This window comes from Heterodontus francisci, chromosome 3, assembly GCF_036365525.1.
Source record: "Heterodontus francisci isolate sHetFra1 chromosome 3, sHetFra1.hap1, whole genome shotgun sequence".
Classification (NCBI taxonomy): domain Eukaryota; kingdom Metazoa; phylum Chordata; class Chondrichthyes; order Heterodontiformes; family Heterodontidae; genus Heterodontus; species Heterodontus francisci.
Window position 1 is genome coordinate 38,132,472 of NC_090373.1, and position 288,358 is coordinate 38,420,829.

The 288,358-nt window shown below is 42.4% G+C and overlaps 2 protein-coding genes across 13 annotated transcripts; one reads left to right on the plus strand and one right to left on the minus strand.

Moving 5' to 3' along the window:
- Nucleotides 1–5,916: 5,916 nt before the first annotated feature.
- fbxo9 (F-box protein 9) lies at nucleotides 5,917–142,040 on the minus strand. 6 transcript variants are annotated; one of them, XM_068021353.1, is made up of 13 exons: nucleotides 141,781–142,037; nucleotides 123,544–123,624; nucleotides 99,416–99,571; nucleotides 98,394–98,451; nucleotides 78,437–78,536; nucleotides 58,834–58,964; nucleotides 49,601–49,715; nucleotides 41,606–41,724; nucleotides 29,197–29,287; nucleotides 17,280–17,375; nucleotides 13,884–13,980; nucleotides 12,817–12,977; nucleotides 5,917–6,599 (listed from the first exon to the last, which is right to left on the minus strand). In XM_068021353.1, exons 1-13 carry the CDS (start codon nucleotides 141,781–141,783, stop codon nucleotides 6,491–6,493), a joined length of 1,317 nt encoding a protein of 438 aa, XP_067877454.1. In that variant the 5' UTR covers nucleotides 141,784–142,037; the 3' UTR covers nucleotides 5,917–6,490. The 6 variants fall into 6 exon arrangements, with proteins under 6 accessions (XP_067877454.1, XP_067877450.1, XP_067877441.1 ...); XM_068021349.1 differs by having other exon boundaries at nucleotides 99,416–99,574; nucleotides 123,544–123,621; nucleotides 141,781–142,036; XM_068021340.1 differs by having other exon boundaries at nucleotides 99,416–99,574; nucleotides 141,781–142,036.
- Nucleotides 142,041–142,317: 277 nt separating this feature from the next.
- LOC137355821 (serine/threonine-protein kinase ICK-like) lies at nucleotides 142,318–218,929 on the plus strand. Of its 7 annotated transcripts, none has more exons than XM_068021427.1 (14): nucleotides 142,318–142,551; nucleotides 155,471–155,745; nucleotides 157,740–157,794; nucleotides 163,201–163,322; nucleotides 169,855–169,934; nucleotides 180,011–180,143; nucleotides 186,323–186,494; nucleotides 190,535–190,702; nucleotides 194,130–194,447; nucleotides 199,661–199,845; nucleotides 199,936–200,076; nucleotides 201,253–201,288; nucleotides 205,879–206,035; nucleotides 215,837–215,921. In XM_068021427.1, exons 2-13 carry the CDS (start codon nucleotides 155,645–155,647, stop codon nucleotides 206,009–206,011), a joined length of 1,644 nt encoding a protein of 547 aa, XP_067877528.1. In that variant the 5' UTR covers nucleotides 142,318–142,551; nucleotides 155,471–155,644; the 3' UTR covers nucleotides 206,012–206,035; nucleotides 215,837–215,921. The 7 variants fall into 7 exon arrangements, with proteins under 7 accessions (XP_067877528.1, XP_067877519.1, XP_067877537.1 ...); XM_068021418.1 differs by having other exon boundaries at nucleotides 142,319–142,551; nucleotides 199,936–200,087; nucleotides 201,253–201,390; XM_068021436.1 differs by having other exon boundaries at nucleotides 142,319–142,551; nucleotides 199,936–200,087.
- Nucleotides 218,930–288,358: the final 69,429 nt, after the last annotated feature.

Sequence of the window (288,358 nt, forward strand, 5' to 3'; positions counted from 1 at the left end):
AAGGTGCTGAGGGTAGGAGTCGGGTTCACAAGCCAAAGTGTTATCATTGCAACAAAACGGGTCATCTTCGTTCAGAGTGCTGGAAATTGCATGGTAAATTCATAGGACTTGTTGGGGTATGCAAAGTTAGTGCAGAGGAAAAGACTCTGACTGAGAGTGTAGCAGACCAGGCTATAGCTTTAACGACAGCTGTGAATGTGAAACCAGATACTAAAACTAAAGGAGTGCAGAGGTTAAGAATAAAATACCTGTGAGTTATAATGAATTTTTGTCAAAGGGGAGAGTGGCGGCACAGTGGCTAGCACTGCAGCCTCACAGCTCCAGCGACCCGGGTTCAATTCCGGGTACTGCCTGTGTGGAGTTTGCAAGTTCTCCCTGTGTCTGCGTGGGTTTCCTCCGGTTTCCTCCCACAAGCCAAAGACTTGCAGGCTGATAGGTAAATTGGCCATTAGCAATTGCCCCTAGTATAGGTAGGTGGTAGGGAAATATAGGGACAGGTGGGGATGTGGTAGGAATATGGAATTAGTGTAGGATTAGTATAAATGGGTGGTCGATGGTTGGCACAGACTCAGTGGGCCGAAGGGCCTGTTTCAGTGCTGTATCTCTAAACTAAACTCTATATCCTGTAAGTGAGGTAGGAAAACCTATTATACTCAGGGACACAGGAGCAACCCAAACACACTTGCTGGGGAAAGATACAAGGTTTCCCCCTGAGCGCGCCTTGAACGCTAAAGTTTTAATTAATGGCGGGTTGTGTATACCCGTACCTTTATATAAAGTATGCTTAGAGAGTGACTTAGTATCTGGGATAGTAACTGTAGGTGTTGTCGACAGTTTACCAGTAAAGGGAATTGATCTACTCCTAGGAAATAATTTGGCAGGATCAAAAGTATCAATTTCTCCTATAGTTAGAGGAAGCAAGTGAAATTAAGGAAACAGAGCAATTACAAGGGCAAGTTCCGGGAATATTTCCTGCATGTGTAGTTACCCGAGTAATGTCTAAACAGGATCCATTGTCGGAGGTTAAAGGGGCACCGCAGATAGCCAAGTATCTGAAACTTCATTTGGGGATTTAGATAATCCAAATGATTCGTTTAACAGATTCGCTATCATTGCAGCACAGCAAGCTGATCCAGAGATATACTGAATAGCACAGACGGCTCTGTCAGAAGCTGAGGCGAAAGGAGTTCCGGAAGGCTATTATATGACAAACGAGATTTTGAGGATGAAATGGAGACCGCCTCATAGAGCTGCCGACAAAGACGGAACAGTTGTTGAACAGATGGTGGTACCATCCAAATATCGAGACGGATTATTAAGGTTTGCACACAACATTCCTTTTGCAGGACATAAGGGAATTCGGAAGACCAAATCACACATAAGCAAACATTATTATTGGCCATGTCTTACAAAGGATGTGAGACAATTTTGTAGGGCATGCTATATCTGTCAAATGGTAGGAAAACCACAACCTACCCTAAAACCAGGGGATGGCATATTCGTGTTGTTACTGTCACAGGGAAAACCATTAAAATCAAGGTTCAGTGGCCCATATAGAGTGATCAAAAGAGTGGTAAAGTATATTATTTGATTGACAGCTCGATCGCCAGAAGAAGAACCGGTTATGTCACATTAATTTGCTCAAACCATATTACCACAGGGAGGAGGATAAGCCAGTACAGGTATGTCAGGTAATCGGGACTGTTGAGAAGGAAAAGGATAGGGAGGATGAGGCAGAAGCAGGCCTAGGAAATTCTCAGATTGAACCTCCAACTATCCAATTAGTGAATACAGAATGGCTAGGAAAATTAAACAATAGGCTTTTACACCTAGAGGCAAAACAGCGTCAAGTACTAACCAGGATTTTTACAACGTTTCAAAAAGTTTGTAGGATAAGCCAGGATGTACAACCTTAGCCACACATGATGTGGTATAGGGGGAGCCATTCCTTTAAAACAACATCCTTGTCATTTAGGTCCAGACAGATAGGCCCAAGTGGAAGCAGAGGTACAATGCATGCTGAAGGGCAGCTTAGTTGAACCTAGTCAGGACAGCTGGAATTCGCAGATGGTCTTGATGACTAAACCTGGTGGGACAGCTCAAACTTGCATAGACTCTAGAAAAGTCACTGTGGTAAGGAAGGCAGACTCCTACCTGAATTCTTATTTTAGGGACTGTCAGGACAGAGTGGGCAATACCACTCTTAAAGAGACAGATGTGTTGGAGGGATACTGTCAAATTCTTTTGACACCCCAGGGTAGGAAAAAAAATCAGCTTCTGTTACACCCGACAGGGTTTTCCAGTGTCAAGTGATGCCACATAGGTTAAGGGGTACTCGAGAAACTTCTCAGAGAATAGTAAACCCAGTAGTGGTCAGTGCTCCTAGCTGTGCTGTTCACCTGGCTGAGGGGATGGACAATAGGGACACTTGGAGGGAAAACACAAAACAATTAGAAGACTATGCTTGGAAATTTGAGAGAGTTACTTAGGACAGCCTTTTGAAAATTTAAAGCTGAAATGTTCCATTGGAACATTTTGCTGTAGTCTTAACCTTTTAGAAAAGTGTATGCCAGTAAATGCGTAAAAAATGTTAGCGTTTTATCGATTTGTATTCTTTTCACCCATTATAATGAAATGCATTTCAGGAATGGTGTTTCATTCTGCTAGGGGTGGAGGTATCATGGTTCTGTAGTTTTTTTTTTTGGGAAGAATGCAGTGAGCCTTTAAGGCTGGAAAAGGAGCCATACTGCTTTAAGAGCTAGCAAGCCTCAAGAGTTAGAGAAAGTGCATTTTGGTTGCCATTGGAAAGGGAGAGGGAACCAACCAGCTTCAGAGAATGCATCCTGGTTTCCTGGCAACATCCATTCAGGGACCCAGGACCACATATACAATGTTGCAATTATCTTTTGAACTGGCTTTTTAGTTGAAAACAGACTGTTCTAGCTGGAGAAGACAGACAGCTGGTGTTAACACCTGAAAGAAGAACTCTCAGCCATTTAAACTGAAGGAAGAGAATTTAGTCTGTTTAATTATCTCTCAAAATTCTAAAAATGTCAAGCCAAAACAGAGATCTCTAGTAATTTAAACTGAAGGAAGGGAAGTTAGACTGTGACAATCTTTTATCCCTCAAAAACTCTAAAGTCAGATTGATTCTATTGCAAGTGTTTGCAAGTCATTAATTGTTGAAATCCATCGCTGGAGAAGGAAAGCATCACTTGCTGCTGGAATTAGACTACAGACGGTTCTACTTAAGAAGAATCTTTATTCCCCATCAGACGGCTGTGAGGATTTCAAGCACCATTGGACTGTAAATTTGCAAGGACTCTAATTTTTTCTATTTTCAATGTTGTTTATATCTTCATAAGTGTTTAAGAATTTAGTTTTTCTGATTAAACAGTTAATTTGTTGATTTAGAGACATCCGGTTTGGTTAGCCTCATGCGGGGTTAATAGTACAATTTGGTTGGCCCTTTCCTTAATTTGAAAAGTTTTAAATGATATGTTCGGCGATCTGTTGAAGGATGGGATTGAATTAACTGCATTTCTCCCACCACAATCAGAATTGCATATTTTGATCGGGGGCTTTGACTGGAGCGGTCGGTCGTAACACTATTTACAGGCACTAACAGCTGTAACTGACCCACCCAATCAGCTTACAGATTTCCTGTGATGTCACTAAGTCTTTTTTTCCCCCCCTATTTTGAACTTCAGCACTGCCGGCAGAGATAGGGAGACAGCCTGCCACCGCTGCGCTATTCAGGTAGGTCAGGGCCTTGAGTCCTGCTCTCTCTTTATACATGTTACCACTTTTTGTAAAGTAATGAAGGTGGTTTGTCTTCATTTAATCAAAACTATAGGCTGAATTTTGACAGCCCTCCGATGTTGGGGATCGTGGCGGGGTGCCCCGGAAAATTCTTCAGGGAGAGGCTGGCCTCGACCCCCGATGCCGTGAAGGCCCCATTGCATTTTACCGGTGGCGGTGAGGCCTTCATTTTAATAGTAACATTAACTCAAAAACATGCAAATGAACTTACCTGGTCCCGACGGCTATCCCAAGCCGATATTCCACCGAACAGAATTCCTGTGCCTTCGGATGTCCGCATGTGGGGGAGGAGGTGGAGTGGGGAGCAGTGAAATTCTCAGGCCCGGGGGGGGGGGGGGGGCGCGGATGGAGAAAGAGTGGTGAAAACTGATTCAATTGGCTGAGGGGATAGTGGGAAGGGGTTGAAGGGAAAAGAGTGCAAGGTTTGGGGTTGAAACATCGAGACCAGCAAAAATGTTTTTTCGGTTTTGGGAGGGGGGGGGGGGGGCAGTGAAGATAGGGAAATAAATATATTGTTTCATCATGGGGAAGGTGGAAGAGGGGCTTTAATGTGTAATGAACTGAGTTTATTCAAATAAAAGGTAATGGTGGCTTTAAAATTCAAATAATCTGTTAGGGCTTGAAGCCCTTGAAAAATGGCGTCGGTCATCATCGCCAGGGGTGGAGTGGCCACCCCCGATGTCATCGGGGGGGGGTGGTGGGGGGGTGGCCGTCCTGCCCCCTCCATTTAAATGAGCCCCCCGCGAAATATCACAGGGGCTCAGCGACAGCGGATCCGCACAGGTGGCCCGCCAACTTCAAAGAGCGCTACCGCGATTTGCGGCACCCTCATAAAATTCAGCCCCATATGTCCAAAACATAATAAAAAAGTTGTTGTTAGATGCTTATCAAATGGTATAATAACAACAAGAGAACAATCCTAGTGCCACATTATTGATCAGAAGTGCAGTAACAATGATCTGGGAAGCAGTGAACGGATTCAAATTTCTGCTCTGTCAACCCCAAATGGACAAGAGTATTGGCAGTCTCAATCTAATTTCTAGGGGACATATATTTACAGCACAAAAATGTGACAATTTGGCATTAATTTGAAATCTTACTCAGAAAAACATTAGATTGCAGAAAACTCCCCTTTAATGCGAGCTGGCCAGTGCTGGTAGCCTAGAATCTGAAAGACTGATGCTGTTCCTGTATTATAGGGGGAGAAAAGGGTTTTTTTTGATACCCAAGTGTCTCAAAGACTTGGTCAAACTGAATGTATACAAGTGTTAAAGGCAAGCTTGACATTCTGTCTACTGTGAACAAGTAAAATCTCTTCTGATTATGTTTTATATTAGTTTGATGCCAAAAGCTTAATGAACCTTTCAAACATGGAATATCTGGGCATTCAGGATTGTGCATGGAATTCTGCTTCAGAAGCTCATTTCCAGTAGATGCAGGGTTTATGTCAAGTGAAGCCATATGGTCTTGAAGGTTAATCTTCCATCATTCACATTATGTTCCACAGGAGAGGTTAAGTGAATTTTCACAATTCTCTAAATTATGGCTGGCACAAAGATAATGCAGAAGCAGGTCCTGTCTGTCCATACTTGGAAAGACCTTCAACTGCACTTGAGCACTGGTGTAAACCAGGCCAACACTTCAAAGTGACAACACTTGGAAAATTTAAGGACAGGCACAGAAATGCAGCTGATAACTGAACTCTGCACTTGTACTACTGAAAAATTCTTAAGTCAAAACTTGCATGGCTATAAAACAATAAATATGAATAAAATTAAATTTCAAATGGGAAAAATCCCATAAACCCCTTTTCTCACAAAGAGGCAATGTTGATATTATGAGTGAATGAACAGGAGTCATGTAGTCGACCATGATGCAAAATTCTTAAAGGTACATTTATTCCTGTGAATTGCCTCAGTAGATTGACTTAGTCAATCCAAGTATTTAGACTGTGGAGATTTAGCGAATCACGGAGGATTCTGGATTTTGAACTGTTAGAAAAACTCAGATGTAGACTGCCCAGCTTTTGGCACTGCAATTATAATGCCACAAGCCTACTATGTAGAGAGAACATTCAATAAAGAAACAGTAAAGTCAATTGGAAGAAAACATTTATTTTCTTGTTATCCAAACATAATTTCAGTTTAAGTAAATAATAAAAAAATCTCTAAATCCATTAAAGCTTTGAAGTCAGAAGACATGAAGAGACAATGACGGTTTTCCTGCAGAGTCTCAGATAACATGAATAATTCCATTTGTAGTAAAAATGAGACATTTCACTGAAGGTTACATTAAGGTGACCCAGTGTAAAAATTCTGACACAACCAATATATTGTCAGTAAAATTGAAACAATGTCACCAATGATAACAGCCTCAAGATTTATATTTATATTTAAACCCCCAAGCCTAATTATAGACCTCTGAAATTTCTTTATGCATATCACTTAAAGACATCAATCTGTGACAACATAATGAAACTTTGATTGAGATTTCAGACCTGTTTGCAATACTCCCAGCACTTTAAAAATAATGCACTGACTCAGCAATATTGTATACAAACTCAAAGCAGCTTCCTCTTGTAGAGTTATTGCCATTCCACTCATGCAAAAGGTAGAAGATAAAAGTGCTTTGCTATGAATCTAAACCTAAACTGACAGATTGGATCAAATTAAAGAGGGGTTTCAGCAAATGCTGTAAAGCTCTTCACACGAGCGAAGAACATGGGCGTGTACATTTTTTCAATGTCAAATGTGGTAACAGCAGTCTCACCAGTTGACCTAAAAAATGAAATTTAAAAATTAGACATTTTTTGCAAGTTCTGTTGTAAAAGTAGAACATCTTTATTATCCTTTAAGTATGAAGACACGTCACCTAAATGTTAGTAACTATTAAAAGGAAGAATGTGCAGGGTTATGGGGAGAAGGGGGGAATGGAACTGAGGGAATTACTCTTTCAGAGGGCCAGTACGGACATGATGGGCCGAATGGCCTCCGTCTGCATTGTAACAATTCTGTGATTCTATTGACTTTGAAAATATCTGTGCCACTCAGTATTTAAACCAAGAATGAGAACAGAAGCCAAGAGTTAGTACAGATACAATAATCCCCCTCACTGCAGAGGATTCCATCACTGTTTTAACATTCCAGTGTTCTTAGTGAGTAGGTCAACAAGTACCTAAATTATTTGAATGGATATTTTGGATGAGCATCTAATTCTCTTAAAAAAAAACTGTGGTAAAGTTAAGCCATGCCGCAAATAATGTAGCAGTAATTGTAAGGAACATATGATACAGTAAAAGAACTGGTTGCCTTGTCATTTTTCTAAATGGTAAACAAAAAACTGTTGTGTATTATGAACACAAAAATTCTTAAATTATTGTACAAGAGAAATAAATGTCAACATCTAACTACAGAACAGACCACCAACAGAAACAATTTGTAATCATGTTCATAGAAAATAATTAACTGGAATATTGTTCACACAAGATAAATTATCTGGGATGCACAAATTAGTCAGCAACTATTTTGATGCGTTAAATACAAAATGTTTTAAATTCCATAATGTATTCTATTAAAAATCTCAAGACTGTTCTCTTGAAAATTAATTTGCAATCTGTGCACTCTTGCACAAAATTTGTAAGTATACTTGTACTTTATAATAAAAGCAAAATACTGCAGATGCTGGAAATTTGAAATAAAAACAAAGTGCTGGAAATACACAGCAGGTCTGGCAGCATACGTGGAGAGAGAAACAGAGTTAATGTTTTAGGTCTTTACAATCTTTGGCTGGAATCACACTGACCCTGTGGTTATAGTGCAAATGCAGCCTGAACCTGGAGTCACAACCTGACCTGACACTGAAGTGAAAAGGAGCAAGACTAACGGTCAGCTTCATTTCCATCAGTTTGTATCTGCATAGTTCACAAGTTCAGTGTCCATGCATCTTTACACCAACTCTACCACTGATGTTAAAACCCTGTTCACAGCTAAAGCCCCTTGGCCAAAGTCACAAATGATATCCCGAGACTGTGAAAATGCTGCATTTCCATCCTGATCGTTCTTGGCATCTTCGCTGGGTTTCACGAGGCCACCTATACCATCTTCCTTTGTTTCACAGCTTCATGGAACTGCTCTTAAACTGCATCCAGCTCATCATCAGAAATGGCTTCTCTTCCTGCTCCAAAATAGGCATTCTGGAGTTCCCCAATCATTGATGTTTGCTCCCCACCCCACAACCACGAACTTCCCTGTAGTGTCGTTTTCAGGGTCAGCTTCCACATGTATGTTGACAACTTCTCTCCACCACAAATTTACCTCTGCTTTCAGGCCTTAAGGGCTGTAAAAAGAATGTCCTAGGGGGATGTGTCAAGAAATAAGAAGGGAAATGGTGCCTTCCTTGGTGTACATTACAGGCCATCAAACAGTGCAACCAAAAGTAGAGGTGGTGATCTTCAGTTTATTCAGTGTCTCAGAGTTATACAGCACAGAAACAGGCCCTTCGGCCTATCGTGTCCGTGCTGGCTATCAAGCATCTATCCATTCTAATCCCATTTTCCAGCACTTGGCCAGTAGCCTTGTATGCTACGTCGTTTCAAATGCTCATCTAAATACTTCTTAAATGTTGTGAGGGTTCCTGCCTCTACCACCCCTTCAGGCAGTGTGTTCCAGATTCCAACCACCCTCTGAGTGAAAACATTTTTCCTCAAATCCCCTCTAAACTTCCTGCCCCTTACCTTAAATCTGTGCCCCCTGGTTATTGACACCTCCATTAAGGGGAAAAAGTTTCTTCCTATCTACCCCTTCTATGCCCCTCATAATTTTGTATACCTCAATCAGGTGTACCCTCAGCCTTCTCTGCTTTAAGGAAAACAACCCTAGCCGATCCAGTCTGTCTTCATAGCTGAAATGCTCCAGCCCAGGCAACGTCCTGGTGAATCTCCTCTGCATGCTCTCCAGTGCAATCACATCCTTCCTATAGTGTGGCAACCAGAACTGTACACAGTACTCCAGCTGTGGCCTAACTAGCGTTTTATACAGCTCCATCATAACCTCCCTGCTCTTATATTCTATGCCACGGCTAATAAAGGCAAGTATCCCATATGTCTTCCTAACCAACTTATCTACCTGTGCTGCTGCCTTCAGTGATCTATGGACATGTACACCAAGGTCCCTCTAGCCCTCTGTACATCCTAAGGTTCTATCATCCATTGTATATTCCCTTATCTTGTTAGTCCTTCCAAAATCCATCACCTCTCACTTCTCAGGATTAAATTCCATTTGCCACTGCTCTGCCCATGTTACCAACCCATCTACATCATCCTGTAATCTAAGGCTTTCCTCCTCACTATTTATGACACCACCAATTTCCGTGTCATCTGCAAACTTACTGATCATATCTCCTATATTCATGTCAAAATCATTAATGTACACTGCCAACAGCAAGGATCCCAGCACTGATCACTGCAGTGCATCACTGGTCACAGGCTTCCAATCACAAAAACAACCCTCGACCATTACCCTCTGCCTCCTGCCACTAAGCCAATTTTGGATCCAATTTGTCAAATTGCCCTGGATCCCATGGGCTCTTACCTTCTCGACCAATCTCCCATGTGGGACCTAATCAAAAGCCTTACTGAAGTTCATGTAGACTACATCAACTGCTTTATCCTCACCTACACATCTAGTCACCTCCTCGAAAAATTCAATCAAGTTAGTTAGACATGATCTCCCTTTGACAAAGCCATGTTGACTAGCCCTGATTAATCCCTGCCTCTCCAAGTGGAGATGAATCCTGTCCCTCAGTATCTTTTCCAATAGTTTCCATACCACTGATGTTAGACTCACTGGCCTGTAATTACCTGGTTTATCCCTGCTACCCTTCTTGAATAATGGTACCACATTCGCTGTCCTCCAGTCCTCTGGCACCTCTCCTGTGGCCAGAGAGGATTTGAAAATTTGTGTCAGAGGGATATGTAAGAAAAACAAATCAACACTGGCTGATTTAAACTATCCAATGGTGAACTGGAAGATAAGTAATGCCTCTGGTCAAAGTGGAGAACACATCCAGAATTACTTCCTAGAGGAGTGTATTTCAAGCTCAACAGGGAAAGAAGTACTGCTTGAATTAGGACTAGGAAATGACATGGGACAAATAACAGATGTGGGAGTACGGAAACAATTGGAAAGGAGCAACAAAGTTAGATTCAATGCAAGAGTACAAAAGTATAATGAACAGGCAAAAATATTGCACTGAAGGCGGTAAAATTCAGTGAGGTGAAAAGGAATCTGGCTCAAAATAAATTGTGCAGATACGTTAGCAAGCAGATCAACAAAGTGAGCAATTTCAAATATTTAAATACGAGATGCATAGAGTACAATAGGCTAGGAGCTGACATAATAGGTTTAAAAACTTTGAAGAATTTTGAGAGAGTGAATAAGGAAAGACCATTTCCTCTGGTCGGGGAGATAGTGATGAGGAGCTGTCAATTTAAAATTATTAGTAGGACAGTGAAGAGATGTATTAGAAACATTTTATTTACACAGGGCCATTGGAACATGCAATAGCGTGCTTGAGGCACCCCGCTACATCTCTCCCTACCTTCAAAAGATCCCTTAAAAACTTACCTCTTTGTCCAGCTCCTCAGTCTCCCTTTTGCTTAGGCGTGACCAGAATTGTAAAGCACTTGGGGATGTTTTACTCCATTAAAATCAACAGATAAATATGTTGTTATTGTTCACGTGTGACTCTTGACACTGAATATTGACGGTTGACAGAGTCAAACCTGATGCCGTCGTCACTTGTTGTCTATGTTAGCTCTAGTTAGGCCCAACTAGAGTACTGCATCCAGTTCTAGTCACCACACTTTAGGAAGGATGTGAGGGTCCTTGAGAAGGTGCAGAGGAGATTTACCAGAATTATTCCAGGGATGGAAGATTTTAGTTACACGGTTAGGTTGGAAAAGCTGGGATTGTTCTCCCTGCATCAAAGGAGATTGAGGGGAGATTTGATACAGGTGTACAACATTATGACAGACTTAGATAAGTTAGACAAGGAAAAACTGTTCCCATTAACTGGTGATACAAGGACTAGGGACACAGATTGAAGGTTTTGGGCAAGAGATGCAGGGGGAATGTGAGGAAGAACGTTTTTATGCAGTGGGTGGTAATGACCTGGAACACTCTGCCTACGAGAGTGGTGGAAGTGGAGATGATGCTGACATTGACTCAAGGGCCAAATGGCCTCCTTCTATGCTGTAAATGACTATGACTTTATGACAGTAACCTGTGCTTCTTGCTGGGAAAAAAGGCCTGAATTTTGCAGTCAGCGGCGAAGGGACAGTGCTCTCCATTCACTATGCTGACAGCTGCCCCACAGAGCTTCTGTGGGATTTTGGGCGGAGACTTGCTGTCCTTAGGCATCTGATCCAGTACGGTGCCCTCTACAAAGGACCTGTGATGTCTGTGAGCAGGGCAAGCAATGCATGGCTTCTCAACCGATCAGACTGAGGAATCCTCACAGACATGCAGTCTAAAGCAGGATGTATAAAATAATTAAATCATGTACAGAAAGCAAAAATAAGGATCAGGAAAGAAAGATGGGAATAAAAGTTTTTTTTGAAAATCTCCAACACTAATTAAATTCTGAAGGAAAGAAGCTCCACACTTACATAATTAAACTTGATGGAGTCAGAATGCTTGGCAGTAATTAGGTCTAATCACAGTATTAAAGTTTCACTTACACCCGAATGCACCAGCCCTAATATTTTCCTGTTGTGTTCAGTGGGTAACTAGTGGGTAAGTACTGCAACTTCACACCCTTACATTGATTTCAACACGGAATCTAATCAGCCAGGTACTGTTGTACTGCAGCCTGCGGAAGAGCAGGAGAACTCGGATTACAACTCCAGATTCCGTGTTTAACTGTGGATTTGTGGACACTGGAAGTTGCTGTCTGATTTACTCCCCAACAGTTACTCCATAAAAACAGTTAATGCAGTTAGCCTCACAGTTATTCTCAATGCGAAATCCAGGCCAACACTTTTCCCTTCTGTTAACTGTTATTGCCATTGAGGTTGTTCAAAAAGAGCGAAAATGAGCTATGCTGGATGAAAAATCAACAAATAATTGGGGCTGATTGGGAAAACAAACTTCAAACTATTGATGCTATGGTACAGCTAATCCTTTTACACTGCATGGCAACAGTCTCATCATATGGGGGTCACCTTCTGATACCATGGAGGCTTATTTAACAGGCATTTTAATCTCGGGCAAAGTTGACCCACTCTAGTGGTTGAAAGACATTACAGATTATTTAATATCAGGTCTGAGTTTTCTGTAGGGCTGATTACAGTGCATTTTCTGGGAAAAGCAACATTTTATAATGCTGGACTCTCACTCACTGTTATCGCCCAGTGATTCCTGCTGTGAGGTATACATGACTATCAGGTTAGGACAGAATCATGCCTTTGGCTGCCCAACCTAATGTCGAATAGCCTACTAACTGTCTAGGTGTACACATGAAGAACAGACACTTACTGGAAGGCAGCTGACTGCATGGAATCACACCCAGGAAGAGTCAGTGCCTTTAAAAGATAGTTTCTCAGTGGTAAACAGCTGAAAATATCCACGTTAAGGATTATTATAAAGTTATATTGATTACTGTAGGAATTTTTGTACATACACGACCAAGTCTCTCTGTCCCTGCACCATTTTAAAATTGTACCATTTAGTTCATAATGCCTCTCCTCTTTCTTCCTACCAAAATGCAGCAATTCACATTCCGCTGCATTAAATTTAACATGTGTCTGCTCATTTCACCAAACTATGTTCTCCTGCAGTTAGCTATTATTCTCCTTTAATTTACAAAATTTCCAAGCTTCGTATCATCTGCATACTTGGAAATTATGCCCTGTATACCCAAGTCCAGGTTATTAATGTGTCAAAAAAAGCAGTGGTCGTAATACTGCTTACTGCAACAGCACACTCTGATACTCACTTATGGGTAATCAGGCATGAGTGATGAAGCCAGACGAGTTTGTTAAATCGCTGTCGACCACTGGAACAAAGCTGCAATCCCACGTGAAAACTGTGCTCAGTCTCAGGAGCAGAAGAAGGAGCACGTCGGTAATATCTGTATTTCTGATACTCTGGAGCCTTCTGTTTCACAAAAGAGAGAATAAATCACTTCCTTTTTTAAATTAGCACTTACTCCTAAAAAGGAGAGAAATGCTGATTTATATTTGCCATTCTTTAACAATGAGGAATTCCTGACAATATGTTTACAATAAATAGGAACAAGGCAAATGTAAAAAAAAATTAAACACTGGCAATGATATATACTTAAAAAGGAATACAATACAATACACAAATATGTTAGCTGTCTTCCTAGGCTGGGACTTTCTTTGAAGCTGCTCCAGCTCAGTCACTGCACTGGAAGTCCAGCAGAAACCACAGCTCTGAGGAAGTAACGACAACAAGGTCACGAACTGCTCCGAGGAAATTCCTAGTCTTAATCCCTCTATTTTTCTTGCTTACTAATACGACTGATACCCAACTAACAGTCACAGTTAGATTAGTCAGCCTGAAGGCATTCCATCCAATGGTTTAATTCCCTATTACTGCCATTACCAGCATTTAACTAATCTGAAAACTGAAGACACTTTTAGATACAGAAAGTTCGATAACTGGAATATCAAGGCCGACTTTCCGAACCTGACAGTGAGGATAAATGCATCCCAGATGTTCCAACAGAAACCAGGTACACGAACACAGAAAGGGACTGAATTTGGGACCTTCTTATTCTTTAATGAGTATCACACTGCACAGAGCACTTGCCCACTGATCCACTGTGTTAATTGTGCCTTCACAAAATTTCCAAACTAATTGGTAATTATACCTTAACTCTGAGTACTTCCTAATTATTGTTTTTCAAATCATGAAGTTATGTAATCACTTTTTAAATGAAAATTAATGCCACGTCCATTGATTTCTAAATAAAATAATTTCCTGTTGCTCACATGTAGAATGATACAATCTCTAGTCCTGCAGCCATCTAATACCTACCTCCTCCTTCTTCTTCTTAGCCAGAACAGCAAATACTTTGGTTTGGTTATCTGTTTCTTGTGAGAGACGATAATGACCAAAGAGGACAGCATCCATTCTAAGGTAAAGCAGAAAGAATGGCCTTGAATGAGCCCCCCCAAAAAATTCGATAAGACTATTCCAACAAATCAAGTCAGGACAAATGAAAATAATGCACCTGACTTGGCTTTAAACACAACTTCTGTTTCAGTTAATAGCTCTTTCTACTTTCGAACTACTGCTCTTATTATAGCTCCACATCTTGATGGGCCACAAATACTTTACTTTCAAATTTCTAAAAGTCATTTGTCATTATTCCAACAGTAGAATAAAAAGGAAAATTAAAACATTACCTGCTAGAAATGCATAAAAGGAAAAATCAAGTAATTATACTTTTGGAGTTCACCCAAAATTCCATCGCTCAATAGATATAGCACAGAAGACGTCCATTTGACCCACCCTGACTGTACCGGCTCTTTCAAAGAGAGATCAATCAATTTCATTCCCCTTCCCTTTTCCCACAGGCCTACAAATTTTCCCCCCTTCCAACCATTTATCCAATACCACTTTGGAAAGTTATTATTGAATCTGCTTCCACCACCATTTCAGATAGTGCTTTCCAAATGATCATAACAAACTGTGCAAAAAAAAAAAATGTTTCCTTACGTCATTTCTGGTTCTTCTGCAAATGTGTCTGTTCTGGTTACTGACCCTTCTGCCACTGGAAACAGTTTCATGCTATTTACTCTAGCAAAACCCTTCATAATTTTAAAGACTTCTATTAAAATATCCCCTTAACCTTCACTGCTCCAAGGACAAGAACCCCAGCTTATCCAATATCTCCATGTAACTGAAGTACCACATTTTAGTTTTTTTTTAAAAGAGATACAGCACTGAAACAGGCCCTTTGGCCCACCGAGTCTGTGCCGACCATCAACCACCCATTTATACTAATCCTACACTAATTCCATATTCCTACCACATCCCCAACTGTCCCTATATTTCCCTACCACCTACCTACACTAGGAGCAATTTATAATGGCCAATTTACCTATCAATCTGCAAGTCTTTGGCATGTGGGAGGAAACCGGAGCACCTGGAGGAAACCCACGCAGACACAGGGAGAACTTGCAAACTCCGCACAGGCAGTACCCAGAATTGAACCTGGGTCACTGGAGCTGTGAGGCTGCGGTGCTAACCACTGCGCCACCCTGATACATTCCTGGTATCATTCTAATAAATCTCCTCTGCACTATCTCTAAGGCCTCGACATCCTTCCTAAACAGTGGTGCCCACAATTGGACACATACCCCAGCTGGATTCAGAAAGGTTTAGCATAACTTCCTTGCTTTTGTACTTTCTGCCTCTATTTATAAAGCCAAGATTCCATATCCTTACTTAACAGCATTCTCAACTTGTCCTGCCACCTTCAAGAATTATTGTACATTCACCATTTCAATATTATACCATTTAGTTCATAATGCCTCTCCTCATTCTTCCTAACAAAACGCATCACTTCACATTTCTCTGCATTAAATTGCATTTAACAGGTGCCTGCCCATTTCACCAATCTATATTCTCCTGCAGTCAGCTGCTATCCTCCTCACTATTTACTACATTTCCAAGCTATGTATCATCTGCATGCTTGAAATTATGCCCTGTATACACAAGTCTAGGTCATTAATATGTCAAAAAAGCAGTGGTTGTAACACTGACCCTTGGGGACCACCATTCTAATAATTATCTTCATTCTGAAAAGCAACCAATCACCACTACTCTCTCCTTTCTGTCCCGTAGTCAATTTTGAATCCAAACTGCCACTGTCATTTTAATCCCATGGGCTTCAGTTTTCTTAACTAATCTATTATGTGGTATAGTATCGAATGACTTTTGAAAGTCCACATACGTAGGAACAGGAGTAGGCCATTCAGCCCCTCAATAGTAGCACAAACCCTACTCCCCACTTAGGGATCTTTAGACCTGCATGGCTCTCCACCCATTCCCCGAATGTATTTTTGTCACAGCAATCCTACCTAACATGCCCACTCCAACATTTTTCAGATCGCTAACCCTGCAGAATATTTCTTTCTCCAAGGCAATCTATTGGTCAGCCTCCATTGATGCTATTCTTGGTTAAGCACCACTGCCTCTGGACAGTATGCACTGTACCTTTCCTATGGACAGTCCTCCAGATCCAGCAACCATTCCATCCCTGCAATGGTTTTCTTTTAAAGTTAAGTCCTTTCCGTAGCTTTCAGAACTTTCATGGCCTGCCTACCACTCCAATTACTGTCTCCTTCCCCTTCCTGTTTGGCATATTCTTATTTCCTTTCCTCTCCTCATCTCACCCTCCTTCCAGCTCCTGCCACCCATCCTTTGTTTCTCTCCTTCCCATTCATCGTCTTCTCCTCGCTGCTCTTTACACCTGTTAACACTGCTTGAGCTGAATTCTGGATTAGGTTATGCCTGCCGCAGAAGGTTTAGTAGTATATTGTTAAAAGTCTTATACGTAGAATGTATTTCCTACAAGCTTCACACTTTCCCCATCAGTCTTGATTTGACAGAACAGATTTTGACCTGACAATATTCCCCAATTCTTGTAACAATGCATCCTCTTACTTACTGTGAGCAATGTCATGGGACACTTGATAGAACTGATACATAGGGGGAAATTTTAACTTACCTCACCCACTGGGAGAAGAGAGTGGTAGAAGCCGGTAGAGCACAGAGAACTTGAACATTGACAACCTTGGCTTCCAGTTGGGCAGGGAGCAGTCCAGAGGATGCTGCAGGACAAGATATGTCTGCAACCCAAGTGGTGTAGTGGGGTGGGGAGCAGTTTGGCCGCCTTGAGGGAGCGGGGGAACAGGGTGTTGTCTGATCATGGTGGGTGGGGGTGGGGTTGGTGGAGGATTCTAGACAGGCACGCTGGATCCAGCAGGTAGGTAGAAAGGCACTTACCTCCTGACCTAGGAGCCCCTCACCTTGAGTTTCCCAAGGCCCAGGAAACCCAGCCATGCAGTGTTAAATTTCAAATGGTGAATACAAATGAGGCATGCAGCCTCAGTACAATATTTAAAGTGCCAACCTGCCACCTTGAAGTGGATTGGCCATCCGTTCCCGTCCTGCCTCCATGAAAACCGAAAGTGGGCAGGTTGGGATGCAGACTTTTAACAGTTTAATCCCCACATTTGACCCAAACCCTTCCATTTTTGGAGTTAAAACTACCCTACCCCCCACCCCACCACAGTGTGCACAGAATTAATAGTGCAAAGTGAACATCTGTTGTCTTAAGAGTGCAGACTGCAAATATTAGCATCCCGTTAGAATACATGGCATGGTTAATCTCTAAACATCTGAATACCTCTTGATTATTACCTTGGAGATCTGACGGATAAACGGGGGACTATGGATTGAGGATCCTCTGGCGTAGTCAGCATTATTACCTGACTATCTGGGAAGAATCGCAGATATCTGGTAACATGACAAATATTAAACAAGGATAAATAACTGTAAATCCTGTACTCACAACAGGCATGTGCACATTGAAAAATGAAGTTAGATGTTCTTTAATGGAAAAACATGCACCAACACTGTTTGGGCTATAGCTTCGAAGTTTCCATTGCAACTTTCATTTGCATGATAGGTGGAAGTTTTAAGTTGATCCTGCATTGGTCTCAAAACAACAGCTATGTCATGAGGTACTATTTATGAAATTTAACACATGGAGCGAAACACAAGCATAACATAAGCAAGATTCAGCAAAAATACCTACACCAAAACATTGTTGAGACATCAGTTCAACTAATTTGAAAACATGTGAACACACTGAACTACAAACTCAAAATTTGTGAATTCAAGATTCTTCAAATCACACAAGACTGAAAGAGGAAAATAATGGGATAATAAGATAGAGAAAGCCAGTCAAAACAGAAGAACAACAAAATACTAGTCCTCAAATAATTTTCTCGTAGAATATTGTTTTAAGCAATTTTCATATTTTACTTGATATTTTTCTTTTTTCTTCACTCCCTGCAATTAAGCTGCAGTTTTTGTAATTTTCAGTTATAAACTGGTAATACAATTATAAAGTCCTGTGATACCAAAAATTGAAAACCAGGATCCAGTTAAAGTCAAAAATGAGACATAAGAACATTTGAAATGTTTAACATTTACAACCTCTGGCAGATGCAGTGAAATTTTTTTAATTCTATTTTTGTGGGATGTGGGCGTCACTGGCTAGGCCAGCATTTATTGCCCTTGAACTATTTCAGAGGGCATTTTAAAAGTCAACCACATTGCTGTGGGTCTGCAATCACATGTAGGCCAGGCCAGGTAAAGACGGCAGATTTCCTTCCCTAAAGGACATCAGTGAACCAGATAGGTTTTTACAACAATCGACAGTGGTTTCATGGCCACCATTAGACAAGCTTTTTAATTCCCTGATTAATTGAATTCAAATATCACCATCTGCCATGGTCGGATTCGAACCCATGTCCCCAGAATAGTAATAAAAACAAGAAATGCTGGTAATACTCAGCAGATCTGGCAGCATCTGTGGAGAGAGAAGCAGAGTTAACGTTTCAGGTCAGTGACCCTTCATCAGAACTGGCAGAGGCCAGAATTTTTTTTTTTTAATTTAGAGATACAGCACTGAAACAGGCCCTTTGGCCCACCGAGTCTGTGCCGACCATCAACCACCCATTTATACTAATCCTACACTAATTCCATATTCCTACCACATCCCCACCTGTCCCTATATTTCCCTACCACCTACCTATACTAGGGACAATTGCTAATGGCCAATTTACCTATCAACCTGCAAGTCTTTGGCATGTGGGAGGAAACCGGAGCACCCGGAGGAAACCCACGCAGACACAGGGAGAACTTGTAAACTCCACACAGGCAGTACCCAGAATTGAACCCGGGTCGCTGGAGCTGTGAGGCTGCGGTGCTAACCACTGCGCCACTGTGTAATAGGTTTTAAGCAGGTGAAGCAGTGGTGGGGCAAGAGATAACAAAAGAGAAGGTTTTGATAGGACAAGGTCACACAGAATAACTGACCAGAAGGTCATGGAGCAAAGGCAAACAATATGTTAATGGTGTGGTGAAACAGAAAGCATTAGTACAGAAAACTGAACAGCCTGGCCCCAAGCACAAACATGAAAAAAACAATGGGTAGGCACAGTAGAAACAAACTAAAATAAAATAAACACATAAAAAATAAATAATATAAAAAGGGGGCCCCGTCATGCTCTGAAATTATTGAACGCAATGTTCAGTCCAGCAGGCTGTAGCATGCCTAAATGGTTAATGAGGTGCTGTTCCCCAAGCTTGCGTTGATGTTCACTGGAACACTGCAGCAATCCCAAGACAGAGATGTGGGCATAAGGGCAGGGGGTAAGTGTTGAAATGGCTAGCAACCGGAAGCTCGGGGTCATGCTTTCGGACTGAGCAGAGGTGTTCCGCAAATCGGTCACCCAGTCTGCGTTTGGTCTCCCCAATGTAGAGGAGACCACATTGTGAGCAGCAAATACAGTATACTAAATTGAAAGAAGTACAAGTAAATCGTTGCTCTACCTGAAAAGTGTGTTTGGGCCTTGGATAGTGAGGAGCGAGGAGGTAAATGGGCAGGTATTGCACCTCCTGCAATTGCAGGGGAAGATGCCATGGGAAGGGGATGAGGTGGTGGGGGTAATGGAGAAGTGGACCAGGGTGTTGCGGAGGGAACGATCCCTTTGGAATGCTGACAGGGGAGGGGAAGATGCGTTTGGTAGTGACATCACGCTGGAGGTGGTGGAAATGGCGGAGGATGATAGGGTGGAAAGTGAGGACAAGGGGAACCCTGTCGTGGTTCTGGGAGGGAGGGGAAGGGGTCAGGGTAGAGGTGCGGGAAATGGGACGGACACGGTTGAGGGCCCTGTCAACCACAGTGGGGGGCGGAATTCTCGGTTGAGGAAAAAGGAAGACATATCAGAAGTGCTGTCATGGAAGGTAGCATCATCAGAGCAGATGCGTCGGAGACGGAGAAACTGGGAGAATGGAATGGAGACCTTACAGGAGGCAGGGTGTGAAGAAGTGTAGTCGAGGTAGTTGTGTGTGTTGGTGGGCTTATAATGAATATTAGTAGACAGCCTATCGCCGGAGATGGAGACAGAGAAGTCAAGGAAGGGAAGGGAAGTGTCGGAGAGGGAGCATGTAAAGGTGAGAAAAGGGTGGAAATTAGAAGCAAAGTTGATAAAGTTTTCCAGTTCAGGGTGGGAGCAGGAAACGGCACCGATAGTCATCAATGGACCGGAAAAAGAGTTGGGGGAGGGGGCCGGAGTAGGACTGGAACAAGGAATGTTTGACAAATCCCACAAAAAGACAGGCATAACTAGGACCTATGCGGGTGCCCATAGCAACACCTTTTACATGAAGGAAGTGAGTGGAGTTGAAGGAGAAGTTGTTCAATGTGAGAACAAGTTCAGCCAGGCGGAAGAGGGTGGTGGTGGATGGGGACTGATTGGGCCTCTGTTCAAGGAAGAAGCGGAGAGCTCTCAAACCGTCCTGGTGGGGGATGGAGGTGTAGAGAGATTGGACGTCCATAGTGAAGAGGTGGTGGCTGGGGCCAGTAAACTGGAAATTGTCAAAATGACGTAGGGTGTCAGAAGAGTCACGGATATAGGTGGGAAGAGACTGACCAGGGGAGAAAAGATAGCGTCAAGATAGGAAGAAATAAGTTCAGTGGGGCAGGAACAGTCTGACACAATGGGTCTGCCGGGACAGTCCTGTTTGTGGATTTTGGGAAAGAAGTAGAAGCGGGCTGTCCGGAGTTGCGGGACTGTGAGGTTGGAAGCCATACAGGGAAGATCTCCAGAGATGAGGTCAGTGACAGTCCTGTGGATAGTAGCTTGATATTTGGTGGTGGGGTCATGGTCCAGAAGGAAGTAGGAAGAAGTGTCTGAGAGTTGGCGCTGAGCCTCTGCAAGGTAGAGGTCAGTATGACAGACAACAACAGCACCACCCTTGTCTGCAGGTTTGATGACAATGTCAGGCTCTCATGCCACATCTCTGTCCTGGGATTGCTGCAGTGTTCCAGTGAACATCAACACAAGCTTGAGGAACAGCACCTCATTTACCAATTAGGCACACTACAGCCTGCCAGACTGAACACTGAGTTCAATAATTTCAGAGCATGACGGGTCCCCCATTTATTCATTCATTTTTTATGCGTTTATTGTATTTAGTTTGTTTCTACTGTGCCTACCCACTGTTTTTTTCCTGTTTGTGCTTGGGGCCAGGCTGTTCAGTTTTCTGTCAATTAACACACTCTCTGTACTCTGCTTTGTCTTTCATCACACTATTAACGGATTGTTTGCCTTTGCTCCATGACCTTCTGGTCAGTTATTCTTTGTGACCTTGATATATCAACACCTTCTCTTTTGTTATCTCTTGCCCCACCCCTGCTTTACTTGCTTAAAACCTATTACATTTCTAATATTTGCCAGTTCTGAAGGGTCACTGACCTGAAATGTTAACTCTGCTTCTCTCTCCACAGATACCGACAGACCTGCTGAGTATTTCCAGCTTTTCTTGTTTTTATTTCAGATTTCCAGCATTTGCATTATTTTGCTTTTATCCCCAGAATAGTCACCTGGGTCTCTGGGTTACTAGTCCAGTGACATTACCATTACCCCATTGCTTCCCCTTATGACTTTCAGTTCCTTGCTGCTTTCACAAGTTTCAGCTCACACATTGGAAGAATTCAAGATTCAGTGCTACAATAACAAAAGCTAATTAAATTCAAGTTAAAATTTAAAACACAATCATTCTATCTTTTTGCCCATTCTCCCTTCTTTCTATTTTACTATTCTTCTCGAACGCCCTCCCCAATAGCACTGAGGGAATATCTACCCCACATGGACTGCCATGGTTGAAAAAATCAGCTCACCCCTACCTTCTCAAAAGCAATGAGGGATGGGCAATAAATGATGATTTTTCTAGTGATACCCCCATCCCATGAATGAACAAGAAAATATAAAATGACTCCCTATTTTTCTCCCAAGAATCCTGAAAAAAATCCATAACCTATGTATAAAGACATTCCTATAAGTTAATGCATTCTAATTTTCCATTTTTATACCTCATTTATCTTTCATACCTGTATTCTTTCCCTTACCTTTCTTTTTCCTGCCCATAAAACAACACCGACTACACTTCAAAAGTATTTTTTTGGCTGTGAAACACTTTGGGAAATCCCAAGCATATGATCGATGCTCCGTAACTGCTTTTTTCCTCCCTTCCCCCAGATTCCCATCATTCATTCAATTTGGAGATGACAGCGATGCATTTTGGTCGGAAGAATGAAACGAGGAAACAAACTAAGTGGATGTGAATGCCTTGGAGAGGCTGCAGAGGAGATTTACCATAATGGTATCAGGGATGAAGGACTTCAGTTATGTGGAGAGACCGGAGAAACTTGGATCACTCACTTGAGAGCAGAGGAGGTTACCGTGAGAATGAATAGAGATGTTCAAAATTATGATAGAGTAGATGGGGAGAAACTGTTTCCATTGTCAGAAGGGCTGATAACCAGAGGATACAGAGTTAAGATAACTGACAAAAGAATTAGGTGGGTGATGAGAAATTTTTTATACAGTAACTTGTTATTTTCTGGAATGCTGAGTGAAAAGATGATGGAAGATGATTCAATAGTAACTTTCAAAAAAGATACATACTTTATAAAGAAAAATTTGTTGGGCTATGGGGGGAAAACCGGGGAGCGGGACTAATTGGATGGAGTTTCAAACAGCTCACACAGGCATGATAGGCAAATGGCCTCTTTGTGTTGTAAGATTCTATAAATTTGAGCTTTGAAAGGTTTAAATCCAGCTCCAGAAGCTTTTTTTGAAATTACATAGCCAATTAAAAGCTAGATGATGATCACATAAGAGATCCAATCAAGTGAATCAATGATGCATTTTTTCAACTCCAAAAGGGGCTGTTGAAGGAAGAGTAGATTCAGTGACCCAAGGAAGAAGTGTGTTTTCCCGATAAATTACATTGCTCATAAGATATCTCGTTCACCTTTAAAAGGATAATTTTAGAATTTTTTCCATTTTAAACTTTGAATCAGAACACTACATTTGATTAGCTTGCTGTTTTCTTCTCTCTGATGCCATGTTCCCCAATCCACTCGCTCTGGTCTATTGATACCTTTGTATGGTCAGCAGTGACAGCATGTGGAACAGTTTGTGTGTATTAAAATCAAATTTTCTCCTCTCTGTGGAATTGTGGTGGGCCACAGATTTCTTTCACGATTTTTGGATGGAATTATGAAAATCATATTGTAGGGGGGTTGTTTTTTTGAAATAAGAGAGCCAAAGACGGAAACATAGCTAAAAAAACAGATATGCAAATAATGAGTAAGAAAACTGACAATGTCCCAGTAACACAGTTTATGATCAACTCTTAAATACATGACACATAAGGCATATTATAAAGACACATACATACACCCAGGTTACACGCCGAGCGTTAGACAACTTTCTCAATGTCATTTCGAAGCAACCTCCAACTCTCTACGCCACCACCAAACAGAAAAGATGGTGAAATAAGGATGCCTGTGCCTAGTGATGGACTTCCAGATTGTACCTGGAAAGTAGCCAATGCTCAGGCTGGGACAGTAGGTATCTTGGGCCTGACAGTAGGGAACCTAGCAGTGTGAGAGAGCTCTCAGACAGTTCTGAAGGTAGCCAAAGGCAGCAATCCAGATTTTCAGTTTAAATCACGGTGTTGGGGATTGTGGCTTAATTGCTTGGGGTTATTGACATTTGGTAGTACAGAGCTCGAGTATTGCCAAAAGTAGAAACATGTTGTCGAAGCTTTTCGTCTTACACCCATCAGGACAATCCGCAAGAATATTCTTGCGGATTGTCCTGATGAGTGCAAGACGAAAAGCTTCAACAACATGTCTCTGTTGTTGACATTGTTATACTGCAGAAAGCTTGCTGTTGAAGAATTATACAGGAGTCAATTTTTACTTGTTTTGCATTTATTTTACAAAGTAAAAAGATTACAAACATGCAGCTCCTCACTCAAACCTTCACCCAGTTTCAGCAAGTGTCTCCTTATATATACTCAACTAAGACCCTAATTAACACCCTCCACCTGCATATGATTAAACACAATTAAAAGACATCACTGTGCTCCATTAGAGCACTCTGCCTTCATATGTTGCAAAGGAAGAACAAAAAACAATTGTTTGTATGTCAATTATTGATTCAGGTACAAGGCAGCCAGCCAAGACAAGAAACAATGAAGTCTAACTGTGCATTGCGCAGGCTGCAGTGCGGGGACGGTGGGGAACGCTCAGGTGGCAAGGATGTAGTTGGAGCAATTGTGGAAGATGGAATGAATGTTGTCAATTTTTGGGAAAATTATTGAATTTTGTGTCATCATGTTCTAAATTATTTTTTAAATATGTGTCTTCGGTGCAAATCATGGAGAATTGCTTTGTAGCTGTTGCTTGAAGCAAAGCCTTTTTGGCTGAAATGCAAATAGATTTTTGTTTCTTTCCAAAGTGATTTGGAAGGTATTTTTGTGAAAGGACTAAAGATTGTTTCTCAATACAATTGGTGAAATAACAGAGTAAGAGAAATGTTAATTAGAAAGAAGAAAATGATGTATTGGGGGAACAAAAAGGACTACACAATCATCTAATGAGAACAGAGAAAACTGTCAGACGATAATTGCAAGGCATCCACTACAGATAAAACTATTGTATAGAATCACGTACATTGCATTTTTGGTACTGCATACAGGATTCTTAGCTAAAATTAGTGAAGATTGCATGTTTAGTTTTTAGCTACATCGATTAACTTTTATTAAGAAAAAGCAAAATGTTATGCAAACCATTTAAAATTTTCACCTCCTTTTGCCCGTCACTCACCATACCCTAAATAATTCAAACACATCCAGGAGGTGTGTAATAGTCTCCCTTTCCCTCAGTGTAAGCACATAATTTTCATTTTTCACCTGTTCTTGATGGTCGGGTAATATTAGGGGTTCACCCATATTCTGTCACTCAATAAAACTCCGGTAGGATTCTAACTAGTCTAAAAATATTAAGTTATATTCATTATCATTTGTGCAAAGAAAAAAAACTTGTATTTATACAGTATCTTTCACAACTGCAGGACATCTCAAAGGACTTCACAGCCAATGACTTACTTTTGAAGTGTAGTAGGAAACACAGCAGCAAATTTGCACACAATGATTCTCCAAACAGCATGAAATAAATGTCCAGATTTTTTTTTTAAAGACAGCTGATTGTTGAGGGTCAAATTTTGGTCTGAACACCATGAGTGCTCCCTGTCGCCCTTCAAATAATGTCATGGGATTATTTTATATCCACCTGAGCAGGCAGACGAGTTGGCTTAACGTCTTATCTTAAAGATGGTACATCTGACAGTGTAGCACTCCCTCAGTACTACACTGAAGTGCTAGTCTAGATTATAGGCTGGATTTTGTGCTGGGGGGTGGGAAGGGGTACAGACCTGAAACGTTAGCTCTGCTTCCCACTCCACAAATGCTGCCTGATCTGCGGTGTATTTCTAGCACTTTGTTTTTATACCCAATTGTAACATTTCAGTATGTGTCTTTAAAGAATTATAATCACAAAGGGCTATCAGATTCAATTGATCACATTGTGCATTGCCCCAGATTTTAAGCAATATAAACGAGGCAATAGCACTGACCATAATTGTAACCGAGACCAACATTTTCTACTTCCTTCTCTCCTCAAATTAGTAACTCATGCTGAGCACGGTTTCCATCACAAATTCATTTCCTGTTAAGATGATAAGCTCATGTTCAAGAGATTAAGCAGTAGTCCTTTGTTTCTATATCAGAAGTTTCTAGCTGATTTAAATTGCTAATGGCTGCATCAATGTAAATAGCAGAATTTTCTCTATCCAGAATCAGCCAATGAGTTACCCACTGCAAATGTTTGAAACTTATGTAGACAGAAATTTTATATTTTCCTTATAGCTATCATGTGAATCAGTCGAGCTCTACTTGCATATATTCTGAACATTTTCTTTTTAAACTCTACTTGGGAAAAATTATTTGTTATGTAATGCAACGGTTATCAGAAGTGCTATTAGAAGATAAGACAACTGAAGTCACATTGCAAAACAGAAACTATTACACTTCTTATGATTTTAATGGTATGATACATGCTGCCTTGTCAGTATTCATCTTTAGAGTATCACTTTCTATTTATTTGCTAATAAATACAATATTCAGCCTACAAAATCTGTTCAACACTGCCAACTTGAATTAGAGTACAACATGATAGTACACATATTCAGTAAGTAGACCACTGCACATATATATTCATTACCAACACTCAGGTTACAAAACTTTGAGAGGCACATGATCAGCTACTTTCAAGCTTTCAGATCACAGGAGGAGACCACAGGAACTTTGCGAATCAACAGAGACAGAAAATACATTTCCGTAAATACCTAAAATATGCACAATTCCACATTTTCTGACGGTTTTCTGCTACTTTGCTCAAGTAGCTAGTCTTCAGGCATGAATCTAGAAAGTGTTCATTAAATATGGGGAAGACTGAAACCACTGTCTTCAGGCCCCACCACAAACTCCATTCCCTTGCCAATCGCTCACCATGGCCACTTTCCGAGGCTGAATCAAACTGTTTGCAAACTTGGTGTCCTATATGACCACAACCTGAGCTCCTGATCCCATATCCTCTCCAGCACCAACGCGCTGACATCAGCTGTGTCTGCCCATGCCTCAACTCATCTGCTGCTGAAATCCTTAACCATGCCTTTGTTACCTCTAGAATGGACTATTCCAATGCTCTCTTGGCCAACCTCTGTAAACCTGAGCTCATTCAAAACCCTGCTGCACATTTCCTAACTCTCACAAAATACAGTTCACCCATAACCCTGGTGTTTACTGCACTACATTGGCTCCCAATCTAGCAACACCTTGATTTTAAAATTCTGATCCTTGCTTTCAAATTCTTCCATGACCTTGATCCTCCCCATCTCTGCAACCTCCTCAAGCCCCACAACCCTTCAAGAGTTCTGTGCTCCACCAATTCTGTCCTCTGACGAATCCCCTATTTTCATCACTCCACCATTGGCATTTGTGCTTTCAGCTGCCTAGGCCCGAAGCTCTAGAATTTCCTCTCTCAACTTCTCTGCCTCTCTTTCCTCCTTTAAGGCGCTCCTTAAAACCTACTTGTGGCCCTTGTTCCAAAATCTCATGTGGCTTGGTGTCAAGCTTTACTTGGTAATACACCTTGGAATATTTTACTATGTTAAAGGTGCTAGATATTCAAGTTATTGTCATTAGACTATTTAACCATAGGACACTAGAGCCAAACCAGAGACAGTCCTTGCCCAATATCTGCATTAGACAGACTTACTACCAAGTAATCAGGACAAGGAGTCTTGGCTAATTTTCTCCTTCCTACATGAAGGACATATAACAATTATACTATGAATTATAGAGTTCCACATGGTCTGTCCCAGCTAACTCAAATGTAGGTTTGACCTGAAATCCTTCTTGGCTTGTAGGATTCAGTACCACATTAAGTGTTGCATTTACCCACTGAAGCACGGAGAGGTGTCACCTTCTGTTTTGAACAAAAGTTCAGCCAACATTCCGGTAAAAACTTACCGACTTTGAGAAAATCTATCACATGGTTCTCAGAAATTAGTATTTAGTTAACTAATATTCTGTAATTTAGATAATATACTTCTGATAAATCAAATTACTTTTCTGGTATACTTTGTGACGGAAACCACACCGGCCAAATGGAAACATATTAATTTTGTCATATGGAACACTCCTTGAACTGGACATTGAACATAACTTGTTTAAAAGGACCACAGAGCTGAACAGCTAAAACATTGTTGCACATTTGCATTCTGAGAGACAGTTGCATAGAGAGACAATGGGAGTGCTCACTGATTCAATTAGTGAGATGGATTTTGTCAATACTGGTGATCAGAAGACATTGAGAACCACTGACTTTGTAAGAGATAAACCTCCACCCACACCCCACCCCCCCCCAAACCCCGCAGTGTGTGTGACTGGAGAACTTTTGAAATCAATCAACAATCCTCACAGATGATGCTATTTCAAACAAAGAGCTGGTCACATGACTAACCTGCTGGCCAACCTGGGGAAATTTTTTTTAATTGTGCCACACAGAAAGGGCAGACTGCAAGTTGAAGACCAAAGAGAAGGAAAATCCCTCTCTCTCAAGCAAAGTCCCAGAGGACCTCTTCAGCCTTCTGGTACCAGCGAAATAAATTTGAAAGTATGCACTGGGCCCCAGCGAAAACTGCAAGACTTCAACTCCAATCAAGGACTCTACAGCAAAACTAAAGACTGTAACTGAATTCCATTTACTGCTCCAAACCCTGCCCCTTTAATTCTTTCTCCTCCTCTTTATCTATTTGTGTGTATGCTTATCTCGCATGCATGCTAGCGTGGTTGCGTCACGTATTTTTAGTAATTTTAACTGAGTTAGAGTGTTAAGGCTAATAAACGTACATATTTCTTGTTTAAACTAAGAAATCCTGTCTGGTTGGTTCATTTTGCAATTACAATTAGAGGGCAGCGAACAAGGACTCACTGAGGTGAAGCTAAAAACATTGGGTTTAAAAGTTAAACCCTGTTACGACCAAACCAGGAAAGGGGCCAGAGGGGAGCCTGAGACCCCTTCGTCACCCGGTCGTAACAACTTTTTAATGTATAACTTAACTGATTATAATTGGGAGGATGCAGAAAGTAAACAGTAGTTCTTGGCAGGCACAAAATGATCAACAACTCTCGATGAGCTTCCAGGATGTCAGGGCTCACCAAATCAATGCAGTCACTTACTGACTGGACCCATGGATGGTCTCAGTTGAGCTCAGCTGACTTCATAACTTCTAATGTAAGTTCTCTATGTAGATGTAGGGAAATGATTTTAAAAATTGAGGATCTCACCTACCAATTAAAAACACATGGAATACCTAAAAGGGTAAATTCTCCTTTAAAAGTATCACATCATCTTCCATCTTTATCTAATTTGCACAATTCTATAAGTTGTATTCTATCCACTGCTGGCTACTGCTATGAGATTGACTTAAATCAAACCAACCTAAGAAGGAACATGTCCATGATAATAAGACACCCGCACATTTAAGATTTTGATGATCTATGCAAATGTCATTCCTCTATAATGATCCTGCCTCATTTTTAAAAGACAGAGAACGTAATGTACCTGTAATATTCCACCTGATGCCAAGCCCTGTAAAAACCATCCAGAGACTCCTCTCCTTGACGTATATAGGTTGTTTTGTTGATATAAACACCTACAAAAATATCAACATTGTTAGCAGGTATCAAGTATCAGTACATCATAAATCTTAAAACATTTGAATTATCGCCATTACTCTTTTTTTCTAAATACTTTTTTTAAAAAACATGCTTCAGGAGAGAAAATGGATTGCTTTAGGGAGTGTTGTCTAAACTAATCTTTGCTTCCAATAAAGATTACATTATTTTATTTTTTAAACAAAAAATTAGTATCATTATCAAAATTGACAAATTGTTTAGTTATTTTGATGTTAACCCTCCACAATTAGCAGAGGCTTAATATGACTAAAACTGTCGGCAAGTTTCTTCATAAAACTCCTCCACCAGTCAACTTGTAGCAATTGCTAAATTGTTATTACAATTCTGAGTACAGGACAAAGAAATGTACAAAGGGGAAGAAAACCACATGCTCGTAAGCCAGTGAAAAATGTATAAAAAGTTTTGGTACGGCAACCAGAAAAATAACGCTGTCTTTAACTTCAAGAGGAAATGTTGTAAAAACAGCAATGAAAATAAAGGAAAAGGTGCAATCTGCACTGCAAAGCAGGTTACAGTTATGCAAAAACTAATGGTAGGAGAAAAGAAAGTTATCTAGTTATACACGCAAGCTGTTTTGCAGCATTCAAGAAAAAATTAAACAATTATAAAATATTGAACATAAGCTGCTTCTGGAACATAATAATTAGAATCAGGAGTGGGCCATGTAGACCCTCAAGCCTGCTCCACCGTTCAAATGAGATCATGACCCACCCTTCCACCGCAACTTCACTTTCCAGCGCCATCCTCGTTCGCAAACTATACTTGCACTCCCCGACAGGTGCCTGCAGATGTATTTACACACTCTGTGCCAAATGCCTTCCAGTCAGAGAAAGGCCCAGAAAGCTTAAAAATAGCTTGGGAACAGGACCTAAAGTGCCTGATAACGGACAAGGAATGGTATGAAAGCAGACCCTCACTACTGGCACCTACAGCGTAAGACGGGAGGACCAGCTCAAGAGAATATAATCAGCAGATTGTATCCTACAAATGCTTCACAGATTTCACCTCTCTCTTGGGAATTTCGGATGAAGGAACGATGGCCAGAAGAGAACATCACTAAACAGATTTTGATCATGGATAGAGTACAATGGACTCAATCTCTGTAGACAATGGTGCTGCTGGGCCAGACTCGATAGAGAGAGTCCCTCCTGCAACACACAGGTGAGAGCATCTCTCATTGCAAGATGTATTCGTCCACGGTGACAGAATGCAACTTAGCCCACAGGAAAACATGTGGGTGAAACACCTGAATGCAAGAGTGGATGATCTCCAAACTGCATCTGGAACACGTGCGGTCTGGAGCTCCTTCCTAAGACCCCCAATGACTCAGACAACCTCCCAAGGTCAGAATGGGACCACAAACTAACAACCCTACCAAAGTACCCCACAAATGGTTCTAGATCTATCTATAGGGAGGCAGGACACATGATTCCCCTGACTCAGCCAAACATAAGGGAGTGAACACACTATCCTGAATCACAAACAATGTACAGTTCCCAATGTGTGCACATCTTAAATGTGTCAATCTGTTATCCTGTGAGAAAACAGTGGAGTAACTTTTCAAAATCTTTCCTTTCCTTTATAAAAAAAAATTAAAACACTAGCTAAATGCAAGAAGAAAACTGGCCAATGGCTTAATGTAGTTGACAAATTTGATGCAGACACTAGATATATAAAATTTTATGACGAGATGTAGATTTCTTAATAATAATAATACGAAGAAATGCTGGAAATACTCAGCAGGTCTGGCAGCATCCGTGGAGAGAGAAGCAGAGTTAACGTTTCAGGTCAGTGACCCTTCATCAGAACTGGCAAATATTAGAAATGTAACAGGTTTTCAGCAAGTAAAGCAGGCGTGGGGCAAGAGATAACAAAAGAGGTGTTGATAGGACAAGGTCACAGAGAATAACTGACGAGAAGGTCATGGAGCAAAGACAAACGGTATGTTAATAGTGTGGTGAAAGACAAAGCAATAGTACAGACAGGGTGTTAATTGACAAAAAAATGAACAGCCCTGGCCCCAAGCACAAACATGAAAAAAAAGCAGTGGGTAGGCACAGTAGAAACAAACTAAAATAAAATAAACAAATAAAAAAAAAATAGTGAAAATAATAAGGGGGGCCCATCATGCTCTGAAATTATTGAACACAATGTTCAGTCCTGCAGGCTGTAGCATGCCTAATCGGTAAATGAGGAGATTCTTTCCAACAGGTTTAGCAGTAGTCAGTCTTCACCTGCAGATCTTTTCCACATACCATCAGCAATGATCCAAACCCAGTAATCAGGACTACATGAAAGCTAAACAATGGAAACAGCATGCTATAAACAGAGCTAATTACAGCCTTGGTCCAAACATGGAACAAAGAGCTGAATTCCAGAGGTGGGGCAACATCAAAGCAACATTTGACTGAGTGTGGCATTAAAGAGTCCAAGTAAAACTGAAGTCAATGGGAATCCAGGGAAAACTCTCCACCAGCTGGAGGCATACCTAGGACAAAGGAAGGTGGTTGTTGTTGTTGAAGACCAAACATCTTAGCCGAGGGCATTGCTGCACGAGTTCCTCAGGGCAGTGTCTGAGGCCCAACCATCTTCAGCCACCTGGTTTATCTACATTCCACCATAAGGTCTGAAATGATTATGTCCACTGATGGAGTGTTCAGTTGTATATGCAACTCCTCAGATACTGAAGCAGTCCGTGCCCACATGCAGCAAGTTGTAGTCAACATTCAGCCTTGGCTGATAATTGGCAAATATTAATGTCACACAAGTGCCAGGCAATGAATGACCACCTCCAACTAGAGAAAATCTAATCAACTTCCCTTGACATTCAATGATACCACCATTGTCGAATCCCCAACCATCAACATCCTGAAGGATCACCAGTGACCAGAAACTTAACTGGATTAGCTACATAAATACTGTGGCTACAAGAGTAGATCAGAGGCTGGGTAGTCTGTGGCGAATGATTCATCTCCTCAATCCCCAAAGCCTTTCCACCATCTACAAGGCACAAGTCATAATGTGAATGGAATACTCTCCACTTGCCTGGATGAGCCAGCTCCAACAACACTCAAGAACTCGACAACATCCAGGACAAATCAGGCTGCTTGATTGGTACCCCATCCAATTCCTTAAATATTCATCCCTTCCGCCACCAGCACAACGTGGCTACAGTGCACACAATCTACAAGATGCACTGCAACAATTCAGGCTTCTCGGGTACCTACCAAACTCATGACCTCTACTACATAGAAGGATAAGGGCAGCAGATGCATGGAAATACCACCATCACCTCCAAGTCACACCATGCTGACTTGGATCTGTATCACCGTTTCTTCACTGCCGCTGGGCCAAAAACCTTGAACTCCCTTTCTAACAGTATTGTGGGAGTACCTTCACCAAATAGAGAGAAGAGATTCAAGGCGGCTCACCACCACATTCCCAAGGGCAATTAGGGATGGACAATAAATGCTGCCCTTTACAGTGCTCCCACATTCTGTGAATGAATAAGTTAAAAAAGAACGAAAACGTGTACTTTAAATCAGCACCTTTGAAGGTGTGCGGCATCGTGGACTTCTGCTTCACCATACCCTATATAGTTATTTGTGCCTGACCTAATCAGGTCTTTTCTACTGCAGACAACATTCATGCCAATTTAAACAAAGTGAATAAGGAGATCTTAGCTTCTCCGAAGGCTCAGCTGTTTAAGGTTGCAAGTAGCTGGAAAATCCCAGATTCAATCAGCGCTGAATTAGCCAATCCCAGTGGGTACAGGAACTGAAGTCTTCCTCAGTGATCCTGGATTAGGGATGGGAAAATCTGTCACGATAGCAGCCCCCAACATTTATTCAACTACTGCAGCTGGTATTGCCAAAGGGGCATCACATTATGTTGCTTGGCTATAGTGGCCCGCCACAATTAATTGGACGACAAGGAGTCAACACCTTAAAGAGAAATGAGTAGGAGGGGAGAAAGAGGAAAAAAAAAAATCTTCTTGAACATTTAAATAAAATCAAAAACCTGATCCAAAAAGGCTCTCTTTCAAACAGGAGACACATTTATATTTTTAGTAAATGCAGTACCGATCAGAATTAGCATTTTATATTTTCTGATGCTGGTATTGTATGAATTCCTTCAGCTATATGTCTGGTAAACACTAGAATGTTTACATTAAGGTATATAACAGTATTTTTGACACTTTGAAAAGAGATGTCAGGCATACAGCACACCTGGAGCTTCCCATTGTTGTACATGTCACAATCTAGCACTGACATTGCTGAAATTAAAACTTGGAAGCTGTTAATGGGATTGCATTTCACATTCTAGAACGTTTTTTCTCAATTTATTTTATCTCTTCCACTACTTTTGGTCTCTCTACCACAGACTGGCTAAGAGACAGGTTAGCAATCTACACCAAGGTTTTGGTCAATATTGACTAGATGTTATAAGATTGTCTCTCCTTCTCACTGGGCTCCACTTTGCTTTTCTTTGAAAATGAAAGCAACAGCTAGGAGTCAATTGTGGGGAGAAATCAGCCAGTCTGCATGATACAACAGATGTGCCGATGACTGTGGGAAATATCATTTGTTTAGTTTTATATGATTTGTGTGAAAATTCTGCTTGATGCATGACTTTTAATAAATTATGGGCTCATTTTGCTGTCCCAACAGCAGTAAATGCTGAGACATTCACTGCTACTGAGGCTTGGTGTGGCATTGCAACTTCCAGAGTGCAGCGAAAACCAGAGGTTGCAGTACAAGAGAATATGTTTTTAAAAATTTGTTTATGGGGATGTGGGCGTCGCTGGCCAGGCTAGCATTTGTCATTGAGAACTGCTACAGTCCATGTGGGGTAGGTAGACCCACAGTGCTGTTAGAAAGATAGTTCCAGGATTTTGACCCAACGACAGTGAAGGAATGGCAATATAGTTCCAAGACAGAATGGTGTGTGGCTCGGAGGGGAACTTGGAGTGGCTCAGGTTGTGGTGTTCCCATGCATCTGCTGCCCTTGTCCTTTTAGGTGGTCAAGGTCACAGGTTTGGAAGGTGCTGTTGAAGGAGCCTTGGTGCATTGCTACAGTGCATCTTGTAGATGGTACACACTACTGCCACTGTGCATGGCGGTGGACGGAGTGAATGTTTGTGGATGGGGTGACAATCAAACAGGCTGCTTTGTCCTGGATGGTGTCGAGCTTCTCGTGTGTTGTTGGAGCTGCACCCATCCAGGCAAGTGGAGAGTATTCCATCACACTCCTGACTTGTGCCTTGTAGATGGCGGACAAGCTTTGGGGAGTCAGGTGGTGAGTTACTCACCGCAGGATTCCTAGTCTTTGACCTGCTCTTGTAGCCACGGTATTTATATGGCTACTCCAGTTCAGTTTCTGGTCAATGGTAACCCCCAGGATGTTGACAGTGGGGGATTCAGCAATCGTAAAGCCATTGAATGTCAAGGGGAGATGGTTAGATTCTCTGTTGTTGGAGATGGTCATTGCCTGGCACTTGTGTGGTGCGAATGTTACTTGCCACTTATCAGCCCAAGCCTGGATATTGTCCAGGTCTTGCTGCATTTCTGCACAGACTGCTTCAGTATCTGAGGAGTCACAAATGGAGCTGAACATTGTGCAATCATCAGCGAACATCCCACTTCTGACCTTATGACTGAAGGAAGGTCATTGATGAAGCAGCTGAAGATGGTTGGGCCTATGACACTATCCTGAGGAACTTCTGCAGTTATGTCCTGGAGCTGAGATGATTGACCTCCAACAACCACAACCACCTTCCTTTGTGCTAGGTACGACTCCAACCAGCGGAGAGCTTTCCCCCGATTCCCACTGACTCCAGTTTTGCCAGGTCTCCTTGATGCCACACTCTGTCAAATGCTGACTTGATGTCAAGGGCAGTCACTCTCACCTCACTTCTTGAGTTCAGCTCTTCTGGCCATGTTTGAACCAAGGCTTTAATGAGGTCAGGAGCTGAGTGGCCCTGGCAGAACCCAAACTGAGTGTCATTCAGAAGGTTATTGCTAAGCAAGTGCCATTTGATAGCAATGTCGGCAACACCTTCCATCACTTTAACTGATGATCGAGAGTTGACTGATGGGGCGGTAACTGGCTGGGTTGGATGTGTCCTGATTTTTGTGTACAGGACATGCTTGGGCAACTTTCCACATTGTCGGGTAGATGCCAGTGTTATAGCTGTACTGGAACAGCTTGGCCAGGGGTGCAGCAAGTTCTGGAGCAGAGGTCTCCAGTACTGTTGTCGGATTATCAGGGCTCATGGTTGCCCAGTTCGGCATTGGTAGATCTGTTTGAAATCTATTCAATTTACATGGTGGTAGTTCCACACAACACGATAGAGGGTATCTTCAATGTGAAGACTGGACTTTGTCTCCACAAGGACTGTGCAGTGGTCACTCCGACCAATAATGTCATGGACAGATGCATCTGCGACAGGCAGATTGGTGAGGATGAGGTCAAGTATTTTTTTCCCTCACCATCTGCCACAGACCCAGTCTAGCAGCTATGTCCTTTAGGACTCGGTCAGCTCGGTCAGTAGTGGTGCTGCTAAGCCACCCTTGGTGAAGGACATTGAAGTCCCCCACCCAGAGTACATTTTATGCCCTTGTCATCCTCAGCGATTCTTCCAAGTGGTGATCAACATGAAGGAGTACTGATTCATCAGCTGGGGGGGGGGGGGGGGGGGAGGGGCCGGGTGGTGGAGGGCAGGTGGTGATAATCAGTAGGTTTCCTCGCCCATGTTTGACCTGATGCTCTGAGACTTCATGGGATCTGGAGTCGATGTTGAGGACTCCCAGGGCAACTCCCTCCCGACTCTGGAGGAGCCTCAGCTGATGGTCTTGCTGACCTGCTCTGTAAGGTGGCAGGGCCCACAGTTCGCAATTTGGGCCAATTGTCCACAACTAACGCGGACTCTTAGATTGTTTTGTTTAGAGCCGCTAATATCAGGCACAGAGCCTGCTCGGGACGGGTTTTTTCGAGTCATGGAGTTATACAGCACAGAAACAGGCCCTTTGGCCCATCGTTTCCGTGCCGGCTATCAAACACCTAACTTTTCTAATCCCATTTTCCAGCACTTGGTCCGTAGCCTTGTATGCTATATCATTTCAAGTGCTCATCTAAACACTTCTTAAATGTTGTGAGGGTTCCTGCCTCTACCACCTCTTCAGGCAGTGCGTTCCAGATTCCAACCAACCTCTGGGTGAAATTTTTTTACCTCTAAACCTCCTGCCCCTTACCTTAAATCGATGCCCCCTGGTTATTGACCCCTCCGCTAAGGGAAAAAGTTTCTTCCTACCTAGCCTATCAATGCCCCTCATAATTTTGTTTCGTACAATCATGTCCCCCCTCATCCTTCTCTGCTCTAAGGAAAGCAACCCTGACCTTTTCAGTCCCGCTTCATAGCTGAAATGCTCCAGCCCAGGCAACATCCTGGTGAATTCCCTCTGCACCCTCTCCAGTGCAATCACATCCTTCCTATAGTGTGGTGACCAGAACTGTACACAGTACTCCAGCTGTGGCCTAACTAGTGTTTTATTCGACTCCATCATAACCACCCTGCTCTTACATTCTATCCCTCGGCAGAGAAAGGCAAGCATCCCATATGCCTTCCCAACCACCTTATCGACCTGTGCTGCTGCCTTTAGTGATCTATGGACAAGTATACCAAGGTCCCCCTGACCTTCTGTACTTCCTAGGGTCCTACCATCCATTGTATATTCCCTTGCCTTGTTAGTTCTCCCAAAATGCATCACCTCACACTTCTCAGGATTAAGTTCCATTTGTCACTGCTCCGCCCATCTAAATCGTCCTGTAATCTAAGGCTTTCCTCCTCATTATTTACGACACCACCAATTTTCGTGTCATCTGCAAACTTACTTATCATACCTCCTATATTCACGTCTATATCATTAATGTACACTACAAACAGCAAGGGCCCCAGCACCGATCCCTGCGGTACACCACTGGCTTCCACTCGCAAAACAACCCACAACAATCACCCTCTGCCTCCTGCCACTAAGCCAATTTTGGATCCAATTTGCCAAATTGCCCTGGATCTCATGGGCTCTTACCTTCTTAACCAATCTCCCATGCGGAACCTTATCAAAAGCATTACTCAAGTCCATGTAGACTACAGCAACTACTTTACCCTCATCTACACATCTAGTCACCACCTCGAAAAATTCAATCAAGTCAGTTAGACACGACCTCCCCCTGACAAAGCCATGCTGACTATCCCTGATTAATCCCTGCCTCTCCAGGTGGAGATTAATCCTGTCCCTCAAAATTTTTTCCAATAGTTTCCCAACCACTGATATTAGACTCACCAGCTTGTAATTACCTGGTTTATCCCTGCTATTCTTCTTGAATAATGGCACCACATTTGCTGTCGTCCAGTCCTCTGCTACCTCTCCTGTGGCCGGAGAGGTTTTGAAAATTTGTGTCAGAGCTCCTATCTCCTCCCTTGCCTCACATAGCAGCCTGGGATACATCTCATCTGGGACTGGGGATTTATCCACTTTTAAGCCCGCTAAAACAGCTAATACTTCCTCCCTTTCAATGCTAATATGTTGGAGTATATCACAATCCCCCTCCCTGATCTCTACACCTACATTGTCCTTCTCCATAGTGAACATAGATGAAAAGTAATAATTTAAAACCTCACCTACGTCCTCTGGCTCTACACACAGATTGCGACTTCGGTCCCTAATGGGCCCTACTCTTTCCCTGGTCATCCTCTTGCCCTTAATATACTTATAAAACGCCTTAGGATTTTCCTTTATCTTGTCCGCCAGTGTCCCCTATTCGCTCTCCTAATTACTTTTTTTAAGTACCCCCCTACATTTTCAATACTCTAGTGCCTCTGCTGTTTTCAGCACTCCAAATCTGCCATAAGCCTCCTTTTTTTTCCCTGATCCAATCCTCTATATCCCTTGATGTCCAGGGTTCCCGGGACTTGTTGGTCCTACCCTTCACCTTAACGGGTACATGTTGGTTTTGAACCCTCACTATTTTCTGTTGTGTTCAGCAGCTCCCCGATTCCATGAAGGCACCGGCAGCAGCATGAGGGATTTTTCAGAGATAAGTGCAGACATTTTAAATGTTGAGCTATATTTGTTAATTGTTGATATAACTTTTTAGCATGGCTCACCAGACTTCTTAAGTGGATTTTATTTATCTGACTTTTTCAAGAAGATTGAAGTGACTTTTAATAGATCTTTAAAAGTATATAACCATTTTAAAAAAATCAATCTTTATCTGACATCTTTGATGTTTCAATGTAAAACTCTTTAGCAAGATTAAAGTGACTTTAAAAAAATATTTCTCATGCTTTAAAATCCTGCTTACATTCATATGACATTGTAAGATGACTTAAAAATAATTGAGACCATCTTTCTAACAGGTACTGCAATACCTTAAAGATTAAGCCTGTGAGGCAGAAACATGCCTTTTCCACCGCTGAGCACCAGTTTCACGTGAGTTCTGTTATATGACAGACAAATACAAGGTAACAGTCAGGCTCCGTGCCCATAGGCTGATCAGGAAAAACTATCACTCAACTTTGCCCCGCAGGAAAGACTGACCCTCCATCCCGCAGAGGAGATTGTGCCAGAAATAGATAAAATGGAGGATCCCAATATTGCGTCGCTGAAGCCGTGCTTCATGGACCACCCGAGGAAGCCCCGGTGGCTAGACAGCAGCTCGTGGCTGATGCATTTGGACAGTGAGAGTGACAAAATTCCTCTCCCTCCCCAAGAAATCAGATGAAAGAATACTGTAAATGCAAAGTGAAGCAAATGATATTTTATTTTAGCAGCAAAAGCTCATTGCAAGACTTTTGAAGTAGTTATTGCTGAACAATGCAAACTTCAGGTGCTTAATGTGAGTTTTTTTAAATACAATTCATGCTAATTAGCTACTTTTCTACTTTGTAAACTGCTGTAACATTAAAATGGCTCATGTTAATAAAATTATTTTGAATATTTTAGAATGATTACAGATGAATGTGCAAAAGCTTCAACAGACTCACGTAGAACACGAAGAGTAATTTATAAATATAACTCCCAATAATTAACACAACACTGTTTGGCCCTCTCTTCATACTCATTATGATACTTCAGAAAGGCCACACCAACCAGGTCAATGAATGACCCTGGGCACCATGAGCTATCTTCCTCGAAACAGACATGCAAAATAAATATAAAAGCAAAATACTGTGGATGCTGGAAATCTGAAATAAAAACAAGAAATGCTGGAAATACTCAGCAGGTCTGGCAGCATCTGTGGAGAGAGAAGCAGAGTTAACGTTTCACGTCAGTGATCCTTCTTCAGAACTGGCAGAAATAAGAAATGTAAAAGATTTTAAGCAAGTAAAATAAATATCACTTTGTGCTTCTTTGTTGGTTTGGGCAAGACTTGTTGGGCGCCTTGGGGGTAATTTCACACTTTCACTGGGATGCAGATAAGTGATCTTTACAAGCACTTATTGGACCCCGTCTCCAAGGGCAACTGAATCTTATGCCCACTTGACATCATCTAACCTTGAACAACCCATCCACCCACAAACAAGATCTTTGCTTCAATAACCTATTAAATTTTAAGTGGAATTTTAGTAATTAAAATTTTCAAGCACTCTGTAAACCCTGGCAGATCATGTTAAGTCATTCAATTCTTTAAGTCATTGCTCTGTGGTCCATGGTACAGTGCAGTAAGCAGTCACAGCATCTGCAACCTCCTTCCATACGAAGATGCTAACTTTTCTAAGCAACCTATACTTATTGTTACCAATAAGCTGGTGATGCTTTGCCACCACCTCACTGAGAAATGTGTTCAGGTCTTATTCACTAAAGTTCTGACACATGTTCCTCTCATTTGCCTTTTGAGCTACCATCTTCTTTTCTGTAAGCAAGTAAATAAGTAACTCAGTGCTTTTTGAAAAACTGTCTACTTAGATGGTCTGTTTAAAGTCTGTCCAATGCACTTTCCGATTTATTTTCAAGTTTTTAAAAGTTTTCAAAGGTTTATTAAATTATGTCAAAGATTTTAAAGTAAAAGTGTTTAACAGTTCATAGAAGCTTTTAAATGTGTTCGAAAGTTTTTAAATCATTGTAAACCACTCACCTGCCTTTCATCTGAAGACTTGACGTTAATGGACATGTCTAGAGCTCATGATGACATCAGGGGGCATGGCTTTGCCTGGAATGCGCGTCGCTGCAGGGCCTTGCTGTTCCTCACGTCGGCAGGCCATGCTGCAGCCAGAAGTTAAAAATCTCGCTGCAGCCATCGAATTAGTTGAGTTGTGGATTTTTCAGCATTGTCAACGGCGAACGCTTCCGCTTCGCCACTGACTGCAAAATCCAGGCCTTTGTATTGGTACATTTGCAAATGAATAGTGTGACACAAATCATATTTAGTCATGCATGTGTCATTCAAATAAATGAAACATGCAGCCTAACTAGATTGGAGAGAAGTAATCATATGTAATTCCAGATAATAAAAACAAGAAATGCTGGAACCACTCAGCAGTATGCAATCCCAGGATTTGTTGCTTTAACATTGCCTATCACTGGAGAACATATGAAGAATGAACAGCAGAAATTCTATATATTTAGTACATACAAATTTAAAACACTGAAGTTGCAATATTTTTAGGTTATTAATGCCAATTAAATTCTTTAAAATATGCTAATTACTTCATAATGGTCTTTGTAGTACATTTCATAAGCTTCACATACTTATATTCTAAACAGATATTTGAGATTATGAACTGGTTACAGTAAATATGCAGTCCAAACCAATAACTTTGAAATGTTAATAAAAAATCAACATAACAAAAAGGGGAAGCTGGTGAAATATACTGTTTGAAAATTTTTCATGATTCCTCTAAATGATGATATATTTCTGCATATAATTTATGGAAATTAATTTTAACATCCTCCTCAGAAAAGTCTACATCACTACCAATGATTTTATGACAATCCAGAGCAAGGGAAAATGATGAACTCTATAAAAATTGACAGGTGAACAAAATCTCTTGGGTCACGCAAATAATCTTGCAATATTCCATGTACCATAGTTTATAAATCACTGAATGGATTTCAAACGTCTTAAATGTTGCAAATTTCATGGTTACTTTGTCAGACACCAATACCAACTAAATCAGTACCACCAAAGCAAGTGAAAGATTTTTCTCCAGGTAGTATGGTTTCATAATCTACGCAACACAATATTAAAGTTTATGTTGCTCATTATCAACTCACCATCAAATCGGACACGAGGTCTTTCCAGAAACATCTGTCTCCAGGAAGTGTACAGGACCAAGCTACTGCATGCTCTACCCCATACCTTCAGGCAGGCCAGGCGCCAGATTTCAGGATCTCTGACACAGAGAAATAAATAAAATGAAACTTGTGAAAGAACAAATGCTTCAGTCACTAATTACCTCCTGCAAGGTGTTTCCCGCATACACATCTGTCCACTCGCTTCTTCCCTCAGCACCATCGGAGGCTCCAAACAAGCTCGATTTACTTGTACTTCTGCCAATCTAATTTGAAACTTTATCAAGCATTTGAAATGCTTGTAAGCATGGCATCTATTTAGATATCCAATTCAATTCCCTCTCCCATTATACCACACTATCTTTGGTACCCTATGGTGCTCCAACCAAGCCTCAAGAGCAGTATCTCCTACTCATATCAACTGGGATACTAACAGTGTGAAGGGCACAGAGGGAAAAAAATTCTTGAACTGCATTCAAGAGAACTTTTTTAACCAGCACGTAATAAGGCCAACGCGAGGGGACGCAATTCTAGATTTAGTCTTCAGTAATGAAGCTGGGCAAATGGAGGAAGTAACAGTGGGTTAAAAACAGAGAATAACTGGCCAGAAGGTCATGGAGCAAAGGCAAAGAGCATGTTAATGGTGTGGTGAAAGACCAAGCGTTAGTGCAGAGAGGGTGTTAATTGACAGAAAAATGAACAGTCTGGCCCCAAGCACAAATATGGAAAAAAAAAAAGTGGGCAGGCACAGTAGAAATAAATTAAACAAAAATAAAACAAATAAAAAATAACTAAAAATAAAAATGGGGCCCGTCATGCTCTGAAATTATTGAATCAATGTTCAGTCTGGCAGACTGTATGCTAATTGGTAAATGAGATGCTGTTCCTCGAGCTTACGTTGGTGTTCACTGGAACACTACAGCAATCCCAGGACAGAGATGTGGGCATGATAGCAGGGGGGTGCGTTGAAATGGCTAGCAACCGGGAGCTCGGGGATATGCTTTCGGACTGAACGGAGGTGTTCCGCAAAGTCATCACCCAATCTGCGTTTGGTCTCCCCAGTGTAGAGGAGACCACATTGTGAGCAGCGAATACAGTATACTAAATTGAAAGAAGTACAAGTAAATCGCTGCTTCACCTGAAAAGAGTGTTTGGGGCCTTGGATAGTGAGGAGGTAAATGGGCAGGTATTACATGGGAAGGTGCCGTGGGGAGGGGACAAGGTGGTGGAGATAATGGAGGAGTGGACCAGGGTGTCGCAGAGGGAACAATCGCTTCGGAATGCTGACAGGGCAGGGGAGGGGAGGGGAAGATGCGTTTGGTAGTGCCATCACACTGGATGTGGCGGAAATGAAGGAGGAGGCTGGTGGGGTGGAAAGTGAGGACAAAGGGAACCCTGTCACTGTTCTGGGAGGGAGGGGGTTACTATTCTGGGAGGGGAAGGGGTGAGGATAGAGGTGCGGGAAATGGGCCAGACACTACTGAGGGCCCAGTCAACCACAGTGGTGGGGAATCCTCGGTTGAGGAAAAAGAAAGGCATATCAGAAGCGCTGTTGTGGAAGGTTGCATCATCAGAGCAGATGCATCGGAGAAATTCGGAGAATGGAATGGTGCCCTGACAGGAGGCAGGGTGTGGTAGCTGTGGGAGTCAGTGGGCTCAAAATGAATATTAGTAGACAGCCTATCCCCAGAGATGGTGACAGAGAAGTCGAGGAAGGGAAGTGTCGGAGATGGACCATGTAAAGGTGAGAAAAGGGTGGAAATTAGAAGGAAAGTTGATAAAAGTTTTCCAGTTCGGGGCGGGAGCAGGAAACGACACCGATATAGTCGTCAATGTACCGGAAAAAGAGTTGGGGGAGGGGGCCCCCGAGTAAGGCTGGAATAAGGAATGTTTGACAAATCCCACAAAAAGACAGGCATAACTAGGACCTATGCGGGTACCCATAGCAACACTTTTTACTTGAAGGAAGTGAGTGGAGTTGAAGCAGAAGTTGTTCAATGTCAGAACAAGTTCAGCCAGGCGGAGGAGGGTGGTGGTGGATGGGGACTGGTTGAGCCTCTGTTCAAGGAAGAAGCGGAGAGCCCTCAAGCCGCCCTGGTGGGGGATGGAGGTGTAGAGAGATTGGACGTCCATAGTGAAGAGGAGGTGGTTGGGGTCAGGAAACTGGAAATTGTCAAAATGAGGTAGGGCGTCAGATGAGTCACGGATGTAGGTGGGAACAGACTGGACCAGGGGAGAAAAGATAGGAAGAAATAAGTTCAGTGGGGCAGGAACAGGCTGAAACAATGGGTCTGCCGGGACAGTCCTGTTTGTGGATTTTGGAAAGGAGGTAGAAGCGGGCTGTCTGGGGTTGCGGGACTATGAGGCTGGAAACTGTGGAGGGAAGATCTCCAGAGAAGATGAGGTCAGTGACAATCCTGTGGACAGTAGCTTGATGTTCGGTGGTGGGGTCATGGTCCAGGGGGAGGTAGGAATGTGTCTGAGAGTTGGCACTGAGCCTCTGCAAGGTAGAGGTCAGTATGCCAGACAACAGCATCACCCTTGTCTGCAGGTTTGATGACAATGCCGGGGTTAGACCGGAGAGAACGGAGTGCAGCAAGTTCAGAGGGGGACAGGTTAGAGTGAGTGAGAGGAAAGAGAAATTGAGACGGCCGATGCCTCGCCGACAGTTTTCAATGAAAAGATCAAGAGCGGGTAAGAGGCCAGGGGGAGGGGTCCAGGTAGAGGGAGAATACTGTTTCTCCGTCTCCAACGCACCTGCTCTGATGATGCAACCTTCCACGACAGTGCTTTTGATATATCTTCATTTTTCCTCAATTGAGGATTCCCCCCACTGTGGTTGACAGGGGCCTCAACCGTGTATGGCCCATTTCCCACACCTCTACCCTCACCCTTTCCCCTCCCTCCCAGAACCGCGACAGGGATCCCCCTTGTCCTCACTTTCAACCCTATCAGCCTCCAAATCCAAACGATCGTCCTCCGCCATTTCTGCCACGTCCAGCGCGATGCCATTACCAAACGCATCTTCCCCTCCCCTCCCATGTCCGCATTCCGAAGGGATTGTTCCCTTCACGACACCCTGGTCCACTAACCCCACCACCTTGACTCCTTCCCATGGCACCTTCCCCTGCAATCGCAGGAGGTGTAATACCTGCCCATTTACCTCCTCTCTCCTCACTATCCAAGGCCCCAAACACTCCTTTCAAGTGAAGCAGCGATTTACTTGTACTTCTTTCAATTTGGTATACTGTATTCACTGCTCACAATGTGGTCTCCTCTGCACAGGGAAGACCAAACGCAGACTGGGTGACCGCTTTGCGGAACACCTCCGCTCAGGCCGAAAGCATGACCCCGAGCTTCCGGTTGCTGGCCATTTCAACACTCCCCCCTGCTCTCATGCCCACATCTCTGTCCTGGGATTGCTGTAGTGTTCCGGTGAACATCAACGCAAGCTCGAGGAACAGCATCTCATTTACCGATTAGGCACACTACAGCCTGCCGGACTGAACATTGAGTTCAATAATTTCAGAGCATGACGGGCCCCATTTTTATTTTTAGTTAATTTTTCTTTTTCCTTTTTTATTTGTTTATTTTATTTTAGTTTGCTTAGTTTGTTTCTAAAGTGCCTACCCACTGTTTTTTTTCATGTTTGTGCTTGGGGCCAGGCTGTTCAGTTTTCTGTCAATTAACACTCTCTCTGCACTAACACTTGGTCTTTCACCACACCATTAGCCTTTGCTCCGTGACCTGGTGGTCAGTTATTGTCTGTGACCTTGCCCTATCAACACCTTCTTTTTGGTTATCTCTTGCCCCACCCGTGCTTTATTTGCTTAAAACCTGTTATATTTCTAATATTTGCCAGTTCTGATGAAGGGTCACTGACCTGAAACGTTAACTCTGCTTCTCTCTCTCTCTCCACAGATGCTGCTATACCTGCTGAGTATTTCCAGCATTTCTTGTTTTTATTTCAGATTTCCAGTATCTGCAGTATTTTGCTTTTATTATTAAAGTAACAGTGGGTGACCATTTTGGAGATAGTGAGCAGAATACAGTATGTTTTAGCATAATCATGGAAAGGACAAAAAAATAGAGTAAAAGTTCTAAATTGAGGGAAGGTGAATTTTAAGAAGCTGGGAGGTGACCTGGTGAAAGTGGACTGGATACAGCTACTTGAAGGAAAATCAGCGGCACACCAGTGGGAGGCATTCTAAAGCAAGATTCTACAGGCACAATGTAGGCATGTCCCCACAAAGATTAGGGTGGTACTGCCAAACCTGGAGCTCCCTGGTTATCTAGAAGCTTACAGGGTAAGTTAAAGCAGAAAAAGAAAGCTTCTAACGATCATAAAAATTTTAATACTTTAGAAAGCCTAGAGGAGAATAGAAAGCGCAGGAGGGAAGTAAAAAAGGAAATTAGAAAAGCAAAGAGAGGACATGAAAAATTATTGGCAGGTAAAATGAAGGAAAACCCAAAGATGTTTTATCAGTACATTAAGAGCAAGAGGATAACTAAGGAAAGGGTAGTGCCTATCAGAGATGTACAAGGGAATTTATGTGTGGATGCAGAAGATGTGGGCAGGGTTCTTAGTGAGTTGTTTTGTCTCTGTCTTCACAAAAGAGAGGGTTGATGTAGACATTGTAGTTAAAGAGGAGGGGTGTGAAATATTAGATACGATAAGCATAATGAAAGTGGAAGTACTAGAGGGTCTGACATCCTTAAAAGTGGATAAATCGCCAGGGCTGGATGGATTGCATCCCAGGTTGTTAAAGGAAGCCAGGGAGAAAATAGCAGATGCGCTGAAGATCATTTTCAAATCCTCACTAGATACAGGAGTGGTACCAGATGATTGGTGGTCTGAGAACGTTGTACCAATGTTTAAAAAGGGTGCGAGGGATAGGCCAAATAATTATAGGCCGGTCAGTGTGACTTCAGTGGTGGGTAAATTGTTAAAATCTATTCTGAGGGACAGGATAAACTTCCACTTAGAAAGGCACGGATTAATCAAGGATAGTCAGTATGGATTTGTTCAGGGAAGGTCATGTCTTACTAACATAATTGAGTTTTTTGAGGAAGTAACAAGAAGGATTGATGAGGCAAGTGCAGTTGATGTGGGCTACGTGGATTTTAGACAGGCATATGACAAGGTCCCACTTGGCAGACTGGTCAGTAAAATGAAAGCCCATGGGATACAGGGGAATGTGGCAGGTTGGATCCAGGATTGGCTCAGGGCCAGGAATCAAAGGGTAGTAGTCGACTGATGTTTTTGTGAATGGAAAACTGTTTCCAGTGGCGTTCCACAGGGCTCAGTATTGGGTCCCATGCTGTTTGTGGTATATATTAATGATTTGGTCTTAAATGTGGGAGGCACGATAGGAAAATTTGCTGATGACAAAAAAATTGGCCATGTAGTTGATAGTGAAGAGGATAGTTTAGTTTAGAGATACAGCACTGAAACAGGCCCTTCGGCCCACCGAGTCTGTGCCGACCATCAACCACCCATTTATACTAATCCTACACTAATCCCATATTCCTACCACATCCCCACCTGTCCCTATATTTCCCTACCACCTACCTATACTAGGGGCAATTTATAATGGCCAATTAACCTATCAACCTGCAAGTCTTTGGCATGTGGGAGGAAACCGGAGCACCCGGAGGAAACCCACGCAGACACAGGGAGAACTTGCAAACTCCACACAGGCAGTACCCAGAACCGAACCTGGGCCGCTGGAGCTGTGAGGCTGCGGTGCTAACCACTGCGCCGCCCCACAGGATAGCTGTAGACTCTAGAATGATATCAATGGTTTGGTTGAGTGGGCAGAAAAGTGGCAAGTGGAATTCAATCGGGAGAAGGGCGGCGCAGTGGTTAGCACCGCAGCCTCGCAGCTCCAGCGACCCGGGTTCAGTTCTGGGTACTGCCTGTGTGGAGTTTGCAAGTTCTCCCTGTGACCGTGTGGGTTTCCGCCGGGTGCTCCGGTTTCCTCCCACAGCCAAAGACTTGCAGGTTGATAGGTAAATTGGCCATTGTAAATTGCCTCTAAGGTAGGTAGGTGGTAGGAGAATGGTGGGGATGTGGTAGGGAATATGGGATTGATGTAGGATTAGTATAAATGGGTGGTTGTTGGTCGGCACAGACTCGGTGGGCTGAAGGGCCTGTTTCAGTGCTGTATCTCTCTATGACTCTAAGTGTGAGATAATGCATTTGGGAAGGGCAAATAAAGCAAGAGAATACACAATAAACGGGAGGATATTGAGAGGGGTCGAAGTAGTGAGAGACCTTGGAGTGCATGTCCACAGGTCCCTGAAGGCGGCAGGACAGGTAATGCTTTCCTTTACTGGCCGAGGTATAGAATTCAAAAGCAGGGATGTAATGCTGGAACTGTACAAAACACTGGGTAGGTCACAGTTGGAACATTGCGTACAGTTCAGGTCACCACATTACAGAAAGCACATAATTTCTCTGGAGAGAGTACAGAGGAGATTTATAAAAATGTTGCCAGGGCTCGAAAGTTGCAGCTATGAGGAAAGATTGGATAGGCTAGGGTTGTTTTCCTTAGAACAGAGGAGGCTGAAGGTTGACTTAATGGAGGTGTACAAAATTATGAGGGGCCTAGATAGACAGGAAGGACCTGTTTCCCCTTGCGGAGAGGTCAGTTACCAGAGGGCACAGATTTAAGGTGATAGGTAGAAGGATTAGAGGGGACATGAAGAAAAAAGTTTTCACCCAGAGGGTGCTGGGTGTCTGGAATTCACTGCCAGGACCAGTGGTGGAGGCAGAAACCTTCAATTCTTTTTAAAAGGTACCTGGACTTGCACCTGAAGTGCTGTAGCTGGCAAGGCTATCAACCAGTTGCTGGAAAGTGGGATTAGATTGGGCAGCTAATTTCTTCGGCTGACGTGGACACAATGGGCTGAATGGCCTCATTCTGTGCCGTAATTTTTCTATGGTTCTATGGTTCTTCCAGATATTTTGAAAATATCTGATCTGAACATATGGGCCAGAATTTAACAGGAGGCTGTGGCCCCGGCTACTGGCTGGAAAGCAGGAGGGGTGGGTGAGCTTGCCTCCGCAGGGTCTGAAAGCCATGCTGCTATTGTGTGTGGTGCAAGCCCTTTAATTGGCTTCAGTCGGGGCTTCTGCCAGTGAGGCAGGAAATCCCGCCTCCAAGAGCTGCTGGCCAATCAGAGGGCCGACAACATTTCAGTTCCAGCAGCCACTGCTGCGACTGCACCCAGCAAGCAGAGGACCATGGACATGGGCCTCCAAAATGCTAAGTGGGGGTCGAGGCTTGCCCGGACAATTGGTTAGGCCCTGGGGTTTTTTTCTGGGGGTGGGGGAGGTTCTGTGGCGTGCAGGGCAGGAAGTGTTGTTTCAGTGGGGGTGGTCCGTGCTGCTGGGGAAGGCCCTCCATGGGGCACATTCTGCTTAATCAGGAAGGCCCCCTCCCCAGCCCACAAGGAGGCCACCAGGTATTACTGGACAGCCTCCTCAGGTGCCAAGGTGCCTGTCCGCCGCTGGTAAAATATCAATGTTGGCGAGAAGAGGCCCTTAAGTGACAATTAATTGGCCACTTAAGGGCCTCAATTGGCCTAAGGGTGGGCAGGCTGTTAGCCACTTCCCACCCTGCTGGTAAACAGGCATGGCCCCCACCACCCCCCACCCGCCTCTTAGCGTGCTCCCAGGGAGGGGGTGCTAAATTCCAGCCGTGGATAAAGATTATGAGAGGGAACTTAGCCCATGGTTGCTGAGGCTAAATGCAGTAGTAGCACTAGTGCAACTTGGGTGAGATCAGCCAACATAGCACACATCAAGAAGTTAAGCAAAAACCTTTGTAATCTGTATGGTTGCCAAATCACATGGTACATAAACACACTAAGCCTACTTAATTTTAAGAATCTCACAAGCAAAATTTGATTTTGCTCACTTTTCTGACTAAATCAATAAAAAAAAACCTGTTGCCCATTCATAAATCATACCTTGCACAAATGTAAAATGCACGACAGACCATGGATAACTGCTCTAAAGATCGTAGGTCCAAATCACTTGACACAACCCATCGAAATATATACATGAGGACTTCAAAAGGGAGCTCTGTAAAATGAAAAAATAATGCATTAAAAATGAAAAGGAAACAAACACAATATAGTCACTATTGTTGCTTATTTGACACCATGACTACATAGTTCCTTAATCCAAAGGCAGAATTAATTGAAAAATGCATTAAATCTGCTATTTTGAAATGAGGGAATAGTTCGCAAAATACTTTATAAGCTCCTGTAATAACTGGATCTTTATTCCAAGGCTGCATTATTTTTACACCAATAAGTTTAGATGTTGGCTCTATTTAATTAGGATGCAATAAACAACTCGCAGAGAATGCAGACAATTGTAAATGAGAAATGTGTAACATTGATTCTTCTTCTTTCTTCTTCTTCTTTGGCCTCCTTTAATACTGAAAGAAATATAAGGAACGCAAGGAGACGGTAACAGAGACCAAGTAGTAAAAGTAGATTTATTTCTTTCAGTGTCTAGACAATGTGATGAAGCAAATCCAAAGCTAGTGTGGCAGGGGGGTGGGAACCAGAGCAGTAGGACAGCTAGTGAAATAAATGAGGAGGACATAGTAAATAAGGCCAGTAGGACTAAGAGGAAGAGCAGGCAGGGAGATGTTGCTGAGCACAGTGGGACTGGTGGTCTGAAGTGCATTTGTTTCAATGTGAGACGTATAACAGGTAAGGCAGATGAACTTAGAGCTTGGATTAGTACTTGGAAATATGATGTTGCTGTTACAGAGACTTGGTTGAGGGAAGGGCAGGATTGGCAGCTAACTGTTCCAGGATTTAGAAGCTTCAGGCGGGATAGAGGGGGATGTAAAAGGGGTGGGGGAGTTGCATTACTGGTTAAGGAGAATATCACAGCTGTACTGCGGGAGGACACCTCAGAGGGGTCATGCAGCGAGGCAATATGGGTGGAGCTCAGGAATAGGAAGGGTGCAGTCACGATGTTGGGGGTTTACTACAGGCCTCCCAACAGTCAGCGGGAGGTAGAGGAGCAGATATGTAGACAGATTTTGGAAAGATGTAAAGGTAACAGGGTTGTGGTGGTGGGTGATTTTAACTTCCCCTATATTGACTGGGACTCACTTAGTGCTAGGGGCTTGGATGGGGCAGAATTTGTGAGGAGCATCCAGGAGGGCTTCTTGAAATAGTATGTAGGTAGTCCAACTAGGGATGGGGCCATTCTGGACCTGGTATTGGGGAATGAGCCCGGCCAGGTGGTCGAAGTTTCAGTGGGGGAGCATTTCAGGAGCAGTGACCATAATTCCATAAGTTTTAAGGTACTTGTGGATAAGGATAAGAGTAGTCCTCGGGTGAAGGTGCTAAATTGGGGGAAGGCTAATTATAACAATATTAGGCAGCAACTGAAGAATTTAGATTGGGGGCGGCTGTTTGAGGGTAAATCAACATCTGACATGTGGGAGTCTTTCAAACGTCAGCTGATTAGAATCCAGGACCAGCATGTTCCTGTGAGGAAGAAAGACAAGTTTGGCAAGTTTCGGGAGACTTGGATAACGCGGGATATTGTGACCCTAGTCAAAAAGAAAAAGGAAGCATTTGTAAGGGCTGGAAGGCTAGGAACAGACGAAGCACTTGAGGAATATAAAGACAGTAGGAAGGAACTTAAGCAAGGAGTTAGGAGGGCTAAAAGGGGTCATGAAAAGTCATTGGTAAACAGGATGAAGGAAAATCCCAAGGCTTTTTATACGTATATAAAGAGCAAGAGGGTAACCAGGGAAAGGGTTGGCCCACTCAAGGACAGAGATGGGAATCTATGTGCGGAGCCAGAGGAAATGGGCGAGGTACTAAATGAGTACTTTGCATCAGTATTCACCAAAGAGAAGGACTTGTTGGATGATGAGCCTAGGGAAGGGGGTGCAGATAGTCTCAGTCATCTCATTATCAAAAAGGAGGTGGTGTTGGGTGTCTTGCAAAGCATTAAGGTAGATAAATCCCCAGGGCCTGACGGGATCTACCAGAGAATACTGAGGGATGCAAGGGAGGAAATTGCTGGGGCCTTGACAGAAATCTTTGCATCCTCATTGGCTGCAGGTGAGGTCCCAGAGGACTGGAGAATTGCCAATGTTGTTCCTTTGTTTAAGAAGGGTGGCAAGGATAATCCAGGGTGGAAGAGTCAGTTACTAGGGGACATAGGTTTAAGGTGCGAGGGGCAAAGTTTAGAGGGGATGTGCGAGGCAAGTCTTTTTTACACAGAGGGTGGTGAGTGCCTGGAACTTGCTGCCAGGGGAGGTGGTGGAAGCAGATACGATAGCGACGTTTAAGAGATATCTTGACAAATACATGAATAGGAAGGGAATAGAGGGATATGGGCCCCGGAAGTGCAGAAGGTTTTAGTTTAGGCAGGCATCAAGATCAGCGCAGGCTTGGAGGGCCGAATGGCCTGTTCCTGTGCTGTACTGTTCTTTGTTCTAATAGAATGCAGGGAAATATAATCAGAACATTAAAGTATATGACAATAGATGTTATTCTAAGATTTTATGATTTGCTGCTCATGCAACACTTCAGGTACTTTATCTGTTCTCAGCATGTTGCAACATTGGCAAGACCACATTTATTGCCAATCCAAGTAGGCCTTCTTGAACTGCTGCAGCATTTGCAGTGGTGGTGCTCCTGTGATGGGGTTAGATAGGAAATTCCAGGTTTCCAGTGACAATGAAGGAACCATGTTTAGTCTTAATCAGCACACCAGAAAAAGGACATACGCTGACAAGGATGCAGCAAAGAACAATAAGCTTGATTACAGTGTAACAGTGAGCAGCCGTGTGGAAAGAGAAGGGAAGCTTCAGCTCTAAAGTCCAGAGAAGTGTTAAGTAAATACATAAAATCAGGGTGTATGAAATACCAAATATTGTGGATAAAGTAAACATAGAATATCACATTAATAAATTAAGCTGTTGGAATAGAGGACACTTCAGGTGAGTAAGCATTTAAAATATATTTTTTTTACTTCAAGGGTGGTAAAAGTTTGGAATAATCTGCCAGGCAAAGCAGCAATGTAAAGGCACGTTCAAAATGCAACTGGTTGCTGGGGGAGGGCCAAGAAGGGTTCGATACACCACATTTGATGGGCCAAAAGGCCTCGGCTTACCCTCAACTATTCCCAAGTACAGTTCTTAAGAAGCAGGGCGGGGGGCATTGTGACAACATGAGGGGAAACTGGGCACTGCTCATTAATGCTTAATATACCAACTTAGCATTATTCATAGCTGCAACATCTATAAGCTTTATAACCTCCTTGCCTCAGTCAATGCACATTATGACACAGACCCCGAAAGATTTCTTCTGTTTATTGATAACCTATGGTGAAACACAAAAACAAAATGTGGCTTCTCTTTTAAGTTAAGAGCCAAACCAAAACCCACGCTAAAAGGTTCCAGAAGTATATTTCCTGTGGTTTGAACATGCTCTTACAATATGTAATAAGGAAACTACACTGCCTCTTTCAGTTAAATAGTTTGCTCATACTGTGTGCTCTCTCAAAAATGTAATCTAGCCAAAACTATAGCAGAAGATGGCACCAGCTGTTAGTCTATATAGCTAGTCACACCACATGCTTGATTGAACCTGTCAAGTTAATCTGGTCAAAGATCTAAATGTCGTCATGAAATTCAGGTTCGTCTAGCTTTTGAAATAATTCTTAGTTCAATGTTGATAAAGTAAACAATGATGTTATCATATTAATGCAAGCAGTCAGTACATCTAAATCTATTACTCTAAATAGATCAGATTTCTATCTGGAAAGTTATGTTTGAATTATGTCAAAAACACAAAACAATGACATTGCAACACATTAAGGACAAGGAAGGTTAAGACCAACTTAAGGGAACTATGTGAATTTTATAGTGAAAGCCCAGACCTTAAATACTTCATTTTTACAATGGATACTATTTAGTTCAAATATTAATGACTGAGCTATAAAAGAATGATTACCTATCTTTGAAGTAGTTTTTATTCTTCAAACTGAAGGTATCTGTTACAGCAGGCTGGCACCAGCATTGTTCGCTGGGGAGAATCAAGGAAGAGATCATCCCACTATTATAACTTTTTGATGTTATGACACTGGGAATATCGCACAAATCTTTCTCCCTCTCCCAAGATGTATATAAGCAGGACCACCCCTGTGAGACAGTTGGTTGAACTGACTCAAAGAGAAAGGTCTTCCACGACATCGAAAGGATCCTTTGTAGTGGCCCTTGCAAGAGCTTGTAGGGATGGATGAGTGGGAACACTGAGTGGAATATGTATTTCACTTGGAAGCATGATAATTATCTTTTATTACAATTCTATGCATCCTCCATGCACTATTGCTGACTAAGTACATCCACTATTGACGTCCAGGAAAAGAGGTGAGCCCCATGTATGTTAGTATGCAGGTGCGGAAAGTCATAAAGCAAGCTAATGGAATGCTATCCTTTATGATGAGAGGAATTGATACAGGGTATTGGTGAGACCACATCTCGAATACTGTGGCAGTTTTGGTTTCCTTATTTAAGGAAGGATGTAAATGCATTGGAGGCGGTTCAAAGGAGGTTTACTAGATTGATACCTGGAATGCGCAGACATAAGAACATAAGAAATAGGAGCAGGAGTAGGCCATTCAGCTTCTCAAGCCTGTTCCACCATTCAATAAGATCTTGGCTGATCTGTCCCAGGCCTCAACTCCTCTTTCGGGCCTCTTTCAGACTGGGCTTATTTTCACTGGAGTTTAGAAGAGTGAGGGGAGACTTGATTGAACTATATAAGATCCTGAATGATCTTGACAAGGTGCATGTGGAAAGAATGTTTCCTCTTGTGGTGGTGGTGGGGGGGAGTCCAGAACTAGGAGGCATTGTTTTAAAATTAGGGGTTGCCCTTTTAGGACAGAGATGAGAAGAAATTCTTTTCTCTCAGAAGGTTGTGCGACTTTGGAACTCTCTGCCTCAGAAGCTGGAGGAGGCGGGGTCATTGAATATTTATAAGGCGGAGGTAGATAGATTCTTATTAGGCAAGGGAATCCAAGGTTATCGGGGGTAGATAGGAGTGTGGAATTAGAGACACAAACAGATCAGCCATGATCTTATTGAATGGTGGAGCAGGCTCGAGGGGCCGAATGGCCTACTTCTGCTCTTAATTCGTATGTTCATACATAGGGGAGCAGAAACTTCAGTGACCAAGATGGACCAACTGAAGTTTATATCATCCACAACAGTAAAGCCTAAACACTTAATATTTGTTGAACGTGTAAGGTTACTTTAGGTGGACATCTGGCCAAAGAATAATCATGAAGTAACGAAGAACTAGGTTTACTGACCGTTAACTTGAGCTAATTTGTTTCTAACAGAAATTGATAGCAGTGGACAATGTACTTCAATAAGCATTTTGGCAACTTTTGGATATTGTTAATGAGTTTGAGATGTGTGGGATGTCTACTACAATCAAATGAAGACTTTGATCTAAAAGTTCAAGTAGCTGTCTGATGTCTGACTAGGAAGTAGTGGAAGTTGCTGTCTCCTGAGTGGCAGCATTAACAGGCAGGCAAGGCACTGTTCAATTTCAAGATGTCAAAGAATTAAAGTTTCCAAGGCCAGAATGGTGTTACTAGAATCATCACTGCCCACTTAATTCAATTTTCTGTGTAGTTTGGAGACCAAAGGCAGAGGAGTAATGTAAAAAGATCTCTTTTCGAAGTAAGACTGCTCAACTTCCACATTGAATTATCCAAAGTCCTTCATCAGAAACAGGAGTTGAGAAAGAAACAGCGAGTTTTCATTTATAGCGCTTCGTCACATCTCAGAAACATTCCAAAATGCTTCACATGCAATGAATTGTTAGGAAATGCTGTTACTACTCCTCTGTCGGTGAGTATTGCTGCTATTTTGCAGACAGAAAGTTCTCATCAACAGGTGATGGACCAGTTCATTTAATTTGGTGTTGTTCATTGAGGGGAACTTCTTTGAATACTGCTTTAGGACTTTGAATATTGACCTGACTAAGCAGACACGATCTTGGTTTAATATCTTATCTGACAGACAAAGGCTCTAATGATGTGGCATCACCATACTACTGCAGTGATGTGTCAATCAGATTATGTACTCAATTCCTAGAGTAGGACTTGGACCCTTCACCTTCTGACTCAAAATAGAGACTGCTAGCAATGAAATCCAGCTGACACAGAGCAATTAGTGATTGATGGTATGGAAAGATCTATTGATGACCTATGGATGGCACATTCACTCATGAAAGCATACTGTAGTCCAACTCCAGTAAATTGACCATCACCTGCATTTTCCAAAATTTTTGTCCCATTGATCAAAAGGTTACATGCAATCAAGCTGGCTTCCTAATAAAGGGTTCAATAATGAGTCCTGCCTTGCTTGCTTAAACACCAGAATATTATGGTGTTGTCTGTCCAGTGGTGTACTGACTTGCTAAGGACCAAACTTAAAAACAGATCACAACTAACCCTGTAATTCAAAATGCAAGCTTTTTGACATGCCAAGAGGGCTGTCATCACTGTTAGTTGAGGAGGAGTGGCTGTAGCTGAGAAAAAAACATTTGGTCCAGGCAACACCAGCAGAGATATAAAGCACAGGTTTAGTCTAACTCATTATATCAGACAATGAAGACTTCATGGGAGATCGCTGATGAAACAGGTTTAGCTGCAGAGATCTTGTAATAGTCTCTTCACTTCTAAAACTGTACATTAGGGCTGAAGACAATCCTATCTGTTGTGGACTAAAAACACAGACAAGTGTGACATTTTAAAGTTACACATTTTGAAAAATGCCATCAAAAGCATTCAGACATGCCATTGAGCATTTCTGACCATGGTCGATTCTTGGTTTAGTAGATTTTGGAGATTGATAATAGACAAAGTGATTAATCATTACCAAAACAAACAAAATTGTAAAACTTTGCTAAAACTAAATAGCATGTAGCTGACAGCAGAACTGATGAATGTTTAACTGGTTTTGATTAACGAACCTCAAACATGGCTCTGCTTACATATAGCATGATGTCAGAGAATCAGGTGGATGACTTTGTAGAGGTAAGACTGTCATTATAAACTCAGACAGTCTCTTTTATGACTATCCCCAGCAAAAGGTGCAAATTGGGATGTGGAATTTCAAAATGAAGATTTATAAATCAGCCTAAAGTGACTGTGAATTTATGCGCCAGTTATCTTTAAAAAAAAAAGTAGTAAACGAGCAAGAAGATAGCTCAGCAGCTCTTGCTCTTTCATGGCAAGAATCAGAGCTTAAAGCTGCATCATCTAACATTTTTACAGCTGGGAGAGCTTTGACAGTTCTTAGATGCACATGGTGAAGCATATACCAGCTGACCATATGAAAACTTAGCTTAAGCATTTGTTTAACAAGTCAAGATACCTAGTGTTTCTATTTGCATTACCATGATATAATATGTTCTAGTGTTACATTACAAGGCTGGGGTGGGGAGGGGTGGGTTGGGGAGAGAGGTGTCAGTAAAACTTTGAACACTGAAATGTTACAACTATGCAACTTAAATGGAAATCTAATGAAACAATTTAAAAAGCCTTTATCAGAAAATGTTGTGGTTTTTATACAAAGTACAAAAGCACTAGCAGGCAAGGTATAGCATGGTCAAATGCTGATTAATCGTCTCTTGGCTACATCTCAACAATGTCCAGCCCCCAACTCTCCGAAGAGCATACATGACTGCACTGGAATAACTTTTCAACTCTTCACATTACTTGTGAGGAGATTTCTAATAAGTTTTGTACAGTGAGTACTAGGTTGAAACAGCTGAAAGTCATTGTACACAAGACTTTTATAGCTGGCAAACAAATGACTTCCAATCCATCAACCGGCCTGGATTCTTTCACAAATCCTTCATTAAAAAAAAAAAAATTCCCACTTTCATGGGCGGCACAGTGGGGCAGTGGTTAGCACTGCAGCCTCACAGCTCCAGCGACCCGGGTTCGGTTCTGGGTACTGCCTGTGCGAAGTTTGCAAGTTCACCCTCTGACCGCGTGGGTTTCCTCCGGGTTCCTCCCACAGGGGTTTGATAGGTAAATTGGCCATTGTAAAAATTGCCCCTGGGGTAGGTGGTAGGAGAATTGAGGGAAGGTGGGGATGTGAGAGGGAAAATTGGGATTAATGTAGGATTAGTATAAATGGGTGGTTGATGGTCGGCGCAGACTTGGTGGGCCAAAGGGCCTGTTTCGGTGCTGTATCTCTCTATGACTTGAACTTGAAAAATCAAATGTATAGTTTACTCATGCCTATCTTACGTTCTCTTCTTAAATTAAAATACACCATGGTTGTAACAGTATTTTAAAAGTAATAAATGAAAAAATATATCATTTGGTTTAATAAAAGCTAAATACTGCAGATGCTGGAAATATTAAAGAAAAATAGAAAGTGCTGGAAATACTCAGCAGGTCAGGCAGCATCTACGGAGAGAGAAGCAGAATTAATGTTTCAGGTCAGTGACCTTCCATCAGAACTGGCAAATACATTTCTAACCTTTGCCAATTCTGATGACAGGTCACTAACCTGAAACGTTAATTCTGCTTCTCTCTCCACAGATGCTGCCAGACCTGCTGAGTTCTTCTAGCACTTTCTGTTTTTACATCATTTGGTTTGTTGCTCTTCAATGTGTAAATTCACAAGACAAGCCAGCATTCAAAAATACTGTGCCAGGAAAACAAATAGCCACCAGTGAGCTTGTGTGCTAGGACCAATATTACCTTACTTCTCCCAAGTCCAGAAAAACAAATAACCACAACTACTGTGGTACAGATCAGTCAGACTGAAGGTTGGTCATGCAAGAACAAATTCTCCTCTGGTGTCTATTCTACGATTGAGTATATTTCCTACCATAAGTTCCTAAAAATGCAGAACATTTTTTGATACACAAAATATACTTCAGAAATACATTCAAACAAACACTAATGTACTCCACAGAGCAAATGTAAATTTAAGAAAAGGTGCTTCTCATCCACCAAACATGTAATACTACCCCAATTACACAATTTGAGTGAAAAATGTGGCTTCGGTACTCTCGCGATAGAATCAAGTTATAAGGTAAAAATATTAATTTTACAATATTAATTCACTAGAGAAGCATTTGCAGTATTGTTTCATCGCTATTCCCAATGAACAGTATACCTGATATGTGCGTCTGGTTCACTCCAAACTCAGGTTGACATATTTTGTGGAAAGAGTCCTGTAAGGTGAGCTGCTGTTGAAAGTAGGACAACAGATCGGTTATTTCCTTCGCTTTCCCCTTATCTTCTTTGCTGCAAAAAAAATGTAATTAGTACTGAAGCAACATAGGGATTATCTGTTAACAATTACAATACAAGCTCATTAGCACCATGAAATAATTTAACGATGCATACAATTTTACTGCATAGAAAACTACAGAATACTGATTTTCTACATATCAATAAGTGGCATAAATCCAACCATAATTATTGCTGTTGGCACTACTTTTCTTCATAATTTCTCATTATGAACATTCAAGACACTCACACATATGCAGCCTAGTGGAGAATATGTTGGGATGGATGGGAAGTTGAACAACCTTTTCCAAAACACCTTTAATCTGCTTAAGAGTCATGAATTCTGAAAGTTTCCATAAATCTGCGAAATCACCGATTGTATCTGTTTCAGTTTAAGCCTTCAGGGGCATCTAACTTCGCCATTTAAAAACAAATTCAAAAACACAAGTCCTACAATTGCCAGAAAACAACAGCTCAACTTGCTTGTGAGTGAAACTTCAGTTACCGTGCCCTGCAAATATTTACAAAACTAAGAAAGAAATATGGTGCAATTTCCCCTCATGATAATGAAGGGCAATAAAAAGAACTCCCATGGTTCCTCATTTGCTTTCACCGACACTCAACTTTTTGCAGAACAAGTAGTTTTCAGATGCTGCTGGGCCAGTGTCAATTACACTTTTAAGGAACACGGTGAAACATAGTGGCTAGTGGCTACCAAAAATGTGATCACTAATATTTAAAAATAACAACCGATAGTGTAAATGAAAAGAGTTCAGTTAATCTTTTTACACGATAGAAGTCAGTTCTTTCAGCTCCAACTTCATCTGGGCAAACTTTAGTTAATATGCAACTGTAACTGTCAATTCAGGCGAGAGAGGGTGGTGAGGATCAGCATTATTATACTTAAATAAAGAGCAAAATTTTGAGTGACTTTTTTATTCTCACTTCCTTTCGAATGTTAATAATTATAAAAAATGATTTTACACATATAAAGGAAAACTGGCTTCATGCTGGAAAAACATTGAGATTCAAAAACATTAAAACACTAATATACAAAACATGCAATTTGCAATATTAAAATATCAGGTGATAAATATGGAAATACTAAAATACAAAATCCTGCAGTTTCAACTATTTACATTTGGCATGAAATCAGATGCAGTAGTAAATAGTCACTGTAGCAAACTTAATCCTTTACATGTAAATTTTCTTTATTTTATTATAGAATATCTGAACACATAGATTTATCTCCTGCCCATTCCTTTAGAAATATCAGTAGATAAATATGATTCCATTTATATCTCGACTATTTATAATATTTGCCATTACTTTCGATTCTAGTTGCATAAAGGTGTTTTTACGTAGGTATGAGACTAGTAGCTGCAGTTCAGCTTCCAGCCAGTCACACTCTGTTTACACTACATGGCTCCTGCCTGGCTGTAACTTGAACTCCTGTTTAGTAGAGAGCTTGACACATGTCTAAATCAGCAGAGCCATTTCCCAATCTAAGAAATTTAAGTGACCAGTGTGGAGGTACCCTTTAGGAAAGGAACTAGCCATCCCTACCTGGTCTGTTTTATGTGTCCCACACCACTGTGGTTGACCCCTCTGAAGTAGCCTTGCAAACCATTCAGTTGCATCAGACACGAATGTGGCAGTTCAAGGTCCACCACCACATCCTCAGGACAAGTAGGCATGGGCAATAAATGCCAGACACACCCAAATCCTGAGAAGGAATTAATAAAAAGGGAGCTGGGAGTGGGGGGCACAATCCTGCTCTTTAAACATTCAAGTTAAAATCAGGCAAGTTCTGATGAAAAACTCATCGACCTTGAAAAGTTTAACCCGTTCCCTCTCTGCAGATGTTGCTTGACTTGCTGAATGTTTCAATTTTCTGTTTTTATTTCAGATTTCCAGAATCTGCAGTATTTTGCCTTTGTTTTAAAGTTTACAAAGCATTCAAGAGATCTAATGGACCTCCTGAGCACTTTGAAAATTAGGTTTGACACAACTGGATTTGCACTCTTTGTGGTGTTAAATCAAGCAGCATGAGACCACCTTGGCCAGGAAATCTCAGCCAACTTTGCTCCTGAATCAGTACAGGGACTGATCTTTGAGTTATACTCCCAATTTATTGTCGGGTGCAGCATTCAGCTTTATACCCATACTAGGCTTGCAGAGTTATTAGACCAGAAACATTGTTAAGGTGAAATCGGATAAACATAGCACAAGAATAAGATTTGATCAGTCAAGGTAACTCTCCTATTAAGTACCATTAAAAAAGAAAAACAGTACTACAGTGGAGGATATATATAGAAAATACTTATACATTTTCCTATAGCTTCTAGGGGTCCAATATACCTATCCCTATCTAGTAATATGGGTTGGTAATTGATTGAGAAGTAGGAGGCAGACAGTAGGGATAAAGGGTTCATTCTCTAATTAGCATTCCATGGAAATCTATACTGAGTCCTCAGCATACATCAATGACTTGGATGAAGGAAGACAGTGTTGCATTTCCAAGTTTGAAGATGAAATCAAGATAGGAAGCACAGTAAGTTATAGGATAAGAGCAGAATGTAACAAAGGGACATGGACAGAACTACGGCAGGTGGAGTTCAAATCTGGGCAAGTGTGTCATCTCCCTTCAGAATGTCTGTTCACTCATGAACGAGGCCTTTGCCATCCATAAGCTTATTTTGGATGATTGCATCGGCTTCATGGCCTTGACAGAAACTTGGTTGGGGGGTGATGACATCTTGTCCCTAAATGAATCCTCACCACACGGCTATATCTTCCACCACTTGCCCCGCCCAGAGTGCTGCAGTGACGGTATGGCTTTTTCCCACCAAATCGCACATTGATCGGACCCCAATCCACTGGCACTTTCTCCCCCTTTAAGCATCTCACCTTTTCCACCCCACTTTTGTTTCATTTAACATCCTCATTCTCTACCACCTATCCAGGTACCATAAAAATTCTCTCACCAAAGTATCTTCACAGCTTTCCTCACTCAGCCTCTGCAACAAGCAACTTCTCAACTTTGGTGATTACAACCTCCATTTTAATTCATAATGCTCCCTCTCCTGAGTTCACTGCCCTCCAATCCTCCCATAATCTCTCCCTCCATGTAAACTCACCAATCCATATTCACAATCAACCCCTTGACCTTGCCATCTTTCATGGCCTCACGACTCCCATTGCATCAATCACAGATATGGCCATCCCAAATCATTTCCTTCACCCACATCCCCCTTACCCCTCCTAAACCTATTTCCTCGGTGTCTGCCCCTGGAAAGAACTCTCTACCGTTTCCTTACAATTGCACTTTCAAAATCCCAATTGTCTAACCTTTAGCCCTCCATTCACTACAACATTACGGCAACTACCGATATGCTCAACTACACCCTCGCCTCTACCCTCGATAACCTAGTTGAAGTTAAAAACCATTAGTCTCTCTCATTATGGCCTTTCCACCTGGTACAGCCCTCATCTCTGCTCCCAAAAATCCAAGGGACGTAGACATGAACAGGTTATGGTGGACAACTGGTTAAGCCATTCACTGCCAAATTGGGCTGCACCACATAAAGGATATGTTACAAACGAGGTGGGAGGATTGCACTGTTTGTCTAGCTCCACTTCTCCACAGGTCACAATATACATTTAAATTTTTTCCCAGTTACCGATACAGTCAATCATATCCCAGAAATAAAAAACATCAGCAGGCTGCTCCAACAAGCAAAATTATCAGTTTATTATAAAACAAGCCTTAGCCAGTAATGGTGCAAAGCATTAACACACGGATTTAAATATGAAAGTTCCCTTTTTACCTTAGCTCCTCACACTCACACACTAGTTAACTGAAAAAAGAGATTTACTCTTTAGAACTCTATTACAAAAAAAGACAAAAAAAATTTCGGCAAAATACTTGCTAATTCTCAAAGAAAAAAAAGATATGGAAAGATGTCAGATGTCCTTTTTTTTCCTGGTTTGCCGTCCCAAATATGAGTAGACGGCCGTCACTGGGATCTTCCGAGAACAGTTCTTTTCAGGTGACGTTGAAGATCAGTTTGCGCAGGCTTTCCAGGAGAAATGCAGCAACAGAGGTTTCAGTCTGTTTCTTATACTTGCTTCTCAGGGATTCTCAAAGAGATGGTAAAACTGGCAGGCTTTTTCCAAAGAGCTGGAACAGGCTGAGTTGGGGTTTGTCCTTGACAGGTTGATTCTTTAACTCCTTTTCAAAACTCTGTCCATAACCCAACTGCATGTCCAAAGCTAAACCAAAAACACCTCCGGAGTCCAGCATCCTGACCCCTATAAAGCATGACCTGTCACTTCTCTGTAAACATCTTCCCCAAGTCAAAAAAGCCCCCTGCTGGGTATTTATCTGAAAACAGGTGCCTTCCAATAACTGTTGTTTACAAGCCATGTCCAACAGACCGTCTGAGGACCTCTTTTTAAAAAAGCCACCAAGTCCAGCATCTATGGAATCCTTTTTTCAGTTTGAAAACACAAGTTTCTGAACTGGAAAACTTTATCAACTTTGCTTCCAATTTCCACCCATCTCTCACCTTTACATGGTCCATCTCTGACACTTCCCTTCCCTTCCTCGACTTCTCTGTCTCCATCTCTGGGGATAGGCTGTCTACTAATATTCATTATAAGCCCACCGACTCCCACAGCTACCTCGACTACACGTCACACCCTGCCTTCTGTAAGGACTCCATTCCATTCTCCGAGTTTCTCCATCTCATCTACTCTGATGATGCTACCTTCCACTACAGCGTTTCTGATATGTCTTCCTTTTTCCTCAACCAAGGATTCCCCCCCACTGTGGTTGACAGGGCCCTCAACCATGTCCGGCCCATTTCCCGCACCTCTACCCTCACCCCTTTCCCTCTCTCCCAGAACCTGGACAGGATTCCCCTTGTCTTCACTTTCCACCCCATCAGCCTCCACATCCAAAGGATCATCCTCCGCCATGTCCAGTGTGATGTCACTACCAAACACATCTTCCCCGCCCCTCCCGTGTCAGCATTCCGAAAGGATCGTTTTCTCCTCAACACCCTGCTCCACGCCTTCATTACCTCCAATACTTAGTCCCCTTCCCATGCAATCGCACCTCCTCTCTTCTCACTATCCAAGGCCCCAAACACTCCTTTTAGGTGAAGCAGAGAATTATATGTACTTCTTTCAATTTAGTATACTGTATTCGCTGCTCACAATGTGGTCTCCTCTACATTGGGGAGACCGAACGCAGATTGGGTGACCGCTTTGTGGAACACCTCCGCTCAGTCCAAAAGCATGACCATGAGCTTCCGGTTGCTGACCATTTCAACACCACCCACCACCCCCCCCTCCACCTCTCATGCCCACATCTCTGTCCTGGGATTGCTGCACTGTTCCAGTGAACGTCAACATAAGCTCGAGGAACAGCATCTCATTTACCAATTAGGCACATTACAGCCTGCCGGACTGAACAATGAGTTCAATAATTTCACTGCATGACGGGCCTCCCTTTTTTTTAAAGCTATTTTTTCTTTTTATTTTATTTTAGCTTGTTTCATCATTCATTTTTGTTTACTATGTGCTTGCCCACTGTTTTTTTTCATGTTTTTGCTTTGGGCCAGGGCTGTTACTTTTTCTGTCAATGCACACTCTCGCTACACTAACACTTTATCTTTCAGCACACCATCAACATACCGTTTGCCTTTGCTCCATGACTTTGGCAGTTATTCTCTGTGACCCTGTCCTATCAACACCTTCCCTTTTGTTATCTCTTGCCCCACCTCAACTTTACTTGCTTAAAACCTATTACATTTCTAACATTTGCCAGTTCTGAGGAAAGGTCACTGACCTGAAAAGTTAACTCTGCTTCTCTCTCCACAGATGCTACCAGACCTGAGTATTTCCAGCATCTCTTGTTTTTATTTTATTCCAAAGCATTCCTGGCTGGCCTCCCATGTTATAAACTTCGTAAACATGAGCTCATCCAAAACTCTGCTGCCTCTGTCTAAACTCGCAACAAGTCACGTTCACCCATCAACCTTGTGTTCATTGACCTACACTGGCTCCCAGCTAAGTAACGCCTCAATTTTAAAGTTCACATCTTGGTTTTCAAATCCCTCTTTAGCCTCCTCCCTATCTCCATAGCAGTTCTCCAGAACTTGCCGCGCCCCTAGCCAAGCTATTCCAGTATAGCTACAACACTGGCAGTTACCCGTCAATGTGGAAAATTGCCCAGGTATGTCCAGAAAGCAGGACAACTCCAACAGGGCCAATTACTACCCCATCAGTCTACTCCCAATCATCAGTAAAGTGATGGAAGAGGTCATCGACAGTGCTATCAAATGGCACTTGCTTAGCAATAACCTGCTCAGTGACGCTCAGTTTGGGTTCCGCCAGGGCCACTCAGCCCCTGACCTCATTACAGCTTTGGTCCAAACATAGGCAAAAGAGCTGAACTCCAGAGGTGAGGTGAGAGTGACATCAAAGCAACATTTGACCGAGTATGGCATAAAGGTGCCCTAGCAAAACTGAAGTCAATGTTAATCGGGGGAAGAGCTCTCCACTGGTTGGAGTCATACCTAGCGCAAAGGAAGATAGTTGTGGTTGTTGGAGGTCAATCATCTCAGCTCCAGGACATCACTGCAGGAGTTCCTCAGGGTAGCGTCTTAGGTGCTTCATCAATGACCTTCCTTCAATCATAAGATCAGAAGTGGGGATGTTCGCTGACGATTGCACAATGTTCAGCTCCATTTGTAACTCCTCAGATACTGAAGCAGTCCATGTAGAAATGCAGCAAGACCTGGACAATATCCAGGCTTGGGCTGATAAGTGGCAAATAACATTCGCACCACACAAGTGTCAGGCAATGACCATCTCCAACAAGAGAGAATCTAACCATCTCCTCTTGACATTCAATGGTATTACCATCGCTGAATCCCCCACCATCAACATCCTGGGGGTTACCATTAACCAGAAACTGAACTGGAGTAGCCATATAAATACCGTGGCAATAAGAGCAGGTCAGAGGCTAGGAATCCTGCGGCGAGTAACTCACCTCCTGACTCCCCAAAGCCTGTCCACCATCTACAAGGCACAAGTCAGGAGTGTGATGGAATACTCTCCACTTGCCTGGATGGGTGTAACTCCAACACTCAAGAATCTCGACACCATCCAGGACAAAGCAGCACACCTGGTTGTCACCCCATCCACAAACATTCACTCCCTCCACCACCGACATACAGTGGCAGCAGTGTGTACCATCTACAAGATGCACTGCAGCAGTGCACCAAGGCTCCTTAGGCAGCACCTTCCAAACCTGTGATCTCGATCAACTAGAAAGGACAAAGGCAGCAAATGCAAGGGAACACCACCACCTGCAAGTCCCCCTCCAAGTCACACTCCATCCTGACTTGGAACTGTATCACCGTTTCTTCACTGTCACTGGGTCAAAATCCTGGGATTCCCTGCCTAACTGCACTGTGGGTGTACCTACCTCACATGGACTGCAGCGGTTCAAGAAGGCAGCTCACCACCACCTTCTCAAGGGCAATTAAGGATGGGCAATAAATGCTGGCCTTGCCAGCGACACCCACATCCCATGAATGAATAAGAAAAAAACCTCCTGCAGTCCTGCAATCTGAGATATCTGCAGTTCTCCAATTCTGGTCTCTCCACCTTTGGTGGTCATGTCCTCAGCTGTCAAGGCCCTAAGCTCTGGAATTACCTCCTTAAACCTGTCTGCCTCTCTATCTCCCTTTCTTCCTTTGAGAGACTCCTTAAAACCTACCGTAATATCTCCTTGGTATCAAATTTTGTTGGATAATGCTCCTGTGAAACACCAGGGGATGTTTTGCTATGTTAAAACAGCAAGGGGAATGCAAGCTGTTGTAAGTTTAGAAGGTTGAGAAATTATCTAATCGATGTTTTGAAAATAATAAAGGGATCTGATAGCATAGATATGGAGAAGATAATTCTTCTAGCTGGAGAATCAAGAACAACAGGGCATAATCTTAAAATTAGATCTCAGCCATTGACTTGCATTCTTATAGCACATTACATGACCTCAGGATGTCCCAAAGTGCTTTAGGAGTAAAATCAGGAAGCACTTCTTCCAAATTTCCACTACCCTTTATGTGGAACTCACTCCCCCAAAATGCTGGGTCAACTGAATTTTTCAAGACAAGATTGGAAAGATTTTTATTCGGTAATACCATCAATGGATATAGAGCAACAGCAGGGGATGAGGTACAGATCAGTTCTACTGACTCCAATATTTAGGGATTAATCTGCTCCAAAATGGATTAATAGCACCTACTCATTGATCTACTCTCCTTAAAATATTGTACAAAATATGACCACATGCAATTGGACATGGAAATACAAAATCAAAAAAGGATGCTGCTAACCAGAATTCCAGAAAGCAGGTATAACTGTATCAGGATCTGTTAAAGTAGGATGTGTAGGAATGGATGACAATGTATTTATATCAAATGTGGTTAAGAAGGCATATAGAATCCTTTCCTTTATTAGCCGAGGTATCGAATACGAGAGCAGGGAGGTTATGTTGGAACTGTATAACTCATTGGTTAGGCCTCAACTGGAGTACTGTTGTGCAGTTCTGGTCACCTCATTACAAAAAGGATGTAATTGCACTAGAGAGGGTACAGAGGAGATTTACGAGGATATTGCCAGGACTGGAAAAATGCTGCTATGAGGGAAGATTGGATAGGCTGGAGTTGTTGTCCTTGGAACAGAGAAGGCTGAAGGGAGATTTGATTGAAATGTACAAAATTTTGAGGGGTCTGGATAGAGTGGAGGTGAAGGGTCTAGTGACGAGGGGGCATAAATTTAAAGTGATTGGTAGAAACATTAGAGGGGGGGGGGGGGGGGTGGTGAGGAAAAACATTTTCACCCAGAGGGTGGTGGGGGTCTGGAACTCACTGCCTGAAAGGGTAGTTGAGGCAGAGACCCTCAACTCATTCAAAAGGAGCCTATTCAAATGTCATAAGCTGCAGGGCTACGGTCCAAATGCTGAAAGATGGGATTAGAATAGGTGGATTGTTTTGTGGCTGGCACAGACACAATGGGCCGTGGCCTCTTCCTGTGCCTTAAATTTGCTATGAAACTATGTGTATTTACTGTTGAAATCAAACACAATTACCCAGGATAATATCACAACTTTTTAAGCATCAAAAATTTCAAAGCCCTGTTTCATCCTGCAACATCCTCGGTACAATAAGGGGATAGTGCTGATAAGATCACAGAAGACTTTAGATCATAATTTAATCTTGTCCCAACAACATAATCTTATCAGGTTCACCTCGCACATGGATTTTAGTATTTAACTAGTCAGTCTCCTGTGGCTTTGTACATGGGTGAGGGGGTCAGAGAGGGTTATAGGGTGGCAAATAATTGGACAATGACTGTACGGCTGTGGGTAAGGGAGAAAAGGAAGAAAGGCTGGGAAGGGGGAAAGAGAGGCCAGTGGGTGGGTATGCGGTGAAGACAGAGAGGCCAGGGAATGAGAGGTTAGAGTTGCGGGGGTGGGGGAGGGGAAAGAGGTTAGAGAGGCAGGGAAGGATGGAGGAGGAGGTTGGGGGAAAGAGGAAAAAGAGGCTTGTGGCAGGGGTGGGGGGGGGGGGGGCAGGGGGCCAGTGGTAGAGAGAGAGGCCAGGGAGGAGTGGGAGGAAATGTGAAGCCCGGATAGAGGGAGAAATAGGGCAGAGAAGGCAGGATGTACTAGAGCATGGTTAACCGACGTGTCGGGTTCGGGTCGCTCTTCCAGGTCCGACATTCGGGCTCAGGTTGGGTTGGACACAGTGGCAGTGCTGCCTTTTGGTCAGGGAGGGAAAGGGAAATAAGAGTCAGAGTCATTAATTTCCGGTAGTCGAGTCGGGTTGGGCTCAGGAAAAAAACCAAAGGACTCGGGCCCGGGTTGGGCTTAAATATAACTGAGCAGGCCTTTAGGATGTACACCCTTCTGCAGAAAATGTACTGCTACTGCACCACCTGTTGGCCAATTCTTGCAGTTGTCAAGATGTTTCAGTAGATTGACAGGCACATAACATCAGGTGGCATATTGTTACAGCCACAGCATCACCTATGGTTGCATTACCATTAGGGTAGTGAGAGAACTCTCCATTTTTAATATACAATAGAAAACGCACACTGAGATATACACAAGTTTTTACTATGTTGCAGTGTAGCGCAAACCAGCGGAAGAGTGAGTGACTGCAAATGTGTGTCAGCTCTGGCTCAGTTGGTAGCACGCTTGTCTCTGAGTCAGAGGTTACGGACTCAAGTCCCACTCCAGGACTTGAGACAAAAATCAAAGATTGCACTGCAGTACAGTCCTGAAGGAATGCTGCGCCATCAGAGGTGCCATCTTGCGGATGAGATGTTAAACTCTGTCCTCTCAGGTGGATGTAAAAAAATCCCACAGCATCCATGGCACTATTTTGAACAGAAGAGGCGTTATCCCTGGTGTCCTGGCCAATATTTATCCCTCAATCAGCATCATGAAATAAATAAATTATCTGTTCATCATCACACTGCTGTTTGTGGGAGCTTGCTGTATGCAATTTGGCTGCTGCGTTTCCTACCTTACACAGTGACCACACTTAAAAGTAGCTCATTGGCTATAAAGTGCTTTCGGATATCCTGAGATCATGAAAGGCACTACATAAAAGCAAATCTTTCTTTTTCGGAAGCAATCAGCTCAGCAGCTAGGTATGTTTAGTTTAGTTTAGAGATACAGCACTGAAACAGGCCCTTTGGCCCACCGAGTCTGTGCCGACCATCAACCACCCATTTATACTAATCCTACACTAATCCCATATTCCTACCACATCCCCACCTGTCCCTATATTTCCCTACCACCTACCTATACTAGGGGCAATTTATAACGGCCAATTTACCTACCAACCTGCAAGTCTTTGGGCTTGTGGGAGGAAACCGGAGCACCCGGAGGAAACCCACGCAGACACAGGGAGAACTTGCAAACTCCACACAGGCAGTACCCAGAATTGAACCCGGGTCGCTGGAGCTGTGAGGCTGCGGTGCTAACCACTGCGCCGCCCACCTCCACAAACAGATCATGATAGAAGGCAAGATCAGAAAATGCCAAAGCAAATAGCAATTGGGTCCTTTAGCAACTCAAAAGACAGACAAGTTACTTTTTACATTAGTTCTTTGTAGGAACTAAAATAGCAAGACAAAGGAGTTACTTTCTAAGTCTAAACAAAACAAACACTAATGCGATGAGAGTTTGTAAACAGCATATGTTATTGCTCGCATTTGCTATTTTCATCAGACTTCTATCATCCAGTTTTAAAAAATTTTATCTGATGATGGAATAAAAATACCGGTTAATGTTAACATCAAGTCTATAATTCAAGAGCACATTGTGAGTTGCTTGCTTTCACACATCAGTTACACAGTGTGCGTTATACCATGATGAAATAAGTTTTTTGAAATTACAAAAGTTGGGACAGTCAATAGGAGAATAAGGATCAGCATACTGACTCTATCTAGTGACCAGTAAGTGGAGTAATTTAACTTTCCTGGTAGGATGTCATTACTGTAATTGAAAATATCCTCAAAATTTCAGTTTGACATTGATCTACAGTTAGATCTTGGATAGGTGATTTTATACTTCAGATATAGGAAGTACACACCAATGGTAGATAATTGTTTTTATGATTTCTTTAAACAGGCCAGCACCACACAAGTAATTAAAGTACTCTAAAAAATGGCCACAAGATGGAGTCAGTGTTTTTTTTTAGAAAACATTTGTAACTTATTTTTTTTTTTAAGGCCATGAAAAGGTCATTAGATGCAACAATTCTTTGAAGATTTAACTACCTATCTTTTTACTTATTTATCATTTGGGTGAAAAACTTACACCCAGCTTCTCAATTTCAATTTTCTAATTTATTCTTCTGTTAATGCAATGTCTCTTTTACCTCGTTTTTGTTGCAGTTAAACACTATGCGACCAGTACAGCAGACTACGAAAGGTCATCGACATGAAACATTAACGCTATTTCTCTCTCCATAGATGATGTCTGACCAGCTGAGTATTTTCAGCATTTTATGTTTTTATTCCTCATTATGTGTCCTGCCTTCACTTGCAAACTTGAGAGGATTTTTCTTATGATTACCAACTCTTGCCTAAAGCATAACGTTTAAAAAGAAAATAGGGTTCCAAGAATGAATCCTGCAGTAACCTTGATTCCAACATATTTTCAGCCTGAAATCTTCCCACCTATGTTTATTCTCGAATTCCTGTATTTAACCCAATTTTCTATCCCGCACCAAAATTTATTTCCTATTTCTTGACTCTTTACCATAGCCATTAATCTCGAGTCTTGTTGAAAACATTTTGCAAAATTCAAGTATATGTCAACTATATTTTCTCTCCACCAGATCAGTGATATCTTCAAAATAAAACTTCCCGGATAGTTAAACATGGCCATTCTTTCCTAAATACACGTGAATCATCTTTTAACCATTCATGTTCTTCCAATAGGCGTTACATCTCCAAATAATTTCCAAATACTTTCATCAAGACTGTTAAGCATGTTGGCTTATAGTTTCCTGATGTGTCTCCTTTAAAACAGCGGAGCTAATTTTGCTATTTGCCACTAGAATTTCTCTTGAATTTCTCAAACTGAAAATGCTAACCTTTTGGTACAAGGTTGCCTGGACCAGATACTTAGGGCTCAATCCTAATTCCCGAATACAGGTGGATTGGATGAGAGAGGATAAAACACAAAAAACCTGAAACAGAAACCCAACCCACCCTGAAACCAGCCACTTCCAGTTTTAACAGAGGCGAAATGACAAGTGGGTGACCAATCTGCTTCCGGGAAGGCAGGTTGGTCATTTAAATATTATGATGAGGCTGCCTGCCTTCATTTTAATAGTCATTCGATTTTTAATTCATATGGCTTGGTTTCCCAGGCCTCGGGCAATTTGGCAGTTGCAAGTAGGGCTGAATCCATGACGCAAGTGTCTTTACAGCACTGCTTATGAGCCAGGAAGAGCAGGAGCGTTTCTGGCAAGTTACCCTGTGAACGCCACCTCCATCTATCCCCCCCACCTCCTGACCATCATCAGAAACCCCCACCATCACTCCGAACACACGCACCCCCGCAATTTTCAACATACCCCCACATGGTCTAATCCGTTGTCGCTTTCTGAGGCAGGCTACCTTCCCAACAGGCCTCCTGCCAGTCAACCAAGCCAAGCCATCGCTGGGCAGGAAACCAACAGAAACAATTTAAGAGAGCCAAGCAGTTAAAAACTGCAGGACATTCGTGAAATCCTTTCTTCTGGGTTGCCTGACCACATAATGGCTCCAACACGGAATATGCCTCTGAGCTAAAATCCAGACCTTAATCTTTTATAATCATAGACTTCAGTATTTGCATGGAAGGAGAGCTTAAGCAAAGACAGTGCCAGAAAACTTCTGGGGATCTGAAATTGGCTTATAGTACAAGATACTCTAAGACGACAATAATGGTACCTTGGGGGAGGGAAAACGGAGGTGCATAAGCTTTACAGACAGAATGGTCTTCAACTAAATGGAACCAGTATCGGTGTCCTAAAGGTAGGGTAAATAGAACAATGAAGGAAGATAAACTAAGTAGATAATAGGAAGGGCTGCACCATGGAACAAGTGATCATCGAGGGTGAAAAAGCATATTTGCCATATAAATACCGTGGCTACAAGAGCAGGTCAGAGGCTAGGAATCCTACTGCGAATAACTCACCTCCTGATTCCCCAAAGCCTGCCCACCATCTACAAGGCACAAGTCAGGACTGTTATGGAACTCTCCACTCACCTGGATGGGTGCAGCTCCAACAACACTCAAGAAACTTGACACCATCCAGAACAAAGCAGCCCGCTTGATTGGCACCCCATCCACATTCACTCCTTCCACCACCGACACACAGTGGCAGCAGTGTGTACCGTCTACAAGGTGCACTGCAGCAACGCACCAAGGCTCCTATACCACCTCGAAGTACAAGGGCAGCAGATGCATGGGAACACCATCACCTGCAAGTTCCCCTCCAAGTCACACACCATCCTGACTTGGAACTATGTCATCTTTCTTTCACTGTCGCTGGGTCAAAATCCTCAAACTCCCTTCCTAACAGCACTGTGGATGTACCTACCCCACATGGACTGCAGCAGTTCAAGGTGGCGGCTTCTCAAGGGCAATTGGGGATGGGCAATAAATACTGGCCTAGCCAGTGATGCCCACATCCCATGAATGAATAAAAAAAGGCAAGATTTAGTTCCTTAGAATTTATAGAACAGAAATAGGCTATTCAGCCCAAGTGGTCCAAACTGGTGTTCATACCTGACATGAGCCGAGTTAAAGAGGATTCTATTATTAGAGAGAGAGATAGCCTTTTTTTGAACTGCTGCCTTGACTTCGAAATAACTTGTTGCACCCAGGTTAAGAATATAATGAAGATGCTAGACAGGGGTAGTAAGCAACCTGAAGTTAAAGTTTATGTAAGGATGTTGAAGGAATTAGATGTTAGATAAAAAAGCAGGATCTCAAGGATAGTAATTTTAGGATTACTCCTGCTGCAACATGCTGGGTCAGTCAGATTAGATGAATTAACATGTGACTTGCCAAGTGGTGCAGAAGGGAGGGTTTCCGATATCTCAGGCAGTTGGATATGTTCTGAGACAGCAGATGCTTTACAGACAGGATGGCCCTCACCTTGACGAAACCAGTACAAATGTCCTCAAAGACAGGGTAAATACAGTAGTGAGGGAAGATTAAAACAGCAAGGTAAAAGAAATGTGCAAAGCGTTAGGGTTAAACTTTAAGAACTGGCACTAACTTGAATAAGAGGACATGCTGTTGTAGCCTTGATGGAAATTAGGTTTCAGCCAGGTTTCAAAATATTTCAAACAGAATTTTCATAAGACACAAGTAAAGAATAAAGGAAGTAGATGCAACCTTGTTAATGAAGGACATAATTGCAATCAGAGAAAGGTAAGTTTATATTGATTGTGGTGCTCATAGTCTAGTAGAATTAAATTAATAATCCAGACTCATTACCATATCGGGAGCAACTGTAGACCATGAGATAGTGGGATACAAAATGAGGATATAGGAAACTTAGAGAGGTTTGTACTATTAATGGAGTTACAATATGGATCTCGAAGGGGGGCAAGCTTAATCTTGGGTGGTAGCATGAAACAGGCTACAGTGAATGGGTAGCCCTTTTTATACTGGATGATTTTCTTCCAACAATGACAATAAATTTCACCCCCTAAGGATCCCCATAAGGTAAAAGTTTGAGAGTCAACTTGAGAAAGGGAATGCATTCTAAACTACTTTACTGTCAGAAATTTGTGTGTCCAACAAGAAAGGATGCAACATTAGATCGGGATCTGTGTAATGCAGAAGGACAACTTAGTAAAAGGAAGTCAGGAGAACACTTCAAAGTCAAAGTTACAGATGTTGAACTGGAAGTTAGCTAATTTCAGTGCAATTAAAATGGAACCTAGCCCAGATTCACTGGTTGGAAAAAATGGGAAATTAAACACCAGCCAGCAGGAGATGTGAGATGGATAAGGCACAATATATTCTGGATTGAGGTAGAGTGGGTCCTGAGGCTCCATAGGTAAATATAAAGGTTGGAACAAAATAATGTTAAGAAAGATGCATATGATGAATATAGGGGGAATAATACAGAAGAGGACTATGATATATAAAATGTATAGAAGGAAACTAAAAGAACCTCAAAGGCTAGGAGCAAAAATATGATTAGCAGTTAACATCAAGGGCTTTTATAAGCACACAAGATTTAAAAAAATTCAAGATATGGTATCACTTAGAGACATCTTCTATTTGAAAATGAGGGAATACCAGTGATGCTTCATAAATATTTCAGCTCTGTTTTTGAAGTGGAAGTTAAAGGTTGGACTGTATATCTGAGGAGAATGTGGAACAGCCAATACTGAAGATAAATATTCAAAACAAATACAAAAACCTCACAGGACTGAAAACAAAAAACTCACCCAAGCCCTGATAGCTTATATCCGAGAAAACTGGAGGAGGTTGGGATGAGATAGAACAGATGCTAAATATAATTTTCCAAAAAGGCTAAGCCAGGAAATTATAGCATAACTAGGCTTAGCTCAGTTGTGCGTAATGTTTCAAAGATCATAATATGTGATGAAATTAGTGAACACTTAGAAGGGTAATGTGGGACAGTAAGCATGGTTTTGTAAAAATTGATTCATTGAATTCTTTGAGGAAGTCAGTGTATAGGAGATGTGGTTAATAGAAATATATAGATTTTCAGAAGGTGACTAATAACATGTCATATAAGAGACTAGTTACAAAGATGAAAGGGCTTGGTCGTAAACGGAATGTAGTCACAGATAGAAAGATGTTTGGGAGACAAAGTAAAGAGTAACCTTATGTGGATTTTTTTTTTTAGATTAAATCAATTGAGGAATCATGGCAAACTATGAAGAAGGACGCAGGCGCGAAAAGGCTGGTTATTTGAACGGACAGTTAGCAGCTGCAGTTCAGTGCAGAGAGATGCAAAGTCTGTTTAATGTGGAGAAATGTGAAATAACACATTTTGTGACAAAAAGAAAATTAAAGGAAATATATTCTAAATGGTCAGATTCCCAACACAGTAAATGGAAGGAAAGATTTAGGAAGAAAGTTGGAAGTGCAGGCTGAAAATGTCATTACAAAAGACAAATGGAATTCTGATTTTGTGCAGAGATACTGACTAAAAAGCAAGGAATTCATGTTGAGTCTGTCCAAGACTTTGGTAAGCTGCAGTTGGAGTAATGTATGTAGTTCTCAGCATCCCAGTACAAGAATGATTACAGAACCTGAAAAGGCACTTCAAAGGTTCACCAGCAAGAAACCAGCAATGAGAGATTATAGTCATAAGGAAAGGTAAAAAAATCTGAGTTTTTTTTCCCACTTGAAGAGCGAAGATTAAGGAGAGAAGAGGTTATCAAAAATATAAAAAATGACATTGCGAGGGTCAACAGAGCAAGATCGCTTCCATAGGAACAAAGGACATTGATTAGCAAATCAGTAATGGGAAGTCATTGACTCAGGATTATCACTAGAAAAACAAGGGGGAAGTTAAAAGAGTAGGTAGTTTCATTTGAAGAGCTAGCACCAGTACGTGTGAAGGATCAAATTGCCTCCTCTGTGCTCTTACTTCTATGGCATACACCATGAAGGTCCTAGGTTTAATTCCCAGTCTGTACTGAGTTTGCTTCAACTGTGGTACTTGCCTCAGTCAAATAGCCTTGGCCAAGGCCCACACATGAACAATAGCTACATACAAGATATTGCTGGAATGACAGCACTTATGGAATCACAATCTAGCTTGAATTTTCACAACAGGATGGGAGAAAATTGGAGGGGGGAGCGTAGGGGCCAAAACATTCTGGAACACTAGCTTAAGTAGAAAAAAATTATTTTGTACATCATTTTTGCAACAGACCACCCAGTTAAATCAGGAAGTGTTCATGTAATAAAAGTGCCAGTCCAGAGACAAAACAGAGAAAACAGGAGTAGGCCATTCAGTTCCTCGTGCCTGTTCTGCCAATCAATTACATCAGGGTTGATCTATACCTCAACTCTATTTACCTGCCTTTGATTAATCTCTTCTTACACTTATTCAGTTTTGAAAATATCAATTGACCAAGCAGCCACAGCCCCCTGGCGGAGAAAATTCCACATTTCCAGTACCCTTTGTGTGGAAAAAGTGCTTCTTAAATTCACTTCTGAATGGCTGAGCTCTAATTTTAAGATTGCGCCCCCTTGTTCTGGATTTCCTCACGCTAGGAAATAGTTACTCTGTATCAACTCCATCAGATCCTTTTAAACACCATAATTGGATCACCTCTCGTCTTTCCAAAAGCAAGGAATTACAACCAAGGTTCATGAAACTTGTCCACATGATTTAACCTTTTAAGCCCCAGTATAATTCTGATAAAATTTCACTGTACCCATCCCTCCCCTCCCCCACCAAGGCCAATGCATGCTTCATGTGGTAGTGCCTAGAACTGAACACAATAGTCCAAGTGGGGTCTGATCAAGGCTTTGTGCGACTGAAGCATAGCTTCCTTCTCTTTGTATTCCAAATCTCGAGATAAAGGCCAACATTCCATTTGCCTTTTTGAATATTTTCTACCTGCGTACTAGCTTTTAGCGACTTGTGAACCTAGACAAATCCCTATCCTCCCCCAGTTTTTGGTGTCCAGCCTTCAAGAAAAATTTTGATCTATCATTCTTGAATCAGAGCGGTTTAACTCACACTTCCCCAAATTAAACTCCAACCGTCACAGTTTTGTTCAATTACTTAATCTATTTTTCGTCTCTTTATAATTTCCTGCTCCCACCTACAGAACTTACGGTGCCTTTGAATTTACTGTGATTTGAAGCCTCTTAGCGGGAAATGATCAAAGCTCCATAAACCGGTTACTTCACATATCCATTTAGTTTATTGTAGTATTTTTCACAAGGAAAGAAAACATGAAAAAAAACCTAAGGAACAAATTGGTAGTTAAATGAAAGTTGAGTTTCCCCATCATTGGTAATTAAATGGCAGAGAGCAATACTGCACTGTTCAGTAATTTATAAACTTGTTGCAGTGTCATAGCAAGCTGCATGCAAGCCACCCTTAACTTCAACCTTCCTGTCTCTGAGATGGAAATAACTTGAGTAGAAAATAGTATTCGGCTTAAAATGTTTTCATAAAAAAAGTGCAACGAAGTTCAAGTAAGTTAATATGGTAATTGTAAAAAAAAAGGTCTGCAAAAAAGGTCAGATTTTTTTAAAATTCATTTGTGGGATGTGGGTGTCATTGGCTGGGCCAGAATTTATTACCCTCATTTTCCTTGAACTGAATGGCTTGCTAGGCCATTTCAGAGGGTATTTAAGTGTCTGTGGGTCTGGAGTGACATGTAGGCCAGACCAGGTAAGGATGGCCTTCCTTAAAGGGTTTTTACAACGATGGTTTCATAGTCACCATTAGACAAGCTTTAATTCCAGATTTATTAACCGAGTTCAAATTTCACCATCCGACATGGTGGGATTCGAACCCATGTCCCCAGAGCATTAGCCTGAGCTCTGGGTTACTAGTCTAGTGACATTACCACTATGCCACTGCCTCTCCCACCTCTAAGCACCATTCACCTTTAAGTGCATGCTAACTCCTTACAGTACTAAATTATTCTCTGGCTTTACTTTTCCCCTAGCCCTTTTGAATACCTGGTAGGCTTTCATTCCACGATCAATTTAATGTACAGTAAATACACTGCATAAAGCAAATGTTACATCATTTTGTTTAATCAAATTCTTTGACCATATATGCAAGTAGTCAAAAATAGTTACTGAAGAAAAACACCACTATTTTTCACCCTGAATCACCAGAATAGAGTCTGAGCAGTAATTTTTCACATACTAAGCTTTGCCAGTTCCATCACTTTCGGGAGAATGGACATAGTTGATCCTGAATTCAATGTCAGGTACAAGGTGCATGGCCCTCCGATAGTATTTGATGGCTGAAATTAAAAAGGATATTATCAACAACTAGATCATCAGCATAGCATCCTTTTATTAAGTTAACACTGGATACAATTTGAAACCAGTGAATTTTCTTTTTTGCAACCAACATCACAACTAACAGAATCATAAAAAACTACGGAATGACAAATTCTACCTCTTCCCCAATATTGAGACACAATAGCTATTGTGGGGATGTATTAAAGGATGTACACAATTATAAAAAATATCAAAATGAGATTTAAATGAGCATCCAAGAATTACACTAATGTACAATTTAAATAAAATAAGGCAATTGCCACATAGGTTTATCATTTAATTATTATTTTGAAAGTAATAGAGTTTTTTTTACACTGTGCGGCGGCGCGGCGGCACAGTGGTTAGCACCGCAGCCTCACAGCTCCAGCAACCCGGGTTCAATTCTGGGTACTGCCTGTGTGGAGTTTGCAAGTTCTCCCTGTGTCTGCGTGGGTTTCCTCCGGGTGCTCCGGTTTCCTCCCACATGCCAAAGACTTGCAGGTTGATAGGTTAATTGACCATTATAAAAATTGCCCCTAGTATAGGTAGGTGGTAGGGAAATATAGGGACAGGTGGGGATGTGGTAGGAATATGGGATTAGTGTAGGATTAGTATAAAAATGGGTGGCTGATGGTCGGCACAGACTCGGTGGGCCGAAGGGCCTGTTTCAGTGCTGTATCTCTCTAAAAACTGTAAAAAAAAAATTATACTTTAGCCACCCATATTATCCGATTGGCTAAGTTTGCTGACAACGTCACCACTAGGTGGCGCTGCAGTGGCACATGCGCAAATGCAGCCTGTGCCACTAAAACGTCACATTCTGTGACGTCAGGCAGCTGCCAGGATTAAAGATGGCACTGCTCAAATAATCACACGATGGCAACCTAAACACATGGCAGCACACAATGGCTGGAGTGGAGGGAGGGAGGGAGCGGGCGGGGAGGGAGGGAGCGGGCCGGGGAGGGGGGTGTTAGCAGGCAGGTGACAGGGGTCGGAAGCGGGGGGGGGGGGTGGGGGGGTGGGGGAAGGAGGAGAGCGCACCCGCCACCAGCAAGGTCTTCGGCCGCGCTCTCCCCGCACCCACTCCCCAGAAACCCCCCTCCCCACCCCTGCTCTCTCCGGCCCAGATCCCCCACCATCTGCCCAAGTTACGTGATGATGTCATCTGCGCATGCGCCAACCAGTCCTGGCACTAAGGAACGCAGCGCATGCGCAGAGGATAGGAACCAATCTGCGGATGTGCGCAAATTGGTACAGTCGGATGACGTAAGCTGCCGGCTGTGTTGTCAGTAATCACTTTGTAATCCAATATGCTGTACTATCAATTTACAGCATCAGAAAATATTAGGGTCCCTCTGCAATCACCTTTTTACTCTCCACTTATCATTGAGCATTTTTCTTGATCGTTGCTTTAAAACAAATGCAATGTACTTCACATCAATTTATTATGGGTGAAGGTCAGTTTCTTGGCACCCAGAGAAATTACTTCTACTTTAATAATGACCACAATTGAAATTCACAGAATCACAGAATTGTTACAGCACAGAAGGAGGCTGTTCGGCCCATCATGTCCGCACCAGCTCTCTGAAAGAGCAATTCACTCAGTCCCATTCCCCTGCCTTCTCCACATAACCCTGTACATTCTTCCTTTTCATATAACTGTCTAATTCCCTTTTGAATGCTTCAATTGAACCTGTCTCCACCACACTCTCAGGCAGTGCATTCCAGACCTTAACCACTCGCAGCATGAAAAAGTTTTCCTCATGAAATTCCCCAAATTGCTTTGCACAGTGATTTTGTTGTGCTGCAGGGTCTTTTATCACATGTATAGAGCATGATCCTGTACAAACAAATTGGTGTGATGGAATTTCCACTCCTTCAAAGTTCTATTCTTTTCAAGGTATTTGTTCCATCAAAAGCACAACCATTTTGAAAAGCAGCTATTAAACTTTTCTCCAAAAAAAAAGCATAGGCAAAAGAAATCGAAATATTCTCAAAATCTGAAATGTGATATGGTCCATTCTTCAAAAATATTGTCTGAAACAATGTTCCTTTGCGCACTGGTATCAACACTGGTATTAAACATATTAGCAAACCAATGTGGACTCAGAAGATAATGTCTGACCAACTACCTTGGTTTTTTGAGGAAATGACAACCCAAGTATACTATTAAAAGCCCTATGACATGCTGTACCTTCCAAAAGGCCTCTGACAAAATTCAACATAAAATACAACCAAAGGTGTGGGAGCTCAGGATAAACCCTGAAGATGCTTGAGAAATTAGCTACAGGGTACAAAATGGCTCGGATTTCCCTTTCCGAATAGCGGCAAAAGTTGAGACATTGAGGGCAGCAACAGCACCGCAACTTCAGGTGATCTCACTTACTCCAAAACCTGGAAGTTGTGGTGCACCTTAATGGGTATCAGAGGAGTCCACGCTGATGGTTCCGCCATTCCGATGCTTAAAGCAGCAGGGACCAGTGGCGTGAGAATTTCACCTATTTACCCACAACTTTGGGAACTGGGCCGACCACCTGAAGGTGCTGGGGATATGGTATGGAAGGGCTGGGGCATGCGCCAAAACCTGGAAGGAACGAGTAGCCAGGGCACACCATAAACTGAGCATGTGGGTAAAAACCTGGTCATCAGGTGCGAGGCGCTCATATTGTTGCTGTATGTGGCGCAAGTCTGGCCCATACCCCACTCCTGCGCCGTGGCGGTCACCCAAGCCATTTTCCGCTTTATCTGGAGATCTAAAATGAATCGGGTCCGGAGGGACATGATGTTCAAACCTCTGGATAAGGACAGGAAAAATGTACCCAACATTGCCCTCATCCTGATGACCACCTTCGTGTGTGGCTGCATCAAGCTGTGCATACAGCCCCAGTACACAAACACCAAGTGTCACTATATGCTGAGGTTCTATTTGTCCCCGGTGTTGCAAAGGATGGGTCTGGTCACATTGCCGCGGAACGCTCCATCCAGTTGGACCGTGCCTTACCACCTATCCTTCGTGGGAAAGTTTCTGTGGGAAAACACCTTTGACCACCAATCCATCAGGCAGTGGTTTCCACAGAATGCCCTCAAGGCCCTACATGAAAAGGAGATTGTGGATCCTGTCGGATGGTTCCCTGAGCAGACTGCCAAAGTCATCTGGCAGAATGCCTCATCACCAGAACTTTCAAACAAGCACCAAGACGTAGCTTGGCTGGTGGTGAGAAGGGTTCTCCCCGTCAGATCCTTCCTGCACGCCCGAAGTCTCACCCCCTCCACATGCTGCCCTCAAGGTGGCTCTGGTGGGGAAGAGACAGTTGCCCACCTCCTTCTGGAATGTGTCTTTGCAAAGCAGGTGTGGAAAGAGATGCAGTGGTTTTTCTTGAGGTTCATTCCAAGCAGCTCTGTAACACAGGAGTCTGTGCTCTACGGGCTGTTACCAGGGACGCACACCGAGACAAACATCAACTGCTGCTGGAGGACCATCAATTCGGTAAAAGACGCTCTTTGGTCTCCCTGAAACTTGCTGGTCTTCCAGTGCAAAGAGCTGTCCACGACCGAGTGTTGCAGACTGGCACATTCCAAGGTCCAACACTACGTGCTGAGGGACACACTAAAGCTTGGAGCAGCCGCTGCAAAGGCTCAATGGGAAAAGACCACTGTGTAAGGTCCTCCCAAAGTGAATCGAGGGGCTGGACCCATGGGAAACCCCTCAGGCTGTATACACCAAATATGGGTTTGCTGTAAAATGTACATGGCATGTAAAATGGAATGGAAGGGTTGTGAGGCAACTCACTCCTGTATTGAAGAAAACTGATTTTCTTTGCACTTTTTGGAATGTCAACTTGGTGCTAGTTTGAACTCTTTTGTAATTTTTTCCCCCCAGATTTTTATGAATAAAGTATATTTTGGAAAAAAGATCGACCCACAACTTGCATGGATTTTTACATGCAAATTATGGCGCATAATCACAGGCGTAAGTCAGCAAAGCAGGACTAAAATCAGTGAAAAGGAAATCAGCCAGACAGGGTAGTAGAGATAAAAATATCAGCAATAAATTCACAGTTCTTTATGATTCACTGCCAAGATTGAAAGAAGGTCACAAAGTTTGGCTCCCCTGGCTCATCTTCACCTTCAACCTCCCGCCCCACTGCCACCTCCCACTCCCCTCGGCTCATTTAACATTTCAGTTCAATGTTTCCATCTCCACAAATGCTGCCTCACCTGCTGAGTATTTCCAACATACTGATTTTATTTCAGATTTCCAGCATCTGTAGCATTTTGCTTTTGTAAAGCTGGAAGAGGATTGTATTGTCAACACCGAATAGTTACTACAGCAAACAATAATTATATCTCTCTCTTTTCATGGGAGCAGGGAAGAGCAGAATAGTATGTAACATGCAGAAAGACCACCAAGCTGAAACTTTCACAAGATACCTGTAAAATCCACTTGTGGATAGCAGGTGAGGAGATCATCTTAATTGACTATATTCCCCTCCACGATGGCCAAATAATCTCCCTGTACTCACCGTCTATGCTAACATATGAATATGGTCACTTGGCTGAGGTATGGAACTGCTGTTGTACCCGTGGTAGCATACCCCAGCATGAATCACTGTCTTCAGGAGAGGAAGGGAGAAAAATGGAACAAAAACCCCCCAAAAGTCAATGATTAACTCAACACATACTCAGTTATGGTTCACTCAAGTTATATTTTAAGAAAATCAAAAAGCAGCACACCTAGGAGAGGGCTCTCAAACGCAGACTGGATGATCGCTTTGCATAATAACTCTGTTTAGTTGGCAAGTGTGACCCCAAGCTTCCTGTCGCCTATCATTTTAACTCTTCATCTTGCTCCCACTCTGACCATTTTGTCCTTGGCCTGCAACAGTGTTCCAATGAAGCTCAATGCGAGGCTCGAGGAACAGCACCTCATCTTTCGAATGGATGCAACATTGAGTTCAACAATTTGACATCATAACCTTTGCCCCCATTTTGTTCTGTGTTTTTTTTGTTGGTTTGTTTTTTCCCCCCTTGTTTCTTTCTTAATCCTTTTACTTTGCATTTGGCTGGCTGCTATCCTGCCATTCACACATTACCTAAACACGTATTTTGTTTCTTGACTTGCCCCATTACCACTTCTTTTGGCTTTGTGCCATTAAACTTTTTGTCATTTAACCTGTCCTGCCCTCCAACCTGTCACAGATCTTCCCTTTTGTTCTTCTTCCCACCCTCTCCCTTCAACTTGCTCAAAACTGATCACATTTCTAACTTTTCTCAGTTTTGATGAAAGGTCACAGACCTGAAATGTTAACTCTATTTCTCTCTCCACAGATGCTGCCAGACCTACTGAGTATTTCCAAGGAAGGGTATGGAGTTCGTTGACTTTTTTTTGAAAATAAAAAGTTATGAAAAATTACTTTGATAGATAGGAGCAGAAACACAAATGTTTCCATGGCTGAAAGAGAATTCCAGATCTGAGAGAATCTCTTTCAGGAGTCACGCATGACAGTCATATAAACAGAAATACACTGGGGACAGGACAAGCCAAAAGGGCTGAGCTATCTTGAGGGAAACCACTGCAATAAGTAGTTAAAAACCTCTGTCCCTGTTCTGCTACTACACTGATGTAGCTCTAATTGGTACCAGGAGAGGACAGTGAATGGTGCGTCATTTAGAAAATGAAGCCAGCATGCTCAAATACCTGGGCCAGATTTTATTCTGGCAATGGGGGGCCCCAGTGGCAGGCTGGAAGGTGGGGGAAACCCCGCCTTGGCTCTCTGGCAGATCCCCGTTGCTATTTAATGGCAGGCAGGCAAATAACTGCCTGCCGTTGGGGACACCGTCTCTTTAAGGGACGAGATCCTGCCTCAAGAGTTGCCGGCAATCAGAACGTCAGTATTTCTGCAGTACTGGCAGTGCCACCAGTAGCGATGGACATTGCCAGTACTGCAAGAGGTCCTGCAGTGTCGAAGACTGGAGGAAACCCCAGACCATTCAGGTAGGCCCTGGTGATCACGTGGGGGGGTGCTTTCAGTGAGGGTGGAAGAGGGTCTTCCTGGGGCATGGAGGGTGGTGGCCATTGACACTGGGCTGGCCCTCTGGGAGCCCTAGATTGCCCCAAAAGTGGGGCCCCCCACCACCCCGCTAGGAGGTTGCCAGGTCTTACCTGGCAGCGTCTCCACAAGCCAGCGGCCACTTAAGGGCCTAAATTGGCCTGGGTGGGAAGACTTTGGCTGGCCTTCCCCATCCCGGACTAAATTCATAGGTGTCGGGCACTCCACCCCCTGCCTTCCCACAATTTCATGGGCCACCCTGCCTCCATTCCAGTCCCAAGGGGGCCTAATTCAGCCTCTTCTTAATAAGCAAAAGAACAAGCCTGGGTGTGGAATGAAAATGAAAGCACTGCAGGTTATGCAGAACCAAGTCAATCTGATAGAAAGGCAGCCAAGGGTGTCTCATCACTTGTGGCTGTAGGTCATGTACATTTCAAATAAATGCTATGGTTATTACCCCTCCAAAAAAACCCCACTGCAAGGCAGCACTATTTTAGTTAGTTATTGATACTGATTAAATTGACATCTATTTGATGTATGAACAATAATTATCCTTGTAAAATATATTTATCAAAGCGCACACACTATTTGCAACTGTTTGAAGTCAAACAGCTGTAAAGTGACATTACCGAGGCGTCAAACAGAACTTCAAGACAGAAATCAACAGATTTTTGTTAAGTAAGAGTATCAAGGGACATAGAGCAAAGGTGGGTAAATAGAGATGACATACAGATCGACCATCATCGAATAGAATGCTGGAACAGGCCCAAGCAGTTAAATGGCCTACTTTTGTTCCTTGTGTAAACAAAATGGTTGAATTTTTGTGCTAATCAAGATACGGAATAGTACCAACATGGAACAGATCATGTTGCATTTCAGGTATCTATCAGATCATTAATAACATGTACTATTCAAGTAAAATTCCACCAAATTGACTTCAACTATTATCTTAACCCTAACTTTAGAACAGCACTAGCTATTGCACCACTGTCAACAAGTGTCATTGAAAAATTAGGAAATGATGAACTTGTTAATTACTTACTTTGTAACAATCTTCACAGTAAAGGTTGAGAATGAAGTACCAGAAAACTGCCAGTGTCACTCCACTATTTAAGAAGGGTAAGAGAGATAACTGGGAAATTACAAACCTATTAGTCATCTGTTGTGGGGAAGTTAATAGAATCTATTATCAGAGACAGAGCAACTGAATACTTGAGACAAATATGAACTGATCAGAGATAACCAGTTCTGACAAAAGGCCACTGACCTGAAACATTAACCGTTTCTCTCCACAGATGCTGCCAGACCTGCTGAGTATTTCCAGCATTTTCTGTTTTTATTTCAGAGAGAACCAGCGTGGATTTGTAAAAGGATAAGACATGCCTAACAAAACTAGCTATATTTTTTGAGGAGGTAACTAATGTGGTCGGATAAGAGAGCTGTTAATATTTCAGAAAGCCAATTGGTGAAGGATAGAACTGGAGCCAATCGTAACACACTTAATAAGCAATTAGTTACCCTCCTAACCCAACCACCAGTTTCAGTCTTGGTCTATTTATAGGGGCACAAGTGAATCTCCAGTTAATGCCCACCACCTGCATACAACTAAACACAATTAATAGGAGCATCCATGGATGTTATTTATATGGACTTTGATAAGGCATTCGATAAGGTTCCACGTAACAGACTACGAAAGCACATGCAAACTGAGGCAACCTACCGACATGGGTAAGGAATTGGTTAGGAGGTATGAGACAGTAGGGATAATGGATGCGTTCTCCAACTTCCAGGATGTGACTAGCAGTGTCCCCCAGGGAAAAGTACTGGGGCCTCAGCTTTTCACTAGATTTATAAATGACTTAGATGAAGGAGTAGAGAGCCATGTGCCTAAGTTTGCTGATGACATCAAATTCGGTAGCATAGTAGATAGCATAGATCGGAGCATAAAGTTGCATAGCACCATTGCTATATTAAGTGAGTGGATAAAACAGGGGCTGATGGAGCTCAAAGTGGGAAAATGTGAAGTCATCCATTTTAGACCTAAGAAAGATAGATTAGTCTATTTTATATATGGCAAGAAGCTAAGAACTGTGGATGAATAGAGAGATTTAGGGGTTTAAGTACAGAAATCACAAAGGTAATAGACAGGTACAAAAGCTAATTAAAAAGGTTACTGGAAAGTTGGTCTTCATCCCAAATAGAAATGTGTAGCAGTTATGTTGCAGTGACATAAAGCTCTGGCTGGATTCCTTTTAGAGTACTGCATTCAATTCTGGGCACCACATCTCAGGAAGAAAATAATGGCCTTGGAGGGGATATAGTGCAGATTTACCAAAATACTAAAATGGTTCAATTATGAGGGCAGGTTGTACAGGCTTATATTCCCTTGAGTATAGAAGATAATGAAGTGATATAATTGAGGTCTTGAAGATGATGTGAATCAGGCAGGTATGGAATCCAGGATGTGGTGATGGAAAAGCCTTGGCGCTTTACTTTGGCCAATGGGTATGAGGTACTTGCGATTTGTGTGGATGAGAACAAGGACAGTAGGGTGGATCAGCAACCTAACCTGTAGCACCATGGTTCAGGAGGCCATTCAAATGGTGGGAGTAAAAAAGGAATGTAGTAATGTCAGGGGAGTACATACTGTTCTCTGCAGCCATGACTGGGAGTTTTGAAAGTTATGTTGCCTGCTCAGTGCCAGGGTTAAAGACAGCTTCTCATGGATGGAAACAAATTTGGAGTGGGGAGCGGGAAGGGCTGGGGAGGATCCAGTTGTTGTGGTCCACATAGGATCCAACAACATAGGAAGAACTATGAATGATGTTCTGCTGAGGGGGTCCGAGGAGTTAAGAGTCCAAATTAAACTGCAGAAGCTCAAAAGTAATAATCTCTTGATTGTTGCCTGAGCCATGCGCCTATTGGCATAGGGATAAACAGATTAGAGTGTTAAATGCGTGGCTCAAGGATTGGTGCAGGAAGAAGGGATTACGATTCATTATGCACTGGCATCAGTATTGGGGAAAGAGGGGGCTGTCCGTTGGGATGGGATCTATTTAAATTGGGCTGTGATCAGCATCAAATTGTGTAACTAGGGCTGTGGGTAAGGCTTTAAACTAATACTTAAAAGGTATTATAAAAATAATGCAACTAAACTAAGGAGGGGAAGGGGACAGATAAAGGGAAATTCAGAAATCTAAAGAGAAAAATCGAGGCAGTAGAGCTGTGTAGCGATTTGGGTAAAGAATGACGTGTGATCTCATTGAAACATGCATGATTTTGAAAGGGCGTGACAGGGTAGACACAGAGGTTGTTTCCCCTGGCTGGGGAATCTATGACATGGAAGGACACCCTCAGGATAAGGGCTCGATCATTTAGGACTGAGGCAAGACGAAATTTCTTCATTCAGAGGGTTCTGACTTTGGAATTGTCTACATGAGGGTTGTGAATGCTCCATCATTGAGTACATTCAAAGCTGGGATAGATAAATTTTTGATCCCTCAGGGAATGGAGGGATATAGGCAGTGGAACTGGGGGTGAAAGTGGAGTTGAGGCAGAAGATCAACTATGATCATACTGAATGGCGAAGCATTTTCTGGGGGGGGCTGGATGGTCTACACCGCCTTCTATTTCTTAAGTTCTTATTAAAGGGATTGATAAGGTAAAGAGAACAAAAACATTTTCTATCGTGAAGAAGTCCAGAACAAGGGGGTGTAACCTTACAATTAGGGATGGGGATAAGGCCTAAAACTAAAAAGGTACGGGGGAGGGTCAGGTGAAGGGAGATTTAGAAATCTGAAGAGCAAAGTCACGCAACAGAACAGTGTAGCGATTTCAGCAAAGGCAAGCACAGTGAGATAGGAAGGGACAGAGTTTAACGCCAAGAGTGCATCAGTGAATAAGGTCCATGCAAAGAAGAGTGGTTTGAAACAAAAGGCTCTTTATCTGAATGTGCGAAGCATTCGCAATAAGAGAGATGAACTAGCGCCCACAAATAGGAACACAAATAGGAATAAATGGTTTAGACCCAATTGCCATTACACAGACAGGGTTGCAAAGTGACCAAGGTTGGGAAATAAATACTGCAGGGTACACAACATTTCAAAAAGACAGGCAGAATGGAAAAGGTGGAGGAGTAACCGTAATAATAAAGGATGACACAAGGACAGTAATGAGAAAGCAGCTTGGCTCAGACAATCAGGAAGTAGAATCAGTATGGGTGGAGATGAGGAACAATAAGGGTCAGAAAACACTGGTGGGAGTAGTTATAGGACCCCTGACAGTAGTTATACTGTTGGACAGAGCATTAAGTAAGAAATAATTGGAGCTTGTAACAAAGGCAATATATTAATTGTGGGGGACTTTAATCTTCATATAGACTGGACCAATCAAATTGGCAACAGTGGTCTGGAAGATGGGTTTGTAGAATGCTTTCGCGACAGTTTCCAAGAACAATACGTTGTAGAACCAACTAGGGATAAAGCTATTTTTGATCTAGTATAGTAAATGAGGCAGGGTTAGTTAGTAATCTTACAGTAAAGGAGCCACTGGGATAAAGTGATCATAATACAACTGAACTCCATATTGATTTTGAAAGTGACCTGCTCTAGACCCAAACACTGGAACGTAGCAAATGTAGCCCCACCATTTAAGGAAGGAGAGAGAAAATGGGGAACTACAGATGTATTAGTTTATCAGTAGTAGGGAAAATGTTAGAATCTATAGTAAAGGATGAGATAACTAGACACTTAGAAAATAATATGATTGGACAGAGTCAACTTGGATTTATGAAGGGGAAATCATGTTTGACAAACCTGTTAGAGTTTTTCTTTGAGGATTTTACTTGTAGCATAGATAAAGGAGAACCAGTGGATGTGGTATAGTTGAATTTTCAGAAGGCTTTTGATGAGGTCCCTCACAGGAAGTTGGTAAACAAAATTAGAGCATATTGGATTGGGGGTAATATACTGCTATGGATTGAGAATTGGTTAACAGACAGAAAGCAAAGTGTAGGAATAAATGGGTCATTCTCAGGATGGCAGACGTTCACTAGTGGGGTACCACAAATATCAGTGCTGGGGCCACAGCTGTTCACAAATGATTTGGATGTGGGGAACCAAATGTAATATTTCCAAATTTACTGATGTCATAAAACTTGGTGGGAATGTAAGTTGTGAGGAGGATGCAAGGAGGCTTTAAAGGGACATGGACAGGCTAGAACACGGCAGATGGAATATAATGTGAATAACTGTGAAGTTATCCACCTTGGTAGAAAAAACAAAGACAAAGTTCATCTTAAATGGTGAGAGGTTGGGAAGTGTTGATGTCTAAAAGGGACCTGGATGTCCTTGTTCATGAGTCACTAGCATGCAGGTGCAGCAAGCAATTAGAAAGACAAATGGTATGTTGGCCTTTAATCGCAAGGTGATTTGATTACAGGAATAAAAATGCAACGGTATAGAGCCTTGGTGACACTGCACCTGGAGTATCGTGTACAGTTTTGGTCTCTTTATCTAAGGAAGGATATATTTGCCATAGAGGGAGTGCAACGGAGGTTCACCAGACTTATCCCTGGGATGGTGGGAGTGTCGTATAAGGAGAGATTGAGGAAACTGGGACTGCATTCTCTAGAGTTTTGAAGAATGAGGGGTGATCTTGTTGAAACTTACAAAATTCTTACAGGGCGTGACAGGATGGATGTAGACAGGATGCTTCCCCTGACTGGTGAGTCTCAAACCAGGGGACACAGTCTCAGAATAAGGGGTAGGCCACTTAAGACTGAGATGAGGAGAAATTTCTTCACTCAAGAGGGTTGTGAATCTTTGGAATTCTCTACCCCACAGCACAGTGGAAGCTCAATCATTGCGCATGTTCAAGACAAATATAGATAGATTTCTCGATACTAATGACATCAAGGGATATGGGGAAAGCACAGGAAAGTGGCGTTGAGGTAGGTGATTAGCCATGATATAACTAATGACACAGCAGGCTCCACAGGCAGAATGGCCTTCTCCTGCTCCTATGTTCCCATGAATGTTAAACTTAAACAAAGCCAATTACATAATTATGAGCAGAGAGATTGCTGAGGTTGGTTGAGTAAATAGACTGAAAGTATGGGTTTCTTTTTGCAGCGGCGACAGGGAGAGCGAGGTGGCAGCTGGGTAAGTACGTCCTATATATTTGGGCAGCGGCTGAACCCGAGACACTAAACCTGTAGTGTCTCCCACCCGTCCTCCTCCTCTAACCAAAAAAAAAGGACTCGGTGGTGTGCAGATAAGGTAAGGCTTTTTCTATTTTTTTCTCTCGTGTGATTAGTAAAAACGTTTCGTTCCTTTTTCGTTTATCTAAGTTAAGACTAACTTAAGCTTAAAATTGAAAATGGCAGGAGATCTCAGACCCGTGTTATGCTCCTCTTGCTCAATGTGGGAGCTCAGGGATACGGCTGATGTCCCTGACTCCTTCACGTGCTGGAAATGTGTCCAGCTGCAGCTCTTGTTAGACCGCATGATGGCTCTGGAGCTGCGGATTGACTCACTTTGGAGCATCCGCTATGCTGAGGAGGTCGTGGATAGCACGTTTAGCGAATTGGTCTCACCGCAGATTAGGATTGCTGAGGGTGAAAGGGAATGGGTGACCAAAAGGCAGAGAAAGAGCAGGAAGGCAGCGCAGGTGTCCCCTGCGGTCATCTCCCTCCAAAACAGGTATACCATTTTGGATACTGTTGAGGGAGATGGCTCACCAGGGGAAGGCAGCAGGCAGTAGCCAGGTTCATGGCACCGTGGCTGGCTCTGCCGTTCGGAAGGGCGAGAAAAAGAGTGGAAGGGCTATAGTCATCGGGGATTCGATTGTAAGGGGAGTAGATAGGCGGTTCTGTGGTCGAAAACGAGACTCCCGAATGGTATGTTGCCTCCCAGGTGCACGGGTCAGAGATGTCTCAGATCGGCTGCAGAACATTCTGAAAGGGGAGAGTGAACAGCCAGTTGTCATTGTGCACATAGGCACCAATGATATAGGTAAAAAACGGGATGAGGTCCTACAAGCAGAATTTAGGGAGTTAGGAGCCAAGTTAAAAAGTAGGACCTCAGAGGTAGTAATCTCAGGATTGCTACCAGTGCCACGTGATAGTCAGAGTAGAAATGAAAGAATAGTCAGGATGAATGCGTGGCTTGAGAGATGGTGCAGGAGGGAGGGGTTCAGATTTTTGGGACATTGGGACCGGTTCTGGGGGAGGTGGTACTATTACAAATTGGACGGTCTACACCTGGGCCGGACTGGAACCAATGTCCTTGGGGGTGCTTTTGCTAACGCTGTTGGGGAGGGTTTAAACTAATGTGGCAGGGGGATGGGAACCAAATGAGGTCGTCAGTGGACAGTAAGGAGGTAGTAACTAAAGCCTGTAAGGAACTAGATAATGAAGTCAGCGTGACTAAGGGAAAGAGTAGACAGGGAGCAGATGATGAATGCAAAGGGACTGGTGTTCTGAGGTGCATTTGTTTTAATGCAAGAAGTGTAGTAGGTAAGGCAGATGAACTTAGGGCCTGGATTAGTACCTGGGAGTATGATGTTATTGCTATTACTGAGACTTGGTTGAGGGAAGGGCATGATTGGCAACTAAATATCCCAGGATATCGATGCTTCCGGCGGGATAGAGAGGGAGGTAAAAGGGGTGGAGGAGTTGCAGTACTGGTCAAAGAGGATATCACAGCTGTGCTGAAGGAGGGAACTATGGAGGACTCGAGCAGTGAGGCAATATGGGCAGAACTCAGAAATAGGAAGGGTGCAGTAACAATGTTGGGGCTGTATTACAGGCCTCCCAACAGCGAGCGTGAGATAGAGGTACAAATATGTAAACAGATTATGGAAAGATGTAGGAGCAACAGGGTGGTGGTGATAGGAGATTTTAATTTTCCCAACATTGACTGGGATTCACTTAGTGTTAGAGGTCCAGATGGAGCAGAATTTGTAAGGAGCATCCAGGAGGGTTTTCGAGAGCAGTATGTAAATAGTCCAACTCGGGAAGGGGCCATACTGGACCTGGTGTTGGGGAATGAGCCCGGCCAGGTGGTTGAAGTTTCAGTAGGGGACTACTTTGGGAATAGTGATCACAATTCCGTAAGTTTTAGAATACTCATGGACAAAGACGAGAGTGGTCCCAAAGGAAGAGTGCTAAATTGGGGGAAGGCCAACTATACCAAAATTCGGCAGGAGCTGGGGAATGTAGATTGGGAGCAGCTGTTTGAAGGTAAATCCACATTTGATATGTGGGAGGCTTTTAAAGAGAGGTTGATTAGCGTGCAGGAGAGACATGTTCCTGTGAAAATGAGGGATAGAAATGGCAAGATTAGGGAACCAGGGATGACAGGTGAAATTGTGAGACTAGCTAAGAGGAAAAAGGAAGCAGACATAAGGTCTAGGAGGCTGAAGAAAGACGAAGCTTTGAAAGAAAATCGGGAATGTAGGACCAATCTGAAACGAGGAATTAAGAGGGCTAAAAGGGGTCATTAAATATCTTTAGCAAACAGGGTTAAGGAAAATCCCAAAGCCTTTTATTCATATATAAGGAGCAAGAGGGTAACTAGAGAAAGGATTGGCCCACTCAAGGACAAAGGAGGAAAGTTATGCGTGGAGTCAGAGAAAATGGGTGAGATTCTAAACGAGTACTTTGCATCGGTATTCACCGAGGAGAGGGACATGACGGATGTTGAGGTTAGGGACAGATGTTTGATTACTCTAGGTCAAGTCAGCATAAGGAGGGAGGAAGTGTTGGGTATTCTAAAAGGCATTAAGGTGGACAAGTCCCCAGGTCCGGATGGGATCTATCCCAGGTTACTGAGGGAAGCGAGAGAGGAAATAGCTGGGGCCTTAACAGATATCTTTGCAGCATCCTTAAACACGGGTGAGGTCCCGGAGGACTGGAGAATTGCTAATGTTGTCCCCTTGTTTAAGAAAGGTAGCAGGGAAAATCCAGGTAATTATAGACCGGTGAGCCTGACGTCAGTGGTAGGGAAGCTGCTGGAGAAGATACTGAGGGATAGGATCTATTCCCATTTGGAAGAAAATGGGCTTATCAGTGATAGGCAACATGGTTTTGTGCAGGGAAGGTCATGTCTTACCAACTTAATACAATTCTTTGAGGAAGTGACAAAGTTGATTGATGAGGGAAGGGCTGTAGATGTCATATACATGGACTTCAGTAAGGCGTTTGATAAGGTTCCCCATGGTAGGCTGATGGAGAAAGTGAAGGCGCATGGGGTCCAAGGTGTACTAGCTAGATGGATAAAGAACTGGCTGGGCAACAGGAGACAGAGAGTAGCAGTGGAAGGGAGTTTCTCAAAATGGAGACGTGTGACCAGTGGTGTTCCACAGGGATCCGTGCAGGGACCACTGTTGTTTGTGATATACATAAATGATTTGGAGGAAAGTATAGGTGGTCTGATTAGCAAGTTTGCAGACGACACTAAGATTGGTGGAGTAGCAGATAGTGAAGGGGACTGTCAGAGAATACAGCAGAATATAAATAGATTGGAGAGTTGGGCAGAGAAATGGCAGATGGAGTTCAATCAGGGAAAATGCGAGGTGATGCATTTTGGAAGATCCAATTCAAGAGTGAATTATACAGTAAATGGAAAAGTCCTGGGGAAAATTGATGTACAGAGAGATTTGGGTGTTCAGGTCCATTGTTCCCTGAAGGTGGCAATGCAGGTCAATAGAGTGGTCAAGAAGGCATACGGCATGCTTTCCTTCATCGGACGGGGTATTGAGTACAAGAGTTGGCAGGTCATGTTACAGTTGTATAAGACTTTGGTTCAGCCACATTTGGAATACTGTGTGCAGTTCTGGTCGCCACATTACCAAAAGGATGTAGATGCTTTGGAGAGGGTGCAGAGGAGGTTCACCAGGATGTTGCCTGGTATGGAGGGCGCTAGCTATGAAGAGAGGTTGAGCAGATTGGGATTATTTTCATTAGAAAGATGGAGGTTGAGGGGGACCTGATTGAGGTGTACAAAATCATGAGAGGTATAGACAGGGTGGATAGCAAGAAGCTTTTTCCCAGAGTGGGGGATTCAATTACTAGGGGTCACGAGTTCAAAGTGAGAGGGGAAAAGTTTAGGGGGGATATGCGTGGAAAGTTCTTTACGCAGAGGGTGGTGGCTGCCTGGAACGCGTTGCCAGCGGAGGTGGTAGACGTGGGCACGATAGCGTCTTTTAAGATGTATCTAGACAGATACATGAAAGGGCAGGAAGCAAAGAGATACAGACCCTAAGAAAATAGGCGACAGGTTTAGATAGAGGATCTGGATCGGCGCAGGCTTGGAGGGCCGAAGGGCCTGTTCCTGTGCTGTAATTTTCTTTGTTCTTTGACAGTAAATAAAGAGTGGGAAACATTAAAAAAATTATTCAAAAAATTCAACCGAAATATGTTCCATTAAAAAACAAAAACCCAATGAGAAAGACCCATCCAAGGCTTAGAGAAGTTAAGGATAGTAATGGATTCAAAAGAAGAGGCTTATAATGCTGCAAAGATTAGTCGTAAGCCTGAGGTTTGGCAGCGTTTTAGTAACCAGCAAAGGGCAATGAAAAAGTTGATAAAAAGGGGGAATAAAATGAGAATAAACTAGCCAGGAATATTAAAAACAGATTGTAAGAGCTTTTACAAGCATATAAAAAGGTGAGTAATTCAAGTAAATGATGATCCCTTTCGAGCAAAAACAGGAGAAATCATAATGGGGCATGAGGAAATGGCAGAGATGTTGAACAAATATTTTCTGTCTGTCTTCACAGTGGAAGACACAAACTATATACTAAAAATAGAGGGTAACCAAGGGGCTAATAAAAGTGGGGAACATAAGGTAATTAATACCAGCAGAGAAACAGTATTGGAGAAATTTAAGGGACTACAGGTTGGCAAATCCCAAGGACCTGATGGCCTATATTCGAGAGTTCTAAAAGAGGTAGCTGCAGAGAAAGTGGATGCACTGGTTATGATTTTCCAAAATTCCCTAGATTCTCAAACAGTGGATTGGAAGTTAGCAAATGTAATATCGTTATTCAAAAAAGGAGGGAGAAAAAACAGGGAACTACAAGCCAGTTAGCCTGACATCAGTCATTGGAAAAATGCGGGAATCTATTATTAAGAAAGTTTTAATAATGCAGTTAGAAAATCATTGTATGAAAAATGTCAATATGGTTTTCTGAAAGGGAAATAGTGTTTGACAAACTTATTGAGAGATTTTTGAGGGTGCAACGAGTTGGGTAGATAAAGGGGAACCAGTAGACATCGTATACTTGGATTTTTAAATGGCATTCAAATAAGGTTCAAAAGGCTAACCCGTGAGAAAATAGCTCGTGGAGTTGGGGGTAATATATTAGCATGGACAGAGGATTGGTTAATGGATAGGAAGCAGAGAGTGGGGATAAAAACAGGGGTTAAGTTAACAGGCTGTGACTAGTGGAGTGCCGCAAGAATCAAAAAAGCAATTAGGAAGGCAAATGTTATGTTGGCCTTTACTGCAAGGAGATTGGAGTACAAAAATAAGGAAAGCTTGCCACAAATGTACAGGGTTTTGGTGAGACCACACCTGGAGCACTGTTCGCAGTTTTGGTCTCCATATCAAAGGAAGGATATACTTGCTTTGGAGGCAGTACAGCAAAGGTTCACTAGATTGGTTCTGGGATGAGAGGGATGTCCTAAGTTGAGAGGCTGAGTAAATTGGAAAAATTATAGCTCATCTCATTGAAACATACATGATTCTGAAGGGGCTTGAAAGGGTAGACAACGGCTGGGGAATCTAGAACACGGGGCACAGCGTCAGGATAAGGGGCCGATCATTTAGTACTGAGATGATGAGAAACTTCTTCACTCAAAGGGTTGTGAATCTTTAAGGCTGAGATCAAAAGATTTTTGGTCTCTTGGAATCAAGAGATATAGGGAGTGGGCAGGGAAGTGTGTTGAGGCAGATGATTAGCCATAGTTTGTTTTTATTCAATCATGGGATGTGGGCATCGCAGGCCAGGCCAGCATTTATTGCCCATCCCTAATTGCCCTTGAGAAGGTGGTGGTGAGCTGCCTTCTTGAACCGCTGCCGTCCATTTGGGGTAGGTACACCCACAGTGCTGTTAGGAAGGGAGTTCCAGGATATTGACCCAGCGACAGTGAAAGAACGGCGATATAGTTCCAAGTCAGGATGGTGTGTAACCTGGAGGGGAACTTGCATTTGCTGCCCTTGTCCTTCTAGTTGGTAGAGGTCGCGGGTTTGGAAGGTGCTGTCTGAGGAGCCTTGGTGCATTGCATCTTATAGATGGTACACACTGCTGCCACTGTGCATCGGTGGTGGAGGGAGTGAATGTTTGTAGATGGGGTGGTAATCAAGCGGGCTGCTTTGTTCTGGATGGTGTCAAGCTTCTTGAGTGTTGTTGGAGCTCCACCCATCCAGGCAAGTGGAGAGTATTCCATCACACTCCTGACTTGCGCCTTGTAGATGGTGGACAGGCTTTGGGGAGTCAGGAGGTGAGTTACTCGCCGCAGGATTCCTAGCCTCTGACCTGCTCTTGTAGCCACGGTATTTATATGGCTACTCCAGTTCAGTTTCTGGTCAACGGTAGCCCCTATGATGTTGATAGTGGGGGATTCAGCGATGGTAATGTCAATGGGAGATGGTTAGATTCTCTCTTGTTGGAGATGGTCACTGCCTGGCACTTGTGTGGCGCGAATGTTACTTGCCACTTATCAGCCCAAGCCTGGATATTGTCCAGGTCTTGCTGCATTATACACGGACTGCTTCAGTATCTGAGGAGTCACAAATGGTGCTGAACATTGTGCAATCATCAGCGAACATCCCCTCTTCTGACCTTACGATTGAAGGAAGGTCATTGATGAAGCAGCTGAAGATGGTTGGGCCTAGGACACTACCCTGAGGAACTCCTGCCGTGATGTCCTGGAGCTCAGATGATTGACCTCCAACAACCACAACCATCTTCCTCTGTGCTAGGTATGACTCCAGCCTGCGGAGGGTTTTCCCCGATTCCCATTGACCTCAGTTTTGCTAGGGCTCCTTGATGCCATACTCGGTCAAATGCTGCCTCGATGTCAAGGGCAGTCACTCTCACCTCACTTCTTGAGTTCAGCTCTTTTGTCCATGCTTGAATCAAGGCTTAAATGAGGTCAGGAGCCGAGTGGCCCTGGCGGAACCCAAACTGAGCGTCACTGAGCAGGTTATTGCTAAGCAAGTGCTGCTTGATGGCACTGTTGATGACACCTTCCATCACTTTACTGACGATTGAGAGTAGGCTGATGGGGCGGTAATTGGCCAGGTTGGACTTGTCCTGCTTTTTGTGTACAGGATTGTGTACCTGGGCAATTTTCCACATTGCAGGGTAGATGCCAGCGTTGTAGCTGTACTGGAACAGCTTGGCTAGGGGTACGGCAAGTTCTGGAGCACAGGTCTTCAGTACTATTGCCGGAATATTGTCAGGGCCCATAGCTTTTGCAGTATCCAGTGCCTTCAGTCGTTTCATGATATCACGCAGAGTGAATCGAATTGGCTGAAGTCTGGCATCTGTGATGCTGGGGACTTCAGGAGGAGGCCTGAATAGTGGAGCAGGCTCGAGGGGCTAGAGGCCTACTCCTATTTCTTATGATCTTATAAAGATCAAACATCTTTTAAAAACAGTTGCAAATATTCTTTAAAATATGTGCAGCATCTTAACTTTTTTGGTTCTTTACAAATGAAAACAAAACAAGGTAATCCTTTTATAATTTAAAATACAGCACACACACATATACATTACCTTCATAAACTGCTCCATTCTGTTCTTGCTCAACAGCTTTCAGGAACAGTTCTTTGGCCTGCAAAATTAATATATATGCGTGTCAGCAATTACAAGTACAAACAACTTTTCACAGCAGTACAGTGTTACATGGCAAGAAATAACAGCTGTGAATTCAAACTCGGCTGCAAAGTTTGCCTGCAATGTGAAGCTAAATGACAATCCAAATTTCATCTGCATTTCACATCCAGCTTATTGCCCAACAGATGTTGTGGAAATGGCGCTGTTGAAGCAGTTCATCATTCATGCTGGTGCTCGTTTCAAGCATGAGAACAGAATGAAAAACACATTTTATGATATTTGTAAAGTGACCCATTTTGAATGTCTGCCACTTGCCCTGATCCCCTGCAATATTAAGAGCAAACAGCTCATGATGTTTTCATCTCTAAGACTGAAGCCATTTGTGCAACTGCCATCATCTTCCACCCACCCCCCACACCAGCCACCTTCCACCCCCCCCACCCCCTCCCTACTCCTTCTGACTGGTCCTCAGCTCCTGATTCTGGATCTTATAATTTTTCTCCGAACCCCCAACTGATCTCTCCAAGCTCATGACTTCTTTCAGATTCTCTTTCTGGTCACCTGACCCCATCAACATTGAACTCCCAAACACAGCTAATTCCTAAACAGTCGATTAACTACCTGACCATCATGCATGCTGACACATCATTAATAATTCTCTTTATTCAGGCACTGGTCCTTTCAAAATAACCTCCATCACACCCTCCTTAAAAGGCCCACTTTCGTTTGTCCACCCACTTCAACAAACCCATTTCTATACTTCTTTTCCTCTTGAAGGTCTTCAATCAAGTTGTTGACACTCAGCCCTGCCCATTTCTCTCAAAGATAAAGACATATAGGTTACTCATAATGTAATTAAATGCCACAATGCACAAGAAGAATGCGTTATATCATTTTTTCTAAGGTTCCCAGACTCAAAACAATTAGGCATAATATATTTTATGAAGCATTACAAACATTACCTTTTCTTCACGAGCAAGCTCCTGTTTCCCTTTAACACCTGATGATTTGAAAGAAAGTTTCTTGCCAGAGACTTTACCAGGTTCCATATCTGACCCATTGGAGCTTCCATTTGGATTCAGCTCAGACATCCACTGAGCTCGAAACACATCAAGTTCCTCCTTGAAAATAAGAGTGACACCTCTAAATAACTATTAAAATGTGATTCCCCCATGACATAACTAAAACAGCGCTCCCAGATTTAAAAAAAATACCAAAAATGATCATTTAACATTTATTTGCTGTTTGCCTTTCTTGCAGTACCCAGTGACAACAATTCATAGAATCACAGGTCCATTGTGCCTGTGACAGCTCTTTCGAAGAGCTACTCAATTAGCTCCACACCTCTGTTCTCTCCCCACAGCATGTAATTTTTTCCTTTCCACGTTTATATCCAATTTCAGTTTTATGTTAGTGTTTCCTGACAATGCAGAGCATGCATAGAGCGATCGCCAACATCGTCAGTGCGTCCGAACATTTGCCAACTTGCCAGTATGGGGCAGTACCCGTGCACGCCAACGTCACCACGTAATGACGTCCGAGTGTTGCTTCACCCTTCAATGGCGGCGATCACCGCCTCCATCCCCTCCAATAGTACCCCGTTCCCTCCTGCAATTGACACCTCAACCGTTGCTTCACTTCCCTGCTCACTCCCGCCGTTCCATTCTGCGCCCACCTGCTCGAGAGTGCTCCCGCCTGCTCACTGCTACAGACTCTTTGCCTTTCCATCCTGCTGTGAGCACCTCGCTCGCTCCCCACCGCAGTCCCCCCAGCCCACTCAACTACCCTGCCACTTCTCTAGATAGCGTGGCGAGGAGCGAGCGGCGGGAGGGAACAGTGAGCAGACAGGCCTGGGACAGAACGGTGAAATGTAGCGGCGAGCAACCTGAAGCGGCAGGAGGGAGCGGTGTACTGTTGGGAAAAGGGTTAATGAGGCTGCGACCGCGGCCATTGAGGGGCAGGGGGTTTGGGTTCAATTCTTTTTTGGGTCAAATTGATCAGCGGCATTTTTATTACTGGCAGCTGCCTGAAATGTCGTAGACAGTGACGTTTCAGTCGATGAGGCTGCATTTGCGCATGTGCCAATACTGCGCCACCTAGTGAGTTAAAAGACGACATCCTAAGTGGGAATTCCATGAAGGTCAGGCAAGTAACAGCTGTACATACATAAAGTGAACCTTAGTTTAGAATGTGGGTAGATCAACCACATATGAGAGGACACGTGCAGTGAAATAACAGGTGGCATATTATCTCAAAAGCAATAAATGAAATAATTTCGGCAGCCTCAACCACTGTTTTCTATTCGTGTGTGCAAGTGGTAATGCCACAACCCAGACAATTGGAAGGAAACCAAAAATTAAGAGGCAATAAATCTGCAACCCATTGGCTCTACCAACTGAAAAATTGTTAGTTTTCACAATGCTTCTGTGTTGAATAGATATTTTGCCCTTCTTGTGTTATAAATAATGTGACTAATTATAAGAAATAGTGTTAAAGAACTGAGAAAAATAGTAGGGTTATATAAATAAGGATCTCGCTTTCTAATCAAGGAAAGATTCTGCAGCAGTTTGCCAGAGCTGATAACAGAATACAGCAGTCATGATGGATACGTTTTTTTTTTCAAAGCTACGTTATCAAGGACATAACATAGAAACAGACCACTGTTAGGCATAGCTTGGCCTGGTAAGAGGGAGCCTCATGATCCACGTATCTACTCCCTGGTAATTGGACAACACAATGGGTAAAAGTAATTAAACAAATGACTGACGTAAGATATCCATCAGCCCCGAAAATCAGGCACATAAACAGGCAGTCGAGAAGGGGAAATTCAGGCAGACGAGGGAGGATTCTTGAGGCTTAACACTCAGCTTGCTTGAGACACGATGGAAGATGAGATCATCACTGCAGGCTACAAAGGTCAAACTGTTCTGCCATCATCTGTTAGTCCAACACAGGACCAGTAAACCTTCCCACCCATTATGGGCTGTCTGTCTACTATGTTTATACTGATAATGTGTTGTATTTTGCACTGTCACTCCTCAATAATTGTCACTTCAGAGTCCGCGAACCTTTTGGGTAACCTGTGACCCTTGATTAAATCTTGCATAATGCAAGGTGAAATGATAGTGGGTGCCATCTCACTGGCTGAAATATCTACGTCCATGGATATGAAGTTACAGCCCCAATAAAGAGCAGTACTGTGTGAGTGCTGCACTGTCGGTGTCATGCAGGCCCCCACCTGCCAAGAATGAGGCATATTACTTTTGTCATATGAACATTGATTTTAAACTTGCGGGGAAGAAGAGAAGGCCTGTTACAACGGCTGCCAGACACTTAGCTGAAAAACATTTGTATACTAACAGACAATGCTTGTGGAGACAAAAGGACCATTCCCTGACCCATTCAACCCACAATGGATTTTAATCACCAGACATTGAAGGTGGAAGGAAGAGCATTCCAGAGACTGCTGTGATACCATCCACAAAAGCCAGGACTGGTTAAACCAGCTGGTCACATGACTAAGTGGCTGGCCCAGGGTTAATAATTGCAGCGACATCCCTGCTTCTGTACTCGAATCCTCTCGCTATGAAGGCGAACATACCATTTGCCCTTTTTTACCGTCTGTTGCGCCTGCATGCTTACCTTCAGCGACAGGTGTACAAAAACACTCAGGTCTCGCTGCATATTCCCCTCTCTCAGTTTATAGCCAGATAATAATCCACCTTCCTGTTTTTGCTCCCAAAGTGGATAACCTCACATTTATTCACATAATACTGCATCTGCCATGCATTAGCCCACTCACTCAACTTGTCCAAATCACCCTGAAGCCTCTCTGCATCCTTCCTACAACTCACCCTCCTACCCAGTTTTGTGTCATCTGCAAATTTGGAGATATTACATTTAATTCCCTCATCTAAATCATTAATGTATATTGTGAATAGCTGGGGTCCTTGCACCGATCCCTGCAGTACCCCACTAGTCACTGTCTGCCATTCGGAAAAAGACCCATTTATCCCTACTCTTTGTTTGCTGTCCGCCGACCAATTTTCTATCCATCACAATACACTACCCCCAATCCCATGTGCTTTAATTTTACATGCTAATCTCTTATGTGGGACTTTGTCAAAAGCCTTCTGAGAGTCCAAATAAACCACATCCACTGGCTCCCCCTCATCAACTCTACTAGGTACATCCGCGAAGAATTCTAGTGGATTTGTCAAGCATGATTTCCCTTTCGTAAATCCATGCTGACTCTGCCCGATTCTACCACTGTTCTCCAAGTGCTCTGCTATAAAATCTTTGATAATGGACTCTAGAATTTTCTCCACTACAGACGTCAGGCTGACTGGTTTATAATTCCCTGCTTTCTCTCTACCTCCCTTTTTAAATATTGGGGTTACATTAGCTACCCTCCAATCTGTAGGAACTGTTCCAGAGTCTATAGAATCTTGGATGACCACCAATGCATCCACTATTTCTAGGGCCACTTCCTTAAGTACTCTGTGATGCATACCACCAGGCCCTGGGGATGTATCGGCCTTCAATCCCATCAATTTTCCCACCATTTCTCTACTAATACTGATTTCTTTCAGTACCTCTTACTAAGCCCTGTGTTCCCCAACATTTCTGGTATGATATTTGTGTCCTCCTTTGTGAAGACAGAACCAAAGTATGCATTTAGTTGGTCAGCCATTTCTTTATTTCTCATAATAAATTCCCCTGTTTCTGACTGTAAGTCTTCACTAATCTTTTTCTCTTCACATACCTATAGAAACTTTTACAGTCAGTTTTTATGTTCCCCGCAAGCTTGCTCTCGTACTCTATTTTCCCCTTCTTAACCAGTCCCTTGGTCCTCCTTTCTGAATTCTAAACTGCTCCCAATCCTTACCTCTGTTGTTTTACTTCAGCGCCAGACAGGGATAAACAACTGTTACAGTTCATCCATGCGCTCTTTAAATATTTGCCATTGCCTATCCACCGTCATCCCTTTAAGTAATGTTTCCCAATCCGTCATGGTCAACTCGCACTCATACCTTCATAGTTTCCTTTACTAAGATTCAGGACCCTTGTCTCAGAATCAACTATGTCACTCTCCATCTTGATGAAGAATTTTATCATATTATGGTCACTCATCCCCAAGGGGTCTCGCACCAGTAGATTGTCAATTATTCCTCTCATTACACAATACCCAGTCTAGGATGGCCTATTGTCTAGTTGGTTCCTCAACGTATTGGTCCAGAAAACCATCCTGTATACACTCCAAGAATCCCTCCTCTACAGTATTGTGACAATTTAATTTGCTCAATCTATATGCAGATTAAAGTCACCCATAATTACAGATGTTCCTTTATCGCATGGGTCTCTAATTTCCTGTTTAATGCCATTCCCTACATCACCACTACAGTTTGGGGGTCTACGTACAACCCCCACTAACGTTTTTTGCCCCTTAGTGTTTCTCCAAATAAGGGTTTAAACAAAATTTAAAAATTCAAATGTGTATAGGAGAGTGCTGCTGGAGGCGACAGTGTGTGAAGAAGGGAGTTTGCTAAGTGAGGGAGTTCAGTGAGGAGGGGAACTACAAATTAAGAAAATAATGAATTTGCCTGCATGGAGAGCGGCTTTGAGTGCACATAGTGTAAAGTGGGAGTTTGGCACGTGAGGGAGTTCAAAGACGGAAGGGCTCCTTTCTTTTCTTTTTCTACTTTTGTTCAGCACCCAATAGCTGCTTCTCTCTTCGATACAGGGGAAGAAGCTGATTGGTGAGTAACTGGTAAGTTATTCTACTTCTAATTGTAATAAATAGTTTTTGAAGTTATGGTATGGCAGATCAACTCAGCCAAGTGGAACGCGAATCCTGCGATATGTGGGAAGTCATGGACGCACCATGTGTCCTTGACGAGCACATCTGCAAGAAGTATCACCAGCTGCAGAAGCTTGAGCTCAGGGTTTCGGAACTATAGTGGTGGCTGGAGACACTGTTGTGCATTCGTGAGGCAGAGGACTACGTGGATGGCATGTTTAGGGAGGTGGTCACACCGCAGGTTAGGAGCTTGCAAGCAGAGAGGGAATGGGTGACTGCCAGGCAGTCTAAGAGAACCAGGCAGGCAGTGCAAGAGTCCCTTGAGTCTATCCTGTTTGCTAATCGGTTTTCCATTTTGGATACTGGTGAGGGCAATGGTTCCTCAGGGGAGTGCAGATAGAGCAAAGTCTGTGGCACCACGGGTGGCTCAGTCGCACAGGATGGGAGGAAGTAGAGTGGAAGAGCAATAGCACTAAGGGATTTGATAGTCAGGGTATCAGACAGGCTTTTCTGCGGCAGTAAACATGACTCCAGGATGGTGTGTTGCCTGGCCGGTGCCAGGGTCAAGGATGTCGTGGAGCAGCTGCAGGACATCTTTCTGGCGGGCTACACCTCAACAGGACCAGAACTAATATCCTCGCAGGGAGATTTGTAGTGCTGTTGGGGAGTGTATGAACTAGCTTGTCAGGGTGATGGGAACCTGAGGGGGAGCACAAATTGGGAGGAAGTAAAGCTGGTAACAGGAGGTAGAAAAGTAACAAGTGACATTAGAAGGCAGGCGAAACAAAGGTGAGCATCAACTAGGCTTAGAATGCGGAATACTCTCAAGACGACAAGGTTAAGGGCACTCTACCTGAATGCACAGAGCATTTGCAACAATGTAGATGATTTAAAGGCACAAATAAAGATAATTGGGTATGATTTATTGCCATTACGGAAACGTGGCTACAGGGTGACCGGGACTGGGAACTGAATATTCAAGGATATTCAATATTTAGGAAGGACAGGCGAAAAGGAAAAGGAGGAGGTGTTGCGCTGATAATAAAGGATGGGATGAGCGCATTAGTAAGGGAAGATCTCAGATTGGAAAAACAAAATGTAGAATCTGTTTGGGTGGAACTAAAACAGCAAAGGGCAACAAACATTGGTAGGAGATGTTTATAGGCCGAACAGTAGTAGGTCGTGTGGGGCATGGTATTAATTAGGAGATTAGTGGAGCATGGGTGATACAGTAGTCATGGGTGACTTAAAAGCTAATGAGCAGTAATGCTGTGCAGGACAAGTTTCTGGAGTGTGTTAGGGATGGTTTTCTAGAGCAGTATGCTGAGGAACTGACTAGAGAACAGACTATTTTAGATCTATTATTATGTAATGAGAAAGGGCTAATTAATAATCTTGTTGCAAAAGAACCTTTAGGGATGAGTGACCATAATATGATAGAATTTTACATGATGTTTGAAAGTGAGGTACTTCAATCTGAAGCCAGGGTATTAAACTTAAATAAAGGAAATTATGAAGGAATGAGAGGAAAATTGGCTGAGGTGGATTGGGAAAATACATTAAAAGTTATGACAGTACATAGACAATGGATAGTCTTTCAAGAATTATTACATACTTTACAGCAACAATACAATCCTTCAAGGCACAAAAACCCCAAAAGGATAGTCAACAAAGGAAGTCAAGGATTGTATAAGATTAAAAGAAAAGGCCTGTAAAGTTGCCAGAAATAGTAGTAAACCTGAGGATTGGGAGGATTTTAAAATACAGCAAAGGAGGACCAAGAAAGGGAGAATAGATTCTGAATGTAAACTAGGAAAAACATAAAAACAGACTGTAAAAGCTTCTATAGGTACGTAAAAAGGAAACATTTGGCTAAGACAAATGTGGGTCCATTACAGGCAGTCAGAAAAATTTATAATGGAAAATAGAGAAATGGCAGAGAAGCTAAATGATTACTTTGTGTCTGTCTTCACAGAGGAAGATACAAGAAATCTCCCAGAATTAGAGATCCAAGGGACTAGGGAGAATGAAGAATTGAAGGAAATTAGTATTAGTAAGAAGATTGTATTGGAGTATTCAATGGGGTTGAAGGTTGATAAGTGCCCAGGACCTGATATTCCACATCCCAGAGTGTTGAAAGAGGTAGCTATGGAGATAGTGGATGCATTGGTGATCATCTTCCAAAATTCTCCAGATTCTGGAACGGTTCCTACAGATTGGAAGGTAGCAAATGTCACCCCACTATTTAAGAGAGGGAGAAAGAAAACAAGGAATTACAGACCCCTTAGCCTTATATCAGTAGTAGGAAAAATGCTAGAAACTATTCGAAAGGATGTGATAAATGGACACTTGGATAATAATGATCTTATTGGGCATAGTCAACATGGACTTATGAATGGGAAATCACGTTTGACAAACCTGTTGGGAGTTTATTTTGAGGACGTTATTAACAGAATTGATAAAGAGTCGTCGGTGGATGTGGTATACTTGGATTTTCTGAAGGTTTTTGATCAAGTCCCCACAGGAGGTTGGTTAGCAAAATTAAAGCACATGGGATAGGAGGTAATATATTGGTATGGATTAAGGATTGGTTAACAGGCAGAAAGCAGAGAGGAGGAATAAACAGGTCATTCTCGCGTTGGCAGGCTGTGACTAGTGGGGTACCGCAAGGATCAGTATTTAGGGCCCCAGCTGTTCACAATATATACATCAATAATTTGAATGTGGGGACCAAATGTAACATTTCCAAGTTCGCGGATGATACAAAACTAGTTGGGAATGTGTGCTGTGAGGAAGATGCAAAGCAGCTTCAAGGGGATTTGGACAGACCTAGTGAGTGGGCAAGAATGTGACAGATGGAATATAATGTGGAAAAATGTGAGGATATCCATTTTGGTAGGAGGAATAGATGTGCAGAGTATTTCTTCAATGATAAGAGATTAGAAAGCGTAGATGTACAAAGGGACCTTGGTGTCCTTGTCAATAGAGTCACTGAAAGCTAACATGCAGGTGCAGCAAGCAATTAAGAAGGCTAATGGTATGTTAGTCTTTATCGCAAGAGGATTTGAGTACAGGAGTAGTGAAGTCTTGCTTTAATTGTATAGAACCTTGGATAGACCGTGCCTGAAGTACTGTGCTGGTCCCCTTACCTTAGGAAGGATATTATTGCCATAGAGGGAGTCCAACGAAGGTTCACCAGACTTATTCCCGGGATGGCGGGACTATGAAGCGAGATTGAGGAAACTGGACCTGTATTCTCTAAAGTTTCGAAGAATGAGAGGTGATCTTATTGAAACCTACAAAATACTTAAAGGGATAGACAGGGTAGATGCAGCTAAGATGTCTCCCTGGTTGGGGAGTCTAGAACCAGGGGGCACAATTTCAAAATAAGGGGGAAACCACTTATGACCGACATGAGGAGAAATTTCTTTACTTAGACGGCTGTGAATCTTTGGAATTCTCTACCCCAGAGGGCTGTGGAAGCTCAGTCATTGAGTATGTTTAAAGCAGAGATTGACAGATTTCTAAATACAAATGACATAAGGGAATATGAGGATAGCGTGGGAAAAAGGCATTGAAGTGGAGGATCAGCCATGATCATGTAGAATGGTGGGGCAGGCTCGATGAGTTGAATGACCTACTCCTGCTCCAATGTCCCTAGGACAGGTAAACTAATTAAGGCGAGAGGCCACATATCAAGTTTTATTTGATACATGATATTTGGAAGATGCCAAAAACTAGATTTCCGAAACTTATTCTTCAACAGAGAGAACAGAAGCTGATGCAATGGAAATTTCCCACCAGAACTTGAGAATCTGAGTTCCAACTTGTCATCTTGCCAACCATTCCAGAATGTCCTGGATTCTTCAAGAATTGAAGATTAATCTCCTGCATAATGTGTGCAAGTCAGGAAAAAAAATCATCAGGCCATTAAAAAATTGCTTCCTTTTCAGTTTCTTTTTGCAGGACAAGACAATGCAGAATACTTGGAAGAGGATCAAGATGGGGATAATCACCCTCATCAAAGCAGTGCAAGAGGTCTGAGAAATCAGTGGCTCAGATAGGGGACTATCCTGCAAAGGATGCACTGCAACGTGCTCCATCCCACTCAGGCATCAGTTTAGAAACAAATTCTCTGCATGGCTTAGATTGTGAACCCGAGGGGTCTGCACTTAATCAAGCAGCTCGCAGCAGGTACCAATGGCAGGAACAGGCCAGGAAACAGCCCACTGGAGGGAGAGGTCCTCTCCTGATTCTGCTGAGCAGGACAGAGTTGAGGACTTCTTGTAGATGGTACACTCTGCTGCCACTGTGCACTGGTGGTGGAGGGAGTGAATGTTGAAAGTGGCGGATGGGATGCCAATCAAGCAGGCTGCTTTGTCTTGGATGGTGTTGAGCTTGAGTGTTGCTGGAGCTGCACTCATCCAGGCAAGTGGAGAGTATTTCATCACATTCTTAACCTGTGCCTTGTAGATGGTGGACAGGCTTTGAGAGTCAGGAGGTGCGTTACTCACCGCAGAATTCCCAGCCTCTGATCTGCTCTTGTAGCCACAGTAAATGCTCCAGTTAAGTTTCTGGTCAACAGTAACCTCCAGGATGTTGATGGTGCGGGATTCAACAACGGTAATGCTGTTGAACATCAAGGGGAGATAGTTGGATTCTCTCTTGTTGCAGATAGTCATTGCCTGGTGTTTGTGTGGTGTGAATGTTACTTGCCACTTATCAACCCAAGTCTGATTGTTGTTCATGTCTTTCTGTTTGCGGGCACAGACTGCTTCAGTATCTGATGAGTTGTAAATAGTAATGATCACCGTGCAATCATCAGCCAACATGCCCCACTTCTGACCTTATGAAGAAGGAAAGTCATTGATCAAGCAGCTGATGATTGCGTTTAGGGCACTAACCTGAGGAGCTCATGCAGTGATGTCCTGGGGCTGAGATCATTGGCCCCCAACAACCACAACCATCTTCCTTTATGCTAGATCAGTGGAGGATATTTGCCCCGATTCCTACTGACTTAAATTTTGCTCAGACTCCTTGATGCCACTCAGTCAAATGCTGCTTTGATATCAAGGGCAATCACTCTCACCTCACCTGTGGAATTCAGCTCTTCTGTCCAAGTTTGGAACAAGGCTGAAATGAGGTCAGGAGCCAAGTGCTCCTGGCAGAACCCAAACTGAGCAGGTGCTGAATATGTGCTGCTTGATGGTACAGTCGACAACACCTTCTATCACTTTGCTGACGACTGTGAGTAGACTGATGGGGTGGTAATTGGCTGGACTGAACTTGTCCTGCTTTTTGTGGACAGGACATACCTGAGCAATTTTCCACATTGTTGGGTACATGCCAGTGTTGTAGCTGTACTGGAACAGCTTGGCTGAGGGCAAGGGAAATTCTGGAGCACAAGTCTACAGCTGGGATATTGTCAGGATCTATAGTCTTTGCTGTAACCAGTGCCTTCAGCCATTCCTTGATATCACATGGAGTGAACTGAATTGTCTGTAGACCGGCATCTGTGATGTTGGGGCCTAAGCAGGAGGCCGAGATGGATCATCCACTCAGCACTTCTGACTGAAGATGGCTGCAAATGTTTCAGTTTTGTCTTTTGCACTGACTTGCTGGGCTCCACCATCATATGTTTTTGGAGCCTTGTCCCCTGTTACGTGTTTAATTGTCCACCATCATTCATGACTGGATGTGGCAAGAGTGCAGGGCTTAGATCTGCTCCACTGGTTGTGGGATCGCTTAGCCCTGTCCATAGCAGCTGCTTCCACTTTTTCACATGCATCTAGTTCTGTTTTGTAGCTTCATCAGGTTAATGTATCAATTTAGGTATGTCTGGTGCTGCTTCTGCCATGCTCTCATTGAACCACGGTTAGTCCCCTGGCTTGAGGTAATGGCAGAGTTGGGATATGCTAGGCCATGATGTTACAGGGTGTGGTTCAATACAATTCCGCTGCTGCTGATGGCCCACTGCGCCTCATGGATGCCCAGTTGTGAGCTGCTAGATCTGTTGAGTCTTTCACATTTAGCAGGGCGGTAGTGCCACACAACACGATGTAGGATGCCCTCAGTGTGAGGACAGCACTTCATCTTCACAGGGATTGTGCAGTGGTCACTCCTAGCAATACTGACATGGACAGATGCAGATGTGACAAGGAGATTGGAGAGGACAAGGTCAAGTAGGTTTTTCCCTCTTGTCAGTTTTCTCACCACCTGCTGCAGGCCCAGTCAGGCAGATATGTCCTTCAGAACTCAGCCAGTAATGGTGCTACTAAGCCACTCTCAGTGATGAACATGAAAGTCCCTCACCCAGAGTACATGCTTTCCACTGTCTGTACTTCTTCCAAGTGGTGATCAACAAGGAGGAGCACTGATTCATCAGCTGAGAGAGGGCAGTAGGCAGTCATCAGCAGGAGGTTTCCTTGCCCACGTTTGTCTTTTTTTATTCGTTCGTGGGATGTGAGAGTCACTGTCAAGGCCAGCATTTGTTGCCTATCCCGAATTGCCCTTGAACTGAGTGGCTTGCTAGGCCATTTCAGAGGGCAGTTTTGAGTCAACTACATTGCTGTGGGTCTGGAGTCACATGTAGACCAGACCAGGTAAGTACAGATCTCCTTCCCTAAAGGACATTAGTGAATCAGATGGGTTTTTACAACAATCTACAATGCTTTCATGGTCACCATTCGACTAGCTTTTTTTAAATTCCAGATTTTTATCAACCGAGTTCAAATTTCACCATCTGACCTGGCAGGATTTGAACCAATGCCTCAGAGCTTTAGCCTGGACCCCTCGATTACTCGTCCAGTGACATTACCACTACGCCACTGCCTCCCACTACTGCCATGATACCTCATGGGGTCTGCAGTCAATGGTGAAGACTCCCAGGGACACTTGCTCCCTGCTGTATATCACTGTGCCGCCACCTCTGGTGGCTCTGTCCTGCCAATGGGACAGGACATACCCAGGGATGGTGATGGAGGAGTCTGGGACATTGACTGTTAGGTATGATTTGGTGAGTGTGACGAGATCAACCTGTTGCTTGACTAGTTTATGGCACAGCTCTCCCAATTATGGCACAAGTCCCCAGATGTTAGTCAGAAGGACTTTGCAGGATTGACTGGGCAGGGTATGCCTTTGTTTTTTTCCGATGCCTAGGTCAATGCCTGGTGGTCCATCCGGTTTTATTCTTATTCAACTTTTCTGCAGCAATTTGATACAACCGAGTGGCTTGCTAGGCCATTTCAGACGGCAGTTAAAAGTCAAACAGATTGCTGTGGGTCTGCAGTCACATGTACGACAGAACACATAAGGACAGCAGATTTCCTCCACTGAAAAACATTAGTGAAGCAGATGGGTTTTCACAACAATCTGATAGTTTCATGATTATTAAATGAGACTAGCATTTTATTCTGCATTTTTATTAATTATTTGAATTTAAATTCCTCAGCTGGCCTGGTGGGATTTGCATTCCTGTCTCCACAGCAATAGACCAGGCCTTTGGATTACTAGTCCAGTATCATTACCACTATGTTACCATGTCCTTCCCTCCAACTGAATAGTTTTCTACTTCAAATCTATATGATGTACTAGACTGAACATTTGAACTTTTGGCAACAGTGGCAGCATTGTTTTCAGTTTACTACCCTTAACTTGGATGTGTCTGTGTGGACAACAGTAGCTAAGTTATTCTGCCACAGGAGAAATGCACTAGCTCACAAAATACCATTTTATTGCCCTCTGGAGTACTCATTGACATTTTTACTTTAAGTATGGTGAAACTGAGCAAAAGATTTTGGACCATGGCCCATCAACTTTGGCACACCTTTTGTTGAAATATTTGACTGAAATCCAGATGGTGTTTGCTTATTCCCCCTCACATCAAGCAGCACCTCTACTCCAGGTAACAGCATATAGGTTCTTTTCGGCATCAGTAAAAGCGAAGGCTCATATTTATCATAGTAGAAGCAGTGGTGCACCTCATTTACTTCTTTGTCAAATTTTGGACTGCTTGATTGCCTAAAAGCAAGTCAGTGTGCAGCAATTCCCTGCTGGATGTGGTACACATCAGACTAAAATTAATCACAAGGAATTCTACAAACAAACACAAATAAGATCTTAGTTAAGATGCCAAAACATGATCTGTATCAATTTAGATGAACTGAATATCTCCAATCTGACTATGGTTACATCAGCACCTTTGCCCATTTGATAACATTTTCACCTGAATCAGAAGGTCATGAGTTCCTGCCCACAACAGAAATTGACCACATAATTCAGGCTGGTACTTTAGTGCAGTGTTCATGGAGTGCTGCATCATTAGAGCCGCCAGATTTCAGATGAGACGTGAAAGCATTCTGCATCTGCTTGCTCAGCAGGACATAAAGGATTGCATAGCACCTTTTTTTGAAGAGTTCTCCTGATGTCCTGGAAATTTCTTTACGCAGAGGGTGGTGGGTGCATGGAACGCTTTGCCAGCGGAGGTGGTAGACGCGGGCACGATAGCGTCTTTTAAGATGTATCTAGACAGATACATGAATGGGCAGGAAGTAAAGAGATACAGACCCTTAGAAAATAGGCGACAGGTTTAGATAGAGGATTTGGATCAGCGTAGGCTTGGAGGGCCGAAGGGCCTGTTCCTGTGCTGTAATTTTCTTTGTTCTTTGTCCTGGTCTACATTTCTCCCTCAACCACTGCCACTAAAAACAGATCAACTGGTCATTCAACTCATTGTTGTTTGTGGGAGCTTGTTGCACATTAATCAGCTGCCGTGTTTCTTTACATAACCACCATGGTGATACTCCAAAGTAAACCTTTAGCTGTGAATCATGGTTGGCATAAGCCGATGTTGTGAAAGGTGCTATTTAAATAGGAACAGAGGAAGATAGGAACAGGAGTAGGCCATTCAGCCCCTCGAGCCTGTCCTGCCATTCAATGAGATCATGGCTGATCCGCGACCTAACTCCATAAACCTGCCCTTGGCCCATATCCCTTAATATCTTTGCTTAACAAAAATATATCTACCTCAGATTTAAAATTAACAACTGTTCTAGCTTCAACTGCTGTTTGTGGGAGAGAGTTCCAAACCTCTACCACCTTTAGCGTGAAGAAGTGCTTCCTAACATCTCTCCTGAACGGTCTGGTCCTAATTTTTAGACTATGCCCCCTAGTTTTAGAATCTCCAACCAGTGGAAATAGTTTATCTTTATCTAGCCTGTCTTTTCCTGTTAATATCTTGAAGACTTCAATCAGATCACCCCTTAACCTTCTAAATTCTAGCGAAAACAGGCCTAATTTGTGTAATCTCTCCTCATAACTTAACCCCTGTAGTCCAGGTATCATTCTTGTAAACCTACGTTGCACTCCCTCCAAGGCCAATATATGCTTCCTAAGGTGTGGTGTCCAGAACTGCTCACAGTACTCCAAGTGGGGTCTAACCAGGGTTCTGTACAGCTGCAGCATGACCTCCAATCCTCTAGATATAAAGGCTAGCATTCCATTAGCCTTTTTGATTATTTTCTGCACTTGCTTGTGGCATTTTAAAGATCTATGCACCTGAACCCCCAAGTCTTTTTGGACATCCACTGTACTTAACCTCTTCCCATTTAGAAAGTACCCTGCTCTATCCTTTTTTGGTCCAGAATGGATAATCTCACACTTGCCTGCACTGAAATCCATCTGCCACAGTTTTGCCCACACACCTAGTCTGTCAATATCTCTTTGCAATTTTATGCTACCATCTAGACTGTCTACAATGCCGCCTAACTTTGTATCATCAGCAAATTTGGATACATGGCTTCCTATGCCATCATCCAAGCCGTTAATGAATAATGTGAATTGAGGCCCCAACACAGATCCCTGCAGGACACCACTAGTCACATCCTGCCAATCGGAGTACTTATCCATTATCCCCACTCTCTGTCGCCTACCACTCAACCAACTTCCTAGCCATGTCAATAATTTGCCCTCAACTCCATGGGCTTCTACCTTAGTTAACAGTCTCTTATGTGGGACTTTATCAAATGCCTTCTGGAAGTCCATATAAATAACATCCATAGACATTCCCCTGTCCACTACCTTAGTCACCAAGTGCTTTCTTTCTTGTACAGTTATGAAACCTCCTCTTGCTCACAATTGATTTTTCTATTGGTCATGAGAATGCAGAATGTACATTTGATGAGAAAATCTCATTTTTGAAGATGCCTCCAACATGCCAAACGACAGACTGAATGCATGCTTTCGTTACACTTTGTAGTCCAAAACTTCTATCTATTCCAGTTTCTCTCCTTCCACTCCTAACAGCACTCTTCAATCAGGAGCTGCTCTTCAGATCTCTGAAGCTTCTCAACCTGAAGAGTGGATATAAACAGGCCTAGAAATCATTACTGGAGATAATGCCAGATGAACTTAATGCATTCACCTGACATTCCACTGTGATTTTGATGTCACCGTTATGCTATCTATTTTATACAGGTTAATGCTTCCACCAAAAATACTGAATTCAATTCTTATTAAAATCTACTAAATGAACACAGCATTGTTAAAAATGTATTTAAGAATACCAGCACTAAAAAGAGAAAAGCTTTGCTTTTAAGAAAGGTGAAAATTGAATTTGGGAACCCTTCCTTTATTGGCATGCTGCGATGTAGCTAAGAATGGCACTAATTCCTACAGTAACCCAGCAGCAAATAATATTATAATCAATTTATGTTATTGGTCAGAGATTCTGCAATACAACATCACAAAGACACACACTCACCCAACTAAGTCTTATTTCAGTGGTGTCAGGAAAGAGATGGCTGCAATAGACAGGCCAAAAGCCATTTTGAGGAACAAAAGAAAAGGAGTAGGTCAGGCAACCACTGAGGCAATCCAACGGCTCTAACACTTGCACAATTGAAGTTAATTGTGAAATATTCTCAATTCAAAAGCATTGAAAAATTTGTAACAATTTTCAGTGCACATGAAAACGTTTCAAGGACCGGTTGAAGAAACAATTCTCCTTAGCTGACATCAAGCAACAGACATGGCGCAGGAAGCTACTGACGGGAACAACTGCCAATCAAAAATCAGGAATTCTAGGCGCAGGTTTGAGTCCTTAAAACGCGAAGCTGCAGGAGAGAAACGTCAAAAACAGGAGGAAACTGTTTCTGCCTGGGCTCCCCAGAGCAAGAATTCCTGTGCCCCAAATGCTCAAGAGCCTGCAGGTCTAGAATTGGACTGTTTAGCCACCAGCGAGCGTGCCAACACCCATAGAGCCAATTCTTCCCTTGAACGAGCCATCATCATTATGAGTTGAAGTTAACTGTAAAATCCTAATAGTCTGACACTATATAGTTTAAAATACCTTAAAATCATTAATGCTGCAAAGATAGTCAATAAAGTACAACAATATCCACTATACTAATGGTTAAAGTTACAATCAAATCAAAGTTGCTTCATTACAACAGGTTGTTAATTTGAATCAAAATCATACAGAAAAAAGCTAAATGAAAATTTATTGCTTAATTCATAGCTCTTAATTTGATTTAGAGTCAGAATCATTTATGGCATAGAAGGATGCCATTCGGCCCATCGAGTCACGCCAACTCTCCGTGATACAATCCAATCAGTCCCACTCAATCCCCCTAGCCCTGCAAGTTTATTTCCTTCAAGTGCACATCCAAGTTCCTTTTGAAATCATTAACTGTCTCTGCATCCACACACTTGTGGGCAGGAGGCTTCAGGTCACCACTACTCACGAAACAAAAAAGTTCTTCATATTCCCCCCTGCATCTCTTGCCCAAAATAAAAGCTCATGATGCAGGGAGTAACATATTGGCAGATAGAAGATAGCTAACAGGAAACAGAGAGTAGGTATTTTCTGGTTGGCATGGATCAGTACTGGGGCCTCGACCTTTTACAATTTATATAACAAACTTGGAGGACGGAACCGAAGGTATGGTTGCTAAATTTGCTGATGATACAAAGATAAGGTAGGAAAGTAAGTTGTGAAGAGGACGTAAGGAGGCTACAAAGGGATACAGATAGGTTAAGTGAGTGGGCAAAGATCTGGCAAATGGAGTATAATGTGGGAAAATGTGAAATTGTCCATTTTGGCAGGAAGAATAAAAAAGAAGCATATTATCTAAATGGTGAGAGATTGCAGAGAGATCTGGGTGTTCTAGTGCATGAATCGCAAAAGGTTAGTATGCAGATTCAGCAAGCAATTAGGAAAGCTAATAGAATGTTCGTGTTTATTGCAAGGGGAATTGAATACAAAAGTAGGGAGGTTATGCTACAGTTACACAGGGCATTGGCGAGACATCTGGATTACTGTGTAAAGTGTTGGTCTCCTTATTTAAAGGAAGGATATAAATGCGCTGGAAACAGTTCAGAGAAGATTTATTAGACTAATACCTGGAATGGGCGGGTTGTCTTATGAGAAAAGGTTGGACAGGCTAGGCTTGTATCCACAGGAGTTAAGGAGAGTAAGAAGTGACTTGATTGAAACATATAAGATGCTGAAGGGTCTTGACAGGGTGGATGTGGAAAGGATGTTTCCTCTTGTGGGAGAATCTAGAACTAGGGGTCATTATTTAAAAATAAGGGGGTGCCCATTTAAAACAGGGATGAGGAGAAATTCTCTCTCTCAGAAGGTTGAGTGTCTTTGGAACTCTCTTCCTCAAAAGGCAGTGGAAGCAGAGTCTTTAAATATTTTTAAGGCACAGGCAGATAGACTCTCGATAAGCAAGGGGGTGAAAGGTTATCGGTGGGTAGGCGGGAATGTGGAGTCAAGATTACAATCAGATCAGCCATGATCTTATTGAATGGCGGAGTAGGCTTGAGGGGCGGAGTGGCCAACACCTGCTTTATATGTTTGTAACAACTTCAATCTGTGTCCTCTAGTCCTTGTACCATCAGTTACAGGGAACAGTTTTCCCTGTCATATTCTTTCACAACTCTTTCAAATTTCCCTTCAATCTCCTTTGCTCCAGGGAGAACAACTCCAGCTTTCCCAACCTAACCTTGTAACTAAAATCCCTCATCAATGGAGCCATTCTGGTAAATCGCCTCTGCACCCTCTCAAGGTCCCTTACATCTTTCCTAAAGTGCGATGACCAGAACTGGACATAATACTCTAGATGGGGCCTAACCAGAGCCTTACAAATATTCAGCTTAACTTCCCTGCTTTTGTACTCAATGCCTCTATTTATGAAGCCCAAGATGCCATATGATTTGCTGACCACACTCTCAATATGTCCTGCCACCTTCAAAGTCGATGCACATGCGCCCCCAGATCCCTCTGTTTCTGCACATTCTTCAGAACTCCACCATTAAGTCTGCATTACCTCACCCTATCGCTTCTGCCAAAATGCATCACCTCACAATTGTCGGTATTAAATCCATTTTTCTGAATATTCTGCTCGCCTACCTGTGTCCTGCTGTCGGTGGTTCGAATCATCCTCATGAGTAAGGCAAATTTGCAGTTACAAGTCCTACAATGACCTCGTTGACCAGAGGGGTATACTGAAAATGGTGGGAAAAAGTAAAGCAGCACTTGGACTTGAATTAAAGATTGGCTATGTACTGCATTTGGAGCTGTGTTAAGCAGAGATGAAGCATTTACTTTGAACTATTTAATGAGGACAGAAAGGAGATGTGGAGATAAACATACATGGAAAGGAGTGCTGGCTCACAGATGGCCATTCCCATCCAGTTACAAAGCAGTACTATATCATCTTGGTAGGGAATTGTTACTTGCCTGTTGGGTTGAAAGTGGATACATAGCCCAGATATTAAGTCAACAAAGAGTGCGTAATAATTGCAAAATCTAAATTATATATCTATGCACTTTATTGACTGATGGCAAGGCCATCTTAACAAAACTTGAATTTACTTCAAATTCTTTAAGGAAGAATTAACAGGATGAGATGGACATCCATTAGGAAAGGTGGAATTTGGGGCAGGGAGGCCGAACACATGGGGGTGGGGGGACGCTGTGGGGAGAACTGAGTCTTCAAAAATTTGGGCTTCAATTTCAATTTAACATTAATTTTCATGTAGACTGGGCAAACCAAATTTGCAGTAAACAGTGTGGAGGATATGTTCACGGACACCAAAGAAGACAGCCGTGGACAACTAAAAGGGTAAGAGACAACATAAAACTAAAGAAAAAGCATAGGGATTTGCAAACAACAGCAGACGTATGGGAAAGATACAAAGAACGGCAAGGGTGACGAAACAGATAGTAAGAGCTACAAAAAAAGCAAGGGATATCAAATTCAACAAAATTATAATTGCATTAGGTAGGAAAAAGTGGTCAGGAGTGGGCCCCTTAAAAACTGATAACGGTGATAGTGTCAATGAAAGTAAGGAAAAGGTGAACCTGCTGAATAATTACTTTGCATTAATATTTACAAAGAGGTCAGCATGCCAGACATCCCAAGGAAACTAATATCAAATCAGGGTCAGGGATTCAACAAATTTGAAGTCAAATGACAGTAATGAAGAAAGTAATGACACTAAAGAGTGACAAATCCCCAGGAGCAGATGATTTCCATTCTAGGGTTTAAAAGGAAGGTGAGGTCATTGCAGATGCCCGAAATATAATCTTGCAAAGTTCACTCGATTAAAGAACCGTTCCTTTCGATTGGAAAATTGCGCATGTCACTCTGTTCCTTAAGAAAGGTGAGAGGGGAAGCCAGGGAATTATAGACCTGTTAGCCTAACATCTGTTGTCAGGAAATTACACAAGTTTATAACTAAAGGTAGGGTGACTGAACACCTTGAAAATGTTCAGTTTATCAGAGAGTGCCAGCTTGGATTTGTAAAGGGTAGGTCTGCCTGACTAACCTGATTGAATTTTTTTGAAGAAGTGACTCAAGTAGTGGACAGTGTATGGATGTTATTTGTGTGGACTTCCAGAATGCATTTTATAAAGTCTCGCTTACGAAACTCTTAGCTAAAGTTAAAGTTCATGGAATTGAAGGCAAATTATTGACCTGGTTAGGAAATTGGCTGAGTGGCAGAAGACAGTGTATGGATAATGCGCAAGTACTCTAATTGGCAGGACGTAACTAGTGGCATCCCGCAAGGATCAGTGTTGGGGCCTCAACTATTCGCTGTATTATTAATAAATTTGTCAATGACACAAAGATAGGCAGCATTGTAAACAGTGTAGATGGAAGTGTAACATTACAAAGAGATATTGATAGATTAAGTGAATGGGCAAAGCTGTGGCAAATAGATTTTAATATAGGCAAATGCGAGGTTATCCACTTTGGATCTAAAAAGCATAGAACAGAGTACAGAAAAGCTAGAAACAGTGGAGGTCCAAACAGTCTTGGGGGCCAGGTACAGCGATCATTAAAATATTATGGACAGGTACAGAAAATAATCAAAAGCTAATGGAATACTGGCCTTTATATCTAGAGGACTAGAATACAAGAGGGTCGAAGTTATGCTTCAGCCCTGGTTAGACTTCACCTGGAGCATTGTGAGCAGTTCTGGGATATATTGGTCTTGGACAGAGTGCAGCATAGATTTATCAGAATGATAGCCGGACGCCAATGTCTGTTAAATTCCAAGGACAGATGACACAAATTAGGATTGTATTCCCTGGAATTTAGAAAGTTAAGGAGTGATTTGATTGACGTTTTCAAGATATTAAGGGGAGCAGATAGGGTAAAGAGAAATTATTTCTGCTGGTTGGGGAGTCTAGAACAAGGGTTGCATAGTCTAAAAATCAGAGGCAGACTTTTCAGGAGTAAAATTAGGTAGCAATTCTGCATGTAAAGGGTGGTAGTAGTTTGGAACTCTCTTCCATAAATGGCAATCGATGCTAGATCAATTGTTCAATTAAAGCTGAGATTGATAGAATTTTGTTAACCAAAGCTATTAGATAATATGGGGAAAGCCAGGTATACGGAGTTAGGTTGCAGATCAGCTATGATCTCACTGAATGGTGGAACAGGGTTTGAGGGGCTAAATGGAGTGCTCCTGATCCTATGTTCTTAAGGAATGTACACAAGATAGTTTTCTCCATTGGTATGTCGAGGAACCAGCTAGGGAACAGTTTATTTTAGATCTAGCATTGCTTCTAGTGAATGATGATCACACTATGATGACTTTCATATTGAGTTTGGGAGTGATATAGTTAAGCCCAAAACTAGAGTCTTAAATATGAGTAAAGCAAAATACATAGGTATGAGTAGTGAGTTGGCAAAGGTGGATTAAAGATTAGATTAAAAGTTATGACATAGCCCTCTAATTTTTTTCCCCCTTCAGGTATTTATAAAATTCTTTTTTGAAAGTTACTGCTGAATTTGCTTCCACCACCCTTTCAGACAATGCATTCTGGATTAACAACTTTGCATATATAAAACAACCTTTCTTCATGTCACCTCTGGTTCTTTTGCTAATCATCTTAAATCTGTGTCCTCTGGTTACTGCCCCTTCTGCCACTGAAAATAGTTTCTCCTAATTATTCTATCAAAACCATTCATGATTTTGAACACCTCCAACACATCTCTTAAGCTTCTCCATTCTAAGGAGCACAACCCCATCTTCTCCAATCTCTTCACATAACTGAAGTCCCTTATCTCTGGTACCATTCTACTAAATCTCTCTGCACCCTCTCCAAGGCACTGACATTCTTCCTAAAGTGTGGCGTGCAGAACTGAAGGTAATACTTCAGCTTAGGCCTAACCAGCATTTTAGAAGTGTTCAGCATATCTGCGTTGCTTTTGTACTCTTATGAAACCAAGGATCCTATATGCATTTTTAAAAAAAGCTTAACATGCCACCTTCAAAGATTTCTGTACACACACTCTCGCACCACTTTAAAATAGTACCATTTCGTTCTTATCGTCTCTTCTCATTCTCCCTCTCAAAATTTATCACTCCACACTTCTGTGCATTAAATTTCAGCTGCCATGTTTGTCCATTTTATTAGTCTTAGTCATCCTGAAGTCTGTTACTGTCCTCCTCATTTGTTTACTACCATTTCCGAGTTTTGTTTCATCTTAAAATTTTGAAATTATGTCCTGAATACCCAAATCCAGAACATGAATAAGTACTAAAGACAGTAGTGGTCTTAATACCAACCCCTTGGGAATACTGCTGCATACTTCCATCCAGTCTGAAAAGTAACTTCACCACTACTCTACCTTCTGTCCCTTACCCAATTTTGTATTCAAATTACCAATGTCTCTTTAATCCCATGCGCTTTAATTCTTCTAACAAGCCAACTATGTGCTACTTTGTCAAATACCTTTTGAAAGTCCACAAACACATCAACCATACTACCATTATCAACCCTCTCCATTACATCAAAGAACTCGTTCAAGTTAGTCAAACATGATTTGCCTTCGACATATCCATGCTGCCTTTCATTTATTAGCCCTTATTTTTCCAAATTCATGGATTATTGTCACTAAAATTTTCCCTACCAGTGACATTAGGTTGACTGGTCCACACTTGCTGGGTTTGTCCCTTTCCCCTCTTTTTAAAACAGGGGTTTAGCATTTGCAACCCTCCAGTCCTCTGGCACCACCCCCATATCCAAGCTGGATTGGAAGATTGAGGTCAGAATCTCTGCAATTTCCACCCTTACTTCCCTCAGTGACCTAGGATGGGGTGGCTTTGCTACTTTAAGGACTGCCAACCTTTTGAGTACATCCTCCTCATCTCTTTATATCCTAACCACTATTGTTACTGCCTCCTCCTTCACTGCTACACTGGCCACATCCTCTTCTCCAGTAAAGAAAGATGCAAAGCACTCATTTCCTCTGCCTCCTCAAGATGACCTCCCTTTTTTGTCCCTAATCAGCCCCACCCTTCCTTTGACTACCCTTTCCCATTTAGCGCTAATCTATTTTCATTGCCCCTCCTTTTTTAAAGCTCTTCTCGGTACTTTCTACATTCTTACCATTTAACTACAAACAGTAATAGAAATCCAAATATATAAGGACTAACTGTATGACTTGAAAACTGTCTCCCAGTTATCAAGGTGCCATTCTCCAGTTTTCGCCTGCCTTCTAACTCCACTTCATTTGAAGGCCACATTTCGACTTGACCGTCCTTGTGCCATGCAATGACAGACTGACAACAATCAATTAAATGACAAACTAATATGAAGAAAATATCCACAACAAAGCCTTTCAGTCACTATAAATTGAATGCTAAACCCCTTCAGTTAGACCTACATGTCAACATTTTCAGCTCAGAAACCAGAACAATGCACCAACAATATAAACCCTATTCGTTGGTTAATCTGCTAAGAGGCACAGTAGAGAAGTATGGAATACCTTACCTACTCCTCTTCATGTAGCTCCCATTAACAATTTAGCTAAGGCTGACAAAGCCGAGGGTAAGCATCATTACTGAGTTTCATAATAAAGTCGCACCATAGTAGAAAAGTGGTGTTTTTTTTGTTAGTTATGGTCATCGTATTGAGATGCATATAACTAGACAAGCAGAAGCAACAACTGAAATGTAAACTTTTATTGTGTATAGGTAGAACACTACCTGCAGACACAAAGATTCACACAAATTGTTGATTTTTCAAACAGCATTTACTTTAACATTGGCATTAACCCATTTGTTTCAAAGAAGTTTATGCTGGTGCTAAAGCCAATCAAAAATCTTGTCTACGGTAATTTACTATGGTACACGGTGAATTAGTTGTGGTTAAGTGTTAACACTCTTGCCTCTGAGTCAAAAGGCACCGTAGATTTGAGAACATCCAACTGACCCTCCAGTACATTATTGGATGAGTGCTGCACTGAGAGAATTGTCAGTTGAAATGTTAAGCTGAGGCCCAACCTGCCCTCTCACATGGACATGAAAGACTTTGTGGCACTATTTTGAAAAAGAGCTGGAAAGTTCTCCTCAATGCCCTGGACAATATTTATCCTTCAACCAAGATCAGTAAAACAGATTATCTGGACATTGTGACATTACTGTTTGCCAGGCCTTGCCATTTGCAAATTGGCTGCTGCGTTTCCTACAGCGCAACAGTGACCATACTGCAAGAGTACTTCATTGGCTGTTAAGTGCTTTGGCGCATACTAAACTTATGAAAGGTGCGACCGAAATGAAAGTCTCTTTTCCTTTCTTTTATCTATGGATTTTTATTTACAATGTCACGGCTTCAACTGTTAATAATCAAGTTCAACTGAATTATGTTTTTGTTCGATTGTTAAATAGAATTCTTTGGTAAATGTACATGTGTTCCACAGTTCTGGCAGTCTGCTGCAATATGTAAAACTAGTTTTAATGATTTCAAAAACAAAGTAAAGTTACTACCTGAAGGTTTGCCTCTTCAGGCCTTGTGTTTTCTTCAGCATTAATGACACCACTATAATGATCTTTTTCACTGTCTACCTGCTAACAGGAAAACAAATTACTCATTAATTACATGTAGCAAATCAACCAAAGACAGCATAAAGATTTCAAATTTGAAAAAAAATAAAAGTTTAAAAAAGGCCTTTTTTTGGCAACCAATGAAAAGTTAATGATATAATTGCTGATGGTCATCATATCTAAAAGAATTTTAAACCTTTTTGAACATCCAAAATATAGTAACCATGCTCTGATACTGTATGGCACCATGAACATACTAACATATTGTATACACACGTATGCACTACATATCCAAAACAACCAGAAGGTCAGAATCAAGCAAGGAATTTGGGTAATATCACATGAAAATCTATGAAATCAAATCTTTATAGAATACAGAAAAATGACTTTCACTTCCAAGTACTTTGAAATGAAAATGATTACAAAGACACAAGCTGATTAGTTAGACATTTGCTTGCTATTCCAAGTGCTCCCTCATTTTAATTTATATAGAAAAACTGACTGAGGAAAATTATAACCATGTCAATTTTATTCCCTTGAAGGAACACCCTCAAGTTCAGTCCCCCTCATGGACAGGCTGCTCACTCGTCTGGCAACTGACTGGGCTGGCCCAAGCATGAGAAACCATGCAGTTGGTGTGGAAAATTTCCATTGATGAGTATTCAGCAATCAATTTAATTGGGCAGCTGGTGAGCCAGTGAGAGGGCAGCATGGGCTCAGAATATTAGAGTAGAAGATAAAAGCAACAGAACTTCTGTTCATGCCTACCAAAGATAAGGCTGAAACATTTGCAACAATCTTCAGCCAGAAGTGCCGAGTTGACGATCCATCTCGGCCTCCTCCTGAAGTCCCCAGCATCACACATGCCAGACTTCAGCCAATTCGATTCACTCCGTGTGATATCAAGAAACAACTGAAGGCACTGGATACTGCAAAGGCTATGGGCCCTGACAATATTCCAGCAATAGTACTGAAGACCTGTGCTCCAGAACTTGTCGCACCCCGAGCCAAGCTGTTCCAGTATAGCTACAGCACTGGCATCTACCCTGCAATGTGAAAAATTGCCCAGGTATGTCCTGCTTTTTGTGTACAGGACAAGTCCAACTCGGCCAATTATCGCCCCATCAGCCGACTCTCAATCAGTAAAGTGATGGAAGGGGTCATCAATAGTGCCATCAAGCAGCACTTGCTTAGTAATAACATGCTCAGTAACGCTCAGTTTGGGTTCCATCAGGGCCACTCAGCTCCTGACCTCATTACAGCCTTGGTTCAAACATGGACAAAAGAGCTGAACTCAAGAGGTGAGGTGAGAGTGACTGCCCTTGACATCAAGGCAGCATTTGACGGAGTATGGCATCAAGCAGCCCTAGCAAAACTGAGGTCAATGGGAATCAGGGGGAAAACCCTCTGCTGGCTGGAGTCATACCTAGCACAGAGGAAGATGGTTGTGGTTATTGCAGGTTAATCATCTGAGCTCCAGGACATCACTGCAGCAGTTCCTCAGGGTAGTGTCCTAGGCCCAACCATCTTCAGCTGCTTCATCAATGACCTTCCTTCAATCATAAGGTCAGAAGTGGGGATGTTCGCTGATGATTGCACAATGTTTAGCACCATTTGTGACTCCTCAGATGCTGAAGCAGTCCGTGGAGAAATGCAGCAAGACTTGGACAATATCCAGGCTTGGGCTGATAAGTGACAAGTAACATTCGCACCACACAAGTGTCAGGCAATGATCATCTCTCATTGACATTCAATGGCATTACCATCGCTGAATCCCTCACTATCAACATCCTAGGGGGTACCATTGACCGGAAACTGAACTGGAGTAGCCATATAAATACCGTGGCTACAAGAGCAGGTCAGAGGCTAGGAATCCTGCGGCGAGTAACTCACCTCCTGACTCCCCAAAGCCTGTCCACCATCTACAAGGCACAAGTCAGGAGTGTGATGGAATACTCTCCACTTGCCTGGATGGGTGCAGCTCCAACAACACTCAAGAAGCTCAACACCATCCAGGACAAAGCAGCCCGCTTGATTGACACCCCATCTACAAACATTTACTCCCTCCACCACCAATGCACAGTGGCAGCAGTGTGTACCATATACAAGATGCACTGCAGAAACGCACCAAGGCTCCTTCGACAGCACCTTCCAAACCCGCGACCTCTACCAACTAGAAGGACAAGGGCAGCAAATGCATGGGAACACCACCACCTGCAAGTTCCCCTCCAAATCACACATCATTCTGACTTGGAACTATATCACCGTTCCTTCACTGTCGCTGGGTCAAAATCCTGGAACTCCCTTCCTAACAGCACTGTGGGTGTACGTACCCCACATGGACTGCAGAGGTTCAAGAAGGCAGCTCACCAACACCTTCTCAAAGGCAATTAGGGATGGGCAATAAATGCTGGCCTGGCCAGCGACACCCACATCCCCTGAATGAATAAAAAAACACTACACAATGCTGCTTTGGATCTCAGTCTTTCAGGTTATACAGAGTGCATCTCCACAGGAATAAAGGATGAAAACGACAATCAAAATTTGTTCGATTGCTCCTGGCTAATGCAAGAGTACTGCTAACAGACAACCGTTGCCCACTTCAGCCAGGAATACAAGATGAGATGTTTAAAAAAAAAGGATTTAAAAAAAATTATGGCCTGGAGATCAGCCATGGTTTCTTGCCTGAGCTCCATCTATTGAACCAAAATGCAAAATTCACATCTGGCCTTCAGGTGAAAAATATTTCTGTACTTAACAATAACTTGCTTTTATATAGCCCCTTTAATAAAGTAAAAACATGCCAAGGCGCTTCACAGGAGCAACATCAGACAAAATTTGACGCTAAGCCACACAAGGAGATATTAGGGCAGATAAGCTTAGTCAAAAAAGTAGGTTTTAAGGAACAACTTAAAAGAGAGAGGTAGAGAGAGCAGAGGTTTAGGGAGGGAATTCCAGAGCTCATTGCTTAGGTAGCTGAAAACACAGCTACAAATGGTGGAGTGAAGAATAATGAGCAGTGAACAAAAAGGTGATGGGTAAACTGAATTCGGCACGCTTTATGATATTGACAGCAGAGCTTTGGATGAGCTCAGGTTTACAGAGGGTGAAAAGTCATCCAGGAGAGCATCGCAATAGTTCGAGTCTGGAGGTGTCAATGTTCTGAGGGTTTCAGCAGCAAATAAGCTGAAGTAAGGGCCGAAATCAGTAATGTTATGGAGGTGGAAGTAAGCAATTTTGGTCATGGAGAGAATATGGGGTTGGAAGCACTGTTCAGGGGGCTAATAGGACTCAGTTTCTGGACAGTCTGGTTCATTCTCAACAGTGGCAGGAAGTGGAATGGAGTCTGTGACTAGGGAACTTGGCTTTAAAGCTTGCAAACACTCACTGTCCAAACTTGCGTGCAAAGAATAACTTCATTGCTGATATCCTGAATGGCAGACACAGTGTCCATAAAATCATAACCTGCTATCCTTCAGTAGATGACAACAATTTAACTTTTAAAAAATTGGTGAGAGAGAAAAAGAATTACAATACGGAATTAAAATCCAAGGTTAACAGGATGTAAATTTAGTACTCCAACAGCTTCTGAAGCACCAAAGTTCACAGTTCAAGATACCAAAGTTGAAACAGTAAGAAGGTGAAGTAACTCAGGCTGTTGTGATTATGTGCTGCTGATCTAAAAGCCTACAGCAGGTAAGGGGTTCTGCAGCTTTCAGTTCAGGGGAAAAAAGATGGAGACAGTTTAAGGGAGTGGAATTTGGTAGAGTTACTTGAACAAATATCTGCCATAAAATATCATTGAGGATCTGATGATTACTTTGATGTTGAGCTCTATAGTCTATAAACTGTGGCAATAAATTTTAATTCACTGTGTATTTAGAGAGAAATATGTACAGAGAGTATATTTGTTATTTCATGTATGTGTTGTACACACACTGAACTGTACAACAGCTCCCTCGCCGCTACTCCTTTAGCAACTAAAGACAATCAGCAAAATGGTGTCCCTGGACAGAGATCATTGAATTACCTATGGTTCCGAAATATTATGTGAAAATGGAATAATCAGAAAATCAGTAGTAAACCTGCCAAAAGCATCTCTCTTCTTTGTGTACAGTACTTTTGAAGGCAGTCAGATTGGCTTCAGATGGTTACTGCCACATGGTCGAAGTATTATGCAATTTTGTAACCTCCTCTGTCATGATTCCCAAAAGAGATCATAGCCAGGGATGAGAGCACCTTGATCTCTATCTGGTTTTTTAAGAATTATGTAAATATAGATGTTATATTGTCTGTCTGCCATCACAATTCTGCCCCTCCAACTTCACCAGTCTTCAACACCATTGACCATTTCATCCTCTCCAGTATATTTCTACTGTCCTCCTCATCAGTGGTACAGCTCTTTCCAAATTATGCTCAAACAGATTCTTGTTCTTATGCTCCCTTCAGTAAGTGTTCCAGGGGGATCATCCTTGGTCCCTGCCTTTTCACCATCCATATTCCACCCTTTGGCAACATCATCCAGAATCATGGGATCAGCTTCCATATATAAGCTGATGACACCCAGTTCGACCTCTCTGCTTCATCAATCAAAAGGCTTTAATTACTTACTCCAATTGTCAGTTTGACCTTAAGAACTGGATAAGCCAAAACTTCCTCCAACTATTTAGGCTCCTGCCAGCAGCTTTGTTCCCAACTCTATTCCCCAAACCCCAGCATGCTACCTCAGGGTAAGCATGGCAGTGCAGAACCGTGGTATACCTTTTGACTGCAAGCTCACATTTTACCCTGCAAAACTCCTTACTTCTACCTCCACAACTGTGACTGCCTTTGCCACTCTTTGTCCCTTGATCCCTCTGCTACGCTATTTCTGCTCATTCAGCCCCCGTATTCCAGCACCTGAACTCCTTTCCCACCTATCTCCTATGCTTTTAAAAATCTTTCTCTTCAATAGTTCTATTGGTTGTACCACCCTTAACCATTACCATTTGTCCCTTCCTCCTTGACGTCCCCATTATCACTTTGATATCCTCCTGCATATTGCTGCTATTAATTCCTTGAGACAATTTTCTAGTCAGCGAACTTCAGCTATTCTCAGATGGAATTACATTTTCAACAACATACATCAATGGCTGCAACAAAAAATGGTCAGAATCATTAAATATTTTAACCTCTAAAGATATCACCATGACGTGAGTAACAATGAATATGGATTAACACATTTGCACACTTTCCACTGGTAAAACTGACAGCTTCTGAAAAAACAATGAAATAAAATCTCCACTAAGGATACAGAATTCTGACTAAATAATATTGTAAAAACAAATTGAAAGATCCTTACAAATTAAAATTTGCAGGGCTAAGCCTGATTACCTTATTGCCAAGTAACGTTCTTTGAGATACAATTTCAGAAAGTAAATAGCAACAGCATTTCAGAAACATAAAACATTGAGACAATAGTATGCAACTCCCTGGTTTAACAAGTGTGTTGAAATAACTGTTCTCAGAATTCACTCTGTTCAGAAATCATAGCAAAAGGTGTACAGCTTAAACACAGCAGCAAATAATAGTGTTACATGGAAATAATATTAATTCCTTAAAAGCAGCACATTAGGCAACTTATTATGACCAATGCCGTATTAAATTTACTCATGTTTTTCTTAATATCCATATATCTGAATAAAAATCTTACATTCTGTACAATTCTGATCTTACTTTGTGTTGTCAAACTTTCATGTCTACTCTTTTTTCATTATAAATTCTGTCAATTGACTCATCACAATGTAATTACCAGTTTCAGCCACTAATTGGTGCTTTATGATTGCATTGCCCACAACCTGCTCAAAATGGGGAAATAGTTCTTGAATTTGTTTTACATGCCATTTTCCTTTGCAATTGAAATTTCTACTGTGCAACATAGGGGTTTAAATGAAGTAAATTTAAAAAAATGCTTTTAACAGTAACATGATTAATTTGCTCATTGAATTAGCTTTTCTGACCTTTGGAACATAGGAATTGCGAGATTAAAAAAAGACCAAAATCCATTTGCCTTCTCCTATCCTGGTAGACACAACACAATAATGGAGTGTTGACTAATAATAGCAAGGAATACCTCAGTAGTGTAGAGCTTTGGAAAGCATATGTTCAAGTTCATCTGTTTCACCGAGCAAGAAACCGATCTAATTTGCATTTGAATGAATCGATACTAACTGCTTCCAATATGCCCGTCGGGAGTCTGCTCCATAGATTGACTACTCACTCAAAGAAATATTGTTTCCACTGATTAGTTTTGAATTTACCTCCCTTAAAATTACATTCAAGTTTTCATTTGAATATGTCAGAAGCCTCTTCAAGCCTGGGCGTTAAAAATATTCTCTTGGGTTTCACAATGCTGGTCACTCCCGTAAGCGATCAGCATCGTTTATTTGACAGTGTGTCCATTTTTTTTTAAAAAACTCGTTTCATGGGATGTGGCCATCGCTGGCTAGGCCAGCATTTATTGCCCATCCCTAATTGCCCATGAGAAGGTTGTGGTCAGCTGCCTTCTTGAACCACTGCAGTCCATGTGGGGTAGGTACACCCACAGTGCCCACATTACAGAATCATAGAATGGTTACAGCACAGAAGGAGACCAGTCAGCCACAAATTGAACACAATCTTACTTCTCAGCTTGAAAAATAGGCCGATCTTGATTCCAGCATTACCTTTCTTGTGAAAGACTTCTAACTGCAAAAACTGACCAACGTTTTAGCTTCCAACTCTGGGTCCAAGGCCTACATTTAGGTATCTTGTTTTAAAACCTAGCTGGCTGGCTGCCCATGTGTCCTTCTGTCATATTTTTCATTGTGCCCTCAGCCAGGGAGAGGGTTGTGGCTCTGACTTCCTCACAGCTCGGGATCCACCATGAGGTTTGCAACTGAAACCAGTTCCTCTCCTCCTCCTTTGCAATGCTGGCTTAAGGAAATCATATTTCCTACTCCTCTAAAAAGGAATGGAGGCAATCCTGGTTAATGGGCCTGGGATGAGGATTACCTCTCACTTTATCAGTCTTAAATCAAAAGTGAGCTGTTACAAGCCAGAAACAGACTTGTCTGGCTTCAGTAAACATTGTGAATGTCTGCAATCTTTGGCTTTAAAAAAGGTGTGAAATCACATTTTAAAAACACAACTAAATCCCAAAATTCTCACTGAAAAAAACTGATTAAACAAATGACATGGTGTTTTTGCCTGGTATGGTGACAATATTCGCGGATGGTCGTCTGAGCATGTGCAGTGTACGTTTGCTCGGAAGCAGTGGTATTTAAGCTAGCCAAATGACAGCATGCTGCTCTCTCAGCCTCTACCAAAATTTATTTGGTTATTTGTAACATTCAAGAAAAGCAAAAGGAAAAATGTCATCCAGGTAAATGTCTTTTGAGTTTCTTTTTTAAGCAGAGAGGATGGGGTTTGTATGTGCATAGCTGCAGCCTGCTTGCCTGACGATGACTGGATCTAATTACAAATTCCAGACAAAGTGTTGGGTGTGTTTCGTCCTCCAAGGGAAACAATCAAAAATCTGGCCCAACTCATTTGTGGTACAAATAAACACAGCTGAGAACGTGTGTCTCTTATCATCCGAACTTTGCTTCATTTTTCAAAAAAGAGTTGAATTTTCATGCAAAAAAACCTTCTAATTATCGCCTTCTAATTCCTTATACATGTGCGAGTGTGGGGGAGAGATACAAAAACAATGAAACAGAGAAGTAGGCAGATTGGGTATTTCTTACAAAATTCCATGAGGTAAGAAAGACTTGCATTTATATAATGCTTTTCCTGATAGCACAAAGCTCTTTAACTGTACTTTTGTTATAATGTAGAAAGCAAGGAGTTTCCTACATTACAGCACAGGAGACGACCATTCGGCCCATCCTGCTGCTCTTTGAAAGAACAATCCATCCAATTAGCTCCATTCCCCAACTCTTTCCCCATATCTGCAAATTTTTCTTTTTCAACTTCATATATCATTCTTTTGAAAGTTATTATTGAATCCGCTAATCCCACCTTTCAGGCGGCACATTACAGATCATAACTCACTGCATTAAAAAAGATTTTTCTGATGTCCCCTCTGGTTCTTTTGCCAATTACTTTTAATCTGTGTCTTCTGGTTACTGAACCACTTACCGAATCACAGAAAGGTTACAGTGCAGAAGGAGGCCTTTCGGTCCATCGTGTCTGCACCGGCTCTCCGAAAGAGCAATTCATCTAGTGCCATTCCCTCATCTTCTCCCCATAAGCCTGCACATTTTTCCTTTTCATATAATAGTCTAATTCCCTTTTGAATGCTTCAATTGAAGCTGCCTCCACCACACTCTCAGACAGGGCATTCCAGACCTTAACCACTCATTGTGTGAAAAAGTTTTTCCTCATGTACTTGCCAAAGGAAACAGTTTTTCCTTATTTACTCTTATCAAAATCGCTCATAATTTCAAACACCGCTATGAAATCTCCTCTAACCTTCTCTGTTCTAAGAACAACAAACCCAGTTTCTTCGATCTCTCAACATAACTGAAGTAACTCATCCTTGGTACCATTCTACTAAATCTCCTCTGCACCCTTACCAAGGCCTCAACATCCTTCTTAACTGTGGTACCCAGAATTGGACACAATACTCCAGCTGAAAGTTAACCAATGATTTCTGAAGGTTTAACGTAACTTTGTTGCTTCGGTACTGTATGCTTTGAGTTAGAAAGCTAAGGTTTCTGCATGTTTTTTTAACAGCTTTAACCACCAGTCCTGCCACCTTCAAAGAATTTTGGTGGGAATGTGAAGAAATAAGGCATGCAAAAGTAGTGATGGGGCAGGGGCGAGGAGATAAGAAAAGTAGCCTCCGTGGTCCATATTTTCCCCACAACCTCCACCAGATAAGGCAGCCTACAGGAAACCATGGCATCTCATTCGCTTTCCCCAGCACACTATCCATTACTTGCCACCCAAAAGACAAGAAAAGAAAAAGACAGAAAGAGATGAAGAAACAGAAAGATAAAGAGAAAGTCAAGAGAGATCAACGTCAGATCCGCTGGTGCATCATGGTGTATCGAGCATGCATTTGTCTAAATTTAACATAACGCTAAGTCATGCAACTTTTGTGAGCCATGTTTGGTCAAATTTTATACTCATAAAATAGCGACAAATGTGAACTATACAAGTAGAGATAATGCATGAATTAAATGTGATACAATAATAATGTGGGGGGGGAAAAATCAACCATAAGCACTCAAAATAAACCAATAAAAGGAGATGGAATTAACTAAATCAACTACAAATAATTTTGCAAATGTTTTTAGCCATCATCTTGGTATCTCCACAAAGATGAGCATTTCCTACTGAAAATACAGTCTGTGTAACACAGATAATTAAAAATTGCAATATTTACAAGAAAATGATTGGGCTTGCATACATCATAGCAATTTTCTATGTTTAAACTGCTTGTGTCAATGTTTTCTGGTTAGAGGACTGCATCTATGCAAGATAACTCAGTCTGACATTCATGGGGGTGCCCAGAACTATGATTCTCAGCTGCAGAAAAATCAGATCACAGGCTAAAGATTGAGAAAGCCTCTGTACTTACAACTGACAGTGAAACAACCTATTCATTGAGCATTCCAGGACATTTTGTTTGTGAGCTCCACGAACTCATGCACTCTTGTGTATCAATAAAAGAAAATGTAGAGGAAAACACTCCGTGAAGCCACGAGAAGAAGCAATTACAATTATTTTAATGTTTTCCCTTGAAAACTCAAATACAATGAAGAGAAACGCTGCAATTTTTTCTGAGGAAATTTTGACCTCTTGCAACAGCAAGCCGAACTCAACTACAACTGAGGAGAAAGGCTCGCAAATAATATATTCTAAATGGTTTATTTATTTACATACAAACATACAAATTAGGAGCAGGAGTAGGCCACTTGTGCCTGCTCTGCCAGTTGATAAGATCATGGCTGATCTGATTGCAACCTTGACTACACATTCCCAACTAGAGTTCCAAAGACTCATGACCCTCAGTAAAAAAAATTCTCATCTTTGTCTTAAATGGGCAGCCCCTTATTTTTAAATAGTGACCCCGAGTTCTAGATTCTCCCACAAGGGGAAACAACTTTTCCACATCCACCCTGTCAAGACCTCTCAGGATCTTGCATGTTTGAATCAAGTTGCCTCTTACTCTTCTAAACTCCAGTGGATACAAGCCTAGCCTGTCCAACTTTTCCTCATAAGACAACCCACCCATTCCAGGTCCAGTAAACCTTCTCTGAAATGCTTCCAACGCATTTACATTCTTCCTTAAATAAGGAGACCAATACTATACACATACTCCAGATGTGGTCTCATCAATGCCCTGTATAACTGAAGCATAACAACCCTTACTTTATTTACTAAAGAACTTGAAAGTAACTGGGATTCATATACATGGTAAAGAAAAACTATTAAAGTAAAAACAGAAAACACGCAGCAGGTCAGCAAGTATCTGGAGAGAGAGAACCAGAGATAACATTTCAGGTTGATGACCTTTCAACCTTTGCCAGTTCAGACGAAAGGTTAATGACCTGAAATGTAACTGTTGCTTTTCTCCACGACAATGCTGGACCTGCTTAATATTTCCAGCAGTTTGTTTGTATTTCAGCTTTCTGGCATTCGTATTATTTTGCTTAAGGATTGTTAAAGTTTGGAAGGAGATTCTGAATAAAAGTCCTGGTTTAAACAGGTGTTTTATGATAATCCCAAGTACTGTTCCAGAGATAAAAGGCAAACAATGAAATATGCACATAAATTTGATCTTATCTCAAGTTTTGTAAATTTTTGGTCTTCGTTACAAATATCCACATCCTTAATAAGTAGACAGCTGCAGTAAAGAGCCGCTCGCCATATTACATGCAGATACTTATTTATGTATATACGTATATAAGTGTGGTATTTTATCAACCTGCAGTGGGCAAGATTAGTTAATATTTTCAGGGACCAAAGTGATCTTTAACAACGTAATCGCAGATTTGTCAGTGAGGATGTGAACCCTTCCATATCTGTGTACAGCTCCTTGCAAATTTGTACCTTCTGACTCAGAAAATATTAAGATTTTCAGTGAAGATTCACAATGACTTTAGCTTCAAGACTTAACGTTTTGTTGATTTTTCTTCCAGGTTGATAAACGTTGACTTTTATTTTTAAACATACTCTTCAGATACAGACCTTCTGGCATTCAAAGTACAAAATGGGAGCTCCATATGCATTATTCAATTTTGGAAAACGCTACAAGATTATCCCCATCTCAAACAATTACACTCAAGAAACACAGTTGTTTCGTTTGATTAACTACACTCGGCTATAACTGACCAGAACAATCTCAAGTCAAAGTAACTAGATAACAGCATTTCATTTCCCTGTTTCTCCTTTGTGCTGTTTGCTTAGATTGTTAGACACATCAGCTCCTTCCTTAATAGCCACTTACAGAGTTAGTTTCTCACTTCAAAAATAGATTCACTAGTTTGGGAGCAAAAAACAAATATGCTCTATCGATCTTAATATGGAACTTATAAGTAGCTACAAATTGACAACCACAGGCTGGATTTTCTCAGCTCCCTGACATTGGGGGTCGTGGCGGGGGCCCGGAAAATACCTCTGGGAGAGGCCTGCCATGGGCCTTGATGCTGGGAAGGTCCCGCCCCCTAGTACCGGCGGCGGCAAGGCTTCGGGGCGGCCGCTCGGCGACAGGGCCCTAAGTAAAATTTTTAATGTTAATAAAGGAATTTATACTCAACTCTTCACTCTGGCCGCCCCACTCCGATATTCCGGCCAGCTGCTGGAACGCCTGTACCTTTGGATCACTGTTCAGAGATCTGAGGCGGAACACTGGGGGGGCAGGTGGCAGGAGCGAATTTTTCAGGACGGGGCTGCGGGGGTGGAGTGGCATAAACTACTGCGATTGGTGAAGGGAAGGGGTTGAAGGTTAAAGTAAAGAAAGTTCTGGAGGGAAATGTCAGGATTGAGTTTACTTTTTTTGTGGGGGGGGAAGAAGAGGAGAAATAATAAACTGATTAGTCATTGGTAGGGGTGGGAGCGGGGATCGGAACTGTGAATACATTTTTACTTATACTTTTTAAAGACCCGTCACTTTAAAAATTTAAATGATACTACAGGGCCTGAAGCCCTTTAAAAATGGCAACAGCGCCTGCGCAGTGGCGCCGGACGCCACTGCCAGGGATGGAGTGCCTGCCCCCTCTACGTCATCGGGGCAGGTAGTCCGACCCCTCTATGTGAAATATCGTGGCGGCTCCGCGGGGCAAATCCTGCACGCGCACTCCACCGCTTTTAAAGCTCGCTGCCAGCCACCTATATGCACGCTGGTTGAAACAAAAAAAAAACTGGGAGACCTTGTTAAAGGGACTTTATTTACGAATTTTCAGAAGTAGAGAGTTTCCAAATTAAATTCAGTTGCAATCTATTGCTAAGAAAATATGATCAATGTTAGAGCAACTAACAGAGTAAATAAACTGCAGAGCTCAATATCTCCAGTGCCTCTCTTTAAAAAAAACTATTAGGTAATCTCCCCTGGCATTACTCTCAGACAACAAAAAACTACCTTTCTCCCTGTAACCGTCTCTCTGCTCACTCTTGTGAGGCAATTCTTGTCTTGATCTTCCTGTACGGCACTCACACACTTTCTTATTTTCATCTTTGCAACGATGACTCCAACTTTACATTTATCTGACTCTCTCTGTATGTCATACATATTTTTTTCTCATTCTCGGTGTATTGGTAAACAATTCTTTTTATCTTTTGTCCCTCACTGACTTTTTCCTCTTATCTCCCATGGAGACCTGAAGCCTGAGTCAAGGCTGCAACTTTCTAATAATCATAGAACAATCATATATTTTTTGGCTGGACAGCAGTGTGCTAAGACGTGGAACTGGGAGGGAGTTTAAAACAGGGCACAGGTTTCTCAGGAGAAATCAGTTCAGGAACTGGGGTTGAGGAGACTCAAAAGTCCAAGGCAAGGGCATGCCTTAGTCCCAGACTGATGTTGCAGTTGACATCATGTTCGATCTGTAGCCATGGTTATGACTAAAGCGTTTGGGAGGTGTAGCAACACAGATAGGCGAGAAAGAAACTTGGAGTCCAGGATGGCAGGGCCTGGGGTCAAGAGGGTGAAAGGTTCACTCTCACCCTTTTCACCCGTGGATCATGCTAGGATAGAGAAAATAATCTGGATAGAGGGGACAGCACAGTGGGTTACATGAAAGAAGTCAATTACAAATTGCATTCATCTGCTGTTCACTTTTCGCAAAGTGCTCAGAAACTATAATCAACTTTTAAACTGGCAGAACAACAAAATTACAAGGAGCTGATCATTCCCAATGTGTCTCTTGAATCATGTTGCTATGTAGTTAATGCCGACCAATACACACCTGTGCTTCATAAACTTGTACTAAGTATAAATATAGGGGGCGGGACTGACAGCTTCATCAGGAACCTTTGCAAGGCTGATTCAGATCACAGATGTAAACAAATTATTTATAAATTTCCAGGAATCTATACCATAACAGAGATCAAAAGAACGGTTGGAGTTGTGATCAGTGAGGGACTGTCAGTACAATCTGAACATGCTGAAGCCATATCAAATAATATTTCCTTGTCCCAAATTATTGAAAGAGAACTTCAACAACTTACTCAAACAAATTTTCAATGCTTCTGCACTTGTTTTTTGAAAAGCAATTTCTAACATTGCTTGTTACAATAGCTGAGCTGTAAAAGGAAAGAATCATATATACAATAACTAATCACACCACTTATATAACAACTTAATCTGAACCAGACCTCTGGGAAGACACCAAACAAACCCCAAAAGTGAAATAAAAACAGACCATGCTGGAAACACTTAGCAGGCCTGGCAGCACCTGTGAAGAGAAAAACAGAGTTAACGTTTCAAGTCTGTAACTCTTCATCCGAACTCCAAAAGTGGCGTAACTTGAGACAACTTTCCATGCATTAATTAAAAGCTTCAAGTACATAGCCCCGATCAGTTCTGCTGAGGCGAAACTCCAAACCCCACAGGTCATTTTCAGTCCATTGATCTCTTGCTGCTCAAGACTAATCTCTCACGACAAAAGTGCACTCTTTCAATTTTCACATTAGCCTAACTGCCACTGAAAAAGCCAGGAGAGAACAGCTAACCATGCCACTTTTGTAATCAATTACTTAACACGTTACTGACTTAAACCAGTCCTCTGGTAAGGCACCAAACAAACAAGCTTAATCTGTCCCTCCTATTCATCAGCTAAAATGTTGTTAATTAAAGTCAAAACACAGCTTACCGATGTTCTGTCTGTCCTCTCAAGCGGATATAAAAAAATCATTGCATGATTTGAAGAGCAGACGATTTCTCCATGTGTCCTCATGTATTCCTCAACCAAAAATCATGAAAATAGATTATCTGGTCATTAACTGATTTGTGGTATCTCCTGTGTGCCATTTGGCTTCTCCATTTCCTTACATTTCCACAACGACTACACTTCAAACGTATTTAATTGTCTTTGAAATAATTCCTTACAAAAGATGCTATATAAATGCAAGTTCCTTCGTTCTTAAATGCTACCCATCACATTCCACTGGTCCCTCACTGCTCGAATATAATGAGAGCAAAACAATGCTTTTTGAAATTGACACAATGATTAATCCATAACAAAACATTGCAGTGTTATTAAAATCCAGTTTGCTCAAAATAAAGCCCTTCTCCAATCTGAATATCTTAAGAAAAGTTATCTTTCACCTGACTCATTAGACATGCCCCAAACTACAACCTGAGCAAGGGGTAAAACAGGTGACATTGCTTCCATCGAAGCCAACTTCTCTAATTTTAAGCAACCAAACAGCTGATAAAATATCTCAACTCAGGAAATGATTTGCTTTCTGACTTCCCCAGATGGTTCTAAATACTGGGAATGCATCATGTGGGAAACCCCAGGAAAGAAACTCAGCATTTCTATAATTGGCTATCAATGCTCAAATGTGCTGCGCCACTGGGCTAATACACGAATTTGTTAAAATATCATTGAAACTGAATTTTAATAGCTTGACCATCATGACCAACTGCAAACATTTTTATAACTGGAAATGTCAGTTACCATAAAAGCCTCGCTTTTGTACTGAAGTTGTTAGTTTGTAAGCAGCTTAATCACATACGGGTTTCTGGACAGTGTGTGTGTTCTACTATGTCTGTATATAACCACAGAGCACAAACATCAAGTATAGTATTTTATTATTTCTTGAAATGCAGAAGTATTTGCTATGCTATGCTTTGCTATGAATATTTTACACTATATAGATTAAAACTTTACTTCTGTCAATATGCTGCACTACAGAAATATAGGAGAGCCAAGTATCATATGATGTGTGCTTTTTTTTACATAAAAGGAATATATTATATATATGTAATATATAGGAAGAGAGTATGCCTAGTTATCAAACAAAGAACTTAACAAACGTGCCCTCTTTAGACAGGAGTACAATTAATAGAGAAGTAAGCTGTAAGAACTTTATGATGAAATGACTGTTTTGACTACTAATCTGAATGACCCAAAGTCAGCTCTTCAGGGGAGTGATAAACTCGATTCAAAAGCTGGCCAGTTACACAAGAACAGTAGATCATTTAGCTCCTTGAGCTTGTTCCAGCATTCAGCTTTATTACGGCTGATCTGTACCTCAATTCCCTAACTCCATTTACCTGCCTCTGTTCCATATCCCTTGATAACCCTAATGGAACAAAAATCTAATCGATCTCAGTCTGAAAATTCCCCATTGACCCACCATCCACAGCCTTTTGGGGAGTGTGTTCTGGATTTCCACTATCCTTTGGATCTAAAGTGCTTCCTGATTTCACTCCTAATCGCCTCGCTCTAATTTTAAGATTATGCCCTCTTGCGCTAGATCCTTTTTTTTCTCTCTCTATCTGCCCAATGAAATCCCTTCATAATTTTAAATACCTCGATTAGATCACTCAACCTTACAAACAAGCCAAATATTGGGGGCGGCACAGTGATCAGCACCGCAGCCTCACAGCTCCAGCGACCCGGGTACTGGGTACTGCCTGTGCGGAGTTTGCAAGTTTTCCCTGTGACCAGCATGGGTTTCCTCCCACATGCCAAAGACTTGCAGGTTGATAGGTAAATTAGCCATTGTAAATTGCCCTTAGTGTAGATAGGTGGTAGGAGAATTGAGGCAAGGTGGTGATGTGAGAGGGATTAATGTAGGATTAGTATAAATGGGTGGTTGATGGTCGGCACAGACTCGGTGGGTCGAAGGGCCTGTTTCAGTGCTGTATCTCTCTATGACTCTATATGCAACCTTAACTTAGCTCTTCACGCCCTGGAATTATTTGACAAATTTACATTGCAATCCTTCTAAGGACAATATATTTTTCCTTAGGTTCGGTACCCATATCTGAATGTAGTACTCTCAATGGGGTCTGACCAAAACTTTGTACAACTAAAGTGTCAGTTCCTCACTTTTGAATTACAACTCCCTTATGATAAAGGCAAATATTCCATTAGCCTTTCTGCTGACTTTATGTACCTGTGCACAAGTTGTGTTTTGTGTAGTGATCAGATACCATTCTCCTCTATGAATTCTTCATCAGATCATCTTATTGGTACATCGGCACTGTCAGCAGTCAATAATGATACAGCAACTCAGCCAAAAGGTTGCTCCATTGCCAATGACTGCCTTTCTCTATTCATAGCTACAGTAATTCAACCGCAGAATAACACAACCATTACTGATCTCTCTCTCTCGATCTATGTTATCAGTATACATTTTTATTGACTGGCATCCACGTCCTTATATCTTTTGCTTTTTCCTCATTTTAGCCCAATCATCAGATTAATCACATTCTGGTTCCAGGACAACTTAATTTTATTTGCCTTCTCTGTGTTTCACTGGGTCTGGAAAAAGCATCAAGAAGCAGCAAGAGGGTGTCAGCGTCCTTAGAAAAGTACCAGTACCAAGCTGATCACAGGGCTGGTAATTTTAAGTGCAGCGTGTCAAAGATGAGTAAGATACTCTCCACATACTGGGGTTGCTAAAATATTACTGGTTTTGTCGCAGTAGTTGATTTCAGATGACTATTTAGTATTTACAAAATTTGGAAAGTGATCAACTACATTACCAGCATTCTGGCATGTTGCAAGTTACTACACCATGCAGATGACTTGATAAAATCTCTGCCTACCACATGACCAAAAAAAAACCTTTGGGTAAGCAGACATTTAGAAAAATAAGAAGCTTTTCACAAAAGGGAGGTGCTCACAATTTTCCTCTGTGCAGAGTTATCGCAAAGTTCCTTTACTAACAGCTGCGTTAAAAAAAATCTTCATTATGTAGAAACAGTTTGCAACAGTCTGTGTTTTGAGTGGATTGTCCTTAGGTTTCTAAAACGGCTTAATTTTTTAATTGTTTATTTTTTAAATTAAAGTTTTTAAATTAAAGCCTAGCTTTTACAATTATTTCTATATTATACCTTATGGAAACAGTAATTCAGCTGCTGATTAATACCGCCATTACGAATCTCTCACTCTCGATCTACATTATTTATGTTTATTTCATTGACAGGTATCCACACCCTCATCATATTTACAGCTTTCTCCTCACATTTATCCAATCGGCTACAAGCCGCAAACTGCTGCTTGGACAACCTAAAACCAGCGTTATCGACAAGTGAAAGCATCAGAACTCAAGACACGATCCTCATTCTCCTGCACCACTCAATGCCTGTTTTGCAACTTGGCAAAATGTGCCAATCCTGAAGGCACACATTTAATGTAGCAGGCACTGTAACTGCACACCACCTGAAACAGGCCAGAAATGCAACAACTGCTGTCAAATGCCCTAAATTTACACATTAGGGTTTAATGGGAGATACAAATCCACTGGATCATCAAACTAAAACAAAGGTGTATTTGTTCAGACTTTGCATATTGTTTATTTGATCCTCAATCACGATTCAAAACCCACAGCATAAATAGTTTGCAGCCCCTCTTTAAAAGCTGTTTCTTGCAATGCAGTGATGAACAGCTGGAGGATCATCTTGCCTCCATCAAACCTACACACCGCACAGTCACCATATCAATAGAAAGCGACACCACTTCATAACGTTACCATGCTTTAAACTGCCTGCAGACTTCCAGCACGTAAACAAGGTAGGGAGGGGGGTAGGGCGGAAGACCAATCAGAAATTATTGCAGTTCTCGGTCAGAGAAGCGAACGACACAGTCCAAAAAGATACGCGCTCTCCAGACGGCCGCCATTTCGAAAGCAGTCAGCTTGGGGACAGACTAAACCGGTGAGTCACCCTCACCCACTGGCCGCAAACCGCCTACTCGCTCCACTACGGAAAGCCGGAGGAACAAGGAGCCGCGCCCACACGGCGGACTCAGACACCGCGCATGCGTTGTTCCTCAAGCGGGAATGCGCGCACGCGCGCCCCCGCCCCGTTCAAGTGGGTGGTACGCACGCATCGTCCATCAAGTGCGCTTCGTGCAGACGCACGCACTGCCCCCGTTGAAAATGTGCGCGCGCACGCACGCATCGCCCCTTTCAAGTGCGTGGTGCGCATGAGTTGTCCGTCAAACGCCACGCACCGCCCATTCAAACGTGACACGCGCATGCGCCCCGGCGACGCCCCAGGAGGTGGTGTCTGACCGGGGTACTCGGGGCGGGGAAGGAGAGCGACGAGTTAATGGCGGGGGCGGGGCTCCGTCTCCCGGGAAAAGACACATCTGTCTTGCCGCCATGTTGGGCTGGAGTGAGGTGCTGAGAGGAGATCTTGGCTTGTGATGTGTTTATTTCCTCTACCGTTCAAATAATTTTCCCTTTTTTTTAAAAGAGAAAGCTGCTTCAATCAAGTGGCTCTGGGCTTCCGGCCAAGCGGTAAGGATGTTTTTATTCACTGTCCGTCTCCATCATAACTGCTCCGGGTTGTGTTTTTTTAAAAATTCATTCCCTTTGTTGCCAAACTTGTACTTTTCCGGTCGTAATAAATTTTCAACAGGCCAGTTAATCCGTCAACGACTTGTTAAACTGTTTTGAACTAGTGTCAAGTGCTTTTCATTTGTGGCTGTTAGGACAGTTCTTGCTGCTGCTCCTGGCTGTGATTCTGTCTGCTTGACACTTTGAGTGAAGGAAAATGCCCAGTACTGTTGAATTTATGATTTTTTTCCCCCTTCTATCTTTGGCTTTATTATTTTCGCCAGTTTTTCAATTACTGTGCCTCGAGTTTCTATTTTGGATGGTCTCCATAAGTGTGTGTGGGGAGGGGTGGAGGAATGAGAAAACTGAAAGTCAAGGCAGAAAGTACAGAAATACGGTGTTGGTTTTTGGAAAAGGAGAAGTGACTCTTTTAAGAAGTAGCCCCCTTCATCTCCAATTCGTCAATACGTTATGAAAAACATTGCCTCAAAGTCTCGATTTCTTTGTATCTCCCACACCATTCTCATGACCTTAAATGAAAGAAAGTGAGCGCTGGTCCTATCGGAAGAGTCTGGGGAATTAATAAGGGAAAATGAGATGGCAGATGAATTGAACAGGTATTTTGCATCAGTCTTCATTACAGGATGCAAGTAACATCCCAGAAATAGCTGTAAATCAGGAAATGGATGGGAGGAACTCAAGAAAATTGCAATCACCAGGGAAGTGGTACTGAGCAAATTGTTGGAGTTGTGGGCTGACAAGGAAAACCATGTTTAACCAATTTATTGGAGTTCTTTGAAGATGTAACATGCTGTGGATAAAGGGGAACTGGTGAATGTACTGTACTTACCTTATCAAATGCTTTCTGGAAAGCTGTCACATTAAAGGTTATTGCGGGAAATAAAATCTCATGGTGTAGGGGGTAACATATCGGCACGGATAGAAAATTGGTTAGCGAACAGGAAACAGAGTAGGCATAAATGGGTCATTTTCTGGTTGGCAAAATGTAATGAGTGGTGTGGTGATGAGGTTATGCTTCAGCCATACAGGGCATTGGTGAGATCACATCTGGAGTACTGTGTACAGTATTGGTCTATTTATTTAAGGAAGGATGTAAATGCATTGGAAGCAGTTCAGAGAAGATTTACTAGACTAATACCTGGATTGGGTGGCTCCTCTTGTGAGGGAAAGGTTGGACAGGCTAGGCTTGTTTCTGCTGGAGTTCAGAAGAGTAAGAGGCGACTTGATTGAAACATATAAGATGCTGAGGGGTCTTGACAGGGTGGATGTGGAAAGGATGTTTCCTCTTGTGGGAGAATCTAGAACTAGGCATTGCTCATTTAAGACAGATGAGAATTTTTTTCTGAGGGTCGTGAGTTTTTTGAACTCTTCCTCAAAAGGCAGTGGAATTAGAGTTTTTAAATATTGTTAAGGCACAGATAGATAGATTCTTGATAAACAAGGGGGTGAAAGGTTATCAGGGGAAGGCGGGAATGTGTAGTCGAGGTTACAATCAGATCAGCCATGATCTTATTGAATGGTGGAGTGGGCTCAAGGGGCTAAGTGGCCTACTCCTGCTCCTAATTCATATGTCAGAAAGCACTTGCATTTGTGACTTCAGGATATCCCAAAACACTTTACAGCTTCTCACTTATATTCGAGGTGCAGTCACTGTTGTAATGCAGCGAAATATGGCAGCCAAGGTCACAGGTAGAAAAGAAAATAAATACATGTCCAATTTAGTGAAGTTGAGGGATTAATGTTGATTGTGGGAGAAATCCCCAGCTCTTAAAATCGCGCCATGGGTCCTCTTTTACATCCATCTAAGATAGATGGGGCCTTAGCCCTCCACAATCGTCCGCTTATTCACAGCGATATACCCTATCCTCACCTCCACAGTCCTTCATCCCCATCCTCTTTCCCTCTTCAAGCTGGCCCCATTCTTGCTTCAAAATCCCTCAATTGCCTCATTCCATCTTAGCTTGATTTCCTGCTTTATTTTCATGTCGCGATCTTTCACTCTTCCAACACTTGATTTTTTTTCCCCCCGTTTGTAATCCTCCACCTTTCTGTCACCCTCCCTACTATTAAAACTTGCTCAAATCTTCCCCTATAATTTGTCCTCTAAACCTTGTGTTTTGATATGTCTTCCTGCATGTGAAACAAGTTGTTGAAAACCAACCCATTCTCTCGTGCTGCAGCTAGTGAATTGTTTTGGTCGTGTATTTTTTGAATAGCAAAATCCCTGGGCTCTGTACTTGTCATTTAATTCATTTTACATTTGACTTCCCTTCAAGTTAAATACATTTGTTATGAATAAAATGTTTGTGGATTGGTTTGAGAGACCACGATAAAAAGGAAAATGATCATAATGTGCACATGTATTTAGATTTTGTATTTAATGTCTGTTCTTGTGTAGGTCCAAAATATTTTCCATTAATTACCAGAGTAAGTTGTTGCATTTATCAATGCAAGTCATTTGAATCAATGATTCTGTATTTCAAAGTTGTGTTCCTCACAAATTGATCCCTATTGAGTCATCTAACAGTCTTTTGGAAAATTAAATATATTTACTAATGAATGCAGATGTTAAAGCTGTAGTTTGTGTTTGAAGGCATATTCGCTTGCCTACATTCATAATGCAGGTGTAATGGCCATCTGTAAAAACAAAAGCATTTTATGTCAACCGGTCTGAATGTAAACATCAATGTTCAAACAAACCAAAGGTTGCCTAGCAGCCAGATATTTAACTGCTTTTGTATTATGTTAGTATGGTTTAGCCATTACAGAACCAGTAAATCAGTAAGTTAAATTAGGTGCCAGCTTTTAAGTTGTTTAAATAGCCAATTTGTATAAATAAGAAAACAAATGAATCCTCAGTGCCTGAATAGACACAGTATGAAATGTTGAACATATTACATTTATATTTGTAATAGAACTATCCCATTGTTTACAGTTATTATAAAGTAGATGTTTTGGAAAATGACATATTAAGTAATTTTGTTATTCAAGTTCAATTTCTAAAGCAAGTCCCAAAGTTGTCACCAGGCTTATTTAGCGTACTGGTACCCATGCTAAAGAAAAAAATTCCGAAGCTAACACGTCATTGGTCAGTTACATCTTTGTATGATCCGATTAATTCATTGTTAGTTTGTTCCCATTGTGGCTTGCACCAGTGCCAACAATACTACGCAGTAGCGTTACGAGCTCAATGCTCTTTCTAGACTCTGTAAATTTGGAAAGACATGATTTACACTTGCTATGCCAGAGTCCAAGTGGACAGTGCAAAAATTTTACGTGCTCACCATAATATTTTTTTGAAATCCTTGCATCAAAAAGGTTTCATTACTGTATTGCACTTATCTGGTGCAATTTCAAAGTGATGTGTTTGCAACTTTTCAGTGAATGAACAGAATCTCAAATCGCACTCGATAGCCAATGTTTTCTAATGGTATACTTCAAGTTGAGTAAATATTTCTTTGTGTAGCTCCAAATTCCCCTGCTGTCAACAATTATTACATTTGCCTATGGAAAAATAAATCTCCTCTATCTACAAAGCTCTATTAGGATATTCTGATGTGTGCAAAAGCCAGTGGAAATATTGAAAGGTTCGAGGTTGGAGATGTTTGGCAAAGATTTTAGACATAAAATTGAATTCCAAAATCTTCAGAAATACATAAAAATTGTAGTTAGATGAGTAATGAGGAATTTGGAAACAAGGATAATTACAGATGCCAAATACAACAGCAATGCATTCTTTAAATACTGTAACTGTAAAATGTTAGACATGAGAACCCGAACGGTTAGCAATTGGGCCAAAAATGAGCACACAGTAGTAAATATATTCTATTCATTTTTTCCAAGTGTTTAGTAGAACATGTACTAATAAAATCCACTATAATTGAAGATAATCCAAGTAGAATTAAATCTTAGTGATGTCATAGATAAGCTTAAAGGATTCAAAATAAACCAATCCCTGGGGATATATGCACATAGCTTAATGTACTAAAGGTGCTTTCACAGTGCAGAAGTGCAACTGGAGGCAGACACCGAATTCTCCCTCAATCAGCTGCAATCCATAGTGGAAAGGAGCTAAGATTCTGAGAACCAATATGATATATGAACCAATATGGACATGCAAATATTCTGTCAAATCAATGGAGCTGATTCTCTGAAGTGAATGCAGGAAACCAATCTCGATTTGTTATCTGGGTCTCCACAGTATGCAGCAGAATGCAGGGCCCCAAAATTGGATAACCCCTAAAATTGGCGTGGAGGCCGTGATGTGCGAGTAACCTGCACCCGTGCAAAATGATGCAGGCAAACTCCTAACAACAGTTAAAATCTGTAGGAATAATATTCCACGCAGGTTAATTTTCAGTGTCGAGAGAATGACCAGCAGTATTTAACATTTATCCTGTTGTTGAAGGAGTACTTGGACTTGAAATGAATAGACTTAACTTTCTGTGGTGACTTTACTTCGTATCTACCATGCAAGTACAAGAACTTCGTTGCTCAATGTATTTGAATGGGGAGCCAGACACACCTGCTGTTTTCACAAAGCTAATGGTGGAATGGCACATCTCTGATAGCAACTTTTTGATTTCTGTGTTTAATTGAGCATCTGCCCTCACCGTTGCTGTAGCATTTACACATAGATAATTATTTATCGCCATTATTTTGAGAATTTGGGGGAAGTTGGGCACAATGTCCAATGTTGGGCACCACGAAACACAGGAGACATTCAACTCACAAGTGAGTTTGAAGAACAGCTGCAAAGCTGATATGTGAAGAAAGGCTAGAAAAACTTGGGGGCTTTTAGTGTTGAAAGACACAATTAAAAGCGTCCTCATTGAAGTATAAAACGGCACATAGAACCGCAAATCCAGAATGCTATTTCAGATTAATGTATAATCATAGGTCAAGATTCACAGGCTCATACTAGCAAAAGACAAAATTAGGAGCTGTAGCTATGATGATTATCAGAAGTTCTTTGCGAGCACCAAAAACACACACTATTTTTCTAGTCTCATCTCACCCAGTGGACTGTCCTTTGAGTGTGATGAATAGTAAGCATAAAAGATCACCATCACAGTTCAAAATTTTGCTATTGCCGATTTTATTTTAAACAAGTATACAGAAGTGTTGTTTAATTGTCAGATCCTGCATAGTACATTTTATCTGACAACTTAAGAATAGTTGTAGAAACTACAGTTAACTTCATTCATGGGTAAAATTTACATTACACAATGTAATCTGAACAATTCTGCAGTTTGCACACCGTTTAACATGCAACTTCTTACCTACTTGTATCTAATTTCTGGAATAGTATTTTACTACTGATTAGAATAGGAGAATGAAGGTTGCTGTAATATACTGATTGTCATTTTTCCAAGACCATTAATAGATGTTTATAGAGCATGACTGCTGTGCTATAGAAATGAACACTTTACACAATTTTCTATACAAAATTTTTTTGTGGTTTTTGTGGGTAATAGGTAAACAGGGTATAGTGCAAGAGCTGGGTGGGAGAGTTCTGGATGAGTTGGACTTAGCAGAGGCTGGAACTCATGAATTTGAGAAGTTGGCTTCATGGTGATGAAGACTTGGGTAAGGATTTGAGCATTGGAAATAAAATAGAGAATGCAGTTTTATGTTTTAGTCACACTAAAATGTATCTGCAACTAATCATATAAATTGTTCTATAGGGGATTTACCAGCTGCTAGCAGATCGTGCTGGACGTAAAGCTTCCAGTCTGTAATTTCAAAATTAGGAGTTTATGTTTTGGATTTCTAATTTACAATCTTTTTATTGTATGTAAATGTATGCAGAAGATTTGCAATTGATATTTTCAAAAATGCAAAGTATAAATAATTTCTTTACCCATATCATGCATTGTACTAAAACCCCAGGCTTCAATGCAGGTTTGGAGGGCAGCGTTTTGTAGCGTGAGCCTAATGTGGAACGTCAAGAAATTTAGAAAAATAGTGTTGGTAGATTAATGCCTTCTGTCACATGGGCTAAGCTATCTGCTTATACCTTGGAGGATTAGGTTTAGGTCATCTAGACCAAAGCTGAATGTAATTGCTCATGGGTTTTACTGTAAACAGGATGTTTTGTGTTCCGTGTTTTCACACACAATAGAACAGTGCAGCTACAGTACAAGACAATACTTTTGCATTACAGAAATTACAAATTTACATGGGATAATTTCAGTTTTGATACAGCAATTCTGGTTTTGGAAGCATAGCAGAATTTATAAGTGCAATAAAGGCAGCATGATGCAAGCGAAAGCAGATTGTATGGCGTGGCACAACTTTATCTTTTCTGTAGCTTAATGAAGCAGTGTATTAGTGCAGTGTTTTTTTTTCTCATTTGTCATTTTTATATATATACACATGGAGGTGAGTACTCCTGTTTTTTTTAAACTGATATGAGTATTTATTAAAAAACTAAATCTTAAGCGCTATTAAGATAAACCTATGTCAAAAGACCTTATAACATCTTATTTTAATCTAACTCCCCCATTCTCTCTCTCATACTCAAAAATAACAGGAGTTAACCAGTTTTTAAAAGAGAAGTTTAAAAAAAATTAGCCTTCTCTTAATAAATAACTAAGTAAGTCTTGTTGGGTTGCGTTCCTGATGGACGAGGTATTCTAATGTGGAAATAATCAAAGGCCATTCAAAGTCTTCACGTGGATTTGATGCAAAGAGTCCTTCAGTAGATAGGTATTCAACTCTTTGGCTGCAGCAGGCATCAACAATTTCTTCAGCAAGACAAACGGTTCCTTGAGAAAAGAAGGCTTTTCTTCTTTAGGCAATTTAACTTGGCCTGTAGCTCCCTGTAGAATTTTTGCTGAGAGGAATTAGACAGCTTTCTTCTCTTCAGTACACCTCACCGGAAAGTCTCTCAAAACTGACTGGTTTTTGCCAGTTTTACACACAGTCAAATTGAAACACCACACCATGTGACCACTCCTGCTGTCGCTTTGGTAACAAAATGCAAAATTCTGTGTCTCAGAAATTCCAGAGCTTTCTCTCCCTTAAAGGTCCAGTTTTTAACAGTCTTAAAGGCACACATTGTTTTAATCCGAGGAGAAAAAAGATGCAAGTCCGTGACAAATTTCATATATATTATGTATAGTTTTAATGTAGTTGACATTCCAAGATGCATGAGAGACCAGAATTGGAGGAAGGCAGAGATCTCGAAGGCTAGGAGGGGTGAGGCTATGGAGGTATTTGAAAAAGAGGCAGAGAATTTTAAAATTGAGTCTTGGCCAGACTGGGTGCTGGTGTAGGTCAGCAAACAGGTGGGTGTGTGAATGGGACTTGCTGTGATTTCAGATATTGGCATCACATAGTTGGTGAGTTGAAATGTTTGGCCCTCCATCTTCCACTCTGCATTGAGGAGCGCATTGGAATTGTCAAGTCCAGCAGTGACAGAGGCATGGGTGAGGGTTTCAGCAGCAGATGAACGATCTCCAGGAGGTAGAAGTAGGTGGTCTTGGTGATGGAGTGGACATGTGATCGGAAGCTCATCTGTGTCAAATTTGACACGAGGGCCATTCAAGTGGGGGGGAGGCCATTCAAATGGGGGAAGTAAAAAGCAATGTAGTAGTAGGAGACAGTACAGTTAGGGGGATAGATACTGTTCACTGCAGCTGAGAGCAGGAGTCCTGAAGACTGTGTTGCCTGCCCGGTGCCAAGGTTAAGAACATCTCCTTGAGCTAGGAGTGGGAAGGGAAGGATCAAGTTGTCATGGTCCATGTGGGTACCAACGACATAGGTAGGACTCAGAAAGAGGTTCTTAGGAAGTAGGAGCAGCTCCGAGCTAAATTAAGAACTGCAAAGGTAATCTCTGGATTACTAGCTGAGCCAAAAGCAAATTGGCATTGGGTAAGTAAGATCAGAGAGTTGAATGCATGGCTCAAAGACTGGTGTGGGATAAATATGTTTTGATTCATGTGACACTGGCACCAGTACTGGGGAAAGAGGGAACTGTACCATTGAACTGCACTGGGGCCGGTGTCCTGGCGAATCGTATAACTTGGGCTGTGGAGAGGTGAGGGGGAAATTTAGAAAGTTAATGCAAAAGAACAAGGCAACAGTGCAGGATAGTGTGACAGGAAGGGCCAGAGCATACAAGCATAAAAGTGCACCAGCAAATAAGATCAGAGAAGGGAAAAATGGTAAAAAGACAGAATTGAAGGTTGTTTACCTGAATGCGTGCAGCATTCGTAACACGCTAGGTGAATTGATAGCACAAATAGAAATAAATGGGTATGATAGCTAATTCAGGGATGTGGTTGCAAGGTGACCAAGGCTGGGAACTAAATATTCAAGCGTATTTGACATTTAGGAAGGATAGGAAGAAAGGAAAAGGAGGTGGGGTAGCTCTGGTTATAAAGGATGTCAGCTCAGTAGTGAGACATGATCTTAGAAGATCAAGGTATAGAATCAGTTTGGATGGAGATAAGAAATAGCAAAGGAAAAGTCACTGGTGGGACTAGCTTATAGGCCCGCTAACAGTAGCTACACTGTAGGACTGAATGTAAATCAAGAAATAATGGATGTTTGTAGGAAAGGTACTGCAGTAATCATGGGCAATTTTAATCATCTTATGTATTGGATTAATTGGCAAAGGTAGCCTGGAGGATGAGTTCATAGTGTATTCGGGACAGTTTCTTACGACAGTACATTCTGGAACCAATCCGGCAGCAGGCTGTTTTCGACCTGGTAATGTGTAATAAGACAGGATTAATAAATTCACTCATAGTGAAGGATTCTCTAGGCAAGAGTGAGCATAACATGATAGAATTTCACATTCAGTTTCAGGGTCAGAGGTTTGGGTCTGAATCTATTTTCTTAAACTTAAATGAAGGCAATTACAAAGGTATGAAGGCAGAATTGTCTAAAATGGACTGGAAAAATAAGTTAAAATGTAAGACAGTAGAGAAGCAGTGGCAGATATTTAAGGAGATATTTCATAACTCTAAACAAAGATACATTCCATTGAGAAAGAAAGACTATGAGAAGGATGCACCATTTGAGGCTAACTAAGGAAGTTAAGGATGGTATCAAGTTGAAAGAAAAGGTGTACAATGCTGCAAAGATTAGTGGTAGGCCAGAAGATTGGGAAAATTTTAGAAAGCAACAGAGGATGACTTTTTAAAAAAAAAAAAATGAGAGTAAACTAGCAAGAAATATAAAAACACAATAAAAGCTCCTACAAATATATAAAAAGGAAGAGAGTAGCTAAAATAAGTGTTGGTTCCTTAGAGGATGAGGCTGGGGAATTAATAATGGGAAACAAGGAAATGACAGGGATTTTGAACAAATATTTTGTATCTGTCTTCAAGGTAGAAGATACACAAAGCATCCCAAGAATAGTAGGAAATCAGAGACAAAAGGGAGGAAGGAACTTAAAGGTATCACTAGAAAAAAAGAACTAGGCAAACTAATGGGACTAAAGGCTGATTGAGGGAAGGTGGTGATGCGGTAGGAAATATGGGGTTAATGTAGGATTAGTATAAATGGGTGGTTGATGGTCAGCACAGACTCGGTAGACCAAAGGGCCTGTTTCAGTGCTGTATCTCTCTATGACTATGACTCTATGATAAGTTGCCTGGATCTGATGGCCTGCATCCTAGAGGCTTAGAAGAAGTGGCTGCATCGGTTGTAATCTTCCAAAATTCCCTAGATTCTGGAAAGATCCCAGTGAATTGGAAAACAATAAATGTAGCACTCCCTTCAAGAAAGTGGGTGACAGAAAGCAGGAAACTATAGACCAGTTAGCCTAACATCTGCCATTGGGAAAATGCTAGAATCCGTTCTTAAGGAAGTAGTAGCAGGACATTTAGAAAATCAAAATGCAATTAGACAGTGTCAGCATGGTTTTATGAAAGGGAAATCATGTTTGACAAATTTATTAGAGTCCTTTTGAGGATGTAACAAGCAGGATGGAGAAAGGGGAAACCAGTAGATATAGTGTATTTGAATTTCCGGAAAGCATTAGATTAGGTGCCACATAAAGGTTATTACATAAGATAAGAACCCATAGTGTTGGGGGTGATATATTAGCATGGATAGAGGACTGGCTACCTAATGAAAAACATAGGTCTGGACTTTGTTCCCAGTCCAACGTCTGGTTCCATGGCCGGGAAGCTGGAGAATTGGAGCGGCAGCGGCCGCCACGGAACCCAACCCTGGATTGCTGATATTCGTGGCAGTCCCTCCCCCGCTCTGCGACGGGACCTGAGTTTACATATTTAAATTGCATTTTTGCATGAATTAAAATGTAATCCGCAGCGATCTCACGTTCAGTTCCCGCTCTTCAGCGTGACGTGCGACGCTTGTGCTCTTTCACTTTCTCGTCCGGGGTAGGGGGTGCCACCGTGAATATGCTAAGTGAACACCCGCTGCAGAATTGTGATGGCGGGGCGGCCATCATTTTCTGCACCTGCTGCCGTTCCTGGTGGTGGCGGGACAACAAAATTCAGCCCATCGAGTCGGGATAAATGAAGCATTTTCAGGTTGGCAAACTGTCACTAGTATAGTGCCACAGGGATCAGTGCTGGGGCCTCAACTATTTACTGTCTATATTAATGACTTGGATGAAGGGACCGAGTGTATTGTAGCCAAATTTGCAGTCGATACTAAGATAGGTAGGAAAACACGTTGAGAAACAAAGTGTCTGCCAAGAGATAATAGGTTAAGTTAGTGGGCCAAAATTTCGCAGCTGGAATATAATGTGGGAAAATGTAAAGTCCACTTTGGCAGGAACAATAGAAAAGCAGAATATTTCCATGGAGAGAGACTGCAGAATGCTTTGGTACAGAGGGATCTGGGTGTTCTTGTACATGAATCACAAAGTTAGAATGCAGGTACAGCAAGTAATAAGGAAGACAAATGGAACGTTGGCCTTTATTGCAAGGGGAATAGAGTATAAAAGTAGTGAAGTCTTGCTAAAACTGTACAGGGTTTTGGTGAGACTGCATCGAGAGCACTGTACAGTTTTGGTCTCCCTATTTAAGGAGGGATATACTTGCATTGGAAGCAGTTCAGAGAAGGTTCACTAGACTGATTCCTGGGATGAAGTGGTTGTCTTAAGAGGAAAGGTTGAGCAGTTTGGGCTATGCTCATTGGAGTTTAGAAGAATGAGAGGTGATCTCTTAGAAACATATTAGATTTTGAGAGGGCTTGACAGAGATGAGGAGGAATTTCATCTGAGGGTTGCTAATCTTTGGAATTTTCGTCCCCAGAGAGCAGTGGAGACTGGATCATTGAATATATTCAAGGCTGAGTTAGATGGATTTTTGATTTGTAAGGAGGTCAAGGATTATGGGGGGCCGGCAGGAAAGTGGAGTTGAGGCCACAATCAGATCAGCCAAGATCTTGTTGAATGGCAGAGCAGGCCCAAGGGGCTGAATGGCCTACTCGTTCTGTTTCTTATGTAAGGTTCAGCCTCAGGAAGTTTCTAGGGAGAATGATGGTGTCAGTGGTGGTTAGGGAACAGAATTATTGGTGGGAACTGAAGACAATCGCTTTGGTCTTCCCAATGTTTAGCTGTAGGACATTCCTGCTCATCGGATACTAGATGTCTGATGGACAGTGGGACAAGTAAAACAGTGGAGGTGATGGTGAAAGAGCTCTGTGTCTCCGGCATGCGCGTGGAACCTGATCTGTTTGCGGATGATGGTGCAGAGAGCATTATGTAGGTGAGAAATAGGAGCAGGTCAAGGACAGATCCTTGGGGGATTCCAGAGGTAATTGAGCAGGAACAGAGTCATTGGCTACAACTGGATTGATAACTCATTAAAAAATTTCTGTGAAGGATGCCACTTGTGTCATTGAGATTTAACATGGAGATATTTTCCTTCTTTCTAAATTTCATTGAGGTAAAGAGGTGGAGCTAACATATTGAAGATGAAATTTCCAACTTTTAAAATGTGACAGAAGAAATGGGTAATTGTAAAACTTAATGCCAGCCTTGGTGATTAACAAAAACGTAAACTTTGGGAGGAGTGAACGAGGTGAATGACAATGCTTGAACATATGTAGCACTTTTTAATGTTAGGAAATAGCTGCTTCATGGATGGGTGAAAGGAAATGGACCTCAAGCCAGTAAGAGAAGTTAGGAGTGGTGACTCAAAGCTTAGTTGAAATAGTGGTCCAAATCTTGTAGGAAAAATAACACACGTCTTTGTTAATGAGCTAATTGGGCAGCATGTTCAGGGAAGAAGAGGTATGGCATGAGATGCAAATTCCAGATGATGTTGTTTTACGCCACTAGCACAAGCAACATCTTGCCATTAGCCTCCCTGTTAGCTTGCTGGATTCTCTCATTAATTGCTCATTATACTCTCAAAGTTGAGGCTCACAATTAGCAGCATGTAAAATTAACCTGTAAGATTAGTTATCTTAAAAGAAAGACTTGTATTTATGTGGCCATTGACAAGTGCCTCAAATGTGAAAACACTTCATGTATGATGAATTATTTGAAATGGTTAGATGTAGCAAGCAATTTGGGCATCATCGGAGTTCACAAATGGCTGTGAGAGGAATGACAAAAGTAATGTTTCTGTTAAATGGATTTGAAGGAAAAATGTTGGCTGGAGCTCTTGGCTCTCTCTAAGTGCAGAGAATCTTAAAAGCCTGCTTGAATAGGCATCCAAGACCATGGTTTAATGTTGCATCCAAAGGATAGTGACCCCAGCAAGGCACTATTTTCACTGCAGGGTTAATTTGACAGGAAAGTTATTACAAATGTCTTGAAAATGAATAAATGTTCTACTCTGGAGAGACTTTGTGATAGCCAGTCGAACATTATTGTTTAAATCTCATCTGTTCTCACTTTTTTTTTTCAATCCATGTGCAGGTAATATCATCTCCAAAATATGCCTGTCGTAACTGGTATAGACCTAGATGCGAATGGCTACATCATATGTTGCTGCACTAACAGAAGATTCTGGGTAAATAATTTCTTGCCACTGAGTGAGGAACCTTGGGTACATTTCAAAATCTGCTGCAGGTGTAGAGTCTCTGCATTGGCATGAATCGTTACACCACCATGAAACAACTTGGGGATGGAACATACGGCTCCGTTCTCATGGGAAGAAGTATAGATTCAGGAGAACTAGTTGCCATTAAAAAGTAAGTGATTGTTTTTTAAAAATTTTATTTAAATCCTTAGGTCATTATCTCACCTCATTTACAACAGCTGCTTTAAGGGCATGTCTCTCTCTAATTATTGTGTATGTTGTACTGCAAATTGTGCTTCCATGTAAAGTGGCTTCCTGTTTACGTTGGTGTATGTTTGAAGGGTCAATCTGACTGTACGGCAAAGCAGAATGAGACTCCTTCCTTCAAGGTAAAGTCCTGAGGGTTTGCTTACAGTGTATAACTCTAATGTTACAGTAAAATTGCTTTGCACTGGTGCTGTAGTTGAGATCAGGAGAGTGACTTGTTCCAGCTCCTCAACTAAGTCATTCTTCAGCCAGCCAATAGGGGTACATTATTGTAGACACACACCCATCATCTGTATAACCAAGGTCATTGAAATCATTAGAAAGGAACTTCCGATCAATGCATGATACCAACTTGCCACCCTCACATTGTATTAAAAGGCACTTTCAAAAAGAAATAGGAGTCATGCTCAAATCAGGATGGTGTTCTTTATCTTTTTCAACTGTTCTCCTTAACAGCTGCCCACCAACCCAAAGCACTACCCTTTTTCAGTCAAGTACAGTGACTGAAGAAATGCACAGATGGAAACGTGCAGTTAGAGTTCCCTCAACCTTCCCCTGCAGAAAACACTGGCCCAATATAAGAGCATGACTGTTGCTCTACTTCTAATTGATATGAGCGTTTAAAAAAAAACTGGAACTCTATCAACTATAATCAAATCTGACTGAAAGAATAGTTTCTTCTTTCTTCCATCCACATCCTAAATGCCTATGTTCTAGGAAAATAGTCTACTTAGTGTGCGCACGCAGAATCGTGGTCATGATGCCACAAATGGGCAGTGTAACTAGTGGTCTCCTACTCCTCAACTGTATGAAGGTCAGATGCTGTGCTGTATAGTTTTGAGTCAGAACAAACTGGTGCCGTATAAGTGGAAATAGGCAGTGTAATACATGGTCGTCTATTTGCAACATTTTGTACCTGCTAACCCACCAGTTTCTCAAATAAAAGCAAAATACTGCGGATGCTGGAAATCTGAAACAAAAACAAGAAATGCTGGAACCACTCAGCAGGTCTGGCAGCATCTGTGGAAAGAGAAGCAGAGTTAACGTTTCGGGTCAGCGACCCTTCTTCGGAAGGGTCCGAAGGAGGGTCGCTGACCCGAAACGTTAACTCTGCTTCTCTTTCCACAGATGCTGCCAGACCTGCTGAGTGGTTCCAGCATTTCTTGTTTTTGTTCCACCAGTTTCGCAGATGTGCCGAACAGGGTTACATTCCTATGTTGTGTTGGTATATCTCATTAGAAGGAATTAAGAACATAATAAATAATGTGTTTATATTCCAGCATTTTTACATACCACATGACTCATTCTAATTGATGATTGGCAAGTCAGTGAGTATTTGGACCCTTAATGTATTTTTGTCCTGATTACCTCCATATAAAGGCACCTCCTGTAGTTTGGTGTAGCTATTCTTATTTCGATGTGGAATGTTTGTTCTGTGAAGTGAAGAATTAACTTCAATATATTCTTACTGATGAAACTTAAAAATTGTTCGGTCCGTACAATTAAGCAAAAATATAAATGCTCTCGTTCACTTATAATATGTGGACACTGAAAGGTTTCCAGTGCTGCCATACCTGCAACGATGTGACATACATTATTTGTCCAGGCTTCTCAGTCTATATTTCCCCAAGAATGTGCAGGTGATGGGAGAACCCAGGAAGTTCATGCCCTCGAGCAACCCAAGGCCAGTTTTGGCAGATTTATCTTTGTCTTTCTTTTTAAAGAAAAGTGAAATATTCTTGCATTATATGTTGCGTGCTCCCTTTTAAAAAAAAAAGGCTATTATGAACCAGATCTTGTTTAAATTGTGTAAATGCCAACACTGCTTCCTATTAAAGAATTTTAAGAAAAGTGCACATAAAGGTTGCCATTTGTTTAATTTAGATTTTTATTTAATAGAATGAAGAGGAAGTTCTATTCTTGGGATGAATGCATGAATCTTAGAGAAGTCAAGGTATTTTTAAAAAAAACTAATTCATATTTTACGTGCCAGTTTTGTTTGAGACTACTGCGCTCGCTTTTTCCTTTTGGAATACTTTGGTTGTTTTATCAGGGAACCCACTGGCCTTGCATAAAAAGCTGGAATACTACTGCTGCCAAAATTAAGGATCTTCTCATCCTTGACGCATGTCTCCATTTTACTCCTCTTCTGATAAACATTATGCTATTGTCCCTCCTACCAGTCCCTGTTCCAAGTGCTGTTCTCACACTCCTCCCCTTCTGTTTCACGCTAGCACTATATTCTTCCCCTGCCTTAACTCTATTTTAATGGTTTTACTCCTCTCTTCCTTGGCACTACTATGAGTTACTTCCTCTTAAGTGATTGAACATGGCTATATACTCTGGGTTGGAATTCTTGATGGTGAGAATCCCCACTCCACCATGTGCAGTGGCATTGGAGCAGCAGACGATAAAATCCAACTGTGGTACACAAGTATAGGGAGCCACATGGAGGTCTGGGGAAGCGCATCAGCATTCCATGTAACTGGATTGGAGAGCTCTGGATCCAGATTGTAGGATGCAGTTTAGGCACCCTACAGTGCAGAAACTTTTACAGTTCTTATTCCTTGTGCAGAATGGCAAAATAACTTGCATTTCTTTACTTTCAAAGATTTGTCTCTGAGCATTATGTGAGATTCTAGGAAATAGGTAAAGGACACTAAGCATGAAGGGTAAAGGGAAGTGAGGGATAAAGATCAAAGTTAATGCATGGTCAGAGAGGAAGGCCTTTTTTAAATGAGAAGGGAGGTGACGAGGTGGAGGAGCTGGGTCAGGGACTTTCAAAGGGTCTGGCTATATTGTCTAAAGCGCATCAGCCACTAGTAGTGGGAACAGGGAAGGGAAGAGTAGCAGAGTGTGGACATGGGTTGTATGAATACACATGGAGTTGCATTGAGATAGACAAGACAATGGAGGGATGTAAAGGCATGCAATAAACTCGGGTAGCATTGAAAGATAAAATTTGGGACCAGGAGTATAAATCAGAAGTCAAGTCCTAGTAGTTTCGTACAAAGTTTTTTTTCAAAGTTTGGATCCGACTAGAGATTGACTGAAATCAGATTTCCAAAATGCAGCAAGTTAAATGTCTGCATAACCTGATGTTGGTTTTATATTACTAGTTTGAACATGTAACAGTATACTATAGTCACACAATTCTCTCCTCTTCTCAACCTGTCCATTGCAACACATGCCTTTTTAATACAACCCACCACAGCTGCTTTGTGCATCTGCCATTTACTGTTGAAAGTTATTTGTGAAAAAAAAAATCTGTTGGCCAACTTCACAGCAGAACAGATTGCTACTGGGACAGCTCTGTTCCATGTCTTGTTCTAAGTTTGAAATATTGAAATATCCAAAGAAAAGTTCACGAGCAGTGCATACGAACATAAGAATTAAGCCATTCGGCCCCTCTAGCCTGCTCCGTCAATCAATAAGATCATAGCTGATCTATTTTATTTATTTTATTTAGAGATACAGCACTGAAACAGGCCCTTCGGCCCACCGGGTCTGTGCCGACCATCAACCACCCTTTATACTAATGCTACACTAATTCCATATTCCTACCACATCCCCACATTTCCCTACCACCTACCTATACTAGGGGCAATTTATAATGGCCAATTTACCTATCAACCTGCAAGTCTTTGGCATGTGGGAGGAAACCGGAGCACCCGGAGGAAACCCACGCAGACACAGGGAGAACTTGCAAACTTCACACAGGCAGTACCCAGAATTGAACCTGGGTCGCTGGAGCTGTGAGGCTGCGGTGCTAACCACTGCGCCGCTATCTCAAATTCCACACTCCGAGCTACCCCCGATAATCTTTGATTTCCATGCCTAATAAGAATCCATCTACCCCTGTCTTAAAATTATTCAATGACCTCGCTTCCACCGCCTTCTGAGGCAGTGTTCCAAAGTCGCACAACCCTCCGAGAGAAAACATTTCTCCTCATCTCTGTCCTAAAAGGGTGACCCCTAATTTTGAAACAGTGCCCCCTAGTTCTGGACTCCCCCACAAGAAGAAACCTCCTTTCCACATTCACTTTGCCATTGTTCAGGATCTGAAATACTTAATCAAGTCTTCCCTCACTCTTCTAAACTCCAGTGTAAACAAGCCCAGTCTGTCCAACCTGTCCTCATAAGACAAGCTGCTCATTTCAGGTATCAATCAGATGAACCTCCTCTGAACTGCCTCCAACGCATTCACATCCTTCCTTAAATAAGGAGACCAAAACTGCATACAGTATTTGAGATGTGGTCTCACCAATGCCCTCTAAAACTGAAGCATAACATCCTTATTTTTATTTTCAATTCCTCTTTTAATAAAGGATAGCATTCCATTAGCCGCCTTTATTACGTGCTGTATCTGCATGCTAACTTTTGGTGACTCGTGCACTAGAGCACCTAGATCCCTCTGCACCTCGGAGTTCTGCAGCTGCTCTCCATTTAAGTAGTATTCTGCTTTTTTATTCTTCCTGCCATAGTGAACACCTTCACATTTTCCCACATTATACTCCATCTGCAAGATTTTTGTCAACTCAATCAACTTATCTATATCGGTGTGCAAGCTCCTTATGTCCTTTTCACAACATACTTTCCCGCCTATATTTGTGTCATCTGCAAATTTAGCTACCATGCCATCGCTCCCCTCATCTAAGTCATTGATATAAATTGTAAAAAGTTGATGCCCCAGTACAGACTCCTGCTGGACTCCACACGTCACATCTTGCCAAACAGAAAGGGACCCATTTATGCATACTCTCTGTTTTCTGCCAGCCAGCCAATCTTCTATCCATGCTAATGTTGCCCCCTACACCAGGAGCTCCTACTTTTAGCAATAACCTTTTATGTGCACCTTGTCCAATGCCTTATGAAAATCCAAGTACAGTACATCAACGGGCTCCCCTTTATCCATAGCACATGTTACTCCTTCAAAGAAGTCCAATAAATTGGTTAAACACAATCTCCCTTTCACAAAGCCTTGCTGACTATTGCCGATTACCTTGAGTTTTTCTGAGTGCAAAGTTATAACCTCCTTAATCGATTCTAACACCTTCCCCACGACAGACGTCAAGCTAACTGGCCTATAGTTACGTGTTTTCTGTCTCCCCTCACCCACACCCCCCCAACTTGAATGGAGGGGTTGTATTGGCTATTTTCCAGTCTGTTAGAACCTTTCCAGAATCTAGCAAATTTTGAAAAATTAACACCGAGGCATCTACTACCTCATTAGCCACCTCTTTTAAGACCCTAGGATGAAGCCTATAAGGACCCGGGGACTTGTCAGCCCTCAGCTCCATCAGTTTGGTCAGTACAACTTCCCTGGTGATTGTAATTTCATCAGGTTCCTCTCTTCCTTCCACCTCCTGATTTACAGCCAATACTGGAATTTATTTTTGTATCCTCTATCGTGAAGACAAAAGCAAAATATCATTTCATCCGCCATTTCTTTATTATCTACTATTAACTCCCCATTCTCACTTTCTTGAGGATCAACACTCACTTGACTTAGTTTTTTCTTTTATAAATACCTTTAGAACTCTTGCTATCCGTTTTTACATTTTTAGCCAGCTTCCTGTCACTCTAATTTCTTTCTCCTGATTAACCTTTTAGTCATTCTCTTCCGTTTTTTATATTCTGACCAATCATCTCACCTGCCACTTATCTTTGCGCAATTATATGTTTTTTCCCTTAAGTTTGATGCTTTCTTTAACTTCATTAGTTAACCACAGATGGTGGGTCCTCCCTTTAGAATTTTTCTTTATAGTAGGAATATACTTATCCTGAGTATTCTGAAATATCCCCTTGAATGTCTGTCACTGCTTCTCTATTGATCTATGTCCTAGCCTGGTAACCCAGTTCACTTCATCTAGCTCAGCTTTCATGCCCACATAGTTGCCCTTATTTAAGTTTACGATACTAGTCTTAGACTCAATCTTCTGTCTTTCAAACTGGATGTAAAATTCATTCATATTGTGATCACTCCTACCTAGAGGTGCCTTTACTCTGAGGTCATTAATTAATCTTGTCACATTACACAATACAAAGTCTAATATAACCGGCTGTCTGGTTGGTACTAGAACAAACTATCTCGAAAACATTCTATGAACTCCTCATCTAGGCTACTATTGCCAATCTGATTTTTCCAGTTTATATGTAGATTAAAATCACCCATGATTATTGCTGTCCCTTTATCACAAGCACCAATATTTCTTCTTGTATACTTCAGTCCTACATTGTGGTTACTGTTCGGGGGCCTGTAGACCACTCCCACTATTGACTTCTTTCCCCTACTACTCCACATCTCTGCCCAAACTGAATCAGCATCCTGATCTCCTGAACCAAGGTCATCTCTAATTATTGCATCAATGCCATCCTTGATTAACAGTGCTACCCCTCCACCTTTATCTAGCTGCTTATTTTTCTTGAATATCATATACCTGTCAATATTCAGAACCCAATCCTGGTCATCCTGCAGCCACGTCAGATATTTATTTGCTTCAATGTGCGCTATCAGTTCTTCTACTTTGTTATGAATGCCACATGCATTCAGATCTAGAGCCTTTAGTTTTGTCTTTTTGCTATCTTTGTAACATCTCATCTTGACTGTTGGTGTGTTAGGTTTTTTCCCTGTCCCTTCCTAACCTTCAATTCCCATATTACTATTGTCTCCTGCCTTGAGTCTATCCCTGGGTTTTCTACATCTACCAGGCTTGATCCTTCACCCCCTTGTTTAGTTTAAAGCCCTTTCTACTTCCCTAGTTCTACAGTTTGCTAGAACACTGGTCCCAGCACAGTTCAGGTGCAGACCGTCCCAATGGTACAGCCCCTTGACTGACTGCTGAACTGTGGCGGTAGCTACAATTTTGCCAGAAGAGGCCCAGGTACATTTTGCAACATTTGCTGTTTTTAAGCTCCTCGTGGTCCATTCGGAGCAGGATTGCTCCCAAAAGCAGCACCAGGAAGCCCGTGACCTTTCCGGCTCTGATGATGCTTCCCCTCTTGGGCAGGAGAGGGAAAGTCAGCAATCGTGGACGGAGCCTTCTCCCTCTCCCCACTGACTGGCAACCATCCCCACCTCTCCATGGCTACTGCCTCCTGCCGATAATTTCTGCTTCCACCATCCCACTGGCTCTCGATCTGGCCAGCTTGTCGGGTGGGAGTTTGCACAAGATTATTTAAATGACAACCTAGTGTTAAGATCGGCAGAGCCTCCACGTCTCCAGTCTTGCTAGGTTCTTGGCCTGCTCACACCCTCTTCGTCTCTCCATTAATGTTATGTAGGTTATGATAGATTGTCATCACGTCCCGAATAACGTTTAAGACTTAATTTAGCTTGAATCCTGTTATCTCATTTTAGTCACTGAAGAAATTAAACCATGCCAACGTAATCAAGCTGAAAGAAGTTGTAAGAGAAAATGATCACCTCTATTTTGTGTTTGAATATATGAAGGAAAATCTCTACCAGCTGATGAAAGACAGGTAATAGTGGGCTTAATAATGTGTCCTTATTACCAAATCTAGTCATATGCATATGAAATAAAGTTGTAAAAACCGCTAATGGAAAGTTATATTGTTAAAATTGCTGACTATCTGAAACTTCACTTAACTTGAGAGTCGGTAATGTTAATTCCTGTAAAGAAATTTACCGAAAAAACAGAACAGCAGCTAATTTTTTTTCACCAAAAAAATGTATTTAATTCATTCCACAGTCCAGCACTCCCTCATTTTAAAATCAATGTTGATAATTATTAAAGCAAAATTGCAACATTTATGTAATAAGTACACCATCAATAACTGCCAGTTTAAGCCTAATTAAATACCACTGTGCAAATGACACAAGGTAGTACAAAATGCTTTGCAGAATGTTTTGAGGGAGTACAAAACATAATAGGTTAGCAACAAAAACAAGAAATGCTGGAATCACTCAGCAGGTCTGGCAGCATCTGTGGAAAGAGAAGCAGAGTTAACGTTTCGGGTCAGTGACCCTTCTTCGGAACTCCAAATAATGGGTTAGCATACCTTTTTCCTCCATGACATGGGTTTCAAATCTACTGAACCACAGTAACAACTGGTATTTTATATATAGTGCCATTACTGAGCCAGAGGCGCTTGAGATGGCTTGGCCATGTGAGCCGCAAGGAAGATGGCATTTTCCCCAAGGACACATTGTACAGTGAGCTCGTCACTGGTATCAGACCCACCGGCCATCCATGTCTCTGCTTTCAAGACGTCTGCAAACGCAATATGAAGTCCTGTGACGTTGATCACAAGTCGTGGGAGTCAGTTGCCAGTGATCGTCAGAGCTGGCAGACAGCCATAAAGGCGGAGCTGAAGTGTGGCGAGTCGAAGAGACTTAGCAGTTGGCAGGAAAAAAGACAGAAGTGCAAGGGGAGGGCCAACTGTGTTACAGCCCCGACAACCAATTTTATCTGCAGCTCCTGTGGAAGAGTCTGTCACTCTAGAATTGGCCTTTATAGCCACTCCAGGCGCTGCTTCACAAACCACTGACCACCTCCAGACGCTTACCCATTGTCTCTCGAGACAAGGAGGCCAAAGAAGAAAAATTAATGTAGTAAGATTTCCCAAAATGTTTAACAAGAGTGTTATGAAACAAAAATTTGACACTGAGCCACATAAGGTGATATTGGACAGATGGCCAAAAGCTTGGTTAGTCGGTCTTGAGGTGCTTCTTAAAGGAGGGGAGAGAGATTGAGAAGTTTATAGAGGAAATTCAAGAGCTGAGGGCTGCCACTGCAAAACATGGCTGCCGCTGGTAGGGTAGTGGAGATGGCAGATGTGCGATAGGTCAGAATTAGAGTTGTGCAGAAATGTCAGAGTTGTAGCGCTGGAGAAGGTTGTGGAGGTGGGGGAGGGGTGAGTCCATGGAAGGATTTGAGGACAAGGATGCGAAGTTTAAAATTGAGGCATTGGCAGTTCGAGAGCCCATGTAGGTTAGTGAACATGGGTGATGGGTGAACTGGACCTTGTACGTTTGGCTACCAGCAGCAGAGTTTTGGGTGAGCTGACGTTTATTTAGGGTGGAAGGCTGGCTAAGAGAGAATTGGAATAATTGAGTCTCGAGGGAACAAAGACATGGATGAAGATTTTAGCAGCCGATGGGCGGAGGTGGGCTGGAGATTCTTGATGATATGTAGGTGGAAACATATGGTTTTGATTGAGAGGATATAGGGTGAGAAGCTCAGCTCAGGGTCAGATAGAACAGCGAGGTTGCAACAGTCTGATTCAGCCTCAAGACAATGCCTAAGGAAGGACAAAGAGTCAGTGGCTAGGGAATGCAATTTGTGGCAGGGACCGAAGACCCATGGCTTTGGTGTTCTCCATTTTTAAACGGAGGAAACTTTTGCTTATCCAGTACTGGATCTCCAATACACAAATCGGAGGCAGTGGTGGTGTCGAGAGAGGTGGGGGTGAGGTAAAGTTGGGTGTTGTCAGCATACGTGTGAATTCTGACATTGTTTTTGGCTGATGTCACCAAGGGCCAGCATGAGATGAAAAATGGGGCAAATCCTTGGGGAACTCCAGAGGTGACAGGGAGCGGCTAGAGAAGCCATTGCAGGAGATCAAATAAATTGTTTGCTTTAAGTTTTTTTTCATTCTTTCATGGGATGTAGACATCGCTGGCTAAGCAAGCATTAATTTCCCATTTATAATTGCCCTTGAGAAGGCGATGAAATGAGTGACAGGTCTCAACCCTACTCCGAGTGACCAACAGGTCATGCAATGGTCTCTTATATATGAACTGATAAATATGCACATGGGGGGTCAGCTAGCTGAGTCACCGTACATGTCGAAGCATCTTAAATAATCAGTTTTCTCAGGCTGTCTGAACAATGCCTGTTATGTTGTGGAATGTGTGTATCCAAAAGCTGGTAAGGGTCCATGTCTGGCCAAACCCTCTGAGTCGCAGGAAATCCTTTGTTAGGGTATTTGTTCTCGGTATCTGGAAGTAGATGTATTTTACCACCAAGTATTCCACCAGCATCCCAGACTTGCGATTACCAGTTATACTAAAAATGATTACCAGTAATTGTTAAAGCATTTGCCCTGATCACAGGCATCCTGGATGCATGCATATCAAAACATTTACTGGATGGGCACCTTATGAGTTCTTGTAACAGCCAGAGGGGAGGGGTCTTGTCCTATTGTGTCAGTGTTAGCCCAGGTAATGGACCTTTAGCAATAAGGGTGATATCGTATCTGATCATAGGCTGTAAACCAATCATTGATCGCCACAAGATCTGAGCATGAGGAAAGCTGTGCACGGAAGTGGATAAAAGAGCCTTATCCCGTTGTTTCATTTCTGTACAGCCAGACTGTTGACCAACGTGCCAAGTAACAATTATACCTCCTCTCTTTCCCCCCCGCCCCCCTCCCCCCCCCCCCCCCCCAATCCATCTCCGGGCATCTGATCAGCGCAGCGCGCTAAAGGGCCCGAGCTGGACTGGATAACAGAAAAGCTTGTGGAATCATACCAGGCAATTGGGTTAGAAAACCTTTTTGTCCCCGTGGTTTAATCAGTAGATACCGATTTCTGAGTGAGAGGGTGAGACCAGTTTTCTGTGGTTGGGTGTGCTATTATCCATGTGGTTTTGGAGTGTAGTTCAATAAAGTTAGTCCAAGAATTTTGGAATACCATACCTTTTGTCAGTCGACATTTATTATACTTGTGTCTGAATCCGAGTAACGGTTAAATATGCGAGAGTCATGAGCACTTGAACTCATCCAATAAGTAACTAAGACAAGGATTCTCAACTTCATCCCCAGTCTGAGCTGAGTTAGCTGATACCAGTCAGGGTGAAACGAGGGACGGTCACCCTGAGTTTCTGCTCTTGGACTGCAATCCAGGAATCCATGCTAGGACTACATGTGTCCATAAAGATGTGTTCCATTTCTTAGCAGTGCTATCCCTTGATTTGATCGGAACAAAAATTAATCAAGAAATGCATATAAAGTTTTATACAGTTTTAGTGTTAAGCCATCACAAAGCTCAATTCATACTGGTACGCTAGACCAAGTCTAGTACTTTCAGTAACAAACCAGTGACTCCTGCACGTGTTCCCACACATGAGATTTTCATACTGTAGGCAGCATCCAAATACATGGTGTGTACACAAGACAAGAAATGTGATTTTAGTTTCTTTTGTATTCACAGAACACTGACTAGTCTGCTGCTCTGGTACATGAATTTTGGGTTCTAACATTCCTGACAAGTTATGTAATGCTTCTACCATAACAGGCATTGTTTATTGCACCCATTAGGGAAACAATGTAGCCACTAATGTTAAAACAGTAGGGTTTTTATATTTTGATGTTTTTAAAAACTAGGAAAGGTCATTTTCTTGTTCGACTGCCTTTTGATATCTTGGATATAGTGGAGTTGGGGTGGAACATAGTTTATAATTTATCAGCTATTTTATAAAGAGTCGTGGAATGTAGCCTTTTGAACTGGATTTCCTATTTATATTCACATGGAAATTTTTAGCAGGGTAGGCAAATCATCAAGCTGGACCAATTGAATCTAGTTGGTAATTGTTTGCCAAACATGTTATTTTTGTGGTTGGTCACCAAAACTTTGGAAAAGTTCAAATTTATAGAGCTCCACTGACTCAGTTGCTACAAAAATGAAGCCAACTTCTTCGGTACATAGACAGTATAGATACATAAAAATTAATAAGCAAACGACTAGTGTACACCAATGAAACATTTTTGTATGTATTGGATTTTCTGTTAGAATCTATCTTGCTAGACAGTAGATAAGATTAAGATTTGATATGGTTAGCTGATTGCATAAGCTGCAGAGAATTCACTTTCGGGTCTATTAGGCCAAGGGCCACTGGATCTGTAGGTTGTTCCTGTGGAGTAGAAGGTATTTTAATAAGTGCAGAACCTTGGCACTATTCTGTTCAAGAACCTGTGACACCTGTCTAGGTAAAGTTTGAAATTGATCAGTGGGTCAAGTCAGTTCATTTGAGTTACAAGCCCCTTGTGGCAACCATATTTGTATGGGCACATAGTTTTGAGTCCAACCCTAATGAGAATAGTTTTTAATTCATTTTCTTCTAAAAGTCCTTTAAAAGAAATTTGGGATTAATATTGGCTGGTTTTGCGGAGAGTGCAATCTGTCTGAATCTGGTGTAGATTAAGATTTAATTCTCCGGATTAGCTTCCACCTGCAAAAGTGGTCACGCCTCCAGGTCTAAATTGTAACATTCTGACGAATGTGCTGGTTCAGGAAGGCTCTTCAAATTGTGCTCATTTTCTTAAACGCACAGGCACTAGTTTACATTTATAGAAGTTTTACATAGCAAAAAAACATAATTTACTAAGAAGGTGACTAGTGTACACCAATGAAATTATTAAATGGTTCAATATAGTTTCTTAATCATTTTCAGTGGAGGACTGGACACTCCTGTTAATGCTTTTTAGTGATAAACCCATTTTCAAACTATGTAAACTGCACCAGGTTGCCATTCTTTAATATATCAATGAGTACACTTTAATGGAAAGAAGAAAAAAGGAACAATTACAGTCTATTGTGCCATCTGATTGCATTGGTTCATAAAATTCATTTTCAAATGTAAAATCTTAATCAAAAACCTGAACTATGACCTAACAAGTCCAATTTTGAATGCATTTTTGGGCGCAATTTCCTGATCATGCCCAAAGCACAAACTCTATTCCTTAATGTTTAGTAAATGTATCGAATAGATTATAGCTTGAGCCACAGTCCAATAGAGTGGTTGTACCAGCACCTATGGAAGACTAGCATCACATGACTGTACATGACAGATTCCGTAAAATTGGGGAAGAACAGAGGATTCTTTGACCCGTGGATCTTTCTACATTCAGTTAGATATCACAGTTGAAGACATCTTCACAACATACTTAAGTCCAACACAGAAATTTTCAGTGATGCTATACCAAAGGAAACATCTGGTATAAAATTCCGAAAACATAACCGTTGGTGTGTATAGATTAAATAGTTCCAGGTTCCATACCTGGTTTGTGGTGATGTAGGTGATCTCACCCAGGGCGTGACTCAGGAACTATAATTAGAGAGGGGTGAAAACACCAGCCAGTGTTCGACTTCCTGATCACTATCCCCCTCAGTGTCTGAATTTGGGAAGTGCACACGAGATGAAGGCAAAAAAAAAAACTGACTGTTATGCACTCTGATCAAAATAACATGTTGATATTGTTTAGACTCTCAGGTGTGACAGTGGCCCATTGGGTAAGATAAAGCATTTGGGTATGTTTGTGGAACTATTTCCCAGCTGGTTTAAGTGCTCTCAGGAGAAACGAGATGAAAATTGATGTTGAAAATATATTTGTTGTAAAAGGCTTGTGGAGAAATAATGGTGTGACAACCTTTTCTGGGCCATTTTTGATTGTTTGGAATTTAACTTTGAGCTTTAATATTCCTAACTTGATTCCTAAATTACTAAGCTAAAATTCTGATCGCCATGCTTTTAAAAGCCATTCCACAGGTCATCTGATGGGAAACAATCCCAGTCTTAAAAGACATTTCTGATATTCAGTAATTTTAGTACCAAATCCTAATAAAACCATTTTAGTTTTTGAACTATATGGCAAAATTGGTGAGTTAAGAATTCTATAGTGGTTCTGAACAAAAATTTGACTATTTGCAAATATAGTGTGTGTACAGTATTTTGAAAACCACAGACATTTGCAACAGTGGTGAAAGGATTATAAACAATATCATCTAATTATTGTAATATATACACTAACCTTGTTGCAGTAAATTGATCCTTTCTTAAACATGCAACATGTTTCAAATTGTATTGCTATATACAAACTAAATTCAGAGGTTGTGCCACTTGAATTACTTTGAAATTCTGTTGAATGAACATGTTTACCCTGTTCTAAGCCAATAAAATAGGTAAATAATTGGAGGAACACTAAAAAGCGCAAGTGATATCAGATGATTATCCTGTACTTGTTGAAACTAATAACTGGTTCTCATTTACAGAAACCGACTCTTTCCTGAATCATCCATTAGAAATATCATGTACCAGATACTTCAAGGATTAGCATTTATCCACAAACATGGTAGGTGTTCAAAACTATTTGAAGAGAAAGATGACTAAGCAATTCGAGAGTATAGTTGGAGCTTAGGCAACAAAAATATTTAATGGAAAAAATCTATATCTTAAAAATTGAGTCAGTCTATCCATTGCTGAAGCCCAGTTTGTTGGATTTGATTTGGGGGAAATAAAAAAAACACCCGGTTCCCGTCCCCCTCTGACTTTGAATCATTTCTTTCTGTATTTTGTCTGAGCTCTGCTGACAAATTGCTCTTCCAACCTGCACTTGGAGTTCTGCACAAGTATTACTACTTTGCATCTCAAACAAAAAAAAATTGTTCATGAGTGGTGGGGCTATTAAAGGTTAAACCACAATAATGTAAACAATACAGGCCACTGGCATTTTAAGACATTGACAATTCTCTTGTTCTGTCAGCTGTAAAGCATGTTAATCATTTAATGCCCTAAGTGTCAGCTTGGTTTAGTTGGTAGCACTCTTGGCTGAGTCAGAGGGTTATTGGTTCAAACTTTGCCAGGACTTCACATAATCCAGACTGATACTTCAGTTCAATACTGAGAGTATAATGCATTGTTAGAGGTGCCATCCTTTGTATGTGCCCCCTTCTGTCTGTTCCAATGGTTTGGGTGGGTGTTCAAGAACCCATGGGACGACTGGAAGAAAGGCAGAGTATCCTGTTAATGTGTTCCCCAACTTTTGTCCTTCAAGCAAAACAATCATAAAAGAGCCCACGGCACTATTTTGAAGAGTCGCAAAGAGCAGTTTAATTACTGTTGTAATGCAGGAAACGCGGCAGCCAATTTGTGCACAGCAAGTTTCCACAAACAGCAATGTGACAATGACCAGATAATCTGTTTTAGTGATGTTGGTTGAGGGATAAATATTGGTCAGGATGCCCTGCTGCTCTTCAAAATAGTGCCGTGGGATCTTTTATGCCCATCTGAGGGGGCAGAATGGGCCTCAGTTTGATGTCTCATTGAAAAACGGATACCTCCGACAGTGCAGCATTCCCTCAGTATTGCGTTAGTGTCTACCTAGATTCTTGTGCTTAGTGTTTTTAAATGTAAAAACATTGCACTTGTGTATTTCTAGTTCCATCTTTTGCAAGCCTGCAAAGAGCTGCTTTACATCACAAGTAAGGTTATGAGTAAAGTTATAGCCAATGTAGGAGAAAGCTGCCATTGCCCACTTTGATTTATACTATAAATTTGTTTGTTGAACGTCACAGTTTATAAAATAAATTCTTCTTAATTTAGATTTTTGAAACTTGCCAAATGGTAGGTTTCCATTTTCTCATGCCATTTTGTTTGCACTGAAATACAGAAGGTCACCAAATCCAGCAGCATGTTCCTATGCAGTGTTTCTTGAGCGTCTTGAGTTACACATTCTGTTAAGTAGATAGGGAAAGGAAATCTCTTGCTGATTACCACTTACTGCCTTTCCTTAGCTGATGAATCAGTGCTCCTCCATGTTGGAAGAAGCACTTTGGGCAGCAAGAGCTCAGAATGTACTGTGTGTGGGAGACTTCAACGTCCATCACCAAGAGTGGCTTGGTACCACCATTACTGACCAAGCTAGCTGAGTCCTGCAAGGACTTAGCTGCCAGACTGGGCTTGCACCAGTTGGTGAGAGAACCAACATGAGGGAAAAACTTGGTTTACCTCATTCCCTTCAATCTACCTGTGATAGGTGCATCTATCCATGACAATATTCGTAAGAATGACCACCCCACAGTCAGTGTGGAGACTAAGTCCCTTGATCACCCTGAGGATAACCCACATTTTGTTTGGCAGTACCACCGTGCTAAATGGGTTAGATTCAGAATGGACCTAGCTGCCTAAAACTGGGCATTCATGAGGAACTGTGGGCCATCAACAGCAGAACTGTATTCAACCACAATCTGTAACTCCGTGGCCTGGCCTATCCTTCACTGTACCATTGCCATCAAGCCAGGGGACCAACCCTGTTTCACTGAGGACTATAGAAGAACATGCCAGGAGTGGCACGAGGTGCCAACTTGATGGTGAAGCTACAACACAGGACTACATGTGCTAAAATGGCAGAAAGCAGCATGCAATAGACAGAGCTGTGCGATTCTGTAATTTATGGATCAGATCAAGCTCTGCGTTCCTGCCATATCCAGGGGATATCCTTGAAGAGGCAAGGACAGAATCCATTGTGTTAGAATTAAGCAGAAAAAAGGGTACGATCACGCTTTTAGGGGTATTCTAAAGACCTCCAGATAGTGGGAGAGAGATGTAAAGGAGCAAATCTGCAGGGAAGTCTCAGATGTGCAAGATCTGTAGAATGGTGATATTGGGGGACTTAAATTACCTGAATATCAATTGGGATAATTTTAGAGTAAAGGGAAAGGAGGGGAAGGAATTTTTGAAATATGTTCAGGAGAACTTCCTTGATCAGTATGTTCTTGGTCCAACTAGGAAGAAGGCATTGCTGGATCTGGTGCTGGGAAATGAGGTGGACCAAGTGTCTGTGGGGGAGAAATTGGATAAGAGTGATCATTGTGTCATAAGGCTTAGATTTGCAATGCAAAAAAGCAAGGAACTATATAAGGTAGAACAGCTAGATTGGAAGAGGGCTAATTTCATTGTAATGAGAAGGGATCTAGTCAGGGTAAAATGGAACCAAGACTGACAGACAAAACTGTAAAGGAATAATGGGTTATCTTTAAGGAAGAGATGCTTCAGGTACAGGCTAGGTACATTCCAACAAGGGCGGAAGGTAGGGGAACCAAAGCCAGGGCTCCTTGGTTGACGAGGAAGATGGAGATGATGATGAAACAAAAAATGCAGGTGTATGATGCATGTCAGGTAAATTCTTCAAGTGAGAACCATGCCATATACAATAAGTTGAGAGCGGAGGTGAAGAGGAAACTAAGACTAGCAGAGAAAGAATATGAGAATAGAATGGCAGTCAACGTAAAATGGAACACAAAAATCTTTTACCTGCATCTAAATAGGAGGCAGGTAATAAGGGGTGGAATGGGGTCTCTTGAGGACAAAATGGGTAATATATACTGAGAGGCACAGGGCAAGGCTTGAATACTTGGAGTACTTTTGTATCGGTGTTTGCTAAGGAAGAGGAATCTGACAAACTATTGGTAGAAGCAGAGTGTATAGAAGCATTGGGTAGGGTAAAAATTGAGAGTGAGGTGGTACAGGAAAAACTGGCTAGGCTTAGAATAGTTGTCACTTGGTCCAGATAGCTTGCATCCCGTGTTGCTAAAGGCTGTGGGAATAGTAGAGGGGCTTGCCATAATCTTCCAGAGATACAGGGGAGCTGCTGGAGGATTGGAGAGTGGCAAAATGACACCCTTATTCAAGAAAGGATGTAAGCACAGTTCTAGCAACTACATGCCAGTTAGTTTAACATCAGTAATGGGTAAGGTTTTGGAAACAATAATGAGGGGAAAAAATCAACAGTTATTTGGAGAGGTTTACGTTAATTGAGGGGAGCCAGCACAGATTTGTAAAAGGCAGATCATGCTTGACTAATCTAATTGAATTTATTGATGAAGTAACAGAAAAGCGTGATGAGGGAAGAATATGGTGGATGTTGTCTATATGGATTTTAAGAAAGTGTGTCACAAAGTACCACATAAAAGGCTTATTAACAAAGTTTGTGGCACATGGAATAGAACTTCGGCTCAGAGTTGATGGGCTGGAGTTCGAGCTTCAGACGCTGCGGCACATCAGGGAAGGGGAGAGGTTCCTGGACACTGTGCTTAAGGCAGTCACACCCCATAGATTATGTATCTCAAATTCGACCAGTGGTCAGGGACAGGAGGATGTGACTGCAAGTAAGGCAGGTAGAGGGATCCTGAATTCAGTAATGGAGAAGCCTCAGCTCTTGAACTTGTTTAACAGGTACAAGGTACTTGCTGCCTGTGTAGATGAGGAAGAGGACTGTAGGGAGGTTGAGCAAACTGACCACTGCACCGTGGTACAGGAGGCCATTCAAGCAGGGGGAGCAAAAAGAAAAATGGTAGTGGTCGGAGATTCCATAATAAGGGGTACTGATAGCATCCTTTGTAAGGAGGACCGAGAGTCCTGCATGGTATGTTGCCTACCCAGTGCCAGGGTGAGGGACATCTCTAACTGGCTTGAAAGGATATTGGAGAGGGAGGGGGAGGATCCAGTTGTTGTGGTCAACATTGGGACAAACAACCTAGGCATGAGGACCTGTTTGGGGATTATCAGGAACTAGGAACAAAATTAAAAGAGGCCCTCAAGGGTTATAATCTCTGGATTAAACTAAAAGGGCTTACAAAAATGCAAAACGCAGCACATATCTGGCCGAATGGGATAGATACAAAGACCAGCAAAGGGTCACAAAGCAGCTTATAAGAGCTACTAAAAGGGATTATGAAAGGAAACTTGCAAGGGACATCAAAATCAACAAGAAGAAATTTTATAGTTGCATAAAGGGAAAGCTGGTGGTCAAGAGCAGTGTAGGCCCACTAAAAGCTGAAAATAGAGATATTGTCATTGATAATGGGGAAATGGCAGACATGTTGAACAATTACTTTGCCTCAGGATTTACAGTTGAGAAGGAGGATAACTTGCAGGAAGTCCCGAAAAAATTAATAGCCAATAGGAGACAGGGACTTAATACAATTAACTAAGTAAAACATCAGTAACCAGGAAATTAATGGAATTAAAGAGGGAGAAATCCTCAGGACCTGACAGTTTCCATCCGAGGGTGTTAAAGGAAGTAGGGGAGCACATTGTAGATGCCCTAACTATAGTCTTTCCGAGTTCCCTAGATTCAGGAGTGGTCCCTCTGGATTGGAAAGTTGCACATGTCACTCCACTTTTTAAGAAGGATGAAAGGGGGAACCAAGGAAATTAGAGAGTCCATAATCAAGGATAGGGTGACTGAACGCCTAGAAAAATGTCAGTCAGGGACAGCCAGCATGGATTCATGACGGGAAGGTCATGCCTGACAAATCTCATTGAATTTTGTGAAGAGGTGACTAAGGTAGTGGACAGGGGAATGTCCATGGATGTTATTTATATGGACTTCCAGAAGGCATTTGATAAAGTCCCACATAAGAGACTGTTAACTAAGGTAGAAGCCCATGGAGTTAAGGGCAAATTATTGACATGGCTAGGAAGTTGGTTGAGTGGTAGGTGACAGAGAGTGGGGATAATGGGTAAGTACTCCGATTGGCAGGATGTGACTAGTGATGTCCCACAGGGATCTGTGTTGGGGCCTCAATTATTAACATTATTAATGAATGACTTGGATGATATAGTAAGTCATATATCCAAATTTGCTGATGATACAAAGTTAGGTGGCATTGTAGACAGTCTGGATGATAGCATAAAATTGCAAGGAGGTATTGACAGACTAGGTGAGTGGGCAAAACTGTGGCAGATAGATTTCAATGCAGGCAAGTGTGAGGTTATCCATTTTGGACCAAAAAAGGATAGAGCAGGGTACTTTCTAAATGGGAAGAGGTTAAGTACAGTGGATGTCCAAAGAGACTTGGGGGTTCAGGTGCATAGATCTTTAAAATGCCACAAGCAAGTGCAGAAAATAATCAAAAAGGCTAATGGAATGCTAGCCTTTATATCTAGAGGATTGGAATGTAAAGAGGTTATGCTGCAGCTGTACAAAACCCTGGTTAGACCCTACTTGGAGTACTGTGAGCAGTTCTGGGCACCGCACCTTAGGAAGGATATATTGGCCTTGGAGGGAGTGCAACGTAAGGTTTACAAGAATGATACCTGGACTACAGGGGTTAAGTTACGAGGGGAGATTACACAAATTAGGTCTGTTTTCGCTGGAATTTAGAAGGTTCAGGGGTGATCTGATCAAGATATTAACAGGAAAAGACAGGCTAGATAAAGATAAACTATTTCCACTGGTTGGAGATTCTAAAACTAGGGGGCATAGTCTAAAAATTAGGGCCAGACCGTTCAGGAGAGATGTAAGGAAGCACTTCTTCACGCAAAGGGTGGTAGAGGTTTGGAACACTCTCCCACATACAGCAGTTGAAGCTAGAACAGTTGTTAATTTTAAATCTGAGGTAGATATATTTTTGTTCAGCAAAGATATTAAGGGGTATGGGCCAAGGGCAGGTCTATGGAGTTTGGCCGTGGATCAGCCATGATCTCATTGAATGGCAGGACAGGCTTGAGGGGCTGAATGGCCTACTCCTGTTCCTATCTTCCTATGTTCCTATGTCAGTGTCCAAATGGATAAGAAATTGGCTCAAGGACAGAAAACAGCATGTCGCGGTAAATGGTTGTTTTTCAGAATGAAGGATGTTCGACAGTGCTGTTCCCAATCAATCAGTGCTAGGACCACTGCTTTTTTTTTTGCTCGATATTGATAGGGATGCGGGGGGGGTGGAGGTAGTGTAGGTGACTTCCACTTTTCACCTCTCAACTGACCACAAGTAGTGTTTTTAAAAACAGTCTTTTAGTCCTGAGTTTTTAAAGGTCAAATAAATATACAAACGACAGGTTTTCTTGTAGCTTAAAAAAAAATTTGTTTTACACAATAACCGAAAAATGTTAGTGACCTCACCCACTCAGGCATTCGCACCCCTCCCCCCCACACGCGCACACATAAGAAAAGATGGAGAGTGTAGAGTTAGAGTCCAATTGTGGTAAGAAAGTTCATTGTTTTAAGAAAACCTTTAGAAGCTTTCCGGGAGGAAATCTTTCAATGGTGCAGGCCCGGAAAGTTCTTTGCCTTGAAAGGATGAAGTGTTGCAGGCTCCTTGTGGATAAGCCTTAATCCGAAGTCAGTGGTGGAATTCCTGGTTCATTTTCGCAGATGGAGGAGCTCCAAAGTCACCTTGCAATTTCTCTGCAGGAATAGTTAAAAGATGTTGTCAGCAGGGCTCCTGCTTAGCTGGAACTGTCTTATAGTTGTTCTGGCTGGAAAAGACCTTCTCTGGCTCTTCTTCCCCTCTCTTTCCAGAGAGATACCTTTTAAGGTAGAAACTTATCAGGTTGTGGAGTTGGTCATGTGACTTAGGGCTGTTTTCCCTGGGGTGATTCATACATTGTTCCAGGATTTGGGAACCATTGTTCCATGATGGCGTCTGAATGTGGTCCATTCTAATGAATAGGTGCTACTTGACACCTATTATTTTAGTCTTGGCTGCAGAGTCAGTCTGTTTACAACAGACTTTGATAGCTCCATCCCTGATGGTAGGAGTTGTTTGAAATTTAAAACTGCCCGTTCCAGGCAGTGTTTTCTCCAAAGCTAATTCAGATGTGGATAATGGGTTTCGTCTTCAAAAGACAGATGTTTATTGGCGGTAGAGGATGGGTCACCTGACTTCTACTCCAATTTGTGTGTGATACAAATGTGTCCATTTTCTTGTGGTTCAGTTCAACAGTTATCTTTCATTACATAGTTCCTCCAGTTCACATCATATTTCCTCATTGTTTCCTTTGTTAGCGTGGCAATGTAAATGACTTGGACCTTAGAATAGAGAGTCGAATTAAAAAATTTGCCGATGATATCAAACTTGGAGTTGCAAACAGTGAGGATGAGACCAGTCGACTGCAAAAGGGCAATGATAGGCTAGCAGAATGGGCAGACAAGTGGCAGATGGAATTTAATACTGACAAGTGTGAAGTGATGCATTTTGTCAGAAGGTCTAGGCTGAGGCAATATAGACTTAATGGCACAGTTCTAAAGAGTGTACAGGGACCTGGGGATGCATGTGCATCGATCTTTGAAGATGGCAGGAAATATTGAGAGAGTGGTTAGCAAAGCATATGGAATCTTGGGATTCATAAATAAAGACATAGAGTGCAGTGGCGCAGTGGTTAGCACCGCAGCCTCACAGTTCCAGGGACCCGGGTTCAATTCTGGGTACTGCCTGTGCGGAGTTTGCAAGTTCTCCCTGTGTCTGCGTGGGTTTTCTCCGGGTGCTCCGGTTTCCTCCCACATGCCAAAGACTTGCAGGTTGATAGGTAAATTGGCCATTATAAATTGTTCCTAGTATAGGTAGGTGGTAGGGAAATATAGGGACAGGTGGGGATGTGATCGGAATATGGGATTAATGTAGGATTCGTATAAATGGGTGGTTGGTCGGCACAGACTCGGTGGGCCGAAGGGCCTGTTTCAGTGCTGTATCTCTAAATTTAAAAAAAATAAAAGCAGGGAAGTTATGCAGAACCTTTATAAAGCTCTGGTTAGGCCTCAACTGGAGTATTGCATCCAGTTCTGGTAGCCACACTTTAGGAAATATGTGAGGGCCCTTGAGAGGGTGCAGAGGAGATTTGCCAGCATGGTTTCAGGGCTTGAGGATTTGTTACAAGGTTAGGTTGGAAAGCTGGAGTTCTCCTTAGAGCAAAGGAATTTGAAGAAAGATCTGGTAGAGGTGTACAAGATTATGACAGGTTTAGATAAGTTAGAGAAAGAAAAACTATTCCTATTAAATGATGGTACAAGGACTAGGGGACAGAGATTCAAGGTTCCTAGCAAGCGATGCGAGGGGAATATGAGGAAGAACTTGTTATGCAGGAAATGGTTATGATCTGGAACTTGCGGCTCATGAGGGTGGTGGATGTGGAGACAGTCAATGATTTCAAAAAAAAATTGGATGCACGCTTGAAGGCAATAAACTTGTCGGGCTATGGGAATTGAGTGGGGGAGTGAGTCTGACTGGATTGCTCTGCAGAGAGCTGGCATGGACTCAATGGGCTGAATGGTCTCTTTCTCTGCCATATGACTCTCTGACCCCCATTACAGCCTTCATCCAAGCATGGACAAAAGAGCTGAATTCCAAAGGTGAGGTGAGAGTGACTGCCCTTGACAACATGGTAGCATTTAACTGTGTGTGGTATCAAGGAGCCCTAGCAAAATTGAAGTCAATGGGAATCCAAGAAAACGCTGCACTGGCTAGAATCATAGCTAGAACAAAGGAAGATGGTTGTGGTTGTTGGAGGCCAGTCATCTCAGCCCCAGGACATCACTGCAGGTGTTTCTCAGTGTGTCCAAGGCCCACCTATCTTTAGCTGTTTTATCAATGACCTTCCCTCCATTGGAAGGGAATGTTTGCTTCTGATTGCACAGTATTCAGTTCCATTTGCTTCCTTCAGCAACTCAAATAATGAAGCAGTCCATGCCCTCATGCAGCAAGACACGGACAACATTCAGGCTTGGTCTGTTAAGTGGCAAGTAATGTTTGTACCACACAAGTGCCAGATAATGATTATCTCCAACAAGAGTCCAACCCCTCCTTAACATACAATGACATTACCATCATCGAATCCCCGACCACCAATATTCTGGGGATCACCATTTGATCAGAAACATAACCACCATATAAATACAGTGCTTCAAGAACAGGTCAAAGGTTGGGAATTATGTGGTGAGTGACGCACGTCCTGACTGACCATAGCATGTCCACCGTCTCTGATTCTAAGTCTGGAGTGTGATGGAACACTCCCTCCACTTGGCTAGATGAGTGCAGCTCTAACAACATTCAAATTCGACACCATCCAGGACAAAGCAGCCCCCTTGACTGGCACCCCATCTTCCACCACCTTAAACATTCACTCCCTCCAGCATCAGCGTACTGTGGATGCAGTGTATGCCATCTACAAGATGCACTACAACAACTTATCAAGGCTTTTTCGACAGCACCTTCCAAACCCGTGACCACTACCATTAACAAGACATGGGCAACAGATGCACGGGAAGACCACTACCTTCAAGCCGCTCACCATCCTGACTTGGAAGTATATTGCTGTCCCTTCATCGTCACTGGGTCAAAATCCTGCAGCTCCCTCCCTTACAGCGCTGTAGGTCCACCTACACCACATGAACTTCAGCGGTTCAAGGCAGGGCTTATCATTTTCACCTCGAGGACAATTGGGGATGGGCAATAAATGCTGGCTTTGCCAGCGATGCTCACAACTGTGAATGAATTTTTTTTTAAAAGTCACTTGATAGCAGCCTAAGGGAATGGATGGGTGGTTGCAGTGGGAGAAAAGTAAATTGGGTTTTAGGGAAACCTTGTATTGCTGAAGGAAACTCTTTTATCCTCTGGTTCTATTTTTATTTATGTGTGCGTTGTATTCTAGGATTTTTCCATCGTGACATGAAACCGGAAAACCTCCTTTGTATGGGACCAGAACTTATAAAAATAGCTGATTTTGGTCTAGCTCGTGAAATTCGCTCTCGTCCACCATATACTGATTATGTATCTACAAGATGGTAAGAATGTCTTTCTTTTGCTAATAACAAGCACTTAAAATTTCTAATTCAAACTTTCAATTGCCAAGTGGCTTTATACTAGTTAAAGGCCTGTCAAGGGCAGCTGTGAAATTCTGCATAAGTAGCTATTTCACAGTTGGATTTGGCATCTTGTTTCTCAACACAGTTAATCTTTTTTTGTAATTTTACTTTTATGGACATGGATGTCATATAAGTTGATTGTCATTTCCAAAGATAGCTGACCAGGTTTAAGCACTGAAGATGATTAAATGCTATATTTTCAGATTGCCTTTGTTTCAACCATGATATGATTTTCCAGAACTTCAGTTAGTTGGCGTAGCTCAACTCAAACTTTAAAAAATACAACTCTGTTGTAATTCAGTTGTTAAAACTGAAGGAAGAGTAAAGGAGCATTTCAATCCCTGCTGTTAAATAATTGTGACATGATGAAATTAAAAAAAAAAAAAATCTCTCTAAATAGAACGTGAATCTGTGAGGAGTAATGCTTTCCCTACTTTCTCCCAGGTTGTTGACAACTGCTTTCGTTTTAATCCATGCATTTTTAGTAGGTTCTAGGAAATGACTAAGTTAACTGACGCTGGAACAAATATTTAATCAGCTTGATTTCCTGCAGTATTGACTAACTAGAAATATTAAGCATTTCTGCTCATCCTTTCCATTCATTTTACTTCCCTATTTTCTCCCATTTTTGTTATATAAATTTAAAAAAAAAAATTCTAGCAAATGCAACCTAATTTATTCAAAAGAAAATTCTAGCACCGTTCTCAGCCTCATTTTTCTTTCTCCCCTCACTGTTCTAACCTATTTTAGAAGTGAGCAAACTCTGAAATGTCGCTAAAAGTTGTATTTTGTAAGCTGAAAGTCCAAATACTTAAGATTGACTTGATTGGCAATGACACTTTTAGTGACGATCACAATTAGGTAAATGTTTGGTGGTTAAAATTTTGGCAAACCAGAAACGACAGACAATTAAACATGTTGATCCTAGAATATTTTTGCATTTCATTTGCAAACTTCTAGCAGCAGATTTTAACATCGATTTCTCATGGTGTTGAGCATGAGGTTTGAAATACCTTGCAAATTTGTGTCCAGGAATAGTGATGTATGGTCCAAAAGATTGCTGAAAATTGAGATGTGATTTATGGCATAGGCACCTGTAGTCATGGTGATTACAAAACATCTAATCCAGAAAGCATCAAAGCCGTTCTCATTCCGTTAATTCAGACAGTTATTTTACAGCCCTTTAGAGAAATAAAATGGTGCTTTTTAAGTGACTTGATTACATTTTTTGAGGAACAGAGTAGACAAGAGTAATGTGGTTCATGTCGAAGGATTTCCAAAAGATGTTTGATGAAGTGCCACATAACAGGCAAAGTTGAAGTCATGAAAAAAAAGGGACACTGACAGAATGGATACAAAGTTGGCTGTGTGACGAGAAACGGAGTAGTGGTGAACGGTTGACTTGCAGACTGGAGGAAGGGATACAGTGGGGTTCCCCAGGTGTTGGTACTGGGACCACTTCTTTTCTTGATATATATTAATGACCTAGACTTGGGTATACAAGGCACAATTTCAGAACTTGCAGATGACACAAAACTTTGAAGTATTGTGAACTGTGAGGAGGATAGTGATAAACTTTCAAGAGGACATAGGGTGGTGGAGTCTGAGAACACATGGCAGATATAATTTAATGTCGAGAAGTGTGACATGATACCTTTTGGTAGGAAGAACGTAAAATAAATGATACAATTCTAAAGGAGGTCCAAGAACAGATACTTAGGCGTTTATGTGCACAAATCATTGAAGGTGGTTATAAAGGAGTACAGGATCAAGGGCTTTATAAACAGAGGCATAGAGTACAAAAGAAAGGAAGTTATGATGAACCCATATAAGAACACTGGTTTGGCATCAACTGGAGCATTGTGTCCAAGTCTGGGCACCACCTAGAAAGGCTGTGAAGGCTTTAGAGAGGTTGAAGGAAAGATTTGAGAGAATGGTTCCAGGGAAGAGGAACTTCACTGTTCTCTTTAGCGAAGAAAAGGTAGAAGAGATTTGATAGAGGTGTTTAAAATCATCAGGGGTTCAGACAGACTAGGTATAAACTGTTCCCATTGGCGGAAGGGTTGAGAACCAGAGGACATAGATTTGAGGGGAATGGCAAAAGAAACAGAGGTGACATAAGTAAAAACTTTTTATGCAGTGAGTGGTTAGTATCTGGAATGCACTGCCTGAGAGTGTGGTGGAGGCAGATTCAATTGTGGCTTTCAGAAGAGAATTGGATGAGCATCTGAAGAGAGAAAATTTGCAGGGCTATGGGCAAAGGGCTGGGGAGTGGGACTAGTTGAGTTGTTCTTGCAGAGAACTGGCATGGACATGACTGGCCAAATGGCCGCCTCCTGTGCTGTAACCATTCTATGATTCTATGATTTTACTGGTTCTAACTCATTTGATATCATTGGAGTAGGAGGAAGAGAACCAGAGACAGGAGGCCCAGAGAGTACAATTGCCCACTCTCAAGTCACAGCCTGAAGATTGAAGACCTTGACTGATATCCCTGGCGATGTCTGAGGATCTGAGCAATGGCTGAGCTTTACTGAGGAGGGCATTGGCCAACTCTAACTTGCTCTGCGATGCTTAAAACACTGACCCCACACGGCAGAGCCTTAACTATAGAAATGCAGGTCACCATGGCCATCGACTTTTATGGGTCTGGAGTTAGTTAGTTAAGGGGCAATGAGGGCCTGGATTCGGCAAGAAATTGACATACTGTAGGGCTGGGGAGTTCATCAGACTTGGTACATTGGTGGCAGAGCAAATGCAGAGTGCAATTAGTTTCTATAATATTGCTCACTTCCACAGAGTGCAGGAGCAAACAAGTGTCACATTTAAGGTTCCCCACCAGAACTCAAAGAAAAAGCTACCACTCCCTCAATGTTCAGGTGGTCTGCGACACCTGCCTGCACATCTTGCAAGTGAAAAAGCAACACGCAAGAGTGTGTCATGATGCACAATCCGCACAAATGTGTTCATCAAGGAGGTTAGGTCCTCAGTGATTAGGCTTACCCCTTACAGATTATGCCTTTTTGCATCCCACGGACCAAACCTGATGAGATATAAAACCAAGTACATATGTCTGGCAGGCAGATGATTGAGAGGACCGTCTAAGTGCTGAAGGGCCATTTCAGGTGCCTGGACTGATAAGAGGGTATCCTCCAATACTTGGCAGAGAGTGTAGCTGTGTGCTGTGCCTTGCACAATAACGACGGTCTGGATCTTGTCATACCAAGGGAGGAGCTAATCGAAGCAAAAGTTCCTGGACTGCATGAGCCAGAGCCAAGGAACCTGGCACATCCATAGGAGGCTTCACTTCAAGAGGGCAGCTTGTGGCATCGGCTCTTACCCAATGAGCCCCACACCCGCAGAAGCCGTAACCAAAAGTAGAGTTGCTCATGGCTCTAACTTCGGAGATTGTTTTATTTAATAAAGTTCATGTGATCAGCAAACTTTAAATGCAAATACTTACAAATAACTTCAAATATTTTATGAAAAAGTAAAACTATACTTCAATATATGAACTATTTCTTAGGGGCACACTAATAATAGTAAACTGGACCCTGGGAAACATTGTTTAATTACAAACAGTATTTTATCAAATTTCTAATGATAAACCTTTATTGGAAGTTAACCTTCAGTGTGCATTGGGTCTAGGAGCTGACATCACCTGCATGATGTTGGTGCTCAGCATTACAGCAGACTTGGAGGCCACACCTGTGAGAGGCTCAGTTACTGCTGATGGATCCGAGTCCCATGATCCTCCGGTACTCCATCAGGCCACCCCCGAGCAGAGTCATTCAGCTAGCTCTCCTCAACCAGGTACGAGTGAGGACACAAACCCTGCCGCAAGGCCAGGTAAGCTTTAGTGATCATGGAGACTTTGAGGAGCATGGCTGCACCTCTTCAGCAGATTTGGCTAGAAACTAGTCACAGGCTCCACCAGCAGACACACCTTCAGACCTGGCAACGATCCAACCGATTCCGCTGACTCACCAGTCCGTGACCGGCTTCTAGCTGAATTCTCCACAAAATGGGGGCATCCTCCATTTTCTTAAAGTCTCCACGTTGCCTAAAGTTGGCTTGGCCTTGAGTTGCTTGCTTGTGTCAGGGGATTGTATCCTCGCTGGTACTCATTTGAGGAGAGCTGGGTGATTGTCTGCGGGTAGTTTGAAGTTGTGGTCGGGTGGGGGGGAAGGGTAAGATGATGCACTCCCAGCAAAGAAGGATGGCATAAGAACTAGGAGCAGAAGTAGGCAATTCAGCCCCTCAAGCCTGCTCCGCCATTCAATACAATCATGGCTGATCTCATCTCTGCCTCAACTCCACTTTCCTGCCCGTTCTCCATAACCCTTCAACCCATTACTAATTAAAAATCTGCCTATCTCCTCAAATTTACTTAATGTCACGGCATCCACCGCACTCTGGGTAGTGAATTCCACAAACTCTTGACCCTTTGAGAGAAGTAATTTCTCCTCATCTCTGTTTTAAATCTGCTACCCCTTATCGTTAACCTATGACCTCTCGTTCTAGATTGCCCCACCAGAGGAAACATCCTCTCTACGTCTACTTTGTCAATCCCCTGAATCATCTTAAATACCTCAATTAGATCTCCTCTCATTCTTCTAAACTCGAGAGAGTAAAGACCTAAACTGCTCAATCTCTCTTCATAAGACAAACCCCTCATCTCTGGAATCAATCTAGTGAACCTCCTCTGAACTGCTTCCAATGCAACTAAATCCCTCCTCAAGTAAGGGGACCAAAACTGTACGCAGTACTCCAGGTGCGGTCTCATTAATGCCTTGTACAGTTGCAGCAACACTTCCCTACTTTTATATTCTATTCCTTTAGCAATAAATGCCAAAATTCCAATTACCTTCCTTATTACCTGCTGTACCTGCATACTAGTTTTCTGCGATTCACGCACGAGGACACCCAGATCCCTCTGCACCAAAGCACTCTGAAGTTTCTCTCCATTTAGATAATTTGCCTTACTATTCTTCTGACCAAAGTGGATAGATAGCCTCACACTTATCCACATTAAACCCCATCTTCCAAATTTTGGCCCTTCACCTAACCTATCCATTTTGATTTGTAAATTTCTTATTTCTTTATTGCAACTTACTATCTCACCTATTTTACTGTCATCTGCAAATGTGGCTTTAGTACCTTCTACCCCTGCATCCAAGTCATTATGCACCTCTGGCTTTTTATTTACTCCTCGTCTAGTGGCTGAATGGGGACAAGTTGCAATGACAGCTTCTGCCCGCATACACCATTCTTCAGGAAGCTGAGTTTCCTTCTCTTCCTTGTCCCATTCTTCCTCCACACTGCCTCCAGGTAGCTTGAATGGTTGTGGGAAGAAAACAGTTAAGATAACTGCCATACCAATGCACCATGGCAAGGAGAATGAATAAATGGAATTCATAAGATTTTTTTGCTACGCAACACTAATTGTATTTCAAAAATAATTTCAGTGGCTGTGACATGTTTTGGCATGACCTGAAATGTGAAAGGTGCTACATAAATGCAAATTTATTCTTGCTGGGCTCAAAAGTTTTGTTAGGCTTTCTAGCCTGAAACTTCAATTTTTACTGCTCTGAAAGTAAAGATTTGTAGAGTTAACGCAAACTATACAGTGCCAAAAGAAGAATGATGTAACCTTGCCAGAGTTTCTGCCTAAAGTGTTAAATTTTTAAAATATGGGGACTGTTGCATTAAAGTCACAAATGATAAAGATAAAGGTTCTCAATAAGGACAAATCCCAAGCTTGAAGGACTTGCTTACTGATTTAAAAAAATCAATTCAGTTTTATGCTTTTTGAAAGGTTCCTTCACACACTGTGGAGCTGTTGTGTGATATTGCATACCTTGCGTCTGATGGAGTCTAAATGGTACTCTAAAACTAACTAAACATGATAGTGTTAAGCTCAGAGAAATGTGTGAGTCATAGTTTCAGTTTAACCAGCAGGTGGAGCTAGTCCATTTCATTTCAGTTGAAATCTAAAAGTCTAGTAAATTTGACTTGCTTGTATGAAGGAGCATAGATTATTGATCATTGCAATGTTTTATATCCTCTTGCATAAACTTTTATCTTTTTTGTTACAGGTACAGAGCCCCTGAAGTTCTTCTGCGATCAACAAATTATAGTTCTCCTATTGACATGTGGGCTGTTGGTTGTATTATGGCTGAACTCTACACATTAAGACCTCTCTTTCCTGGCTCCAGTGAAATAGATGAAATTTTCAAAATTTGCCAAGTTTTAGGAACACCTAAAAAGGTATGTAACATTGTCAAAGTGGTTGCAGTTATTTTAAAATTGAAGAACCTAGGTGAATGTTGATGTCCATAGTACGCACCATCACCATTAATGTAAAGAGTAGAATAGAAATAAGAAATAATGTTTAGCTGATATCAATTTTCGAAGCCTATATATTGGGGGAAAGGGAAGACTTGGAGAGGTGTGAAGTTCCATAGTATTTTTTATGCCAAAACCATCTTGCAGCTTTTACATGTTTGTGATTTTTAACAACTTTTATTTTCTGTACAATGAAGAAAAGGGAAATTGTGATCCTACGTCTATTACAATCAACTTTTTGTGTATTGTAAGTGTTGAACTGCAACAACCATGCTCTTTTGGGACTGAAGGGCTAACTAAGTTGGCATGCTGCTCAACCCTGAAATAAACTTCCGTCCTCACATCCATTCTACTCCCAAGATCAGTTGCCTCCCACCTGCATTACATGACTTGCAGCCACTCCAACGCCCCTCTCGTGACTGCCAAAACTCTAATCCACTCCCGTTATTACCTAAATGCACGATTTCCCTACTGCTTTACTTATAGGGCTTATTCAGAAGGCTGCAGCCTACATCCTTGCCCACACAATGCCCTGTACTCGCATCATCTTTTTTTACCTCACCGAATCAATCTTAAGATGCTGCAGAATTTCATATCTGTCCATGGCTTCACCTCACCTTACCTTAGTAACTGCAGCTACATGCTCCCAAATGTACCCTCCACTCCTCCAACATTGGTATACTGCTTATAGAAATAGTAAATGCTGGAAATATGCAGCAGGTTTGGCAGCACCCGTGGATAGAGAAACAAAGTTAATGTTTCAGGCTGATGCTTCAACAGAACTAGGAGAAGTTAAAGATGTAATCGGTTTTAAGCAAGTTCAGAGTCAGTAAAAGTGGGGAGGGCGGGGAAAAAATGAATAAAAAAAAGTCTGTGGTAGGGTAGAAGGTGGGAGTGGTTAAATGACAAAAATATCCGAAAAGAAAAACAAAACTAGTGAAAGAACAAGGAAACAAAATGACGGCAAAGGTTATGATCTGAAAATATTGAACTCGGTGAGTCCGGGAGACTGTCAAGTACCGAATTAAAGATGAGGTGTTTTTCCTGAAGTTTAGGTTGGAAGTATTGTGAACTGTGAGGAGGATACAGAGGACACTGATTTTAAGGTGATTGGCTAAAGAAGCAATGGCGACATGAGGAAATTTTTCTTTTATGCAGCGAGTGGTTAGAATCTGGAATGCACTGTCTGAGAGTGTGGTGGAGGCCGATTCAATTGTGGCTTTCAAAAGAGAATTGGACAATTATCTGAAAAGGAAAAATGTGCAGGGCTATGAGGAAAAGGCGAGGGTGTGGAACAAGGGGAGTTGCTCTTGCAGAGAGCCAACACAGACATGATGGGCTGAATGGTGGTCTCCTGAGCTACAACCACTCTTTAATTGTATGAACGTTGCAGGAGGCTGCGGACAGAGAGGTCAGGGTGGGAATAAGATGGAGAATTCAAATGATAGGCGACTGAAAGCATGCGGACATGCATGCAGACTGAATGTAGGTGTTCTGCAAAGCCGTCACCTAATCTGATTTTGGTCTCTCCAATGTAGAGGACACCACATCATTTGCAGCGAATACAGTATACTAAATTGAAAGAAGTACAAGTAAATTGCAGTTTCACCTGGAAGAGGTGTTTAAGGCCTCAGATGGTTAAAAGGGCAGGTGTTGCATCAGATCATAACCACTGTCCCGTTTTGTTTCCTTTGTCTTTGCTGGTTTTGGTTTTCGGACAGCAGCTCTTCATTCTTGTGTTCATGTCTCCTCAAGACACATCTTTCTGTTTCTTTACTTCTATTACCTTTTCCATTTTCTTTGCGTCATTGACCCTTTGGTCATTTAGTCCCTTCTGCACTCCATCACAGATCTTCCCTCTTGTTCCTCCTATCTTTCTCCTTTCACTGACTTTGTAGTTGCTTAAAACCGATTACATCTCCTTACTTTTACCAGTCCTCTTGAAACATCATCAGCTTGAAATGTTGGCCAGGGTTTTGTGTGGCCCTCTGAGGTGGGGGAGCATGGAGTATTGCGATTGGTGGCAGGGCAGAGGGCCCATCGCCTCCCCGTTGCCAATCGCTGTTCCCGGGGTGGGATAGGCCGACAACAGCATTCCTGCCCAGAGGCCAATTGAGGCCCTTAAGTGGCCTATTAATGGGTGGGTGGGGGGGGGGGCCCCCACCTTCATGGGCGATTTGTAGCGCACGAAGGACCCCCGCTGGGAATCACTTTACCCACCGGGACCCCTCCCCCTGAACTGCGCGACTGCCCCCTTCGTTGGGGCCTTCCAGACCAACCCCGGTGACCCCACCTCCGTCACCTTGGCCTGGTTCTGAAGCCTCTGCAGTACTAGCAGTGGCCACCATTCCGTGTGACGCTGCCAATACGGCTGAGCTGTCGGGCCTCTGATTGGCCAGCAGCTTCTTGGAGGCAGGATCCCCATCTTTAAAGGGACGGGGTTCTTGGCTCATGAAACTTGGAGGTTAAAAGACTGGAAGATTTCTTCCAGCACAAAATCCAGCCCGTTAACACTCTTTCTTTGTCCACTGATGCAGCCATACCTTCTGAGTATAGTAGACTAGCGTCTTCTGCTTTTATTTAAGATTTTAGACTTATCTGAATTCTCAATTATTTCAGATCCATAATATTTTGCTCTTGTACTCGTTTACTGCTTGTTCTTTGAACCCACTGCTTCACCACTATGCTGTATCCTCTGGGTCTCATTCTAAGCCTGTTCGCCATGCCATCTTCCCAGCCCCCATTCCCTATCACTTTCAAAAGCCTCATGGAAAACCCTCATCATAGACCATTCTTTGCCCTGAGCACTGTTACGACTGAGGTAGGAGGAGTGCACTGTTAACCTAGTCCCACTTCTCCACAGGCCTCAACATTTATTTAAATTTTCCCACTTTCTGAAACATTCAATCATATACTCTCTCTTTGCCTAGAATAAAGCTCACCAACCAGGTTTCTTCAATAAACAACAAAATTATCTGTTTGTTATAAACCAAGTTTTATCCAATAATGAAGTAAAACATAAACACATTTTGAAATATTAAAGCCCCTTATTTATGCTAGCCCCCTCACACGCACATACATACACAACCAGTTATTTGAGAAAAAAAATCAAAGGGATTTTTGTTTACAGCTGTTACAAAGAAATAGAAGGAATAAAAACAAACACTTAGGCTGTAAAGAAGGTATGGAAATATGTCCTTTGTCTCGCTGAGGTGTTCCAAAGGCAAATAGGTGGCTATCAAGGATCTTCCCAGCCTTCAAGGCAGTGTTGAAGATCAGTTTGGGTAGGCTTTTTTAGAGATGCAGCTATAGAAGGCTTCAGTCAGGTTTTAAAGGAGAAAAAATTTCAATTCCACACATTTGACATGCAAGTTCTTTAATTGTGCAGGCTTTCTTCAAATACAGGAGGAAATAGGAATCTTTACAGGATTTCTTTTCAAGAGAAAGATGGGCTGGTAGTCTCCTGGCAGGTCAAGAAGCAAACTGACGTTTTGACAGTTCAAATTGAAACTAAAACTTTTCTAGAAGTCCAGTCTCATGACAACCATAAATCTTAGCTTGTCACTTCTCTGCAAGCATATCTCCAAACTAAAACAACCCCTGCTGGGTTTTTATTTGAAAACAGATGCCTTCTAGTAACTGTTTACAGTTCCACTCTCAGTCCCAACCTTCCAGTAACTGTTTACTGTTCTAGCATTTATGGAACCCCTTTCCAGTTTTAAAATGTAGATTCTCAAATGTTAACAAAAAAAAGGAAAGCCTTGTAACAACACTCCTATTTTCTGTACATTAAGAGTACTTCAAATATGTAACTTGTATCAAGATTTCTGATTTTGGAAATATATTTAGGAAATAAGCAAGCTGCCACTTGGGTTGTTCACATAAATTTTTTTACTCTGATAATGTATGAATTATCCTACTTTTTACTTGTATCAGACAACTTTATAATTGACATCCCTTAGAATAATTGGTCAGAAGGCTATCAGCTTGCAGCAGCCATGAACTTCCGCTGGCCTCAGTGTGTCCCCAATAACCTTAAGACTCTGATTCCCAATGCAAGTGGTGAAGCTATTCAACTCATGAGAGATATGCTCCAATGGGACCCAAAGAAGCGGCCAACTCCAAGCCAGGTGAGTTTTTAACCATAACTGGAGGGAGTACAAGTGACTGTTTTTTTAATTTAAACTGTACTAGTGTTAACATAAAATTGGAACCAAGAATTGACTTGCAAGAATGGTTAAAATCATAGACTCTTGTAGCACTGAAGAAGGCCTTTCAGCCCATTATGTTGGCTCTTACAAATAGCTATCTAATTTGTTCAGATAATGGTAAAATCACAGGAGTCGATCGTCATCTGTTCTGGCTGGGTGTGAAGATTGTATGCTGGTAAATTTAATGGAAGAAAAATCAAACAGGTTCTGTAATAGGCATGTGATCCAGTAGATTTTCTTTGATAATTGCAAATGAACTTCAATGTAGACACATGTGGGATGTCACATTTTTCTAGTAAGATTAATGAGGCCAATACTGCTTGTAAAATAAGACACTAAATGGGGTAGAGGAGCCAAGACATCTAAAGAAATTTATACACACATCAAAGTAGTGACACGGATTAATAAGGACATTTAAAAAAAAAACAAGCACTGGGGTTCATTTCTCGAGAGGCATTGAATTAAAAAGCAGAGAAGTTATGTTAAACTTGTCTCAAACCTTGGTTAGACCACACTTGGAGAATTGTGCACGGTTTTGATTTTACTATAAGGATATAGAGGCACTGGAGAAGGTCCAAAAAAGATTTCCAAGGATTATACCAGAACTGAGAGGATATATGTATTGCAATAGGCTGAAGCTCTTTAGAGTAGAGAAGGCTGATGGACTGAATGGAGATCTTTAAAATTATGAAGGGGCTTGATAAATTAGACCGAGGATGCTGTTTCCACTTGTGGGGATGACCAACACTAGGAGCCATCAATATAAGATTGTCATCAATAAATCCAATAGTGAATTCAGGAGAAACTTTACCCAGAGACTGGTAAGAGTCTGCAACCCACTGCCACAAGGAATAATTGAGGCAAATGGCATGGATGGATTTAGGGGAAGCTAGATAAACACACGAGGCAGAAAGGAATAGCAAGTTACACTGCTGGTATTAGATGAAGTAGGATAGGAGAAAGCTCATGTGGAGCATCAACACCAACACATACCAGTTGGGTCGAATGGTCTGTCTGTGCTCCACATTCTATGTTATTCTGTGCTTCATGCCAGGTAGAAAAAATGAAAATCTACACCAGAGTGTGTTATATTTTTCTCCATAAACTATCTAGTTTAATCCTGCTCTGTCCTGCTTACTCCCCTTCGCCTTTAATATTTACTCCTCCTTTTCAAGCAAGTTTCTCCCATTTTAAAGAATTTATAGATTCTGCTCAGTAACAGTTTGTGGCAGAGAATTCTAACCAGCTTTTACATAAAGAATTTTTTCTAACCTACTCTATGATTCACTTTCTGGTCAATTTGAATAAATATGGGAAGGTGTAGTGGCAATGTCATTGAACTAGTAATCCAGAAGCCTGGGCTAATACCCTGGGGACATGGGGTCAAATCCCACCACAGCAGCTGGTGAGATTTTAATTCAATTAATTAATAAAAATCTGGAATTCAAAGCTCTTCTCAGTAATAGTGCCATGAAACTATCATTGTTGTAAAATCCCACCTGGTTCACGAATGTCCTCTAGGGAAGAAAATCTGCCATCCTTACCTGGTCTGGCCTGCATGTGACCCCACAGTATTGTGGTTGACTCTTAACTGCCCTCTGAAATGGCCTAGCAAGCCACTCAGTTGTCAAGGGCAATTAGGGATGGGCAACAGATGCTGGCCTTGCCAGCAACACCCACATACCATGAAAGAATAAAAGAAAGTGTTCTCCCATTATCATTATGCACGACTAGTTGAAGCAATCCATCACTGTTTATCTTATAAACCCTTCACATTTTTGAAGACCTCAAATCTAATTGCTGCTTAACCTTTTCAACTCTAAGGAAAAAAAGTTTCACCTTTTTAAGCCTCTCTTTTTAACTGGCTGCTTGCAACTCTGGTAACATTCTGATGAATCTGAGCCTCACTTTTTTGCATTGCTTTATAGCCTTCCTACAATATGTGCCCAACAGTACCTGCATGTCTCCAGTTGCAGACTAATTGTTGCCCTGTTCAAGCTCATCAACTCATCCTTGCATTTGTATTCTATGCCTTTAGATACAAAGCAAAAATTCAGTTTGCCTTTTTGTATGATTTCTTCTCCCTGTTCTGCCACCTTTTAAGATCTTGGTGTTTGCTAAATTTCTCTGTACTCCATTTAAGGTGCATTTCCTTTATCTTTTCCTTCTTAAATGATTATGATGAGAGCTAATACTTTGCTACTTCATTTTGTCCAGCATTTCTTTTGCAGAAGTCTATCTGAACATGCTGCTACTGTAATGCCTTTTTTTTAAAAAAAAAAAAGGACTTGAGTATCTGTAGATCAATTTTTATTGTCTTTCCTGTGATGGCAGTTAATAATTTTCTGCCTCCTTGTCCTGATATTCTCCTACTGTGCATTGTGGAAAAAATGAGCGCATACGCCCATTATAGTTTCTAGCCGCTCACCCCGATTTGAAATCATTATTTTCCCTGTCTGTTTTTGTGGTTCTAAAACAAAATCAATATTTTATATACCCTTGCTTGAAAATTAATTAGTGTGGCCTGTTCTACTGACATATTTATGTCACCAATCTAATTAATGTCTGTGCCATAGTTTAAAAATCAATATTTTCAGTGCTGCTGGCTTAATGTTAGTGGGACCAGTAGGTGGAATATATTTTTTTTGCCTCCTGTGCATTTTGGAATAGGATTAGTGCTGATGCTGCTCAGTGTGTAGGTAGTGTTCTGAAATGCTCATTGCTATGGGGAGTGAGTGAGTAAATGGTAATGCATTTAGTATGTTTTCCTTTGTCAAGCTTGAGTTTTCTTGTTAAAGTTATATTATGACCAAAAAGGCACATTTCACAGTAATTAAACTCTTTGCTACTTACTCAATTCTTTTTGGTGTGCACATTCTTTTAGTTGGCGTTTCTCTCATCTACTGATTTAAGAATTTATTTAAGAATATTGAAATAAGATAATTTGCCATTATACTGCTCCCCATGTGCAATGCTGTACTGGTCATAGTTCCACAGATAGGAACATCTCTTCTAACTTTCATCATGCCCATGTTTTACAAGCTTTGAAAGTGGGCATCACTAGACTATTCAAGTAGAAGGACCATCAAAGCCAAATCCTTTCTTCTTCTGATCTGCAACTGGACAGAATTTGAGCATGGAGTACTCCACATCCAGGAACAGTGAATCTGTTTCAGTATGCCTGAATGCCTCACTCTGCTCAGATCAGCTAACTCAGTATAGATCAGGAATTTAATATGCTACTTTCTGGTTTATGTGATGTGACGCAGAATTTACCCATTGAGGCATCTAGGGGGCGTATTCAGAATGTTTCAGAATAACCTTTTACTATTCACTGTATTTGTAGGCACTACGCTATCCCTATTTCCATGTTGGTCAAGCTCTGGGAACTCCTCAGCAAGTGCAAGAACAAGGAAAGCAGCAAAGAGAAATGCAGTACAAACATCCAGTTCATCAGCTGAAGCCTGTACCTCCACCTCAGCCCCCAACTCTGCATCATCCTCATCCACCTTCAAGGACACTTCAACAAATTGTGCCCTCTCAGTACCAAATGTGCGTGCAGCAAACAGATCCTGCACCTGGTTCACTTGAAAGAGGAAACCAAAGCGAACAAGAGAAACCCCATCAAAATATTCTACCTTCAATAAATACCAAAATGTATCAAGTAAGATTTCTTGTATCTAATGCACAAATAACAATATTGTGTGGTAGTGAAAATATTGGATAGCATCATGAATTTACCTTTATCCATTTGGGGCAAGAGACAAAACCGATCAGATCATTCGTTATTTTTGAATTACAGTTTTATCCTTTTCTAACAATGTGACCTTATCACATTTCCACTGTATTTATATACAGTGAGATTCCTGATCCAAAGTATGAAAATTGATGTCTATGTGCTAGGGTAATTCTGTTAACCTACATATGAGCATATGAATTAGGAGCAGGAGTAGGCCACTCGGTCCCTTGAGCTTGCTCTGCCATTCAGTAAGTTCATGGCTGAACTGATTACTCCACATTTCCACCTATCCCCGATACCTTTCACCCCCTTGCTTATCAAGAATCTATCCACCTCTGCCTTAAAAATATCCAAAGACTCTGCTTCCACCGCCTTTTGAGGAAGAGAATTCCAAAGACTCATGACCCTCAGAGAAAAAAAATTCTCCTCATCTCTGTCTTAAATGGGCGATCCCTTACTTTTAAACAGTGACCCCTGGTTCTAGATTCTCCCACAAGGGGAAACATCCTTTCCACGTCCATCCTGTCAAGACTCCTCAGGATCTTATATGTTTCAGTCAAGTCGCCTCTTGCTCTTCTAAGTTCCAGCGGATACAAATCTAGCCTGTCTAATCTTTCCTCCTAAGACAGCCCGCCCATTCCAGGTATTAGTCTAGTAAACCTTCTCTGTACTGTTTCCAATGCATTTACATATCTCCTTAAATAAGGAGAGCCAGTACTGTACACAATATTCCAGATGTTGTTTCACCAGTGCCCTGTATAGCTGAAGCATAACCTCACTACTTTTATATTTAATTCCCCTCACGATAAACGATAACATTCTATTAGCTTTCCTAATTATGTGCTGTAGCTGCATACTAACCTTTTGCGATTCATGCACTAGGACACCCAGATCCCTCTGCATCTCCGAACTCTACAAACTCTCACCATTTAGATAACATGCTTTTTTTATTCTTCCTGCCAAAGTGGACAATTTCGCACTTCCCACATTATACTCCATTTGGCAGGTCTTTGCCCACTCACTTAACATATCTATATCCCTTTGTAGCCCCCTTATGTCCTCTTCACAAGTTACTTTCCTACCTATCTTTGTGTCATCAGCAAATTTAGCAACCATACCTTTGGTCCCTTCATCTAAGTCATTAATGTAAATTGTAAAAAGTTGAGGCCCCAGCACAGATCCCTGTGCCACACCACTTGTTACATCTTGCCAACCAGAAAATGACCCTTTTATGCCTACTCTTTCCTGTTAGCTAGCCAATCTTCTATCCATGCCAATATGTTGCCCCTTACTTTTATTTGAGCTTTTATTTTCGATAATAACCTTTGATGTGGTGCCTTCTAAGTACAGTACATCCACCGGTTCCCCTTTATCCACAGCATATGTAACTCCCTCAAAGAACTCCAATAAATTGGTTAAAAATGATTTTCCTTTCACAAAACAGTGTTGACTGTGCATGATTACCTTGAATTTTTCTAAATGCCCTGCTATGATATCTAATAATAGCTTCTAACATTTTCCCTAAGACGGATGTTAAACTAACTGGCCTGTAGTTTCCTGCTTTCTGTCTCCCTCCCTTTTTGAATAAAGGAGTTACATTTGCTATTTTCCAATCTAATGGAACCTTCCCCGAATCTAAGGAATTTTGGAAAATTTAAACGAATGCATCAACTATCTCACTAGCCACCCCAGGATGAAGTCCAACAGGACCCGGGGACTTGTCAGCTTGCAGCTCCAACAATTTGTTTAGTACCACTTCCCTAGTGATTGTAATTTTCTTGTGTTCCTCTCTCCCTTCCATTTCCTGACTTACAGCTAAAATTGGCATGTAACATGTATCCTCAATAGTGACGACCGATGCAAAATATCTGTTCAAATTCATCTGCCATCGCCTTATTATCCGTTATTAATTCCCCAGGCTCCATTTCTATAGGACCAATGCTCACTTTGTTAACTCTCTCTTTTTTTTAAATATCTATAGAAGCTTTTATTTTTATTTGAGATACAGCACTGAAACAGGCCCTTCGGCCCACCGAGTCCGTGCCGACCAACAACCACCCATTTATACTAACCCTACAGTAACCCCATTTTCCCTACCTACACTGGGGGCAATTTACAACAGCCAATTTACCTATCACCTGCAAGTCTTTGGCTGTGGGAGGAAACCGGAGCACCCGGCGAAAACCCACGCGGTCACGGAGAACTTGCAACCTCCGCACAGGCAGTACCCAGAATCAAACCCGGGTCCCTGGAGCTGTGAGGCTGCTTTTGTCTTTATATTTCTAGCTAGCTTTCTCTCGTACTCTAATATTACCACCTTATCAATCTTTTAGTCATTCTTTGTTGTTTTTTATATTCTGTCCAATCTTCCGACCTGCCTCCCATCATTGTGCAAATATAGACTTTTTCTTTAAGTTTGATACTATCTTTAACTGTTTCAGTTAACCACGGATGGCGGGTCCCACCCTTGGAATTTTTCTTTCTTGTTGAAATGTACCTATTCTATGTATTCTGAAATATCCCCTTAAATGTCTGTATCCCCTTAAATGTCTTAAAAGTACGAAACTTGATGCCTACATGTTAGGGTAATTCCGTTAACCTAGATTTCCTGTGAGTGGTGTTCCCCAGTGGGAACATGGGATTGTGAAGTTACTCCTTATAACCACAGACCTTTTGGTTGTTAATTATTTTGCACATTTATTATTGCTTCTGTTAAATGTTCAACATATAGTGTGGTGGTACTTAAACATTATAAACTAAAAATGCATAGTTAGTCCGAGTGTATCAAGCCTGTGTCCTCAGTACCTTGCTCTACGGCAGCGAGGCCTGGTCAACGTATGTCAGCGAAGAGTGACGTCTCAATTCATTCCATCTTTGCTGCCTCCGGAGAATCCTTGGCATCAGGTGGCAGGACCGTATCTCCAACACAGAAGTTCTCGAGGCGCACAACATCCCCAGCATATACACCCTACCGAGCCAGCGGCATTTGAGATGGCTTGGCCATGTGAGCCGCATGGAAGATGGCAGGATCCCCAAGGGCAAATTGTACAGAGAGCTTATCGCTGGTATCAGACCCACCGGCCGTCCATGTCTCCGCTTTAAAGACGTCTGCAAACGTGGCATGAAGGCCTGTGTCATTGATCACAAGTCGTGGGAGTCAGTTGCCAGTGATCGCCAGAGCTGGCGGACAGCTATAAAGGCGGGGCTAAAGTGTGGCGAGTCGAAGAGACTTCGCAGTTGGCAGGAAAAAAGACAGAAGCGCAAGGGGAGAGCCAACTGTGTAACAGCCCCGACAAGCAATTTTATCTGCAGCACCTGTGAAAGAGCCTGTCGCTGTCTAGAATTGGCCTTTATAGCCATTCCAGGCGCTGCTTCACAAAGCACTGACCACCTCCAGGCACTTACCCATTGTCTCTCGAGACAAGGAGGCCAAAGAAGAAGAAGACGACTTAAACTTTATTAACTAAAAATGCATAGTTAGTCTTAGACACTTGACAACCAATTAGAATAAAATTGTAATTGAATTTTCAATTTTATTTAAGAATCAAACTTTTTAAAGGAATATAATGAGGTAATGTTTGGTTATTTCTTTGTCATACTTTTTAAAGTGAGAGTACTCAATATTTTTTCAAAAAGCCCATTGGCTTTATTGTGAGCATAGCGAGCCACTTCTGCATTGCTGTTAGGCTGCTCTCATGATATCATCATCCTTTTAAGCACTGAAAATTATTGTAAACAAAAATGTTTTAAAATCATTATTTAAACATATATAAGGATGCATTTTAATAGTTATCTGATGATCTTGTCAAATAGGCTAATGGGCCACATACTTTATTGTAGCACATTAACAAGATCAGAGTTAAATAAGTAAGTTCTTTGAAGCTGCAGCACCATCGTTTGCGAGCCATGCAGGATGTACATTCAAGTGAAGGTTATGTTGTGCTGAGGAGGTATTTTGTGACTTTGAAGTTGTCAACATTGTGGCCCGATTCAAAGTCTCAAACTTATATCCTCTGACTAAGAATGCATTTTCCCTGCTTGTCCTACATTTGACATGATCAGCCACATCATTGTGCTCCAGTAGCTATCTCCATTATCCAGTTCAATGGGACTGCTTTTGTTTGGTTCCACTCTTACTATCCAATCGTAACCAGCGATGGCTTCTCTTCTCCTCTCCATATCATTATTACTGCGGTACTCCAAGGATCTTTCTGTGGTCCCTTCCTCCTCCTCCTCTTCTGTCTGCCTTTTGGACATTGTGTCACCTTCTAAATGTATGCTGACAACACCCAACTCTAACTCTCTACCACCTCTCTTACCCCTCCGTTGCTTCTGCTGTCAGATTGGTTGTTTGACATCCAGACTTAGATGAGCCTCTATTTCTACAAAAGCCATAGTCTTTTACCTCTTCTACAATTTTTGTACATTTGTCACGGCTTTCATTCCCCTCTTTGATCAGTATCTCAGGTTGAACCACACTGTTCACAACCTTGGAGTCCATTGCAACTCTGATCTGAGCGTCCAACCCCATATCTTTTCCCTCTCAAAAACCGTCTACTTCTATATTGATAACATTATCTGCCTCCATCCCTTCCTCAGTCCATTTTCTGCTGAAACTCTCATCCATTCCTTTATCACCAGATTTAACTATTCAGTGTTGTCTTGGCTGGCTCCCAATCTTCCATGTTCTGTAAGTTTTTGTCCTAGCTAACTTACTTTGGTTCCCAATCTCCAAAAGTCTTCAATTTAAAATTCTCATAACTCCTGTGTGTACTGCTTCATGTTTTTGTCCCTCCCTATTTCTGTAACCTCCAGTCCTACAACTCCAGACCTCACCCCCTGAGCTCTGTCTTTCTTAAACTTTGGCCTCTTGTGCGTCCCTTTCTTCTTTCATCCCACCATCCCACCATGACAGCCATACATTCAGCCATGTAGGTCCTATGCACTGTAATTTTGTTCCTGAAGCCTCTGCCAGTGATGATTTGCTCTGATGAGAATTCTGTGTAATTAAAAGTTGTCAGGAATTCCAGCAAAAGATGTCGAATATTACAATTTTACTTCATTTACTTTAATACCTGATTATTTAATTACTGTTGGTGCTGAACTTGTTAATGTTGCATTTTTGTTTGTGATCTCAGAAAGCTATCAGGACAGAGGACAATATTTGCAGCAGTAGCAAGCCAAAAGGCAGTGCTCGCCGATGGAGTCACATTTTGAAAGATTTCAACAACTGGAATGATTCAGGAGATTTGGGATTTAGCTCTTCGACTAAAAATGCAAATTTAAATGATAAAAAAAGATCAAGTCAAGAATCACAGTTTAAGTAAGCAGACCATTATTATGGCTAAATGTGCCATTTTGTGCATTTTTCTTTTTGAACTTGTAAACCATTTGATGTACCCCTATGTTACAGAATGGGAAGCCTCTTAGACTTCACTGCTTCAAATAGTAAATCAAACAGCAACAATATGCCTACAACCAATATAATGCCTCAAACAGATACAGCTATGTCTAGAGCTTCTACAGCCAAGTATCACTATCTGAAACAATCCAGGTATCTACCAGGTTCGTAACAAAAATATAAAGTTCATTAAAATAGTGAAAAAAGACAATCAACTGGAGGGAGTAAGAAGGAATGTAAGCAAAATCAGAGTTAACTTGCACATAATTGTTACTTATGAGTGTCATGGGGCAGCAGAGAGCTAATCACCTCTGCTTGTGTCTGACTAGCTGTATCTACTCCTTGGTTTCTGCTTACTATTACTGTCCTAATTAAGAATTACCACCCTCCTTTTTTTTTTGTTGCAATTGAGAGGCTTAAACTCCAAGCTTGGCATCATCTACTCACTGGTATTCTTTTTAACCTCAGTGTTTAACATGAAAACAAATTTAACTATTAAGCTGTTGGCAATGGATAATACTTGAAATCGAACTCTAATTTTTAGCACATTATAGGGAATTCTGTATTTACAATTGGTTCCAAGTTCCAGTAACCACATTTCTGCAGTAGGTTTCATCCTAAGTTCAAATACTGCAGAATGACATAAACATGACATCTTTTCCTTTTTTATTTGGAAATCCAGGCTCATGATACAAGTCAGGATATTATGTGATTCTGCAGGATTAGAACATTGGATGAAACCTACCACGGAGATGTGGTTACTGGAATTTGGAACCAATTGGGAATCTAGAATTCACTACAATGTGCTAAAATTTGGAGTTTGATTTCAAGTATCTTCCATTGCAAACAGCTTATGAGACTAGACAGTCTGCCATAAAATGTAGATGGAAAGTTATTCCATTTTTTTGGGGGGGAGGCGGTGGTTGTGGTTGAGAGAGGTAGGTGCTGTAAAGCAGTAGACAATGCAAGTGTTCCACTTGGTAGATACATAATATATATGCTGAAGGACTTTAATCATTACAAATTCATTTTAAGGTATTATTTATACTTGATTAACAGAAATTAATGGTATATATTTTCTGTGGAACATTGAAGCCATTGTTGAAATTGGGAGAAGTGTGGGGGGTGGTGAAAGTAAAATTTGGATAGCTGTCAACTAAATAGGGCTGAAGGGTTTTTAAAAATTCCTCATAATAAATTTGGAGCAAAAATTATTTCACCTTTTGTCTTTCTGAAAATGCCACTCATTTTGTATTTCTGAAACTGACAGGCAGTCATCGAAAGTGGGGTACTACAGTTGTAATAGTCAAAGTCTTTTTGATCCTGCAGGAATAAATGCCAAGAACACCCCACTTGCCAATGCAGGTAAAGATTTCAGTGCACATAGTCCCTGGGCCAATTCTAACCTTTCCAGTAAACCTTTAGGAGTAGTTGGAGGAGCTCTTCCCATCAGCTGTACCAATGCAGGTATTGTGGTTAGATTATGTTTGATTACGGATAATACTTTTCAGTAAAATGGATTTTGTGCTCAGAGGCTTTTTTGCAATTTCATAAAATATAGTTGTGTATAGCATACAAGATACCATATATGTACTACAGTTGATAAGCTTTATAAAGTGGCATGCAGACTCATTCTGAAGAGGTCTGGTCGTTTTGGGTTGTGTTAATGCACTTGTGTGGTGCATGAGCATTGGGACCGTTTGGTTTTTGTAGGTCGCGATGAGATGATGCATATCTTACTCATGATATTTTGTCAGTATTTTCAATTAGGATTTATGTCTGGTGAGACCATTTATACTTTCAAGCAGCTGAAGTAAGCACCTTTCTCAAATTTTCTTGCACAGTGTAACACCCCAAGGATTAGAAATTCGAAGCATATCTTACTTTAAGGTTGCCTGTCATCATTATTAGCTAAAAGCAAAATACTGTGGATGTTGGAAATCTGAAATAAAAACCAAGTGCTGGACAAACTCAGCAGGTCTGGCAGTATCTGTGGGAGACAAGCAGAGTTAATGTTTTAGGTCAGTGACCTTTCATCAGAACTGGCAAAGGTTAGAAATGTAATAAGTATTAAACAAGCAAAGTGGAGGTAGTGGGAGAAGAGAACAAAAGGGAAGGTGTGTGATAGGACAGAGGGCTAGAGAGATTAACTGACAAGGTCATGGACCAAAGGCAATGACAGTGTGCTAATGGTGTAATGAAAGACTAAGCATTAGTGCAGAGGGAGTGTTAATGACAGAATAATGAGCAGCACCAGTCAAAAGCACAAACATGAAATAAACAGTAGGCAGGCACATGTATATAAGAAATGAATGAAATAAATTTTTTTTAAAAAGGCCAGTCATGCTCTGAAATTATAGAACTCAATGTTCAGTCCAGTAGGCTGTAGCGTGCCTAATCGGAAAATAAAGTGCTGTTCCTCGAGCTTGCTTTGATGTTCACTGGAACACTGCAGCAGGCCGGGGACAGAGATGTGGGCATGAGAGCGGGGGGGGGGGGGGTGCAACTCAAAGGAACTGACATCCAGGGGACTTGTATTTTTTTTTCGCTTTAGGGAGGATATCTGTTACCATAGATACAGGAAAACTTCTCTCTCCCTTTACATTGGCTTTTTGGATCAAAAAAGCATAGCTTCTGATGCATTATGCTTTTTGTTTAAATCAAATAGTAAACTTCTCATGGTACACTGATTGACAAGACCAGTGTGAATCTCTCAGATCAAGCATGGTTAGAGGTTGGGGGATAATTGAACTAATGTGGGAGAGTAGAAAAATGGAGGAAGAGGAAAATAGGAGTAGGGTTAGGTGGAGGAAGGCAGTATTGTCCAATATGTTGGCCACTAGTCACGTGTGATGAATTGAGAATCCAGATGCATTTTTGTTTTGTAAGTAAACCAAAAAAGCTTGTATATCATTGGATAAGTCATCTCAATATGCATTTGATGATCTATGCAAATATGTTTTAACTTGTATCTTTGATAAAATGTTGAGACAAAAAGCAGAACGGGCAAGTGCTTTTGATCGTTGTGCGTATTTTACCTCCTTGGTTACAGCTTATTGGTTATCTGCTAAAACGATGTGTGACGGGCTGCAAAAAATGCACTCTAACCCTGTGGAAACGTGAATAGTAGAGTTGTCATTGTGCTCAACCAATCAAAATAACTGTTCCAGATCAGTAGAACAGAGGAAGCTGTGCTGATAACGAACAGCTCCAGCAGTGCTGTATCTCTAAACTAAAACTAAACTCCCCATTCTCTCTCTAGAGGACCAACATTCACTTTACTTTTTTCCTTTTTAAATACCTGTAGAAACTCTTGCTCCGTTTTACATTTCTAGCTAGCTTACACTCGTGCTCTAATGTCTTTCTCCTGATTAACCTTTGTCGTTCTCTGGCGTTGTTTATATTCTGACCAATCATCTGACCTGCCACTCCTCATTGTGCAACTAAATGCCTTTTCCTTAAGTTTTATGTTTTCCTTAAGTTCTTCAGTTAACCACGGATAGTGGGTCCTCCCCTTAGAATTTTTCTTTATAGTAGGAATATACTTATTCTGAAATATTCCCTTAAATGTCTGCCACTGCTTGTCTCTTGGTCTACCTCCAAACCTAGTAACCAAGTTCACTTCAGCTAGATCAGCTTTCATTCCCACATAGTTTCCCTTATTCAAGTTTAAAATACCAGTCTTAGACCCACTTCTCTCTTTCAAACTGGATGTAATATTCAATCATATTGTAGTCGCTGCTACCTAGAGGTGCCTTTACTCTGAGGTCATTAATTAATCCTGTCACATTACACAATACCAAGTCTAATATAACCTGCTGTCTAGTTGGTACCAGAACATGCTGCTCTAAGAAACTATCCCAAAAGCATTCTATGAACTTATCTAGGCTGCTATTGCCAATCTGATTTTTCCAGTTTATATGTAGATGAAAATCACCTATAATTATTGCTGTCCCTTTATCACAAGAACCCAATATTTCTTCTTGTATACTTCGTCCTACATGGTGATTACTGTTCGGGGCCTGTAGACCATTCCCACTTCTCCTACTGTTCCTCATCTCCACCTAAACTGATTCTACATCCTGATCTCCCGAACCAAGGTTATCTCTAATTATTGCACCATCTAGCTGCCTGTTCTTCTTGAATGTTATATGCCCCTCATTATTCAGGACCCAATCCTGTCATTCTGCAGCCACTAATCCGTATTGGCGATCGGATCATGTTTATTTGCTTCAATGTGCGCTTACTTTGTTATGAATGCTACTTGCATTCCGATACAGAGCCTTTGGTTTTGTCTTTTTGTTATCTTTGTAACATCTAGTCTTGACTGTTGTTGTGCTCTGAGGTGTTTTCTCTCTGTCCCTTTCTGCTACACTCTGACCTTCATTTCCCATAATATTATTCCGCTCTCCTGCCTTGACTCTACCCCTTAATTTGCTACATCTACTCTAGCTTAATCCCTCACCCCCCTTGTTTAGTTTAAAGCCCTCTCTACTTCCCTAGTTTTAGCTTGCTAGAAACTGGTCCCAGTACTGTTCAGGTACAGACCGTCCCAATGGTACAGCCCCCACTTTCCCCAGTACTAGTACCAATGCCCCACGAACCGAAACCCACTTCTCCCACACCAGTCTTTGAGCCATGTATTCGTTTCACTAATCTTATGAGCCCTCTGCCAATTGGCACATGGCTCCGGTAATAATCCAGAGATTATTACCCTTGAGGTTCTGCTCTTCAATTTGGTGCCTAGCTCCTCATACTGTCTAAGCAGAACCTCTTTCTTAGTCCTACCTATGTCGTTGGTACCTACATGGACCACAACAACTGGATATTCCCCCCTCCCACTCCAAGTTCCTGTCCAGTCTTGAGCAGCTGTCCTGAACCCTGGCACTGGACAGGCAACAAAGCCTTCTGCACAGAACAGTGTCAATCTCCCTCACTATACTATTCCCTATTACGACTACATTCCTTTTTGCTCCCTGCACTTGAATGGCTTCCTGTACCACTGTGCCATGGCCAATCTGCTCATCCACTTCGCAGACCTTGCTTTCGTCTACACAGGTTGAGAGCACCTCAAACCTGTTGACATTTGCAAAGTCTGAGGCTCCTCCACTACTGTCTGCTCGGTCCCTTTATCTGCCTCACTCACGGTCACATCCTCCTGTCCCTCACTGCTGACCAAAACAGATGACCCTGTTCTAAGAGGTGTAACCGTCTTCCGGAACAAAGTGTCAAGGTATTTCTTCCCCTCCCTTATGTTACGCAGTGTTTCCAATTTGGCGTCCAGATCAATAATCCTGATCCTGTTCTGTAGAAAATTTGAGATATGCAGGTGAGTCCTTGGACAGACTGTTACAGTTTACTGGACCTGGTAGCCTCAAATCTCAGCTGAAAGATTCTCTTGCATCTTAACTTGTGCTAAATGAATTCTTCAATATTTGTGCCACTGTCTACTTATTGTTTTGTGTACAATTTGTTGAGCAAACTTCATACTGAACAATGAGCTGTGGTACATATTGGATCTGACATTTTGGCTGTAACAAAACTTGATATCAAAAGGGTTGAGCTGCACTTGGACAGTTCGGTCTCGGTCACTACTGATGGTGCATCTGCTATGATTGATCACATTCTGGCTTCATTACACTGCTCAGAAAAGTGTCTCAATAAGATTGGAAACCGAACAGTCACTGGTCTTCTTTCACTGTATAATTCACCAAATTGGCCTTTGCACACAGATGGCAGTAGGTGATTAATTGAAAAATGCAATTAAACTGCTGTAAATATTGGCAGTTTTATCTAATGCAAAGGAATGTCAAATCCAATACATAAAGGAAGGCTGCTGTTGCTGGGAGGCCAATCATCTCAGTCCCAGGACGTGGCTACAAGAGTTTGTCAGGGCAGTGTCCTCGGCTCAACTATCTTCAGCTGCTTCACTAATGAATTTCCCTTCATCATTAGGTCGGAATTGTGGCTGTTCACCGATGATTGCAGTGTTGAACTCCATTTGCAATCCTCAAACAGTGAAGAAGTCCATGCCTGCATGCAGCAAGACCTGGGCAACATTAAATGCAAGCTGATAAGTGGCAAGTAACTTTTCATGCCACACAAATGTCAGGTAATTCCTATCTCCAAGAGCGTATAACCACCTTCCATAGATGTTCAATAGCATTACCATCACAGGGTCTCACCGTTGACCAGAAATTATACTGACTAAGGCACATAAATATCATGGCGGCTAGAGCAACTCAGAGGCTGGGGACTGTAACAGGCTGTCCAAGGACTCACCTGCATATCTCAAATTTTCTACAGAACAGGATCAGCATTATTGATCTGGACCTGTCTCTCCTAAGCCCCTCTACTACCCACAAGGTGCAAGTTGGGTGTGTGTTGGAATACGCTCTACTTTTTTAAAAATTCGTTCATGGGATGTAGGCATCACTGGCTAGGCCTGCATTTATTGCGCATCCCTCATTGCCCTTGAGTAGGTGGTGGTGAGCTGCCTTCTTGAACCGCTGCAATCATTGAGGCCTAGGTACACCAACAGTGCTGTTAGGAAGGGCATTCCAAGATTTTGACCCAGTGACAGTGAAGGAACGGCGATATAATTCCAAGTCAGGATGGTATGTGGCTTGGAGGGGAACTTGCAGATGGTGGTGTTCCCATGCATCTGCTGCCCTTGTCCTTCTAGGTGGTAGAGGTCATGGGTTTGGAAGATGCTGTCTAAGGAGCCTTGGTGAGTTGCTGCAGTGTATCTTGTAGATGGTACACTGTGCTGCCACAGATGGGATGCCAGTCAAGCGGGCTGCTTTGTCCTGGATGGTGTCGATGTTGGAGCTGCACGCATCCAGGGAGTGGAGAAAATTCTTTCACATTCCTGACTTGTGCCTTGTAGATGGTGGACAAGCATTGGGGAAGATAGTAGGTGAGTTATTCAACACAGAATTCCCAGCCTCTGACCTGCTCCTGTAGCCACAGCATTTATGTGGCTTGTCCAGTTTGGTTTCTGGTCAATGGGACCCCCAGGATGTTGAAAGTGGGGGATTCAGCAATGGTAGTGCCATTGAACGTCAAGGGGAGATGGTTAGATTCTCTCTTGTTTGGGATGGTCATTGCCTGGCACGAATGTTACTTGCCACTTATCGGTCCAAGCCTGGATGTTGTCCAGGTCTTGCTGCATCTGGACGCAGGCTTCTTCAGTATCTGAGGAGTCGCGAATGGTGCTGAAGATTGTGCTATCATCAGCGGACATCACCACTTCTGACTTTATGATGGATGGCAGGTCATTGATGACGCAACTGACGATGGTTGGGCCTAGGACACTGCCCTGAGGAACTCCTGCAGTGATGTCCTGGGACTGAGATGATTGACCTTCAACAATCGCAACCATCTCCCTTTGCACTAGGAATGACTCCAACCAGCAGAGAGTTTTCCTCCTGATTTCCATTGACTCTTGTTTTGCTAGGGCTCCTTGATGCCATACTCTGTCAAATGCCTTGATGTCAAGGGCAGTCACTCTCTCCTTATCTCTGGAGTTCAACTCTTCTGTCCATGTTTGGACCAAGGCTGTAATGAGGTCAGGAGCTGAGTGGCCCTGATGGAACCCAAACTGAGCATCAGTTAGCAGGTTATTGTTGAGCAAGTGCCACTTGATAGCACTGTCGGCAACCTCTTCCATCAATCGGCTGATGATCAGGAGTAGACTGATAGGGCGGTAATTGGCCAGGTTGGATTTGTCCTGCTTTTTGTGCATGGGACATATCTGGGCAATTTTCCACATTGCAGGGTAGATGCTAGTGTTGTAGTTGTACTGGAACAGCTTGGCTAAGGGCACGGATGGTTCTGGAGCACAAGTGTTCAGAACTATTGCTGGAATGTTGTCAGGGCCCATTGCCTTTGCAGTATTCAGTGCCTTGAACCTTTTCTTGCTATGAGTGGAGTGAATCGGATTGGCTGATGACTGGCACCTGTGATGCCGAGATGGATCATCCACTCGGCATTTCTGGCTGAAGATGGATGCAAATGCATCAGCCTTGGTTTTTGCGTTGATGTGCTGGGCATCCCCATCGTTGAGGATGGGGTTATTTGTGGAATCTCCTCCTCTTGTTAGTTGTCCACCACCATTCACAATTGGATGTGGCAGGACTGCAGAGCTTAGATCTGATCCATTGGTTGTGGGATTGCTTCGCCCTGTCTATCACATGCTGCTTCCGCTGTTTGGCATGCAAGTAGTCCTGTTTTGTAGCTTCACCGGGCTGACTCCTCATTTTTAGGTATGCCTGGTGCTGCTCCTGGCATGCCCTCCTACACTTTTCATTGAACCAGGGTTGGTCCCCCAGCTTGATGGTAATGGTAGAGTGGGGGATATGCCGGGCTATGAGGTTACAGATTGTGATTGAATACAATTCTGCTGCTGCTGCTGATGGCCCACAGTGCCTCGTGAATGCCCAGTTTTGAGTTGCTAGATCTGTTCGACATCTAACCCAAATAACACAGTGGTAGTGCCATACAACACGATGGTGGGTACCCTCACTTTGAAGACGGGACTTCATCTCCACAAGGATTGTGCGGTGGTCACTCAGACCAATACTGCCATAGACAGATGCATCTGCGACAGGTAGATTAGTGAGGACAAGGTCAATTAAGTTTTTCCCTCTTGGTTCCCTCACCATATGCTGCAGACCCAGTATCGCAGCTATGTCCTTTAGGACTCAGCCTACAGTTTTTTTTTCATTTGTAGGATATCGTCAATGGCTAGGCCAGTATTTATTGCCCATCCCTAATTGCCCTTGAACTGAGTGGATTGCTATGCCATTTCAGAGGGCATTTAAGAGTCAACCACATTGCTGTGAGTGTGGAGCCACATGTAGGCCAGACCAGGATGGCAAATTATCATCCTTAAAGGACATTAGTGAACCAGATGTGTTTTTACAACAATCAACTGGTTTAATGGTCACTATTAGACTAGCTTTTTAATTCTTAGATTAACTGAAGTCAAATTTCACCATCTGCTGTGGTGGGATTCGAACCCAAGTCGCCAAAGCAGTAGCCTGGGTCTCTGGATTACTAGTTCAGTGACCCAACCACTGCGCCACTGCCTCCCCTCAGTAGTGCTCCCGAGCCATTCTTGGTGATGGACATTGAAATCTTCCACCCAGAGTATATTTTGTGCCCTTGTTAACCTCAGTGCTTCTTCCAATTGGTATTCAACTTGGAGAAGCACTGATTCATTAGCTGAGGGGGTGTGATTGGTGTTAATCAGCAGGAGGTTTCCTTGCCCATGTTTGACCTGATGCCTAAGACTTCATGGGGTCTGAAGTCAATGTTGAGGACTTCCAGGGTAACTCTCTCCTGGCTGTATACCACTGTGCCACCACCTCTGGTGGGTCTGTCCTGCTGGTGGGACAGGACATACCCAGGAATGGTAATGTCTGCAACTTTGGTTGCAAGGTATGATTCTGTGATTATGACTGTCAGGCTGTTGCTTGACTAGTCTGGGACTGCTCTCCCAATTCTGCCACAATCCCTCCGATGATAGTAAGAAGGACTTTGCGGGGTTGACAGGGCTGGGTTTGCCATTGTCGTTTCCGGTGCCTAGTTTGATGCCGGGTGGTCCGTCTGGTTTCATTCCTTTTCTGAGACTTTGTAGCAGTTTGATACAATTGAGTGGTTTGCTAGGCCATTTCAGAGGGCATTTAAGAGTCATCCACTTTGCTGTGGGTCTGGAGTCACTAGGGCAGACCAGGTAAGGATAGCAGATTTCCTTCAGGACATTAGTGAACCAGAAGGGTTTTTACAACAATTGGTAATTGTTTCATGGTGACCACTAGACTAGCTTGAATGTGTGCAGCTTCGACAACGCTCAAGATACTACTTTCTTTGACAAAGCAGCACCTAATCCACTGGTTTAAACATCCATACCTTCCACCTTTGGTGTGCTGTCGCAGCAGTGTGTACTGTTCACAGGATGCACTGCAGCAGTTCACCACAACAGCATCACCTCCCAAACCCACAACCTCCCCTCGCTAGAAAGCCAAAGGCAGCAGCTACAGGGGAATGCCATTATCCCTGGGTCAAAATCCTGCAACTGCACATGGACTGCCCACCACCTTCTCAGAGGCATTTCTGAATGGGCAATAAATAACACCTTGCCACTGATGCCCGTATGTATCCCAGTGCAAGATCATTTTGTTGAGCTGTTAAAAGAGGCCGATGCCCCTTATTCAGTAAAAGTGTACTTCATTAATGTGTGCTGGCTAATTCAGAGCCAAGTGTTGGAAAGGTTTGTCAGGCTGCCTGGAGATTTGTTTGGATGAGAAAGCCAAACTGGACAATTTCTCATCGCAATTTAAGCTTAGAAGTGTGATTTGTTCTTTCTCACAAATATCAATAGTCCTTTGAATGAACTGAACCATGAAAATGCAAGGACAAAGAGAAATTGTGACCTTGTGTGCTATGTATTGTAATTTCAGCAAATGGAACAGCAACACTTTACACACTTCCCAAATTTGTAGTGATTGGGCACACGTTTTGATAGATTGCTATGCTGCTTGGTTTTGAGATTTGTTGGAAAAATTTGAAGTAATTTGCTGATTTCAACAGTTTCAGTTTAGTCTTTAGTTCATGAAAGATCCATTCTGCTTTGACATCGGGAACTCGCAGAAACTAGTGGAATTGCTTTCTCTGGACAGACATGGACTGGATGTGGACCAACTGCACAAAATGGCTGAGACAACTGCCGTGTTGAAAATGTGGCAAAATGGCCTTATGTGAAGAATTTCTGTCGCTATATTTGGTACAAGTTAATATTCTCAATAGTCACACTGATGAAACGAAAGTACTGTTTGCAACTACTGGACAAAAACCTAGAAGCTGGAGTAAGATGTATGGGTCAGAAACACATGCTAGAATTATATACTGTTACAACCTAGTAGGAAAGGTGTCTAGAGGTCCCTCTCAGCCTTCATCTCTTTATGTAACAGGATTTAATTTTAAACACACCGTGTTTTTAGCTCCCAGTTGGTGAATCGTTGTTCACCACTTTCCAATTATTAAGGCAAAGAAACCAGCACAAACAGCCTTTCTTAGGTTTAAAGAAGAAAAGTTGAAATTTATTAAACTTAAACTCTATTCAGTTAACGCCATTGGATACACGACGCGCCCATGCTAGCATGCATACACGATACACGCATGCAAATAGGGACAGAAAAGAGCAGAAGGAAGATAAAGTGGAAAGGTTTGAGGCAATATCTGAACTGTTTTTGTTAAGGTTCTTCGAGTTCACCGTAAAGTCCTTGATTATAGGTAGATCTTTTCGTTGGGGCCCAGTATTCTTCGTAAACCATGTTCGCTGTAGGAGACTTTTCTCTCTTGGGGTTCATGTGTCTTCAGTGGATTCAGAGGCTTGTGAGGAAGAGATTGAAGCAGACAGGAGAGATCTTCTCAGTTCTGGAGCAAACAGACTTTCTCCCCAAATTGTTTGTACAAATTCAAAAAGCTTAGGTTGCCCAGCAGGTTAGTCATGTGACTAGCTGGTTTGACCATGTCCTTTTGTCTATTCAGCCATCTTAGCAGTCAACCTGGAATGCCAGCTCCCTCACCTTCAATGTCTGGTGATCAAACGTCCATTGTGGGTTGAAAATGTCAGGGAATGGTCCTTTGTCCTTTCCAAGCACTGTCTGTTAATATGCAAATGTCTTTCCAGCCAAGATCTGGCAGTTTTTTAAAGCAAGTCCTTTCTTCACTTCTACTGCAGTTTAAAATTTAATGTCCATGTGGCGAAATTAATATGCTTCATGCTTGGCTGGTGGAGGCCTGCATGACAATAGTCTGGTGAAAGAGAAAGACTGCCAGTATTTTCACTGGTTTAAATGTGAAATGAACACATGAAATACATTTACCTGTATTGTCAACGTCCATATGGTGTGTTTTGCTCAAATTAGTGCACCATAGCCACACCTGTAGCTAGTTTTCTAATGGACAACACTACGATATAGGAGTGAGAAGACAGTGCCATTGAAGGGGAATTCCAATCACATGTACCTGCGTATATTTACTTAAACATGTACCAACATTCAGTGAAAAAGTTGCAGTTTTTCTTCCTCACCAAAATTTGGTTTCCCAGCCAACATTTATCCCTCAACCAACATCTCTAAATAAAGTTTTCTGGTTATTTGGTTACTCGTAAGGTTGTGAGCTTAGTGGTTTTTGTGGGACTTTGCTGTGCACAAACTGGCTGTCATATTTCCTACAGTACAATAGTGACTACACTTTAAAAAGTACTGCAGTGGCTGTAAAATGTTTTGGGACCTTGTGAAAGGTGCTATATAAATACAAGTTATTTCTTTATTGGAGTAGGGGGTTGAGGCACAGAACATCTGACCACAGGAAGGGAAAGACAGCCGGCAGGGAAGGAGGGTTGTTTCACATGGGAGTCTAGGATTATGGGGGGCGGCGGCAGGCAGGAGAGTGGAGTTAAGGCCACAATCAGATCAGCCGCCATCATCTTGGGTGGCGGGGCAGGCTTGAGGGATTGATGGTCTACTCCTGCTCCTGTTATGTTCTTAATGTAGTCTGGGGATAGTATTTAATGCACAAGGAGAAATGGATTACGGTAGCCTTTGAGGGGTATCTGCAGCTATTGGGTTTGGCAAACAGTGCATTGAAACAGGAAATGCAGGCAGCTGAGTTGGGGAGCAGGGCAGGGAGTGAAGCACCTTGTATATCAAGCAATTGGTAAAATTTTACTCTGGGTAGGACTTGGCATTTTCTCAGTGGGTTGGCGAGATTGGAGGACCTAATACTTCCTCAACAGAAGCATGGGAAATTTAATCAATGGGTTGAGAAAATGTGGTTAAATTATGATGAATGAAGGGGTAGTTTGTAGTTGCAGTTTCGTGTGTTCATTTGGCAGCGGTCATAGCAATAGTTTTGACATCCATTGTAATGAATTCCATGTATTCTATGTTCAATCCCATTAGAATCATGAAGCCACTTGTTAATATAGTACAGATACTGCAAAAAACACAGCTTGATTTTAAGCTCTGTTTTCAACCTATTTTCCTTCTCCACAAAGTTATGGGTGTTTTGAGCCTTGTTAGTGCAGGACCATAGTTTTGTAATGTGATTCAGTAATCTAATCCATGTGAACAGACTCTGAATTACTGCTTCCAAAAAGTTTGCTTGTAATTGGACACTCATACTGATACAAGGTATGTATATATGCAAAGAGAATTGTTTTGTGTTTTTTGAGGTCTGGAATTGGCAATCAAAAAATGCAGTAATTCAGGTCATAAGTCTACTGATAAAATAATGACAAACATTTATTCTGGTTGCTGTATACCATCAGCCTTTATGGTGGGTAAGTGTACAACATGGTGTGGCTCTAGATTAGGAAATAGAGGACAGCATTGGCTAGGAACACTACCTCCTCTTCCCCGCCCTATCCCCGACCATGTCAAATCTGCCTTAATCAATATTAAGAATACGCTGTGTACTTTGGCCTCACCTTATAACCCATGTCAAGGGGCTGAGATATTTTTAATGAGTTTATAAATTGGATCCATCAGAGTTTGGGATTTAATGTACATATTTCAATAAATCCTCTTTCTCTGTCAGGGGGCTGTATCCCATTGTTGGCCTCAAAGCTGCCACATACTTGAGTTTATAAACAAGACAAAATGTAATGAAGTATGTTTTTCGATTAAAATCTAGAATCCTAGAGGCACCAAAGTGGATTATTACAAATTCCTGTGACCTGTCTCCTCTTGACACCTGGTTCAAATTCAAAATGGAGATTTCAGCTTTAAGTGCCCTACATGGGAATGATAAGTGTCCATCTCGTTCCAGTTCCTGGTAATGGCACTCCACAGCACAAAAGTACCCGTAATTAGCTATCTCCCTTGGGTCATAAGGATGGCTGATTTTAATAAATAGGAAAATTATGATCAGAGCTGTAAGGGTGAGTTTTGTGAGGTTGAGCCAGACATGATTGAGCTTTGGTCTGGTGATGTACAGTCAGCATATAATTCAAACATTTTTTGCACTAAATAAATTATTCTACATTTTAAGTTAATTAATGTTAACAGCAAAATGGAAATTTAATGCTTCAAAGAAAAATTGCATTTCATGGCGGATCTTCTAACTAACTTTACTGAATTCTTTGCGGGAGCAGCGAAGGTTGGTCAAGGTAGTGCAGTGGATGTATCAATGGACTTTCAGAAGGCGTTCAACAAAGTGCAACACATGTGGCTCGGTAGGACTCTGGAAGTCCATGGAATTAAAGGAAAACAAAAACAAGAAATGCTGGAATCACTCAGCAGATCTGGCAGCATCTGTGGAAAGAGAAGCAGAGTTAACGTTTCGGGTCAGTGACCCTTCTCTTTCCACAGATGCTGCCAGACCTGCTGAGTGATTCCAGCATTTCTTGTTTTTGTTTCAGATTTCCAGCATCCGCAGTATTTTGCTTTTATTTTTGAATTAAAGGAAAAGTTTGGTATGGATATAGAATTAGCTTAGTGACAGGATGCAGAGGGTGTTGGAGGAGGGATATTTTTCAGACTGGGAGGTGATTTGTCGTGTTTACGAAGGATCAGTTTTGGGTCCATTTTTCTTTAATTTTTCTGAATGACCTGGACTCTGATGGAGGGATCAGAATTATGAAGTTTGCAGACAATACTGAACTTGGCAATGTAGATAGTTATGAGGATAGTTGTAGACTTCAGTAAGACATAGATAGGATGGTAAAATGGGCAGAAGCATGGCATATGTAATTCAATGCAGGGAAGTGAGAAGTACTGACCTTTGGAAGGACTCCTATGGAAAGATAATATAAATTGCACTATTTTGGAAAGTATAGATGTGCAGAAAGAGTTTGGTATCCATATACAAACATCAGTAAAGAAGGTATGTTGATAAGGTGGTTAAAAAGCATATGGGTTACTTGGGTTTATAAATAGCGGCATAGAATATAAAAGCAAAGAGATCATGCTCGAACTTGGCTGGAATACTGTGACAATTCTGGCACTACGATTCAGGACAGATGTAAAGGCTTTAGAAAGGGTACAGAGAATGTTTACTAGGATGCTACCATGCTTGAGGAACTTCAGTCATGAGGACAGGTTGGAAAAGCTAGGGCAAAATACTGTGGATGCTGGAAATCTAATACAGACAGAAAATGTTGGGAATATTCAGTTCTGGCAGCACCTGGGGAGTGAGAAGTAGACTTAACATTTCAGGTCTATGACCTTTCATCATTTTGATGTATGGTCACTGATCTGAAACATTAACTCTGCTTCTCGCTCCACAGATGTTGCCAGACCTGCTGAGTATTTCTAGCATTTTCTGTCTGCATTTTGGAAAACTAGGACTGTTCTTGGGAACAGAGAAGGTTGAGCTGAGGTAATCGTGTTTTACAAGAAGATAGGATTCGATAGAGAAAAAGGCTGTTCCCTCTGGTAAGTGAGGCAATAACCAGTGGCCATATTTTTAAAATCATTGGCAAGAGATCTAGAGGGAAGATGAGAAGCATTGTTTTCACTCAGTTGTTGGGATCTGGAACGGTGTACCTGAAAAGATGGTGGAAGCTGATTCCATAAATTTTAAAACTGAGTTGTACAGGCACTTGACAATGAGGAGCTTGAAGGGTAACAGACAAAAAGCAGAGATGTGGCAATAGGCACAACTGCTCTTTCAAACAGCCAGCCATTGGATAAATGACCTCCTTCTGTGCTACAAGTTTCTATTGTTAGATGAAGAGGAGACTTCATCTTAGGTGTTCAATTCCAGCAAAGAACAGTAAAAATTAAAAAAAAAAATCCTGTAAATATTATGGTGGAAAATTAGGCTGTCTGTTTCTGCTTAAGTAAAAATTGAAGCATTTTCCCCTGCCATAACGAGTTATAACATATATTTATTTCAGTTTATGCTACTGGTACTGATGCCTCTGGAGGATACACGCCATCATTTCTTAAGAAAGAAGTTGGATCTGCTGGCCAAAGAGTGCAATTAGCACCAGTTGCGGAACCTGATTCTAGTAAGTATGAAAGACCTGTTCAACTGGACTGCATGCACCTTTTCAATTAATCTTTATAGAATATTCTTTGCAACTTTTTCTACACACTTCTTCTTGGGGATATTGTTTCACAGGTGCTGGTAGCTCTCCCATACTTCACCCAAGTTACTGTTCTACATCTGTCAGCCTAGACAGTATCACCAAGCTCTGATGAAGGGTCACTGATCTGAAACATTACCTCTGCTTCTCTCTCCACAGATGCTGCCAGACCTGCTGAGTATTTCTAGCATTTCTTGTTTTTATTTCAGATTTCCAGCATCTGCAGTATTTTCCTTCCATTTTAGTATCACCAAGCTGTTTGACTCTAAAGCATCAAGGCCAAGCCTGGTCCTGTTCTTGCCAGATGTCCCCATATGCTATCAGCAGGAGTCACTGGACAGCAAGTAGGAGAAGGGATGCTACTGTTCTTTTTTTTTTTTAATTGCTTCCCTAACCTGCCTGCACTTGGACTGAGATCAGCTAACTCAGCATAGATCAGGGATTGAACTTAGCACCTTGGTGACATGTGTGACTCCATTACTTGCTGCCTTTAAAAGTCAATGCAACTTCAAGTTCTAACTAATGTTAAGTTTTATATTTATTTCAATTCATCTCAAGATAATTTTGCTACTGCCAATGAGTATTTTTGTATCATTTAGGTAAATTAACTGTGGGAAATACTGCAAGATTAATTGTAGTTTTAGTGTAGCATCACATCAGAGGCTGATAAATTGGTTGAAGGTAAATATCGTACAAAGAAACTGTTGGAGATATCCTTTGCAGGAAGAATATTAGCAGAATAGGTTCAAAGTAACAGCAGCAATTTACACATTCATCTTCTGCAGATTATGCAACTTGGAAATCCAACCGATCACAGTTGGGATGTCAACCATATAATTCTTCAAGCAAGAGCATCAGTGGATTAATGCCACGTCCACCTCCAGCCCATCCAATACATGGCCGAATTGACTGGTCTTCCAAATATGGAGGACACAGATAAAAATAGATGTAAATAACATTCAGCTACTACTCAGTGGTATTGGTTTCTTAACATTATCTGGATATCTGAATTTTTCTGATTGAAAGTTGCCACATTTAAAGATGAATCTATGTATTTCGAACACCCAAATAGTTGCTGTTTTGGTTGGTTAGGTTTGTTTCCATTAACCGTTAATGTTCTTCACACCTCCGGAGAAAGATATTTTTACGAGAGCTTTTTTGAAAATTTGCTGGTTAATAGTAATTTAATGCTTTTTTTACACTTTTTTCCTACTTCTGTATATATTGTGTAATGTATATAGCAAGTTACCAGGGTTTTTTAAAATGTGTAATGTATTAAGTATTTTGTTAAAAGACAGGGTGATGGTAGACGCATGCAGATCTTTTTGCATATGAAAACTAACATTTAAAGAATATACTCTGATGTTTCTGATATGCAGGTGCACTAATAGTGTGAGTCATTGAAATATGACTGTGGCAATTGAACGGGGAGGCATTTACTTTTTAAATTTTTTTTTGGGGTGTGGGGGAAGGAATTTATTACCAAGTGTGAGGAATCCTCATTTTTGTAGCAGACGCATTGAGTAGTCTTCATTTAAAAAGTGAGGGGAGAAAAATATTTTACTCATTTTGTTTGTCTTTTAGCGTGTCATTCCCTTTCTTGGAAATAGACTGTAGTCCTGCTCCCAGGCACCTCTTCATGCTACTGTATAAACTAGCTATAAAGAAATTGCCCAGTGGCCTGCTGACTTACCTTCCTTTGTACCCAGTGGAGAAGTGTTTTTCTCTACTGGTACAAGAGATGCAGTATATCTATCGCATGGAAAATTCTGACCATAAACATGTATCCTGCCACTAAATGGCACAAGCATATTAGCATTCCAGTGTTCTGTACGACATTCCATCTCTGTTCCTTCCTCTCCCAAATTTTGAGCTGGCATTGAAAGTACATTATAGAGAATTACTTTGAGAAGCATTAACTTATGATGCTCAAAGGCAATGTCATTTTTGTGTTCAGCAATAATGGATGTGTACACATACTGTCTGGACTAATTTTCTTTGTAGGCTTTGCAGCTAAAGGACCAAGCCAAATAGTGCAGCAGTATTCTATTCGTATTTACCTGGCAAGACAGGCTTGTAGAGCGCACTCTGAAGATTTTAGCTGCACTTCTAAAACTCTCCAATCTATTTTGTTTCAATTTTCTTCCTTGAAGCCTCGCAGATTGGGCTCACAGTTGACTAAAGATATTTCTATGACCATCTTCAATGCTGTGTTGTGGCTTGCCACGATTTCTTTACTTCCCCTTCTCCACTCAAATGACTTGCATTTAGTGTCTGTTTAATGCTGGAACCAAAGGCCTTTCCATGATTTGGGTGAAGTTCAGGTGCAAAGGTCAGTCAACACTAAGGCCAGGGCTCGAGTTTTCTGGTCTGCAGTGTATTGTAACATCAGTTCCAGTGTTCAAATAAAGTATTATTAAATGGTCTGTACTGCATTTTATTTGTGGAGAGTTTTGAGACCACACTTCTCCTGAGCTGTTCCATGATATAACCTTTTTTTGTCTAACTTCCAATTGTATACTTACGTGTGTGTGGGGTGCTCTTTTTCTTTTTTGGAAATCTTTCCACTATTTTGGAAAAAAAAAATGCCTCTGAAGCATACTCTGATGTCTGTGTTGCATCAGTCTTTTCATATTCATTTTCATTTGTAGCATCTGATAAGCTGTGCTATAGTAGTCAAATCAAAATGCATTAAAGCAATGCAGGAAATTGCACATATGTTAAATGAGTATCATTTGTGCTCCATATTCTCCATTTCAATTTTAATATAGTTTAAAAATTACTGTCGAATTTTCTATAATACTGTACTGTTAATTTCAAAGATTTTCTCTTGTAACAGAACTGTTCCTTGGTTGAACCCAGGTATCATAGTTATATTAACATTAAAATTATTACATTTAATTGCTAGTCTGTAGTGTTCTTTGAAAACTGACAATGAATCAATGTGAGGTATTGAATACCACATAGTTTGTTTAATTTTATCTGTTATATTTGCCAATTACTTATTTCTGAGAGTTTGCGTGTGGTTATGTTAGGTAAACTGCATGCATATATGCAGTCTAAGATATGTTTGAAAAAGGAAAAAACTGACTAATTTGTTGACACTCTGACCAGATGCCTGCCATGGCTTTGCAATCCTTGCTTGAGTTATTTGTTTCCACACTGGCAAAGTAATTAAATTTGTTTAAGGTATAAAGGTTCGGTAGGCTGTTTGCTGAGTTAAGGTTGGATAACCCACTTAGATCAAAATTATTTATACGTCATTATTTTTCTGAGGGTACACCAGCGAAAAGATCAGTTCTGCTTTTTCTTGGAACATAAGAACAGGAGTCGGCCATTTAGCCCCTCGAGCCTGTTCTGCCATCCAATCAGATCATGGCTGATTTGCAGCCTAAATCCATATACCTGCCTTTGCCTCATATCCTTCAGATTTTTGCTAGCTAAAGGTATCAATCTCAAATTCAAAATTAACAATTGAACTAGCATCAACTGCTGTTTGATGAAGGTAGTTCCAAACTTCTACCACCCTTTCTGTGTAGAAGTGTTTACTAATTTCACTCCTTAAAGGTCTGCCTCTAATTTTTGGGCTATGCTCCCTCGTCCAAGACACCCCAACCAGCAGAAATATTTTCTCTTCATTTCACCCCTTAACCTTCTAAATTCCAGGTAATACAACCCTAGTTTGTTTAATCTCTCATAATTTAATCCTTGGAGTCCAAGTGCCATTCTGGTAAATCCACGCTGCATTCCAAGGCTAATGTATCCTTCCTCAGGTGTGGTGCCCAGAACTGCTCACAGTACTCCAGGTATGGTCTAACCAGGGCTTTGTATAGCTGAAGCATGATTTCTACCCCTTTTGTATTCTAGTCCTCCAGATATAAAGGCCAGCATTCCATTAGCCTTTTTAATTTTTCTTTTAACCTGCTCATGATATTTTAATGATTACACACCTGGATCCCCAAGTCTCTTTGGACCTTTACTGTTTCCAGCTTTTCACCATTTAGAAAGTACTGTTCCATCCTTTTTAGGTCCAAAGTACCTGATATTTGCCTACATTGAAATCCATTCACCACAGTTTTGCCCATTTACTTATTCTATCAATATCTTTGTAATTTTATGCTTCCATCTATGTAATGCCATCTATCTTTGTGTCATCAGCAAACTTGGATGTCTGGCTTTCTATCCATCAGTACAGAGAATAGTTATGTTTGCAAAGAACCCTGCTGGGCCCCACGAGTCACAGCCTGCCAATTAAAGTACCTGCCCATTATCCTTGCACTCTGTCTCCTGCCACTCAACCAATTTCCTAACTAGGTCAATAATATGCCTTCAGTTCCATGTTCTTCAACTTTAGCTAGCAGTCTCTTATGAGGCACTTTATCAAATGTCTTCTGGAAGTCTATATAAATAACATGCATGGACATTCCACGTCCTCATCGTAACTTCTCTTAACTGCTGTACATCTATCACCTGTGGAGGGTAGACTGTCTATGCTTGCATACAGTCTTTTAAATGATGTCTTTAACCAGATTTGACTTGTGTTGAAAGTTCCTCATGATGCATCATGTTAGTTGCTTTAGTCTTGTCGATAGCATTTTCACAATCACACTGGTTGATATGGCCAAATCCATCCCCACCACCTTGCTAATCAATATTGTGGGTTGAAGCCACTTGAGACTTCAGTGCAATAGGAGGAAGTGTTGGGCTGTCAGAGGTGCAGTCTTTTGGCTGAATTGTGAAAATGAGGTCCAGTCTTCCTTCAGGTACGTGTAAATGATCCCAATGGCACTATTCGAAGAGCAAGGGAGTTCGTCTGGTGTCCTGGCCAATATTTATCGCTCAGTAACAACTTGCATTTGTATAGCACCTTTAATGTAATAAAATATTCTAAGGCCCTTCATGGGAGTGTTATCAAACAACATTTGACATCGAGCCACGGAAGGGGATACTAGGGCAAGCATGGCCCAGGAGCAAGTTTTTAAAGAGTGTCTTAAAGGAGGAAAGACATGGAGGTGGAGAGGTTTATGGAAGGAACTCCAGAACTTCGGGCTTTGGCAGCAGAAAGCATGGTCTCTGTGGTGGAGCAATTAAAATTGGGATACTCGAGCCCAGAATTGAAGGAGTGCAAATAATTTGATATTTGTAGGACTGGAAGAAATTACAGGAATAGCGAGAGGCAAGGCCATGGAGGGATTTGCAAACAAGGATGAGAACTCTTAAAATCAAGGTTTTGGTTAGCTGGGAGCCGACGTAGGTCAGTGAGCACAAGGATGATGGGTGAACAGGGCTTGGTGCAATTATTTTAAAAATCATGGGATGTGAGCATCACTGGCTAGGCCAGCATTTATCGCCAATCTCTAATTGCCATTGAGAAGGTGGTGCTGAGCCACCTTGTTAAACTGCTGCAGTCCATGTGGGGTCGGTACAGCCACAGTGCTATTAGGAAGGGAGTTCCAGGATTATGACCCAGTGACTGAAGGAACAAAACAGTTCCAAGTCAGGATGGTTAGTGGCTTGGAGGGAAACTTGCAGGTGATGGTGTTCCCATGCATCTGCTGTCCTTGTCCTTCTAGGTGGTAGAGGTCGTGGGTTTGGAAGGTGCTGTCTAAGGAGCCTTGGTGAGTTGCTGCAGTGCATCTTGTAGATGGTGCACACTGCTGCCACTGTGTATCGGTGGTGGAGGGAGTGAAAATTATTTATTTATTTAGATATACAACACTGAAACAGGCCCTTTGGCCCACCGAGTCTGTGCCAACCAACAACCACCCATTTGTACTAATCCTACATTAATCCCATATTCCCTACCACATCCCCACCATTCTCCTACCACCTACCTACACTCAGGGCAATTTACAATGGCCAATTTACCTATCAACCTGCAAGTCTTTGGCTGTGGTAGGAAACCGGAGCACCCGGCGGAAACCCACGCGGTCACAGGGAGAACTTGCAAACTCCGCACAGGCAGTACCCAGAACTGAACCCGGGTCTCTGGAGCTGTGAGGCTGCGGTGCTAACCACTGTGCCACTGTGTTTTAGATGGGCTGCCAATCAAGCGGGCTGCCTTGCCCTGGATGGTGTTGAGCTCCTTGAGTGTTGGAACTGCACCCATCCAGACAAGTGGAGAGTATTCCATCACACTCCTGACTTGTGCTTTGTAGATGGTGGGCAGTCAGGAGGTGAGTTACTTGCCACAGGATTCCTAGCCTCTGACCTGCTCTTGTAGCCATGGTATTTATATGGCTACTTTGGTTCAGTTTCTGGTTAGTGGTGACCCCCCCAGGATGTTAGTGGGGGATTCAGCGATCATAATTGCATTGAATGTCAAGGGGAAATGGTTAGATTTTCTCGTTGGAGATGGTCATTGCCTGTCGCAAATGTTATTTGCCACTTATCAGTCCAAGCCTGGATATTGTCCAGGTCTTGCTGCATTTCTACATGGACTGCTTCAGTATCTGAGGAGCTCGAATATAGGCAGCAGAGTTTTGGATAACCTCAAGTTTATGGAGAGTAGAAAATGGGAGATCAGTCAGGAATGCATTGGTATAGTTGGGTCTAAAGTTAACAAAGGCGTGATGAGGATTTCAGCTGTGGATGAGTTGAGGCAGGGTGGAATGGGGTGTTATGGAGCTAGATTTAGGCGCAATGATGGCACAACTATGTGATCGGAAGCTCATCCCAGGGTCAAATTTGACACCAAGGTTGTAAGCAGTCTGCTTCAGCCTCTCCGTTGTCAGGAAGAGGAAGGGAGCCAATGATTAGGGAACAGAAGTTGGAGCAGGGACCAAAAACAATGGCTTCAGACTTTCCAATATTCAGTTGGAGGAAATTTCTGCTTGTCCAGTACTGGATGTCGGGCAAGCAGTCTGACAATTTAGAGACAGTGGAGGTGGTGACGAGGTAGTTGGATGTTGTCAGCATACATGTGCAAACTGACTGTATTTTCAGATGATGCCACTGAGAAGCAGCATGTAATGAGAAATAGGAGGCGGCCAAGGATAGACTTTGGGAGGACACCAGAGATAATTGTGCAGGACCAAGAAAAGCCATGGCAAGGGATTCTCTGGCTGTGACTGGATGGATGAGAATGGAACCAGGTGAGTGCAGTCCTACCCAGCTGGGCGACAATGGAGAGGGATTGGAGGAGGATGGTGCGGTTGACTGTGTCAAAGGCTGCAGACAGCCTCAAGAAGGGTGAGGAGGGATCGTTTACCATTATTACAGTCATGTAGGATGTCACTTATGATTTTGAGCCATTTCGGGATTGTGCTCGGGGCTGAAAACTGAATGGAGGGAGTAAAACACTGAGTTCTGGGAAAGGTGGGCACAGATTTGGGAGGCGAAGCACATTCAAAGACTTTGGAGAGGATTAGGGGGGTTGGAGATGGGGGCGTAGTTTGCAAGGACAGAGGGTCAAGGGTTTTTTTTTTGAGAGGAGTGATAGCAGGTTTGGAGGAGGATGAGGGAACATTCCAGAAGAGGTCCGTTAACGATATCCACTATCAACTGAGCCAGAAAAGGAAGTTGGATGGTTAGCGGTTTAATGAGAATAGTCGAGGGAGAAGGAGGTGGGTCTCCTGGACAAGGTGATATCGGCGAAGGCATAAGAGGAAATAGAAGGGAAACTCGAGAAAGATACAAGTTCAGGGCTAAGGCATGGGGAGCCTCGGAGGAAATTTGGCACGGCGGGCTAGGGGAAAGGAGGGAAACGGTAGAGGCAGCTGAATGGATCATCTCAATCTTGGTGACCAGTCCATGAACTCCTCGGACTTGTTGGAGGTGAGGATGGAGGAGGCAGGGGAAAGGTATTTAAGACAATGGATTGCATTGGAGGAAAGAAGCCAGAGATTATCTTTACATTTCAGGATAATCCTGGAATAATGAGCAGATTTGGCAATTGAGAGCAAGTCCTGATCGTGCTTTATGTGGTGCAGTCAGATTTAGTGGTGAATGGCTAAAGCAGTTGTCCACCTTAGCCATTCAAGTCTGTGCCCGTTGGACTTAAGGAAAGAAGAGGGCTGTACTGGGGGAATGGCCAGAGTGAGAATGAGTAACGGTTTTAATGGGGACTCGGGCATCAAAGGTGGAGGTGAGGGTGTGGTTGAGCAAATCGGTAGCTGCAGAAATACCATGGTGAATGGAAGGCTAAAGGCGAGACAATTGGGATTTGAAAGTGCTATCGTAAGTGAATTGGAAGAGTTTTTCCAGAGGCAGACACAGAAGGAAATAGGTTTAGGAGGGGGATGTGGGGGTGAAGAGTGATAGAAGGAAGTGGCCTGAGATGGCCATATCTGTGATTAACACAATGCGAAAAGCGAGGCCACATGAGAAACATCAAAAACAGTTTTATTGGTCAGTTATCTCATTCCTGTTTTGGGGTCCATGGTATTCAAATTAGTTGCTGTTTTACTACATTATAAATGACTGCACTTTTTTGAAAAGAAACATAGGTATTATAGCACTCTGGAATGTCCTGAAGTTGTAAATGCGAATGACAGAGGTAGTATCGTCATGCCTAACATTGCTCAAGAGTCATCTCACAGAACTAAAAGCAACATATTGCAGAGGCTGGAAATCTGAAGTAAAAACAAAGCTTTGGAAATACTCAGCATGTCTGGCAGCATCTGTGGAGAGAGAAATAGACTTAATGTTTCATGTCTGTGATTGTACTTCCAGCATTTTGTTTTTATTTCACATAAAAAAACTGCCAAGCTAGTGGTTAACATAAGCATAGTACTAAGTACGAAGGGATCAAGAGGGTGCTTGGCCCTGCCATCACCAAAGTTGCTCCAATGAAGTCAGCAGATGGTGAAGTACTCTGACAGAAGTAAACAGGCGTCCCGCTGGGCTGAATACTACTGTGAGGCGGACATCTCCCAGTCTGCGCTCAATGATCTCCTGCAACTTCCTGTTATGGATGAGTTGGATGAAGAGCCCTCGTCGCTAGAGCTCGAGAAGGCCATAGACCTTCTAGCCAACAGAAGGGCACTGGGCAAGGATGAACTCCCAGCCGAACTGCTCAAGCACGGAGTCCCATTTATTGCCACACCTTTATGACCTCCTGCTTCTCTGCTGGAACGTAGGCTCTGTTCCACAGGAGATGTGAGATGCCAAAATCATCTCACGATACAAAAGCAACAGAGAAGACTGCATTAACGATAGGGCCATCTCCTTAGCGTCATGGGGAAGGTATTTATTTATACAGCACTGAAACAGGCCCTTCGGCCCACCGAGTCTATGCCGACCAACAACCACCCATTTATACTAATCCTATATTAATCCCATATTCCCTACCACATCCCCACCATTCTCCTACCACCTACCTACACTGGGAGCTACATTGGCCATTGTAAATTGCCATCAACCTGCAAGTCTTTGGCTGTAGGAGGAACCCGGAGCACCTGGCAGAAACCCATGCGGTCTCAGGGAGAACTTGCAAACTCTGCACAGGCTGTACCCAGAACCAAACCTATGTCACTGGAGCTGTGAGGCTGCGGTGCTAACCACTGTGCCGCTAGGCTTATACTTAAAAGACTCCATTTACTTGCAGACCAAGTGTACCTGGAAGCCTAATGTGGTTTTTGTGCCTGCAAATCTACTGTGGATATGATCTTCTCCATATGCCAGCTACAAGAGAAGCGTAGGGAGCAGAGTATACCCCTTTACCTTACTTTTGTAGATCTCACTAAGGCATTCGACACTGTCAGCAGAGCAGGGTTCTACAAGATTTTGGGAAAAATTGGATGTCCACTGAAGCTCCTCAGTCTCATCCACTCCTTCCATGACAACATGCACTACACTATGGTTTGATAGCTCCACTTCTAAATCGGAGTGAAGAGTGGAAGAAGTCTACTTGCACACTAGGTCAGACGACAAGCTGTACAATCTATCAAGGCTGAAAGCGAAGACAAAAATACATTATGTCCTGATCAGTGAACTCCTCTACGCTGATGGTAATGCGCTCGTCGCTCACACAGAAACTCAACGACAAAGACTCGGACTGTCTCTCCCGTGCCTGTAACTTATTTTCCTTGATAAGCGTCAGGAAAACCACAGTCATGGGACAAGGTGTTGCATCTTCACCCCAGTCACACTAAATAAACACTCCATGGAAGTGGTTAGTAAATTCTGCTACCTTGGATTCACGATGACAAACACTCTGTCCCTTGATTCAGAGCTCGATACATGGATAGGCAAAGCAGCTACCACTTTTGGCCAACTTGCGAAACACACATGGAATAACACCAAACTGACACTTAGGACCAAGCTGATGGTTTATAAGGCCTGTGGTATCAACACCTTGTATGGCTGTGAAGCAGGGGTGTCTTACAGCTACCAGGAAAAGAAGCTCAATAATTTCCACCTTCACTGTCAGCAGCACATTATGGGTATATCCTGGCAGGACAAAATCACAAATGTGGAAGTCCTCTCAAAGGCAGAGCTCACAAGTGTGACTTCTGTGGATTGGACACGTCCTCAGGGTGGAAGACGGTCGCATACCCAAGGACCTGCTGTATGGTGAGGTAGCCAGGGCCAGATGACCACGTCAAGGATGCTTTAAGCGTGACATTGAAGGCACTAAATGTCGACTATCGCGCTTGGGAGTCACTAGCTGGCGAACGAGGGAAATGGCAACGCAGCCTATGGACTGCTGTGCGCTACCACAATGATCAGTTGCTACAGCAGCTTGGCAACAGGCACCAACATCAAAAACAACAACTCACAATGTCACTTGGCAGCTTCACGTGTAGCACTTGTGGCAGAACCGGCTTCTCGAGGATTGTTCTTCACAGCCATCAGCAAAGGTGCACCAAGAGAAGACACCCCATCTAGATGGATTGCTTACTATGTGCCCATCATCTTTCGTAGATCGAAGGATGCCAACCAGTATGCAGACATTTACTGTTGCTTTGGCAGATCTCATTACTTATATTTAACTGTATCATAAATATAAGAGTCAGTTTCTAATATAAATTAGTAAACAAGATGATTAAATTATAATCACTGATGAAGTTTATTTTGAATATTTTAATATTACAGCCTTATGTGGGGATGAGCCTTGTACAATCGTAAAGGTTACAGAATGCATAAACTATTTTAAGCACCTGTATTCTTTCACTATTTTGTATCATCCCTTTCATCTGGCTTTGTGGTCAATAACACCCTCGTAAAATTGTGACCTTAAGGTTAAGTTAATTTGCATAAACCTTTCACCTTTGCATTTTCACGTTTGAAAATATTAATGGAATAACAATTTTACTGTAATTTTTTTCTACACATTGCCATTGGCAATAAGAACAGAGCATTGTTGAGCTCAATAAACCTACTAGAAATTGGCAGTTAACTTTTTGTCTATCTAAATTTAATATTGTGGCCACAGGACTGAAGAACAGATTTATTTCTTCTATGGTGCTGGATAGACATGTAATGAAAAATGCAGCCAGAGTGTTAATTTTACCAAGTGTCGGTTGGGAACGTACTCTCCTCTGAATCACAAGGTTCTGGGTTCAAGTCCCATTCCAGGACTGGGTACAAAAATCAAGGCTGACATTCCAATGCGGTACTGAGGGAGTGCTGCACTGTCAGAGGTGCTGTCTTTCAGATGTGTTAAAGTGAAGCCCCATCTGCCTGCTCAGGTGGATGTAAAAGATCCTATGGCACTATTTTGAAGAAGAGCAGGGAACTTATCCTGGTGTCCTGGACAATATTTATCCCACAAACAACATCAAAAACAGATTATCTGCTCATTATCACATTGCTGTTTGTGGGGGGAGTGGGTTGCTGTTCCATTTCCTGCATTACAACAATGACTACATTTCAAGAAGTACTTAATTGACTGTAAAGCACTTTGAGATGTCTGGTATATAAATGCAAGTCTTCCTTTTTCTTTTACCTAAGTATTTGACCATGTGTTTTTAAGTTATCAAACACAAAATTGGATTGAAACTATCTCTGTAGCCTAGAATTTGCTGCAGTGGGGCATCGCACCATGCTCCTTACCTTTTTACTTCAATAGTTTTGTCCTGTAACATGCTGGTAAGTGCAAGCTGATAACAGGGCATCTGGGATCTTAGTGAAAGGCAGCAGCAACAGTTTATTCCCTTAACCAATTAAATTTAAGGATTGAGAAAGAAACAAGAATGGTGGAGAAGGTGGGTGAATTAGTGAGTAAATTGGATTGAGAGAGAAAAAAGAAACAAAGGAAAATAGTTTTTTTTTAAAGTAACAATTTGCTACCTATCAGAATAAGACTCCATGATTTCAATTTTGCTTTTCTGGCTGCAGAGGTTGATTTGCATTGCAGGAACATAAATCGCCTCATTAAACGTGTACACTATTAATTAGTAGCTCTAATTTTCTGCAGCTAGTTTAATGGACAATTAATATGCAAATGCAACAACTTCATGTATTTTACTCCTTCTTCTTCTTTCTTCTTTAGCTGTTATATGTTGGTTCTGTATGCTGCCACCGTATTTAGTATAGCTAGAGAGATGCTTAGACTGTAGTAATTAAACATTAATCTTTAATGCATAATAACTATTTGCACTCTACACTAGCCTGTGTGATTCCTTCAACAGCGATGTTGTATCTGTTCTTGAGTCTCTTCCACATGATCTCTTACATCATCATTGTGGGAGCTATTCTTTACATTTTTTCAAGATTAACCCTTTCAGATCCTTATACATCTCCCCCCAAGTCTTTATCCAAATATATACATTTTTACATACTGTTACTATCAGGTGAGGAGGGGTCAAAATGCTCCCCTCTTGTCCCCCTCCTTGTTTGATCGCAACAGGGTTTATTTCTTTTAAACAGTGAATGTGCTGACCAGTTCACGAAGTGTCTCGCCCTTTATGTGCGATGATCATGAAAGAGCCAATCAGACAGGTTTTCTTGAGTTTAAACAAGAAAGGGGTTACTTTATTGTACTTAACACCAAAACTTGATCTAAGTAAAAATAATAAACTGCACTCCAACTTTCTCTCTCACACACACATACAAGCATCTCGCACATAAATAGGTTACAGAGTGATTAAGAATAGATTGGTTGGATTAGAGTTCAGAACATATAAAAATAATATACAGTCTGTGGAGTCTGGTAATTCAGTTGTCTTCTGGCTGAATTTGTAGTCCTGAAGTTCCTGGTGGTAGAGGTGGCCACCTGGTTCAGTGTTTTCTTAGAGACAGTGCTGTAGATGGCTTTCTCCCTGGAGTCTCTGTGTGCAGCAATGATAGACTTGGATGTTTTGCAGTCTGCAGACAGGGTTCGAAACTTGCATTATTACCTAGAGAGAGAGACAGCGACAGCCTCACTGGGGTCCTGCACTGATTAGCTCTCAAAGGTTGCTGTGTCCAAAAGAAACTCCAAAGTTTTGTCACAGATGGGCAGACTGTCACATGATTGTTTCAGTGTATTCTATTTTTCACTTTAATGAGATCCAAGTCTAAGAATTTCATTCTTTCTCTGGTCTTATTGTTTCAATGATACACCCTGGAGGTTCGTCTCCACTGGGGTTAATGTTCCAAGATGGCTTTGAATGTCTTGCTAACAAAGGCGATACCCGATAATTCATTCAACTGCTCAAGCCATTGTTCTTGATGAAGGTTGTTCAGACATGCTTTGATACCTTGGAATGTGAGGTATATCAATGCAAATTGCAGTGGCCATCTTAGCTGCTGTCTTCTCTAAAGTTTTTTTAGGATTTAGGATTCCAGCTTTCCTTTCAAAAGTTTAATTTAGGTTTGCAACCGATGAATTAAAAATCATCATTCAGCATACCATGTTTTCATGACAATACATGCACTTTTTTATTTACATGCTACTCCAGCTCCTCTTCGTCCTCCCCCCAAGTCTCTGACTTCATAGATTCAATCTGTCAGGAGTCTTCACAACTCTCCCTGGCTCGTCGTCATCAGATGTGGAAGATTGGTAGTCTTTCTCTGATCTCGTGTCTTGACTTGGACGGCCATCAGTTGAGGTTTTTAGTATTCTGTGTTTTCGGAATTTCCCAGTTCAACATCTGTTTCGTCTAAATGTAGACCGATTGACATCTTCGCTAGAAAGGAATAAGGTTCCTTTTATTATTTACCTTCTTGAGTTCTTAGTAAATAAGATCGCTGTTGATTCTCCTCTTTGTAGAGACCTCCTCTTCTGTTTTAGTCTTATGCCCATACCTTCTGCCCTTCTGACAACTTCAGTAGGTTTCTGGTATGGTATCACCTGTTATGGGCTTGTTTCTTTTGATAATACTTTTCCTAGTCTTGTACTCTGGTAATCCTTGCTTTGTAACCTTGGAAGTAATTTCATGGGTAGAATTGGAAGTTGCGTTTGGAGTTTTCTTCCTATTAAGAGTTTGGATGGTGCTAATCTGCAAATAATGGAGTAGTTCTGTAGGTCAGAAGTGCTAATTGGAAATCTTGCTATTTCTTCAACATAGCTTTAATGGTTCTAACTGTTCGCTCAGCTTCATTAGATTGTGGATATTTAGGAGAACTTGTTGGATGAATAAAACCACTTTTTCCCACAAAGTGCGTGATGTAATCGTTTGCAAATTGTGGTCCATTATCGTATATTATTTGATCAGGTATACCATGTATTGCGAAAACTCTAATGACTGCTTCAGTTGTTGTGTGCATCCATTTAACCTCGATCCATCTTGAGAAATAATCAACTATAATTAGCTAGGATCTTCCATCAAAGCAGAATAGATCCATCGCCAATCGTTCCCATGCTGTAGTTGGGAATTGGGTTGAAATTAGAGCTTCTCTCTGATCCTGTCTGTGAACTGCACATTCATCACAATGCGAAATCAGTGCTTCGATATCCTTCAAGATTATTGACCACCACATGGATGCTTCAGCCCATGCTCTACATTTAGTTATGACCCTGGTGTATTTTCTCCAAGATACCTACTCTGAGTAACTCTGGAATCACGAGTCTGTCATCAAATACTTTAATCGTTATTGCATAATAACTATTTACACTCCACACTGGCCTGTATTTTTCCTTCAAAAGCCATGCTGTTCTCAAGTCTCTCCCACATGCTCTCTTACATCATCATGGTGGAGAGTAATCTTTGCATTCTCTCAAGATAAACCCTTTCAGACCTTTATACTACAGTAGCTCCTGTAATCTTGCAATAAGTTGCTGGATTATTCACACAGTAACAGCCATTGACATTAAACTTGCTGCTCTTTGGCAACACATTCTGGCCAATATACAGAGGTAGAAATATCCTCAGGAATTGCTTAGGCAGACATTGAACTCTGATTCAGTTTGTTGCCCCCACACCCATCAATGTATAATAGATATTTTGGTCCAATTGTCACAAGTAGCTGTGCGTTTGAGAAATGCACATCATTCTAATAGGGGTTTGGGTTGTGTGAAAAGATGGAAGGCTGAAAGCTCAGACTTGCAACTTTCCACAGAGTGAATTCCAGATTCATTTGTGAGAAGCATAAAGACCAACCCCTTTGTTACAAGTAAATGAGAGTTGGCCTGAACTCAAGTAGCTTCTAAAAGTCAGTTGTAGGTGAGACTGCAGAGAAGGAGGTGATTTAACCCCTCATGCCGGTGCCAGCTCTTTGAAAGAGCTATCCAGTTAGTCACATCTCCTATGCTCTTCCCCAATAGACTTGATTTTTTTTTTACCTTTTCAAGTTTATATCCAATTTTGAAAGATAATATTGAATCTGCTTTTACTACCCATTCAGACAGTACATTCCATATTGTAACAGCTTGCTGTGTTTAAAAAAAAAAAGTGTTTCTCCTCATCTTCCCTCTGGCTTTTTAGCCAATCATTGTAAAACTTTGGTTGGTAAATTCTATTGCCTCAGAATCCCTATTCCTGTCTGGTTCCTTTCTGCTGGGATCCTGGACTTTTAAAGCATTCAGGAGGGCTATAGCCAATGTCTACCCAGGCCTGTTGGAAGCCTGCACCCAAGTACAAATTTTTACTTACTGGCCTTTGCTCTTTCACCAAGGGATGATGCTGTCCCTGTACAGTACAAGCTGTGATTGTGCCTGTCTTTGACACTGTCAGCAATGATGGAGAACTCCCAGTGGAGGTGGCACAGGCCAGGGCAGTCCTCTTTAGTGGCTATATCATCTTCAATAATGGGGTAGTACTGGAAATGGGAGGAACACGAACCTGGGCCACTTTTGATGTTTTAGCAGCCTGTAAAACATGCCAGGTTTTCTGGATGCTCCCATTTAATCTCCTTTCTGCCTGTTTGTGTCTCTCATCACATCGTGAGTCCCTATGTATCATGAATCTCTCTCTCCTCCCTTCCTTGCAGCGCAGTATCTTTTTTTGATGCTTACTGAAACATAGGATGGGCACGTTTAGCATTTGCAGCTGAAATTTACCAGTGGCAAAACATGCCTCAGTGTTCCAATTATGGAGCCACTTAACTTGTTGTGCAAATTGCATACGCCAGTGTCACTGGACACAGTAAATGAAAATGCCCCAGATTTCGGGGGGCGGGTGGGGTGGGGAAAGGAGGTAACACTCTTGGGTCTGAGGCCTTTATATAATGTGAAGGTAGGACATCATAAGCATAGCTGGTTACCTATATGTGTCATGGCGACACTTTAATACGTGTGGTATGTATGTGGTTTCCCATAGTGCAATCAACCTGCATTGCCCCAGAAAACAGTCCCAGTGTTTTTTAACTCCATGCATCATAGAATCTCAGAGATGGGTTCCCATCCCATTTGCTGACCTGCCAGAAAAGCAGCCAATTTCCAGTGCACAATTTAACACAGCAGCCTATTTAAAACAGTTGTATTTGGTTCCTGGGTAAATGTTTAGAGATACAGCACTGAAACAGGCCCTTCGGTCCACCGAGTCTGTGCGGACCATCACCCAACAATTTATACTAATCCTACACGAATCCCATATTCCAATAACATCCCCACCTGTCCCTATATATTTCCCGACAACCTACCTATACTAGGGGCAATTTATAATGGCCAATTAACCTACCAACCTGCAAGTCTTTGGCATGTGGGAGGAAACCGGAGCACCCGGAGGAAACCCACGCAGACACAGGGAGAACTTGCAAACTCCGCACAGGCAGTACCCAGAATCGAACCCTGGTCCCTGGAGCTGTGAGGCTGCAGTGCTAACCACTGCGCCACTGTGCCGCCCTTAATATTGGGAAAGTGTTAGAGATGTTGAGGAAACAAGCCTGCAGGTTCGCTGAAACCTCCCTCTGGGTCCTGCTGGAAGAGGTCAGGGTGAGGAGGAATATTTTCTTTCCAGCCGGTGGAAGGAGGATCCCTGAACTCCTAGTTCATCAGGCATAGGGAGACATTGCACAGGATCATTTGGCCCAGGACCTGGATGCAGTGTAGGAATAGTGAGTATAGCTCTTCATTTCCCCAGCCCTTTCCCCATCCCCCACCATTCTACACAACGGCCAGCATCCCCACACATCTGCATTACCATTTGCAGGAGACATTCATCAATTCTTGCTATCTCTCTGCAAGACAAGCCAGTGGCCAACGCTTGGGCAAGGAGTTATATCGAGGGAGGACCACCCAACCTCACGGTGCTGTCAAAGTTGGAGCAGCAAGTGCTGGAGATCAGTAGCCCCTCTACAGATGTCAGCGAAGGAGATCTATTTTTCTTCTCTTGTGTACATGTGTTTTTTTTCCCCCTTCTCCTTACCTCGCTTTGTTGCTTCTTACATCTGTAATGTTTTCTGGTTCTGCTGAAGGACAATTGTCTGAAATGTTACCTTTGCTTCTTTCCACAGATGGTGCCTTCCAGAAATATTTAGCTGTCAGCTGCCTCTGTTCGTGCTCACAGCTGCCCTCGTGTGGACAATGCACAAATAGCACTTTTATTTTATTGCTGTGATACCAGCATTAACTCGATTTAAACTAGTTATTTATACTGAATGCTCAAACCGGTGGGATCTGAGCCAACAACTGGACTTCAGTATTAACTGGGCAACTTTATTTCAGGGAAGAGGCTGGTAACTGGTGTGGGGAATAAAAGGGGCGCACACAAGTGTTATTTCAGAGTCCGAACTCAATTTAAGGCTGTCCCTGAGAGAAATCTAAAGGTCACTCGACTTCGTCCTCCTCATGCTCTCCCTCCCCTCGTGGTGACTGGTACCTCATGAATGCAAAGACATAAACAAATCTTGTTGTTTCTGTATATCCTTCACTTGATAAATATCTTGTGAAGCTAAAACAAAAACCTGTTCCTCCAACAGCCTATCTCTGCAGCAGATTTTAGTGTTCTTTGAAGCCAGATTAATCTGGCATAATATACACAGAATTTTTTTTTAAAAAGGAAGCATGTGGTGGCAAATAAAATACATGGGCACATGAATTGTAGAATGTGCATAGAGCATCATTTGTAAGGCAGGGAAGGATATGTGTAGTAAAGAGTCCTAGTGCATCCTGCAGATAAATAGGGTGATGGTATTGCACAGTGATTTATTGCAGGCGAAGATGCAGGGAGGATTTGTAATGGGAAGGGTGCAAAGGGACATAAGGATAAAGTGTCCTTCTGAATGACTGTCTTGCTGTCAATGGTATTTGTTCCACTGCCTTTGGTTAATCAGGCTGTTGTTGCTGTTCATAAGGTTCTTGCTACAACTGCTTGATATGGCTGCTTCTTTCAGCAGTAAAGTTATGGAGAATGCAGCAGGGTACAATAATAGAGTAAACTTTACCTTACTGAAGGATGCCTCTAGATCTGCTGAGACATTGGAATTTCTATTCTGAAAGTACAGTGCTGGAAATTAGAAGATTCTGGAAAGATATATAGATGGTGCATTTGGTTTACAAGCTAGACCAACACACAGATTAAATTTCAAGCAAATAAATTGCATGAAGGATCAAAGGAGAATTTGTTAAATGCACATCCTGCACCTTGTGAACTCCAGGATTCTTCTGCCCCAGGCAACTGCATGTGCGGGACGTGTTGTCAGCTGGAGGGGCTTGAACTCCAGGTTTTGGGAGTATGACCGGCAGCTGCTGTTACTGTGGTGTATCTGCGAGGCTGTGTGCTATGTGGATGACACGTTTCTGGAGGTGGTCACCTCACTGCTTAATAGTGTGTGGACAGAGGGGGACTGGGTGACTGCGAGACAGATAAGGAGGACCAGGCAGATAGCCTAGGAGTTCCCCTGAGTGCATCTCGCTCTCCAACTGATATTTAGTTCTGAATACCGGTGAGACTGATAGTTCATCTGGGGAGTGTAGCCAGAGCCAAATTCACAGCACCTCAGCTGTACAGGGGAGCAGGAGGAAATTTGGGGTAGAAATAGCGATCTATTGCTAGGGGAACAGACAGACATTTCTGCGGCTGCAGACGTGAATCCAGGATGGTATGTTGCCTCCCTGGTGCCAGAGTCCAGGATGTCACTGAGCGGCTGCAGAACATTCTGAAGGGGGAGGGTAAACAGCCAGAGGTGTTGCTACCAACAACATAGGTAGAAAGAGGGATGAGGTCCTGCAGGCAGATTTCAGGGAGCTAGGAAGGAGATTAGTAAATCCAGATTGCTTCCAGTGCCATACGCTAGTGAGCACAGAAATAGGAGGAGAGTGCAGATGGATGTGTGGCTAGAGTGATGGTGCAGGAGAGAGACTTTAGATTCCTGGGGCATTGGGACTAGTTCTGACCAGAAGGGTTCCACCTCAACAAATCTGACATCAGTGTCCTCGCCGGGCGATTTGGTAATACTGTGTGAGAAGGTTTAAACTAATTTGGCAGGGGGATGGGACCACGATATAGCATTAGAAAGGAGAAATGAGAGGCACAAAGGCATTGGGAGAGGCAGATAGCACTAGAATAATAAACAGTCCAGAGAAAGATAGAATGCAAGAAATCTAATATAGGTTTGCAGTGTGTGTGTAAACACACAAACTTGATAAATAAGGTTGGTGAACTGCAGATGCAAATAGCCACATGGGAATGATGTAGTGATGATGAGTCCAAGCCCCGAAAGGTCTGGAGTGGCTATTAAATATTCCTGGATACTTGGTGTTCAGGAAAGATAGGGAAGGAAAGAAAGGAAAATATTGCAGGGTTCGAGAGAGAGGATGTCTTGGAGAGGTCAAGGACAGAATCTATTTGGTGAGACTTAAGGAACGAAAGGGGTGCCATTAGACAACTGGGTGTATTCTATAGGCCACCAACAAGTGGAAAGGATCTCCAGCAAATTTCCAGGGAAGTTACAGAGGTGTAAGAGCTTTAGAGTAGTGACAATGGGGGACTTTAATTATCCGAATACAGACTGGGACATTAATCGTGCAAAGGGCAGAGAAGGGGGAAGAATTTCTGAAGTGTGCTCAGGAGAACTTTCTTGATCTGTCCTTTTCTGGCCACCAAGGAAGGAGACATTGCTTGATTTAGTTCTGGGGAATGAGGTGGAGCAAGTGCCAGTAGTGGAACATTTAGGGAACAGTGATTATAGTATCATAAGGTTTAGATTAGCTTGGAAAAGAATGAGGAACAATCTAGAGTAAAAATTCTTAATTGGAGAAGGGCCAATTTCATTTGTGGGTTGAGAACAGATCTAGCCCTGGTAAATTGGATAAAAAAATTGGCTTGACAGAAAGCAGCAAGTCATAGTAAATAAAAGCAAATTACTGCAGATGCTGGAAATCTGAAATAAAAACAAGAAATGCTGGAATCACTCAGCAGGTCTGGCAGCATCTGTGGAGAGAGAAGCAGAGTTAATGTTTCGGGTCAGTGACCCTTCATCGGAATGATGAACAGTTGTTTTTCAGATTGGAAGAAGGTATACAATGGAGTTCCCCAGGGGTCAGTATTAAGACGACTGCTTTTCTTAATATATATTAATGACCTAGACTTGGGTTTGCAGGGCATGATTTCAAAATTGCAGATGACACAAAACTTGGAAGTATTATGAGCTGTGAGGAGGATAGTGATAGACTTTGAGGGCTTAGACAGGCTGGTGGAATGGGTGGACAAGTCGCAGATGAAATTTAATGCAGAGAAGTGTGAAGTAATACATTTTGATGGGAAGAATGAGGGGAGGCAATATAAATTAAAGGGTACAATTCTAAAGGGGATGTAGGAGCAGAGGGACCTGGGTCTTTATGTGTAAAAATCATTGAAGTTTGCAGGGCGGGTTGAGATAGCAGTTAATAAAGCATATGGGATCCTGGACTTTATAAATAGGGGCATAGAGTACGAAAGCAAGGGAGTTATGGTACACCTTTTATAAAACACTGGTTTGGCCATGACTGGAGTATTGTGACCAATTCTGGGTACCATACTTTAAGAATGATATAAAGGCTTTAGAGAGGGTGCAGAAAAGATGCACAAGAATGGCTTCAGGGATGAGGGACTTCAGTTACATGGGTGGATTGCAGAAGCTGGGGTTATTCTCCTTAGAGAAGGTTGATAGCGGTGTTTAATATCATGAGGGGTCTAGACAGAGTAGATAGGGAGAAACTGTTTGCATTGGTAGAAGGATCAAGAACCAGAGGACACAGTTTTAAGGTGATTGGCTAAAGAACCAAAGGTGAAATGAGGAAATACTTTTTTTTAATGTAGCGAGATGTTGCGATTTAGAATGCAATGCCTGAATAGGTGGTGGAGGCAGATTCAGTCGTGGCATTCAAAGGGAATTAGATAAGTACTTGAAGGGAAAAACATTGCCTGGCTATGGGCAAAGGGCTGGGGTGTGGGATTAGCTGAGTTGTTCCTGTAGAGAGTTAGCACAGAGTTGGTGGGCCAAATGGCCTCCTGCTGTGCTGTGACTATTCTATGAAGTACTGTTCACCTTGAATGACCTCCCTCCCAGTAAAGATAAGCATAGAAGTTGTCTTTTGTGCTGCTGGCATCTTTTTGACCTCCTACAGGTCACAGTACAGGCTTCATCCAAGCTTCAATGTCAAAATGTATTTCCAAGGTCCTTGTTTCTTTGGACAGTCATTGGACTGCTTCATCTATTCCCATTGACCCACCAGCAGCAACTGTGGGCAAAATAATATTTTTGACACTGGCAATAGGTCAATGGGGGGAGAAATGTGTTCGCAGAGCACCTCTTCAATGATATCGATGAGGCACTCTGTGTGGGCCATGCAGGTGGTGGCCTGCAGTGTTGCCAGCCCCCAAGGAATTGGATTTCTCCCGCTCTGTGTGGGCTTTTCTCATTCTATGCTCCTTTATGTTCTTAGGGTAGACTGTGCATGGTCAGTAGATGGAACAGGTTTTTTTGATGGTCTTAGTAGTACAAGGTGTATCCAATCACTTATAGTTGATTGTCAGATTATGTACTATATTTAAAATGCAGATCATATCCTGGTAATTCCTTGGTTGTGGAAGTGTACTGGCTGTGCTACCTGAGCTATTGGGGGAAGGAACTGAGATGAGCAGCGTCTGCTTCTCATGCTTTCTGTGGACATTGAGAAATGTCAGGATAATGATGGAATGATCAGTTCTAAATCCTATAATTTTTGCCTGACTTGACCCATTGGAAAGAACACCTACATGAAGGAGGGGCTGCTGCATCAATGAAGAACTGAAAGTTTAAGTACTAAATAGTGAAACTTCTTTTGCTCATGTTTAGTTCAATCTGTTTTTTTTTTATTATCTGCATTGCTTGAGGGTCCTTCAACTTACCTAGCAGCCAGTTCTGTGGGGCCACCAGGGAAAGTCAAGGTAATCCATTAGAGGTTGACTGGGTTTCATAATCAGGATTCCTTTATACCCTATTCTTATGGAGGAAGAGGAAGAGTAGGCAAAGGAGGAATACAGGAAAGTTCAGCTTATGAGACACCATTGGAGGAGGATGATAACTTTTCATGGGTATCCAGCAATATGAATATGCTCCTGTCAAGATCTGAATCAGCAATCTATTTCAGGAGGCTGTACTTCACCAAAGGCACACTGGAATAATTATGGCCCCCCTGCTGCAGCCATACCTACAACCCACCTTTGCCATTTGGACTGTATTTATGTTCATCTGTGCACAGTTGAACATATGAATTAGGAGCAGCTGTAGACCACTCGGCCCTTCGAGCCTGCTCCGCCATTCAATACGTTCATAGCTGAACTGGTTACTCCACATTTTCACCTACCCCTGATAACCTTCCACCCCCTTGCTTATCAAGAATCTATCTACCTCTGCCTGAAAAATATTCAAAGACTCTGCTTCCACAGCCTTTTGAGGAAGAGAATTCCAAAGAAATGGGCCACCCCTTATTTTTAAACAGTGACCCCCAGTTTTATATTCTCCCACAAGGGTAAACATCCTTCTCACATCCACCCTGTCAAGACCCCTCAGGATCTTATATGAGAACTGTCACTCGCAGTCACTGCCATCTCCCTCCATGAGGGTTTTCTTGTGTTCACCCCTATCAGCCCAACTCTTTGGCTAGATGAGAAACTTGCAGTGCACCACTTGCTGCACATCTTGGCTTCATCCTTGTAATTAATCCCCAGCCTTTGATGCGGTTGCCCTTCAACTGGATCAATGCACTCTCCGTACCCTGTGTAAATGGTCACTGACTAGCAGTAGATGCACTCCTAACCGCAGGCACTGACCACCCGATTTTAGGTATGGGCAGCACTCCAATGATTTGGCATAACGAGACCGATCCCACCACACAATCTGGTTACAGAGCAGACCTATGAAAATTTCTGTCTTCCGATATGTTAGGAGAGCCTGCTAATAATTTAGAGTTATCATGTGAAATGAATTGCCTCTGTTGTTTCTCTCACTGAGTATTACCTACTTGTAACTGAGAGTTAGTGTACTGGATACTTGAGGAGGTCGCTGGCTCCTTCAGTATTTGGATGAACTTGAATAAAACGCATTGAGCCAGAGTGCACAGTTAAAATATTCTTCAGCTTCCTCAAGCTTTTGCATTTTCAATTACTGAAAATAATAAAAACAGTATTAAAAAAATGATAAAAAGATTAATGATCAAAGAAAGTTCTTGTATGACCGTAATTGATCTTATTGCATGTTCCGGACTCTAATATTGAGCAAATAACCTGCTATTATCATATAAAATATAACAATGTATAGTGGCTATAAAATCCTTCCAAGTCCTAATGACAAATACAACTATAAATTTGAATGTGCTGTTGTCCAGAGACAAATTCCATTTAAAACTGAGTAGTGCACTTTCAATAATAGCAATATGTCTCAAATATACTGCAGGGAATCATTTTGCAAACGAGAGATAGTAAAATCATAGAAGCACGTAAGTTGTTTAAAATGTAATAACCTTTTCTAGGGTTTAATATATGAGAAACTAAGGTGGGTAGTAATTTTTCAAATTTGTCAACTTGTTCAGTAAGAGAATGACTTGCTTGGTTTAAATAAGAAAGGTACTGATGTCTGCTACAGTTAGAAAAGAAACAAGAATAATATAACTCGAGCAGTGCTAAGTTCAATTCAGAAGTTGTTATATATAAAACATCATGAAGTATCAGAATGTCCGTGAGGGGAGAGTGACTGCCCTTGACACCAAGGCAGCATTTGACCAAGTATGGCATCAAGGAGCCCAAGCACAACTGGAGTCAATGGGAATCAGGGGGAAAACTCTCCACTGGTTAGATTTATACCTAGCGCAAAGGAAGATGGTTGTGGTTGTTGGAGGTCAATCATCTCAGCTCCAGGACATCACTGCAGGAGTTCCTCAGGGTAATGTCCTAGGACCAACCATCTTCAGCTGCTTTATCAATGACCTTCCTTCAATCATAAAAGCAGAAATGGGATGTTCGCACCATTCGTAACTCCTCAGATACTGAAGTAGTCCATGTAGAAATGCAGCAAGACCTGAACAATATCAAGGCTTGGGCTGATAAGTGGCAAGTAACATTCATGCCACACAAGTGCCAGGCAATGATCATCTCCAACAAGAGAGAAACAAACCATCCCCCCTTGACATTCAGTGGTATTATGATTGCTGATTCCCCCACTATCAACATCCTGGGGGTTACTATTGACCAGAAACTGAACTGGAGTAGCCATATAAATACTGTGGCTACAAGAGCAGGTCAGAAGCTAGGAAGCCTGAGGCAAGTAACTCACCTCCTGACTCCCCAAACCCTGTCCACCATCTACAAGGAACAAGTCAGGAGTGTGATGGAATACTCTCCATTTGCCTTGATTGGTGCAGCTCCAACAACACTCGAGAAGCTCGACACCATCCAGCACAAAGCAGCCCGCTTGATTGGCACCCCATCTACAAACATTCACTCCCTCCACCACCGACGCACAGTGGCAGCAGTGTGTACCATCTACAAGATGCACTGCAGCAATGCACCAAGGCTCCTTCGACTGTCCCTTCCAAACCCACGACCTCTACCAACTAGAAGGACAAGGGCAGCAGATACATGGGAACACCACCACCTGCAAGTTCCCCTCCAAGCCACGTACCATCCTGACTTGGAACTATATCCCCCATTCCTTCACTGTCGCTGGGTCAAAATCCTGGAACTCCCTTCCCAACAACACTGTGGGTGTATCTAATTCACATGGACTGCAGCGGTTCAAGAAGGTGGCTCACCACCACCTTCTCAAGGGCAATTAGGGATGGTCAATAAATGTTGACCTAGCCAGCAACGCCCACATCCCATGAAAGAATAAAAAAGAAAAATCAGAATGTCCGTCTGCAAACTCCTGGTAACATTACTCTTTGACATAGCACAAATTCAGGGCGTTTCTTTTCTTTTCCTCAGAAGTTTTATTTTATTTTTATTTTATTTTATTTTATTTAGCGATACAGCACTGAAACAGGCCCTTCGGCCCACCGTGTCTGTGCCGACCATCAACCACCCATTTATACTAAGCCTACACTAATCCCATATTCCTACCATATCCCCACCTGTCCCTATATTCCCCTACCACCTACCTATACTAGGGGAAATTTATAATGGCCAATTTGTACATCTTTCTACTGTGGACAGGAAGATAGAGTGGCACACAACATTAGAACATTCTAGGCTAAATTCTGTAATCCTATGTTCCCAAGGCAAGAGGGTGTGTGGGTCAGAAAGTGTGCCCCAATTCTCACCCCACCCTCTCTGTTAGCATAGCTCCAGACTGAGGGCTGGAGACTCATAGAAACATCGAAACATAGAAAATAGGAGCAGGAGTAGGCCATTCAGCCCTTCGAGCCTGCTTCGCCATTCATTATGATCATGGCTGATCATCCAACTCAATAACCTGTTCCCGCTTTCCCACCATATCCTTTGATCCCTTTCGCCCCAAGAGCTATATCTAAGTCCTTCCTGAAAACATACAATGTTTTGGCTTCAGCTGCTTTCTGTGGTAGCGGATTCCACAGGCTCACCACTCTCTGGGTGAAGTAATTTCTCCTCATCTCAGTCCTGAAAGGTTTACCCCGTATCCTTTGACTATAACCCCTGGTTCTGGACTCCACCCACCCCCCAACCATTGGGAACATCCTTCCTGCATCTACCCTGTCAAGTCCCGTTAGAATTTTATAGGTTTCTATGAGATCCCCCCTCACTCTTCTGAACTCCAGCGAATCCAGCCATCCCAGGAATCAGTCTGGTAAACCTTCGCTGCACTCCCTCTATAGCAAGAACATCCTTCCTCAGATAAGGAGACCAAAACTGCACACAATATTCCAGGTGTGGCCTCACCAATGCCCTGTATAATTGCAGCAAGACATCCCTGCTCCTGTACTCGAATCCTCTCGCTATGAAGGCCACCATACCATTTGCCTTTTTTACCACCTGTTGCACCTGCATGCTTACCTTCAGTGACTGGTGTACGAGAACACCCAGGTCTCGTTGCATATTCCCCTCTCTCTGTTTATAGCCGTTCAGATAATAATCTGCCTTCCTGTTTTTGTTACCAAAGTGTATAACCTCACATTTATCCACATTATACTGCATCTGCCATGCATTTGCCCACTCACCTTACCTGTCCAAATCACCCTGAAGCCTCTCTGCATCCTCCTTCCACCCAGTTTTGTGTCATCTGCAAATTTGTAGATATTACATTTAGTTCCCTCATCTAAATCATTAATATGTATTGTGAATAGCTGGGGTCCTAGCACCGATCCCTGCAGTACCCAACTAGTCACTGCCTGCCATTCGGAAAAAGACCCGTTTATTCCTACTCTTTGTTTCCTGTCTGCCAACCAACTTTCTATCAATCTCAATACACTACCCCTAATCCCATGTGCTTTAATTTTACATGCTAATCTCTTATGTGGGACTTTGTCGAAAGCCTTCTGAAAGTCCAAATAAACCACATCCACTGGCTCCCCCTCATCAACTCTGCAAGTTACATCCTCGAAGAATTCTAATAGATTTGTCAAGCATGATTTCCCTTTCGGAAATCCATGCTCTGTCTGATTCTACCACTGTTCTCTAAGTGCTCTGCTATAAAATCTTTTATAATGGACGCTAGAATTTTCCCCACTACTGACGTCAGGCTGACTGGTCTATAATTCCCTGCTTTCTCTCTACCTCCCTTTTTAAATAGTGGGGTTACATTAGCTACCCTTCAATCTGTAGGAACCGTTCCAGGGTCTATAGAATCTTGGAAGATGACCACCAATGCATCCACTATTTCTAGGGCCACTTCCTTAAGTACTCTGGGATGCAGATTATCAGGCCCTGTCGAAGAGGGACAAAATTCCACCTCTGAGGAAGAGGAGCAGTTAGAGGATGCACCACCACATGACTTTCCTGCACCTTCCACCAATGCAGATACTTTCACCTCAGTGATTTTCTGCTTGGCTGTAGAATCAGTGTCATAGGCTGCTTAGAGAACCACACATGCACCTGAGCAGATGGCTGAGGCTGGGACACCTGAGGCCACTGACAATCGGAGGACTGTGGGTGGCCAGGCCCATGCTGAGCCCCAGGCTGATGACGAGCCTCTGGTGTTGACAGCACAGGGCATGTTGGAGCTGCAAGGAGAGGTAAGGCAACATCTGACGGAGATGCCAGAGGCCGTGTGCAGTCCTGAGCAGACGATTGAGGAGTCCATCCATGCCATGAGTGTTGCCATGTCCCAGGGTTGGTGACCCTCATGGAGGGCCAGATTCCACAGATGTGCGCAGATTTGCACACCAAACCCTTGGTCAGGAGCTCAACGCAACAGTGGCAAGGTGAGAAAGGGACCAGAAGCCTGGAGACTTCTCCCAGTCCTCATCCTTCTCTGGTGAGCAGGGATGTTCAAGTGAGCCTTGAAAGGGAGGAGGAGAGGCTGCCCTTCACATCTGGGGGCACCCTTTCTGGCACTCTGAGTGTGGACACCGGCTCCTCAGCCCTTCTACCAGTGATGCCTGAGGAAAGTCCTGCACCTTTGCAGGAAATCCTCAGGCAGCCGGGGCCCTCCAGGCCTCAGGCGCCCAGAAGACGCCCGCCAAAGTCATCTCAGGCCAAGGGGCAGCCTGAACAGCAGCCTGCCTCACACTGTGTTGGAGCACTTACAAATGTATTAAGAATACCACCTAGCCACACTTGAGGACTCACAGGTGTAGATCCAATGCAATTTCTTGATTAATTAAAAGTTCTTTTGTTACAATTATTTGCGATTATTGTCTGAAAGTCATGTTCTATTATGCCTGAATTGTGAGCTGCTGACTTTCCCCCATCCCCCTTAGTGCAATACCAATGCGACCACAGCCCTCATTAACAATTGATCTCTCATGGGCACTAGCTCACATTGCAGCTGGTCAAAGGTCAGAGAACACAAATGGAAAGGAGGCGACAGACTACATGTGCTAAAGTGAGTCTTTATTGGAGTTTCAGAGTGGACATCGGGGTGGCTGGAAGTGGATGATTATGAGGTTCTCTTTTCTCCTTGGCATGTCGCCCAATCTGCCTGGCTTCCAGTGCAAGGTCTTCATCCAGTGCTGCTTGCTCCTCTCCCTCCTCTGTGTCATCCTCATTGGCAGAGGGGTGTTGCTCAGGCATCTCAACTTCAGGCAAGGCTTCCTCCCTCTGCATGCTAGATTGTGCAGAGCACAACAGACCAGCACGATATGTGAGACCCTCAATGGGGAATACTGCAGGGCTCCGACAGATCCAGGCACCAGAATCTCATCTTCAGCAGCTTAATGGCCTGCTCGATGGTTGTGCACGTGGAGTGGTGGCAAGTGTTGTACCTCTCATCTGCTGCAGTACGAAGGGTCCTCGCAGGTGTTAGTGGCCGTGTCTTAAATGTCCCTGAGAATCCATCACTGAAAATGAGCAGGGGGCCTGAAAAGCTGTGATACCTGGGACTGTTACAGTATGTAGGCATCGTGGCTGCTTCCTGGGAAGGGTACACACATCTGCAGGAAATTCCTTTGGTGCTCACAGAGCAGTTGAACATTAATTGAATGGAAGCCCTTCTTGTTGATGAAGGCGGCTGGCTGCTCCGTTGGAGCCTTGATGGCCACATGCGTGCAATCTATCACACCTTGCACCTGGGGAAATCCAGAGATGGCCCCGAATCCGATGACCGCTGCCTGACTGTCAGGGTCGGCCAGGGCACACATAGTCACTGGCCCTCTTGAACTGGGCATTGGTCACCTCCTTGAGGCAGTGGTGGGCTGCTGCCTAGGAGACCTCACACATGTCCCCAGTGGATCCCTGGAAAGAGCCAGATGTGGAAAAGTTTAGTGCCACTGTGATCTTCAGGGCCACTGGCATAGGGTGACCCCCAAAGCCATAGGTTGCAACTTATCCTGCAGCTGGGTGCATAAGTCAATGATGGCCTCTCTGGAGAGGTGTAGTCTTTACTGACAATGGCGCTCAGACATTTGGAGCCCCCAAGACCCCGAGCCCCCTTGCAGAGCACACAGCAACGCAGTCCAACAGTGGCCTGCCAGCCTCCTTCTTCACCTATGCAGCAATGTCTAGGTCTGCCTCTCTGTCAAGGCATTGAAGCCTTTCGCCTCAGTGCCACCAAGTTTTAATGGCTGTAAACCCGAAGGCATGCGAGTGCTGCCCACCGTTCAGTAAATCAAGAGCTAGCCATTTAATCGCAAATAATGATATGTAAATGCAATATAAACAACCTCTCAGAAATTCAGAATAACTTCCCAGTGGTTAGGGGCGGCATTGCTGCCTTGGTGCTTTCCCACCGCTGACAAAATCCATAACCGACCATAACCAATGCCAGATTTCCAGACGAACAGTTCCGTCGCGATTCTCCATCCCCCCATACCACCATACCTGCATTAAACAGCTGCATGAAATTCAGCCCTGAGAGTGCAGGATCATGGAATTTACTTTTAGCCCCTGAGTCCTGAGTTTAAAGCTTGCACAAAACAATGAGGGTGATGTGGGAGAATGGAGTCTCCTCTAACAATTACATTTAGATTGAATTCATTTTAGAGTTCTGTCCACAATATATGCATTTATATTTCTAAAATCTTTCATTTAAATCCTAAAATATATGCATTGCATAAATATTTAGTTGCAGTAGGATTAAAAATTCAAATTTGCAATTCAGATTTCCAGGCAGCATCAATGGACCAAATAAATATACTAAAAAAAAAACTTAAGTCTCTCATGAACTAGTAAATATAGTCTGATATTCATTTTAAGGCATACCCTGTGGGAAACATGTTGATATTGACAATTTTTGTCAGATCCAAAATGCTGCCACTTCGCATAAACATGTTTTCTCATAAGATGTACAGTAGGCCATGACTGCAGCAACTAAATGCAGGTTACAGAATGGGACTCAGTGATTTACTGAAAAATAAATCTCACAGTGACCTTGAATGCACATTTCAGGTGGCCAAAAATTTATGTTAACCCAACTCATTCAGTGGTTCATTGGTAACGTACACATCGGAAGTACGACAAATTGTCAAACAAAATCAAGAAGTTCTGTGTTCGTAGCTCTAGCACTCGCTGCCAACAGAATTTGTCCAAGACTTATGGATATTTACGGCGATATTAATATATCTTCACACCAAGATAGATTTAATACAGGAATAGATAATCAATGCCAATAAACTAAACACACTGTTACAATCAGGTGAAGAGGGGTCACAAGGCTCCCCTCTTGTCCTTCTTCTTATTTGACCACAATAGGGTTTATTTCTGTTTTAAACAGTGGATGTGCTTACCATTTCAGTGAGTGATTTACCTTTTACCATTGTGTGATCGTAAAAGAACCAATCGGACAGGTTTTTAGAGTTTAAACAAGAAAGAGGTGAATTTATTATACTTAACAATCTAAACCCGATCTAAAAAAATAAAATTACGCTACACATTATTGCACACAGTCACACGAGCATCTCACATTCACACAAATAGATTACAGAGCGATGAGGGGTAGATTTGTGGTTGGATTAGAGTCCAGACAAATAAAAATCAATACACAGTCTGTATTCTGTCTTCTGTCTTCTGGCTGAAGTTGTGTTCTTTAAGTCTTTGGCTGGTAAATGTGCAGACTGGCCCACCTGATTCAGGCTTTTCTTGTAGGCAGAATTGAAGGTGGCTTCCTTCCCCTGGTGTCTTTGCCTTGGAACCAGCAACCAGCAGCCAGGCTTTACATGCCCCCACACGAGGCCTTCTAGAGAGAGTGAGAGAGACCCCTTCTGGCCTCTGCCCAGAATGAGTCACTGATTTGTCTACTTTGTCCAAGGGAAAACTCCCAGCTTTCAAAGAGATGGACAGGGGGCCACATGACTGCCTCAGTGTATTGTCTGGAACCTTCTAATGAGATTTAAATTTAGGAATTTCAGTCCCTTAGGTTTCAGGATGTTAATGTTTACACCTGGAAGGGTTGGCCCTTTCAAGGTTAATGTGCCACAATGGCTTTGAATGTCCTGCTAATGAACGCAATCTCCTGTGGTTCACTTGATAGAGCAAGCCATTGGCTTGGGTACAGGCTCATCAAACAAGTGTCTCCTCTTTGAGGTCTTGCAATGTGTAAGGTGTTCAAATGCAAATTGCGGTGTCCATCTTGGCTGCCAGCTTTTAAAAAAAATGTAACTGTCGAATTCCAGCTCTTTCTGTTTCATTAAAAGTTCAATGTAGGTTTCCAATCAATGAATTAAAAAAAACCCTTTGGCATAGCAAGTTTTCCTGACAACAATAACATGGCCAATTATTGTAGCCATGTGGAATTGCACATTCCAATCCTATAATCAGTGTTAAGAGATTGCTTCTATTTCTTTTATAAAATATGTTTGAAGAACTGTCATGCAGGCCCCTACCTGCCAAGAATGAGCTGCCTTAATTTTGCACATGAACATTGATTTTTAAACTTGTTTTTTAAAAAAACCCACCAGATCCTTGACTGGAACGACATTTGCATAATAACAGATAATACTCGGAAAGGACAAAGGGGCACTCCCTGCTCCAATTTAATCCACATGGATTTTTGATTACCAGACATTGAATGTGGAGAAGCTAGCATTCCAGGTTAACTGCTAAGATGGCCGAATACACAAGCAGACCTGGTCAGACCAGTTTAGTCACATGAGCAACTATTTGTTGGAGTTTTTTGAATTTGAACTTGCCACAGAGTTTTAAAACTCAGAAAGCTCTTTACTCCTGGTCTGAGAACATCTCTCTCCAGTCTGCTCTCATTTCTTTCTTATGGAACTGAAGACACATTGAAGACACATGAACCCCAAGAGAGAAAAATCTTCTACAGTGAACAAGTTTTAAGAAGAATACTGGGCCCCAACAAAATGCAAGACTACCTACAATCAAGGACTCTACAGCGAGCTCGAAGCACAGTAACAAACCCGCTTCAGATATTGGCTCAAACGTTTTCACTTTATTTTTCTTCTGCTCTTTTCTGTCTCTATTTGCATGTGTGTATCGTGTATGCATGCTAGCGTGGGGCGCAACTTGAATGCATAGGCGTTAACTGAATTAAAGTTTAACTTCTAAGAAATTTCACTTTTCTTCTTTAAACCTAAGAAGGCCTATTTGTGCTCATTTCTTTGCCATAATTGGAAAGTGGTGAACAAGGATTCACCAAGGGGGAGCTCAAAGCACAGTGTATTTAAACTAAACCCTGTTACAGCAATACCAGGCAAAAGAGACCCCTAGAATCCTTCCTCACCTGGTTGTAACAGAAATTTGGGGACTCATCCGGGATTTTACCCACAGACAAATGAGAAAAATTGGAAGTGGGAAGCCAAATTGTTCTCAATCAAAAAAGAGCAAGATTAATACAGGTTTTCGTGTGGCTGTGTGATTGAATACTAACATGTCTACAACGGAAACGAGCAGCTCTCCAAACCAGGGTGAAGCAACTTAGGATAAGTTAAAAGCACTGTCTATGGAGGAGTTGAGGAAAATGGCTGAGCAGTGTGGGATTACTATACATGGCAAGACTAGGAAGTCAGAACTCCTAAGACTAGTGGCCAACCATTTCTCCCATGAATTTGAAGAGTCAGAAGCAGTGTTAGAAGTAGACCCAGACAGGGTACTGCTAGCAAAGATACAACTGGAACAAAAGAGACGAATTAGAAGAAAGAGAATGAGAAAGAGAAAGGGAGAAACAGGAAAGAGAGAGAGGCAAGAGAGGGAGAAGGATAGAGCCTATTAGAAGGAATGTGAAGAAATAGAGAGGAGAGAGAGAGAAAAAAGACAGGAGAAGGAACAAGAGAGAAAGAGGAGAGATAGAAAGAATATTACAGAAAGAATCCGAACAAGGAGAGTTGAAGTGGCTTGAGTTAACTCGGGTGAAAGCATGGCCAATATGGAGGAGCATAATTCAGGGCTGGGTACAAAATTGCAAAAACTCGCACAACTAATACCAAAATTCAATGAGGAAGATGTGGAAGTGTTTTTTGTGTCTTTTGAGAAACTGGCAAGACAGCTAAAATGGCCAGCTGAGACATGGTCTCTTTTAATACAAAGCAAGCTAACTGGAAAAGCCCATGAGGTTTATTCCTTGTTGCCAGGTGAGAATTCATCAAATTTGAACTGACCAAAAATGCTATCCTTGGGGCATATGAATTAGTACCTGAAGCCCTTGCCAAAAGTTTAGAATCCTCAAGGAGCAAGCTAATCAAACTTATCTGGAGGTTGAAAGAAGTAAGCAGCTGGCTTTTGACCAGTGGCTGAGTGCTCTTAAAGTACAGCTCAACGATGAGATTCTCAGAGAAATAATCCTGTTAGAAGAATTTAAACACTCTCTCCCAATCTCCATAAAGACCCAGTAGAGGAGCAGCGGGTCCAGAGAGCCTGGCAAGTGGCCTTTCTGGCCAATGAGTTTGCTTTAATTTATAAGTAGGTTTCCCAAGGGAGAACCTTTCCTAGTCACCCCCACAAATCCAAAAAGGACAAAGGGTGGGAAGGTGATCTCCACCCAGGCAGTCCTGGGAGAGAAAGGATAGCAGGAGACACAGGGGACCCTCCTCCATCCAAAAAGGAGAGTGTTGTGAGCAAGATTGTGACCCGGAGACCTGTGTGCTTCCATTATATAAAGGCAATGCATTTAAAAGCTGACTGAAACTAAAGGGAAAACCAGTAGGGTTAATCAGGGCACACTTGCTCAGTGAACACAGGACCCTAATGGAAAGCACAGCAGAACAAGCTGTGGCTTTAACTGCAGTAAGAGTGCTACAGACAAAACTTACTTCGGCCAGTGCAGGAAAATTTAATAGGATTCGTGAAGATTATCAGGGTTTTGTGTTTGAAAGAATGTAACCCCATATCCCTCAAGTGGGCCAAGCAAGCCCATAGTAATTCTTAGGGACACAGGGGCCACCAGATCCCTTTTACTGGCAAAAGGCCTGACCTTTCCCCCAGAGAGTGCAGTGAACACCAAAATGGTGGTGAATGGTATTGGAGGGCAGTGCATGCTGATACCTGTACACCTGGTGCACCTGGAGTGTGACCTAGTTTTGGGACTGGTGACCGTAGGGATTGTCCCTAGTTTGCCTGTAGAACCTGCTCTGAGGTAATGATCTGGCGGGGGTGAAGGTGGTAGCTCTCCAAGTAGTGAAAGAAAGACTGTAGGAGGTCAGAGAAACAGGGCGGTGGCAGGAGACGGCCCCCTGCAGAGTCCCTGAATGTGTAATGGGTCAGGCCCTGATCAAACCAGCTCCCACAGAGGAGACTGAATTGGTACTGCAAGCAAATGACCATGAGTTCTGCCTGTCCAAGACTTTCTTTGGAAAGTTAGGAGACCTAGGGAGTGAATTGAATTAATTTTCCCTAGCTGAGGCTCAGCGAGCCGACCCAGTATCGTGAGAGTTAGCACCAGCTGCCCAGTCTGAAAGTGAAGCAGAGGGGGTCCTTGATTGCTACTATTTAAAGAATGAAGTACTGATGAAATGGAGTTCCCCTCACAGACCTGAGCACAAGGAGTGGACAGTAGTTCACCAATTAGTGCTGCCACAGAGGTACCGGGGAGAAATATAAAGAATGGCCCATGAGACTACAGTGGCTGTATATGTCGGTATATGACAGACCAAAGCCCGCATAAGACAGCAATTTGACTGGCCAAAACTGCACAAGGATGTGGTGGAGTACTGCAGGAGTTGCCATATGTGCCAGGTTGAGGGGAAACGCCCAACCTACAGTGAAACCTGCACCAAGTCTTGTATCGGTGTTAGGAGGACCCTCCAGCAGAGATCTGGTGAACTGTAAGGGACCCCTGCCAAGAACAAAAGGGGCCAGGCAGACACACGGCTGGCAAAAGTTTAGATAGAGAAGGGGAAAAAGTGACAAAGAGGGGAGGTTAAAGGAAGCCCAGGAGGAATCCTGGATGAAAACCCCTACTGTCTGGTCAGCCAACCCTGAAAAATGTCAAAGTTAGACCCCACATCCTCCTATGTAAATGCAGACTCTAGAAGCACCCCACCAGCATTGCTAACAGCATTTACAGGAACCTGCCAAGACAAAGAGAGACCTCTGGAGGGCAAAGAAATTGTGAGGGTGATGCCTCAGCTCGGCCAAGTGCCACAGGAGAGTGCAGTCAAGTCTGCACACATACCTGCAGGTAGGAGTGTCCCAGAGAACAAAGGAAGATTAACAAAGAATCCTCCCCCACAGTCAGAAGTCTTGCATGACTCAGCAAAGCACTGAAAGAGAGTTCAGGATTGACCCGCACACCACTAACTCTCCTGGGAAAAAACATTACCTCAACAGGAAAAAAACCCTAGGCAGTCATGGCAATGGGCAAACTGAAGAAAAGCTTTCCCAAAGAACCACATGGTTAATGGAATGCCAGAAAAGGAGAAATTAATGCAGCACTGACACCTAGAAAAGACAATTCTAATAGGCTTTAATATTGATGAATGAATGGAAATGAATGAGAGAAATGCATGGTTTTTCTTTGTGTATCTTATATTTCTCTCAAACCTCTTAATGAAAAGTGCCGCTTTTTTTCAAATCGCATTTCATTCCCCTGGGTATGGAGGTGACATGCAGGCCCTCACCTGCCAAAAATGAGACACCTTAATTTTGCCACATGAACATTGATTTTTAAACTGTTACTGGAGTAACGAAAGAACTTGTTTTTGAAAAAAACACCAGACCCCTGACTGGGCCACTCCCTGCTCCAATTTAATCCACAATGGACTTTTTAACTGCTGAGATGCCCAAATACACAAACAGATGTGGTCAGACCAGTTTAGTCACATGACTAACTAGTTGTTGGAGTTTTTTGAATTTGAACTTGCCACAGAGTTTTAAAACTCAGAAAGCTCTTTACTCCTGGTCTGAGAACATCTCTCTCTAGTCTGCTCTCATCTCTTTCTCATGGAACTGAAGACACATGAACTCCAAGAGAAAAAAGTCTCCGACAGTGAGCAAGGTTTAAGAAGCATACTGGGCCCCAACGAAAAGCAAGACTACCTATAATCAAGGACTCTACAGTGAGTTCGAAGCACAGTAACAAACCCCCTTCAGAGATTGCCTCAAACACCTTCACTTTATTTTTATTCTGCTCTTTTCTGTCTCTATTTGCATGTGCGTATCGCATATGTATGCTAGCGTAGGGCATGGCGTGTATCCGTAGGCATTAACCGAATTAGAGTTTAAACTTAAGTTTTAAGAAATTTCACTTTTCTTCTTTAACCCTCAGAAGGCCTGTTTGTGCTCATTTCTTTGCCTTATAATTGGAAAGTGGTGAACAAGCAAGACCAGGTGAAGGCTGGAAGAAACCCCTAGACACCTTTCTCACCTGGTCATAACAGAACTTACGTTTGAATTATGGACACTGATACATATGGAATTTTAAAGAAATTGCTGAACTTTGTGGGTTTTTCTTTAAGAAGCTACGATAAAGTTCCTAGTTTTGGCTAGTAAGTCTTACTGGAAGGCCCCTGTGTGACTTGGAGAGATGTTTACAAAGAAGTGATTAGCCAAGATTTATGGCTGTCATGAGACTGGACTTCTGAAAAAGTTTTACTTTCAATTTGAACTGTTAAAAAAGCCAGTTGGTGTTTGGCCTGAAACAGGAGAAGACTCTGCTTATCTCTCTCTTGTAAACCAACCCTGTATCTCCAGTGTTTTGGATTCCTATTTCTTCTTGTATTTGAAGAAAGCCTGCACGTCTAAAGAACTTGCATGTCAAATGTGTGGAACTGAAACCTTTATTGCTGCATTCCTGCTGTAAGTCTTATCTGAAGTTACATCACTTAGAAAGCCTACCCAAACTGATCTTCAACATTGCCTGAGAAACTGTTCTAGGAAGATTCCAGTGACAGCCGTCGACGCCACACCAAAGCAAAGGACATCTTTCCATACCTTCTTTTCAACCTCAGTGGTTTTGTTAATTCCTTCTATTTCTTTGTAACAGCTGTAAACAAAAATCCCTTTTATTTTTTTTTCTCGGTTAACCGTTTGTGTATGTATGTATGTATGTGTGTGTGTGAGGGCTAGGATAAATAAGGATGCAAAATGGGTGAAGGGCCAGAAAGCAAAGAGTAGTGGTGAACGATTGCTTTTCAGACTGGAGGGAATTGTGCAGTGGTGGCCCCCAGGGGCCAGTGTTAGGACCACTGCTCTTTTAGATATATATTAATGACCTCGACTTAGGTATACAGGGCATAATTTCAAAGTTTTCAGATGTCACGAAACCCAGAAATATAGAAAATAATGAGAAGGACAGTAACAGTCGATGGGCCAGGATACAGAAGAATACTGATGAGTAGACACAACCAAATGCTTGGTGCAGTGGAAAGCTGGCCAGAAAGTGTGTGTTCAATGTCAAGGTGTATGTAGGAGACCAACGCCAACTTGGTACCAGGCTTTGTTCAGAGCTTGAGGCCCATCCTTTCAAACATAAAACAGGTTGCCCCCTCCATCAACATATCTGTGGAGCCAACTATGAGGCAGCGTCCGATGCCAATGTCTTAGTTTCCACTGCAGCACAGGCAGTGTCCATCCAACATCAGAGTGCTGCCTTGAAAATTCAGACAGATGCCCTCATGGATTTGGTTGCTAGTGTGCGAAGTGACTTCCAGGGCATCAAAGTACTCTGTCCTTCAACAGATCTACTCCCTAAAGACCCTTTGAAGATATAGCCTCCTGCTCAGAGCTTCTCTCCCCCTCCGTCTCTTCCCTCTTCTAGCAGCTTGTTCCATTCTCCATTGCTCAATGCCATATCTGATTTGTGTACAGGCCTTTAAGTCACCAAAAAAAGTAATTCAGCACCAGCCTGAACACTCCCTGTAGATTATTTAAATTTTTTAACGTGTGGAAAAACAGAAGAAATAATCCAACAACTAACCTGTAAGCAGGGTGGTGGTGGTGTAGTGATAGTGTCACTGAACTAGTAGTTCAGAGGCCTAGGCTAATGCCCTGGGGCCATGGGTTCAAATCCCATTAGGGCAGCTGGTGGAATTTAAATTCAATTAGTTAATAACAATCTGAAATTGATAGATAGCCTCAGTAATGGTGCCAAGAAACTATCATTGAGTGTTGTAAAAACCCATTGGTTCACTGATGGCCATTAGGGAAGGAAATCTGCCATCCTTACCTGGTCTGGCCTACATATGACTCCAGACCCACAGCAATGTGGTTGACACTTAACTGCCCTTATGGCCTAGCCAGCCACTCAGTTCAAGGGCAATTAGGGATGGGCAACAAATGCTAGCCTTGCCAGCAAAGCCCACATCTCATGCGATTGGAAGCTTGTGACCAGTGGTGTACCGCAGGGATCGGTGCTGGGACCCTTGCTGTTTGTCGTGTACATTAATAATTTAGGCGTGAATATAGGAGGTATGATTAGCAAGTTCGCAGATGACACGACAATTGGTGATGTCGTAAATAGTGAGGAGGAAAGCCTTAGATTACAGGATGATATAGATGGGCTGGTAAGATGGGCAGAGCAGTGGCAAATGGAATTTAATCCTGAGAAGTGTGAGGTGATGCATTTTGGGAGGACTAACCAGGCAAGGGAATATACAATGGATGGTAGGACCCTAGGAAGTACTAGTTAGGCCACAGCTGGAGTACTGTGTACAGTTCTGGGCACCACACTATAGGAAGGATGTGATTGCACTGGAGAGGGTGCAGAGGAGATTCACCAGGACATTGCCTGGGCTGGAACATTTCAGCTATGAAGACAATCTGGAGAGGCTAGGGTTGTTTTCCTTAGAGCAGAGAAGGCTGAGGGGGGACCTGATTGAGGTATACAAAATTATGAGGGGCATCGACAGGGTAGATAGGAAGAAACCTTTTCCCTTAGCAGAGGTGTCAATAAACAGGGGGCATAGATTTAAGGTAAGGGACAGGAGGTTTAGAGGGGATTTGAGAAAAAACTTTTTCACCCAGAGGGTGGTTGGAATCTGGAACAAACTGCCTGAAGGGGTGGTAGAAGCAGAAACCCTCACAACATTTAAGAAGTATTTAGATGAGCACTTGAAACGCCAGAGCATACAAGGGTACGGGCCAAGTGCTGGAAGATGGGATTAGAATAGATAGGTGCTTGATGGCCGGCACGGACACGATGGGCCGAAGGGTCTGTTTCTGTGCTGTACAACTCTATGACTCTAAAAGTTGATTATTCGTTTAAATAGCACTGGTAGGAGTTGGGGAGGTAGGGGGTGTGGGCCTTCACACCACTGAACATGTGTTCAGTTATGCAAGGCTAAGAGAGAGTGTAGCCTGGAGTTCCAATATGGCAGCATGGCATCAAATCAGCATTGCACGCTGATTGATGCCACAATCTGCCTGTTCTGCATACTTCCAGTGGATGTTAGGATCGCACAATAACTCCTTTATTAACATAGTGTCTGGTGTACTTTGTGTAAGAAGGGTGCATGGGCACCCCAGATGCCATTTTGCAACCTTAAGGTGCCTGTAGCACCAAAAAAGGCACTACCAAGCCCAATTCCTTGCTCCGTATCTTCATATGTGCCTGCGACATTGCTCCACAAATGTTTGAGCGGGACTCCTCCATTCCCGGTGGGATTGTGGACGGTGTGCCTGGTATGACTGTCAGTACCTCGCACAGTTGTTGCTGACCCTCTATCATTCTCCTTCACATTGACAGCCCCTCCAGAGTTGAACATCTCCGTCCTCCGGCATCCTATGACGCAGACTCGCCACAGTTGTCCTTGTCACCACTCTCTGCTCATGCTCACTTGGGAATTGCGATTCACCAGGTCACATCTCACCCAGCTCTCTAACAGGAACCACCAGAGTGCCTGTATCTGCGATGGTGCCTGCAATGCACGTGTCCTGTGGGATGGTGCACCCTCAACAGATTGAGATCCTGTGATGAATCCTTGTCATCTCCAGGCACAGGCTCTTGTTCTTCATGTGATGACCCTGGAGAAGAGACAGATATGATTTAGACATGGAATTCTACAAATGTTGAATGCACATGACTAAAGTGAACATACTTGCTGAAGTGCTGAAGTCAATTGACAATGACTTTGTCTTGTAGGAGATGTGGGTCTTGAGAGATTAATGTTTTGCATTATATGAAGTGGAAACTCTTTCAACTCTCAGTATAAACACACTGTTCAAAGTTTTAAGTTACATTTAATATTGTCCCATTATAGCTTTTGTACAAAAGCAATCATTTTGTTCTCGTTCCTGTGTTTATGAGCAAACTCGGTAATTTTTTCCTGTGCTGCCTTTAACAAGTAGTCATGGATTGAGTGCTGCAAATGCTTCAGTAATGTGACCAGGTCAGGAAAGGTGAAACTTAAAGATGCAACGACATCCTCTAGAGAACCCTCTTTAACTCTGTCTTGTCAATTGTACTTCATTCACAACACTCCTCTCACCCACTTAAATTTCAGCAGCATCTATTGTTCCGTTTACATGCATGTCCTCACTCCCCTCACATCCTCACCTCCCTGTTCCTCCCTCCACCACTGGCAGTCACTCTATCCTCAGCTAATGTGATACCACCTTATTCAGCTCCCCTGATTCTCACCACATGTTCTGAAATGACACTGTCAACACCTTCCTCAAATGCATCAGTACTCGTCCTGCTGTATGTGCCCGATTGTCTCCCTCACTGAACACACTGCATCCATCAGATGCAGACGTGCCTCACAAACAATCATGTTGTTATGCCACACTTGCACAAGAAGAGAGCACAGAAAACAGGGAGATGTGATAATTGGAGGCAGATGCCCACAGATCATGGAGCTTTACCTGGCAGAGGAGGAAGCTTGAAAGATTAACGGTACATCAGCTTCCCTCAGCACATGGTGAGATTAGAAGTCCATTGGAGCAGGATCACAGCATTAATCTCTCAAAATTTTTAAGCAATCCAAATGAAATAATTCAGGTCACAGGTTTGGACAAAGCAGTCTCTTGTCTTTCGTCTGCACAGATTGGGCTTTTGCTCCTGTTGCTGCTGTCTTCTCTTCATATAATCAGCTCTCATCACAATCTGTCTAATTATTGCCTATATATCAGACTTTTAACTAATACAGAAATGGGAATGAAGCAGGGCTAGGAGATGGGGACATGGGGGTGGTGGGCAACAGCAGCTGCCAAATGGGGAAAATTGCAGGATAGGTAGGAATGCCCAACAGAGTGCCTCATTAGTATTTTACGTAAAGGTTTTGTGTCTCTGCTGCATGTGAACAGGCGTAAAGTGGACCCACATGACGTGATTTTCCATTGACTAATGTGGGCCCAGTTCAAAATTCATCTGGATCAGTTAAGGGCTTGAGTTTCCATGGCAGATCGGAAGAATCCCCATGGAGATTCTGGGGTAAATGTAATGTAAGGAAAATAAACGTCCACTCTCTAAATATTAAGGGTAAAGTCATCTAACAGAGATTGAAACAGATCCTGACTCAGGACTTACACTAAATGTTTTGCATTCTATAAGGTGGACACTCTTTCAACTCTCAGACATTGTTCAAAGTTTTAAGTTATGTATAATATTGTCCCCTTGTGATGTTTCTACAAATGCAAAGAAAACATCTTGTTTGTGCTTGTTCTCTGGTTATTGAGCAAGCTCAGTATTTTTGTTTTACATTGTCAGACACTTAACTGCCAAACACAGGGTGTAAAATAAATGGGTGGTAAAGCATGGGAAGCATGCCTAAATTCCCAATATGTGCTCCCAGTACACATAGCTGTGTGCCAGGGGTCCTGAACGCAAAAAAAGTATCCCATTGACTTGGGGATCATAGCCGAGATTTGCTCCTTTAGTTTATGATGGGAGATTTTACATCCACACCTGAGATTATCTGATCATTAATTTGAGTGGAAATTAGATTTCTGAAGTGGAAAATCTCACTTTCTCTACCAGTCACAATGTCATGCATCAAAGCATTATATTGGATTGTCCAATTTCCTAATCATTTAATCGACCAATAATCCTGAAGGTGTGCTGGATGTTTCCTATTCACCAATAAATTCTGGTGAGATAAAAGATTCTTTCCATTCTGTTGGGGCGATATTTGTTGGGGCGATACTTGGGGTGATACTTGTTGGCTTCTCATTGTCATTGGCTCAAGCTTATTTCCATTATCCTTGTGCCAATCATTTTATGATCAATTTTTTAGTAATAAGATATATTTGGTGTGGCTGTATGATCACACTGCCTCCCTCTTATATATCAGGCTATGTTTGTGGCTTGTAGGGGGAGGACAGGTTTGTTTCTAGTTTTTCACCAGCGCTCTTTCTCCTGACTTGATCACCCAACTAAATAAAGATGTAATATGTACTTTACCTGTGCTCATGTTTGGAGTGGGCTAGTTGCCTGCACACCCAGGCCCCAGCCTCTGGCTGGCTCTGTATGACAGCGAGACAATATGCCACCTTCCTGGGGCAGTAAGCTGCACTTGGCATCTGCAGTTCATCAACAGCCGCAGGCTGGAACAGACAGTGTGCAGAACCGTTTATCCGCTGACTTTTGGTACAAGGCAGATTTCTCGCTCATCCAGAATGCACCATGACTTTCATTGGTAAGTCTTCAATCTACAATATAGCCAATAGTGACGTCTCAATTCATTCCATCTTCGCTGCCTCCGGAGAATCCTTGGCATCAGGTGGCAGGACTGTATCTCCAACACAGAAGTCCTCGAAGCAGCCAACATCCCCAGCATATACACACTACTGAGTTAGCGGCGCTTGAGATGGATTGGCCATGTGTGCCGCATGGAAGATGGTAGGATCCCCAAAGACACATTGTACAGCGAGCTCGTCACTGGTATCAGATCCACCGGCCGTCCATGTCTCCGCTTTAACGACGTCTGCAAGCGCGACATGAAGTCCTGTGACATTGATCACAAGTCGTGGGAGTCAGTTGCCAGTGATTGCCAGAGCTGGCGGGCAGCCATAAAGGCGGGGCTAAAGAGTGGCGAGTCGAACAGACTTAGCAGTTGGCAGGAAAAAAGACAGAAGCACAAGGGGAGAGCCAACTGTGTAACAGCCCCGACGAACAATTTCTTCTGCAGCACCTGTGGAAGAGTCTGTCACTCTAATATTGGCCTTTATAGCCACTCCAGGCTCTGCTCCACAAACCACTGACCACCTCCAGGCACTTACCCATTGTCTCTTGAGACAAGGAGGCCAAAGAAGGTACGTAACTAAGAAGAGATTTCTAGAATTAAATGTAGGCTCATTAAAGGCAGAGGCAAGTAAAATTATAATGGGGAATAAGGAAATGGCAGAGACATTAAACAAATACATTTTATATGTCTCCAAGATAGAAGACACAAAAAACATTCCAGAAATAATGGCGACTCATGAGTCTAGCAAAATTGAGGAACTTAAAGAAATCAGTATAAGAAAAGAAACTGTACTGGAGATATTAATAGGACTAGGTGGCAACAAATCCTCTGGACCTGATGACCTCTCGAGACAAGGAGGCCAAAGAAGAAGACAATATAGCTGTTACATCTCTATTTGACACACAGTTCACCATTTTTCTAATTTTCTCTTTTACATGAAACAGATATTTCTTGATTCTGGACAACAATTAGATATAAATTGTTGATTTTGCTGAGTTTGTTTTTGCCCTTTTGTTCACTGCCCAGGTTTTGTAGTTTCATCTCAGCTCTGCTTTTGTTTCTTTGCCATACAGTTTGCAAGCAACAGGAACATTGAGAAATAATTCATTTTCCCAAAGGATAGAACTGATTGTTTGCTCGTCCCTCATGCTCATTGAAGCGTAACAGAACAAACACTCCTTGCTTTAAGCTATTGTGTCATCGTGTTTTGTTTTCCATGGATCAATATTTAACTTGACTGTGATCTTTCATTCATTTTCCGCATCTTCTGCTTTGCTTGTCAATAGCTTAATTAACCACAGCAGCTCCAACACTTCATTCAGGACAGATGTTGTCTCTATTGCACATTGTCACAGTTATGAAGTGCAATCTTTTAATTATTTGAATTTGGAATTCACAGTCTACATTGTGGAATTCACTTGTACTTCACTTTTCATTGCCTTGACTGCATACAAAACTGATCCACTGCCCCTGCTACATTTTGTTAGGCCCAACAAAAGAGGATTTCATAAATAGGAGGTGAAATTCGTCTGTCGCAGTAGTGCAAATTAGGTGATAAACTAGCAGTCTGTTGTACAGTCTGCCTGCCTATCTTTGCTTGACTTCAATACAGAAGGAAGTCAGATGGGGTGTAAAAGTGGCAGCCAATTTGCTGGTGTCCGTTTTGTGCTTTTGCCCATGAGCACAGTGCTTTACTTGGAGGTGAAATCATAGTCCGTGCTGTTCCTACATTGTTGGGCCGGATTTTATTCCGGTGACGGAGATCCTAGCAACAGGCCGGAATGTGGGGTGGAAGAAACTGCCTCGGTCCTCAATCAGACACCTGTTGCAATTTAACGGCAAGCAGCCAATTAAACACCTACCAATGCCAATGCTGTCCCTTTAAGGGACGAGGTCCTGCCTCCAGAGCTGCCAGCCAATCGGAGGGCCAGCAGCTCTGCAGCATCAGCAGCGGCAACAGGAGCAGTGACTACTGCCGGTATTGTAGGAGGCCTTCAGAAGAGATGTCGGAGACTCTGGGACAGGTGAGTGGGGTTAGGGTCACTGGGGCCAGACATGCAGGCCTGGCAGTGGGATTGGGTGGGGGTTTGGTGAGGGTTGTGGGGTTCTTGCCGGGGAGGTGGCCATTGCCATCGGGGGGGGGGGCCTCCAGGGGACATAGATTGCCCCCAAAGGAGGGACCCCTCCCCAGGAGGCCTCTAGGAAGCCGCCAGGTCTCACCTGGTGATGTCTCCACGAGGTAGTAGGCCCCTCCATCCTCCACAAAATTGGAGTGAAGGAGGGAAGAGGTCCTTAAGTGGCTACTAATTGGCTCAATTGTCCTGGGGCAGTAAGGCCATCCTCGGCCTTCCCTGCTCCTGACAAAATGGCAAGGGGCAGGACAACATCGGGAATGGCACCCCTTGCTATTTTGTTTGCCTCCCTCGCCTCCATGCCCCATCTCCAAGGGCAGCATAAAGTCCTGCTCATCATATCCATCACTTTACCTGTGTTTGTCAAGATTGCCAAAATGTTTTTTGTAAGCGTTCCTCATAATAATGGAGGAGTACAGTTCTTTTCAGTCATTGTTAAATCCAATCATTGAATCTTTCAGACATCTCTAGCCACTTCAGTCAATGAATTCGGACTAAGTATGTGTTGAAACTTTATTCAAACACAGACATGATAGGTACTCCTGACACCTTCATATTAATGAATAATTCAAAGACCTCTTATATACCAAATAGTTTTTCTCTCACTCACCTGTGTAGTTGCTTTTGTTGCTCTTTATTGCTAGTGTATGTGTGTGTCAAGTCAGGTTTGAATAAAATTGAAGAGAAGCTATTCCTGTTAGAAAATTGCTGTGCATCTTTATTCCTGATCATATGACTTTTATAACATGTTCTAACATGTTATGTTCCTCGTGGAGACCACCAGCAAACAAAAAGAATCGAATCCACTGATTGACCCCATCTTAGGAAATCAAACCAAATGTATAAGATTTCACTTTTATAAGCACTCAAACTTAAACCAACATAAAGTAAACATGAAGCAACAGACAGATCACGGCCAATATATATACTACAAATTACACTTTAACAATGAGATACAACAGCGATGGGTCGCATGGTTTCACTAGGCAGTCCACCCAGCATATATGGCAACAATTACACAGTTCTTCACAACTAAGTTCCTCAGCTCCTTTCTTCAAGGATTTAGCTGCTGTTCTTGCGATAGCAGTTCCCTCTCAATCTGAACTCCACGGGTGTGGTCTTCACCACAAGCAGCACTTCTCCAGTTCCTCCTCAACTTTGCTCATGACAGTCTTGGTGGCGTGGAGTTACCAGTCTTCTCTTTATCCGAGTCCTTCAGTGATAACCTGTGCACTGTATGGCCAGGACTGGTTAGTTGGCAACTTTAAGTAACAGAAACAACTCCGGGATCTAGTCTTCACTTTCTTCTGCTTCCTGGCACTCCACTCCTGCCTGATCTCCTTGGTCTGCTTAGCTTCCTGATCTGGGGAGAACTCAAAGAACAAAGAACTCTGTCTCCTTTTATCTGGTTCTAACCAGTGTCAATTTCCCCGAAAACCTGTAGTTGTTTTTCCAGCTTCTGTTTCAGTTTTGGTTTCTGTTTCTGTTTCAGTTCTAGTTTTTCTCTCTGTTAAGGTCAGAAAAAAACAAGCTTTGCAACCATGGATTCCATCACATGGTGTTAATCAAGCTTCTAGGATTATGCCTAATGAATTATACTGTGACCTCCAGGGCTAGACTCCCTCTTCTAAATACATATGCAATCACAAAATATATCCTTAAACACTACAATAGCAATTAGCATATGTTGGTGATGAACAAGTAAACAACTAATAGGAGGAGAAAGCTCAACAAATATCCCCATCCTCAACAATGGGGGAAACATAGAAACATAGAAAATAGGAGCAGGAGTAGGTCATTCGGCCCTTCGAGCTTGCTCCGCCATTCATTATGATCATGACTGATCATCCAACTCAGTAACCTGTCCCCGCTTTCTCCCCATATCCTTTGATCCCTTTAAACCCAAGAGCTTTATCTAACTCCTTCTTGAAAACATACAATGTTTTGGCTTCAACTGCTTTTCTGTGGTAGCGAATTCCACAGGTTCACCACTCCCTGGGTGAAGTAATTTCTCCTCATCTCAGTCCTGAAAGGTTTACCACGTATCTTTAGACTATGACCCCTGGTTCTGGACTCCCCCACCATCGGGAACATCCTTCCTGCATCTACCCTGTCAAGTCTTGTTAGAATTTTATAAGTTTCTGTGAGATCCCCCCTCACTCTTCTGAACTCGAGCGAATATAATCCTAACTGACTCAATCTCTCCTCATATGTCAGTCCCGCCATCCCAGGAATCAGTCTGGTAAACCTTCGCTGCACTCCCTCTATAGCAAGAACATCCTTCCTCAGATAAGGAGACCAAAACTGCATGCAATATTCCAGGTGTGGCCTCACCAAGGCCCTGTATAATTGCAGCAAGACAGCCCTGCTCTTGTACTCGAATCCTCTCACTATGAAGGCCAACATACCATTTGCCTTTTTTACCGCCTGTTGCACCTGCAGTAACTGGTGTACGAGAACACCTAGGTCTCGTTGCATATTCCCCTCTCTCAGTTTATAGCCTTCCTGTTTTTGCTACCAAAGTGTATAACCTCACACTTATCTACATTATACAGCATCTGCCATGCATTTGCCCACTCAGTCAACTGGTCCAAATCACCCTGATGCCTCTCTGCATCCTCCTCACAACTCACCATCCCACCCAGTTTTGTGTCATCTGCAAATTTGGAGATATTACATTTAGTTCCCTCATCTAAATCATTAATATATATTGTGAATAGCTGGGGTCCTAGCACCGATCCCTGCGGTACCCCACTAGTCACTGCCTGCCATTCGGAAAAAGACCCGTTTATCCCTACTCTTTGCTTCCCGTCTGCCAACCAATTTTCTATCCATCGTAATACACTATTCCCAATCCCATGCACTTTAATTTTACACGCTAATCTCTTATGTGGGACTTGTCGAAAGCCTTCTGAAAGTCCAAATAAACCACATCCACTGGCTCCCCCTCATCAACTCTACTAGTTACATCCTCGAAGAATTCTAGTAGATTTGCCAAGCATGATTTCCCTTTCGTAAATCCATGCTGACTCTATCCGATCCTACCACTGTTCTACAAGTGATCTGCTATAAAATCTTTGATAATGGACTCTAGAATTTTCCCCATTACCGACGTCAGGCTGACTGGTCTATAATTCCCTGCTTTCTCTCTACCTCCCTTTTTAAATAGTGGGTTTACATTAGCTACCCTCCAGCACATCAGTACAAAAGACAAGGCTGAAGTATTTGCATTCTTCAGCCAGAAGTACCGAGTGGAGGTTCCACCTTGGACTCCTCCATGGGTTCCCACATTCACAGATGCCAGTCTTCAGCCAATTTGATTCACTCCAGGTGATATCAAGAAATGGCTGAAGGCACTGGACACTGCAAAGGCTATGGGCCCTGACAACACCCCAGCTGTAGAACTGAAGACCTGTGCTCCAGAACAGCTGCAACACTGACATCTCCGGCAATGTGGAATGTTGCCCAGTTATGTCCAGTCCACAAAAAGCAGGACAAATCCAATCTGGCTAATTACTGCCCTATCAGTCTACACTCGATCATCAGCAAAGTAATGGAAGGGAGCAGCTGTTTGTAGGTAAATCCACATTTGATATGTCGGAGGCTTTTAAAGAGAGGTTGATTAGCGTGCAGGAGAGACATGTTCCTGTGAAAATGAGGGATAGAAATGGCAAGATTAGGGAACCATGGATGACAGGTGAAATTGTGAGACTAGCTAAGAGGAAAAAGGAAGCATACATAAGGTCTAGGAGGCTGAAGAAAGACGAAGCTTTGAAAGAATATCGGGAATGTAGGACCAATCTGAAACGAGGAATTAAGAGGGCTAAAAGGGGTCATGAAATATCTTCAGCAAGCAGGGTTAAGGAAAATCCCAAAGCCTTTTATTCATATATAAGGAGCAAGAGGGTAACTAGAGAAAGGATTGGCCCACTCAAGGACAAAGGAGGAAAGTTATGCGTGGAGTCAGAGAAAATGGGTGAGATTCTAAACGAGTACTTTGCATCGGTATTCACCGAGGAGAGGGACATGACGGATATTGAGGTTAGGGACAGATGTTTGATTACTCTAGGTCAAGTCGGCATAAGGAGGGAGGAAGTGTTGGGTATTCTAAAAGGCATTAAGGTGGACAGGTCCCCAGGTCCGGATGGGATCTATCCCAGGTTACTGAGGGAAGCGAGAGAGGAAATAGCTGGGGCCTTAACAGATATCTTTGCAGCATCCTTAAACACGGGTGAGGTCCCGGAGGACTGGAGAATTGCTAATGTTGTCCCCTTGTTTAAGAAGGGTAGCAGGGAAAATCCAGGTAATTATCGACCGGTGAGCCTGACGTCAGTGGTAGGGAAGCTGCTGGAGAAGATACTGAGGGATAGGATCTATTCCCATTTGGAAGAAAATGGGCTTATCAGTGATAGGCAACATGGTTTTGTGCAGGGAAGGTCATGTCTTACCAACTTAATAGAATTCTTTGAGGAAGTGACAAAGTTGATTGATGAGGGAAGGGCTGTAGATGTCATATACATGGACTTCAGTAAGGCGTTTGATAAGGTTCCCCATGGTAGGCTGATGGAGAAAGTGAAGGCGCATGGGGTCCAAGGTGTACTAGCTAGATGGATAAAGAACTGGCTGGGCAACAGGAGACAGAGAGTAGCAGTGGAAGGGAGTTTCTCAAAAGGGAGACGTGTGACCAGTGGTGTTCCACAGGGATCCGTGCTGGGACCACGGTTGTTTGTGATATACATAAATGATTTGGAGGAAAGTATAGGTGGTCTGATTAGCAAGTTTGCAGACGACACTAAGATTGGTGGAGTAGCAGATAGTGAAGGGGACTGTCAGAGAATACAGCAGAATATAAATAGATTGGAGAGTTGGGCAGAAAAATAGCAGATGGAGTTCAATCAGGGCAAATGCGAGGTGATGCATTTTGGAAGATCCAATTCAAGAGTGAATTATACAGTAAATGGAAAAGTCCTGGGGAAAATTGATGTACAGAGAGACTTGGGTGTTCAGGTCCATTGTTCCCTGAAGGTGGCAACGCAGGTCAATAGAGTGGTCAAGAAGGCATACGGCATGCATTCCTTCATCGGACGGGGTATTGAGTACAAGGGTTGGCAGGTCATGTTACAGTTGTATAAGACTTTGGTTCGGCCACATTTGGAATACTGCGTGCAGTTCTGGTCGCCACATTACCAAAAGGAAGTAGATGCTTTGGAGAGGGTGCAGAGGAGGTTCACCAGGATGTTGCCTGGTATGGAGGGCGCTAGCTATGAAGAGAGGTTGAGCCTATTAGGATTATTTTCATTAGAAAGATGGAGGTTGAGTGGGGACCTGATTGAGGTGTACAAAATCATGAGAGGTATAGACAGGGTGGATAGCAAGAAGCTTTTTCCCAGAGTGGGGGATTCAATTACTAGGGGTCACGAGTTCAAAGTGAGAGGGGAAAAGTTTAGGGGGGAATATGCATGGGAAGTTCTTTACGCAGAGGGTGGTGGGTGCCCGGAACGCGTTGCCAGCGGAGGTGGTAGACGCGGGCACGATAGCGTCTTTTAAGATGTATCTAGACAGAAACATGAATGGGCAGGAAGCAAAGAGATACAGACCCTAAGAAAATAGGCGACATGTTTAGATAGAGGATCTGGATCGGCGCAGGCTTGGAGGGCCGAAGGGCCTGTTCCTGTGCTGTAATTTTCTTTGTTATTTGGATTGTCAACAGTGCTATCAAATGGCACTTGCTTAGCAATAACCAGCTCAGTGATGCTCAGTTTGGGTTCCGCCAACGCCACACAGCTCCTGACCTCATTACAGCCTTGGTTCAAACATGGACAAAAGAGCTGAACTCAAGAGGTGAGGTGAGAGTGACGGCTCTTGACATCAACGCAACATTTGACCGAGTATGGCATCAAGGAGCCCTAGCAAAACTGGAGTCAATGGGAATCAGGAGATAGCTCTCCATTTGTTGGATTCATACCTAGCACAAAGGAAGATGGTTGTGGTTTTTGGAGGTCAATCATCTCAACTTCAGGACATCACTGCAGAAGTTCCTTAGGTTAGTGTCCTAGGCCCAACCATCTTCAGCTGCTTCATCAATGACCTTCCTTCAATCTTAAAGTCAGAAGTGGGGATGTTCGTTGATGATTGCACAATGTTCAGCACCATTCATGACTTCTCAGATACTGAAGCAGTCCATGTAGAAATGCAGCAAGACCTGAACAATATTCAGGCTTGGGCTGATAAGTGGCTCGTAATATTCGCCCCACACAAGTCCCAGGCAATGACCGTCTCCAACAAGAGAGAAACGAACCATTTTCCCTTGACATTCAATGGCATTATGATGGCTGAATCCCCCACGATCAACATCCTGGCGTTTACCATTGACCAGAAACTGAACTGGAGTAGCCATGTAAATACCATGGTACAAGAGCAGGTCAGAGGTTAGGAATCCTGCAGTGTGTAACTCACCTCCTGACTCCCCAAAACCTGTCCACCATCTACAAGACACAAGTCAGGAATGTGATGGAATACTCTCCACTTGCCTGGATGGGTGCAGCTCCAACAAAACTCAAGAAGCTTGACATCATCCAGGACAAAGCAGCCAGCTTGATTGGCACCCCATCCACAAACATTCACTCCCTTCACCACAAATGCACAGTGGCAGCAGTGTGTACCATCTACAAGATGCACTGCAGCAATACACCAAGGATCCTTAGACAGCACCTTCCAAACCCGCGACCTCTACCACCTAGAAGGACAAGGGCAGCAAATGCATGGGAACACCACCACCTGCAAGTTCCCCTCAAAGCCACACACCATCCTGACTTGGAACTATATCGCAGTTCCTTCACTGTCGCTGGGTCAAAATCCTGGAACTCCAACAGCACTGTGCGTGTACCTACCTCACATGGACAGCAGCGGTTCAAGAAGGCATCTCACCACCACCTTCTCATGGGCAATTAGCGATGGCCAATAAATGCTGGCCTGGCCAGTGATGCCCACATCACCATAAACCAATAAAAGAAAAAGTATCTCAGATCCAGGACATCACTGCAGGAGTTCCTCAGGGTAGTGTCCTAGGCCCAACTATCTTCAGCTGCTTCATCAATGACTTTCCCTCCATCATAAGATCAGAAGTGGGGATGTTCGTAGATGATTGCACAGTGTTCAGCACCATTTGCAACTCCTCAGGTACTGAAGCAGCCCGTGTCCAGACGCAGCAAGACCCGGACAACATCCAGGCTTGGGCTGATAAGTGGCAAGTAACATTCGCACCACATAAGTGCCAGGCAATGACCATCTCAAACAAGAGAGAATCCAACCATCTTCCCTTGACATTCAATGGCATTACCATCGCTGAATCCCCCATTATCAACATCCTTGTGGTTACCATTGACCAGAAACTGAACTGGACCAGCCACATAAATACAGTGGCTGCAGGAGCAGGTCAGAGGCTGGGAATTCTGCAGTGAGTAACTCACCTCTTGTCTCCCCAATGACTTGCCACCATCTACAAGGCACATGTAAGGAGTGTGATGGAATACTCTCCACTTGCCTGGATGGGTGCAGCTCCAAAAACACTCATGAAGCTTGACACCATCCAAGATAAAGCAGTCTGCTTGATTGGCACCCCATCCACCACCTTCAACATTCACTCCCTCCACCACCAATGCACAGTGGCAGCAGTGTGTACCATCTACAAGATGCATTGCAGCAACTCACCATGGGTCCTTCAACAGCACCTTCCCAACCTGCGACCTCTTCCTCCTAGATGGACAAAGGCAGCAAATGCATGGGAACACCATCACCTGCAAGTTCCCCTCAAAGTCACACACCATCCTGATTTGGAACTATATTGCTGTTCCTTCACCTTCGCTGGGTCAAAATCCTGGAACTCCCTTCCTAACAGCACTGTCAGTGTACCTACAACCCACGAATGAATTTAAAAAAAATCAACATTGGCATAACTTTGCGTCCATAGGCAAGTACAGGAAGCTCCTAAAATAAAAGCAAAATACTGCGGATGCTGGAAATCTGAAATATAAACAAAAAGTGCTGGAAATACTCAGCAGGTCTGGCAGCATCTGTGGAGAGAGAAGCAGAGTTAATGTTAAACGTTAACTCTGCTTCTCTCTCCACAGATGCTGCCAGACCTGCTGATTATTTCCAGCATTTCTTGTTTTTATTACAGGAAGTTCCTAACTGTTCCTTCTGACCTGGGAAGTGTTTGTATTAGGGAATTATTTTAGTGAAATGGCTGATCAATAAACATCACAGTCTTGATTTCTATGGGGGTTCTCACGATCTGTTGCTATAACTTTGTCAGAAGATCGGTGAAACCCACGGAGAACACTGCCAAAGGCTGAAACTGGCTGTATACGTCATTTCTCTGGGGATGCCTCCAATCCCCAGCCAAAGCTGAATGTTTGTTCTATAATACTGCTAATGAAACATAGTATCGCTAAAGCTAAAGTCATGACAATTTCATATTGCTGCACTTCCATTGTAACTACTTAATTTAATATGTCATATGTGACGGAAACCACACCTGCCAAAATGAGATATTAATTTCATATTATGGAACATTATTTTCGAACTGTTACTGGATTTGAAATAACTTATTTAAAAAGACCAAAACAGTGGCTCAAAACATGACTGCATATTTGCATTCTAAAAGACAGTTGCCTGAAGAAGACTATAGGAGTGCCTCCCTGATTCAATTAGCCAGATGGGTTTTTATCAATAGTGATGATCAAGAGACATTGACTGTGCAAGAGCCAGCATTCCAATGCATCCAAACCCACCCCCCACCCACCACCTTCAACTGAGAGTGTCTAGTAAGCTTGGGGGAATCCACAAATCTCGCAGGATAAAATTGTTCCAAATAAGGAGCTACTCACATGACTAACCTGCTGGGCAACCTCGGGGTTGTTTGAATTGTGCCACACAGAAAGAAACAGACTGCAATTTGAAGAAAAAGGAGAAGGAATGTCTCTCCCTGTCTCTCTTGCTCTCTCACGCAAAGTTCCAGGGACCCACGGAAGTAACTCAAGCCTCAAGACAGAAGACCAGCGAAACAAGGTTGAAAGTGTGCACTGGGCCCCAATGAGAACTGCAAGACTTAACTTCAATCGAAGACTTTACATCAAACCTAAATCCAGTAACTGAACTCCAGCTATTACTTCAAACCTTTCCCTTTCTTTCTCCTCTTCTGTCTCTCTTTGCTTGTGTGTCCATCGCGTAAGCATGCTAGCATGGTCATGTTGCATATTTTTAGTAGTTTTAACTGAATTAGAGTTTTAAGGTTAATAAACTTACACCTTTCTTGTTTAAATCTGAGAAAACCTGTCTGGTTGATTTATTTGCCATTACAATTAGAGAGCAATGAGCAAGGACTCACTGAGAGGGAAGCTAAAACACAGGGTTTTAACAGTTAAACTCGGTTCTGGCCAAACCAGGAAAAAGCTAAGAGAGGGAGCCCTAGACCCCTTTCACACCTGGTCGTAACACATACATGAGGCCATTGGGTTTCAGTTTTCACAGATAAAGAAAATTGAATTGTGAAAAGTGATCCCAAAATACTCATAAAAATTTTGCAAATCAAATTTTCACCTATTAGTCACCTTTAAGCAGTGGCCTGTGGTCACAGGCTATTATTCAGCACTGTTTAGTCAGGTAGTACATAGTTTTCTCAGTTGTCAGATTTTTGGCAGGGTCTATGTCCGATTTTTTGAAGTTGTTTGCCGGCTATGACATGCCTGAATTTTGTATCCAGTGAAATACAGGATGTTCTTTGCCACGAACCATGGCTGAATTTTCTTCCTTAGTCCAGGAGTGCTTATCTAATTTCAGAATGGTTAAAATGCAAGCAGTTTCATAAAGTCAGATTCTTCATTCTCTGGTCAAAATATATCAGGATGTGCATAATGACCTTAGTGATAAGTGGGATTGTTAACATCCTTAAGGATAGTTACAAAAGCAGGATTTTGTTGCAAAACGGACATGTACTATGCTATTGCCACGAGCAGGACCCTCCCTGAGCCATCAAGCATCCAGAAAGGAAGGTGTGGGCTTCCCTCCTGCCGCTGTCCACCATTTTACAAACCCTCCAGCCTCCCAGTCAAGCTCCAGAGTAAATTCCGGCCAAAGTCGTTGATGAAAAGTGACCCGATAGGTTGGTGAGGTAAGTTTCTGGGGGTGATTTTCTCCGGATACGTCAGGCACCAAGTTGGCCAAGATGGGCTCTTAAGCTGCAACCCTTGTTTAGCCTGTGTTTATCTGGATATGGCATCATAGTAAAGGAGTTGAAGCATGTACTAGGAATGGCTGCCCAGAGGCTTGTTAAGGGACTGATTGCCACTTAAAGTGCCCGCTAGCACTCATTATAGAGGCTGTATGGTATTTTGGTGGCTAGTGCTTGCCCTATTGTCCTCTTCTAACAGCAACCAGCTGTTTAGGAATAAACATGGCATTAATGTGGTTTTCAAGCACCACTGAAAGTAATACTCACCATTACATGTTCACTTGCTGCTGGAGCTGTGAAGAGGACTTCTGAAACACGTCAGGAGACTTTCTGGGACACTGCATCAAGACTTCATCCACATTCTAGTAACATTTATTCTGGAAATTCTCTGAGGACTTCACCTAAAAAAAATGCTGCATGCCTTCACCTTATTGGAGACCTTTAGGAGTCACCAGGAGCAAAGGCCTGTTTGATCGTGGGCATCTTGCTAGGTGTTCTCCTTGGTTTAGATGAGGAATGGGAGGAGAACATGAGGCCAGACAGAGCAGCACCAACTTCCTGCAAGGGCAAAGGACAGGTGGGCGAGGGGGTAAAGTGGCATTCTCCCCCACTGCGGGAACAGAACATCCCTCCTTCTCTGGGCCTCCTACACCAAGACCTCCAGTGCTGTGTGTGAGAACCTGTGCATCCTCTCCATCTCTCCTTTTAGACATCCTACAACACGCTGCTGTGTATCAGCCAGAGCACTCCACACCTTCAGTTGAGGAACCCACACATAGGGCTGCATTCTGTTATCTCACTGGCGCTCATGGCAACGGGTGTGCAAAATGGCGGCAGTCCCGCCTGTGATGTTTTCGGCTGCGTTGCCGTGATTACATGGCGGGCGGCCTCTTAGCATAATAACGGCGGCCGTCACCCCCAATTCCATGGCAGGGATGGCATTGGTGACGCCCTTTATGGCTTCTCCTGATATTGGATTGCAGAGTTCAACCCTTCCCCACCTCTCCCCCCCACCACCCACCCAAAGTACCCACTGGCACTGTTCAACCCTCCCCGCCCACAGTATCCACTCACAGAGTTCCCGTTCCCTCTCCCCCACAGTACTCACTTGCAGAGTTCAACCCTCCCCGCCCACAGTACCCACTTGCAGAGCTCAACCCTCCCCGCCCACATATTACCCACTTGCAGAGCTCCCCTCTTCCCCCCACCCCTCCTACAGTACCCACTTGCAGAGTTCCAACCTCCCCTCACATCTGCGGATTAACCTTAGTGGCAATGTCCGATGTTGAAACAAGAACAAAGAACAAAGAAAATTACAGCACAGGAACAGGCCCTTCGGCCCTCCAAGCCTGCGCCAATCCAGATCCTCTATCTAAACATGTCGCCTATTTTCTAAGGGTCTGTATCTCTTTTCTTCCTGCCCATTCATGTATCTGTCTAGATACATCTTAAAAGACGCCATCGTGCCCGCATCTACCACCTCCGCTGGCAACGCGTTCCAGGCACCCACCACCCTCTGCGTAAAGAACGTTCCACGCATATCACCCTAAACTTTTCCCCTTTCACTTTGAACTTGTGTCCTCTAGTAATTGAATCCCCCACTCTGGGAAAAAGCCTCTTGCTATCCACCCTGTCTATACCTCTCATGATTTTGTACACCTCAATCAGGTCCCCCCTCAACCTCCATCTTTCTAATGAAAATAATCCTAATCTACTCAACCTCTCTTCATAGCTAGCGCCCTCCATACCAGGCAACATCCTGGTGAACCTCCTCTGCACCCTCTCCAAAGCATCCACATCCTTTTGGTAATGTGGCGACCAGAACTGCACGCAGTATTCCAAATGTGGCTGAACCAAAGTCCTATACAACTGTAACATGACCTGCCAACTCTTGTACTCAATACCCCGTCCGATGAAGGAAAGCATGCCGTATGCCTTGTTGACCACTCTATTTACCTGCGTTGCCACCTTCAGGGAACAGTGGACCTGAACACCCAAATCTCTCTGGACATCAATTTTCCCCAGGACTTTTCCATTTACTGTATAGTTCACTCTTGAATTGGATCTTCCAAAATGCATCACCTCGCATTTGCCCTGATTGAACTCCATCTGCCATTTCTCTGCCCAACTCTCCAATCTATCTATATTCTGCTGTATTCAACAGGATAGTAAGAAATAACTTATCTAACCTTTGCAGGCACTGAAGACCCTTGTCTCAGTGGCGCCAGCTTTTCAAGGATGGGAAAGTGAAGGCACGTGAGTGCCGCATGCCAAGCAGAAGATTGCAAACGGATGGTAGGATTGAAGTGAATTGCATTCTAATTCATGCAAAACGCTATTTAACATATTCCAATGCATCCAAACCCACCCCCCACCCCCCACCCACCACGGCCCTAACGCAGAGCGGCGAAGGTGCTGCCTCGGAACTTTGCTGCCTCCGGGAAGATCGGAACCTAGCATTACGCCGTTGGGTTCTATGGGGGATAATTCTACTCCGATTCTCCGGCCCCAACCCCCTACAAAACCTGCCTTCAGGCTGAGCACAAAATCCAGCCCATACACTTCCTTGAAAATTGTGCCTAATGAGCACTTGAGTGCTAAACCTGCAGGTTTCTGGTTTAACACCTTCAGGTAAGTTCTGATTATGATAATCAGCAATAAGGACCAAAATTATGTGCCAAATCCAGAGTTCCAAAAGATTTGTCTTAATAGCACTGTTCCCTCATTCATTTTGCGCCTGTTTTCACCCTTTCATCATAATAACCCCCCCCCCCTCCCCCTCACCTCCCAAGTTAGTAATAAGAATGATTAACCTGTTGCATTCTTTACTGGAACATCAGGTGGTAACATTTTCTTTCTGGTATACCAGCTGATTATTGTGAGAGCAAAATACAGCAGATGCTGGAAATCTGGAATAAAAACAGAGGGCTAAATTTTACCGGCCCCTTGACGTTGCCAGTTGCGGCATGGGGGCCGGTAAAATGTTGCGGGGAGAGGCCTGCCTCGAGCCGCGACATTGAAAAGGTCCCGCTGCATAGTGCCAGTGGCGGGGTGACCTCGGTGCGGACCCCCCTCCCGCGGGCCCTTCATCTGTATATTTAAATTGACATTAATTATATTCAAATGAACTTACCTGCCGTCCCATGCTAAATTTACGGCCTCCTTTCGGCCTTTGCGTGCCTTTGGAACTCCACACGGAGAACACTTGTGGGGAGGTGGGAGTAGTAAAAATTTCAGGGTGGGAGGGGTGGAGGAGTGGGGAGATCAATTTTTATTGGATGTGGGGTTGGTGGGAAGGGGTAATGGGCCAAATGTTATAAGGTTAGGGGGCAAAGTTCAGGTAGGGAAAAAGGAATGTGTTGGTCATTTTGGGCATTGACATGACCATTGGGGGGTAGGGGAAGACCCATCACATCTTTATTATTGTTCAATAAAAATTTAACATTACTGCCCATTTAAAAATGTAAAGTAATTCGAAGGGCTTAAGCCCTTTAAAAATGGCACCGGCGCCTGCGCGGTGGCACTGGACGCCGTTGCCGGGGACGCGGAGGCTGCCCCGACACGTCATCGGGGGTGGGCGCTCCGCCCCACTATTTAAATGAGCCCCCGTGCAAAATATCGCGGGGGCTCTGCGGCAGCCACTGAATGCGGGCACCCTGCCGAGTTCAAAGGGCGCCGCCGCAGAGTGCAGTGCCTGAATAAAATTCATCCCAGAAAATGCTGGAAATACTCAGCAAGTCTGGCAGCATCTGTAGAGAGAGAAAGGAGTTAACGTTTCAGGTCAATAACCTTTCATCAGAACAATGTTCTTTGATCTGCACAGAAAAAAGTTGGAGAAAACAGTCCTATCAACTGAACCACCAAGAATCAGATACCAATTGTTAATCATGGTGAGTATTATCATAACACAAATTTAAATAATCATTAATAACAGTGTAAACATTTTTTTTTGGCAAATGTGTGTTAAACAATTATAGGCACCATTGGCCAATGCTCCACATCAAAAATAAAAGCAAAATACTGCGCATGCTGGAAATCTGAAATAAAAACAAGAAATGCTGGAAATACTCAGCAGGTCTGGCAGCATCTGTGGAGAGAGAAGCATCAAAAAGCCTTCTCCTCCTGGCTCCATGAAAATACTGTGGCTTGCTGACTGTCCATGCTCAGCGCCATGCACGATTGTCTACTTGGCTAGGCATGATCTGCCGACCAATGTGTAATATGAGCAAATAAGAAATAACATTGCTCTTTAAATAAAATTAAACTGGTTACATTATCAGAAATCAATGATCTGCTGAAACTGAACTTGCAGCAACTTTGTTAGATTGTTAATTACAGAAAAAAAATGGGCATTCTACTGTTTTTCATCAGAAGACAACTTTGGGGCCACTTATTACTGCTTTACAAATGTGTCAAAGTCTGGAGCTGAAAACTGTAGTCCAGTATCTGAAGTGTTGTCTCCTGTTATGCCTGATATGCAATATCTGGACAACTTCCCTACCTCTGAGGGCTCTTCAAATCCACAGTCCAGGGTTCTCAGTGGGACCTGGCATATAGTCAGCAGAGATATATTTTGTCAGACCAAATGTACCAAGTTTAGTAGTGGTTGAAATAATCTATGTGTGATTGAGACATGAATCCCTCAAGAAGACTTTTTAAAAATTACACCAGCCTCCTTATAAAGGTAAGAGTGGAGGCATCTTCTTTATTCGGGTGGGGGCAGACATTGCAGCCTGGAGGGATCAACTTCGACAAACTTACTGGTCCCATTCTTATGAAGCATTCTGGATATGCCCCTTAATGATGCGGAACCTGCCACTGGCAAACAAATCAAGGAACGTCCCCCTCACTTTGGAAAGTGTGCAGAAGGCAATGGAGAAGGTACCAGGCACTTGCAACTCAGCACTTACACTGAGACACATATCAGAGCTTCAAATGAGACACATCTCAGCATTTAAACTGAGATCCAACCCAGCACTCACACTGAGATCCAACCCAGCACTCACACTGAGATCCAACCCAGCACTCACACTGAGATCCAACCCAGCACTCACACTGAGATCCAACCCAGCACTCAAACTGAGATCCATTCAGCACTCATACTGAGATCCAACCCAGCACTCACACTGAGATCCAATTCAGCACTCACACTGAGATCCAACCCAGCACTCAAACTGAGATCAATTCAGGACTCACACTGAGATCTATTCATCACTCACACTGAGATCAATTCAGCACTTACACTGAGATCAATTCATAAGAATAAGATCATAAGAACTAGGAGTAGGAGTAGGCCGTCCGGCCCCTCGAGCCTGCTCCACCATTCAATAAGATCATGGCTGATCTTTTCGTGGACTCAGATCCACTTACCCGCGCTCTCACCGTATCCCTTAATTCCTTTATTGTTCAAAAAGATATCTACCTTAGCTTTAAAAACGTTTCCTGAAGAAGCGTCAACTACTTCACTGGGCAAGGTATTCCATAGATTAACAACCTTCTGGGTGAAGAAGTTCCTTCTTAATTCAGTCCTAAATCTGCTCCCTCTAATCTTGAGGCTATGCCCTCTTGTCCTAGCTTCACCTGCCAGTGGAAACATCCTCTCTACTTGTATCTTATCTATTCCCTTCATAATTTTATATGTTTCTATAAGATCCCCCCTCATTCTTCTGAATTCCAATGAATATAATCCCAATCTACTCAGTCTCTCCTCATAAGCCAACCCCCTCAACTCTGGAATCAACCCAGTGAACCTCCTCTGCACCCTCTCCAGTGCCAGTACATCCTTTCTCAAGTAAGGAGACCAAAACTGCACACAGTACTCCAGGTGTGGCCTCATCAGTACCTTATACAGCTGCAACATAACCTCTCTGCTTTTAAACTCAATCCCTTTAGCAATGAAGGCCAAAATTCCATTTGCCTTCCTAATTACTTGCTGTACCTGCAGACCAATGTTCTGTGATTCATGCACAAGGACACACAGGTCCCTCTGCATAGCAGCATGCTGTAACATTTTACCATTCAAGTAATAATCCTTTTTCCTGTTACTCCTACCGAAATGAATGACTTCACATTTATTAACATTGTATTCCATCTGCCAGACCTTTGCCCACTCACTCAATGTATCTATGTTCCTCTGCAAAGTTTCACAGTCATCTGCACACTTTGCTCTGCCACTCATCTTAGTGTCATCTGCAAACTTTGACACCCTACACGTGGTCCCCAACTCCAAATCATCTATATAAATTGTAAATAATTGCGGTCCCAACACCGATCCCTGAGGCACACCACTAGTGACTGATTGCCAACCAGAATAGCACTCATTTATCCCCACTCTCTGCTTCCTGTTAGTCAACCAATCCTCTATCCATGCTAATACTTTACCCCTAACGCCATGCATCCTTATCTTATGCAGCAGCCTCTTGTGCGGCACCTTGTCGAAGGCCTTTTGGAAATCTAGGTACACCACATCCACTGGGTCCCCATTGTCCACCTTGCTCGTAATGTCATCATAGAATTCCAAAAGATTGGTCAAGCATGACCTGCCCTTCATGAACCCATGCTGCGTCTGCCCAACGGGACAATTTCTATCGAGATGCCCTGCTATTTCTTCCTTGATAATAGACTCAAGCATCTTCCCCACTACAGAGGTTAAGCTAACCGGTCTATAATTCCCCATCTTTTGTCTACCTCCCTTTTTAAACAGTGGCGTCACATCTGCTGTTTTCCAATCTGCTGGGACTACCCCAGAGTCCAGCGAATTTTGGAAAATTACCACCAGTACACCTGCGATTTCTCCCGCCATCTCTTTTAGTACCCTGGGATGCATTCCATCAGGGCCAGGAGACTTATCAATCCTTAGCTCCATTAGCTTGCCCAACACTACCTCTTCCGTAATAATGATTGTTTCCAGGTCCTCACCTACGTTCGTCTCTTTGTCAATTACTGGCATGTTATTAATGTCCTCCACTGTGAAGACTGATACAAAATACCTGTTCAATGCCTCGGCCATTTCATCATATCCCATAACTAAATTCCCCTTCTCATCCTCTAAAGGACCAACGTTTACTTTAGCCACTCTTTTTCGTTTTATATATTTATAGAAACTTTTGCTATCTGTCTTTATATTCTGTGCTAGTTTTTTCTCATGTTCTATCTTACTTTTCTTTATAGCTCTTTTTGTGGCTTTCTGTTGACCTTTAAAGTTTTCCCAATCTTCTAGTTTCATGCTGTTTTTGGTCACTTTGTATGCCTTCTCTTTCAATTTGATAGCCTCCCTTATTTCCTTAGACACCCATGGCAGATTACCCCTTTTCTTCCAGTCCTTCCTTTTCACTGGAATATACTTTTGCTGAGCACTTTGAAAAATTGCTTTGAAAGTCCTCCACTGCTCGTCAACTGTCCCACCATAAAATCTTTGTTTCCAGTCTACTTTAGCCAAGTCCTCTCTCATTCTATTATAGTCCCCCTTGTTCAAGCACAGGACCCTGGTATTGGATTTTATCTTCACACTCTCCATCTGTATTCTAAATTCAACCATACTGTGATCACTCCTTCCAAGAGGATCCCTAACTATGGGGTCATTAATTATTCCTGTCTCATTACACAGGACTAGATCTAGGATAGCTTGCTCCCTCGTCGGTTCCATTACATTCTGTTCAAGAAAACTATCACGGATACACTCAACGAACTCCTCCTCAAGGCTACCCTGACTGAGCTGGTTCGACCAATCTACATGTAGATTAAAATCCCCCATGATAATTGCTGTACCATTTTTACAGGCATTAGTTATTTCTTTGTTTATTGCCCGCCCCAATGTGATGTTATTATTTGGTGGCCTATAGACTACGCCTATCAATGACTTTTTCTTCTTAGAGTTTCTAATTTCCACCCAAATGGATTCAACCTCATTCTCCATAGAACCTATATCATCTCTCAGCACCGCCCTGATGTTGTCCTTGAATATCAGAGCTACACCACCTCCCTTACCTTCCTGTCTGTCCTTCCGAATAGTCTGGTACCCCTGGATATTTAACTCCCAGTCGTGACCAACCTGTAACCATGTCTCCGTAATGGCTACCAAATCATATTTATTTGCGATGATTTGTGCCGTTAACTCATCAACCTTGTTACGAATGTGACGAGCATTCAGGTAAAGTGCCTTTATGCTAGCTTTCTTACCCTCATGATTTCCAACATCTCTAATAATAACTCCTGAGTTATCCTTCCTTTCTGCTTCTTTCATAGTCTGCCTTGAACTTAAACCCTCCTGCACACATGTTAACCTGCTGCTTACCTTTTTATTTACCATCATACTCCCTGTCGTTTTTCCTTTCCCTTCCCCCCGAGTCACTAGTTTAAAGTCCTAGAGACCACCCTATTTATCCGTTTCGCTAGAACACTGGTTCCAGATCGGTTCAGGTGGAGACCATCCCATCGGTACAGATCCCCCCGGTTCCAAAACTGATGCCAATGCCCCATGAAATGGAAACCTTCTTTCCCACATCACTCCCTTAGCCATGTGTTTACTTCCCTAATATTCTTATCCCTAAGCCAATTTGCACGTGGCTCGGGCAGTAATCCGGAAATTATGATCCTCGAGGACCTGTTCCTTAATTTCGTTCCTAGTGCTTTATAATCCCCAAACAGGTCCTCCATCCTAGCCTTGCCTATGTTGTTAGTCGCAACGTGGACCAAAACAACTGGATCCTCCCCCTCCCGCTCCAATATCCTTTCAAGCCGGTAACAGATGTCCTGCACCCTGGCACCGGGGCAGGCAACACACCATGCAGGACTCCCGATCCGGCTTGCAAAGGATACTATCTATCCCCCTAATTATAGAATCCCCTATAACTACCACTTGTCTTTTTGCTCCCCCCTCTTGAATGGCCTTCTGCATCATGGTGCCATGGTCAGTAGGCGCATCCTCCCCGCAGCCCTTTTCCTCATCCATACAGGGAGCAAGTATCTATTACCTGTTGGATAAGGTCAAAGGCTGAGGCTCCTCCACTCCTGAACTCAGGATCCCCCTACCTGCCTCACTTGCAATCACACCCTGTTGTCCCTGATCACTAACTGAATTTGAATTACTTAATCTACCAGGTGTGACTGCCTCCTGAAACAAAACGTCCAGGTAACTCTCCCCCTCCCGGATGTGCCGCAGTGTTTGAAGCTCAGATTCCAGATCATCAACTCTGAGCCGGAGTTCTTCCAGCAACCAACACTTGCTGCAGATGTGGTCCACGCCGTTCACAATGGGGTCAGCCAGCTCCCACATCATACAGGTAGAGCACATCACCTGCCCAGCCATCTCTACTTAGTTAATTACTTTATTACTTTATATAAATTTATGAGTTAAATACATTCTGATAGTTCTCTGCTATGGTTTTTTTCAAATAACCAACTAATAGATAAATCAAAAAAAGTAAGTAAAAAAAGAAAGTAAATTTTGAACCAATCACACGATACAGAAGCAATAAAAAAGCTTACCTTATCAACACACCAGAGTCTTTTTTTGGTTAGAGGAGGAGGGCGGGTGGGAGAAACTACACGTGTAGTATCTCGGGTTCAGCCACAGCCAAGTATATAGGTTTTTACATACCCAGCAGTCCCCTGGTCTGCCGAAACAAAAGGTAATTTACTTGAAGCTGCAACTGAACTTCCCAGCTGATAACTCTCTCGCACTATCTCTGCTTCCGAAAAAGCTGCAGCAACAAAGGTAAGTTATTTTAAACTGCCAAATATATAGGTTTTTACTTACCCAGCAGCAAAGGTAAGTTATTTTAAACTGCCCAAATATATAGGTTTTTACATACCCAACAGTCCTCTGGTCCACTGAAACAAAAGGTAATTTACTTCAAGCTGAAACTGAACTTTCCAGCTGATAACTCGCTTGCACTATCTCTGTTTCCGAAAAAGCTGCTGCAACAAAGGTAAGTTATTTTAAACTGCCCAAATATATAGGTTCCTACTTACCCAGCAATCCCCTGGTCCGCCGAAACAAAAGGTAATTTACTTTAAGCTGAAACTGACCTTCCCAGCAGTTAACTCGCTTGCACTATCTCTGCTTCCCAAAAAGCTGCTGCAACAAAGGTAAGTTATTTTAAACTGCCCAAATATATGGGTTCTTACTTACCCAGCAGTCTCCTGGTCTGCCGAAACAAAAGGTAATTTACTTTAAGCTGAAACTGACCCTCCCAGCTGATAACTCGCTCGCACTATCTCTGCTTCCAAAAAAGCTGCTGCAAAAAAAGGGAAGTTATTTTAAACGGCCCAAATATATAGGTTTTTACTTACCCAGCAGTCCCCTGGTCTGCTGAAACAAAAGGTAATTTACTTTCGGCTGAAACTGACCTTCTCAGCTGATAACTCGCTCGCACTATCTCTGCTTCCGAAAAAGCTGCTGCAACAAAGGTAAGTTATTTTAAACTGCCCAAATATATAGATTTTTACTTACCCAGCAGTCCCCTGGTGCGCCGCTGATACTGACCTTCCCAGCTGATAACTCGCTTGCACTATCTCTGCTTCCGAAAAAGCTGCTGCAACAAAGGTAAGTTATTTTAAACTGCCCAAATATATAGGTTTTTACGTACCCAGCAGTCCCCCGGTCTGCTGAAACAAAAGGTAATTTACTTTCGGATGAAACTGACCTTCTCAGCTGATAACACGCTCGCACTATCTCTGCTTCCGCTAAAGCTGCTGCAACAAAGGTTGGTTAATTTAAACTGCCCAAATATATAGGTTTTTACTTACCCAGCAGTCCCCTGGTCCGCCGAAACAAAAGGTAATTTACTTTAAGCTGCAACTGAACTTCCCAGCTGATAACTCTCTCGCACTATCTCTGTTTCCGAAAAAGCTGCTGCAACAAAGGTAAGTTATTTTAAACTGCCCAAATATATAGATTCTTACTTACCCAGCAGCAAAGGTAAGTTATTTTAAACTGCCCAAATATATAGGTTTTTACATACCCAACAGTCCTCTGGTCCGCTGAAACAAAAGGTAATTTACTTCAAGCTGAAACTGACCTTTCCAGCTGATAACTCGCTTGCACTATCTCTGTTTCCGAAAAAGCTGCTGCAACAAAGGTAAGTTATTTTAAACTGCCCAAATATATAGATTCTTACTTACCCAGCAATCCCCTGGTCCACCGAAACAAAAGGTAATTTACTTCAAGCTGAAACATACCTTCCCAGCTGATAACTTGCTCGCACTATCTCTGCTTCCGAAGATGCTGCTGCAACAAAGGTAAGTTATATTAAACTGCCCAAAAATATAGGTTTTTACTTGCCCAGCAGTCCCCTGGTCTGCTGAAACAAAAGGTAATTTACTTCAAGCTGAAACTGACATTCCCAGCTGATAACTCGCTCGCACTATCTCTGCTTCCGAAGAAGCAGCTGCAACAAAGGTAAGTTATTTTAAACTGCCCAAATATATAGGTTTTTACTTACCCAGCAGTCCCCTGGTCCGCCAAAACAAAAGGTAATTTACTTTAAGCTGAAACTGACCTTCCCAGCTGATAACTCACTCGCACTATCTCTGCTCCTCAAAAAGCTGCTGCAACAAAGGTAAGTTATATTAAACTGCCCAAATATATAGGTTTTTACTTACCCAGCAGTCCCCTGCTCGGCGGAAACAAAACATAATTTACTTTAAGCTGAAACAGACCTTCCCAGCTAATAACTCGCTCGCACGATCTCTGCTTAAGAAAAAGCTGCTGCAACAAAGGTAAGTTATTTTAAACTGCCCAAATATATCGGTTTTTACTTACCCAGTGGTCCCCTGGTCCGCTGAAACAAAAGGTAATTTACTTCAAGCTGAAACTGACCTTCACAGCTGATAACTCGCTCGCACTATCTCTGCTTCCGAAAAAGCTGCTGCAACAAAGGTAAGTTATTTTAAACTGCCCAAATATATAGGTGTTTACTTACCCAGCAGTCCCCAGGTCCGCCAAAACAAAAGGTAATTTACTTTAAGCTGAAACTGACCTTCCCAGCTGATAACTCGCTCGCACTATCTGTTTCTGAAAAAGCTGCTGCAACAAAGGTAAGTTATTTTAAGCGGCCCAAATATATGGGTTTTACTTACCCAGCAGCAACGTTAAGTTATTTTAAACTGCCCAAATATATAGGTTTTTACATACCCAGCAGTCCCCTGGTTCGCCGAAACAAAAGGTAATTTACTTTAAGCTGAAACTGACCTTTCCAAAAGATAACTCACTCGCACTATCTCTGCTTCTGAAGAAGCTACTGCAACAAAGGTAAGTTATTTTAAGCTGCCCAAATATATAGGTTTTTACTTACCCAGCAGTCCCCTGGTCCACCGAAACAAAAGGTAATTTACTTCAAGCTGAAACTGACCTTCACAGCTGATAACTCGCTCGCACTATCTCTGCTTCCGAAAAAGCTGCTGCAACAAAGGTAAGTTATTTTAAACTGCCCAAATATATAGGTTCATACTTACCCAGCAATCCCCTGGTCCGCCGAAACAAAAGGTAATTTACTTAAAGCTGAAACATACCTTCCCAGCAGATAACTTGCTCGCACTATCTCTGCTTCCGAAGATGCTGCTGCAACAAAGTTAAGTTATATTAAACTGCCCAAATATATAGGCTTTTACTTACCCAGCAGTCCCCTGGTCCACCGAAACAAAAGGTAATTTACTTCAAGCTGAAACTGACCTTCACAGCTGATAACTCGCTCGCACTATCTCTGCTTCTGGAAAAGCTGCTGCAACAAAAGTAAGTTTTTTTAAACTGCCCAAATATATAGGTTTTTACTTACCTGGCAGTCCCCTGGTCTGCTGAAACAAAAGGTAATTTACTTTCAGCTGAAACTGACCTTCCCAGCTGATAACTCACTCGCACTATCTCTGCTTCTGGAAAAGCTGCTGCAACAAAAGTAAGTTATTTTAAACTGCCCAAATATATAGGTTTTTACTTACCCAGCAGCAAAGGTAAGTTATTTTAAACTGCCCAAATATTTATGTATTTATTTACCCAGCAGTCCCCTGGTCCGCCGAAACAAAAGGTAATTTACTTTAAGCTGAAACTGACCTTCCCAGCTGATAACTCAGTCGCACTATCTCTGCTTCCCAAAAAGCTGCTGCAACAAAGGTATGTTATTTTAAACTGCCCAAATATATAGGTTTTTACGTACCCAGCAGTCCCCTGGTCTGCCGAAACAAAAGGTAATTTACTTCAAGCTGAAACTGACCTTCCCAGCTGATAACTCGCTCGCAGTATCTCTGCTTCCGAAAAAGCTGGTGCAACAAAAGTAAGTTATTTTAAACTGCCCAAATATATAGGTTTTTAGTTACCCAGCAGTCCCCTGGTCCGCCGAAACAAAAGGTAATTTAATTTAAGCTGAAACAGACCTTCCCAGCTGATAACTCGCTCGCTCTATCTCTGCTTCCGAAAAAGATGCTGCAACAAAAGTAAGTTATTTTGAACTGCCCAAATATATAGGTTTTTACTTACCCAGCAGTCCCCTGGTCCGCCGAAACAAAAGGTAATTTAATTTAAGCTGAAACTGACCTTCCCAGCTGATAACTTGCTCGCACTATCTCTGCTTCCGAAGATGCTGCTGCAACAAAGTTAAGTTATATTAAACTGCCCAAAAATATAGGTTTTTACTTGCCCAGCAGTCCCCTGGTCCGCTGAAACAAAAGGTAATTTACTTCAAGCTGAAACTGACATTCCCAGCTGATAACTCGCTCGCACTATCTCTGCTTCCGAAGAAGCAGCTGCAACAAAGGTAAGTTATTTTAAACTGCCCAAATATATAGGTTTTTACTTACCCAGCAGTCCCCTGGTCCGCCAAAACAAAAGGTAATTTACTTTCAGCTGAAACTGACCTTCCCAGCTGGTAACTCGCTGACACTATCTCCGCTTCCGAAAAAGCTGCTGGAACAAAGGTAAGTTATTTTAAGCTGCCAAAATATATAGGTATTTACTTACCCAGCAGCAAAGGTAAGTTATTTTAAACTGCCCAAATATATAGGTTTATATTTCCCCAGCAGTCCCCAGGTCCGCCGAAACAAAAGGTAATTTAATTTAAGCTGAAACTGACCTTCCCCGCTGATAACTCGCTCGCACTATATCTGCTTCCGAAAAAGCTGCTGCAACAAAGGTATGTTATTTTAAACTGCCCAAATATATAGGCGTTTACTTACCCAGCAGTCCCCTGGTCCACTGAAACAAAAGTTAATTTACTTTAAGCTGAAACTGACCTTCCCAGCTGATAACTCGCTCGCACTATCTCTGCTTCCGAAGACGCTGCTGCAACAAAGTTAATTTATCTTAAACTGCCCAAATAAATAGGTTTGTACTTACCCAGCAGTCCCCTGGTCTGCCGAAACAAAAGGTAGTTTACTTTCAGCTGAAACTGACCTTCCCAGCTGATAACGTGCTCACACTATCTCTGCTTCTGAAATAGCTGCTGCAACAAAGTTCAGTTATTATAAACTGCCCAAATATACAGATTATTACTTACCCAGCAGTCCCCTGGTCTGCCGAAACAACAGGTAATTTACTTTAAGCTGAAACAGTCCTTCCCAGCTGATAACTCGCTCGCACAATCTCTGCTTCCCAAAAAGCTGCTGCAACAAAGGAAAGTTATTTTAAACTGTCCAAATATATAGGTTTTTACTTACCAATCCGTCCCCTGGTCCGCCGAAACAACAGGTAATTTACTTTAAGCTGAAACAGTCCTTCCCAGCTGATAACTCGCTCGCACAATCTCTGCTTCCGAAAAAACTGCTGCAACAAAAGTAAGTTATTTTAAACTGCCCAAATATTTAGGTTTTTACTTACCCAGCAGTCCCCTGGTCCGCCAAAACAAAAGGTAATTTACTTTCAGCTGAAATTGACCTTCCCAGCTGGTAATTCTCTCACACTATCTCTGCTTCCGAAGAAGCTGCTGCAACATAAGTAAGTTATTTTAAACTGCCCAAATATATAGGTTTTTACTTAAGCAGCAATCCCCTGGTGCACTGAAACAAAAGGTAATTTGCTTTAAGCTGAAACTGACCTCCACAGCTGATAACTCGCTTGCACTATCTCTGCTTCCGAAAAAGCTGCTGCAACAAAGGTAAGTTATTTTAAACTCCCAAATATATAGGTTCTTACATACCCAGCAATCCCCTGGTCCGCTGAAACAATAGGTAATATTCTTCAAGCTGAAACTGACCTTCCCAGCTGATAACTCGCTCGCACGATCTCTGCTTCTGAAGAAGCTGCTGCAACAAAGTGAAGTTATCTTAAACTGCCCAAATAAATAGATTTGTACTTACCCAGCAGTCCACTGGTCTGCCAAAACAAAAGTTAATTTACTTTCAGCTGAAACAGACCTTCCCAGCTGAGAACTTGCTCACACTATCTCTGCTTCCGAAATAGCTGCTGCAACAAAGGTAAGTTATTTCAACCACACAATATAATAAAAGCAAAATACTGCGGATGCTGGAAATCTGAAACAAAAACAAGAAATGCTGGAATCACTCAGCAGGTCTGGCAGCATCTGTGGAAAGAGAAGCAGAGTTAATGTTTCGGGTCAGCGACCCTTCTTCGGAACTGCATTATTTCAAACTGCCCAAATATATAGGTTTTTACTTACCCAGCAGCAAAGGTAAGTTATTTTAAACTGCCCAAATATATAGGTTTTTATTTAGCCAGCAGTCCCCTGGTCCGCCGAAACAAAAGGTAACTTACTTTAAGCTGAAACAGACCTTACCAGCTGATAACTCACTCGCACTATCTCTGCTTCCCAAAAAGCTGCTGCAACAAAGGTAAGTTATTTTAAACTGCCCAAATATATAGGTTTTTATTTACCCAGCCGTCCCTGATCCGCCGAAGCAAAAGGTAATTTACTTTAAGCTGAAACTGACCGTCCCAGCTGATAACTCACTCGCACTGTCTCTGCTTACCAAAAAGCTGCTGCAATGAAGGTAAGTTATTTTAAACGGCCCAAATATACAGGTTTCTACTTTCCCAGCAGTCCCCTGGTCTGCCGAAAAAAAAGGTAATTTACTTTCAGGTGAAACTGACCTTCCCAGCTGATAACTCGCTCGCACTATCTCTGCTTCCGAAGAAGCTGCTGCAACAAAGGTAAGTTATTTTAAACTGCCCAAATATATAGGTTTTTACTTACCCAGCAGTCCCCTGGTCTGCAGAAACAAAAGGAAATTTACTTTAAGCTGAAACTGACCTTCCCAGCTGATAACCCGCTCGCACTATCTCCGCCTCCAAAAAAGCTGCTGCAACAAAGGTAAGTTATTTTAAACTGCCCAAAATTATAGGTTTTTACTTACCCAGCAGTCCCCTGGTCTGCCGAAACAAAAGGTAATTTACTTTAAGCTGAAACTGACCTTCCCAGCTGATAACTCAGTCGCATGAGCCGAAACAAAAGGTAATTTACTTCAAGCCGAAACTGACCTTCCCAGCTGATAACTCGCTCGCACGATCTCTGCTTCCGAAAAAGCTGCTGCAACAAAGGTAAGTTATTTTAAATTGCCCAAATATATAGGTTTTTAGTTACCCAGCAGTCCCCCGGTCTGCTGAAATAAAAGGTAATTTACTTTGAGCTGAAACTGACCTTCTCAACTGATAACTCGCTCGCACTATCTCTGCT

Excerpts from the sequence above, each read along its gene's own strand:
- LOC137355821 (XM_068021397.1), top strand. The coding sequence starts at position 155,645 with ATGAATCGTTACACCACCATGAAACAACTTGGGGATGGAACATACGGC. Across the intron at positions 163,323-169,854 it reads TACCAGCTGATGAAAGACAG|AAACCGACTCTTTCCTGAAT; the intron begins GTAATAGTGGGC and ends TCTCATTTACAG. Across the intron at positions 199,846-199,935 it reads AGTCAAGAATCACAGTTTAA|AATGGGAAGCCTCTTAGACT; the intron begins GTAAGCAGACCA and ends CCTATGTTACAG.
- fbxo9 (XM_068021340.1), bottom strand. Across the intron at positions 98,452-99,415 it reads AGCTTGCTCGTGAAGAAAAG|GCCAAAGAACTGTTCCTGAA; the intron begins GTAATGTTTGTA and ends TTAATTTTGCAG. Across the intron at positions 12,978-13,883 it reads CTAAGAAGAAGAAGGAGGAG|AAGGCTCCAGAGTATCAGAA; the intron begins GTAGGTATTAGA and ends TTTGTGAAACAG.